Source organism: Balaenoptera musculus, chromosome 2 (assembly GCF_009873245.2).
Source record: "Balaenoptera musculus isolate JJ_BM4_2016_0621 chromosome 2, mBalMus1.pri.v3, whole genome shotgun sequence".
In the NCBI taxonomy this organism is placed as follows: Eukaryota; Metazoa; Chordata; class Mammalia; order Artiodactyla; family Balaenopteridae; genus Balaenoptera; species Balaenoptera musculus.
The window spans coordinates 13,091,383-13,379,740 of record NC_045786.1 but is presented as its reverse complement, the minus strand read 5'-3'; the positions used below and the strand labels follow the sequence as shown (position 1 = coordinate 13,379,740).

The 288,358-nt window shown below is 38.8% G+C and overlaps 3 protein-coding genes, 1 long non-coding RNA gene and 1 other non-coding gene across 10 annotated transcripts; 3 read left to right on the top strand and 2 right to left on the bottom strand.

The window, feature by feature from the left end:
* Positions 1-88,059: 88,059 nt before the first annotated feature.
* Positions 88,060-88,133, bottom strand: TRNAN-GUU. Its single transcript has one exon. It is a non-coding gene; the product is annotated as a tRNA-Asn (tRNA).
* Positions 88,134-104,278: 16,145 nt separating this feature from the next.
* Positions 104,279-106,000, bottom strand: LOC118890407. Its single transcript, XR_005018736.1, has 3 exons — positions 105,873-106,000; positions 105,264-105,341; positions 104,279-104,308 (listed from the first exon to the last, which is right to left on the bottom strand). It is a non-coding gene; the product is annotated as an uncharacterized LOC118890407 (long non-coding RNA).
* Positions 106,001-158,188: 52,188 nt separating this feature from the next.
* On the top strand, positions 158,189-162,195 carry COMMD3 (COMM domain containing 3). Its single transcript, XM_036843322.1, has 8 exons — positions 158,189-158,382; positions 159,718-159,829; positions 159,936-159,999; positions 160,093-160,127; positions 160,491-160,551; positions 160,647-160,703; positions 160,796-160,855; positions 161,826-162,195. The coding sequence occupies exons 1-8, from the start codon at positions 158,244-158,246 to the stop codon at positions 161,883-161,885; spliced, it is 588 nt and encodes a 195-aa protein (XP_036699217.1). The 5' UTR covers positions 158,189-158,243; the 3' UTR covers positions 161,886-162,195.
* Positions 162,196-163,172: 977 nt separating this feature from the next.
* BMI1 (BMI1 proto-oncogene, polycomb ring finger) lies at positions 163,173-173,615 on the top strand. Of its 5 annotated transcripts, none has more exons than XM_036843317.1 (10): positions 163,173-163,667; positions 168,504-168,634; positions 168,982-169,078; positions 169,696-169,751; positions 169,839-169,889; positions 170,049-170,157; positions 170,237-170,282; positions 170,715-170,813; positions 171,187-171,267; positions 171,359-173,615. In XM_036843317.1, exons 2-10 carry the CDS (start codon positions 168,523-168,525, stop codon positions 171,686-171,688), a joined length of 981 nt encoding a protein of 326 aa, XP_036699212.1. In that variant the 5' UTR covers positions 163,173-163,667; positions 168,504-168,522; the 3' UTR covers positions 171,689-173,615. The 5 variants fall into 5 exon arrangements, with proteins under 5 accessions (XP_036699212.1, XP_036699213.1, XP_036699214.1 ...); XM_036843318.1 differs by lacking the exon at positions 163,173-163,667 and adding an exon at positions 164,020-164,145 and having other exon boundaries at positions 171,359-171,688; XM_036843319.1 differs by lacking the exon at positions 163,173-163,667 and adding an exon at positions 167,652-167,747 and having other exon boundaries at positions 171,359-171,688.
* A 13,989-nt stretch (positions 173,616-187,604) lies between these two features.
* On the top strand, positions 187,605-263,142 carry SPAG6 (sperm associated antigen 6). Of its 2 annotated transcripts, XM_036843227.1 has the most exons (11): positions 187,605-187,752; positions 187,832-187,927; positions 205,683-205,849; positions 209,520-209,703; positions 223,667-223,872; positions 224,760-224,933; positions 226,318-226,470; positions 236,659-236,850; positions 244,287-244,403; positions 247,970-248,115; positions 261,377-261,700. In XM_036843227.1, exons 1-11 carry the CDS (start codon positions 187,728-187,730, stop codon positions 261,444-261,446), a joined length of 1,530 nt encoding a protein of 509 aa, XP_036699122.1. In that variant the 5' UTR covers positions 187,605-187,727; the 3' UTR covers positions 261,447-261,700. The 2 variants fall into 2 exon arrangements, with proteins under 2 accessions (XP_036699122.1, XP_036699123.1); XM_036843228.1 differs by lacking the exon at positions 247,970-248,115 and having other exon boundaries at positions 187,646-187,752; positions 261,377-263,142.
* The last annotated feature ends 25,216 nt before the right edge of the window (positions 263,143-288,358 follow it).

Genomic DNA, 288,358 nt, shown 5'->3' with positions numbered 1-288,358 from the left:
AAGAAATCACAAAAAATGAGTGTCAGCCACAATAAATGTTCGTAATATAACATCAACAGAAAACAAATTGTCTCTTGTGTATGACCTCGACTGTATAAGCCAATAGACACAAGATGAGAAAAAAAATCACTAAAATACTAAGAGTAATTGTCTGTGGTAGGATTATCAGTGATATTTATTTTCTTATATGTACTTTTCTACATTTTCTTTCTTTTATTAAAATAAATGTCTGCCAGTTTGTAATGAGGAAAATAATTCATATTTGTAAAATAAAATGTATTTTCTTTTTCTGTTTATCTTATTACTAGAGTTCTCCAATTAATCTGTTTATCTCATTGCTAGACTTCTCCAGTTAATGACATAGGATCATCCTGAACTTGATACAATAATATCATGAACCATTTTTTATGGACAATAATAGGCTGCGTTGAGTCCTTCTCATCTAGTTTCTTCAAAAAATATGGTCCCTGTCTCTAAGAGCTTAAATATGGTGTATTATAGATTACATAATATGACAATTAGAAAAATGGCAAGATGGCAGGGTTTGGTTTAGCTGAAAGAACAGGAGGCAGAGATAAAATTACATTGGTGTACCTCAGTATCTGTTATCTTGGGTAGGATAATTAACTTCTTTAAGACCCAATGGCCTCACCTACAAAATGAGGACTTGAACTATGTGATTCCTAAAAGTCCTTTCTGACCTCAGCACCATGCTTATTCTAGCCACATGTCAACTTTGGTTATTTATCCTCACATTAAAACTGTCCTCTCGTGAGTGATGCTACCCTGTCCTGTTTCTCCTTCTACTTTTTTGAATATTCATCTCTTCTTTAGTGATTTACTTGCCTCCTTCAGACTCGGAAGTGTGGACAATGCTCAAGAATCAGCCTTGTTCTCATCTAGCTCTTCTCTGTGGTCCCCTGAGCAGTTTCGTCGGCTTTGATGGCCTCTTTATGGACCAGTCCCAAATCTATGCCTCTGGCTCTGACATCGCCAAGCTTCAGATTCACACTTCCACTTGCCTGAGATCCCTAAGTCACCTGGATAAATGCTGTCACCTGAAATTCAACCTGTTTAAAACCAAACTCATCCCTTTTCTTAGGTCAACATCCTTTCCCATGCCTTGATTTTCTGTTATTTCTCTGATTGGCACCATTCTTTTCTTAGTTTCTTAGGCTTGAAACCTTAAAGGATGTCTTTGACTCCTTCCTCCAGCTAACCCCTCTTATAAAATCAAGAGGAAATCTTCTCGGTTCTGGTTCAAGATGGCAACAGAGGAAGATCCTGAACTCATGGACACACCAAATCTACAGCAACATATGGAACAATTTCCTCCAAAAAACCTAAAAACTAGTGGAGCAACTCCTACATGTCAGGCAAATGAAGAAAAAAAAAAAAACCTCACAACAAAGTGGGTAGGAGAGGTTGAGATACAACTTGCCATAAACCCTACCCTGGCATGGCTACCCACAACTGAGAGGGAACTCAAATCCCAGAGCTTCTCCCTGAGGAGCAAAGGGTTTGAACCCCACATCAGGCACTCCAACTTTTAAGACCTGCACCTGAGAGATGAGTCCCCAAATCATCTAGCTTGAAAATCAGCAGGGCTCACGTCCACAAGACTCACAAGCTATAGTGAAATGAGAAAGGCTCTTAAAGGGCTCTTGCACTCAGACTCACCTGCCCCAGGAACCAGTGTCTAGACTTTATGTGAAAGGGGCTTATTTGCTTGTCTTAAAGCATTGGCCTCAGTGCCAGGCATCTAACCTAACACACATCTAGGGAGGGACCTGCTGGAGAACTCTCTGGGGACAGAGGTTGGCAGTCACCATCTTTGCGCTCTCCCTCTGCCTCACTCCAGTTCACTGGTATCTCCTGGATAGGAGCTTGTACCCTCCTCTGGTGCCCTGATTTTTTGCAGCTGTTGTCAGGAAACATCTCTAATTTGCTTGGCTATCGTGGCCAGCAGGGCTTATGCTTGAAGTCTCACAGGACTGTATGTATATTTACATACTTCAAAAGCTGCTTTCTGAGGGTCTGACTTCCAATCAGCCTGAATCTAGGTGCTGACTGAGATCGTGCCCTTTGGGACACTGACAGGTCTTGGCACATCCTTCATTATTGGGAGCCACTAAGAATAAAATAGGCTGCTTGGACAATCACAAAGGAAACACAACCAACAGCTAGGAGAGTGTTGAATGATGAGGTTCACTTCCTGCATGAGGCCACTCCTTAAAGATGGGGAGAGGTGGCTCTTTTATCTAATGCATGGAAAGCCAATGCAGAGAGTCAAGGAAAATGAAGAGATAGAGGAATAAGTTCCAAATGAAAGAACAAGATAAAACTTCAGAAAAAGTCCTTAATGAAATGGAGATAAGTGATCTACCTGGTAAAGAGTTCAAAGTAATGGTTATAAAAATGCTCAGCAAACTCATGAGAAGAATGGATGACCACAGCAAGAACTTAAACAAAGAAATAGAAAAGTACAAGACAGCACCAAATAGAAATCACAGAACTGAAGAATGCAATAACTGCACTGAAAAATATACTAGACAGATTCAACAGCATATTAGATGAAGCAGAAGAAAGAAAGGGCAGTGGAACTCACCCAATTAGAGCAGCAAAAAGAAAAAAAATGAAAAAAAAGTGAAGATAGCTTAAGGGACTTATGGGACAACATCAAGACCAACATTTGTATTATAGGATTCCCAGAAGGAGAAGCGAGAAAGGAGCAGAAAACTTATTTGAAGAAATAATGGCTGAAAACTTCCCTAACCTGGGGAAGGAAATGCAGAGAGTTCCAAATAAGATGAACCCAAAGAGACCCACACCAAGGCACATAATTAAAATGTCAAAAGTTAAAGACAAGGAGAGAATCTTAAAAGCAGCACAAGAAAAACAACTTCTTATGTACAAAGGAAACCTCATAAGACTATCAGCAGATTTCTCAGCCGAAACTTTATAAGCCAGAAGGATGTGGCATGATATATTCAAAGTGCTAAAGAAAAAAAAAAAAAAACTTCCAACCATGAATATTCTACCCAGCAGCCATTCAGTATTGAAAAAGAGATTTCCAGGCAAGCAAAAGCTAATGGAGTTCTTCACCACCAGACCAGCCTTACAAGAAATGATAAAGGGACTTCTTTAAGCTGAAAAGAAAGGGTACTCATTAGTAATAGGAAAACATATGAAAAGTATAAACCTCATTGGAAAAGGTAAATATATAGTAAAATTTAGAAAAATCTAATGTTGTAAAGGTGGTAGATGAATCACTTATAAAGCTAGTATGAAGGTTAAAAGACAAAAGTAGTAAAATAATTATGACAAAAATAATTAGTTAAGGGATACATTAGATAAAAAGATGTAAAATGTGACATCAAAAACATAAAAATGGGGGTAGGGGAGTAAAAATATAGAGTTTTAGAATGCATTCAAACTTAAGTTGTTAATAATTTAAAATAGACTGTTACAAATATAAGTTGTTCTATGTAAGCCTCATGGTAACCACAAAGCAAAAACTTATAGTTGATATGCAAAAGAGAAAGAGAAAGGAATCTAAGCATACCACTAAAGAAAGTCATCAAACCACAAAGGAATAGCACAAGAGAAGAAGAAAGGAACAGACAGGAGCTACAAAACAACCAGAAAACAATGAACAAAATGGCAATAAGTATGTATCTATCAATAATTACTTTAAATGCAAGTGGACTAAATTCTCCAATCAGAAGATATATAGAGTGGCTGAATGGATTAAAAAAATAAGACCCATCTATATGCTGCCTACAGAGACTCACTTCAGATGTAAGAACACATACAGACTGAAAGTTAAGGGGTGGGAAAAAATATTCCATGCAAATGGAAACCAAAAGAAAGCTGGGATGGCTATGTTTAGACAAAATAGACATTAAAATAAAGATTAAAAAGAGACAAAGAAGGACATACGTAATCTTAAGGGGTCAATCCAACAAGAAGATATAACATGTGTAACTATTTATGCACCCAACATAGGATCACTTAGATATATAAAGCAAATATTAACAGATCTAAAAGGAGAAATACACAGCAATACAACAATAATAGGGGACTTTAATACTCCATTTTTATCAGTAGATAGATCATCCAGACATAAAATCAATAAGGAAATGTCAGCCTTAAACAACACATTAGATACAATGAACTTAACAGATAGATACAGAACTTTCCATCCAAAAGCAGCAGAATACATATTCTTCTCAAGGGCACATGTAACATTCTCCAGGACAGATCATATGTTAGGCCACAATACAAGTCTTAATAAATTTAAGAAGATTAAAATCATATCAAGCATCTTTTCTGACCACAGTGGTATGATACTAGAAATCAATTATAAGAATAAAACTGGAAAATTCACATATATGTGGAGCTTAAACAACATGCTACTATACAACCAACAGGTCAAGAAGAAATCAAAAGAGAAATTAAGCAATACCTTGAGACAAATGAAAATGGAAATATAACATACCAAAATTTGGGGAATGTAGCAAAAGCAGGTTTGAGAGGGAAGTTCATAATGATGAAGGCCTACATTAAGACACAAGAAAAATCTCAAATAAACAACCTAAATTTACATGTCAAGCAACTAAAAAAGGAAGAACAAACCAAGCCCAAAGTTAGTAGAAGGAAGGAAAGAACAAAGATCAAAGTGGAAATAAATGAAATAGAGACTGAAAAAACAACAGAAAAGATCAATGAAAGAAAGAGGTGGTTCTTTGAAAAGATAAATAAAATTGACAAACCTTTAAGTAGACTAACCAAAAAAAAAAAAAAAAAGAGAGAGAGAGGACTCAAACAAATAAAATAAAAAATGAAAGAGAAGACCTCACAACTGATACCACAGAAATACAAAAGATCATAAGAGACTACTATGAACAATTATATCCCAACAAATTAGACAACCTAGAAGAAATGAATAGATTCCTAGAAACATACAGCCTACCAAGACTAAATCATGAAGAAATAGAAAATATGGATAGATCAATTACTAGTAAGGAGATTGAATCAGTAATCAAAAGCCTCCCAACAAACAAAAGTCCAGAACCAGATGGCTTCACTGGTGAATTTTATCAAACATTCAAAGAAGAACTAATACCAATCCTTTCCGAACTCTTCCAAAAAAAAAACAGAAGAGGAGGGAACACTTCCGCATTCGTTTCACAAGGCCAACATCACTCAGATATCAAAAGCAGACAAAGATGTCACAGAAAAAAATTTTTTTTCAAGCCAATATCCACGGTGAACAGAGATGAAAAAATCCTCAGCAAAATATTAGCAAACAGAGGGCTTCCCTGGTGGCGCAGTGGTTGAGAATCTGCCTGCCAATGCAGGGGACACGGGTTCGAGCCCTGGTCTGGGAAGATCCCACATGCCGCGGAGCAGCTAGGCCCGTGAGCCACAATTACTGAGCCTGCGCGTCTGGAGCCTGTGCTCCGCAACAAGAGAGGCCACGACAGTGAGAGGTCCGCGCACCGCGATGAAGAGTGGCCCCCGCTCGCCGCAACTAGAGAAAGCCCTCGCACAGAAACGAAGACCCAACACAAGCCATAAATAAATAAACAAATAAATAAAAAAAATTTTTTTTTAAATATTAGCAAACAGAATTCAACAATACATTAAAAGGATCATACATTATGATCAAGTGGGATTTATTCCAGGGATGCAATGATGGTTCAACATTCAGATATCAATCAATGTGATATACCACATTAACAGAACAAATAATAAAACTCATATGATCATCTCAATAGATGTAGAAAAAGTACTTGACAAAATTCAGCATTCATTTATGAGAAAAAAAAAAAAAACTCTCAACAAAGTGAGTATAGAGGGAACATACCTCAACGTAACAAAGGTCATATATGACAAGCCCACAGTTAACATCATACTCAGTGGTGAAAACTAAAAGCATTTCCTCTAAGATCAGGAACACAACAAGGATGCCACTCTTGCGACTTTTATTCAACATAGTATTGGAAGTTCTAGCCAGAGCAGTCAGACAAGAAAAAGAAGTAAAAGGCATCCAAATTAAACAGGAAAAAGTAAAACTGAGGGCTTCCCTGGTGGCGCAGTGGTTGAGAGTCTGCCTGCTGATGCAGGGGACATGGGTTCGAGCCCTGGTCTGGGAAGATCCCACATGCCGCGGAGCAGCTGGGCCCGTGAGCCACAGCTGCTGAGCCTGAGCGTCTGGAGCCTGTGCTCCACAGCGGGAGAGGCCGCGATGGTGAGAGGCCCGCGCACCGCGATGAGGAGTGGCCCCCGCTTGCCGCAACTAGAGAAAGCCCTCGCACAGAAATGAAGACCCAACATAGCAATCAATCAAATCAATCAATCAATAAATCTTTAAAAAAAAAAAAAGTAAAACTGTCACTATTTCCAGATGACATGATACTGCATATAAAAAGCCCTGAAGACCCCACCAAAAAACTGTTGGAACCAATAAATTAATTCAGTAAATTTGCGGGCTATAAAATCAATATACAAAAATCTGTTGCATTTCTATATACTAATAATGAACTATCAGAGAGAGAAATTTAAAAAATAATCCCATTTACAATTACATAAAAAATACCTAGGAATAAATTTAACCAAGATAGTAAAAGACCTGTACACTGAAAACTCTAAGACATTAATGAAAGAAATTGAAGAAGACACAAATAAATCCCCATGCTCAGAGACTGAAAGAATTAATATTGTTAAAATGTCCATACTATCCAAAGCAATCTACAGATTCAGTGCCATCCTTATCAAAATTCCAATGGCTTTTTTCATAGAACTAGAAAAACAATCCTAAAATTTGCATGGAACCACAAAAGAACCTGAATAGCCAAAGCAAACTTGAGAAAAAACAAAGCTGGAGCCATCATGCGCCTAGATTTCAAACTATATTATAAAGCTATAGTAATCAAAACAGTGTGGTATTGGCATAAAAACAGACACATAGATCAATGGAACAGAATAGACAGCCCAGAAACAAACACACGCATATATGATCAATTAATTTACAACAAAGGAGCCAAGAATATACAATGGGGAAAGAACAGTCTCTTCAATAAATGGTGTTGGGAAAATTGGACAGCCACATGCAAAAGAATGAAACTGGACCACTATCTTACACCAGACACAAAAATCAACTTAAAATGGATTAAAGACTACAATGTAAGACCTGAAACCACAAAACTTCTAGAAGAAAACCTAGGTGGTAAGCTCCTTGACATTGGTCTTGGTGATGATTTTTTGGATCTAACACCAAAAGCAAAGGCAAAAAAGTAAAAATAAACCAGTGGAACCACATCAAACTAAAAAGCTTCGGCATAACAAAGGAAACCATCAATAAAACAAAAAGAAAATCTACCAGATGAGAGAATATATTTGCAAATCATGTGTCTGATAAGGAGTTAATATCCAAAATACATAAAGAATGCATACAACTCAATACCAAAAACCCCCAAACAATCCAATTAAAAAGGGACAAAGGATCTGAATACACATTTTTCCAAAGAAGCCATACAGATGGCCAACAGGTACATGAAAAGGGGCTCAACATCACTAATCATCAGGGAAATGCAAATCAAGACTGTAATGAGATATCACCTCACACCTGTCAGAATGGCTAAAAGGCAGAAATAACAAGTGCTGGTGAGGATGTGGAGAAAAGGGAATGCTGTGCACTGTTTGTGGGAATGTAAACTCGTGCAGCCACTATGGAAAACAGTATGGAGGTTCCTCAATAAATTAAAAATAAACTATCATATGATTCAGTAATTCCATTTCTGGATATTTATCCAAAGAAAACAAAATAACTAACTTGAAAAGATATATGCACCCCTATGTTCATTGCAGCATTATTTACAAAAGCCAGGATATGGAAGCAACCTAAATGTCCACCAATGGATAAATAGATATGGTATATATTATACAGTGGAATATTATTCAGCTATATAAAAGAATGAAATCTTGCCATTTGTGACATGGATGGACCTTGAGGGCACTATGGTAAGTGAAATAAGTCAGAGAAAGACAAATACCATATATCACTTAAAAACAACAACAAAAAACAAGCTCATATGTACAGAGAACAGACTGGTGTTTGCCAGGGGTGGGGGCTGGTGGGAGGGTGAAATGGGTGAAGGAGGCCAAAAGGTACAAACCCCCAGTTATAATATAAATAAATCGGGACTTCACTGGTGGCGCAGTGGTTAAGAATCCGCCTGCCAGTGCAGGGGACATGGGTTTGAGCCCTGCTCCAGGAAGGTCCCACATGCCGCAGAGCAACTAAGCCCATGCGCCACAACTACTGAGCCTGTGCTCTAGAGCCCGTGAGCCACAACTACTGAGCCCGCGTGCCACAACTACTGAAGCCCGCGCACCTAGAGCCTGTGCTCCACAACAAGAGAAGCCACCACAATGAGAAGCCCGCGCACCGCATCAAAGAGTAGCCCCCACTCACCGCAACTAGAGAAAGCCTGCGCACAGCAACGAAGACCCAACATGGCCAAAATATAAATAAAAATACATAAATAAATAATTTTTTTTAAAATAAATAAATAAAATAAAATAAAATAAATAAATTATGGGGATGTACAGCATGGTGAATATGGTTAATAATACTATATTGCATATTTGGAAGTTGCTGAGAGAGTAGGTCTTAAGGTTCTCATCACAAGAAAAAAAGTTTTGTGATTATGTAAGGTGACGAATGTTAACTAGACTTATTGTGATGGTGATTTTGCAATATGTACAAATATCAAATCATTATGCTGTACACCTGAAACTAATTTAATGTTATATGTCAATTATACCTCAAAAAATTGTATATAGTCAAATCTGTTAGCCTTTTATGATTTGAAACAGTATTTTTACAATACTCTAAGATTATAAAAATAGCCATCTTAGTTTTCTTTCAGCACTTTTTCATTTTACTTTTTAAGTTTACATTCTAGTTCCAATCTAACGTGGAATTCCTGACATAAACTCTAGGATAGCACATCTAATTGCCTGCCTAACACCTCCACTTTGGTTTCTGATAGCCATCCCACAGCTCCCATGGCCAAATCAGGACATGACTCTTTGTGTCCCCCTCTACAGATCTGCTCTTTCTCGAATCTTCCTGGCCTTAATAGATGGCGCTGCCACCTCCCCAGTTGTTCAAGCCAAAAAACCCTCCATCATTGCATAGTCCTCTCCCTCACCTCCGACTCATCAGCAAAGTCTGTCAACTCTACCTCCAAACCACATCCCAAATCCATCCATTGTCCCCACTATACTGATACTCCCTAAGCCTAAGCCAGAAGCATCTTTTTCCTGGACTGCTGTGACAGGCTGGTCACTGAGATCATTGCTTCCACTCCCTCTGCCCACACATACATAATTCATTCTCTACATAGCAGCCGAGGAGATATTTCAAAACTGTACACCAGATTATATAACCACCCCCCACTTCCCCCACCCCCATTCAAAACTCTACCATCATGATGATAGAAGATCTACATAGACTTCAAGGCTCCACCACTGCCTGACAGCCCCCAGTCCTTCTTCCTCGCCCCAGGCTCCAATGTTCTCCAGATAGCTGCTTTCGGGGTTTTTGCTATTCCCTCTGCCCGGACTTCTCTCAGATCTGCACAAGTCTGGTCACTTCTTTTCACTCGGATCTCTGTGAAAATGTCACCTTTCTTAGCGAGGCTCTTCCTGACCCTATATAGAGTAGCCCCAGTCATTTTCTCCCTCTATCGTGTTTTATTCCATCGTAGCACTTACCATTACCTGATGTTTTCTTTACTTGAATATTGTCAGAGTGCAAACCAAATGAAAAGACTCCACTAAGCAGTGGGTCCCAGTTGGAGAGCTTTAAATACAGGCTGCCATGATAGGATTGGCTCTTTGGAAGACTCACTCAGGCTGTCAAAGGGGAAGGTAGACCCAGGTGGGGTGAAAGCAAAGGCAAGGGGACCCAGTGGGAGGCGAGGAGGTTAGTGGCAAGCATGCAGCTCTCAAGGCCAAGCTCTACGCCTTAGAGCTAAGTCAGGTCAGGTACCATCCGTCCAGGTCTCATTTAACCTATTAGAAAAGTGCTCAGAAGGATCCAACCGCTTGGGCCCTTGGAACTGTGACAGATGGCAAAGGTAAGAGTGGAGCAAGCAAGACCCATCGGAGAGGAAGCCCTGCGTTTCCTCTGTGGTTTTTTTAAAGCCTCAAACTTAGAAGGAAAAATCTGATAAATATATTCTTGTCTGAATTTCCCGCCTGTCCTTTGCCAGCTCTCAGCAAGGGAAGCCAAGTTCTCCTAACCTCTGTGAGGAAGGCCAATGGGCTGACAGCTGGATATCAATATTTACATTCTATTATCATGTCTGTTGAGGAACCCCAGGCCTAAGTAGCTAAACTGAATTATTCTAGTTTTATCTCCCGACTGCTGGGTTCTGAAGAGCACACTTCCTCTTTTTTGAAAGCATGGGTTTTCTTAAGACCAATATATGTGTGTGTGTGTGTGTGTGTGTGTGTGTGTGTGTGTGTGTGTATTTACATATATATATACACATGTATATGTATTATTTTTTTCTTCTCTAAAATATCATAAAGACTTCTCACCCCAAGAGTTAACTCTTCTCTAGCTCAATTGGCACTCAGGATATCTGAAGTGCAAACAGATTGACATGACTTGTTATAAGCCAACATTAAAACAATCTGCCATCTGCAAGACACATCTCCAACGCTTTGGTAAATAACAAGGAAAACAGACTTTAAGTGACCACTGACGTGAGTCAGCTGTGAGCAGCCGCAAAGAGAAAACACATGAAAGGTCTGGGAGGCCTTACTGGGGCTTAGAGTTTGTTAAAAAGCAACTGTCAAGTGAAACTTTAGGAGAGTCGGCTGACCACCCATCGCAGAGACAGTGCTCTAGATGCATTCCACAAATCACGGGAAGGTTGCCAGATACGCACTTTCATTGAAAAAAAAAAAAATCTCTCTGACAGATACCCTTGGCAAGATATCACCCACGGTATCAAATGCCAGATAGCTTAAACAGTTTACCTTTCTCCCGAGTCATACAGTCATACTTTTTCTTTTCTTTATTTTCCCTTTCTTCTCCCATTTAAATCTTTATGAGATATGCACAGATGCAGTTTGGAACACTCCAGATTTATTTAGTGTGTCCTCATCTTCTGCATTGTACGTGGGTTGGTTTACATGGGGGCAATGCTTAGCTGGTCACTCTGCTGAAGGATTTCTTTCTCTTGCAAATCATGCAAACATCCACATACATGTCTGTTCTACAGAACGTGAAGATGGAAGGAAACATCTATGGTCTTTTAGTTTGGCTTTTTAATTAGCTTCTCCTTTGCAGTAAGAACCGAGCGGAACTAGCTCAGAGGCTGATTCGCAGGGTGTGTGGCGGAGGGGACGCCCTCCCTCGTGGCAACAGCCAGCGAGGGGGCACAGCTGTTCGTGGCCCTGGATCCAGAGAGTCACTCACAAAAGGAAGTGGCGAGAAAGAAAAAAAAGAAGCTCAAGTGTCACTTGTTGGCCTGAAGGCACACGGCTTCTTGAACACCAGTGCAGAATTAGGGAAAAGGCTCATCCTCTCTAACTGGAGACTGGGGTTTTCCTTCACTGGCAATCACAGAATTTGAACACAGTTTGATGGGAACTTCTGCCACATTTTGAGTTTGGCAGCAATTAACTGATCAACCACATTCTGCATCTTAAGCCTGGTGTCTCGTGACATTTTTGGGAGGTTGTTTTTGTGTTTTTTGTTTTCTATAGCCCAGCATCCGAATAACCTCTGGGCGAGGAATTCCCTACCTTGTGAGCATCGTGGGGAAAACATGGCTGAAAGGTCTGGATCCCCATGTTCTCAGTCTCCTTTGCAGTTGGACGCAGATCAATGGAGCTGCTCCAGACATGAATCAAGTGCAATGCAGCCTATTCAGCACCGGGGGACAGCAGCCTGGGCCTGGCAGTGCTGGCGGCCGGGCGCTGAGGGCACAGAGGGGCGCTGCAGGGACACCCACCGCCCCGAAGGCTGGTTCCCTGGTCGTATCCAGAGCGGTCCCTGCCTCTTCCCAGCATCATCCCTGGTTCCCACTAATTCCCCAAAGCTAGTTCCCCCCGGCATCCCCAGCAGTCATAAGGGTTTTGCAGTATCATTTCAACACTTTGAAGAAATCACCCAGGGTGTGTTTCTTTCGCGCGTCACAGGTCAGGGGAGAGAAGGAGCACGCTGCACCAGGCAGTGGTCCAAATCTGGCGTCTTCCTAGACAGCACGTCTTGGCGTAAACACTAGGTGGACTTCATGGTCCTGCCTCAGCCCAGGTCTCCTCTTTACCGCCAGCACTGCACTCCACTCAGAAGAAAGAACACAAAACGAAACACCAGTGTTCATAGTTCATTCTGATTTCCCCCACGAGGATGAGAGCAGATTTGCAGGTGGATTTAAGAGATGCAGTCTTAATGCTCAAACTGTATGAGTCCATCTCTCCTCACTCCCTCACCAATACAGCTTTTGCACTATCTTTTTTTTTTTTTTAAATAAATTTATTTATTTATTTTTTAATTTTTGGCTGTGTTGGGTCCTTGCCTCTGTGCGAGGGCTTTCTCCAGTTGCGGCAAGCGGGGGCCACTCTTCATCGCCGTGCACGCGCCTCTCACTATCGCGGCCCCTCCTGTTGCAGAGCACAGGCTCCAGATGCGCAGGCTCAGTAGTTGTGGCTCACGGGCCCAGTTGCTCCACAGCACGTGGGATCCTCCCAGACCAGGGCTCGAACCCGTGTCCCCTGCATTGGCAGGTGGATTCTCAACCACTGAACCACCAGGGAAGCCCTGCACTATCTTATAAATAACATGTGTGTGTGTGTGTGTTATATACATAGTCTTCACTGGGTTTTTTTTAGAGTGACTCTGCAAGCTGCTACCTCTTTTCTCAATAGCTAATTTAATTATAATACAGATTTTTGAAGCAGCGCTCTGAGCACTAAATATTTATTTTTAAATGTACTATTCACAATACAAAGCTGAGGACAAGGTTGCCGCAGTGCTCATACATCTAGTAAGTGGAGCTGCCGGCGGGGGGGGGGGTGGGGGGGGACCGAGGAGGATTTGATGACGGCTTTCTACCTGCCCGTGGACTCATGAATGGCTTCTGTACTGGGCGCGTCTCCTGGCTCCTTCTGAAGTGTGAAGAAGGCCTTTTGTAACCCGGCAGTCTCAGACGCTGTCGGTATGAAGTACGCCCTTGAGTCGTCTGTAGAGGTGAACAAGCCATCTACTTTGGGTGGTTTTCCGGCTCGAGCTTCCGTAAATATGACCTTTATTTTCAGGGCTGTTTTACTCTGCTTTGCAGAAGAATAACTGTTTGGGTGGGAAATGTATTAGGATAACAAGACAATACACCCTCTAGTAAATCTCCTGAGAAGATTTCTGGGAGCAACGAGGGGTGTTTCCCCAGAGCTTATAGCCTCGTCCGGGCAGCTATCTCGTGACTTCTGTCACTTCTCTCTGTACCCCCATCTCCCACTCCAGCCCGCGTCCACTGGGCGGCACCCGTCCAGTGTGCCCGTTCTGCCCCTAGTTGAGGTCCAGCAACACTGGCCTGCCTTTCTTCTCAGTTTTCTAGATTCTTCACATATAAACTATTCCACTGGGAATTTTTTTTATTGAAGCCTAGTTGACTTACAATCTTATATTAGTTTCAGGTGTACAGCATAGTGACTCACTGCTTTTACACATTACAAAATGATCACCCCTGCAGGTCTAGTTACTATGTGTCACCATATACAGCTCCTACAATATTATTGACTCTATCCCCTACGTTGTTCATTAGAGCCCCATGACCTGTTGATTTTATAACTGGAAGTTCCTATGTCTTAGTCTCCCTCACCTGTTTCACTCATCCCTCCCACCCCTCTGGCAACCACCAGTTCGAGTGGTTGAGTCTGCTTCTGTTTTATGTTTGTTCATTTGTTTTGTTTCGACACATAAATGAAATCATACAGTATCTGTCTTTCTCTGTCTGACTAATTTCACTCAGCCTAATAGTCTCTAGGTCCATCCATGTTGCGGAAAATGGCAAGATTTCATTCCTTTTTATGGCTGAGGAGTATTCCATTGCATATATTTTATATATACCACATCTTCTTTATCCATTCATCTGTTGATAGACACTTAGGTTGCTGCCATATCTTGGCTCTTGCATATAATGCTGCAATGAACCTAGACGTGCATACATCTTTTTGAATTCGTGTTTTTGTTTTCTTCAGAAAAATACCCAGAAGTGGAATCGCTGAATCACATGGTAGTTCTGTTTTTAATTTTTTGAGGAAACTCCACACTTTTTAATAGTGGCTGCACCAATTTACATTCTATTGGTAATATTTTTAAACGACAACAATAAAAACTAGATGAAAATTTCAATTTATATCATATAGATTACATTAAAACACACTATTTATGTTTTTTAACTCAAGTATTTTGAACTGTTCTGACTCTCAGAAACAGTGACCCTTTCTGGTCCAGTGAATGAATTCCATCCACTTTGAAAAAGTTTTTCTTTTCTCTCTGGATGTCACTAGATTTTTTATTTTATTTTATTTATTTTTTAATAAATTTATTTATTTATTTATTTTTGGCTGCGTTGGGTCTTGGTTCCTGCATGCAGGCTTTCTATAGTTGCGGCGAGCAGGGGCTACTCTTTGTTGCGGTGCGTGGGCTTCTCATTGCGGTGGCTTCTCTTGTTGCGGAGCGTGGGTTCTAGGTGCGGGGGCTTCAGTAGTTGTGGCACGTGGGCTTAGTAGTTGTGGTTCGCGGGCTCTAGAGCGCAGGCTCAGTAGTTGTGGTGCACGGGCTGAGGTGCTCCGCAGCATGTGGGATCTTCCCAGACCAGGGCTCGAACCCGTGTCCCCTGCACTGGCAGGCAGATTCTTAACCACTGTGCCACCAGAGAAGTCCCAAGATTTTTTTAAAGTCAGCATACTTGTCCAGAATCTGTTACGAAGTTTGTGAATAAATATCAATCAATCAGCTCACAAAGGCAAGCAGAGTGGACACTTTATGACAGACTTTATGTTTTCCTACCATGTAATAAGTTCCTTATGTATTGATATTAGGCTACTCATTCTTTGCCATATTATCATAAATTCTTTTTCCTAATATGTTTAATTTTTAGCATTTTAACATTTTTCTTTTTTAGCACTTATGCTAAGTTAATTATTTGTATGAATTATTGTTCAGTGTTTGTTTGATACAACATTTTACTATCTCCACGCCTACCTTCCAAACATAGCCACAGCCATCTCACCCCTGCGCTACATCGACAGGACCTCACGGGGCCCCCCGGCTTCCCCTCTTGGCCCTTACAGTCCACTCTCTTCACAGCAGACAGAAGGAGCCTGTTAGGACGAAAGTGTGGTCATGACACTCCCTTCCTCAAAAAACCTTATGTAAAGGCTTCCTTCCTATCATTTTCCTCTCACCAAGTGTACAAGGCCCTAAACAATCAATTGATTGGTCAGTGGAGTTCCTGGCTCCCTCCCTGACGTCAGTTGAGTTCCCTGACCTTTACCATTTCTGCACATAGTGCTGCAACTCTGCTATATTGAACTGACACCTTCTACCATGTTGTTTGCTTCACTTATCCTCTGAACCAAAGTTGAACATAAGAAATTAAAACTCAGACTTCCCTGGTGGCACAGTGGTTAAGAATCCGCCCACCAATGCAGGGGACACGGGTTCGAGCCCTGGTCTGGGAAGATCCCATGTGCCGCGGAGCAACTAAGCCTGTACACCACAACTACTGAGCCTGCGCTCTAGAGCTTGTGAGTCACTGAGCCCGCGCACCTAGAGCCCGTGCTCCGCAACAAGAGAAACTACCGCAATGAGAAGACCGCGCGCCACAACGAAGACCCAACACAGCCAAGAAATAAATAAATAAATAAAAGAAAATATTTTTTAAAAAATGAAAACTCATTCACTTTTACAAAAGTTATTCCACCCCATCTTACAGCACTTTATGCACAGAGAATGTATTCCTAAAACGCATATCCACAAAAGTGTAGGCTTGTTCCTAAAGAATATCAGCTCACAATGATGATAACAATGCTGGGAAAGGTGATGGCCATGTTTTTTTTTAATATTTGTTTATTTATTTATTTTCTTTATTTTTTTGGCTGCGTTGGGTCTTAGCTGAGGCACGCGGGGTCTTCGTTGAGGCATTCGGGAACTTTGGCTACAGCGCGGGCTCTTTGTTGTGGTGTGCAGGCTTCTCTCTAGTTGCGGTGTGCAGGTTTTCTCTCTCTAGTTGTGGTGCAGGGGCTCCAGAGTGCGTGGTCTCTGTAGTTTGCAGCACGTGGGCTCTCTCATTGAGGCGTGCGAGCTCAGTAGTTGTGGCGTGCAGGCTTTAGTTTACCCCGCGGCATGTGGGATCTTAGTTCCCCAACCAGGGATCGAACCCTTGTCCCCTGCATTGGAAGGTGGATTTTTTACCACTGGACCACCAGGGAAGTTCCAATGGCAATGTTTATTGAGCATTGCATTGCAAGTACAATCAAGTCCCTGCCTAACTCATACACATTTGAATCAGCAATTCCTCAAGCAAAAAGTCATTGTCCCTAACTGGAATGCTCCCAGTGAGGACATCCATCCCTTGCGTACATCAGCTCTTGTGTTGGCTCTTTAGGTCTTGATTGAGCCAACTGGGGGGCTCAAAGCCTAGAACTTCAGTCTGTCTATTAAGCTTGGTTGTACAATACACATGGCTGAAGGGACACACTTAAAAACAACAACAACAACAATAAGAATGAAAGACCATCAGAAAGAGATTTCAATGACAGTTGTGGAAAACTGAAGACACTTGGAATATAGAAAATAGAAGGGTTTTTTTTCAAAGCTACTAACAATGACATCTAAAATACTTTAAAAATTATTATATATCCTTACTAAAGAAAAGTTAAAATAAAATAAGGGAGGTTTGAAAGTGAGGCAGACTGCTGCTAAATATTCAACCAGCCTATAGAGGAATACCTCATTTTCTTTCCACATATTTTTTAAAGAGGGATACTCAGGGTCTGGGGTAAATTCAGCTCAAGGGTCTTGGGTATAAACACAAGCTACAAGCGTAGTGAGATCTCTCCAGCAGGCTAGTCTGCAATGGGCAGAGATTGTCTATAGAAAAGTAACCTAGGAATTGGATTGACCCCCAGTGGGCAGAGTCCAATGAGTGTAGTAACCCCAGGACTAACCTGTGGCTTGTGCTGGTGGCCAAACTCAGTAGACAGAGAATGGCAATGGTACCATGGTTACTAGTGGAATATCTAGTTAAGAACAAAGCCTCAGCCAGTTCCTGGGGGACATAATCTCTGAGAACAGTGATGGTAAAGGCTAGGCAGAGTACCAGAACCTTGGTCAACTGCTACGAGATTCAGGGAAGCCTCAGGTCCTTGTGCAAATAAGAAACACAAGAGGGGAGCAAGAACACAGCAAGAATAGGTTTGTGTGTGTCCAGAGTGCCCATATATAGGTTACCTTGTAGAAGATTAATTCTATATCTTAGCAGCAGATGGGTAAATCCATTAAATATGTCTGACTTACAGGGATTAACTAGAGAATTCAGTAAGAGCTTTCTTAGCCTCATTGCCTACAGTTGAGTGGGACCAAGTCATTCTGGCTATAATGAGGCTTTACCTTCTCAGGCCTGAAAAAGTGTTGGGACACGACAGGAATCCTACTATAATGAGTGCAGAACATGCAGATGAGGTACTACAGGTAATCCAAAGAAAAATATAGCTGCATTACTGCAGCCCATAGCATGGTGTATTCAGCACACTAGAACTGAATAGAGTACCACACTGTCTGTATCAGGACCATACTATTTCATATGATCATCAATGACTTAGTAAAGGACACTCTGGCATCCCTTCTAAGGGTCTGAGACCTGGGCCATTCGATTAACTTCTTGGAGTCACCTTCCCATAAAACAGGGATCTTATTTGCCTTCTGTTAACTACATCAATGTGTTATGAATATAAAGAAGATACTATTATAAAAATGTGCTGCACACAAATATTTATAAAAATAAAATAGACAGGTAATGGAAGAAAGTGAAAGATCTCTGAAGGTCTGTTCACTGGAATTTCACAACACAGCTAGAGATAATCTCTCTAGCCCTGTCCTGTTTCCTCAGCATACGAATCACATCCTCCCTCGGATAACTTTATGTATAGCCAAACAAAAACCCATGACATTTTCTCATAAACGCTCTGCTTTTTCCTATCTTACATCACCCCATCTTTCTCTTCACTCAGATTGACCGTTTTTCTCTCTGTTAACTTATGTTAATGACCACTGCATTAGAAAATTTCAATCAAAATTCAGTTTCTTCATGAAGCTAGTTGGTCCTACTTATGTTCTCCCATATACCATCACTCTTCAACATGTATTTTAGTCCACTTAAATAAATACAAACTAGAAATATGGGGAAGTGAGGGATGGCTTCTTAGAGAAGGTGGAATTTGAATTGACCTAGAATGAGCAAAATTTTTAATAAGTAGATGCTGGAGAAGGGCATTCCATTCACCATCATGACCATCATCATCATCATCGCCATTAGCATCAGAGCTAATACTTATGGCATGCTTGCTATGAGCCAAGCATTGTTTTAAGCAGTTTATATGCAATATTCCACTTCATTCTCATGGCAACACTAGGAGATAAATATTATTATTAGCTCCATTTTATTGATACATATACTGAGGCACCGATAGATTAAGAAATTTGTCCAAGACTGCTCAACTACTAAGCAGTAGAGCCAAGTCTGAAACACAGAGGCTGTGCTTGTAACCACTGTGCTACACAGCATAAAGGATTGATTAAGCAGACAATAGCAGACAAGGGGAAACATGCAGGGTCTGAAGAAAAGCCACAGATTAATACGACTAGACATAAGAGTGTTTAGTCTCTGGAGAGTTAGAATCAGGCCAAATTATGGAAGCAAATTTCACCAAATTTGCTTTTATAGGAGTTATTCTGTGGGTAGTGGAGAGCTATCAATGGTTTCTAAGTAGATGAATGGTCTGAAATCTGGTTTCGGATAACTGAAATTCAGCAGAGATCGCCAATTCTCTTCTTTCCTTTATAATGCATTTACCTAGTGAAGAACTTAGCATTCAGTCTAATTTAAATCAAATGCAGATTCTGAAACACTGTAACCCATGACACCTCCAACAAACATGAAGAAAAAGGAATTCAATTTGTCGTGGGCCAATAAGTATAGAATAATAGTGACTCTCACTAACTTTATGAAATTATTATTATCCAAATTTCCTTCTTCCAGGGCATACATACAGTTTCCCCTAATTACTGGATGTGTTTATCAGCTCCATCTTTATTAAACAAAGAAAAAATACTGAATATATTATTCTGCATAAGTCTTTCCCCTCCACTCCAAGCAAGCTGCAAATTAGCAGCCAAAGCAATGTTGAAAGGGGCTTAGAAAGAACAATCAAAGATGTGTGAATTACGTGTATAACTGAGTTTAATTAAATCCCTTTGCTGAGAGAAATGGAAGCGCTAACAGTTATGTACACTTTTCAGCTGCTCATATTAAGCTCCCAGTGGAACCCTTGAAAGGAAACTGCAAAAGGTGGAAATTCTGCTCCGGACAACCCAGTTGAACTCTGTAACAGCTCAGACCACTTACTGTGCACAGTTCCCAGTGCTGGTTTGTGGTATAGCTATGTCACTAAAACTTGACTGTTTGTGGTTAATTAGCCTAACCCATTAAATTACTGACTTGCTTAATAAGACACAGTTTGGTTAATATTTTGGCAGCAAATCAAAAAGGAGACCCTAGATATCTACTTTTCCCCCACATATCTATTATCTCGATTTCTCATCTTTCCCTTTAAAATAAAATGTATCTTACCACAAAACCTCCAACTATCCCAAAAATGAATTTTATTTCAGAACGCTAAACTCCCCATAAGAAGTCACTGTGTTTGTTACTTGGGGGTGGGGGGAGTACATTTTTCAGCTAATGTAGCCCAGTGTTCATACCAAGAGCTTATGCTGCTTAGACTCTGGCCTTTCCCTGGGTATGACTGACCTTTTGTTACAACTCTAAAAGCAGAGAATGCATTGTTTTCTAGGCCAAAATCGCTTCGTTCATGCACCATGGTGTACAAGTGGGGCATCCCAATCAAACACCTGCCAGCGCTTCTTGAAGAGGATTTTGGCCTTGCTCACAGGTTACCCCGTCCACCAGCTCAAGCCAAGGTGGGCATCCTCCGTCTGAGCGACCAGCTGCTTAAAACTCTCAACTTTCATAACAGAAATGCAGATGTGACATCCACAAGTGTTACTGATATTATGAATATGTCTTAAATCAGCAGCCACTGCTTTAAAGCTCTTGCCAGAGAGTAGAGCCTTGAATCACCTATCCAGATACACTTTTGTGAATGCTTCTTCCCTACTCCTCTTGCTTCCTTCCTAGGGGAAGAATCCAAGTAACAAAACGTCTTGGCTTTTCTCTGCCCTTGTGAGCTAATCTGACTGGGGAGTTTGGAAGTCAAAAGTGGGTATGTACTGGCTTAACTCCTCCACTTTCACTTGGGAAAAGAGCACATTTTTTTCTCTGCTCCTCCCAATCCCTTTGTGAGGGCCTTCCCTGGTCCAGCACTGCCCGACACCCTGTAGATTCATCAGTCTGTTTCTGGGGTTCAGTAGTGAGGAGTCTTCTTGCCTACACCTAGAAGCCACATTTTCCAAAATCAGCCTTACGAGTAATGAAGGTGATGTTTGTGACCTCCATCTGCTTACAGATATATTTTATTTTTCAGTTAGTTCAGAGTGTGGTTGTAAAAAGTGGTGTCTTTATTGGGCCCCAGCTAACACAAGTACTAAAGCCCCAGTGAGAAAAGTTATATTTAACAAAGACAGATTCCCACGCCACCCATTCTTTCCTTAAGGTTGTAAACGTTCCAGCCTAGAGTCACCTTATATCAATATTCATCAGGAACATATTAAAATAGACCCTCTCAGAACTGCCTTAATGGAGTCAAACATTAATGTTGGTCTTTAATGGAAGTCACTATGAAAAAGGGCAATATAAAATAACATATGTATCTGCCAACGATGGATGAAAACATTTTCTGTTTCTGTTATATTTCTATTGCTCAGTGTTCCACTTGTTTATTCCATGTGGTAGATTTACTTTAAATGTTGAAGCAGGAGAATACTGTCCTGACTCAAAAATTGGTATGCTCACTCGGCCGGGAAAGATAACTCTGTAACCCATAATATTTCTCTCTTTTGATTTCACTATCAGGAAATTCTTGGCTCAGTGTAACACTCAGGCACAATAACTATAACAACCAATATGAACAGCATTCTTGCTTCATTCTTTTCATAGCTTTAATATCTAATTTCCATTTAAATAACATGCACACAATCAGTTTTGTAGGCCATTCCCAAACTCTTTAAAATATGAATAAGGCACAGTGAAAAATCAAAAAACACAGAAAAAAGAATGCAAAGAACTTCCAGTTTCCAGTCCAGCGTGTAAGGAGCTTGAAAGTCATCACTCCTGTCTTCACAACAAGAGAAAAGCTGAACAAACAAAATCAACAACCCTTCTTAGATCCACCAGAGAAATGAGGTCACAGGGCAAACCACTGCTTCCCAAAATTGGAGAGACAGATGGGCAGATACGGAGAATACAACTTACAGAAGCAGAAGCCCAGGAGCAGAAGCTTCCACAAGAACTAGTACCAGGATAGGAAAACCTAATCAGTAACTGATGAAGTACTGGAGGCCCTGTGTGGACAAGTTCAAGAGTTAAAAATTCCAGGGGGATCCAGTATTAGGGGGGCCTCAACATTTTTGTGAGTTCTACCTCCAAAAGTCTTACCAGGCTCTTGGAAGCCTGGTAAGGGAAGTTGGAGAAAAATCTCCTCCTACTTCTGGCAAGTTGGAGAAAAATCTCCTCCTACTTCTGGCAAAAAGGAGCCATTTGAAAAAAGCCCAGAAAATTCTGTTCTTCTTCTAACAAGGCCTGCCCTCAAGAGAAACTATTTTACCAAAGCTTAACTAACTGGGGTTTTACCAGACTCTAACCAATGTGGGGAAAGGGAAATACCCAACTCCAGTCAACTGTAGCCTTCCTAACTCCACAAACCAAAGCAAAACAAAACAAAACTGAGAAGCACTTGTAAAGATCACAGCCCAGGGTCACAGGCTCACTAAAAGACTGAGACCTACAAAGCATATAATTTTAACATTCCCTTAAATATGTCTTAATATTGGAGAAAGAAAGGAACTCCTCACTCTTCTTTTTCAGGTTTTTTGGTAATTCTTTTTTGTAATTTTTTTCATGGTAATTTTCAGCCATTTTTTTCTTTCATACAAACTTGAAACTAAATTTACTAGTTACAAAAGCAAATCATATATCACTCGATGTATGACTGGAATTTTATTACATTCATAATTAATTTAGGAATAAGTGACATTTTTATGACTTTGAGTTTCCTCCAGAATATAACTGTCTTTACATTAACTCAGATCCTATTTTATTATGATATTTCATAGTTTCCTGTATTTCAATAAAAAAGTACAGTTTTCTTCACATAGGTCCTTTTATTTTCTGTTATATTTATTCCTAAGTATGTGTATTTTTCTAATTTTATTTTAATTAGATGTTCATTATTAAATATTTTATGAATTCCAATCATTTCATGTTGAATTTTTTATATTTAGGGGTTATAACATATAACATACAATTTTCAAAGATAATATTTCTTCTCAAAAAAATTTAAAAAATAAAAGACTGAGACTTAATCATAGGACTATAGAATGCTTCCCCTCCCCCAACACGTTACCACCTCATCAATAGGTCTCTTGTATAATAACGGGGGGATACAATGGAAAGAACTGTGTGACTCAGATCTTATTTAAGAAGAAGTCTCTAGGGAAACCCAAGGAATGCAGCAGAGATAAAAACAAGGACACCAGGGGCAATTTGTGCCTTTGACACCTACAACTACAGCAAGCGGTAAACACAGCCTAACCCCTAGCCTGATAAACATAAAACCTCACACTAAAGGCCTATTTACCTCAGTTCCTTTTATCCAGTACATCATGTCTGGCTTTAGAAAAAAAGAGAGACAGAGCATGTATCAGAACGAAACTTAGATATGGCAGAGATGTTGGAATGACAAGACTGTGAATTTAAAACAACTATTAATATGCTAAGGACTCTAATGAAAAAAAGTGGACATGATGCAGGAACAGATGGTTAATGTAAGCAGAGAGATGGAAACTCAAAGAATGAATCAAAAGGAAATGCTAGAAATCAAAAACACTATAACAGAAATGAAGAATGCTTTTGATGGACTCATCAATAGACTGGACATAGCTGAGGAAAGAACCAGTGAGCTTGAAGAAATATTAGTAGAAATTTCCAAGACTGAAATATAATATGAAAACCAATTTAAAAAAAAAAGAGCAGAATATCCAAGAACTGTGGGACAATTACAAAAGGTGTAATGTATGCATAATGGTAATAAGAAGGAGAAGAAAGAACAGAACAGAAATATTTGAAGCAAAAATGACTTGAGTGTCCAAAATTAATGATAGACAACAAACCACAGATCCAGGAAGCTCAGATAACACCAAGTAAGATAAATACCAAAAAATCTACACTTTGGCATATAGTCAAACTGCAGAAAATCAAAGGCAAAGACAAAATTTTGAAAGATGCCAAAGAGGAGAAAAAACGTACAATGAAAGACCAAAGATAAGAATTACATTCAACTTCTTTTCAGAAACCATGCATACAAGAAGTGTAGAGTAAAATACTTAAAGTATTTAAAGAAAAATATCACCAATCTAGAATTCTGTATCCAATGAAATTATGCTGGAAAATTTGACATATGATTCCAGTCTCATCAGGTTTTCCATGTCCTGGCAGCCCAGCAGCCTTTGTACACTTCAGGAATTCTGTCATAGAAAATGGCTGTACTTATGACTCCCTTCTCTGAGCCTTCCACCCAAGGAGCTTTCTTAGCTTTTAAAAATAACTTCTTTGCTGAACTGAGAGGAAGAGTTGTCTGTTTCTAGATGAAACTTTTCAGAGAATTCAGTATCAACCAAGCTTCAGTCCACTTTCACTTCTAACCAGGCTAACTAAATAAAAAAGAGAGAAGACACAAATTACTAATGTCAGAAATGAAAGAAAAGCCATCACTACTGATCCTATGGGCATAAAATGAATAATAAATGACTCTTAGGAAAAAATCTATGCCCACAAATTTGATAACATAGATTAAAGGGACCAAAATCTTGAATGATGCAATCCACCAAAACTCTTACAAGGAGAAATAGATAATCTGAATAGGCATATATCTATTACAGAAATTGAATCAATAACTAATAATCTGCCACCAAAACAGAAAGTATCAGGCTCAGATGAGTTCACTGGTGAATGCTACCAAACATTTAAGGAAGAAATTATACCAATTCTTTACAATCTCTTCCAGAAAATAGAAGCAGAGGGATATTCCCTAACTTATTTTATGAGTCCAGCATTACCCTAACACCAAAACCAGATAAAGATATTACAGAAAAGGAAGACCACAAACCAATATCTCTCATGAATATAGATACAAAAATCCTCAACAGATAAATTGATACCAACCATGTATAAAAGGAATTATGACCATGACCAAGTGAGATTCATGACATCTATGCAAAGCTGGTTCAACATTTGAAAATCAATGAATGTAAGCCATCACATCAACAGGCTAAAAGGAAAATTTATATGATCATATCAATAGATGCAGAAAAAGCATTTGACAAAATCCAACATCCATTCATAAACTAAGACTAGAGGGGAACTTCCTCAACTTGATAAAGAAGAGCCACAAAAAAACCCCACAAAAACCAAAAAAACTAACAACATTATACTTAATGGTGAGGAAGTAGAAAGTTTCCCACTAAGAACAAGAACAAGGCAAGAATATTTCCTCTCACCACTCCTTTTCAAAATTGTACTAGAAGTCCTACTAACACAATAAGGCAAGAAAAGGAAACAAAAGGTATTCAGATTGGGAAGAAGGCATAAAACTGTTTTTGTTTGCAGATGATATGTTTGCCTACGTAGAAAATCTGAAAGACTCAACCAAAAATCTCTTGGAACTAGTCAGCAATTATAGTAAGGTTGCAGGATACAAGGTTAATATACACATGTCAATTGCTTTCTATACACCAGCAATGAACAACTGGAACTTGACATTAAAAACATAATACCATTTACATTCACGACCAAAAGATAAAACGCTTAGGTATAAATCTAACAAAATATGCACAAGACCCATATGAGGAAAACTACAAAACTCTGATGAAAGAAATCAAAGAAGATCTAAATAAATGGAGATATATTCAATGTTCATGAATAGGAAAACTCAATATTGTCAAAATATCTGTTCTTCCCAACCTGATTTATAGATTCAATGCAATCCTAATAAAAATTCTAGCAAGTTATTTTGCAGATATCAACAAACTGGTTCTAAAGTTTATATAGAGAAACAACTATGTGGACAAAACTAAGTAAACATTGAATGTGCACAACCATAATATAGTGCTTACATTTTTGTGAGGAAAATATGCTAGAATTGAACTATAGGTCAACAATAGATTATGATATGAGAGCTAGAAATCACATTTAAAGCATCTTAAGGTCCTTATATTGTTTGGGAACAAGGTAAAGATGTTGATTAACTTCAGATTTTATTTAGTTAAATGCAGGTAAAAATACCTGAGGTAACCACTAAAAGAGTATACACAGAGCATATAATTTTCAAACAAGTAGAGGGAAAAACAGAATGAGACAGAAGGAACATAAGCAAAGTTAATCAATTCAAAAGAAGACAGGAAAGGAGGAAGAAAACAAAAAAAACCAATAACCCAGCAAAAAACAGAAATAGGACAAATCAATAGTATTACAAAAATGAGTCCTAATATGAACAACCACAGCAAACATAAAAAGTCTAAACTCTGTAATTGAAAGAGCAAGATTACAAGACTACATTTTTTTAAAACTTATGTATATGATGTTTACAAGATATATATCTAAACATAAGGCCACAGAAAGATCAAAAGTCAAAGACTGACAATGAGTGCCCAGATCAAGCTCTGTTCCTAGTACCATTCTCCAACTGAAGAACTAGAGATCCTTGGACCAATGGCTCATTCTAGGGCCGGGTAAGGGGACATACAAGATGAGCCTGGAGCATCTTGTAGTGCCAGAAAATAACAAAGTGCTACACACACACACACACACACACACACCAAACTACAGAAACCAAATTGATGGAGTATGTCAAAAAGACACAGGAGCCAACCGAAAGAGCTCCCAAGGGTCAAGGCTGGAATAATTTGAGCAATAAAATAAATAAATTAGTATTGGGTTATAACATGAAATATAAAATAAACACTCATCAGTCCCACTGATACAGATGATTGTATAAGTAAATAAATGGGGAGAAAAAGACAAATCTCCCATGCAGAGGAATTCCAAATAATTTATGTAGACACTCCTTTTTTCAAGAATGTGAGGCATAATACTGAAGTGCGGGCTGCACATAGTGATCAGTTATCAAAATGTAGTCTAAAGCGATTCTAATAAAAACAGTGTGATACTGGAAAAAATTTTAAATAGAAAAAAAGTGTTCAGGAACAGATGCACATATATAAGTGAATATTATAATATAAAGAAAGCATTTCAAATCAGTGAGAAAAAATGACCAATAAATGGGGTTGGAACAACTGGCTACTCACAGAAAAATGAAATTGCCTGAATTAAAGAGTTAAAAGCAAAAGAAAAATGAAATCACAAAAGAATTTGGAAAAGACTTGAATACTCGTTACATGATCTGGGAGGTAGCAGAAGGGAAAAGCTATTGCAAAATAAAAGCAAAGGAGGAAACCATGAATAAACAGACATAACTGACTACAAACAAATTCAATGTATGTAGACACATAGAAAACAGTTTTTTTTTCTCTCTCTGTATGTGATTAAGGTGACTTTCTTCTTCTTCATATTCTTTAACTTGTTCAGTTTTTTTAAAATAAAAAGTATTACTTGTACAGTCATAAAACTGCTATTAAATTTAAAAACTTATACAGAGTTTAACTAGGCAGCTTGCCTGAATGAAAGGTTACCCTGCCTCACCACCGAGTTGGCCAAGGGTCTACCTACAGCAGTCTCTCACAATGTCTTTTCACAATTATAATTTATTACTTGTGTACGTATTTATTTAATATTTATCTCCCCCTCTCCTACCCAAGTCCCTGTCCTTCTAAACCCGAGTTCAGAGGGAGAATTAGTTCCAAATACCCTAAGACCTCCATTGTAAGTAATGAAGTAACTTCTCTTGTAAGCATCTAGAATGGTACCAGTTAAATACCAGCCTTGGAAGAGTTGAGAATGTGCTATATAGTTCAGAGGAGAAATGGTGCTTGAAAAAGGCATAGAGAAGACCCTAAACTCCGCTTAAGCCTGAGGGCAGGAAATAGATCTGGTTTCTTCTGGGCTTGTGCTTTGTGCCTGGTATCATGTATAATATATAGGAGGTGCTGAGTCAATTGATAATCTGCTCAGGGCTCTATGGCAGGGGTACCTGGTAGGAACCGGGCGGCACAGCAGGAGGTGAGAGGCTGGCGAGCAGACCAGCAAGCAAAGCTTCATCTGCCGCTCCCCATCGCACCCCATCGCTCACATCACCACCTGAACCCCTCCACCCCCGCCGTGGAAAAATTGTCTGCCACGAAACCGGACCCTGGTGCCAAAAAGGTTGGGGACTGCTGCCCTATGGGATCTATCATCTGCTCAAAGAGAGTCTCTCTATTAGAAACAAACAGGAACTCACATCGGAACAAGGCAGAAGAACTCTTACTTTGTGCATTCTTTTATTTTGAGGTAAAAATATTCTGAAGAAGTTAGAAAAAACTGGGCATTTGGACCTCATAGGCAGTCAATTCAGCTAACTGGAATCCAAGGGGAAAATATGGATTTGTATCACTGAAAAAAGGAAACAATAATGTCTATCAGTGCTCAAGTTTTGAGAACACTGTATCAGCCAAATAGATACTAAAAATACCATGTGGTTGCTTCCTAGCCTAGGTATGGTGAACAACAACACAAGTAGAAAGGCTTCCTAGCCTAGGTATGGTGAACAACAACACAAGTAGAAAGGTTGCTTCCTAGCCTAGGTATGGTGAACAACAACACAAGTAGAAAGGTTGCTTCCTAGCCTAGGTATGGTGAACAACAACACAAGTAGAAAGGTATGAGCCATAATTTTGAGCAGTTTACCTTATTTTCTAAGTACTGGATGTAATTAAGTTAATTAGTGCAAACAAACAAAAAACTCCACCTAATTACAACTAGGAATTAGGTAAAACACCTCACATAAGTTGCTGACATGCTTTATTTTTGTAACATTATTTCTCATATGAAGCTGGAAATATAGTTCAATAAATTATTTATATAAATCTTATTTATTCCTCAGTGGTCACTGTGAAGAGTTAAGGACTTGATAACTGAATATCCTGGTCTTTGTGCTTCACACTCTTGGCATTAACAGAGACCTTTTCTTCCCTTTGTCATAATAACTTCCTCATTCATCACCACTTGATGCCCAGTTATTCACTCTTTCTTTCTGTTTAAGTCTGTTGTTAATAATCAGTCAATCGACAAGTTTCCAGTATCATGTTCTACATTCTTCTCCATTAAATCCAAAAAGGAAATAATTATCTGAAGACAAACCCCTGTGATGTCCAGCAGATGTACTTTCAGTTCTATTGATATTCTGGGTATCTGGGCACACGTCCTATGGGGTTTCTTAAAGCCATACTAATTAGTCTCTGTTTTTAACTATGCATTTCTATATAGTATAGAATTACAGGAGGAAAGTGTGTGTGTGTGTGTGTGTGTGTGCGTGTATTCTCATCTGTAGTGCAATATACTAGCAGAATGAAACAACCAAGTATAAATCTATACGTATTCCTCTAGAGAACATCAGACTGCATATCAGCCCCCATCAACTGAAGACCAAAAGAGGGTTCTTTTTACAGTATACAAATAAAGCCTTTATGCTGAAATTACCATTTTAAAAACTGCCATTTGCAACAAGGTGGTCATTTAGAAAAAAAAAATTCTCTTTCAAGCCTAAGTAATTTACATAGTGCTGCCCTTAATTATATCTCCTTTTGGTTCAGATCTTGAAACCTGAACCAACTGGAATATGCCCAGCCATGAGACAGCTGAGTGATGAACAAACCTACAGAGGGCTGGGTAAAGAAAACAAACAAGCAAACCAAAACAGAGCTCAAGGCTGGAGATGAACCAGCACACTCTTAGGTCATTATTGTCTCTTCACAGATTTAGGTCCCAGTATCTACTTTACTTCACTGAGCACCACTTCTCAGCCATCTTGCAGACAAACAATTGGGAGGCCACATGAGCAGTTTAGGATGAAATGTCAGAGTTAGACACACCTAGGTCTGGATCCCAGACAGTCCATTTACTAGCTGGGTGATCTAAAAATAACCTCTTAACCTCCAGCAGTCTCAGATTCGTCATCTGTAAAATGCTGGATAACAACAATATCTACTTTTCTATGACCTACAGTGGGAGGCGGCAGGGGAACAGGTTGATGAAGAGCAGACATTAGATGTAGGTTATGGTCCTAGATTTTGTTTCAGGTGGTGGGATCACAGGTGCTTATGACCTTATTAAAAATCAATAATTAGGGCTTCCCTGGTGGCACAGTGGTTAGGAATCCACCTGCCAATGCAGGGGACACGGGTTCGAGCCCTGGTCCGGGAAGAACCCACATGCCGTGGAGCAACTGGGTCCACGAGCCACAACTACTGAAGCCCGTGCACCTAGAGCCGGTGCTCTGCAACAAAGAGAAGCTACCTCAGTGAGAAGCCCGTACACAGCAATGAAGACCCAATGCAGCCCAAAATAAATAAATAAAATAAATAAATTTTTTAAAAAAATCAATAATTAAATAACTAAACAAACACAGGTCCTGAATGAGCCAAGGATTATTTTAATACAATTCTATGCACCGAGATCTTGATAATAATAATTATAATAGTAATAATAGTAATAACAATTGTAATATTTATTTTGCAGGACTGTTGTCAGCTTTAAATAACATGTGGAGTGTTTAGCATATTGGCACATTTTTAACTACTCTATAAAAATAGCTGCAATTAATTATGATGGAGGTGAGTGGCAGTGATGGGTGAGGAGAGGGAACAGAACTTAAAAAGTACGCTGAAGAAATGATGATGTCTCGTAAAGAATGGTCCTTTTCTATTTACTAACCTCAAATTCAGGACTTTGAAATTGTATCTAAATGACTAGACTCCCTCTCACAAACTAGATAATTAACATATTTATTTATTTTAAAGTCGAATTCTATGGGACATATAATTTAGAGTTACTGTACTATTTAAATAGCTGCTTGTTTGTTTTCTATTAAAGCATGGTCTTGCCTTCAAGAAGCCCTACATTATTCAGGGTAGAGGGGGAAACAGTACTACAACATGAAACATTTACAAAACTAGAATGTACCAGAATGTGATATGAATGACAATTCCTGAAAGGAGTCCAGACAAAAGAGAAGGCCTCCTAGAATAAGAAGCTAGCTTCAAGAAGAACAGGATTTGAAGACGCAGTGAAAATTGGGTGAAGCACAATTTCACTTCGAAGCAAGAGAGTTTTCTTTCTATTCTTTCCAGAACATGGGAGTCATGTCTGCCCCTTACAGCCACTACTTTTCCATTACCGACAAAAGCAATATGCCTAAGGAGAAAATAAGAACAAGGTAGTGGTTTGACCCCAGATTTGTATTAAACAATCTCACTTTCTTGCTTCTTAAATACTAATCTAATTTTAAAATAAATTCTAAAATATTGCTTACAGGTAAGGTTGTCAGGGACAGGTACAGAGACAGAAAAGAAGTGCCAGGTATTGGATCAAGTGCAATGCTTGGTTGTATCTGAGGCTCAAATCACATAAGAATATGAGCAATTCTGGGAGACTGAATAAAGAGAGACACTGATATAAGGAAGAAAAGGAACATTAAAGATAGTAAGAGACAAATTAAAAATAGCAAATAATTTTGTCTTTATAGGTTATTAAAATATGGCATAAAATACATAATTTTGATGAGAGAGTATTCATTTCAATTAGCCAAACTAAATAATTTTACTTACTTTAATGAATAATCACCCTAGGAAATACACATTACACTAAAACATAATTAGTGTACATATACAGAAAAGAATAGAAACTATTCTAACATCTGAAATACCAGTATAAGAAAAAAGTAAGGATTTGATTGAAACATATAAAATTGTAAAGGATATAGTGTAAACTGATCTAGATAACCAGCTTTCTAATCCCAACACAACCAAGGGCAAAAAAGTTTTGATGAAATTTAAAAGTAGTAACTTCAGCAGAGGAAAAAGTACAGAAAAAATACACAGGATATGAGAATTGCCTCTGAAATCTCCCAGCATGAAAAACCATATAAACAAATTTATTTAAGTAAAAATAGTGTGCTATTTTGAAGAGCAGGTGACATTTAACAAATGTTAACCAGTACATATTCATCAAATATTTATTAAGCTCTTGCGGTGAACAAAACTGTCTCTGCTTTTATTGAGCTTATATTCAACTGAGAGAGACAGAGAACAAACAAGTAAAGGATCAAAAAAAAAAATCATGTAATTTCAGATTGTGATAAGTGCTATGAAGAAAACAAACCAGGAAACAAGATAGAGAGTGACTGGGGATGTGGTGAGATGGGTGCAGTTCTCTGACACTGTGGTCAGAGAAAATTTCTCTGAGGTAATATCTGAGCGTAGATCTGAGTGATGAGTGATGAGGAGAAACCAGCCACGAAAACATCTAGGGGTGTAATTTTCCAGGCTACTTAACAGGTATAAATGTCCCATAGTAAGATAGATAGAAAGATGGGGGGTGGATGGGTAGATGGAGAGATTGGATGAATAGATAGGTAACTATCCAGAACACTCCACGTATATAAAACACAGAACGCTCTACCCAAAAGCAGCAGAATATGCATTTTTCTCAAGTGGACATGGAACACTCCAGGACAGACCATATGTTAGGCCATAACAAGTCTTAGTAAATTCAAAAAGATTGAAAGCATACAAAGTATCTTTTCTGATAATAATGAAATGAAACCAGAAATCAATAACAAAAGGAAAACTGGAACATTCACAAATACGTGGAAATTAAACAACACACTCTTGAGCAACCAATGGTTAAAGAAGAAATCACAAGGGAAATTAGAAAATTCTTTGAGCCAAATGAAAACAAAACTCCATATACCAAAACTTATGGGATGCAGTGAGAGCAGTGCTAAGAGAGAAATTTCTAGCTGTAAACGCATACATTAAAAAAGAAGAAAGATTTCAAATCAGTAATTTAACTTTATACCTTATGGAACTAGAAAAGGAAGGGCAAGCTAAACCCAAAACCAGCAGATAAAAAGAAACAATAAAGATTAGGGGAAGGATAAATAAAATACAGCATAGAAAAACAATAGCAAAAATCAATGAAAAGTTGATTCTTTGATTCTTTGAAAAGATCAATAAAGTTGACAAATCTTTAGCTAGACTAAGAAAAAAAGAGAGAAGACTCAAATTACTAAAAATATAGAAAGAATTATAAGAAAATAAAAAGAATTATAAGAAAATATTATGAACAATTATTTACTAACTCATCGGTTAACCGAGATGAAATGGAAAAATTCCTAGAGACACACAATCTACCAAAACTGAATCATAAATAAACAGAGAATCTGAATAGATCTATATCTAATAAAGAGATTGAATTGGTGATCAAAAACCACCCAACAAAAAAAGGCCCTGGACCAGGTGGTTTCACTGGTAAATTCTATCAAACATTTAAAGAAGAATTAATACCTATCCTTTTCAAACTCTTCCAGAAAACTGGAGAGAAGACTTTCTAACACACTCATTAGGACGGCATTACTCTGATACCAAAGCAAGACAAAGACACTACAAGGAAAACTGTGCACCAATATCCTGATGAGATATTGCAAAAATCCTCAACAAAATCTAGCAAATTGAATTCAGCTGCATTTTAAGAGGATTAAACACCATGAGCAGGTGGGATTTATTCCTGGAATGCAATGATGGTTGAACATATGAAAAATCAACCAATATAATTCATATGCCACATTAACAGAATGAAGGGGGGAAAACTCATATGAGCATCCCAGTTGAGGCAGAAAAAGCATTTGATAAAATTCATAACTCTTCAGGACAAAAACACCCAATAAACTAGCAATAGAAGGAAACTTCCTCAACATGATAAAGGGCATTTTTAATGCTTGCATTTACAGATATACATTTCTCTCTTAGCACTGCTCTCACTGCATCCCATAAGTTTTGGTATGCAGAGTTTTGTTTTCATTTGGCTCAAAGAATTTTCTAATTTCCCTTGTGATTTCTTCTTTGACCCATAGGTTGCTCAAGAGAGTCTTGTTTAATTTCCACATATTTGTGAATGTTCCAGTTTTCCTTTTGTTATTGATTTCTAGTTTCATTTCATTATTATCAGAAAAGATATTCTGTATGCTTTCAATCTTTTTAAATTTATGAAGACTTCTTTTATGGCCTAACATATGGGTTATCCTGGAGACTGTTCCACGTCCACTTGAGAAAAATGTGTATTCTGCTGTTGTCATCTATTCTTTTTTTTAATTTATTTTATTGAAGTTTTGTTGGTTTACAGCGTTGTGTTAGTTTCTGCTGTAAAGTAAGTGATTCAGTTATATATATATATATATATACATATATATATATTCTTTTTCATATTTTTTCCATTATGGTTTATCATAGGATATTGAATATAGTTCCCTGTGCTATACAGTAGGCCCTTGTTGTTTATCTATTCTATATATAATAGTTCACATCTGCTAATCCCAATCATCTATTCTTAATTTATTCTCTATTTTCATAATAGTGTTGGATGCTGAAGTATGTCAAATTTTTTTCCTGCATATATTAAAGTCACTATATACATTTTCCCCTTTGAGCTATTAGTAATATATAATATATTCATAGTTTTCCTAATATTGACCACCCTTGCAGTCCAGGGAGGAACTCATTTGGTAATGGCATATTTTCTTAAGTACTGCTGAACTACAATTGCCATTGTTTTATTAGCATTTTTACTTAAATATTGATAAGTGAGTTGGTCCTGTCTTGTCAGGTTTTGAAGACTTTCTTCGTAAGTATAATTTGAAGGATTTCCTTTTTTGACAACAGTAAATTCTATCCAACTTACCTGTTTCTTAAAAAAATTTGAAGAATTAACAGTGAAACCATGTTTTCATGGTTTCATGACCTGGAGATTTTAAAGAGGAAGTTCTTTTATAACTTTTTCAATTGTTTCCGTTGTTACTCGTCTGTTTAGATTTGTTTGTTCTGGCTGCTATTTAGTATTTTTCACTTACATTTTCAAATTTTTTTCAGGATTTTTAATTTCCTCTATAACAATAGTTACTTTCTCTTTTTCATTTCTAATTTTTTAGAAATGTACTTGTCCTTTTTTTCTTTTTCTTTTATTTTTACTACTACACTAGCCAGTGGTTCATCTGGTTTTGGTTTGTCTTTCTGTTATGCTTCCCTCAAAGAATCTCCCCTTTTTGCAATTGAACTGTATTTCATTCTTCTAAATGTACGGTTTGATTTTGTGAGTTTTTTCTTTTATCTATTCCATAACTTTGCCTAATGGGTGAACTTATTTTCATTTATATGTATTGGTATAAGAGATATATTTAGTATTTATTATTTCATTTTAAGTTTTCTGTTATGTACTACCAATTGCTAAATGTATTATCTATTCTGTATTCAGTTTTATAGATGTCTGTATGTTTCTTTCGATAATTTTGAAGGTTTATTATCTGCTTTGAGGGTTTTCTTATTGTTTTGCAATTATTATAACTTTATTTACTATTATTAACTCTCCATTTCTTGTTAGCAACTTCAGACTGCATCTGTTGAGTCCCAGTTATAGAGGACTATGAAAGAAATGATCACAAGTAAATCTCTTTCCACATCCCTCCCTTCCCCTCCATGCTTGATTTCTGTTGTTGTATTACCATTTCCTTTACCTTGTCAAGAGTTATAACATTTACATTTCTGTGACCACATTTTCCATAATGGCTTTCTTAATTCTATATTTAAATTAATTGGGTTTTATCACCAGTCTTTTTATTGTGGTTTCTCTCTTTACTTTTTGGTTATTTGGCTTTGATTTTTCTTGTCTTTTCAAAAAGGTCATGTGGGGTCCTGGCTTGTTTATGATTGAGATTGTCTACTTGCCTATTTCTTCCCTTTATCTTTGAATGTCAGCTTGACTGAGAAAAACATTCTTGGAGCTCACCTTCCTTTCCTTAGCACTTTTCAGACAATGGATAATTCTTAGAGAAGTCTGAAGCTATCCTGATTTTTTTTCCTGGTAAATAGTTAGTATTTGCCTGGATATGTAAAGAATTTTATCTTAATCAGTGAAATGCAAAAATCATTAGGATATATCTCAGTTTAGCTGCTCCTATAACAGGTTTTTTTTCTAGGAACAACATATTCTAGATTAATTCCTTCCTCTAATCAGGAAAATTCTCTTCTACTGGTTTTTAAGTACAATTTCTGATCTATTTATGTTAGTTTTTCCAATTCCAGGACCTCAATTACCTTTATTCTAATTAGCCTTTGTACTTCAAATATCTTACTTTCTCTTTAAATTGCTTTAAGTTGTCTTTTTAAAAAATTTGCAGACTCTGTGATTGTCAAGCCTTTCCCCCACATTAGTAATTGGTTTTATATTGTGTCTGTTCTGTCCTCTGCTGTTTCTAACTTTTTTAATGGCTTTGTAGTGGAGTTGTTTCGGCTTCCAGTGTGTTTCCTAAACTACATGTCATAGTTTGCATTCCCCCAGAAGCAGATCCAAGAATATGAGTGCAAATAATTTATTTGAGAGGTAATTCCAGGAAACACTAATAAAGGGGTGGAGAAGTAAGATATGAAAGGGAAAGAATCCAATAATATTAGCAAGCAAGTAACTGCTGTGGGCAGCTGGAGCTAAAACTTACTAGAGGAAACTCTTTGAGACACTGTAGAACACGTCTCAGAGTTATCCCAACTGGCAGGCAAAGAAGCTGGGGTATTTATCCAACAGCTTCTTGTCTGTCACTGGTTATAGGCTGTTCTTGGGAGCATTAAGGTTGGACACTTCTCACTTGCCCTGAATGTGGGCTGGGCATACTGCTTTGATCAGAAGAATGACCTGGGGCAGAGTATCGCAGGTAATCACAGGAATCACAGGTTTATAGAGAAGAGATACATTGAGGGCAAGACTGCAGGGATATGGGTAGGATACTAACAGTAAACTCTCTTTATCTTTGTGTTGGTGCATCACCTCATTTTTTATCTTTCCTATTTTTTTAAAAATTTCATAGTGTCATTAAGTACTTCTGCAGCCTCACTGTCCAACACGAGTGGCCACTGTTTACAAGTAAGTGACCAATGAAAAATTGAAACACGACTAATCTTTTTTTTTTTTAACAGCTTTATTGGAGTATAATTGCTTTACGATGGTGTGTTAGTTTCTGCTTTATAACAAAGTGAATCAGTTATACATATACATATATCTCCATATCTCTTCCCTCTTGCGTCTCCCTCCCACCCTCCCTATCCCACCCCTCTAGGTGGTCACAAAGCACTGAGCTGATCTCCCTGTGCTATGCGGCTGCTTCCCACTAGCTATCTATTTTACATTTGGTAGTGTATATATGTCCATGCCACTCTCTCACTTCGTCCCAGCTTACCCTTCCCCCTCCCCGTATCTTCAAGTCCATTGAAACACGACTAATCTTGAGATGTGCTCTAAGTGTAAAATGCATGCCAGATTCAAAGTCTTAGTAGATATAAATGTAAAATATCTCCTTAATAATTTTTATATTGATTATATGTTGAAATAATATTTTGGATATATTGGGTTAATTAAAAGATATTAAAGCTAATTTCATATGTTGTTAAAAAATATTTTAAATTTGGCTACTAATTTTTTTTTAATTACATATATTCTCCAAGAATAGATTTTTCATCTCTATCTTGCATGCTAAGTTTCTTGTTCTCTTTTTACTTGGGAGGGTGGGAGATTTAGTAGGTTTAGTCAAATACCATACTATCTTTTTGTTTTTTCACCTGACTTATATTTAAGTTGTGCATATCTATCCAGAAATTCTATTTCTGCTCTGTAATGTGGGTACATTCTTTTAACATTTCGGGGGGGTTGTTGATTACATGTTTATTTAATATTTTATTTATTTACACTTATGAAAAAGGAAATTTTTACTTCCAGCCAAGACGGATTCACAGGGACCAGATTTACCCTCCTCTGGAGGTTCTTTCTGATGCCAAGTGGGTCCTGCAATTCAATTCAATTCAGAGACTAACTACTTGGAGTCAGCAGCAGACTCCACATGTCTAAGGGCTTAGTCCTACAGGACTGCCCCCACTCCAGATGTCAATCACAAATACTTCTGACCAACAAGCTATAAACCAGGGGCTCCCATGATCCCCTCCTCAGGCTCCATAATTTGCTGGAATGGCTCACAAAACTCAGGAAAACACTTTTACTTACCTTTCCTGGTTTATTATAAAGGTTACAACTCAGTAAGAATACTAACACATTATTAATTTTATATTAAATATCACTCACCTTATGCCTATATAAGGATAAACTAGTATCTACATATATTTTATGCATTCATGACATACCTAACTTTTTCTTATTTATTTATTTATTTGATATTTCTAGGCTACAAGGTTCATCTGTGAGTTTTTTTCAAATTGTTGCAAGTGTCAAAAAGTTTTTCCAACATATTTATTGGAAAAAAATCTTCATATAAGTGGACCTGTGCAGCTCAAACTCATGTTGTTCAAAGATCAACTGTAATTATTTATGAATGGGGGGACGGGTGTTGTGAATAACAAAAGACACTCCTATACTCCTGTCTCTCAGGAAATGCCAAAGATGTTAGAAGCTCTGTGCCAAGAACCAGGGGAAAAGACAAAATATAGTTCTTATCATAGCACACCTTCTGAGTGAAAAAACTCCAAAGCCAGACAAAATATATGAAACAATAGTCTTCAAGACACTGGGTGTCGGGGGGGAAGAAAAGGATGGTGATTCCTGAGAGACAGGAAACACATGAAGTGAGTTACAATTATTCCATTACTGTCTGTGGAGAGTTTCCAGGCCCCAGTGCAGGGAAGCAGAACTCAGATGGAGCTCAATAATCCCCCTAAGTTGAGGAGACAAAGCTAGGAATGTGGGGAGTCCAAGGCAGCTAGATTCTCAGGGCAAACTAATAGAGAGGAGATAGCTTCAGAGAGAAGACCCTGGAGATCTACAGAGGGACCCCTTGAGTGTTCAGCTTGAGTACTGATCAGTGCAGGCATGGAGGAAATTACCAAAGGCCAGGAAAAGAACCAACCCAGAGCGTTAGAGGGGAAAACTCCCAGAACTCATGCAGGACCAGAAGTAGTTCCAGTTCCCACAATCCAGAGAGGGAATCCTCATAATTTGTGGGCCAAAATTAGCCCTAGACTAAACACTGCTCTGGTCCTGCCTAGCAAACCTTAAAAATACAGCCCAAAAGGATCAAACTGCTTCCAAGAAACTTAACCTTGTCCCAGAAAAAAGATCAAGAATATTTATAGAGATACAAAAATATCTAGCATACAACAAGATAAAATTCACAATGTTTGGCATCCAACAAAAAATTACTGGGAATGCAAAGAACCACATAAATATGACCCATAATGAAGAGAAAAATCAATCAATTAAAAAAGACCCATATATGACACAAAGGATAGAATTAGTCAGTAAGAAACTGTTATCGTAACTGTACTATATATGTTCAGAAGTTACAAGATGATTGAATATGTTAAGTGGAGACATGGAAGATATTTTAAAAGACCCAAATCACACTTCTGGAGATGAAAACTACAATGTCTGAGATGAAAAATTCACTGGATGGTATTAATGGCAAATTAGACATTGCAGAAGAAGATTACTGAACTTGAATTTTTAGCAATTGAAATTATCCAGAAAGAAACAGAGAGAAAGACAAAAAAAAAACTGAACTGAACATCAGTGAGATATGGTAAAATTTCAGGTGGCTTAATATATGTGTAATTGGAGTCTGCAAGAATGGGGGAAATAGTTAAGAAAAAAAATGGCTCCAAATTCCCCAAATCTGATCAAATAAACCACAGAGCAAAGAAACTCAATGAACTCCAAACACAAGAAAAACAAGGAGAATTATACCAAGGTTTATCATAATCAAATTTCCCAAGACTGTTTACAAAGAGCAATTACTAAAAGCATCCAGAGAAGAAGACATATTATGTAGAGAAGAACAAATAATAAGGATGACAACAAATTTCTCATAGGAAACAATACAAGTCAGAAGCAGCTGAGCAATATATTTAAAGACCACCCCTCCAAATTATCAAACTAGAATTTTGTAGACAATAAATACATCTTTCAAAATTGAAAGCAAAAGAAAGACTTTTTAAGAAAGAAAGAATTAATCACTAGCAGGCTTGTACTATAAGAAATACTAAAGGAAGTTTTTCAGGCAGAGGGAAAATGATATTAGATGGAAAACTACACTAAGGAAGAAACAGCACCAGAAAGGGTAACTATATGGGTAAATAAAAGACTCTTTTCCTTATAACGAATTGTCTAGAGCAAAAATAACAACAATGTATTGTGACACTGATGCAGCATGTGCAAAGTAAAATGTATAACAACAAAAGCACAAAGGTCTGAAGGGGTAAATGGAAACATAATGCTGTAAAGTTCTTTATACTAAACATGAAGTAGCATAATATCACTTAACAGTAGACTCGTAAGTTAAAAATGGATACTATGAACTGTAAAGCAGCACCTAAAATAATACAAGGGACTTCCCTGGTGGTCCAGTGGTTAAGACTCCACGCTCCCAGTGCAGCCTACCCAGGTTCGATCCCTGGTCAGGGAACTAGATCCCACATGCATGCCGCAACTAAGAGCCCCACATGCCGCAACTAAGGAGTCCACATGCCACAACTAAGAGCCCTCATGCCACAACTAAAAGAGCCCACATGCTGCAACTAAAAAAAAGTCCTTCATGCTGCAACTAAAGATCCCACATGCTGCAACGAAGACCCTGTGTGCTGCAACTAAGACCTGGCACAGCCAAATAAATAAATAAATAAATATTTTTTAAAAAAATAAAATAATATAATAATTTATAGCTAACAAGCCAAGAAAGGAGATAAAACAGAATTTTATCCAAACATTTAAGGAAACATAACACCAATTATATACAAATACCCAAATAATTTTAAATAAACCAGAATAAGAGAAAAAGTAGAGCAAAGAACAGATGGACAAAAAGAAAAAAATAGCAAGATGGACCAAATCATATAAATAAATGTAATGGTCTAACCACCTAGAGTAAAAGGCAAAGATTGTTAGGTGTGATTTAAAAAGCAAGACCTAACTATGTACTACCTGCAAGAAACCCACTTTAAACACGAAGACACAAGTAGGTTAAAAGTGAAGGGATGGAAGAAGACATAACATGCTAACGTTAATTAAAACTGGCTATATTAAGATCAGGCAGAGGAAATTTCAAAGCAAAGAATATTGCCAGGAATAAAGAAGGTTTTATCCTAATAATAAAGGGATCAATTCAATAAGAGGACAAAAAATCCTAAATGTTCATGCACCTAATAGAAAAATACAAAATACATGAAACAAACAAAAAAAAACCCAATAGAATTACAAGGAGAAATAAACAAACCCAAAATTAAAATTGGAGCTTTAAATACCCCTCTATCTATAACTGGTAGAACAAGCAAACAGAAAATCAGGAAAGATACAGAAGACTTGAACAATACAACCAACCAAACTGACTTAACTGACATTTATAAAACGCTCTATTTAAGCGGAAAAGAAAAGAAATTCTTATTGAGTATACATAGAACACTTACTAAGATAGTTCATATTCTGGGTCATAAAACAAGCCTTGATAAGTTTAAAAGCTTACAAGTCACGCAAAATATGACTTCTGGCCACAATCTAAGTAACTCAAAAACCAAAAACAGTATAATCATAAAATACAATAATATCTGTCAGTTTAAAAAATGAAATACTGATACATTCTACACCATGGATGAATTTCAAAAACATGATGCTATGTGAAAAAAGCCTGTCACAAAAGACCAGGTATTATATGATTCCATTTATATGAAATGCCCCAAATAAGCAAATCTATAGAGAAAGAAAGTAGATTAGTGGTCGTCTGAGGTTAGAGAGGCAGAAAGGGGGAGGAGAAGAAATGAAGTGACTGCTAATGGGTACAAGGTCTCTTTGGGGAGTGATGAAAATGTTCTAAAATTAGATTGTGTGGATGGTTACACAACTCTGTGAGTATATCAAGGACACTTAATTTTACATTTTAAATGGGTGAAATTTATGGTTTTTAAATTATATACCAACAAAGCTGATAAAAATAATAATATAGAACTACATCTGAGAAATGCACAAATATTTTTAAATTAAATAACACACTTATAAATAATCCATGGATCAAAAAGGGGAAAGTAGAAAGCACTTTGAATTGGATGAAAATGAAAACACAACATACAACTAGTGCAGTATGAAGAGGGAAATTTATTGCACTAAAACACCTATACTAGAAAAGTAGAAAAGTCCAAAATGACCTACCTTCCACGTTAAGAAACTAGAGGAAGAACAGTCAAGGAACCCTAAAACAAGCAGAAGAAAGGAAACAAAATTCAGAGAAGAAATCAACAAACCAGAAAACCGAAAAAAAAAAAAAAAAAAAAAAGAGAAAAATCCACAAAACCAAAGTTCGATCTTTTCTATAGATCTTTGAGAATATCTATAAAATTGATAAAATCCTAATCATACTGATTAGGGGAAAAACATAGAGAAAACACAAATTTCCAATCAAGAATGAGAGAGTGACATCATTATAGATTCTACAGATGTGAAAAGGATTATTAGGGAATATCATGAACAACTTCATGCCAGTAAGAATATAAATGAGATGGACACATTTCTTGGAAGACACAAATAACCAAAACTTGCTAAAGAAGAAGTAGCTAACATGAACAGCCTTATCTCTTTTAAACAGCCCTGTATCTATTTACACTAGCTAAAAACCCTTCTCAGAAAAAAATTACAAGCCCAGATGGCTTCATTGGTGAATTCTACCAAATATACAAGGACAAAAATACTATTCTAGGAAAGTTCTTCCAAAAAACTGAATAGAAGGGAACACTTCCCAACTCATTCTATGAAGTCAGAATTACTGTGTAGTCATAACCAAAGATATTACAAGAAAATAAAATTATAGACATATTTCCTCATAAACATAAATGCAAAATTCTCAAAAAAATTTTAATCAAATCTAGCAATATATAAAAAGGAAAACACATCATGACCAAGTGGGACTTACTGCAGGATGGTAAGATTGATTTAAAATTCAAAAATCAAACAATGTAATTCACCAAATTAATAGACTTAAAAAAAAAAAAACCCTATATGATCATCTCAAATGATACAGAAAAAGCATTTGATAAAATCCAGCATTGATACTTTGATAAAAATTCTCAGCAAACTAGGAATAAAAGGGAATTTCTTTAAACTGGTAAAAGGCATTTATGAAAAACTAGAGTTAACATCATAATTAATAGTAAAGGACTGAGTGTTTTCCTCTTAAGATCAGGAAGAAGACAATGATGCCCACTGACACCACTTCCATTCAACTTTGCCTGGACTTCTATGTTCTACCCACTGCCAAAAATATTAATCGTCCAGACTGAAAAATGATTGAAATTTTTAAAAGCAGAGTAGCATCAAAAATATGAAAGGTTTAGGGATAAATGTAACAAAAAGATGTGTAAGACCTGTTCATTGAAAACTACAAAACACTGCTGAGAGAAATTTTATAAAACCCAAGTAAGTGGGGAGGTGAAATTTTGTGGTCCAGAGAAGTCAATATGTTAAGCTGTCAATCATTCTCCAATTAATTCAGTCACACTCAAAATCCCAGAAGGCTTTTTTTTTTTTTCTTGTAAAAATTGACAAGCTGGTTCATGGAGATGCCAAGGATCTAGAATAGCCAAAATGCCATTGAAAAAGAATGACAAAGTTGGAGGATTTATACCACTTGACTTCAAAACTCATTATAAGGCTACAGTAATCGAGACACTGTGCTATTGGCATCAAGATAGGCAAGCAGATCAATAGAGCAGAAGAGAGTCACCAGAAATAAATCCATACACATTGACTTTTGACAAATATGCAAAGGCACTAGGCTGGAAAAAAATAAAAGGTAATCTTTTCAATAAATGATGCTGGAACATTTGGCTATTTTTGTCCAAAACAAAAACAAACAAAAAACTTTGATCTGTACCTTACACCTTTACAAAGATTAACTCAAAATGGATCATAGACCTAAATGTAAAACATAAAACTAAACAATTTCTAGAAGAAAATTTCTGTGACCTTAGGTTAGGCAGAGATTCTTAGATATAACACCAAAAACATAATTCATAAAAGAAAAAGTTAATAAATTGGGCATCATCAAAATTAAGAACTTTTGCTCTTCAAAAAATTCTGTTAAGACAACCCACAGAGTGGGAGAAAACGTCTGCAAATTACATGTCTGTTGAACAACTTGCATCCAGTATATATAAAGAATTTTCAAAATCAATAGTAATAAAACAGACACCCTAACTAAAAATGGAAACAATTTAAACAGACACCTCACCAAAGAAGATATGTGGATGACAAACAACTACATAATCAGGTATTCACCATTACTAGTCAATATGGGTATGCAAAATAAAATCCCCAGGAGGGAACACTATGCACCTCCAAACTGCTAAAATTAAAAAGACTAATCATATCAAGTGTTGGCAAGGATATGGAGGAAATGAAACTCACATACACTACTGGTGGGAAAGTGAACTGTTATAATCACTTTTGGAAACAGTTTGAAAGTCTCCCCAAAAGTTAAACATATGTCTACCATATGATTCCACAACACTTCTCCTAGGTATTTACCCAAGATCAATGGAAGAATATGGTCATACAAAGACTTGCACATGAATGTTGGGATGCCAACATTCATGTATGAATAAATGTATGAAATTTTATTTGTCATAATCTAAAATTGGGAACAATCCAAATGTCCGTCAACAGATAAGTAGATAAATAAACTATTAGTCTCTCCATACAATGGAGTACTACCTAGCATACAAAGAAATGAACTATTAATATAGCCAACAACATGGATGAATCTTGAAATAATTATACTGAGTGAAAGGAGCCAAAGAAAAGTACATGCTGTATGGTTCTATTTATATAAAATTCTAGAAAACGCAAAAGTAATCCATGACAAAAAGCAGATCAAATTTCCTACGAATGGAGGGAATGAAGGAGAGAATAAATCAGAAAGAGACATAACGAAACTTTTGGAGGTAATTATCTTGATTGTGGTGACAGTTTCCTACATATCAAACTGTACACTTTAAATATCTATAATTTATTATATGTCATTTATACCTCAATAAAGCTGTTAAAACGTATTAAAATGAACTGTAAATGATAAATGCCTTCATTACAAATAATGCACGGTTTAAGAAATAGAGGGTTGGACTTCCCTGGTGGCACAGTGGTTAAGAATCCACCTGCCAATGCAGGGGACATGGGTTCAACCCCTGGTCCAGGAAGATTCCACATGCTGCGGAGCAACTAAGCCCATGTGCCACAACTACTGAGCCCGTGTGCCACAACTACTGAAGCCTATGCACCTAGAGCCCGTGCTCCGCAACAAGAGAAGCCACCACAATAAGAAGCCCATGCACTGCAATAAAGAGGAGCCCCCGCTCACCGCAACTAGAGAAAGCCCACGTGCAGCAACGAAGACCCAGTGTAGCCAAAAATTAAATAAATAAATAAATTTATTAAAAAAAAAAAAAAAAGAAGAAATAGAGGGTTGAAGCAGTATGTAGTAAAAAGAAAAATATCATTTGGAATTTCAAAGGTTCTACTTAAGGCTTAACATAAACCTAGATCTTTTTTTTAAATTAATTTTTGGTTCAATGAAATGCTACCCCAAGATAAAGCCAAGATTCAGTAACCACAGATGGTCATTTTTCCCCCTCAGGAAAATACACTGCATCGGTGGATTTATAAGCATTTATAGCCATCATAGAGGACTTTAAAAATGTTATAAACTGTGACATGTGGAGAAACAAAGTATATCGCTAAGTCTGAAGATGAAGATACAACTTTAAAAGTGTGTTTAAAAAGAGCATTTAAGGGCGTCAGTAGAGGAAATTAAAAAGAAGAATTAGTATAGAGGCTATGAGATAAGGTGCTTGTTAAAGGCATTTAATACTTCCAGTTTGGCAGAAACATGAGAATCAGTTTGAGCCCAATTATTAGGATAATAATTATAAGATAATGGGGAGGAGATATATCCTCTTTGACTACAACCCCCCATAACAGAAATAAAGAATTCCAAAAAGGAAGTTTTCTCCAACTAAGAGTTGAGGATCTTCCTGATGACTGAATGGAGTTGTTTTTGTTTTGTTTTGTTTTTAATTGAAATATATTTGACACATAACATTGTGTAAATTTAAGGTGTACACCATGCTAATTTGATACATTGAGTACTGAATGTATAAATACATTTATATATTGAATGGAGTTTTAAAATAAAGAGAGCAAAGCTGAAGCACTCTGAATCAAATAGCCCATTTGGTGGTAACATGCAAATTGGGTTGGGTTATAGGCTTGAGATAATACAGCTTCTCTACCATGTTCATGATTAATTGGTTGATTTATTAATTATGTATTGAGCATCTACTGTGCACTGACACTTGGCCAAGTGCTCTCCGAACTTCTGATCTATAATTAGCAAACTCTTTTTTTATCACCTTCTCCTTTCGATTTCTTGCCATAACCAAAGTCATAGATGTCCCTTAGAGATACCAGTCCTCTCAAATGGAAGACCTACCTAAACATCCTCCCTCCTCCTTATTGCCACTCCCGGCATGTTATTTCCTCTTCCTTTTGCAAAATTCCTGCTCCTTGGAGAATCAACCATCTGCTTATACCTCCTTCTCCCCCTCCCCACAGCAACCATCTGCTGCCCCTCATTCAGGAAAGACTAAGTGCTTGACTTCAGGCTTCCTCCATCCCAATTCCTACCACCATCCTGAGTCATTTCAACATAAGCTTGAATGACCCATCAGCTAGTCATTCAATTCCTTGAATGCCTCCTCATCGGTGACTTACCCTCTTCCACCTCAATAACCCACTTCCAAGTCACGCCTAGATCAATCAGGAACTGCATCATATCATAACCTAATTCATTTATGCTCCCTTCCAAACACAATTCTCTATCCTTCTAGTTCAACCAGTTGGAACATACATTTTTGTCTTTGTCCCTTTCTTTCCTTTCTTCCTTTTTTCTGTCCTCTGCTTTTTTTCTCGTCCTCCCTTTTTTCTTTCTCTTTCTCTTTTTATCATTTTAACTGATACTACTCCACCTTCTAGCCATCCCCTCTCTTCTGTATTCACTTCCTCCTTTATTCACTTTAAAATTAAATATTGTATTTAGACATCTTACTAAACTCTCACATTATTTCTAATTTTTCTACAGGTTCTTTGGGGTCTCTATGTATGTCATCTGCAAATAATGTCAATTTTTTTCAGATTCCTTATTTTCTAATTCTTGTGGCCTTAATTTATTTTTCTTATCTTATTGTTTTGCCCAGGTGATACAGTAAAATAATGAACAGGTATGATGTACTAGTAGACTTTCTCTGAAAATCTAATCCAAATATTGCCCTTCTCTCAATCTGCAAGGCAAATTCCCCAGTCTAAACCAGCATTATCTTTCACTTGATTACTAATCTAGCCTCCAAAATGAACTTCCCAATTCTACTCTGTTCTTCTGCACTTAACACCCAGAGTAATCTTTTGAAAACACAACCTAGATTATGCCTTGCCTTGCCTTAAACCTTTCATTGGTTTATAATTGCACCTAGAATAAACTCCAAAATCTTTACTAGTCTACCTCTTCAAGCCCTTCTTTTCTCACTAGATTTTACTCACAGTACTTTCTTTTATTTCCTAAAGACGACAAAACTTTCTGCCTCAAGTCTTTCTCAGTGGCTGTTCCTTCTGCCTGGAACGATATTTGCCTCACACTTCGCCTAGAGAACTCCCATTCATCCTTCAGGTCTCAGAACACGCCCAGAGAAGCCCTCCCACAACTCCAGAAATTCAGTCAGCTCTCTCTTTTTTAATATTTCATTTAACTCTTCATTTTTTCCTTCAAAGCACTTACTACCTTTTGTAATTACATATATTTATTTGTATGGCTACTTAAAATATGTCTCTCCCATTATACTAAAAGCTCTGTGTGTTTACACCATCATCCCTAGCTTATGGCACTTTGCCCAGAAAATAGTGCGCTCTTAATAAATATTTATTGAATGAATAAACAGATGAATGAGTATATAAAGATGAATAAGACACAACTCTGGCTCAGAAAATGCACTCACAAATCTTTCCTTGAAGTCTCGATGATTTGTTTTCCTTACCAGGACTAAAAATTGCAATAAGGAGCAAGATGACATCCATAATCCTGACTTCATGTTCCTTAGTGGGAGGACATTATTAGCTCAGAAATTGACTAACAGAAGCAATTATAGCAGCCTGAATCTAGACCTGATAATGGCAGGAGAAGCAGGATAAATTGGGGGAAGAAACTAAATACAAGATGTATTCATTTCCCATCCAAATCTAGAAGCTAAGACAGCTAAAATACCCATGATTGGAATTTATTAGTTTGAATTTAGACCTAAAAAATTCAATACTTATCACATATCCCTTTTCACACATTTGTTGTTTTTCTCTTAATTTCTTAATACAAGTACATTTAAAATAATGTTAAATTTGAGTGACTATGGGAAAGATCCAGGCTTTTGCCCAAAAGGAAAACAAGTGGCAGCAACTTAGCTTCCAAAGTCAGAAGCAGTCAAGGTTATCTGAAGAGAAATGTGGAGTCCCACAAGTTTAAATGCAGATCGAATGACAAAAGTTGGTTCCTTCTTAGAGATTCCACCTTTCTCCCAGTCTTTGAGGATCAGACATCCCTTATCATATTCAAGAACCCCTACACCTGTGCCCTGAATCCCATCCTCTCCTTCTTCCCCTGAGACCTTCACCTTCTATCACCCTGTACCTTCAGCCTTGTTTTCTTTCTATTGGAAATATCCCTTTGAGCTACAAATATGCTTGTTTCTCCTTTCCCTGACTTCATATTATCCTCTGGCTACTATATAATTTATATCTTCCTTTTTCATTAACGCATCTCCATGTTCATACTTCCCACTCCTTAACCCATTGTAAACTGGCTTCCACGCCACCACTCAAAAGACTTCTCTCTGGAATTACTTCCTATCTGATAAATCCAAAGAGCATTTTCTAATCTTTATCCAGTGGTGTGCCAGTAAATGTTGAACAACTACCTTCTCAGAGCAGGAGTTGAAGAGCCTGAATTTGTAATGTATTCCACTTTCGGTGGTGCAAATACATTTGCCATGGCTGATTTTAGCTATCAATTTGGCATCAACCAGCTTGCAAACCTCCTGAAAATTTAAAATATCAGCTCTGTGAGCCATTACAAGCCTGCTGAACCCTCTGTTACAGGGGAATCTGTTGATCACTCCTTCTTACTTCAACTTCCCATTCTCTTGTATTCCACAGCACTGCTGCCTTTGAGACTCCTCCTACCTTTTTGACCATTTCTTGCTTGTTACATTCTTGGCTCCTCTTCCTACTCTTGCTTAAGAGTTAAGGTTCCCTAAGGTCTGTGCTCTGTCCAATGCTGTTTTCTCAACAAACTTTTCTGGTGAAATCAAAGTCTTACAGTTTCAAACATATATCTCTTACACAAAAGCTCTACCCTAACTTGCTGATGGATATCTCTACCTGAAGGTCAGACAGGATCCTCAAACCCAAAATGTCATAATCTTTCCCATAATCCGGCTTCACTATCTCTATGTAAAGCACTGCTTTATCTCTTAAAGAATTCTTAAATTCATCTTTGCCTCTTCATTCCCATCACTTCTGCTATTTCTGAAAGCTGGACTCAACTATAAAGCCATCTACAAGATTCAAAGTTTGTTCAGTGTCCTTCCCTAGTGTCAAATTGTACAGTGGGTCATCAATCACTGGTAGTATTTCTCAAGATGTGTATTGTGTTTTAAGGGGAATAAAAGGGGTTTTGTGGTCAAGTAAGTCTAAGAATCACTGAATTAAACAAAGCAAAGTGTTGTTTTTACTTTTCATAACCTTTAATATGCTAATGGGCATTATGGATTTCTAAGAGGAATGGAATTTGCAGGGATGTTCAAATATATTAGACCAGCCAAACATTTTTTAAGGTGGGAAGAAGGAGTGAGTTAAAACACTATTACCTGAAAAAAAAAAAAAAAAAGTCAAACTCACAGAAACAGAGAGTAAAGAAGTGGCTGCGAGGGGTTGATGGATGGAGGAAATAGGGAGAGGCTGGTAAAAGCGTACAAACATTCAGTTATGAGATGGGTAAGGCCTGAGGATCTAACGTATTACATGGTGACTACAGTTGATGACACTGTATTGCATGATTGAAATTTGCTAGGAGAGTAGAACTTAAATGTTCTCAACCACAACAAAAAAACAGTAAATATGTGAGGTGATGAATGTGTTAATTAACTTGATGGGGGGAATCCTTTCACAATGTATATGTATATCAAATCATATGCTGTATGCTTTAAATATCTTACAATTTTATTTGTCAATTATATCTCAATAAAGCTTTTAAAAAAAAACCCTGTTATCTGGGAGTCGAGTTCAATCTCTCTCCCCTATTGCAACAGTCTCGAATAAAGTCTTCCTTTAAAAAAACCCACTCTTACCACCTCGCAATACATCAGCATTTCTCAGAACACAGTTCAGTGTGACTCTGGTCTATAGAACAAGAGTCAAAAACCTCAAGAAATACAAAACCCTCTTTGACTTCATCTCTGCCTACCACTCCAACCTCAAATCCTTCTGCTCCCTGCCTCACATCTTAAACTTCAACACTGCATTTTTGTAGTTCGTCATATAAACCATGTTGTTTGCCTGCATTCTTTGTTCATGCTGTCCTCTAAGTCCTCTAAGCAGGAGTTTCTCTTCATCAGCTTTCTTTCTTTCTTTTTTTTTTAAAAATAAATTTATTTATTTATTTATTTTTGGCTGCGTTGGGTCTTCATTTCTGCACGTGGGCTTTCTCTAGTTGTGGCGAGTGGGGGCTACTCTTCGTTGCGGTGTGCGGGCTTCTCGTTGCAGTGGCTTCTCTTGTTGAGGAGCACGGGCTCTAGGAGCACAGGCTTCAGTAGTTGTGGCTCGTGGGCTCTAGAGCGCAGGCTCAGTAGTTGTGGCACATGGGCTTAGTTGCTCTGAGGCACGTGGGATCTTCCCGGACCAGGGCTTGAACCCGTGTCCCCTGCATTAGCAGGCGGATTCTTAACCACTGCGCCACCAGAGAAGCCCTTCATCAGCTCCCTTGTCCAGATAACGCATACTTCAATACTCAGTTCCAGTATCATTTCTTCCAGAAATTCCTTTTTGGTTTTTCCAGCACCTGCCATGTGAGCTAGATGCCTACCTTTGGTGTTGGTACACAATGTACCTCTCTATTATTGTACTCACTGCATTGCTCTATTGAAATATATCTGTTTCCTTCCAGACTGTGAATTCCTTGAAGGCAGGGACCCCATCTTACTCATTTTCACCATCTAACATACATTAAACATGTCTTTTTATTTTGATATTTTGATCTGGGGCCTCCCTGATCCTGAAAAGACTATCCCTCCCAAGGGCTAGTCAATTCCAAGAGATAATAAAGGACTCATCTGCAAGCATGCTTTTCATATGCAAACCAACCAATCCCAATCCCATACCCTTAAGCACATCCTTTATTGAGCTCCCAAAGAGTTCTTAGGCTCCAGGCAACTATTCCCTTGTCCTCATCACCCCCAGGCCAGGTAACAGACAACTAGAGATAGTCCCTCTACCCTAGAGCCTGCTAAAATTATTCAAACTAGCTAATCCTAAAGCCTGCTTACCCTACCTCCTCAGTTCCTTCCGCAGAAACTACAATCAAAGCTCTTGCCTGTGTTTTCTCTTCACTCCCTCTGCCTCTTGACCAACTCTGGTACTTCCCACGTGGCCCTGCCTGGCACATTGCACAGTGCCTCCTGATCCTAGGGATCTGTGAGTTTAAATTTCTTCCTTCATGACAATCTTGTCCATGTCTGTGTGTGTCTTACCATACCTGATTAAAACATATTCCGAGTATCTTTTAAGACTCTGTCACATGGTAGATATTCAACAGACGTTTATTCAATTAATTAATCAATTAATTAGTTCACTGTCGGCAAGAAGACAAAAACTGCCACCCTAAGTCAGCCTGCTAGTTCTTCCACCATTTTTAAATCTAACCCTTAAATTTAGGAATAGTGAGGACAGTCCATAAATTAAGGCAATGTTAACACTGAGATGGTCTAGTTAAAATTCTGTCTGGGGGATGGCAGGAGAATCCCCTTCCAGCCCTAAGAGCCCATCATTTCTGTATGAGAAGCATGAGTGCATAAAGATGTTGCTGAAGGTCGTCCTAAAACACTCTGGCTCCTTTAAGCAAATGTGGAAGGAGACCATGCCCTTCATTTCCAGTTAAGCCTGGACACTGAATCAGTTATGAGTCACTGTGTTGCAGGTACCAGAAAATTCCACCTCAAACTGACTTAAAGAGTAATAACTCACTGTCATACAATGGATAAGTCTGGAGGCAGATGGTTGCCCTTTCAAGGTTAAAAACAACTAAAACAAAAAATTCTTTCAAGAAAACATATAGATGCCATAAAACAATATTAAATGGGAGAAAAAAGAACACACTAACACAGGCTTCAGAACAAGGGTTACATGAGGTCAGGGAAGGTCAGGGGATGAGATGGGGAGGAGGTCATATGGTTAAGATTCAGATTATTTGCCAAGGTTGTAACATTTGTTTTGCATAGTGAGTTTGAGGGTGCTTGTTACATAATTGAAAACAGTAAATTACATAAACAAGCACACTTAGTTGGAAGCAGAGCTAGAACTAGAACAAAAATTTTTTATCCTACTCCAGAGTTCTAGGTCACTCCTGCAAAAAAACCAAAGCTGTTGTCACTGGGGTGCAGGCTCTGTAACAGCGAGAAGGTTCAGGGAGACATAACCTTCTGTGCTCAGGCAGGCACAAAGTCAGGGCCTCACCCTTTGCTAAGAAAGGATTCACACGGAAGAATTTGAGATAAAATAAATAAGCATATTTCTTTTTTAATAGAGAACAAATTTAAAGAGTAGCCATTCCTAAATACAAGAGATTGATGGGATAAAATCAATCAACCAAGAACAACTATCAATTAGTGAGATGCTCCTTTCATTGTTAACTGAGAATTTGCAAATGCTGAATAATTAACTTTGGCATCAATAGTTAACACAATTTAGTCATAGGAGAGCTATCAGATTAAGAAGCTAAATCTTAGGTCACATTTTGATGAGTCAGACCCATAACAGGTAAGCCCGTCTCTTCTTTTATTGAATTAATCTCAAATGAACAGGACCTTGAAATAATATATCATGTGATATGTGAGGTTTACAGGCACTAGAAGAAAACAAAAGCATTTCCATATTTTCACCCTAACTCTTCATTGATGCTGTTGGGGATGGGGTGGAAGTGAAGGTAAAAACTAAGTGTGAGCCTCATAGGAATTTTTTTTCTCCCTCAGACCATGTTTACAGTTTTCTCCTAATGGTTGGTCAAGTGTCTGACCAAAGCTGTGATTCCTCAGGCAAAGTAAAGTGAAGCTCAATTATTTTTTGTGAATTTGATCAACATCAAGAGACAAACTAAATCACACAAGGAAAAAGAACTCTCAGAAACAGCTGTTTTACACTCTCTGCCTTCTTCCCCCACCCTCCCCCTGCCTCATAGGCTTATTCTTCAGGAAAATTTGTCTCAAATTTCCATTTACTCTTTTTCTCTACATGTAAGGCTTAAAAATAAGTTTGCTGATAGTACGGTGAGTTGACACAGTGTGGAACTTAAATATTTACCAGTAAACGATATCATCAAACATTGCAAAAGTCAGAGCACGCTTGTTTCTTTTTTGATCATGGTCAGCTTAACCACAGAGAGACAAAAGCCAGTGTGATGGTTGTCTCTGGCCTGCCTCACCAAGTTGTCCTGAATGTTCTAGAAATTGCTGAACAATCACCCTGTAGTTGTTTCCTTCTAGTCCTGTACACTTGGCCATGTCTACTAATGTCATAGTAGTTCTCTCCTGGTCAAGGACCTTGAATTCCAGGCTGGAAGTTGGAACACAAATCAGTAGAGAAGAAAGTTTTTGAACAAAGGTAATGTGATTTGTGATTTGGAGGGCAGTTCATCTGACAGTAGAATGGGGAGACATAAGTTAGGCAGTTATTGTAACATTCTTTAGAGAGAGTAATGGTGTCCTGAGCTTGATAAGTCAAGATGAGTAGGTTAGAAGGTAGGGGACAGGGAATGATGAATTCAGTACTAAAGACGTTGAATTTAAGTTATTAAAAGGATATCAAATTTCAGCATATAATAGGAAATGCAGAAGTGATACTCCGGAAGCTAACATTAGGACTTAACCAAGGTGATAGTAGCCATCACTGAGGCTGTGAAAGACACCAGGTAGATCTGAAGGGTGAGTACCTGATCTCAGTGACTTAGGAAATTATAATAATTGCACAGATACTGGTAGAATCCCCTCCCTCACTATGCTTAGAGGCTTTATCATTCAGAGTCCTTCACAAACACACACACACACACACACACACACACACACTCCAGGGTTCTCAAGGCTTTAGGGGAAGAAGAAGATGTATCTTATATCAGGGAGCAAAGACTTTTCCCCTACACTCTTAGGTTCTGTGGCTGGGCCTGAGGATTAAACTGACAAAGATAGGTTAAGGGGAGAAAAGCATACACATTCTATTTGACGTTAATGTTTCTAGGTGTATACAGAGGTCTTCATATAAAAGAAATGAAGACCCAAAGAAGTGGATAATCCTGAGAGCTTACATACCATGTTAACAAAGAGTGAGAAAAACTGGAGATGTGATAAGACAAAGGAAAAGGGGGCTGGGACTAGGGGTGGTAAACTGTGGGAAAGTGACTAGGAAGTAAATGGGGGAAAGTAATGAAGAGTAAGGGTTATGTAGTAAGGTTTTTTAATAGATTCATCTCAACATCTATTTCCTGTCTTGGGTGATAAGAGTGTTCTCCTCTTTCTGCTACAGGGAGGGCATCTTTTTCACAGGAAATTTATGCCTTGCTTTTAGGGAGAAAGGAAGAGGGCAGAGAGCCTTTCCTGCATCTGCTATCTGCCTTCAGCTCAAAATAATCAATATGCCAAAGCAGCACATTGTGGGGCAGCATGTTCTGACCCTCTTTATTTGCCATTCTTGGCTTAGCAAATTTTGTAAAATACAACATAAACAAGATTTTAGCACACATGTATGAAGTATACCACAATATAAAACAGATACATACTGAAACTAAAATTATTTTGTTACTATGTTTAGAGCATTTATTTCAGCATTGCAGCATCCTACCAAACTCGAATTTACTAAGCACTTTGGGAGTTGAGAAAATGAAACAGAAACCCAACTCTCAGTGATCATTTTTCAAAGTAAGGGAAATTAGATATAGACATAAGTAATGAATATTAATAAGTATAAGACAGGGTAGAAAGTCATGTAATAAGACAGGGATACAAAATACTATTCCAGACTTGGGGGGTGGGACAGGTGACAAGGCTCAGGTGCTTAGGACAGCTCCATGAAGGACAAGACAACCAAACTGGTCCTTGAAGCATAGCAGGACTTTGGAATGTGGAGATAAAGGAGATGGCTGTCACCAATAAGAGGAGCAATGACACGGAGCTGGGAAAATGTAGCTTGTGTGTGGATAAAAGCAAGTGTTTGGTTTGAGCCAAGGGCAGGATTTATTGAAGGGAGTAGAGGACTTTAAAATTGGAAATGTTGGTTCAGGTCAGGTCGTGACAGCCTCAAAGGTCATGCACTAAGGACTTTGGACTTGATTCTGAAGCCAGGGGAGAGCTTCTGAAGGCTCGGGGGTGGGGAGGGTAGGGGGAGACATGGTGTGATCATGGTGACACTGGGTAAGATGGAAAGAGGAGGACAACCTGGAGGCGAGTAGAAATGAGGCTCCATCAAATTAAGATGCAGGAATTATATGTTATAATAGAGGGTCCGTGTCCACACTTCACAATGTCACGGTGCCCTATTTAAAATGGTTATGTTCTCAAACTAGGATAGAGAGGCAAGTTTCTCTGTCTTAATATGGATTTCAGCCTAAGGATATTTTGTAAAGGTCAAATTACTCACAGAAATAAAGCATCTTTTTGGAATAACTCTGCTAAAACACGGGACACCATGGAAGAATCACACAGGGCAGTGTCAGCTGCTTTCAGTGAGTACAGATAACAACTCTTGAACCTTCAGAGACTCCTTTGATCCACAAGTAAGGTGACATTCAGGTTTATTTTAAGTGTTACCACTCTGTTCATGAGAATGGTAGCTAAGAGAGAAAAACAATCGAAACTGATCTTTATTCAATACCACAATCAATGGTAAATGATGTTAATTGGATAGGTTTATGGTTCTACATAAGTATTTTTTGAGGCCAAAGACTGAGGTAATATCAGGCAACACAGCCTAAGGCTTTTAAGTGAATTCCAGTGTTGGCTGTTGAAACTTTCGAATTGATTAGACCTGATGCGTCCAACTAATCCTTGATATATTTATGGGTAATGGAGAGAAATGAGACTTTGTCCTTCACACTGGCAGTTTCTTCATTCATTAAATCATTCACCTTTGTTCTTTTGCCCTTCCTGGCACTTGTAATCATATAGAGAGAGAAATATTAACCACATAAAAACATACAAGAAGGGCTTCCGTGGTGGCGCAGTGGTTGGGAATCCGCCTGCCAATGCAGGGGACACGGGTTCGAGCCCTGGTCTGGGAAGACCCCACATGCCGCGGAGCAACTGGGCCCGTGAGCCACAACTACTGAGCCTGCGTGTCTGGAGCCTGTGCCCCGCAACAAGAGAGGCCGTGATAGTGAGAGGCCCGCGCACCGTGATGAAGAGTGGCCCCCGCTCGCCGCAACTAGAGAAAGCCCTCGCACAGAAACGAAGACCCAACACAGCCAAAAATAAATAAATAAATTTATAAAAACATACAAGTAAATATAGGTTTAGAAACAGCGGTAAGTATTCTGAAAGGGTAAGAACCAGGCACTGTGAGAATGAGGGGATGGATGGATGTAGGTGATCAGAGAAAGATTCTGGAAGGAAGAGGTATTTAAACTGAAGTAGACATTAGCCATGAAAAGAAGGGCAGCATTTCACAGGAAGACAGAATCTCAAGTCTAGTTAACTGTAATAATTTACAACAAAATTACATGACCCCAGTGTACATTCTATTGGACCTAGAGGTACAACATAAAAATACTATAGATCATCTAACAATATGTGAAAATGTCACTCATTAATTTTAAATAGCAATTTGCAATACTATGGCTATAAACTATTTGGCTTGGGGCAATATATTTCCATGTCTTATGAAATTATTAATTCTCATTAAATGCTAATGATCCTTACTGTGAAGATTAGAGCTAATTACGTACTCCTTTCACCAACAGTAATTTATTAGTTAGTCATGATGAATCCGGTAAATGTTTCTGTGTTAGTTGGCCAAAGTAAGTTTTATGGACCAGATACCAACACCACAAAGCACATACATAAACAAATACTTAGAAAAATAAATACTGCCATCGTCAGATAATAAAGTTGGAAAACAGATGGACAACAGGACTAAACGTTATGATATATGAAATAATTATCCAACTAACATTAGTCAGGTGACCATACATGCTGTTTCCATGGTTACAGGCACTGGTGTAACAGGACAGTGTGGTGAGCAGGTTTACCTCATCACCCTGTCAAAATCAAAACTGAAAACAACTGAAGTCTTTAGAGCTGGATTTCTTGACTGAAGTACTAACAATAGGTAAAACTGCTCTTACAGATTCATTTCTTTCAATTTGGAACAAATTGAAGCCATGTAAGAGCATAGTGCTAACTCAAGAGCTTGGCAATAAATTTAAATTGTTAAAGTTGAGCTTTGAATATTTCAAATATGTTGTAGATTTAAAATTCTGAGGATTACATGGGATTACACATATCATAAATGTTTTTTTAGTAGTATAAATTAAGTTTCATGGTAAATAAAAATATGACATTTATCCAAGAAATGTACTATATTTTCATTTGCAAACTTTTGTATATTTTATTATATCTTACATGGTATGTATTACAATTAATAGTTGCCACTTATTTAGGAGACCCTGTTATAGAACATACCTAATTTTTTTTTAAATGTAGAAAATTCATCACTCATTATAAAAAGATAGCCTTTGGCTTTAAAAAATGTATTTTCTCATATCATTTAAAAATAAATCTATTCAGGGGACTTCCCTGGTGGTCCAGTGGTAAAGAATCCACCTTACAATGCAGGGGACGTGGGTTCTATCCCTGGTCAGGGAACTAAGATCCCACATGCCACAGGGCAACTAAGCCCACGCACCACAACTATGAGGCTTCGCGCCTCAACTAAAGAGAAAACCCACGCGCCACAACTAGAGAGAAGCCCATGTGCCGTAAGGAAATATCCCACGTGCTGCAACTAAGAAAGACCCGACACAGCCAAAAATAAATAAAATAAATAATGAAAACAAACAAAAAACCTTAAAAAATAAATCTATTCATAAAAATTAAGTGTAATAGAATGGATAAACAACAATGTCCTATTGTACAGCACAGGGAACTATATTCAATATCCTATAATAAACCATAATGGAAAAGAAAAAGTAAATTAAAAGAAAGAAAAAAAATTAAGTGTATATATAATTCTTCTGATATATATGTATATATCAACTAACTCAATCATATTCAAATACACCAATTTTAAAGTTACAAGTATGCTATAAACATATACCATATGTCATTTCCTAACACGGGGCGGAAGCCCTTTGGGAACTCTCCCCAGCGTGTACTGAATGCCCTCCTCACTGAGCACAGTCTGATTTCCTGCAGGAAGATTTTTGCCTAATCTTTCTTCTGCTCCACACGGTGCATTTTTAGAGATCTCCAAATGCTGTGAACAGTCAATTAAATAAAACAAAATTTAATTAAACCTATGCGTGAAAAATTGAAAGGAGTGTCTTAGAGCAGACCTTGCTCTACTGTCAAAGGCAGTTCTATGGGGAAGCATATCAGGCACAGTGTTTTGAGCCACTGGAAATTAATATTACAATGAATCAACCATGTAACATAAAAAAGAATTCCCCATCACCCTCGGGGAGATGGGTCAAGGCAGACTGAAGGGGCAGCAAGATAGTCACATTAATTCTAGGAGAAGAGTTTGATGAATGAAATGCAGGAGTAAGTGAGTTAGTATTTCCTATTCTTTCTTTTTTTTTTTTTTTAATTAGAGTATAGTTGCTTTACAGTGTTGGGTAGTATTTCTTATTCTTTCGATTACGAAAGTCGCAAGGATTCCCCAGGAAGAACAAGGAGCTACAGTGTTATTAACACGCTTCACAAAACTATAATTGTGATTATAATTTCTTCCTGGTAAAGACCTGGAGATAGAGCTAGGGAAAAGTTCTCACTTGGTATACAGGCAATGACACTCTTTTTTCTATGTATACTACTACAACTAAATTAGGGAGTACATCTGCTTAAAGGGAAGGCAATTTAGAATTGAACTAAACTCAAACTGTATAATTTCTTCATTAGTAAACAGGGATACCACTATGTATCTCTCACAGTGTTGAGGAGATTCTATGATGCCACGTATATAAAGTCCTTAGCACAGTGCCTGGCATACAGTAGGAGCTCAGTAAGTGTGCATGTATACGTCATCATGATCAAGAGCATCATCAAATGAACCACATCATCTTTGCCATCACACTCTATATCCAGGATATTTTATTCACAAAATTGGACAATGTTAGTATTACAGAAATATTCCAGAATCCAAACCCAACATTCGTCCCCAAACTAAATTACATTTTAACCTCCCTCTACTATAGAAAGCATGAAGCTAAACCAGCTTTAACACAGTTCCACCTCTTCCATGGCAGAGTTTCAGAAATTTTTTCCAAATAAATATTAAAAATGTTTTAAATTCAGAAAAATCAGGTCCTGCCTTAGTTCCTAAATAACTGGGTTTTTCCTATTAATTACCAGATACTTTTAGAGCTGAAAGTGAAATGATCTAGACAAGACACTCATGGTAAAAAGCATAGAATGGTTGAGAGGCGTGCCTATGACTCTGAATTCAGCACAGGACGGGACTGGCAGAGGTCCCCTGACCAAATGCCAGCCTGTCTCCATCACCACAGATGCGTCCAGTACATATCCAGCTACACCGAAGAGCTTCCCACTTATCAATTAAATAGCATACTACCAAGGACCATCCAGGCTTTCCTTCTTAACAGATACTTTTACGCAAAACACTGAGTCCTCTGAGTTTCTAACAAACCAAGTAGAGACTAAAAACACTGACTTAGGTATCGTAGTTGAAATAATATTTCCTACCAAAGAGTTAAAAAGTGTTTTTATGTGTAAACACTACTAAGTCACTAAGTATATCTGAAGCATGTAAATTATACACACTGTGTGGGAATACTTACTTTAATATTCATTTGTTTTACTGAGAATTCTGAGTGCTAGGTCAACTTATTGACTCAGATTCCAAAAGGATACCTGTAGGACAAAACTGTCTTTTTCACCAATGACCTAGTTTATTCTTCAAAAGAATTTAAAATAAATATTGTGATGTTTATCCAAGACAATCATTCCCACACTCATCTTCCAGCATCTAAAACACCTGCCCTCCTTTTCCTAAAGTAAATTTACATTTAGAGAAAGAGTTTTGATAACAGATTTTTTTCTAGCCTGGAATTTGATAAGTTTATCGATGTAAGATAAAAATTCAAACTCCAATTTCACTATCTGGCTATAAAATTGAATGCCATTCTGGGACAATATAAGTGCCAATATTATTAACTTTATTTGTACCTTCTCCAGTTCTTTTTTCTTTATATGTAAATGAAAAGAATTCCTTTGATTTACAACGTCTGTCTCAGCAATCAGCTTCCCTCTGTAAAGGAGTCTATCACATATTGTCATGTTACTTCTTTGAGTAAACTCTGACTTCAAAATTTATCCCATCCGTAGCAGAAGCATCAGTGTAGGATCTTTCTTGTTCTCATTTGTTTCTTTGTGCTCTCTCTCTTTTAAACCTGTTTATCTTGCTTAAATGGAAAACATCAGTGAATCCATCTAAGCTCAAAGGAAAAGAATAGCAGTTATAAAACCTCTGCCATAACTATGATTATTCTACAGCCCTTCTTCAATTTCCAGGATCAAAAAATAACAATAAACTTCAGAGTTCTAAATTTCTTTCACATGTCATTTTTTTAAAACAAACACAAAACCGGGAAGGTTACTATTTTTGTTCTTATTATGAAGAAGAAAATAGAACTAAGCAGAGTAAAAAACAAACAAAGTCAAAGAAACCAATAAAAGCAAGAAAAGGATGAAGAAAACAATAAAGTCTAACATTTCCAAAGAAGATTCACCCTGAAATATTTTTCTTAGTTTCATCCTCAGTTATGTCAAGGTTTAGAACAATACAATTGTTTTTTGAAGCAACAATTTAATTTTTTGTTTTCATACTAAGATGTGTTTTATGGAAAAGCAGATAATAAAACAAAAAATAATTCTTAATTTTAAAAAATTGAAGTTATAGTTGAAACTTTACAAGGAGTAAAGTTGAAACTTCCCACTCTGGAATCTCACCCCATAGTGATACCACTCCCATCTTTCTGGCTTTCTTCTAGTTTATATTACTGTATCTCAAAATAACCCCTTTATTCTGCTATTTCTTGATTTTTGTTTGCTGTTCATACTGTCCTCTGATTTCTTCCTATGGAAAATGAATTTCACACCTACCCACCCCCACCAAACAAACAAACCATCTTCCCTCCTCCCAATGCAGTTATAGCACAATCAGTCAACCTTCTATGACTCATTTTCAGGACCATGCATCTACAAAGCGAAGCCACACAAGGTTCTAGCGTGTAACCTTTCCCCAGCTATTTCCTTTGCTTGGTTTTCTCTGTATCTGCCTCTGAATCATCCATACACTCTCCAGAACAAACTGTCAATCTTCTGAAGGGTTGGGGAGAGGTGGCTGACCTGCTCTGGGAGTCCAAGTAATGTCTCTCAAATAATTCTGCAAATGTCAGTGCCACTCTGGGCCCCTTCTCTCAGAGACTCCTGCTTCCTACAAATTCCTGTGGCTTTCTGGAGCTCTGCAGAGAGAAGCTGGCTTTCCACCAACAGTCTTGGGTTTCCACCTTATTCACACTGCTAAATCAGGTATCACTCCCCCGCTTATGCAATCTTTGTTGATATCTGTTGTCTGTTGTCATTTCCTCCCATTCTCTTTGTTCTTGCGGGTTTGTTCCTTTTTAATCCTTTAATATCCTTTGAGTGTGGTTTACAGAGGGAACACAAATAAATGCATCTGTCCAATGCACCATGATTAACCAGAAGGATTTGTTGTGATTATTTGTAAAGCATGATTTTCTATGGTTTTTTTTTTAACATAACCACACCCATTTCTCTTTTGTCCACTTCTAGTTATCTGCCAGTAAGTCTGATTAACTAATTGGGATGGATTTTTTTTTTATATAACATTTTTGCCATTCTTTTGCCATTTTCCCCACTTGATGGCACCCTTCTCCAAGATCCATTATCTTCATGTTTCTTTCCCTTTCTCTCTCTCTCTCTCTCTATCTCAACAAGAAATTTCACCTTAGGGGCAGGAGAGAAACACACAAACTTATTCATACTAGGGTGTAAATGATTGACATCATTAAAAAGTGCTTCCCAAGATTTTAATACAATGAAAAATTCTAAATTGAAGTTAAGGTACACTGGAATTTCCCAAGATGTATTTTGGAAACTCTCTCTGGGAACAGGAATATGTTGGGAGAAAAGTGGAGTTGAGTAAAAAATGAGAGAGAAGGGGAAGAGAAAATGAAGTAGGAGGGACTAACAGAGAAGATAAGATTGGTGATAATGTCCAATTTCAAGAAATAATTTAATAACTGTTTTCCTAGATATGCAGATTTGGAAGAAACCAGAATAAATATATTAAGAAAACAAAGACACTCTCGTGAGATAGATAACACTCAGGAAAGTTCTTTGGAAAATACAAAGCACTATAAAAATATTAAAAGGTATCAAATTCAATAAGTATTTACTATTGTGGAACTTCCAGAAACATGCCCTTATTTATGTACAGCATTCAAGTCAAATACCATAAATTACTACAAATTTCCATTCATTCATACACACCCACTAGCTTTTCTATTTTCTCCCAGTGGCCTTTATGCAAAAGTCTTTGCCTTCTAAAAATGACTCCATGAAGCAATTTCGTTATGATGGATAATTAAGGGCTCTGTTACCTTATGGAGGCCACTGAAATTTCTTCTTGAACTCTTCTATGGAATTAATTTTCCTATACTTGCTCAGTTTTGCAAGTTTCCTAAACTTGTTCAGTTTACAGGAAGAAGTCAAATCATTTCAAGGTCCATAAAACCAAACGAACAGCAGACAGTGGTTAATTAGTCTGAAGGAATCTTAGCAGCTACAAATCTATTAGTAGCTGGACACAGGGACTTCCACCAGTGGTTTTCCCAGTATTTCAAATATGAAAACTCTGTTTGAATGCCAAAATACCTCCACACCTGAAATACATATGACCAAAAAACCCCACAAATATTAGTAATGCTTTTGAGTGCATCTGTATTTTCCTAATCATAACAGCATCTGTATACGTTTGAGAATTAGCACACAGACAAGAGTTGGTGAGCCTAGAGGCCAAGGGGCCTCAGTAATTTTTGACCCACAAGTAGGCAACCATTGACCTACAACTTACCCTGCCCGTGTTTTTTGTCTTCCAGTAGAGAATAATTAATTTCTCACTTAAAACGAGAGGAAATGAGAGAAATTCAGACATAGCTGTGGCAAGTTTCTACCTTATTGGTTCTCTTGTTAAATCTGGGAATTGATTCTTCTTTTTTTTTAATAAGATTTTTTTTTTTTTAATGTGGACCATTTTTTAAGTCTTTATTGAATTTGTTACAATATTGTTTCTGTTTTATGTTTTGGGTTTTTTTGTTTGTTTTTGGCTGAGAGGCACGTGGGATCTTAGATCCCCGACCAGGGATCAAACCTGCACCCCCCTGCATTGGAAGGTGAAGTCTTAACCACTGGATAGCCAGGAAAGTCCCCACTGATTCGTTTTTAATCCAAATTATCTCCCGTTAGGAAATACAGCTTTGCAAGTTGTTGAATCTTTTAAAAGTCCTAAGTGTAAAGCATTTACTGTCTGTGACAGTGGTTCTCAACAGTATCAGATTTAACAACCCTTTTCTATAATGAATATCCTTAATGTCCCCCTTCATAGCCTACTTTATCTATGACTGAAATAAACTAGTCCAAACAGCAATTTATTACTTCTCATGATTCTGTGGGTTCACAGGGCAGTTCTTCTGCTTGGTGTGGTGTCATGTGGGGCTCAGGACAGCTCAGAGGTCAAAATGGTCTCCCTCACACAACTGGCAGTTGGTGCTGGCTACTGGCTGGAAGCTCAGCTGGGCAGATTGGCCAAGGCCACACCTCTCTTCCAGGTGGGCCCCTCCAAGTGAGGGCTGGGGCCTCTTCATAGCATGGCAGCTGGGTTCTAAAAACCTGGCTATTTCATTAGATCTTTTAGTGTAGTCATATCTGAGCATTTACATATTGAATACATACTTTGTGAATTACTTGCTTCTATTCCTCTGTTAAATTACAGTTGGGGTGCTATTTTCATTTTTTAAAACATTGTGCCTGTAGTTAGGTTCCATTATCTAAGAATTTCATTTGAGGGTACGTGATAGATGATGCTTCCAAAGATGGCCACAACAATCTCTCTCATCGCACGGGTTCTTTGACAATATAACCTCACCACTCCAACATCAAGAGATGGTTTCCCCTTTCCTTGAATTTGGGCAGACCCCATGACCTGGTTTGACCAACAGAATCCAGCAAAAAGATGCTGTGTAACTTTGGGGGGCTTGGCTTAAGAGGTTTGCAGTGTCTACCTTTGCTCCAGGAAACAAGTGATTTCCTTGATGTTGCAGTAACTACACGACTGACTATATTAATACCCTATTCAACTAACTGTGTACATCAGAGCTGGGACTAAGGCGAGGGGAGGGGGGTACTCATCTTGGGCACAAAATTTAAAGGGCTCCTTAAATGTAAACTCAGTAATCAAGATCAACAATATTTTGATGCAATCTTTTAAAACATAAAATTAATGGATACCAAGGGGAAGGGGGAGGGATGAACTGGGAGACTGGGATTGACATATATACACGATTGATACTATGTATAAAATAGATTACTAATGATAACCTACTGTATAGCACAGGGAACTCTACTCAATGCTCTGTGGTGACCTAAATGGGAAGGAAATCCAAAAAAGAGGAGATATATGTATATGTACAGCTGATTCACTTGGCTGTACAGCAGAAACTAACACAACATTGTACAGCAACTATACTCCAAAAAAAATTAATTAAAAAAATATCAAATTAATGCCAAAAAAATCTATGATGAACAAAGTAACAAAACTTTAAAGACAGGATATACAGAGTAAGTTTTCCAGTAATTCTGACACAGTATCTTTATATCATTTAAGCTTCCCTGTCCATAATGACTTTTCCTAAATTATGAGTCTTTTTTGTGTAGCTTCTGATAAAACTCTTCAGTATTACTTTATACTGAAGGGCTACTGATTTACACTTGTATTAAAGTACTACTGACATATTTGTAGTAGGATATAGCTCAGGGTGTCCTTTTTTTTTTTTTTCTCTATTGAGATAGAGTTGACATACAATACTATGTTAGTTTCAGGTGTACTACATACTGATTTGACATTTGCAATACATTATGAAATGATCATCAGGAGAAGTCCAGTAACCATCTATCCCCACACTAAGTTATTACAATATCATTGACCATATTCCTTAGTTCAGTGTATCCTTTTAAACTCTGGCAGGACTCAGGAATATTTTTCATTGTGCAGAACTGAATCGAGCTTTGAGGGACATCAAGCACACCCGGCCCCCTCCTCTAAGGGCCAGTGGTACCTCACATATCAAATCATTGTGTCAACCCAAACTGCCCCACGTTTCCAAACCCACTGACAGCGTAGGGGCTGCCCTGAGTGAGAACCTGGAGATGATCATCAGAGTATGAGTGAAACAAATAAACAGGCTGTATGTAAGCATCTTTTGAAAACTGTCTTGGTTACACAACTAAGGTTGATTTGAACTTTAATTAAGTCACACGTGAAGGTTCTCTAGGGTTTTTAAAAATTCAAGAGCCTTTAAGATATGATATTGCACGTCCTGCTTTAAAAACTAGATAATGATAAAAGCTTAAAGCTGAAGCAACCACACACTAATCATAATATTCCATTTAAAGCTCTCCACTGGAAGCCCTATAACAACTATACTGTTATTCATCTCTTTCGTCTAGCCACAAATAAGGTAATTAAGGGTTATTATGTTTTATTTAGTCATGTCTTTCACTATTTTGTTCCAAAATTCAGGCTTTTTGATTTTGGTAGTATGTCATGCAACTCAACAAATTATTTCCTTTGCATTAGTTCACAATATAGGCATACCTTGTTTTTACTGTGCTTTGCCTTACTGCGCTTCACAGATATACTGCATTTTTTTACAAAGTGAAGGTTTGTGGCAACCCTGCATCAAGCAAGTCTATCGGTGTCATTTTTCCAACAGCATTTGCTCACTTCGTGTCTCTGTGTCACATTTTGGTAACTCTCACAATATTTCAGATTTTTTCATTACTATTATATTTGCTATGGTGATCCGTGATCACTGATCTGTGATGTTACCACTATACTTGTTTTAGCATTTTTCAGCAGTAAAGTATTTTAAAATTAAGGTGGGTACATTGTTTTTTTAGACATAATGCTATTGCACGCTTAACAGACTACAGTATAGTGTAAACATACTTTTATATGCACTGGGAAACCAAAAACTTCATGTGACTCGCTTTACGGCAGTAGTCTAGAACCAAACCCACAACATCTCTGACATATGCCCATAGTCAACTTTTCATTCCCCAAGTCCCTTTGTAGGGGAAAAAGAATAAGATTTATGCGAAGAAATGTCCCAAACTCCCATACATTAAAAAAAGCTCCTAAAACTTACGGATTTTGCTGTGGTTATCAACTAGGAAAGCGCGTATAAATTCTAGGGTTTTTGTTTTGTTTTGTTTTGGCAATGGCAAAATCTAATAAGTATTAAGTCAGAGTAACTGAAAACAATTTCAGGTGCACCTCTAAGATTTTCCCTCCACCTTAATGGTGGGCTACTTAACTCCATTTAAAGGTACATGCTTTTGACCACATCACTTCTTAACCCCATGTCCCAAACATTTAATCATACATTTAATTTAACTAACAGTTATAATCACAACACTCTGAGCACTCTTAATTGTAACTAGATGTCTTAGATTATTAAAACGAAGAGTCTTTATTAAAAAACATCCCTGTATTCTTGGTTATTTGGAAAATTAAGAATAGGGCTGGTGTTCCCAGGGCCATCAACCATAATATGCTGCAGACTAGTAGATCACTCTGTAGGTTCCTTTGGGTTCTATAGGATTTTGTGAGTTTTCCAAAACTTGTTCCAGCCACAAAGAAGACAGTTAACTTAATTAACTAATAAATAACTTGAACTGTCCATTTTTTCCTGTTGTCCTACAAGATCTTACATTAGAATTCAAAGACATTAAAGAATAAGGCAGATATTACAAATCGCTTGCCTTCTGAAATTCCTAAAACATGAAGTTTTCAGATGGCCTATAAAAATCTGATCGCTTATCTTATAAAAATGCTGTAACAGTGGGAGAGATATACCAAATAAACTGTCCAATTCCCACCCCCGGTGTTTTTTTGTAAACAGAATAAGTCCCCAGTGAGACTTTTTAAACCTAATTATTGATTTATGATCTCAAAACTATTTCATTAGGAAGCTTTCCTTCCCATTTTGGCAATCTATTTTTGGTATAAGAATCTAGGCCAAATACAAAGTTTATTGAATAATTTCTGGAATGAAAACTGTTGAAAATTCCCTATAAATATACTCTGAGTTTAGAGCATTAAAATGGTATTAAAAACTCAGTCTACAATACAAAGTACGTTATTATACGCTCCAATAAAATATATGTCTTTAAGGCAAATTTACAGGACTGTAGCCTCCATCCTGCAGTAGAGTCAAAATTATGTTTCATCTAAAGCATGAAATTTGGTGAGTACCAAATTCATCTTGCTGTGTCCTCCGTGAATACACTCCTTTGTTTATCAGCCATCACTGACATTTATTAACTATCTTCAAAATACAGTCCTTTCCCTCAAGAAGTTTAAGATATGGGTAAAAGTATAGAAGATGATATAAAGCCATTGCTATACTGTGAACATTTGTATAGAAATTCCAAAATGGAAAACTAGAAAAGTATTTAAAATATTTTCTAAGTTCGGTAAATGGCTTCTTGCATTCCTTCAGGCATTACAGAACATACTAAAAATACAAAATAATGAGGCATCATCCACAGAGCAGCAAAGACACACCTGTGAGAAGAGGTCATCTGACTCGGAAACTAAGGCCACCTCAGAGCCCTTCACTTACATGGGCTCCTTCCAAGATACAGTAACCAATTTTATATTCGTAATTTTGTATTCTTCTCCTTTAGTGAACTTGAGGACACAGGGAGGGGGAAGGGTAAGCTGGGACGAAGTGAGAGAGTGTCATGGACATATATACACTACCAAATGTAAAATAGATAGCTAGTGGGAAGCAGCCACATAGCACAGGGAGATCAGCTCGGTGCTTTGTGACCACCTAGAGGGGTGGGATAGGGAGGGTGGGAGGGAGACACAAGAGGGAGGAGATATGCGGATATACGTATATGTACAGCTGATTCACTTTGTTATACAGCAGAAACTAACACAACATTGTAAAGCGATTATACTCCAATAAAGATGTTAAAAAAAAAAAAAAAAAGCCTCCGAAACCGCATGAACTGCAGACCCCACAAAATCTGGATCTGCCCCAGCGAGAGAATAAACAATATGTGATTTCCATGTGAGTAGGATACTTGGCTGAGATAATTTCAAAACACTGTAACCAGAGAGATAGAACAGGTTCCTGGATGATAGAACTCAATCCTATTAAAATGTCAAGTCTCTCAAAATCAAATTGAACATTTAATGCAAGTGCAATAAATATTCCAACAGCATTTAGAAAGCATAACAAGACTTTGGGAAAATCTGGGAAACATCTGGAAAAAAATAAGAATCACCAAGAAATTTTTGGAAAAGACAATTGAATGTGAGATGCAGAGTTGAGGGGAAAATGACTGCTTTTCCAGAAACAAAACATATTATAAACCCTCAACAATTTAAACCACGTGGTACTACTGTAAAAAATGTGCACACTGAACCTAACTGAACGTTAGGACGTCTAAAAAATTAATAAATGATAAAAGAGGTACACAAATTCAATAGGAGAGGGAAGAAGTGTTAGGAAAATGGTGATGGTACAATTGGTTAGATCTTTGGGAGTGAAAATCCATTTAGATCTTAATCTTATACCCTTCTCTCAGATAAACTAAACAGATGAAGTAGTGAAATATTTTTTAAAAGATCAAATTAGGGGGCTTCCCTGGTGGCGCAGTGGTTGAGAATCTGCCTGCCAATGCAGGGGACATGGGTTCGAGCCCTGGTCTGGGAAGATCCCACATGCCGCGGAGCAACTGAGCCCGTGAGCCACAACTACTGAGCCTGCGCATCTGGAGCCTGTGCTCCGCACGCAACAAGAGAGGCCGCGATAGTGAGAGGCCCGCGCACCGCGATGAAGAGTGGCCCCCACTTGCCACAACTAGAAAAAGCCCTCGCACGGAAACGAAGACCCAACACAGCCATAAATAAATAAATAAATAAACAAATACGTTAAAAAAAAAAAAATCTGCACACACACACAAAACATTACAAATGAAAGGCAAGTAAGCTATGGGGATGAAATAGTGTCAGCAAGTATGCAAGATTAATATCAACTGTATATAAAGAGCTCATACAAATCTATAAGAAAAGCACCAAGATCCCAAAAGATAAATATGCAAAAATCATGCACAAACAGTCTGGCAGTTCCTTAAAAGTTCAAACATGGAGTGACCATATGACCCGGCAATTGCATGCCTCGGTATATGCCCAAGAGGAGTGAGAATATATATCCACACAAAAACTTGTACATTAATGTTCAAAGAAGCATTAGTCATGACAATCAAAAAGTAGAAATAACCCAAATAACCATCAACTGATGAATGGAAATAAAATGTGTGAAATCCATACGATAGAATATTATTGGGCAATGAGAAAGAATGAAGTACCTGCTACAACATGGTTGAAGTTTGAAAACTTATGCTAAGAGAAAGAAGCCAGCCACAAAAGACCAATGTGTGATTATATGAAATACCGTATTCTATGAAATGTTCATATGATTCTATGAAATATCCAGAACAAGCAGACATAGGGAGATAGAAAGTAGAGATGAGTGGTTGCCCAGGCCTGGGGCAGGTTTCAGGGGAGGTGAGAAGTGACCGCTAATGGGTACCAGGTTCCTCGCTAGAGTCATGAAAATGCTCTAAAATTAGCTATGGTGATGATTGCACAGCTCTGTGAATATACTAAAAATCATTGAACTATACACTATAACTGGGTTAATTGTATGGCATGTGAATTATATCAATACACAGTATATTTATTCAATATGCAATATAGATAGTATATTCTATCACTATACTATATACTATAGCAATATACAATATTACAAATAGCTTTATTATAACAATCTGCTATTTTTTAAAAGCATGCACAGTCAAATCACAGAAGAGAGAGCAAGTTCACAAACATGAGGAAATTACCAACATCCCTAGTAATCAAAGAAATACAAATCAAAGCCATAAGGAGACACTATTCTTAGCAATAAAAATAATAGGGGAAAAAATAAATAAATAAATAATAGGGGGATAGTTTTTAAATGATAATTCTCACTGCTGCCAGAAGGATGGCAAAACAGATATTCTCATATATTGTTAGTGAGAGTGCAAAGTGGCACAGCCCTTTTTAAAAAATTTATTTATTTATTTATTTATTTATTTATTTTTGGCTGTGTTGGGTCTTCATTGCTGTGTGCGGGTTTGGGCTTTCTCTAGTTGCGGTGAGTGGGGGCTACTCTTCGTTGTGGTGCACGGGCTTCTCATTGCAGTGGCTTCTCTTGTTGCGGAGCACAGGCTCTAGGCACACGGGCTTCAGTAGTTGTGGCACATGGGCTTAGTTGCTCCGTGGCATGTGGGATCTTCCCAGACCAGGGATCGAACCCGTGTCCCCTGCACTGGCAGGTGGATTCTTAACCACTGCACCTCCAGGGAAGTCCAGCACAGCTCTTTTTAAAGGTAGTTTAGCAATATATATCAAGAACTCCAAATACAGTAATACTCTGCCTCAGCAGTGTTGATTATAAAAACACCTACAAAATTCATCTTCTATATGAGGGGGGAGATCATTATATACAAAGATTCACATTTCTGTATTATGTATGACAGTGAAGAAATGAAACATCTTAAATGTTCGGTAATAGTGAAATAGTTAAGTGTTTGTGGTATACACACTAAATGGAATATTATGCAGCCACTAAAAATATATCACATACTTGTCTGGGAAAATTATTATTACATGACATCAAGAGAAAAGTGACAGCACAAAAATGTATATACAATATGATTACAACTAAGCTAAACTTTTTCTCCTTTTTTTGTATTTTTAAATTATCTTTAATAAAGCATATTTATAAATTTTAACAAATATCAAAAAAAAAGATAAAACAGCAACAATAACTACAATGCAAGGGACTACATGATGCTTGGCTTATGGATGCTATAATGAGCACCAGAAATTCAGAGAAGAGTTTCAAACTCAACGTTTCAATGTTTCATCTGCAGGTGACTTGGAGTTTCAAGGCTTTTCTTCCTCCAACAAAATCATTCAATGAACTCATTTATAGACCCCTCGGCCCTGGCATGTACAAACAAAAACCAATAAATACGGGATAATGTACACCTCAATCCATTTTATGAGATATGATTATTTTCCCTTCAGTCCTAACTCTGCTCTACAACTATATTTACAATAAACATTCACTCAAACTACTTCCAATCTAGATTTGTTAAATATGTTTTTAAAGAAAAGATAGTATATAACCTGCTTTAAATTGCCACAAATAGAATCAAATATGGCAACATCTTTAAGGAAAACTACTCACAATCAAAATAGAATACATTTTATTCTTTAAAAGAATATCCAGGTGGCAACATTCTGTATACAGTAGGTAATTTCATGTTATTTAATTTCAGAAATTTGGAATATTTCTTTGAAACAGAAAATGAAGCATTCACATAATTTTCATCATTGGTAATTTGGCACACAAAACTCTTCCCCCAAAAGGTAGATTATGGATAATAAAGTAAAGGAGGAAGGAGGACAGGATTTTAATAAAAAGTTGCAATTTATAAATTGTAATAATATAATTAAACAGAGTACAAGCCTTCAGAAATTTTGAGTTTTGAAACACTGAACGTTTAATCAGGAATCAATACTATCTATGAAGTACCTCTTGCCCTCCATCCACTTTCCTCCATCCTCTCATCTCCTTCCTGACAAAAATCAATATCATCAAAATGCTGTACAACTTTCCTCAAGACTACTTATTTTATTGAAGTCAAAAACTAAGTGAATACACTTGAGCTTCAAATTTAAGAAAACAAAACTTGTGAGCTGCTTTATTCTACCTTGGCTCAGCCAATTAGAACCCAATGTTGCCTTGGAAACCCTCATGCTTATTAGCAAAATAACTCTGTTGCTCGATTCTTAAAGCATTAAATATCTACTTAGAAATCATTTAAAAATCTATTGATAAACAGTCAACATTTCAGAGAACAACAACAACAAGAACACAAAAATTTATTATCTGGGTTGCTTTCCCCTAATCATTATACGAGGACTCTACGAGATTAAGAGAACCATTTCACCCTGTTCTTATATCCATTTCTTGTTTGCCAAAAACTTTGAAAATATAAAGAGAGAAAATGCATATAGTCTGATTTTGTCTGTGTATACTGCATACCATATATTTCATTTCATCACGCACAAATGTGTTTGTTAGATTCAATTACATTTAGTTATTTTGTATCATCCTTGGTGTACGTGAGGAAAATTTTAGAAACAAAACCTCTAACTGGATAAGAAGAAAACTGCAATGAATTACAAAAGTAGACACTATATTGGCCATATTCTCTGACTACAGCACTAGAAACACAAATTAATAAAATTAATTTTGGAAAAAAAACACCTGAAAAAAATGTAACCTCTCCTATACAACTTTTAAGTCAAAAAGCAAACCATAATCACAGATTACCTATAAAATAATGAAAATAAGAACACTTCTCTGTTTGGTAAGCATGGCTCTAATTGATTTCATTATTTTTTAAAAAATAAAAATATACAAACCAGCCTGTAACTAAAAGAGGAGAAAAGAAAAAGAACAAAACCAGAAATGACTTAAGGAAGATAAGAAATAATAAATAATAAATATAAAAGGGAAAATTAGAAAAACACAACAAACAAGAAACCCTGGACTTACATACTGGCTGTTGTGCCCCCTCCTCCCAAGGCCCCCTTCAGATCCAAGGCTATTGCTGAGAATGTTGGCTGCTGCCGGCTCACAGCTGAATCCATCCTCTGGAATTACCCGCAGCCAAAGGAAGTTGCCTCGCATCAGTTATGTCCCTTCATCAAGGGAGGCCCACATACAATTACTGGTCAGCACAAGGATACAAATGCCTAGCCCTGTGCCTTGATCTGGCACATCCATGAAAGGCTATTGCAGCCTCAGTGCTCTGCGTGGAAGCAGCTGAGGCTGCCATTGCAACCACAATTCAACTTCTCCCTCTGCTTAAAGCTATTTCCCTTGCCTCACAAAGGAGTTGTTCCTGAGAGGAATCCTTAATAACTCCTACATGCAAATCTCACAGTCTCTGTTCCTAAGGTCATCCGATCAATCGGCAACAGCTGGTGCTGGAAGTGGTCCTGGGAAGGAGGCTTTAACATGAGATTCTGGAGCTGGATCACCCACTGGCCAGGTGGCATTGAAGACACATCACTGGTGGAGGATGGGGCACGGGTAGCCTCTGGCATAAGGTGGTGGTACAATTATTAAAATGTGCATGGCATGAAGGGGGGTTGCATACTGGTGAGAGGGAATGCACTGGTGAGTGCGGTATCTCAGGAGTTTGAGAGACGAGAGAGTAGTCATTAGAAGGCTGTTGCTGGGAATTCCCTGGTGGTTCAGTGGTTAGGACTCTGTGCTTCCACTGCAGGGGGCACGGGTTTGATCCCTGGTCAGGGAACTAAGATCCCTCCAGCGGTGTGGCCAAAAAAAAAAAGAAAAAAAAGGCCGTTGCTGAGGACAATGGATGCACCAGAGAAAGTCACTGAAAGACTGGAAGACTGAGGTTAATTAATCATCAATTAGAGGTGAGTGTGAAGTTAGACAGCCTCTTTGGCACCATTTAGAGACTTTCATCTCCTATGAGTGGAGACCAGAAAAGGCTGAGGCTCAAGTCCAGGACTCAATTATTATAGGAGTAGCCGAGCTTCAGAAGAGGCTGAATGCACAGGCTTGGCCCATCTGCTACTTAAGAACAGGGCCCATTAGGAAGGAGTTGACCCTAAGGCATGTGATGGGGACACCTTGACTCCCACATTCTCCCCAGCCCCTGGGCCTGCAGAAGTGGCCCACTTCACCCTGTGAAAGGTCAGCACTCCCTCCTTGCTTGAAGATGATGCAGAGTCCTTTGCCTTGCAAGAACAAAGGCATTTCCCTCAGACCCAACCCCACCTCCCTTCTGGTCCTCAGACAGATAAGTAGGGTTAAGTCTACTTAACCTACATAGTCCAGCCTGCTAAGGGAGAGAAGAGATTATGCCCCTCAAAGGAGCCTCAGGACCAAGCTAGCATGTACCATCAGAAGCCAAGAGAGTGTTTGGATCAAAGGGTGTTGGATCAAAGTGAGTGGAAGACAAAGGAAAAGAATAAAGGAAAGGTGATCAGTATGGACAACCCTATGACACAGGATTTAACCCTTACAAGCATCCTGGAAGATAACGTCAACCCATGCTGGGATGGCTCTGAGAAGCTTGTAGGAAACACGTCTGCATTCGGTGAAGAGGGAATGCCAGAACTGCCACAGCAGACAGGAAAATAAAGGTCCCAAAGGTTCAGAGGAACATTCTAGAGAATGTTCTAAGGAAGAATTCTAAGAATGCTATGTCAGGTCAGCAAACTCACCCAGGGGACACTCCTTAATAAACAGGGAAAGCACTGGGATGAGAGGCACCAATATCACAGTCAAGGTCAAGGTCAGTGTGGCTGTCTTCTGTGGGCTGGGCTGACATTGGGAATGCTCTTACAGAACTGGGCTCCGTGATAGCAGTCGGGATGGTAGAGTCTTGGAGTGATGGAGGGCAGGTTGTGGGCAATTACTGTAATCACTGGCAAGGTTAGATTGAAGGTGTGGGGGAGGGTGGGTGTCTGGCCCACTGAGATATGGAGATGCTTCACAGAACATAACATCCTTAGAGACAAGATGGGTAAACAGCCAATAGGCATAGCGCTCAAACTACACAATCAAAAGACATCAAGGATGAGATCCTCAGGGACTGAGAGCAGTCACCCCGATGAAGAATTACCACACTCTGCCTAGTTCCTGGATCTGAGCCATTCCTCAGGCTGGGAACCCACTGATGGAAGACTGGCTGGGTCCCAGGAGGAAGAATCCTGACACTCATGGTATTTATGATGAAGATTCTCCCAGTCCTTCCCTCAAAGGGACATATAATCATTTACTCCAGTACAGTGGGTGTGGAACCTGAAGAGTGCTAGCAGGCACTGGCTATTTTCTTAGTGATGGGAAGTGTGAGATGCAATATTTTGCCAATTACTTTTGGAAGGAATGCTCCCAACCACAGGATTCCTCACAACTTCACCAATATGGTGGGGCTGGGACCAGATGCCTGGCACTTCGGTGCTCCTCCACGTGGCCTCTTTCTCCAAATGATATCTCATCATTCAGGGCCTCTCCATGGGGCCTGTCTCTCAATCTGACTGTAACCACAGGAGACCCTGACATCAATCAAGGCATTGCTCAGCTGAGTCCATGGAGTCAAGAGAGACAATAAAAGGACTGTTTTAAGCCACTGAGTTTTAGAGTCGTTTATTACACAACAATAGAGAACTAAAACAAGAACTTAGTACCTGAAAATGGTGTCTGCCTTGACAAAACACTAAAACATGTGGCATTAGCTTTGGGACCAAGATGGAGCTCCTTGAAGAGATCAAAGTGAAGGCTTGAAAGACAGCGATGAAATTGCTATTGGAGACAGAAGGAAAGGGGAACCTGAGTATTATTACATCATAACAGCATGTTGTGCAAACACATGCATGACACACACCGTGGTGACACTGTCACCTGCAGTCAGGTGGGAAATAGAAAAGGTACCTAAGGAACTCATGAGTCTGGCTGAGGCTACTTACAGGCAGACTGTTGAAAGCACCAACTGTTTTTGTTTTGTTTTGTTTTTGTTTTTAGCTGCCTATGAAAAGTACATGGGAAGTAAGCTTTAAAAAAAAAAAAAAGGAAGTATATAGTTTTTGAGCAGATTTAGAGAAAATATAAAACAACCAGGATATACTGGGTTTTAAAGCAATGCTCAAGGTAAGAAATGGACTCAGAGGGGGGAAAAAATCAACTCTAGGACATGGAAAGTAAAATATGCCTCAGTGTCAAGTTCAGATTAAGGGTGGGACTGTGAGACACTTTGTGGAAACCTCAGGAAGATTTTAGGTGATGCGTCATAAAGCCTTTCAGCTGAACAAAGAGCCTTCTAAGAATCCTTTGGGCGTGCCTCATACGGCCTCTCACCCAGACAACAGGGCTTCTAAGAATGAATCCTAAGGAAGTTGTCCCAGAGGAACTTCACATGCCAGTTTCAGAAAGAAGTGTAGCTGTGGCTTGTACCCAATGGAGTTGATTGTGATTTGATACAAAAAAAAAAAGCACAATGTTTTAAATGAACTGAATCCATTTGGACTGAAAGGGATAGAGTCAGTTCATAATGAAAAGAGGTCTCGGGACCCTCAAACTTCTACAGGCAGTAAGCAGGCTAAGAAAGCTGCTTAGCTTCTAAGAGGGGCCATTTACTATGGAAAAGGAAGGATGACTCAGGGCAGAGCCAAGAGGCTTGGGAACTATTCCTACAGATCAGGACTGGTCTAAAATGAAGGACTGGGAACGTGTGCCCTGCTGGATTTCAGAAGCACTCTGAATCATGGCTGCAATGTGCCTACCATTTCCCCCTTGTGGCTATTCCAGTTTTCCTGTTCCTGCCTCATCATTGTTGGGTGAATGTTGAGCAAGTAACTTCTCTCTTTAATTTACAGTTCTTTAGAGCAAGAAGAACCTACTAAGGAGCTACATCCAAGGAAACACACTTGAGAAGATCCATCAATGCCTACACCTGATTTAGATGATGAGATCCTAGATTCAAGTTGATGCCATTATAGGATGAGACTTGTGGTCTTGGGAAAAGAGACGAGTTGCATTCTGTGTGAGGGAGGAATGTGAATTGTGGTCAGAGGGTGGACAGTGGCAGCTATTCTTCAAGGACAACCCTGAATAATTCTGCCCCTCCCTGCATGTGCCTACTGCTACTCCCATCTGAGACAAAGCTTATGTCCCATTGATCTGGGTTGGGGCCTGTGACCGCTCTGATTAACAGAATGCAAGGAGGTGATATTCTGGGACTTTGGAACCTAAGCATTAAGAAGGCCAAGCAGCTTCCAGTTCTTCCCTCTTTGACCCTTAAGACAACATGTAAGAAGTTCTGGCTATCTTGCTGGATGGAGTGGCCACATGGAGGAGCACTGAGGCATCTGGACACCCAGCCCAGCCCCATCTGACTGCAAAAGATTCCACACAGCACCAGTAGAGGAGACCCCCAGAGGAGCCCAGGCAAACCACAAAATATGAGCTATAATTAAATTATAATAACTAAGTTTGGGGGTAGTTTGTTATGCAGAGACAGATAACAAAACAGTCAGGGTAAGGAGGCCTGGGGAAGAGGGATGTGGATGAGCCAGTGGTAGTGGACATGAAATGTGAAGTTCTTTGTACTGTATGTTAGTTCCCACAAGAGAGCAACCACCAAGGAAGAGACACTCACAGAACACCTCAGCCAGTTCACCTCAGCCAGCAACTATCATCCACCGTCCCAGTGGTGATTCAGTGAGCTCTTTAACGGAACAGCTGTGGTGCTAGGGATGAGGCTACGGAAGGGCCCAACAGCGTGGGCCGCCATTCACCAAGGCTGAGGCAGTTGCTGCCGCTGCTGAATGTTCATTCTGCCAAAAAACAGAGACTAACACCAGGCAGCCCTCAATATGGCAACCGGTCAAGGACACCATCTGGTCACCTGATGGCAGGATGGACCCCTTGCACCCTGAATGGGGCAGTGACTCCTGACTCTGATATATGCTCCAGGTACAGGCTTCCCTTTGGCACCCATACAACCTAAACTACACCACCATCGAAGGACTGGTGCTTCATCAGCGACCTGGGGCCACACAGAACATTACATCAAGCCACCTTTCTTCAGAGAAGGTGCAGCAGTGGGTATATGACCACGGGGTCAACTTATCCTTTCACTCACTGCATCGCTCAGAAGCTGCTGGCCTGGCAGGGCAGTGCGATGGCCACGTAAAAACATAACTGAGCCGAAATCAAAGCCAGCTTGGAGGTGATACCCTGGATAGCTGCTCCTTGGGACACGGTATACACCCGAAATCAATGACCATTATATGGTACTGTGTCAACAGTACATAGCATACATGGGAACCAAGGTTTGGATGTAGGCATGGAACATGTTACCATCACTTCCAGTAACCTACTTAAGAAATTTGTATCCACAGTTCTAGGCAGAATGCTTCCACCAAGGGACACAGCAAGATTGTCCATAAACTTAAAGCACTGCTGCCTCCAAGTCACTTCCGGCTCCTTCTGCCAAGAGACCAGCAGGCAAGGAAAGTAATTATCAATCTGTAAAGAGTACTCATCAGGGGGTGAAAGGATAGAATACACTGACAGCCCGGTGACTCATTGTGGTGTTTCTTGGGACGCCTCTCTCCAATTTTGATGGTAAATAGAGAAGTGCAGAATTGACAGCCAATGAAGGGCATGATGAGCACGAGTTCAGACCCCTCAAGGGTGACAGTCAAGATCAATCCATCAGATAAGCTTCCAAGACCAGAAGAGATGCCAGCAGAGGGTAAAGACGCAGATGATGAGGGTCAATTACAGCCTCAAGACCAGCTGTAATGGCCAGAGCCATAATTCATCCCACTAACCTTCCTCTTGTGAATTTCCCAGAAAAAGAGACTATCCAGCATCGTGGAGAAGATGTTCCCAGATGGGATGAACTTACTATACGAAGCAAGTGAATCCAATCAGTAGAAGGGGTCAACTATACTGGACCCTCAGGACCAAGGACATATTTCTTCTGTTGCTGGTAGTGTTGGCTGTTGACAACTCACAGCTTCATCCCTCTTCAGGAATTGCCCGTGGCCAAAGAAAGATGCTTTGCCCAAGGCTCTGACCCCTCCCCATGGATTGTCCACATCCAGTGACTGCTTGATATGGAGACACAGAGGCCTTTGTATTGATTTGGGATATCTCTGAAAGGCCCTCTCAGCTCCAGAGTTCCCTATGGTATTGGTTAGGGTCTCTGCTGTAACTGAATCTCATTTTAACTCTTCCCTCAGCCCAGTCTCATTTTTCCTTAGAGCACTTCACCTCTTGTACCCAAATCTCAGCATCTCAGTATGTTTCTCTAGGAACCTGATTTGCTGCAACTTGCTAAATAAATCCAAGTTTGTATTAATGTAGATAGTCATCTCTACCAGATAATTCCACGTTTTTGTTTTCCACCAAAATCCAGCCAAGTTCAAGAGTACTCATTATTTTGGGTCCTCCCCAACTCTTGCAAGTGTTAGCCTAAAATTTTTGCCAATCTGGTGCCTGCGTAGTGGTAAGTCATTCCATATATAATTCACATTCTCCTGATTACTAATGAAATTTAGCATCTTTTCATTTGCTTAGAGGCCACTTGGATTTTCTGTTCACATCTACTGCCCATTTTTCTATTAGGTATTTTTGTCCTCCTCTTCTTCCTCCACTTCCTCCTTTTTAAAAATAATCCATATATGATCCAGTGTCAGTTTTATGAATTACAACTCTTGCCTTTCCACTTAATTTCTTTAAGAGTGTCTTTGGATGAATATAACCTCTTAATTTTGATGTAATCAAATTTATCAACCTTTACCTTTGTAATGAGTGGGACTTTTTTTCTTTTTTTTGTCTTGCTTAAGATAGTCCCTATCATGAGGTCATGAAGATATTTATCTGTATTATCTTCTAAAAGCATTATTGTTTCATTTTTCACACTTAAGTCTGTGATTCACTTGGAACTGACTTTTTTTTGTGTGGTGTGAGGTAAGGATCCAATGTTCATTCTTTCCATATAGATAACCAATTGTTCCCATACCATATATTGAAAATGCAGTCCTTTCCCCACTGTTCTGCAGGGATACCTTATTTTTTTAAATAGACTTTATTTTTTAAAACAGTTTTATATTTGTAAAAAAATTGAGAAGATAATGCGGAGTACTCACATACCCCACATTCAGTATGCCCTGTTATTAACACCTTACATTAATATAGTACATTTGTTACAATTCATAAACCAACATTGGCACATTATTGTTACTAAAGTCCACAGGTTATTCAGATTTCCTTAGTTTTTGCCTAATATCTTTATCCCATCCAGCATACCACATCACATTTACTTGTCTTGTCGCCTTAGACTCCTCTTGGCTGTGACGATTTCTCAAACATCCCTTGTTTTTGAGGATCTTGACAGTTTTAAGGAGTACTGGTCAAGTATTCTGTAGGATGACCTTCCATTGACATTGATCTGATGTTTTCATCACGAATAGACTGGGATTATGGGTTTGGAAGAGGAAGAGCACAGAGGTAAAGTGCCATTATATAAGGGTACCAACTATCAATGTGACTTGTCACTACTGAGGTCCTTGTTCCCCTGGCTGAGGCAGTGTTTGTTGGGTTTCTCCACTATAATGCTATTCTTTCCTCACCCCCACCCCCGCGGAACTTTCCATACTGTACTCTTCGGAAGGAAATCACTATGCACAGCACACACTTAAAGAGTGGGGAGTTATGCTCCCCCCGCCACCCCTCCCTGAGCGCCTACCTTCTTAAAAAATTAAATGTCCTTAAGTATGTTTCCTAAATAAGTAGGCCACTGGAAACAATTGCATCAATATCCTATTTTCTTATATGTTTTATAATTGGTCTTATATAACAAGGGGAAACAAATCCCCTAAATATAATTTCTAAGATTGTGGTAAAAATATATATTACATAAATTTTACCATCTTAATCCTTTTAAGTGTACAGTTCATAGTGTTAAGTACATTCAGATTGTTGTGCAACCAATCTCCAGAACTCTTTTCATCTTGCAAAACTGAAACTCTATACCCATTAAACAACAGTTCTACATTCCCCTGCTTCCCCCAGCCTCTGGCAGCCACCATCCATCCTACTTTCTGTTTCTGAATTTGACTACTCTAGGTACCCCATATGAGTGCCATCATACAGTATTCGTATTTTTGTGACAAGCTTATTTCACTTAACATAATGTCATCGAGGTTCATCCATGTTGTAGTGTATGTCAGAGTGGCCTTCTTTTTCAAGGCAAAATAATATTCCATTGTATGTATGTTCCACGTTTTGCTTATCCATTCATCCGTCAATGGACATTTGGGTTGCTTCCACATTTTAGCTACTGTGAATAATTCTACTATGAACATGGGTGTACAAATATCTCTTTGACACCCTGCTTTCAATCCTTTTGGGTATGTACCCAGAAGCAGAATTGTTGAATTTTATAGTAATTCTATTTTTAATTTTTTGAGGAACCACCATACTATTTTCCATAGTGGCTGTACCATCTTATGTTCCCACCAGCAATGCACAAAGCTTCCAATTTCTCCACATCTTCACCGACACTTGTTATTTTCTGCTTCTTGTTGTTGTTGTCTTTCAGGATAGCCATCCTCATGTATATGAGGTAATATCTATTGTGGTTTTGATTTGCATTTCCCAAATGGTTAGTGATGTTGAGCTTTTTCTCATGCACTTATTGGCTATTTGTATATCTTCTTTAGAGAAATTTCTACTCAAATCCTTTGTCCATTTTTAAATTGGGTTTTTTTTTGTAGTTGTTGAGGCATAGGAGTTCTGTATATATTTTATATATATATATATATCTCTGATATTAAATCTTTATCAGATATATTATTTGCAAATATTTTGTTCCACTCTGTGGGCTGCCTTTTCACTCTACTGACAGTGCCCTTTGTTTGCAAAGAAGGTTTTAATTCTGATGTAGTTCAATTTATCTATTTTCATTCTTGTTGTTTGTGCTTTTGGTGTCACATCCAAGAAATATAACCAAATCCAATGTCATGAAGCTTTCCCCCTATGTGTTCTTCTAAGAGTTGTATAATTTTAGATCTTACACTTAGGTATTTGATTTACTTTGAGTTGATTTTTATATGTGGTATAAAGTAAGGGCCCAACTTCATTCTTTTGCATGTGGGTATCCAGTTTTCCTCACACCATTTATTGAAAAGACTGTCTTTTCCACATTAAATGGTCTGGGCACTCGTTGAGAATCATTGACCATACCCACAAAGGCTTGTATCTGAGTTTCCTATTCTCCCTCAATGTTAATTTTAAAAGAGAAAAAATTTTCAAAATTTTATATACAGTATGAGTTCAGGTATTATTTTTATGTTACAAAAAATGTTATTTAACAAATAAAAATAATACCTGTTCATTGCAGATAATAAAGAACTTACTTATAGAAAGTAAAGTATAAAAAAGAAAAAAATCACTGATAATCTTATTTTGGTGTATTCTTATTTTGGTGTAATCTTATTTTGGTATAGATCTATAAATATCTCTTGATGGTATTCACCATCACGAAATATATGTAGATCATCTATGCAAGTAATTCAGTCTCATTACAAAATTGGGATCATGTTTTTTGATAGTTTTGAATCTAGCTTCTTATACCTAATACAGTATTTTAACATTGTCCAAAGGCTTTTTTTTCCTGAAACACATTTTGTAAATGGCTGTATAGTATTCCAATGTTCAAATAACATACCAAAATTTATTTCATCATTTCCACTAGTGTTGCATATTTTATCTTGTTTGTAATTTCTCACTATTATAAATAATGTTGCAGTAAACATCATTGTACTTAAATTTGTACAGATACTTATTATTATAACCTTAGGCATACACTACTTTAATAATAACAATGAAGAATTTTGCTAGAAGAAAGTAAAACTTTGCTCTAGATTCTTATATGCTGACTCTTTCTAGAATGGCTTTCCTCAGTGGTATTCAAAACTGACTTTCCACAACTTTAAACATAGCTTTTTATCACAGAGATTAGATTTTCCTTTATAGTTATACATACTTTCAAAATAACAGGACCAATATTTGTGTTCCTCCAATGGTGGACTCCAGATTAAAATTCTTAAGATTTTAGAATATATTATTTGGGAAACCAAGGAGTCATCATCTCTTACTGTACGTTTTGATCTCAAATCTCAACTTGGTTTTAAAGTTTAAAATGTATTTTCAGGGCTTCCCTGGTGGCGCAGTGGTTGAGAGTCTGCCTGCCAATGCAGGGCACACGGGTTCGAGCCCTGGTCTGGGAAGATCCCACATGCTGCGGAGCAACTGGGCCCGTGAGCCACAACTACTGAGCCTGCGCGTCTGGAGCCTGTGCTCCGCAACAAGAGAGGCCGCGATAGTGAGAGGCCCGCGCACCGCGATGAAGAGTGGCCCCCGCTTGCCACAACTAGAGAAAGCCCTCGCACAGAAACGAAGACCCAACACAGCCAATGAATAAATAAATAAATTTAAAATGTATTTTCAAAAATAAAAAATTAATTTTAATGCCAAAATTTCTAGAAGGTTGTTTTTGTTTAATGTTTTTTAATGGGTGGGGGTAGAAGCGCGTTTTATTTGCTTATAGACAAAATTAAACACTTCAAATAAATAGTAAATTTCTCATATTTTCTGGCTTAATAGCAGAAATTTATTCTTACCAAGTTTATAATAGATGATTAAGTCAAAAGTGAGTAGGCATGGAAAACTGATTTCTTTTTTTTTTATATATATATACATTTTTATTATTATTATTATTTTTATTTTTATTTATGGCTGTGTTGGGTCTTCGTTTCTGTGCAAGGGCTCTCTCTAGTTGTGGCAAGTGGGGGCCACTCTTCATCGCAGTGCACGGGCCTCTCACTATCGCGGCCTCTCTTGTTGCGGAGCACAGGCTCCAGACATGCATGCTCAGTAGTTGTGACTCACGGGCCCAGCTGCTCCGCGGCATGTGGGATCTTCCCAGACCAGGGCTCGAACCCGTGTCCCCTGCATTGGCAGGCAGATTCTCAACCACTGCGCCACCAGGGAAGCCCGGAAAGCTGATTTCTAATTTCCATTGTTTTCCCCAATCTTTATGTGTAAATACTTAGCTGATAGGGTTTGGTAGCAAACTTATTTTTGAGTCCTGATCTATGACAACTTAAAATTCACATTTCAACCTAATAATCCATATGTTTACAGTTTAAAAGTTACATTTTGGTGACTGGGATAAACACAAGAGGAGGCTTCTGGGATGCTAACATTGTTTTACATATTGACCAAGATATTGATTACAAAGGTGTATGTTTATTTTGTAAAAATTTCTTTGGTTGTACTCCTAATGATTTGTGCACATTTCAGTACATATTTAAGCTTAATAAAGAGTTTCTTTTAAAATTATATTTTAAGAGTTTTCTTAAGGATATGAGTCTCTACATTTTGCAGTTTAAATACTGAACAATGAAAATTCGAGTGGCTTCTCTTAAAAATTTAAGCTATGAAAACAATTTAAAACTGAGTTGTGTACTACGATTTTACAGATATAATTTATTCTCACATCATTCTTGTAAGTTCAACAATTATTTTCAAAAGAGTGGATATATGTATATGTATAACTGACGCACTTTGCTGTACAGCAGAAACACATTTTAAATCAACTATACTCCAATAAAAATTAATTTAAAAAACCACAAGTACATGTAAAATAACACACACACAGTTGTTTTCAATATGCAAAAATACAGACTGCATGGACACCACCAAAGGGGCTCAACATGAAGCACTTTAAATGAAGTGCTGCAGCTGATAAAATTAACATTCTTAATTATTTAAAAGGTTTCAACTTCTTAAACTATTTTCTAGTTAAATGCATTATGGCTTCTTCTACCACCAATTTATCCCTGCTCTGCTGGTTGTAGCAATAAGTTGAACATTTCAGGTGTCACATCCACCAAAATTCAGAGAAATAAAATTAAAATTCATGTTGGCATTACTCATTAGGATGTATTATGAATGCAGAAAAAAGGTAGTTGTGTTTCTCTGGCAGCTTAACGTCTTATTCCCCCTAAACCTTGTATCATATGACATCAGATACAGGTGTTAACAAATGAACACAGAAACTTATTAGCCATGTGGTCTCCTACCATCCTCTATTATCTAAAGAAATGCTACAATATAAAAAACTTTAAATTGTTAATTATTTTCAATCACATGACTATGACCTTCTCTAACAAGTTTGTATAAACCACAGCACTTGATTCACCTTTTACTGCATTACTTCAGTGAGTTTCCCTCTGATTTTATATATGAAGTTTAAGTATACAACTGTTTATCAGGAACATACTTATATGCTCAGATGCTCAGCAAAGCCTTTTAAATGCTCTTCAGCCTTTAACTAATGTCCTAAATGATCTCAACATATTCTGGGCTTGGTTGGTATTACAGACCCAAGAAACTAGGAACAAAATAACGCTCCCCAGAAATAGCACTTATTACAACATCTATACCCAATACACATTGTACAAAGCCAACACATCCATAAATAATTAAGCAATTAAAAAAAAATGTTTCCCACCTATCTTATCTGTATGCAACAGCCTAGCACAAAGAAATTCACTAAGTACCTGCCCACATAATAAAATCAACTACTTACATTAGAGGGCGGTTTTGCAGTCCTCATCCCACCTCCATTCTCATGTAATCCTCTCTATTTTCTGGCCTCTAAATCCCATTAATCTCCCAAATAGGGTGAAGTAGAACATACTTAGAAATTTAGGATCAAGTTTAAACCACCTAGGCATCTGTCAAGTGCAGATCCTGGTATTCTCTCACAAAGGTGTCCTAAAATAGAGGTCTGTCTGGGCTCCCCAACTGCCAAACACCAGCCTGGGGTGCAAGAATCCCTAGACACCAGATTAGCCCCCATTGCTTGGCTTGAACCTATTCTTCTTTCTCTTCCTCTTCCATATTTTCTCTGGGCTATTCCAACCTGCCTTTATTTCTAATCTTGTCTTCTCTACACAAATGCTATCAAATTGTTTTCCAAAGACGTGTTTCACACGAAGATTTCATGTTCCCACACAGTATTCATTTCAATAAAATGAAGCAGCACAATGAGCACATGACTTAATGCCCTTTAGTATTCCATGAATGTTCAGTGGGGTTTTTTCTTTCCTTCGTGAGATTTCGAACAAAATATTAATGAAACTTCAGAAAAACCAATTAAAGTATCACCTTTGGTTTTAAATTAACGAATCAATCAAGTAGCTCTATTTTAGAGGAGAGAACTTCTGGGTAGGTAGTACAGGAGTGAGAAGCATGGGCTCTGAAGCCTGACAACTCGAGTTTAAATCTGCACTGTGCTAGGCACTAACTGTGACTTCAGGCAAATCACTCAGTTGCACGGAGCCTCAGTTGGCTCACCTGTACAGTGGAAACAATAGGACCTACCTGGGAGAGTTGTTGCACGGATCTCACACTTTCATCCAGGAAAGCACGTAGAAGCGTGCCTGGCAAGTAGTAAGCACTCAAAAAATGTTAGCCTTTATTAATATGCTAACATGGGGGAAAACATAAAGCAGAGCATAACTACATACTTGCAGGAATAAGACATACCACTTTTCTCCAGAACCGACTTTCAAATTAATCTATGCCCAAGACAGTAATTATTATGGTGAAACTGATTACGTCACCAAGGCAGCATATATTTAGAGAACAAAGTACAAGGTAACGATTTTGGAGAGCTTTGCATTCTTTGTGAAATAAATGGTAATATGCTTATAGAATGTCGTTAATCTTTCTCATAATTTGGGTTTTTTAAAAGTGTAACAATGATACAGTTGTAAAAAAACGTTTTCTCCCTTTCTGAATATATGGGACATTTTGCAGGTTTACTCTATTCTCTATTAAATTCTAAAACTTTAGTAGAAAAAGTAAACTATAACATACAAATGCTCTTACAATAGTGTCCACACAAAGGCTTTATGACAAACATTTCTGAGTTTACCAATGCGAGGGTTAGTCAGTCTTAAGTTAAATTATGGGAATATTTGTTTACGCTGACGGGGAACAGACGAAATGCTGCACGATTCAACATTAGTTAAACAAACAACAAAAAACAAAACAAAACAAAAAAACCTGGAGCGTTTTAAGTCAATGTACAGCTTGAACTTGACACTAAATACATACATTCAGTCGACCTCTGACATCGCAGGGGTCCTGAAGCAGAACCAGGCCAGCTCGGGCCGCGCCTGGAGCCGGGGCGGCGGGTTCGAGGCCGGAACGCGGCGGCCGCCCGGCCTCTGCGCGCTCTGGGCGCCGCTGCCCGACCGGGGCCCGCGGGAGCCCGGCCAGGCGGGGCTGGGAGCTGTGAGGCGGGGGTTTCGGGGAAGAGCGAGGGGGAAGAGGGCCGGAGTTTAGGAACCCAGGGAGTGGAAATGAAAGGATGCGGGGGCCTTAAGGAGCTGGACCCACACGCCTGTTCGGGGCGGCAGGAAGCGCCCACCTGGCCGCCGGCGTTGGAGGAGGGGCCCCAGCGCGCCCGGAAGCTGGAGAGCCAACCCCTGCTGGACCGCGAAGTGAGATCCGCGGTTTCTCTTCTCCGGACCCTCGAAATCCACGCCTGCTTTGCCCGGATGCCTCAACTCCATGATTTGTGCAAAACTACCGGGAACCGACTGTAAAACGGTTAAGCGTCCCTGGGTGGGCTCGAACCACCAACCTTTCGGTTAACAGCCGAACGCGCTAACCGATTGCGCCACAGAGACGCTAATAGGGCGGCGCTTTCCAGCCATAACCTTTATGAAGAATAATAAAGGCAGCGCGTGAATGTTCGTTTCTTTTCTACTCCCTGATGCCTATCATTAAAATCAGATTTTTCCACTTAACATTTCTAACCCTTTAACTCTATTTTCCACCTTTAAAGCATATTGGAAAACTATAAAGTACAGCAAGACCAAACAGAATTTCAGATTGCAACGTGTATTAAAATACTGCTGTTCCCCCACCTCCCACCCCCTCCCGTTTGGAACGTTTTGTTTCTGGGAGATAACTATTTATTATATTTGTTTTATAGGGAAATAAAAATTTTAATCGTTAATCTTATGAGTTGAGAAACTTTCCTTTTATTTCAAACTCTTTGTCCAGTACTTTGCTCACTCATCTTCATAATTTACTTGTGTAGCATTCCCAAGGTCATCTGAATTGTGTTTGCCTTCTTTATTTTTATTTTCAGGTATTATTAAATATGTATATGCAATTCCTATTTGCTGTGTACTAACCTATACTACAATTACTTGTCACTAACATTTTGTTACTGGAAAAGGACACTGGGGGAAAAGCTACAGTAACATTCTTTCATCCCTGTACTCTGTAGTTCATTGCTAAATCCGCTCTTGATTTCTCCTTGGAATTAGCCTGTACACCCACATTTGAACCATGCCACTTAAAACGTACATTTCATGGGATATATATAACCCAGTTTGAGGAAAGAGAAGTTAGAGAAGAAAAAAAGTATGATTTATGACTAACACCTGAAAATCCCTAACACAGACACACCTCTGGCAGAAGTTACATCCCCGTAAATACCCTACATGAAAATCTTACCCTTTGTGTGACTATTTCCTGATGCCTTTTGAGGTACTCTTCAAAACTCCAGACACTTTTTCCCCCTATTCCCACCTCAGAGAACTGCTAGTTTCCACTTGACAACTCTGTACTTAAACTTTTAACAGTTACTAAATTGCTCTGTCCAGAATGCCTTGAGAAAGAATTCGTATCATGATTTATAGAAGTTGTATGCGACCTGCCTTAGTCCAGTCAACATTCTGAGTTCCTGTGGCTTGTTAAGACAACTTAAATTGGCTTTAGAACCAATTAGTGGAGTTCCTTGAAAGCTCTGAGATATCAAACAGCTGTGAATTCATACCAAGCTGTACCACTCTGGTCTCAAAAAACTTTTAGAAGTGCACTTGAAAATTTTAAATTTGAAAAAAAAAAAAATCCAGGAAGCACTTATAAAGAATATATAATGAGTCTGATTTCATTATATGATGCCACCTTCATACTTTATGTTTTATGTACCTGTTAATGTGAGCTAAAACTATTAGGCACTGGTTTTTCTTCTCTGAATACCAAAATGAGTATTCTCTCCTCTGCTACTGTGCTTGTGACTATTCAGTTAGAACAGACTGCAACTAGTACCTCACCACCCCTTCATTCAATATTTACTCTGCGGCTTAGAATATTAGGAACAGTTCTACTCATGTGACTATCTTAAGCTCCAATCTCTTTTCCTCACTTCAGTCATCATACTAACATTTTAACTTCTAAAAGAGAGATGTTGAGAAACAGTTGATGAGAAAAAAATAATTCAGAAAGAAATAATTAGCTCATTGTATGCTAAAATTTTTTTTCTATGTGAGGATCACTGTTTGTTTAAAATTCAGCTTAGTTCTGTAGTTGTTAATATTTTTAAGAAAATAAATTGCTGTGTCCACGGTTCATTAGCTTTGCCTTTTGGTCTCTCCATTTGTAAATACTTCAAAAGAACATATAAATATTAAACATACTGAATGGAATATCAACATTTCACTCCAATTATGTGTATCAAGTGCAGCTTTTATGCAAAATGCCCATTTACAAAAATAAAAGCATGTGTTGTCATCTAACTCTTTGTGATTGTCTCATTTTAGGCTTTAATATCTATGCCCAGTTTTTAAAGACAAATTAAGCCCACTGGATTAACTTTATTTATTACTTATTTATTTATTTTTGGCTGCATTGGGTCTTCGTCGTGGGCTTTCTCTAGTTGCAGCAAGCAGGGGCTCCTCTTCGTTGTGGTGCCCAGGCTTCTCACTATGGTGGCTTCTCTTTGTTGCGGAGCTCGGGCTCTAGGCACACGGGCTTCAGTAGTTGTGGCTCGCGGGCTCTAGAGCGCAGGCTCAGTAGTTGTGGTGCACAAGCTTAGTTGCCCCGCCGGCATGTAGGATCTTCCCGGAGCAGGGATAGAACCCGTGTCCCCTGCATTGGCAGGTGGATTCTTAACCACCGCGCCACCAGGGAAGTCCTGGATTAACTTTAGAAACATACGTCATTTTTCCTGAAATTTCAGAGTAACCCACAACAAATGATTCTTAAAGCTTCATTAATACTTAGGTCTTTATAATTACTAAAAGTGAAAAGGACTGGGTATCTTGCCCCTTTTTTGTATATCATACACAATGAACTCCAACTTTAACTTTTCCAAGAATGTGCCCTATCAAAGAAGCTGACCTCTGCAGATTAATGGGCCTGTATATTTTATTTCCTTCTTAGAGAGGAAAAAAAGAGAGAAGACCATCTTGCAAATGGGATACACCTGTGTTGACATCCAAGGCAAGATGGACTACACTGATTTATAGACCTTCCTGGAAGCATGAATCCAAGGCTCTCAGAAGATGTGCCTCCAGCTTCAAACCAACAGAAGAGGCAACTCACAGGATTTCCATTAACACAATTGTGCATGACCTTAATTCTTTTCAATTCCTGTATTTCAAAAGGACTGAGTTGTTAAAAATGAAAAATCCAGTTAGTTAGAATGTAAAAAGAAATCAGTGAGTTAGAGAAATCATCTCAATAAATGGGAGATTGTGGCACCAGGAAATCAGTTAAAAGAGAATGCTGGGGACTTCCCTGGTGGTCCAGTGGGTAAGATTCCGCACTCCCAATGCAGGGGACCCAGGCTCAATCCCTGGTCGGGGAACTAGGTCCTGTGTGCATGCCCCAATTAAGATCCCACATGCCGCAGCTAAGACCTGGCGCAGCCAATATTAATTAATTAATTAATTTAAAAAAGAGAGAGAATGCTGAACCCGGAGTCTCTAAGAGCAAGAGAAGAACTATGAGACCAATTTTTAAAACTAACTGAAGTCACATTTTAAAACTAATGTATAGTAAAGGGGAGTCAAATCCTTCCAACCAGGCTCAAGCTTAAATGATATTTCCTACTCGCTAAAAGTATCATTCTCATTCAAAATTGTTGACTAAGGGTCAGTTATCAATTTAGCAGGCCAGTAGCAGCATGACACAGAATAGTATTCATAGAGCGTACTTCTCCCATAGTTGACCATTAAATTGGGTCTACACATAAAATAAGAAAATTCAGAAAGGTGTATTAGAATATCATATCTTTTTTTCCATCATTTAAAAAATTGTGTCAGCTGGAAAATTTTGTGAAATTGTTCAGACAATAATCTCCATTTTATTTTTAATTAAACAGACATGGTATACGAGAAAAGGCAAAATGAGGCAGAAATAATATACTGATATTCTACTCTAATGGTTCAATCAAAATTATTTAAAAATGTAGTTTTTTCTTCATGAACCTCTGTTTTGGAGGTAGAAATCATTTTCGATGGTTTTACCAAATAATCCAGAATGAAAATATTAATCATTGCTTATCTCAGCAGTGAAAAAGTATGATTTGCTAACAGTATCGATGATTTCAACTGTGTCCAGACGAATAGAATCCTTGATCCAGCTAGAAATGGTGGGGAGAGGAGGGTCGGGGAGCAGCACAGGTTTCCACTCTCTTCAGTAGCATGGGAAAACCGCTCCAGGAGGACCCTATGGGTATCTCAGAAACTTTGACGGGTTCTACCTCTCAGTCCGCCTCTTGACCACACCACCATCCATGCGGTAGCCACAGCCTTTTATTTTCCATGATGTGTTCGTGTTCACAGGAGCAGTTGGAGGCAAGTTTTTTGCTACCCTGTCTATACAGTGAATGCACTGACAAATTCTCAGTCCTGCCTATCTTTCTGAACTCACCCATTAGAAATTAACATTAAAAAATTCAGAACAGATATCCTCTTTTCATTTACTTCGAAAGAATAAAGAGATGAGCAGACAGCAAAGAGAGATTCCATTCCTCGGCTGTGGATTGCCTGGGGTGGGAGGGAAGAGCCAGTCAGTGGAGGAACTCAGAGAGAGACCAGAAGAAAACCGGTGTGGAATGAGTCCGGCAAAGTCGGCAGATAGAGCGGGAAGGGCACTAAATATTACCAGGTGTGGAGGACGTGTTCCTCTGTTTCCTCCTCCATAGAATTAATGATATGTGCCCTGCCTTAGTCATAGACCCTATTGGAAAATAACACATTATATTTCTTTCGCTTCCAAATTGTCGTACAGATGCTATTTAAAATTTTTCAAAGATCAGTAGTTCTGTTTAAAAGAAATGAAAGAAAAAATAACATCTTAAATCAATCAGAGGGTATAATTTAGATGAAACCAGAGGATCCAAACCTCCGGTCATTAAGGCCAAGATGCTTTATTCAGGAGAAACACCGGTCACTGGCACAGCACTTCTTCCAGGGAGTCCCAATGAAGGCAGAGTGAAAAGTGAAACCACTGCTCCATTTCCACAGTTCCAATAAAATTTCAGGTATGGGGGGTGCGTACAGGCCAAAGCCCTGGGAATAGCCTCCTCCTTGCAGCTACTTCCTGGAAATGGATAGGAAACCTTGAATTAAAGTCAACCAAATCACTGAGAAGATGGTACCTGGTAAAGAGCTGGTAGTCAATGAACTGTTCACTCAATGAATAGTTAACCATAGCATCGTTAGAATTTTTGAAGGCATATAAACATTACCTTAGGTAATTTTTTAATAAAAAGAATTAAAGCAAGCTCAAATAAATCCATATTTGAAAGTTTTGGTAGTATTACAAAATGATTCATCCTAGAACATTGTAAATAACAAGTGCTCTTGTATAAAGTATGATACCACCAAAGGATGTTCTTCAAATATGAGAGATCACGAATAAAGCACTAGCCCAGTGCCCAGTGTTTATGATGTAGAGTAAAAGTTAGTTTCTTTTGCCTGTGGCCCTTTAAGGACACTATCACTCTTCTAGCAGCCCGAGCTGAAATCCTGACATCATCGCAAGTTCCTTACCTTTTCTTATATTGGGTCAGTCACAAAGTCATAGATTCTACCTTTGCAACATCTCTAAACTTTGACTTTGTCTCCTCCTTTCCACTGAACACTTTTTAAAATTTTTATTTATTTATTTTTATTTTTGGCTGCGGTGGGTCTTCGTTGCTGTGCAGGGGCTTTCTCTAGTTGCGGCAAGGGGAGGCTACTCTTCGTTGCGGTGCGCCGGCTTCTCGTTGCACAGCACGGACTCTAGGTGTGCAGGCTTCATTAGTTGTGGCATGCGGGCTCAGTATTTGTAGCTGGTGGGCTCTAGAGCTCAGGCTCAGTAGTTGTGGCGCACGGGCGTATTTGATCTGCAGTATGTTGGATCTTCCCGGACCAAGGCTCGAACCCATGTCCCCTGCATTGGCAGGCGGATTCTTAACCACTCCGCCACCAAGGAAGTCCCTTCACTACTTGATATTAATCCAATACATTCCATGTCCAATTTCCCTACATAAAACGTGAGCTTCAATAAATGTGTACCAAAAATAATAACATTTAATGAGCATTTACTGTCAGATACGTGCATTATATTTATCTTTCATCTATTCTGTAAGATGGATACTATTGTTATACCCATTTTATGGATAAAGAAACTAAGGCTTATAATGGTTTAAAATTTAAACCCCAAGCCTATTTAAACTTTAAATAACTTGCCCAAGGTACCAACTGCTGTTCCTTGTTGCTGTACCTTTTTTTTTTCCACTCATCCCTGTACTTAGAATATCCTTCCTTCGTCATCTTGCCTATTAAAGCCTTATTTCTCCTTCAAGCTCATATAGTGGCCTCATCCTATGAAACCTTTCTTGATCCCTCCAACTAGATAAAATCTTGCCCTCTTGTAAACCATCTAGCACTTTTTCCTTGGCCAAACCTCACATCATATTGTGGCCATGTTTGCACCTATTTAATCTCCGTTCTAACCTGTATACTCCTTGAGGTCAGAAATGTTATCCATCTTTATACCTCCCACAGCACTTGACTTATACTAAATAAATGTATTGAATAATTGAAATAATAATGAAAGTGAAAGAGCTATCTATAGTCAATATTTGTTCTAAAATATTAGTGGAGTTTACAGGTTCCTAATATGAAGCTGACTAAAAAATTAGTACTAGAGATTATCAAAGGAAGCAACAGGAATCCCAAGCTGATCAGAGAAGAGACTAATAAGAATCCAAATCAACTGTTTCTAGAAAGACTTTAACATTTTTTTAAAGTTTAAAATACTGCTATTTCTAAAGGTGATTTTGGTACCATTAAGGCTGAAGTGCTTTTCTAGATTTATTCATTTAACAAACACATATATAAGACTTTGTTTCAGGCACTGTTCCAAGGCCTTTGCAAATATTTACTCATTCAAATTTTATAACAACCTTGTGAAGTAGGTTCCATTATTATCATCCCTGTTTTACAGGTAGAGAAACTAAGAAGTTAAGTAACTTACCCAAAATCACACAGCTAGTAAGTGACAGGGAGAGTTCAAATCCAGGCATCCTTCTCCAGACAACTCACTTAACTGCTAGTCTATCCTGCCTCTTTTTTTTTTTTTAGTGCACAGTAATTCTCGAGTACTGTACATTAGACTTTTTAAAAAATAATTTGGAGACTTTAAAAATCTTCCACTAGTTTAAAGGTTTTTTAAACATGATTTCAGACTTAAAAGTTGCAAGAATAGTACAAAGAATTCAACCAAATTTCCCAAATGTTAGTATCTTACTACACTGACTTTATCCTTTTCTCTTTCTTTCTCTCAATATTTAATTTTTTCTGATCTGTTTAAGAGTAAATTGCAGATGTAATAGCCCCTAAATACTTCAGTGTGTTTCCTAAAGTTAAGGAATTCTATTACATAACCACAGAACAATGATCAAAACCAGGATGTTAACATTGACACGGCACTATTAGGATTAGGACTTAATCTGTAGATCTTATTCCAATTTCACCAGTTGTTCCAATAACGTCCTTTATTGCAAAAGAAAATTCAAGATCGTAATTTGCATGTCATTGTCCTGTCTTTCAGTTTTCTTTAATCTGTAACAGCTCCTGAGTCTGTGTCTCTTTCTGTCTCTTACATACCATAACTTGGACATTTCAGCAGAGTACAGGCCAGTTATGTTGTAAAATGTCCTTAAATGTCAGGTTGTCTGGTGTTTCCTCATAACTAGATTCAGGTTAGGTGCTTTTGCTCCCTCTAACACATTTAGTAAACTGGATACTGTAACATCAATCTGAAATAATGGTAAAATGAAAAGAAAAAAGAAATGAGGCTAGAACAAGCACAGAGAGATGAGTGATGTCGATCATGAGTTTGGCAGAAACAGAACTTCTCAGGATTCCTCAACATCATATGTAGAGTCTCAACTATTTAAACAGAAATATTCTTGAAATAATAATTTAAATTTTATTTAAAAATCCCCTAACTGTACCTCTTCTTTGTTTGTTTCAGTTATATGTTCACTGAATCACTCTGACCTGACACTTCATCTCCTGAGGAATAGCCACCAGAAAGGGGAACAACCGTTGCCTATGATTTTGGGGTGGGATGAAGCCCTCAGTGAATGGTCATTGAGTTTTGTGGTTCAAAAATAAAATCCTTTATCACTTGGTTATGAAGAATCAAGTCTTCCTCACCTGTTAACCTCTTGGTGAACAGATACATTTGAATTTCTGAAACTGAACTAAGACTCACATGGAGCTGCTGGGGTTTATCAGAGTTTGGACAATTGTGCCTCTTGTCCTGGATTGGCTGCCACAAAACAGTTTGTATTAGTGGGGCTCTTCAGAGAAACAGAACCAATAGGACATATATACATATACAGAAAGAGATTTATTCTGAAGTGTTGCCTCCTGAGGTTATGGAAACCAAGAAGAACCACAATCTGCCATCTAGAAGCTGGAGGCCCAGTCCACGCCCAAAGGGCTGAGAACCAGGGGAACCAATGATGTAAGTCCCAGTCCTGCCCAAGAAAAGGAGCACCAAAGTCTGAGGGCAGAAGAAGATGGATGTCCCAGTTCAAAGAGAAAGGTCCTTCCTCTGCCTTTCGTTTTCGTCAGGCCCCCAATGGATTGGATGATGCCCACCCACGCTGGTGAGGGGGATCTTCTTTACTCAGTCTACTGATTCAAATGCTAATCTCCTCTAGAAACACCCTCACAAACACATCCAGAAATAATGTTTTACCAGCATTTTGGGCATCCTTTAGACCAGTCAAGTTGACACATAAAATTAACCATCACACAGTTCTTAAGCATGACCAATAAAACATAGGGAACAGAGATTTTTCAAAGATTTAGCACTGTCTAAATAATCACAAAAATCCTTTCAGAGATAATAGGGGATCTATGAACAATTCAACAAGGGATCTCAACAGAAACATTGTGCCAAGGGTTCCCCTTTGTCAAGACCAGGAAAGAGTTTGTGATCTGTTTACTTAGAGAGAAAAAATCCAACTTTCTTTATGAGCTAAAGAACCAAATACAACTGTCTATGGCAGTTCAAGAGAATTCTTTCCCCATCATGTGAGCTTCAACTTACTACCATATTTTTTTACCTAGGGAATGTTTTTTAAACTTTTTTTTTTCCTATTAAGATTGCCAGTAACAGAAATACAAAGACTAAAATTGAATCAAGAGATTCTAGGGCTTCTCTGGTGGCACAGTGGTTAAGAATCCACCTGCCAATGCAGGGGACACAGGTTCGAGCCCTGGTCCAGGAAGATCCCACGTGCCGTGGAGCAACTGAGTCCGCGAGCCACAACTACTGAAGCCCGTGCACCTAGAGCCGGTGCTCTGCAACAAAGAGAAGCTACCTCAGTGAGAAGCCTGCACACAGCAACGAAGACGCAATGCAGCCCAAAATAAATAAATTAATTAAAAAAAAAAAAAAAAGAGATTCTATTGCCCGAGTGAAGAGATTTTTCATTTCTGAGAATTCTTACATTTAGAAGAGAGATATTTAAAATTGTTTGTCTAAGTTCACAAGGCATAACAAATACATATTTCTTTAAAATTAATAATTTGAAGGCTTTTGCTTGAAGTTGTACACTAGGTTCTAAATTAACATTAAGCATTCTAACAATAAGAAATTGAAGGTCTCAGTTCATAATTGACTTTTTAACTGCTTCATAGAATACACAGAGAAATTGCCAAAGGCCATATCATCAACGTAAAAGTAGAATTATATAAAAGGTTCATGCAGGTGAGCATTTAAATTTAGATTTATGCATATAATTTAGTTATTTTAGATGGGAGACTTTGATGCAAAGGCTTCTTTTTCAATAAGGTATGAAAGAAAATCCAAACTGACAAGTCTCTTGAATTATCAAGTAATTTGAGAATAAGAATGTCTTCAATGTAATTCACTTTACAGTTCTGGAATTGCAGTTGCGGTACTGGCATGAGGATAGACATAGAGATCATGGAATAGAATTGAAAGCCCAGATATCTGTAACCAACTGATTCTCAACAAGTGTGCCAAGACAATTCAATAGGGAAAGAACAGTCTTCAACAAATGGTTCTGGGAAAACAATGTATCCACATGCAAAAGAATGAAGTTGGATCCCTAACTCACGCCATATACAAAAATTAACTCAAAATGGATCAAAGACCTAGATGTAAGAACTAAAATCATAAAACTACTAGAAAAAACCGTAGGCCTTAATTTTCATGACCTTGGATTGGGCAACAATTTCTTTAAAAAAAAAAAATACAAGCACAAGTAAAAAAAGAAAAAAATAGATAAATTGGATGTCATCAAAATTGAAAAATTTTGTGCTTTAAAGTTCCCTGTCAAGAAAGTGAGGGGAAAAAAACCCCACAGAATGAGAGAAAATATTTGCAAATTATATATCAGATAAGAGTCTAACATCCAGAATATATCAATATAAAAACTCTTTTACAATATAAAAACTCATTATAAAATAATGAAAAGAAAATTAACCCAATTTAAAAATGGGCAAAGGATTTGTAGACATACCTTGGAAGAAGATATACAAATGGCCAACAGACACATGAAAAACTGCTCAATATCATTAGTCATTAGGGAAATGTAAATCAAACCACAATGTGATATCACTTCACATCTGCAAGGATGCAATAATAAAAAAAGATGCACAACAACAAGTGTCGACCAGGAGGTGCAGAAATTGGAACACTTCTACATTGCTGGCGAGAATGTAGAGTGATACTGCTACTTTGGAAAACAGTTTGATGGGTCCTCAAAATGTTAAACATAGTCACCATATGACCCAGCAATTTTACTCCTAAGCAGTTGAAAACACAGGACCACACAAAAACTCATACAATAATGCTCACGGCAGCATTACTCACAATAGCTCAAGATGGAAACAACCTAATCCATTAACTGATGATTTGACAAGCAAAATGTGCTATGTCCAATTAATGGAATATGATTTAACCATAAAAAGGAATAAAGTATTGACACATGCTATGAGATGAATGAACCTTGAAAACTTCATGCTGTGTTTTGTTTTTTTGTTTTGTTTTCATTTGTTTTTTCATGCAAAGGTAAAGAAGCCAGATTCAAAGACCACATAGTGTATGGTTCCATTTGTATGAAATGTCCAGAATAAGCAAATCTACAGAGAAAGCAGAAGCCAAGGACTGGAGAATGGGGCATTGGAGGATGACTGCTAATGGGCATGGGGTTTCTTTGGGGAATGATTAAAATATTCTGGGATTAGATAGTGATGATGGTTGCACACTCTGTAAATACTCTTAACTGTACACTTTAAAGGAGTGAATTTTATGGTATGCAAATTATATCTCAATTAAAATAAATAAAAACAGGAAACGTAACTTTGCCTTTGAATTGTTTACTAGTGTAGAAATGAAGGCACAGAGAATTAGCAAAATTGCCCAAAGTTAGCAGTGGAACCTGCATTCTGATTTGCAAATCTGTGTATTCTAATCTACTGTTCACTGTGACGAGCGGGATCTAACCCAACTCCCATGTTGAAACTGTCACCTGGTTTCCGGTTACTTACTGAAATTTGATGACAAATCTGGCAGGAAACATTTCCTTACCTACTCACTCTGTAAAATGCAGTGGCTTGATATCTAAATCTACCTCTGCATTATCAGCTTATTTAGGATCAAATTTTAAATCAGTACACATTGACTGAAAACCTTGCACATGCCCAGTCCCATGCACGTTTTTGGAAATGCAGAACTCAAGGTCAGAAAGTCAGGGAATTAGAGATATAGATTGAGAAATCAAGCATCTGGTGGTGTTGGTTAAAGTCCTAAGATGGGATGAAATTGCTGGGGAAGAGCAAGCAGAGAAGAGAGGAACTAGAACGGAACCCAGGGAACAGATGTTTCAGAGCCGTCAGAGATCAGCCTGCTAGTGACAGGCACTGATAAGAAGTGGTTAGTGAATGACAGAGGCAGGAGAAAGCTACCCTACCTGATAGGAAACCTTGTATCTTATCACATTACATTGTTATTATCTGTTTACATGACTGTCTCCCTTGCTGTTCCCTGAGCTCCTTGGGTTTCTGCCTCCCTCTACTGCAGAAAAGTATTTCGATAAGTCACCAAGACCCTCCAAATTGTCAGACTCCATGGACTTTCACCACTCTTTCTTACTTTATCACTGTATTGTATTTGATACTGTAAACAGACCATTACCTTATTTTTTCTTAAAATGTGGGCATAAAAATGGTGCTCCTCTCCTGGGGGTCCAGAATGGGCAGCTCCTTGGACATAAGTCTGAGTTGGTGCTGCAGAGAACCCTCCTTGGATGTGTGCCATTCACCTCTCCCGAGCCCCTCACCCTCCCAACTCCACCGTCTCCACTACAGCACAAAGATCAGTCAGAGTTCTTTGTGACGCTGCCCCTATGAAGCTCTACCCAGGGGATCCCACCACAGGAAACAGTTAGACCCAGATGTCCATAGAACAGAATGGTAAGAGTAGAGTCCTGGCTTCATCCAAACACACTGCCTTGTACAAGCTTCGTGACCCCTCTCCTGGTCCTATCCCCTTTGCAGGATCCTCTTCCTCCGTTGACTGTCTAAACACTGGCATGCTTCCTCCCTAGTCTCATGTTGCCAACCCCAATCTCTATATAAACAACTTATCAATTTACATTTCTCTTCCAGACCTGCTCCTGAGGTCCAACACCATATATCCATCTTGTCCTTAAGAAACCTCTCAAATTCAACATGCCAAGAAAAGGAACTCTTTCTCCCAAGACATATTTTTCCTACATTTCTATTATCATGTACCCTTTAACCCAACCTGCAATCTAGGAATCATCCTATCTCTTTCTCTCTCCCAAAACCAACTGATAAGGTAATCCTAACCATTCTACCTCCATAAGATATTTTAGATCCAATAGCATTCTCATTAGTATGCCACATGTTACATCCTAATCACTTCTTCCGTAAACTGCTGCCATTAACTCATGGTCTCCCTACCTCCCATCATGCCTTTACTCCATCCACGCCTCCAATTCACTGAAAGAGTGATCTTTCTAAAACACAAAACTGAATATTTAATTTACTAAATAAAAAAGTTTAACTAACCTATACCACGGTTCCCACACTATGCACAAGTCACCCTTGGGCACCACAGTGAACTCAGATTTGCTGTAGGCTATTTAATTTTTTTGAGGGAAACGCAGCAACATCTATCAGACACCACACAAACTACCGCTATTATGGCATTTGGAACTAACTACTTAATGAATGGAACTGTTATTTCTCTTGGCCTAGGGCATCATGAAAAAATTAGAGAGACACTAAGGGTGCAGTGAACTGAGAAAGTTTGGGAACCTATGACCTACCAAATGTCTTCAAACCCTCTAGCATGACATAAACTGGTACCCACCTCTCCAGCCCCATCTCTCTCCTCATCATGCCTTGTCTTTTTCCCTAGTCCTACTCCTCAATCCAGCAGACAAACTTGCATCTCCCCAGACATGTCCTTTCATGTCCTAACCTGAGTGGTTAGACTCTGGCTCTAAGAGAGTAGAGACATGGTCTACACCCAGGGTTTAGGGGTGAGACCGGATACCCTTAAGAGAACACAAAATGAAGTAAACAAACCAAGGAAGTCACTCCACAACCCCTACACTGGGTAGACTCTGTATGAGTTGGATAATCTGAAGTTAAAAAAAAAAAATTGGTTGACTATTCTTTGGAATTTCACATGTATTTGTCAGGCCAAGGAAAGGGGAGATACCAGCCCCCTGGTCCTCATCTTCTCCCCCTTTTCTATAGAGGTCTGTATTTTTCTAGGGCAAAAGACAAGGAGGCAACCAACAAAGCAACAGTAAGACTGTCTTTGTTAATGGCTGTACCACCCCTTCCTTCCCCGAAAAGGGGCCTAGCACCTGAGTTATATAAATGACTGCTCTTTTCTCTGTGCCCCACTTTATCTCATTTTATCACAGCACCTCTAATATTTTTGTACTTATCTGTTCACCTGTCTTCTCCACTTGACTATAAACTTGTGGAGGGCCAAGACTATGCCTGATTTGGTTCTGTATTCTCCTCACCTAGCAGAGTGCCTGATACATAGTAGGTGATGAGTGGATAGTTGATGAATGAATTTCAAGGAGGGTGTGGGTGAGCCCCACAAGAAGCTCAAGCAAGTTAGAAAATAAATAGTGTCCATTAGACTAGAAAGTCCAAAAGTCACTGATGATAGCAGTTAAAGATGTTTCAAGAGAGTTACAGGGACAAACTGGTTTGCACATGCAGAGGTGCAAACTAGGAGATGTGGCAGTGCTTACTAAGTAAAAACCACTCCCGCATTTCCTCCTTGCTATACAGAACTTCAGTTTTATTTAGGCGTTGAGAAGATTCCCTTTGATGTGGAAAAATGGGCCCAGTTCCTAAACTATATCAAAATTCTGACTGATGAGATGTAAGAGGAAATCCTTTGGTGGGGTGTTTTTGGAAAATATTTTACCTCCTTGACAAGGCTAAGGCTGATGAAGAATAAACTTTCTGCCTGTCTTCCCACCTTTGCACCCATGGTGAAGATGTGATACTTAAAGTGTAGCAGCCATTCTACAACCATGAGGTAAAGGTCAAGCGAATTTCAGAGCTGTGACATCACTGAACCCCTGAGAAAATATTAGCAACTCTTTACCTACGGACTTCTTGTCACGTTAAAAACAACAACAACAAAAACAACCTTCTGTTTTAGCTGGGTTTTCTATTACATTCTAATTTATACAGGAAGAAAGAAAAGAGAGACAAGTGAGTATAGACCCCTCTTTTTAATAAACATAGTACAAATAATACAGATTAGCAGCTAAAAGACAGTTTTTTTCAGTAGTCTTTGGAAATGAGGCTGGAAATGCAAATGTAATGAGGGTACAGGGGCCTCTAATGCCAGAGAAGAGATTTGGGCTGTAATTCTGTTGGCAATAGGGAGTCATAAAAGGTTTCTGAGTAAAGTTTTAGAACTTCCAGAAGGTTACTTTGGCATAATTAGCAGGATCCGTATGTGCCCAAAGAGTAATGCATCTCATGGCACTTTCATTTGACATGACTGTATTGGCGTCGCCCACCAATGCATATGGCAGGAGTTCATACAATGTGGGAACGCCCCGCACTCAGCTCACACATGAGTAAGCGAAACAATACTATGTTGCTTCCCCATGCTTGTTGGCCTAATACTAACATAAAGTCTCAAAGCAAATGAAATATTACATCATTTCAGTGCTGCCATGATATGAATAGTCCCTGGGAAAGTTACAAGCAAACAAAACTTCTGTTAATGAAAAGTAGCAATGGTAGAAATGTACATTGTATGAACTCCTGCCATGTAAAATGAGAACATGAGACCACATATATACTTCCAAAATACCAATTCCTGATACTCAATCTGCACCAAAAAAGTTAGACGTGCCAAAATAACATCTTGCATGCTAGGCCTGAGACTGATTTTTCAAAAGTGTTTCTATAATGGTGTGGAAGGTTTTTAATTTACTTCCTTTTAAAAGCATTTTTTAATGATTACATCATATAAGAATAAATGCTCTTATGCTTATTCATAGTTTCAAACATGTTTCTCTCTTCTCACTAAATGTACTCAGAAAACAAATAAGCCTACAACAGAGAAACACCAAACTAGGGAAATCTCTGTGATGTGAACATCATATAACAAACACGGTAGAGGAAAAATACTGAGGAATGGTGTTTACTTTGTCATCATATATGTGAACACCATCCTACAAAGATTATCACTAACTAAGAAAAAGAAAAGTGTCATTGTTTGGTTTTTGCACTAGGAATTGATGTTAGAGATTTTTTTAAAAATAATTCATTTATTTATTTTTGGCTGTGTTGGGTCTTTGTTGCTGCGCGCGGGCTTTCTCTAGTTGCGCAAGCGGGGGCTACTCCTCGTTGTGGTGCGCGGGCTTCTCATTGTGGTGGCTTCTCTTGTTGCGGAGCACAGGCTCTAGGTGCGCCGCACGGGCTTCAGTAGTTGTGGCACACGGGCTTAGTTGCTCTGCAGCATGTGGGACCTTCCCGGACCAGGGATCGAACCCGTGCCCCCTGCATTGGCAGGCGGATTCTTAACCACTGCGCCACCAGGGAAGTCCCAGAGATTTTTAAATAAATTATAACAATCTTTTTTTAAAAATACATTTATTTATTTACTTACTTATTATTGGCCGCGTTGGGTCTTTGTTGCTCCTCGCGGGCTTTCTTTTTTTTTTTTTGTTTTAGTTGCAGCGAGCAGGGGCTACTCTTCATTGCTGTGCGCAGGCCTCTCATTGCAGTGGCTTCTCTTGTTGCAGAGCACGGGCTCTAGGTGCACGGGCTTCAGTAGTTGTGACTCGCGGGTTCTAGAGCGCAGGCTCAGTAGTTGTGGCACACGGGCTTAGCTGCTCCGCGGCTCGTGGGATCTTCGCGGACCAGGGCTCGAACCCGTGTCCCCTGCGTTGGCCGGCAGATTCTTAACCACTGCGCCACCAGGGAAGTCCAATTATAATAATCTTATGATAAAGTACAAACAACAAAAATGTTAACATCTTGCCATAGGTGGCTCTGATCTTTTTATAAAGAATTGACAACCCCTTTGGATTCCTTCCTATTCCCCTCCTTCCTTTTCTCCAAAAGGAAATCACTTTTTTTGAAGTCGATATATATCCTTCCTGGTAATAGCACTATACTTTTACTTCACATGTGTATATCCTCACCCATATCCTTTACTTATGTAATTATTCATATGTAAATTATTAAATTCTTTATATGCTATTTACACATTCTGAATATTAATCCTTTGTCAAGTACATGTCTTAGAAATACTGTCTCCATTTGTCCTTTTATGATGTCTTTTGTCATATATATATGATTTATTTTAACATAATTCAATTTATCCTTTCCTCTATGGATTGTGCATTTTAATGTTTTAAGAAATCCTTCTCTACACCAAGGTCATAAAGATATTCTCCTGTATTTCCTTCTAATATTTTTAAAGTTTTGTTTTTCTTATTTAGGTTTGTAGTCTATCTGAAATTTAATTTGTGTGTAGAGTAAGGTAGGGATCTAATTTTATTTTTGTCCATATGAATGTTTTTAAATGAGAAAAAATAAAGGAATTAATCCCTCCTTATAGACTGTAAACTCTTCAACATCAGATACCATGTCTGATTTATACCCTCCTCCCCAATACACTGCCTCAATGGGCTTTGAACATTACTAGTACTATATATCTAGATATCTAAATATATGATACTTTTTTCTAGCCCCACTTGCTTATATACAAAGTTGTCCATCTAAAATAAACTGAGTTGTGCCTTAATTTATCTCCTTTGAGCAGGAAATAACAACAATAGGATTAACTTGGTATTAAGTACTGAATCATTCCAATTAAAATGAAGGGTAATAATAACTTTCTAACTTTGCCTATTTTTAGAAATCTTGTCTGGAAAAAAAAAATCTACCTACCCTTCCAGTGAGACTCATTTTATTTGTTCATCTACCAGGAGAAAAGCATAACAAAGAAGCAGGAGCCTGGATTAAAACCTATTTTTAAAAGACATAAAGTCAACTATTTGAGTCAGAGAAAAACACATGCAAAACTCAATTTGATAAACATATCATGAGGATAGCAATTCACAGATTTAGGCTCTTAATAAGGCCTAGCTCCATTGGTTTAGTTCTTGCCAAGACCTACTTCCTTTCTCCTTTCTTTCATAAAGAAATAGTTTGAAAGTAAGATATGAACATAGCCTAACTTTAACCAAAGCAATAAATGAAAACCAAGGAAGGTAATTTTTAAAAAGAACCATTCTAAGATTCTTTCAAAGAATACTACCCTGAGACATTTTTAAAAAGATTCTCCTTGTAAAATTTTGAAATCCTTTCAAATAATTCCAAGAGCATTAGAATCACATAAGGGAGGAGCACTTGTATTTTTTTCTGGAGGGTATGGTTCTGCCAGACCACCAGAGGTGAAACTGGCCAGAAGATTTGGGAATAAAGTGAAATGTAGTTGGTAATAAATATACTGGGAAGCAAAATCATTTTATTTTCAAATATTGTACGGAGACTAACCTTTCTTCCATGACTAGAAGACGCACTCAGGTCAGAAAATGATGTCACTGCTTTCAGATTTGTATTGACCGAAGCTCTTCACTTGAAATAGCTTCTATCAGTTGGTTCTTTAACAGAACCAAGGCAAATTCTGCCCAACCCCCCCCCCTTACCCCCCCCAAAAAAAGCAAAAACAAACCCGACACTCTCTACTACTAAGATTGAGCACAACCAGGAAATATCACCTTCTGCTTTACCTTTAACGTAGCAACATATTTCCCACTGTTTCACTGAAGAGCGCTTAGAGACCTTGAACCTCAAAATCATAATGCGTCTAGAGAAACTATCCGAGAACCACAATTGGGGAGTGTTATGTATTCAAAAGCATCGGTCTCTTTTGAAAGAGTTCACCCTCTTTTTTTAAAGGATCAAAGTCAACTATGAGTGTAAAAGAAAAAGTCATTTTCAAAAAAGTTTGGCCTTAAAAACATAAGTATCTTAGTGCTTGGGGTTCCCTCTGCTCAAAAGAAAGCAAGAAAAAATGATTAATATTGCTGTCTTCTCTGCACGCTTCTCTTAAAATGGTCTTTGGAAGTCCCTTGGGAAAATGAAATCCACCTATCCAAAGTATGCCATGCTCACGAACACTGCAAAAACGATAATCTAAGCTTAAAATATATAAAAAGGTATTCACTTCTGCGTAAGCCCTGAGCCTCCTCCTGGGCGGTGACGCCCGGCTGGTGGGACGGCGCCGCGCGAGTCCGGGCGCAGAGCCGCGGGGGACGAGGGCGCAGGGCGAGCGCACGACTAATTAAAGGAGCTGTTTGGGTTCTAAATAAAACCTGTCTCTACCGAACCCACTGGCTACCTAGCCTCACCGTCCCTACCACCCCCGCTCCCCGAAACGCAGAAAACACCCAAGTGAGACGGGCGGGGGAGCGCGAGCCCAGAAAGGGAACTGAGAAGAGAAGCGCCTGTGACACAAAATGGAGAAGGAGGAACCGAGAGGGGAAAGAAAAGAAGGAAAAGCGGGGGAAGGAGATTGTTAATCAGAAAAGCAAAAGGACGATGGGGTAGAGATTACGGGGAGGAGAGCCGAGGAGGGGGGCGTTGAAGGACTAGAAACACAAAGTAGACGAAGTAAGAGACAGAGGAGGAAAGAAAGACGTCCTAGAGGCCGAGGCTCCATTTTCAGCAGCGCCATTTCGCTTTTCCTTTCGCCGCGTTTTGTTTGGTTTTGTTTGCAGCCGGTGGACGGGCGCCAGCGCAATTCTGCAGCTTCAGCAGCTTTGGTCCGACAGATGGGGAGGGACGGAGGGCCCGGGCGCTGGCGCGGCCCCCTCCCCGTCCTGGACGTTCCGCGCATCTCCCGCCCGCGCTGCTCCCGGCGGCAAGGCGGCCTCCCCCTCGGTCCCCGGCCCGTAGGGGAGGCGGCCCCGGGGCACGCAGAGCCCTCCAGTTCGCCCGCGGGGTTGGTGGTGGGCGCGTGCCGCAAAGGGATGGAGGAACCGAGAAGCGTCGAGGAAAGAAACCGAAAAAGACAAACTGTACCGGAGGGGAGGAGGGGAGGGCGCACGCTGGGCGGGGGAGGGGGGCCCGAAAATAGACCTTTCCCGGGTAACTGGGGGCCCGGCCCGCCTTCGGCCCCGGGGTAAGCGGCCCACAGAGCACCTCCACCTGCGCCCGGCGGCGGGGGTGGCGCGGCCTCGTTCGCGCGCTCGCGCCCGGGCTGCGTCCCCGGCCAACCCGGAGCCCTGCTGCCCGAAGCGGCGCCGGGCCCAGGCCTCCAGGCCTCTCCCGGGCGCAGGCGGAAGAACAGGCAAGGTCGGGCTCGGCCAGGAACCTCAGGCGGGTCCGGAGGGAAAGACGGGCCAGCGCCAGCCTCGGGGCGCCCGTCTGGGAGGCGGCACGGGACGCCGGTCTGCGGGGTGCGAGTCCCAGGGATTTACGGTGCGGGCGGTGTCTCGAAGCTCCTTCGGGGTTAAATTCTGGAGCAATGGGAGGCGGTTCAGGAAACAGAAAATCAGATTTTCTCACCCCCGACCCTCAACTGATGGTTTCCGTCGACTGAGTGTCCATTGTAAGAGTGTCCAACGCGCCCTGGGTACATTTACTTCGTACTCCTCTCCTTTTTTTCTTCACTTGCACTTGACATTGTCTTTCGCTCAAAGTGACGTCCTCGCCGGCGCTAGAGGAGCCCCCGGCTCCCCGGCGCCCGCACCCCACCGCTAGGTCCGCGGCACTCGCCGCCCCCGAGCCTCTAGGGACGAGTCGGGGGGAGACGCCGGGCAGGGAGGCCGTGCGTCGGGGGCTGCGGCCGGTCTCGGCCCAGCTCCCCGCGCGGACCCGTGCAAGGGCGGCCGCGGCCAAGGAGGCACAGCGACCAGACCCGCCGTCGGGTTCCGCGCCGCGCTGCGCGGCGAGCCAGCACCGCCGCCTCCTGCTTCCCGGGCCCTCCTTCTTTCCCAGTGCAGGGATGTGGTGGCTTGAGGCTGGAAGCCAGGGCTTCTAAAGGCCGGTGCAGCGGAGCCCGTAAAGGTGTGGACTTGGGATCACCGCAGTGTCCCGGGGCGTTTCGGTCAGCGCTTCCTTGGATTTGCACCTAGAAAAGAAACGTCTTCACTCCTGTACGCCCCGGCTCACTGCGTCCTCCTTTCGTGGTCAACTCTAACAACACAGCACTGTGCGTGCCACTGGTCCCTGGAGTGCTCGGATAACTCAGACCCCGCAGTAAATCAGACGCGCCACCCAAACTTGGCGCCTTCGAAAATCTTCCCGTGCGGGCGGCGGGGTCCTGGAATCCACTCGCTCCGCCAACCACGCACGCGCAGGCCCACCTGCCGCTCTGCCTTGGACCTCGTAACTCGGCTCTTTTATCGCCACTACTACATTAATCGGCCTTTAAATTTTGAAGTAACATTTAGGTTATTTCCAACAGTTGATCCTTTATATAAATAGTTCTTCAGATTACAGATTTCCACAAGGAAAACATGTCTTTCCCAAACGGGGGAGGGGGGGAACCACCCAGTTTCTTGTATTCTTCAGTTAGAAAAGTTGCATTAAAATGCAGATTTCGAATTACTTCAGGGTTAAACTCTTTTCCCAAAGAGAAAGCTCGATGGCTAACCTCAAACTTTAATCTTGACATCTTTAGTTATGGTGATCTTCTCCTTGTTTTCTGTGATTTTGAAACACAAGGAGATCGATGCTAAAGTCAAAAATTCAAATTCAGAGGGCTATCTATGATGGTTTTAGAATATTCCACAAAATTAAGAAGTAAAGAATATTAACAAGCTGTAAGGCCTAGTTCACAAATAACACTGCAGCTTCGGTTCTGAAACAGATAAAAAGGACCGCAGGAGATTTTAAAAATTAAAGTATTCACAGTCTGGTATAGACATTTGCCATTTGACAATATATGAAATTTAAATTGAGCATTGTCCATAAGTCTCATGCTTATATTATATTTCTTGGATTTACTCAAGTCTTTTGTGCCTCCCTCTTTTGTGGGAAAGCTTACATATAATGCACCATGTTTCTTTTAATTTAATCATAATTTTTCTCTTTTTAAGTGCAAACTCAAAAGCCATTTAGAAAAGGATATTTTGTGACAGACAAATACAAGGGCAAATAAAACTTAAAATAAGTAACTTTCTCATCTCTCAAGGATCACTTTCTTCAGAAATAAAAGTTGGAAGTTGTTGTTTGGTAGGTACTCTATCGACTCTTAAATCTAGCCACTGAATGCAACTGATTAGGTATTAAGGCCTACTTTTTTTTTTTTTTTTTTAACATTGCACAGCATTTATTAAACTCTTAAGAGAAGCTTGGGCTTCTTTTCCTAAGTCCATGAACTGATTAATTTTCAGTGTAGAATAAAGATCACTGTGTTAAGGTACCCTACTTCCAGCATTTCATGTGTTAAATAGTGCAAAGCAGTATGCAATTCAAAAAGAAAAGCATCTGTTTGATAGATTTACCCTGTAAAAGAAGGCATACAATCACTGTCTTAGAATTAAAAGAAGAGGCAAATTTTAAGTAGAACTCTTATGTTTGATTCAAAATCCATTTAGAAAGATAGTTAATTACCTTCAGAGCAAATTTTTGGCAAGATAGTTCTTAGGAATGCAAAAAACTAAATCAGAAATGTCCAATATATGGTAGTCAACTTATACAATTTTTACAAAACTACATTATTATTTTTAACATTACCTATTGATCTCTTTGTCTTTTAAAATCTTAATATTGGTAATTTATTGAAGACTTTTAAGGCACTTCTCTATGCTTAGAATTGCCTGCTGTGTTACATCATAAGTGCTTCAACCCACTGAAATAAGTGTATTTTAAATGTTCCTTATTTGTTTTATGAATACCTCAAGTTTCAAATATCTGCAATTTTTACATTTTGAGGTACATTTTTTAGTGCTAGAATTGTTATATGTTAGCACATGGAATACTTTCAAGTATTTCATTCTAATAGGTTGAAAATGTAAATGCCTAAAATAAGGTATGTACAATCACAGGAAGCAGCAAAGCAAATAACCTCATTTTACTATAATTCTACTGTCATTTTAAGAACATTCAATTAAAAACATAAAGTAAGTTATTTGCTAAGACCTTATTTTTGTAGTAGAATATTAAAAAGTTTGCTAAGACCTTATTTTTGTACTAAAATATTAAAAAGTAATACAGTTTATATTCTCTAGCAATCCCTTCCCAGTCCATTGCTTTATTAACTACTCTTCTGATTATGTCTACTGGATACCAAGCATGATCAAACACTTAGATAATGAAATGAAATTTTAAAATTTCCCTTTTAAAAGTCTGATATTGTTTCTTAATTGTTTTATGAGAAATAGATAGTTAAAAGATTTTAACAATTTTAAACCTAAAATTAAGATAAACACTTGCACTCATTTATCAAATATACAGAATTTATTGAAGCCCAAGGTCATCTGAGCAATGAATGTGTTGAAAATAAATATTGAAATACAGGAAGTTCAAAAGTTATAATTCTTTACATTAACTGGAAATTTAGGAATAGTGTTCTTTTTATTTAATATGTCTTGCTTTAGGAGGGCTGTATATGATACAGAATATCCTAAGAAAAGTGTGTGTAGTGCTGGTGGTGGTTGGAGGGCTGGTGGTGGGAGTTATTGAGGTAATCTTACTGCTTTTTTAAAATCTACATTTGTTTGAAAACATTTTTGTTTTCAGCTAAATATTTGGCAATGGGTTCAATGCCTCAGAAAATTTCTCAAATAATTATAAAGACCTAAAAATAACAGAGTAAAAGAATGTTGATCAGCTAAAATCCTATAGTTTTCATGTCACAAATAAAAATTGCATGTTAGCCATTGATCTTAAGTGGTATTAATAAAAATTCTACAAATAATACAGAAAAGTTGTGAGTTGTGTTACTGAATTAAAAATTATTACTACAATAAATGGAATATTTTATAAAAGTCAGTGATCTTTTCAGTGGTTTTAACACATTTTAATATATTGTTTTAAAGTTTTCACTTTATTTTAGTACAAGTCTTCTGAATAGAATTGTTTTTAAACATATAGAATACCCAGCTGATTTCATACATTGGGAATAATAAGAAACTACTAGAATTCTTGGTTACTAACAATGATAAATGCAATGATAACAGAATTTCATAAATCAATTATATGCTCCATTTGAAGATTACAAAACATAATTAACTTACTTGACACTAACACAAACAATGTTTTGTTTCTTCACAGAACAGGCTATGAGCTGTTTTCAATTATTCCAATGAAATGCTGTCCTCTAAAATTAACAAATGAATGAACATTTGCATACTGTACATTGTACTGTAGACAATTTAGAGTGGGGCTACCCAATTGTTTTTCTAATGATATTTTGCCTCTTACATAATTTATTTTCCACTGAGGAACTAGTGATTACCTAATTATTTTTTTAACTAACTAACTTGGTGAAAAAAACCTCCTAAAGTAAGGTATTATTCTTATGAACGCCGTGAAATAAAATTAATCATTTGAAATGGCATCTAGAGATTGTGATTTTGCATAAAAGAGTTATGTGTACCTTGTGCCATGCTCTCCCTTACAAGAACGAAGGAAAAATAGAAACAAATATATAAATGATTAAAATAAACAGTTTCTGGTTATGTAAAACAAAGGAGAGTTTTATGCGAAGAAGGGGCTTGTGCAGAATTCCTGCCTGCCTTAGTCACAGGTGGAGTAGGCAACTTGCTACTTGGTACAATTTCAAGGGCAATTGCAAGGAGTGTATCCTCCCTAAATACTTCCGTTACCCTTTATTGATGCCTTCAAATTTTTAGCTTAAATGTTAGAACGTAGGTAAAATTCAAGTACTACTGAGAAAACTCACATTCTCAGCTGTTATCAGTAATTTATGACAATAAATACCTTTGAATAGGTGTCAGAGCTAATGTTGGTGGAAGGAAGAGAAAGTTTCATGACATTGAGTAATTAATATGAATGCAGAGAACTTGAGGAGGTGGAAGGGGCAGAGAGAGGGCTAAGGATGGGAAATTGTTGAGGAACAGAGACAAACTTTTTTGTGCACAATTTTGCCTGGTCAAAACTAACTGACGTGATAAAGACCCATTTAAAATGAGCAATTAACGATCTAGAATCCATTTTATACCATTCCTTATATCTCAGCAATTAAGTTATCAGTGTAAGGTATAATGGGGAAAAAAATGAATTAATTAGAGACTTCAGGTGCAAACGACTTGAATGTAAAATGCTCAGATCATTAAAGTCACGTGTATAAAATAGAAAGTGAAATATTGGTTGGGTTATGTATTTGACAACCAGATAATTTATCTGTCCACATACATTAACTAGACGATTGCTAAATTTCAGCTTTACTGTGAGCTGTATTCATATATATCATGACAAAATACAGTCTCAAATCATTTTTGTAAGTTTTAGATTTTTTCTTTGTATTGGTTATATTAATGACGATTTCCATAGTGTGTAGAAATTAGAACATATGACAATTCAAAAGCAATTGTTAAGAAAGCCAAACAATCATGTAATGGTTTGGTTATTTCATACATAAACCAGACTCAGCTTTTTTTTTTTTTCTAACAAACTGGTTCCAATCATTCCAGATTCTATCCTAAAAGCAATATTTTGCAGTTTTCAGACAATTTCCAAACAAATGAAGATTAACGAATCATCAGTAATTAAGTTTCGCTTCCTAATTTAAAATAAAACATGAATTGTTGGTCAAAATGCTAATGACATAAAAGTGAAATTCATGTATATCCCTTGTTCTTAAATATTGAACAAATGTCAACTAATCACTGAATTAGCCAACACCAAAAACTATTGAAATTCAATAACTTATCTGTGATCCTAAAGATGTGTTTCAACAAACTAACTCTTCTTTAAGTTTAAACAACTGGAAACCATTTCTCAATGGTGCAGCCTTTCTTAATATTAATTCAAGAGACTTGGAGACATGTTGCTGGTATTGGAAGCTGATATGTGCTGATTCGTGAGGGAATTGTTTAGCTTGTACCCTGGTGATGAAGGGAGACACACTTTCAGACACATGCAGGCATTGCAGACCCCAGACTTTTTTCCTAGCTGGTTATCTGCTTCCTGAGACCAATTTGAATAGCCGGTGAGTGTCTCCTCCCCAACCTGACTTGATTTTGGTTTCCTATTTTGTGATTGCAAGCTGAATATTTTTCACTCCCATATTCCTAACTTGGACTTGACAAGTAAACTGTGTTTTGAGCCTACTTTCTTAGTGTTTGTTTTTGAAAAGATCTTGATCTGTTTCTCCGATCCCAGCCTACCCATCCCAGCGAATGGGTAACACGAACACAGTGGCTGCGCAAGCAGTCAGTGCTCTTTGTCCTGGTAACCTGACCACCCCACCACCTGCCCTTCACGAAGAAGAGGGACCTGTCATCTGTGGACTGGGCTTCCCTCTCAGCTATGCCTGATGTCCAATGGTCCAGGAATGAGTAACTGTGTGCTCCCAGAGTTGTTCTAGGGTTTCTTTCCATTTCTTCTATCACCTAGATCAGTGAGTAGTATTTTTTGTTTGTTGGTTGCCAAAGATGACCTTCCACCAGGTTTATCTGAAAACCTGGCCAATTAGCCCATCTTCAGTTAAAAGGAATAAAGGAACTATCCCCAGTACCCACATTGGCTCAGTGCTGGGGCCAGCCCCAGCAGTGACTGGATACTTGTCTTCTTAGAACTAGACCACCAGGTATGGAAGATGGAGAATATGAAGGCCTTGAGCAAGGCCTTGTGTTCCTGGCCTCATCTTGGCCTTCATGCTGAAAGCCTGTGGACAACACCATGGCTCTGTCTGTCCTGGTATTGGATCCCCTCATCCTGGGCCATTGGCTTTGTTCTGCCCTGTGACAATTTTAGCCAAATCCCAGCACATCTGTGAAGCATCTACACCAGCAACATAACCATAGGGAGCCAAAGCCAGATAGTGTTCTTGTAGAATATGAAATAAATGTTGGTGCTTTAATTTATCACGTTTTCTGCAACACAGCTCTTTCCGTTTTTACTGACACCCAATTACCACTCTCTAGGATTCTGATGTAAACAAATGGATGGTAGGGTCTAACCCTACTACTGAGTCTTTTACATCCTTGAAGAGTTGCTTTGGTCATCTTATTCCCAGATGTACTTAGTTATAATTAACTCAAGTATAGGGATTGCGAACCTACCTGTAGTTTTGTTTTTTTAAAATCTACTTTTCTAACATGTTATTTCATTATTCCTCATAGTAAGTTTATGATGACAGTATTATTAAACTTATTTTACAGAATGCAAGCATATTTTCTTAGCTCATATAACAACTCACATTTAACCAAACCTTATATAAGTGTATGAAGTGCTTTACACATAAAGGCTCTGAGAAGTGGGTACAATTATTATGACATTTTACTGAGGAAAGAAGCCTTAGAATACTTAGTAAAGTGATGGAGATTCTTACCACTGTTACCAACAGCCTTCCATGCTGTCAAATGCAGTGGATCCTTTTTTTGTCATCTTTTTCAACCACATAACACCAGTCAACCCTCTTAGATAGACATGATGATTGCTGGCTCTTTTCCCCACCTTACTGGTCTCCTTGGCTGGCTCTTCCTTCTTTACCTTAACTCTCAGTGATGACTCTCCTTTACTGTCTCTGCTCTCTTTCCCTAAATGATCCCAAACATTCTTATAACTCTATCGTAATCTGTACAATTACAGCATTTATACCTCTATCAGAGACCTCTTCTCTGAACACTAATTTATCTACCTAACAACCTACCTGATATCACCATTTGGATGCTCCATGGGTATCTAAAATCACATAATATATCTAAAGCTAAAACCTTGACCTTTTGCCTACAAATCTGCTCCTCCCCATTCTCAGTGAATGGCATCACCTTTTACCTAACTGCTCAAGTCAGAGACCTGGAAGTCATTCTTTTCTTAAAATTCCTATATCCACTTCATCATCAAGTTCTATCAATTTCACTCCAAAATGTGTCCTGTCTTTCTCTTCTTCTCTATCCTGAAGGCCACCATATCAGCTCAAGCCACCATACACTCTGTGTTACTGTAATAACTTCCTATGGGGTCTCCCCTCTGCATTGTCCCTGAAATATGTTCTCCATCCAGACATTGTAATCCTTTATATATACTTTTTTTAGTAAAATTTTGACAGAAAAATGCACAAATCATAAGTGTTCAACTCCAATTTTCACAGCCTGAACAGACCTGGATAACCAACACCTGAGTCAAGAAATAGAATGTTATCAGTATCCCCAAAACTCCCCTCATAATTCTTCCCAGTCATTACCTCTCAAAGGTAACCACTATCCTGACTTCTATTGCCATAAATTAGTTTTGCTCATTTCTGAACATTATATAACCGGTATCAACATGTTTGAAACATAAAACATATTATGACACTACAGCCTAAACTCCTCAAAGGCTTCCTTTATACTTGGACTAAAATACAAACCTGTTACTGTGGCCTGCAAGTCCCAACACAATCTGTCCTCTACGTATTTCCCCAAGATCAAGTCCTGCCATTTCCGATTTGCTCAATATGCTACAGCTCATTTGGTCTTGTATTAATTCCTTAAATATGTCAAGCTCTTGCCTTGACTCAGGGCCTTTGCATATGCTGCTTCTCCTGCTAGTTTGCTGGTTCCAGCAGGGTTGGTTTCTTCTCACCCCTAAGTTCTCACTTAAGCATCACTTCGCGAGAGAAACTTCCCATGGCCACTGTAGGACGAGGTTCCTGAAGGCTGGCATGTGTCAGGAATGATTCAGAGTCTCTTGCTTGGCAGACAAAAGAGGCATAAGAAAATTTTATCTTTGTTTGCTTTACTGGCTGTGCACACGTACAATATATGGGGGTATTTGAATTGGTTAAATTTGGTTTAAAAGGAAGCTGGAGGAATCAGAAAAAGAGTGTCAAACAGAGATGGCAGAATCTGAAGGATCTGCATTGCTGTCTTCCAAGAAGCTAAATAAAGCAGCTCCCTTATCACCTGTTTTAGATTAATTGTTGGGGAGAGGAAGGACTACAGCCTTTTCCTTTAAAATGCAAATAAGGAGTCAATCAGTCTGTGACTAACTGGGTACCTGGCAGGCAGAGAAGGGTGCGGGGAGAGAAGCAAGGATTCCTGCGTATTGGGCCATTTCCCCCAGGACCCAGGTGGCAGATACCTGGTGGAAACAGTGTCCTGTATAAGTGGAAATACTCATCAATCTGTATTAAGTATGTACATCTCAATCTGGATTTCTTGCCATTCCACCTTATTCTCTCGAATACCTTATTCTCTCGAGCTTCCTCCTGTGGTCAGCAAATACTTTCACACTATAAAAGGCTGCCTTTGGGCTGATGAAACCAACATTTGGGGGGAAGGGAAGAGGAGAGAAGAAGGCAGATGGGGAGTGGGCCCGAGGACACGGTCCAGTGAAAAACAACACTTATCCTTGGGGAAACTGATACAAAGTGGTCCTCCACGGGGGCCACAATCCCACGCTGTCCTGAGGGCTGTGAGGCAGGTCCCCGTCTGCTCCCTCCCACCATACACAACCCCTGGCCCAGGCCTGTGGAGTAAGCCTGCACAGATATATTCCCTGGACATCACTCCTCTGTTTCACAGAAATGTTCCAGTTTGAATGAAATGCCTCCTGTAGGGTTTGGGTTCACCTTGGCTAAAATATTGTCCAGGGTCATTCGTATAAAAGCATTCTATGCTCCCAAATGCTTGCTGTCTGGGATCATGGGGCTGGAGAGAACACAAAGGTGTAATTATTTGTTTACAACAATAATTCTATCATTATAATTAATTTTTGTTAATAATTATTAAGTACACTATAAGAGATATTAGACGTTTGTTACTGTTTCGGGTTTAGTTGGGCTATTTCAAAAGACAGAGCCTGACTCAAGCTACCTCAGCTCACTGAGGTATGGGGCCTGTGGGTGGAGGGTATGCAGCAAGCAGCCCTGCTCTGGGGTCACCTGGAGGGCTTTGCTCACTTCCTGGGTGTCTCTGGTGTCAGTACTGAGCATTGTCTTGCCAGGGCTGCAGCCAGCTTTCCTCCTGCTGCTTCCAAAGGGTGGGCAGGGGAAGGAGGAGGGCTGGAGGAATGTTCCACCTCCAGGGACCGAGGCCTGGCTTTTTTGTCTCAAACCGGCAACGTGGGTCTTAATTTCCCTCTCAGGCCCTCCGGTCAGCTCTCAGGGCATCGCTCTACCTCATAACTTTTAAGTTTCACCTTCCCAGGCAGATTGCTTTATTCACTTAAAGTTTTTCATTTCAAATTCCTGACGGGAGAGAATCTAAATGGTCCGTTCACCCTTTCAAGCCTAGTCGTGCCGTGTCACGCCTATGAATTTACTGTCCTTTCAGCTGGGGCTGAAACGGGAGTTGAAGGGGTCATGCGATCCGTGTACCTCAAATCTGCCCTCTTAGGAGGAGTGGGGGGTGATCCATCTTCCTTAGAAGCAACTGGTTGCAGCAGGCGATGTGTTTGGCATTCCTAGGATACTCTCATCAGCAAAAGAAAAGCCTTCGTGATGCAAGTAACTGGCAGAAAACATACAAAGTCATCTTTCTTTTTTTCACCTGATGTTGAAATATATGTATATAATGATGTAGATGTTTTTAAAGAATGCATTCTTTTAAAAAAGCTCTGGTTTGGAATGTTTATTTGACCCAGCTGTGGAACATTATCCTACTGATTCAAAAAATTAATATATTCTTTAGAAGTATTGGTATTGATATTATGCTAGTCTATTCCTGCAAGCAATAAAAACCAGAACATAATGGTTGATGTCAGGGTTTAGTTTTGTGTACCTGGACCTCAATGGAAAAGAAAGCTTTGATGATGAGAAGGCTTTGGAGAAAATGTGTATGTTCCAGCTACAGTATTCATAATAGATGTTAGGAATTTCCAACCCTTTTCAGCATTATTTAACATGAGTTTAACCCAATTTTCCCTTAGGCTCAATGGAATACAGGTGTCAAGTGAGCAACATAAAGATGTTTTTATCTTCCTTAGCTATTTCTGTAGTGGTGGGAGAATTTTCCCATGTCCTGAATGAAAACAAGATTTTACATTTCCATCCGTCATATCTAGACAAAAATCTAGAAATCATCCTTGATTTCTTCCATCCCTTACCCCCTGTTTCCAGCCAACCCATCATCAAGTCCTGGTGGTTCTACTTCCAAAATATATCCTGAGTCTGACTGCTTCTCTCCACTTTCACACCTACCACTCTTGTCTCTGCCTGAAATACTGTAATAAGTTCTGTATTAGGAATGCATTCAGCAGTAAACAACAGAAAACTCAACTATGGTAACTTTGACAAAGAGAGCTTTCCTTGTCTCTCGTAAACGTAGTCCAAGGGTAGGCAATCCAGGTCTGGTGCAACAGCTCAACAATGCCATTGAGGACCCAGCTCTACCTTTCTTTTCTATCATCCTTAGTGTATTGGCTTTCATTCTCATGCTTGTTACCTCATGTTCTCCATATAGCTGCTACATTGCCAGCCATTGCATCTGTGTTCCAGACAGGAAGAAGGGTAAGGGTGGAGAATGATTTCCTTCAGAAGTTTTGTCATTTTATTCAGAAAGGGAAGCCCCTTGGAGCTAGACATTGTCATACTAAGCGAAGTAAGTCAGACAGAGAAAGACAAATATCATATAATATCACTCATATGTGGAATCTAATTTTAAAAAGTGATACAAATGAACTTGTTTACAAAACAGAAACAGACTTACAGGTATCAAAAACAAACTTATGGTTACCAAAGCAGAAACGCAGAGGGGAGGGATAAATCAGGAGCTGGGATTAACATACACACACTACTATATATAAGAGAGATAATCAACAAGGACCTACTGTATAGCACAGGGAACGTTACTCAATATTCTGTGATAACCTATATGAGAAAAGAATCTGAAAAAGAATGAATACATGTATATGTATAACTGAATCACTTTGCTGTATACCTGAAACTAACACAACATTGTAAATCAACTGTAATCCAATAAAATTTTAAAAAGAAAAAGAAAAAAAAGAAAGGGAAGCCGTTGCACCGTTCATCAGCCAGAAGAGGATCCCATACCTATTCTCAGACTAATCCGTATCCAAAGAATTAAAATTGCTGAGGTAGATATTGTGGACTTATTTACACAGTATCTCTTTTAACCTCCTTCTACTGTGTCTTCCTGTACAGCTGAGACTGGAAAGCTAAAAACTACATTTCCCAGATTCCGTTGCAGCTAGGGAAACGGAGTGAAGTGAAGAGAGGCAGATACAAGCTGGCCATTTCGCTGGTGTCCATTAGCAGAGGTAGCTTGGACCTGGAGTGATTAAATAGGAACTTCCTTGATTGCCCCTTCTTTATAAAATGATTTAAATCATTATTAACTCCACTTGGGTTTGTCCCTTTTTGGTTTTTGTCTCCAGCTGTTTCAATACAAAATATTACCAATTTAGGTAACCCACAATAAAGCACTTTATAGCCTGTTTGGTTTCCTCACAGTTGAAGAGCTGTACTTAGAGTATAATAAATTTCTTTGGTCTCACAACCACAAATTGCTAGGCTTCTCCAAAGGCACTGGCTGCTGGTGGTGGTGGTGATTTTGATGGTGATGTGATTTTTCTAAATCATCTGGATCCTGGGAATTGTGACCAGTGGTGTTGACTTTTCCCTCTTGACTATTAAAAAGCTTTAAGGCAAATGGGTGTCCTTCTCCCTGAAAGTACTGTCTTCACTGTATATATTTTGTGTGCTAAATATATACACTCCTGATCCTATCTTTTCTACTCTTTTTTCTTGATTCCCTTACTTATTTTTGTTATTTCATTCTGTTGCATCTTTTTTCCTCATGGCAGAATCTTCTTGAAAATTGGGTTATAAGAGTATGTCTGCTAAAGAAGAAAAACTATGAAGATATTTGATCTCCCAAATTAGAAACACTATCTACAAGGACTTCCCTGGTGGTCCAGTGGTTAGGACTCAGTGCTTTCACTGCCGTGGCCCCGGGTTCAATCCCTGGTTGGGGAACTAAGATCCCACAAACTACGTGATGCAGCAAAAAAACAAAAACAAAAAGCTATCAACATACTAGATATCAAAAGTAAACATTGGGGTTAAGCATTTCATAGCTATAAGGTGACTTTAGTGGAATATTTCAAATTGGTCCCAAATGTGAGTCTCTGCTTTGTTCCTTGGAAAAAATACTCTATATGCTGTCCTTAGAAAAAATGCTGACTTTCCTCTATATGCCATAAGCTTGTGAATAGGATGAATGTGAAAGATGCTCAGTATCGGCCTTAAACATCTTACTACAGTGATACGGACTGCACACATCATAGAACTGAGCTGGAAGTGTTTGTCCCCAACACTTTAGAGAAGCTAAATGTGTATAAAAATGTTTTAAACACTGATAGACAGTATAGCAAGGTGAGAAACCCATACACAAATGCCAGTGGTGTTGTCTGAGATTATTTAAAATAGGACCACAGCACAGATGGTGGCAAAGTATGATGGTGAGGAGAGTTTGCCCTGAAGCCCTGCTCTGACTGCAGATCCCTGACCCAGACCGGAAGCTTCACAGGGTGCCATTTCCAAAGCTGGGAGATAACATTCCTTCAAAGCATCTGGGTGATTTTGTTGCTGCCAAGTCAGTTAAAAACATGAGTGGCCATCCAATAAATACATTCTAAAGTGTACAAATGTGTTTTTCATGAAATGCAATCAGAAGCAAAGATTCAGCCTCATGGCTTTATAATCAGAGCAAAATTTTGACCCCCCCCCCCAATAATATTAACCTGCTTCGTCATCAACTTTGTTGACGGAGCACAATTCCTCTCACTGGTTTCTTTCCCATCCCGCACCCCACATCCTGCCCCCAAATCCAATTCACCCTCAAAAGCATTCTCAGCATTGAGCATATTCAAAAGAATGAGCTGAAAGCAATTTAAAAGGAGCTCTATAAAGTTTTGAGCAAAGGAGCATTATCGAATAAGTGTGTAACCCGTGGGAACACTTCCTTCTTAACATCATTCCTTGGCTCACCAAGGCATTCCCAGTAAAGTCCAAAATCCTTGTAATGGCATCCAAGATTCTTCATGATGGGAACACTGCTTTCCTCCCCAGCGTCACCTCTGTCACTCCCCTCCTTGTGGCCTGACAAGATCCAGCCATACTGAATACCTATTGCCTCCTAAATATGCCACATGCTCTCCTACCTCCAGGCTCCTGCCCAGCCTGGAGCATTAACCCACCCTCCTTGTCCGTTTTCCCTGCCTAATGACTCTGGCTAACCTTTCAGGACCTGTCTCAATATTCACCTCAACCACTGGAGCCTTCTCCCACACCCATTTTTTATGGCAAGTGCCTACCTCATTGTACTCCTTAAACTGACACAAAGTTGCTTGGAACTCTTTTGTCTCCAACTGCAAATTCCTTGAAGGCACAGACTGTGCTTTATCATTGCACCCCTAGCACCTGGAATAGTGCCTGAGACATAGGAGGTGCTAACACATGTTTGCGGAATGAATGAAAGTTATTATTCTGAAGGAAACAATTCATCTGAGTGGATAGTTTCACCTGTTTGAAAAAAAAAATCACTCATCTTACGGACATAATTCGTGTTGTAGCGACATTGATGTTTCCTAATAAGTACTCAAAAAAAGTGTTGTCATCAATCTGATAATTCTGTTACTTGCATTTTTTATCCCATGTTAAACTTATGAAAACTTCATCACAGCATAAACAAGGCATTTATAAATCAAAATATTTTAAGGATTAAAAAAGATATTTTAATCAAGGTCATACTAAGGATGGAAATACTCTCTAAATAGAGCTGGCAGTTTGAAACAGATATTAGCAATAGTCCTCTGAAGAAGAGGAAACTAGTCATGCTCTTATTTTATAAAGAGTAAGTGGCTGTTTTTCAAGCTGTGAAGAAAAAGTATTCGGAATAAAAGCTACTACTGTCTTTTCTCTGACCTGATGATGATGATGATAATCATAGTAATTTACCATGTTAAATGTGTACTGGGTGCCAGGTCCTTTAAATGAATTCCTTCATTCAGTTCTCACAACAGTACTATCATTACCTCCATTTTAAAATGGTGAAGTGAGTTTTAGGTATGTTGAATGGCTGGTCCAGATTTACACACCTAATAACCAGTAGAGTCGAGACTGAAGCCCAGGCAGTCTGACACCGGCGCTGAGGCTCTTTCCTGACTTTGGAAAATGAAATCTCACCTACGGAATAGAAGATGCTATCTCTGAGTCTGGCTGGACTCCTACTCCATATATTATATAATGTTACTAGTAATGGAGTAGAATGTGGCTTAAAACTGGTTCTTCTGGGCTCTGGCCAATGGAAGTGTCAGAAGTTACATTCTGTGCTACCTTTCTATTGCTTCATAACAAATTACCCCAACCGGGGCAGGTTCAAACATCAAACATTTATTCTCTCATAGTTTCTGAGAGTCAGGAGTTCTGGTTCTGGCTCAGGGTCTTTCATGAGGCTGCAGCCATTTCAAGGTTCGACTGGGGCTGAAGGACCCAAGATGTTGGGCTGAGGGTCCCAGTTCCTCCCTGGCTGTTGACTAAAGGCCTCCCACAGTTCCTCACCACACAGACCTGGCGACAGGGCAGCTCACAGCACAGAAGCTGGCTTTCCTCATAGCAAAGAGTCTAAGAGAGAGTCAGAAACAGGTGAGCCAAGAGGAAAGCAGCAGTCTCTCATAACCTAACCTGGGAAGAGGCACACCATCACTTCTGTTGGATTCTCTGCATTAGAAATGAGTCCCAGAGTTCTGCCAAACTCAGGGGGTTACACGAGGACATGACAACCACAGATGGGGGTCACTGGGAGCCATCCCGAGGCTGTTTTCCATACCTGCTTTAATATGCAACAAAGGTACGGGCATCTTGATTTCATGCCTAAGTGCCAGGTTTCCAGGTGCGAGTGTGGGCTTTTTCTTTTTATTCAATTGAAAAGAAATTAGATCATTAGACTCAAATGACAAATCTCAGCTTACCAAAAAACACTTTCACTAGAAGACAAGGTTGGAAAGACAAAGTAAAATTCTAAATGTCTTTAATTCAAAATTACATCCAATTGCTAATAAATTTCTTTGCATATATCACATTCTTTCCTAACCTAGTTCAAACGTAGGTCCAAGCTATATGGGTCCCGAATAAAAGACCACGTAAATAAGCAAAGAGCATTTAAAAATACTGTAGAGTATTGATTCCTGAAAACAATTGTATGTCTCCATTACCTCCCCTTTATGGCTGACTAATTTCTGAAATTGCTGTGACAGGTATCATACCGGAGACTCCTTGGGGAAAGCTGAGGAACACATGTTTAAGATCAATTTGAGAAAAGGTATGTTACTGCTTTATACAGTGCAATTAATTATTTTTAGAATCTTTTAAATCAGTTGTTTTAAAAGATAAGAGAAATATACACTTTAGATCTAATGGTTAAAATGAAATAGTGATATTTCCAAATTTTAAATCCATTTGGAATGTTACATATTTTCATGCTTGGAAACTTAACCTTTACATTGTTTTAAATTAACACCTTACAGTGTCATTATCAGAGTAAGTAATCATTTGTTCTGTAATATTGTTAATGACTATGACCAAAAACCTTAAATTCTGATCTGAAATGGCATGAATCTTAATCATAAATGGTGTTGTATAGTCATATGAAGGACTATGAGATATTTGCCCTTGACTTATTATAAGATGAAAATTATACATGCTTCTGAATTTTTCCCAGTTAATCAAACATGTAAGTTTGACCCATGAATGCAAAAATCAAAGAATAATTCTTTTCTTCTTCTTCGGGTTGCTGAAAATTTGTGTCATATGTTAGTATAATTTTTTTCCCAACAGTGAAATTCTTAACTGCACTGTACATGTTATATACACTTTGCAACTCCAGGGCAGCAACTAGAATGCAGTAGCTGTGCGGATTGCCTTTTAGACTTGATCTGTGACCTGCAGAGGTCAACCCTGAACTAAGATTTTTCCAGGCTGATAGTACAAATTTGCCATTTTTATAATAATGTTCTTTCATAATGATAATATGAATTTTTAAAAATAAATTTTAGTTATTTATTTTTATTTTTGTCTGTGTTGGGTCTTCATTGCTACACGCAGGCTTTCTCTAGTTGCGGCGAGCGGGGGCTACTCTTCGTTGCGGTGTGTGGGCTTCTCATTGCGGTGTCTTCTCTTGTTGTGGAGCACAGGCTCTAGGTGCGCGGGCTTCAGTAGTTGTGGCACGTGGGCTCAATAGTTTTGGCTTGCAGGCTCAGTAGTTGTGGCACGTGGGCTCAGTAGTTGTGGCTCGTGGGCTCAGTAGTTGTGGCTTGCAGGCTCTAGAGCGCAGGCTCAGTAGCTCCACGGCATGTGGATCTTCCTGGACCAGGGCTCAAACCCGTGTTCCCTGCACTGCACTGGCAGGCGGCTTCTTAACCACTGAGCCACCAGGGAAGTCCCTTGACTGTTTTTAATAGCCAGTAGAGTGAAGCCTAATTAATGTATATCGTGTGAATTCTGAGTTTGTTGTTACTCTTATTTGATTATCAACATATTTCTACCTTCGTATGCTTTATTAAAAGGGTTTATAACTGTCTCTGAAGTGTAAATTAGATCTCACAAGAGAGTGTTTTCATACTTAAGATAATAAACTTTGTAGGACCTTAGAAGTATTTTATTCAGGAGTACTTAATAATCAGTATTATTGCATCATTATAGCAGTCTCTAAAGGATTGCTATCGTCAATAGTTATTAGCATAGCGCTAAAAGAAACTTATCTTAGTGAAGATGCTTTTTTTTTACATTTGAATTTTGTCTCCCCACTAATTCAGTCTTTCTCACGATGAATTCCACTTATTTGGTTTTATTTTTTGAAAATTTGAGGGTACTTTATTATTCAATGTAATATACCAACAATAGAATCTGGAATTTGAAAAAGTCTCCATGTCAGACAAAAGTGGATTGCTAGGCTTTTCTAAATAGCATAAAATTAAAAGTTTCTCAAATTGTAAAAGTTTCTTTAATTCCAAATAATTTTGTATATTAACTGAATTTTCAAGAGAATTATCAATATATGCTTTTATTTTCATTGCAGAGAGAGCATTCTCCAGAAATCACTTTAAAATGGAGTGATAAAAGTAGATATACATTCTGTTCATTTCAAAGTGATACAAAAATAAAATTAGATGTATAGCTGGACATATGTAAATAAATTTTTTTAAAATAAGAAAGAATTAGTTTCTATTCAATTCAAAGTTATAGAATATAATTCTATATTCAATCAATTCATCAAGCAATAAGTACTTATTGAATATATACTATGTACCCTGCCCTGGGCTAGTTGCTATTTGGTGATTATATAACTATAACCAACCATAATTAAATATATGTATTCCTGCATTCAAAGAGCTTATAATTCAGTTGAGGATATAAGATCTAAACAGCAGACAAAATTTTAAATGAAATTAAAAGAAAAACTGTACATTATAAATGCAACGGAGGTTGAGAAAAGAAAGCAGTTAATTGGTGCTGGTGTATTCAAGTAAAATTAAAAGGAGAGGGCAAACTTTAAGCAGCCAGTTAGGAGATGAACAGGATTTCAGCAAGAGACTTAAGAGTAGCAGGTGGTCTCAGCTGGAGGAAGAGAATAAACAAAATAACAGAAGTGGAAGTTCACAGGGTTTGTTTCACCGGCATTAAAGAGTTTAACCTGGGAGGAGTGAAGGCTCATTTTGGGAGCGGTGAAAATTACATTTCGTTAAACTATTGATACATTGGTTATCCAAATGAAGGAATCTACTGAAAAACAAGTCAGGAATTCAGATTTGACACGCAAAAAGTAGGAGCCCACTACCGGTTCCTGAACAAAAGACTAGGGATAAGAGTATATTTTTAGGAAGCTTTTCATCAATGACTTAAATCAAAATATAATTAATTAAATCAGTATGAGCCTCTTCCTTTGCAAAGATGATGTTAAAAGATGACAGAAAGGAAGCAAGAACCTCTTAAATTCCATTTGCTGAGGTTCAGTTACACTGTCTTTACTCCGCCAGAAAGAATAGAAATTAGAAAGAAAACATTAGGAGAGTGAGTCCAAAACAGGTGGGAAGAGAGTAGGAAGCAGCTACTTTCACAATTTAATACAAAAAAGATACAGTAATTGAGTGCCTCCTACTTTCAAAATACTTGATATGAAGCAGCCAAACGTCAGTAAGATCCAATTCATGTGACCAAAAAGTTTACAAGATAGTAAAGTGTTAAGGAATGTACATAGACAGTTTAATAAATGTCATAACAGTCAGAGGTGCAGATAAATCCCGTGAACGTTCACAGAAGGGTGAATTCACCTGTCAGGTACATGAGTCAGAGTGGCTTTCATGAAAAGAGGCCACATGTGTTGTAAATCTCAAAATGAGTATGTTGTCAGAAGGAATGGCAAGAGAGGCTCAGAAAGACAATGTTTTTCCTGGGTGGTCTTGTGTCTGCTAAAAATCAGGAGTTACTGTAGAAAAGCAGGGAGAATGGATTTTGGAGCCAATACATGGTTTGTATAGAGACTGTAGCAGGAAGATGACATCTGGCTAATACCCAGAATATATGTGTGTCCTGCTGCCCAAACTGGTTTGGAGTACGTGATTCCTTAGCAGGAGTGTTCTGGCTAACGTATTAAAGAAGTTGCTCAAGTGGGACCGTATGATGGATGGGTTATGAGGTTACCAAGATGGGGAGAGACGAGAAGAACAATTTATCTTCTGAAGAAGAGCAGAACATATTGTGTGAGCACACCCCAACATTTTCCATTCTTGGCTTTGCCCTTTTGGGTACCCATCCTCTTTTCATATTCAGACCTGAATGCTATAATCCTCATCTCCTCATTCCCTTTGCTATTTTTATATCTTCTTTCCTAGAAATTAAAACTCAAACTTCAGGCTTGGCCATACTTTTGCTCCAAACCTTCTATTATCCAGCTGCAGTGTTGACATACTTAATCTCCTTTATGTGACAAGTAACAAACTCAACTAGCTGGAAAACTTCAACGCAAAGAGGACAACCCTTAAACGATACAAACCACAGACATTTCCCTTGATTCACATTATTCCTTCAGTAAAGACCTTCCCTGTCCCCAAATATCAGTTGGTTTCTCACTAAAACCGACCACAGAGCAATCTCACTTTATGTATATTTACTTAACAAAACATTAACATCTAATTCATTGGGCTGAGAGTTTAATTTGCATACTCTCAAGCAACAATTTATTATTATTAAAAAACACTCGACCTTCTAGAGTGGGCTACAAAGACTTCCCTAAAAGTCATTTCGTTTTGCAACTGATTTTCTAAATATTTAATAGCACTCAAACAGGGTACTAAGTGGGCTATTTGTTTGTAAAAAGAAACAATGCCACTTTATACACTGCTGTCAAAGTTTTGATAAACAAGTATAATATGGTCTTGAGAAACACATGAATCTCATTTATAGCAAAATAAGATTTTCTTGTGCCTCTTCCAAACAATGGCAGTGATTTTCCACTGAATTTCCTCCTGATGCTTTTCTCAGTCGTCTCCATCGCTTCCTCCTTATCTCCTTGAGCTCTAAATGTTGATGTACCCCACGCCTAGTATCTAGTAAGTGTTCAACAGATAAACGTTGAATGAATAAATAAGTAAACACTGAGCATTTATGGCTAACTAGGGCAAAAGCATAATTAACAAGGATGCTTTCACCAAGGATAGACTCAAGAGAAGCCACCATGCCTTTCCCCTCTTTGTGGTCCCAGCATCTTTACAGAGTGTCTGTTATATTAAAGGTATTCCATAAATACTACCTGAATATTTATTAGAGAGCACAGCCTGAAGCTGGATTGCCTGTGTTCAAATCCCAGCTCTTCAACTTACCAGCTCTGTAACCAAGGGAAAAGCATTTAACTTCTCTGTGCTTAGTATCTTCATAAAATAAGAATAATAAGTATAATAGTACAGGCATATCTCAGAGATATTGCAAGTTTAGTCCCAGACCATTGCAATAAAGCAAATATAAAGTGAGTCACATGAGGGACTTCCCTGGTGGCACAGCAGTTAAGAATCCACCTGCCAATGCAGGGGACATCGGTTCAATCCCTGGTCCGGGAAGATCTCACATGCCCCAGAGCAACTAAGCCCATGCACCACAACTACTGAGCCGGCGCTCTAGAGCCCATGAGCCACAACTACTGAACCCGTGTGCCACAAGTACTGAAACCCATGCACCTAGAGCCCATGCTCTGCAACAAGAGAAGCCACCGCAGTGAGAAGCCCGTGCACCTCAACGAAGAGTAGCCCCCCCTCACCGCAGCTAGAGAAAGACTGCGTGCAGCAATGAAGACCCAATGCAGCCAAAAATAAATTAATTAATTAAAAAAAAAGAAAACCACAACCTTTCTTAAAAAAAAAAATAAAGTGAGTCACATGAATTTTTTGGTTTCCCAGTGCCTATAAAAGTTATGTTTACACTATACTGTAGTCTATTGTGTGCAATAGCATTATGTCTAAAAAAATGTACATGCCTTAATTTAAAACTATAAGCCTTAATTTAAGGCTAAAAAAGGCTAACCATCATCTGAGCCTTAAGCAAGTCATAGCAGTAACATCAAAGATCACTGATGACAGATCACCATAACAAATGTAATAATAATGAAAAAGTTTGAAATATTGTGAGAATTACCAAAATGTGACACAGAGACATGAAGTGAGCAAATGTTGGAAAAATGGTGCCAATAGACTTTCTTGAGGCGGGGTTGTCACAAATCTTCACTTTGTGAAAAACACAATATTCACTAAGTGCAATAAAGTGAAGCACAGTAAAGTGAGATATGCCTGTAATTATATATGGGATTAAATGAGTAAATATTTTTAAAGCATAGTAACCATTAGATGAAGATGGTGATGGTGGTCCTATGAAACTCACAATGAAATAAGAATATTCCGAATAAGCTAAAACCACCTAAGCTTTTTAAATGTAAAAAAGTTACATGAATTTGATCAAATAAGCAAATTATAGCATGTCACTCCCCAACTGAAAAATCCATAAATAACTACTACAACCTCCATGATAAAATCCAAACTTCCAGCATTCAAGGCTTACAATTTGTATCCAAGATTTAACTTGAAAGTCAAAAAGATTTTTTTTCAAAGAACAAGGTAAGGAATTTTTCAGAAATGTATGATGATAAATAATGCCTCCTATTTTTATAGCACTATATGATTTTCAAAGAGCTTTTACATAGCTGACTTGTTTATAACCACGGCCACATTAAAAAAGAAACCGAGACAGGCATTATTATCTTCATTTTGGAGATAAGGAAAGTAAGATTTAAAGAGAAAAAGTGATTTGTTTGAGGTTTCATAGCTGGCAATTGGTGTAACCAGGACTAGCAAACTGAATCCCCTGATACTGAATTCAGGATTGCTTTCACCACAACCTTCTATTGATAAACACTGAATTTAATGAGTGAGTTTTGTATCCTTTCTAGTGTTTAGCACATGCTAGGTATATGATAGGTGTTTAATCCATATTTACTAATTGCTTAAGGTAAAAAATATATATATTTATTCTTTTGCTCCAACTTACCAGAACTGTCATAGAAAAAAGATAATTCATACCATTTAGCAGAAAGTAAACAAACCCCCAAATCTTGCTAACTTTTATAAAAGTTGTTTTAGCACTTTTCTAAGGTACAAAAGCTATTGTAATGGGCCCATGATTTCTAACAATATTCATATTTACTATTTGTCTTTCTAACAGGAAGACACCTGATCAATCTCCCAGGAGTTCTGCAAGATTATTGCTTGGATTTTATGACTTGAGTCATTTTCTTTTGAACCAAAGAATAAATCATCGGATCTTATAAAATCTGTGTTTCCTTCTGTATATACTATTCCAGCCCCTCTTCCGTATTTGAAGGGTCAGAGAGATTTGACTTTAAACTGGCTTACAAAGGAGTATAAAATCTTATGCTTTAACATTCCATTGCTACTCCTAACATTTTCTAGGTAGCATATAGAAACTACAAACTATAAAAATATAGGAAAGAGTATGATATTTATATTCAAGACCTTATGTTTGAAAATAATCACGTTTCTAACTGAGCTATGAACAACAGCCTTCGAAGAATTTGGCACATACTGTAGATTTTTATCTTTTCTATTTCAGCCACACCAAGAAGTAGTTTCTCTAAAGCTTAGAAACACCCAGAGAATCTCTTGCTTTTCTAAGCCTGATATGAAGAGGCATCACAAACAAAAACTTTTGGGGGAAAAAAGTAAACAAAAGAAATTTAGCCTTTTGGCCCTTTGGATAATTTAAAGGAGCAAGTACAATCTTTTGTGAGTCACTTGTCTGCTGTGGTTGATCTCGCCAAAGGGGGGGAGATATTTCCTCTGGTTGTGCTACAGCCTTGCTGACACTCCTATGATGATCATGCCTCGTAGAGGGAGCTGCCCCAGTGAAATTAACCAGCAGGTTTTCAAACATTAAAAACCAGGAAGGCCACTTTCCTCAGCCTCTTCTCCCTTGACCTCCATCAAGAACATAGGATGAAAAAAAAAAATAAATAAAAATAAAAAAAAAAAAAAAAATAAAAAAAAAAAAAAAAAAAAAAGAACATAGGATGAAAAACGTGATCCAATAAAGGGGGGGGGCACACCCAGTGTCCACGTTTAGTGGACACCATGTCTAAACATTGGGCAGAGAGTACATTTACATCGTGGTACAGGCTGCTCGTGTAAACTGTTATTCTCTGGCACCTACACACTAGGGCGGGAGTCCAAACTTGTGAATGGGCAGAGAGCCATGCCAACAGATGGGCCCAGGGATGACAGCCAAGGGACTATGTATGTGCATCAAGTATAGGTGTTGAGAACAGGAATTCCAACTGAGAAGATCAAAATGACTCCCTGCCCCAAGCTTATGGTTAAGAGCTTGTCAATTCATGCCTTGTTTAATATAAATGGACTGGAATTCCAGAGAATTGACAGATTTTGAGGAAAGCTTCCATTTATTTTTATTTTTTTGTAAAAATATAAATATAAAAATCACTTGGATATTTGCAGGAAATGGTTTGGTGGCATTTTGTGAGCAGAAAACGTTTCAACTTCTCCAGAAGTTTTCATGATTTTTAAAGTTTCTCTTAAAGAAATATAGAATTGGACCCTTTTATAGAAGAAGCTCATTAGTTTCTCATATACTATTAAACTCTTTAAGTGCATTCAGCTCTGTAACTTCAATGTCACGTATAATCCTTTAGGAAATTTATCCTAACAGATCAATGAAATTGAATTTCCTAATTTAATCATCTGTTAAACCTCAAAAATGCCTGAGATCTACTCTACTTTGTTTTTGACATAGGAAAGATCATTCAGAGGGGGTACTTTCTTGATGTTTTAAGTTTTTCTTTCTAAAACTAATTTCAAAATCTTAAATCCTAAAGTTATATGATTCGAATCATAAATGGGAGGAGAGGAGATTCAGAATCCCTTAGATGGCTCACATGAGCAGAGAAGGGAACATGTGGCCTGTATTACTTCTCTATGCTTTTTCCTAAGTAATAAAATTAGGGAATCAGACTAGACCATCTCTCAGGTCCTCTCCAGCTACAAAATTCTCTATTTCTAATAGGAACAAATGAAATGGTGCTGTCCTTTCAAAACAGGAATCAAAATTTTGAGTAGAAGTTTCTCCTCGTGGCTGTTACGACCCCAAAAAGAGGGCACGATGATTTCCCTACACAACACAAGTTGCCCTGGATTCCTAAGCATTTTAGAGGCAAGGAAGTCTAGATTCATCCTCACTCTTTCAAAGACCCTCAGAAACAGGTTTCCCTGATCATCCAAAACTTCTCCATAAAAATAAATGTTGTTGGGCTTCCTGGTGGCGCAGTGGTTGGGAGTCTGCCTGCCAATGCAGGTGACGCGGGTTCGAGCCCTGGTCTGGGAAGATCCCACATGCCGCGGAGCAACTAGGCCCGTGAGCCACAGCTGCTGAACCTGCGCGTCTGGAGCCTGTGCTCCGCAACAAGAGAGGCCGCGACAGTGAGAGGCCCGCGCACCGCGATGAAGAGTGGCCCCTGCTCGCCGCAACTAGAGAGAGCCCTTGCACAGAAATGAAGACCCAACACAGCCAAATATAAATAAATTTTTTTAAAAAGTCTTTAAAAAAATAAATATAAATAAATAAATAAATAAATAAATGTTGATGTTTGAGACAGCATACTTATATGGTTTTAGAATCTCTGAAAACACCTCTGATTCAGTGAGGCACAGTTTGAAAGCAGAGTGTTAAATAATACCAGCTGTAGGTTACAAAGCACTTCTTATCGAATCAACTGGTCATCAATTAGTAAGAACTCAACAAAACATAACCTTGTAAACTATTTTTTTCTTTATGCATTCCATTAAAATTATTTTAGGGACTTCCCTGGTGGCACAGTGGTTAAGAATCCACCTGCCATTGCAGGGAACACGGGTTCAATCCATGGTCTGGGAAGATCCCACATGCCGTGGAGCAACTAAGCCCATGCACCACAAGCACTCAGCCAAAAATTAAAAAAAAAAAAAAATTTTAAAAAAATTTTAAAACAATTCTTAAGAAATTAAGTTTGAATGATTGGCATGCACTGGACATTTCTTAATAAATTACACTCCTATATCTGTAAAAAATATTTTAAAATTTTGTATTGAGGAATAATGTAACAGAAAAGGCCATGTATCATAAAAGTATGGTTCATGAACTTTCGTCATGAACTGAATACACCAGTGAAAACAGCCACAGATCAAGAAACAGAACATCATCACAGCCCATGAGGCACCACTCTCTTCCAGTCACTACCTCCTCATCCCCAACCACTGTGAGGAATTCCACTGTGAGGAAGTCAACATAGGTTAGCTTTGACTGTCTTTTGAACTTTATTTAAATGGAATCATACAGCACTCTTTTTGTGTCTGGCTTATTTCACTCAATATTATGTCCATGAGATCCATCCATATTATTGAAGGTAGTTTTACTTATGTAAATTTATTTTTTATTAATTTATTTTTGGCTGCGTTGGGTCTTCGTTGCTGCACGTGGGCTTTCTCTAGTTGCGGCAAGCAGGGGCTACTCTTCGTTGCGGTGCGCAGGCTTCTCATTGCAGTGGCTTCTCTTGTTGTGGAGCACGGGCCCTAGGTGCGTGGGCTTCAGTAATTGTGGCGCGCAGGCTCAGTAGTTGTGGCTTGCAGGCTCTAGAGTGCAGGCTCAGTAGTTGTGGTGCACGGGCTTAGTTGCTCTGTGGCATGTGGGATCTTTCCCGACCAGGGCTCGAACCCGTGTCCCCTGCGATGGCAGGCGGATTCTTAACCACTGTGCCACCAGGGAAGTCCCTGCATGTAGTTTTAGAATGTGCATTCTCACTGCTGTAGAGTAATCCATTTATCTATATGACTGTTGATAGGCATTTGGCTAGTTTCCAGATTTGGGCTATTACAAATAGTATTCCTATGGATATTTGAATGCGTGTCTTTTAATGAACATGTGTATGCATTTCTTTGAGGTATATACTGAAAGGAAGATTTGCTGGGTCATAGGGTGTGCAGAGGGTTCAGCTCTAGCAGGTATCACCAATTTTCTCAAATAATTGCAACCAGTGTATATATCCACCATTCTATGAGAGTTCCTGTTGCTCCACATCCCTGACAGGACTTAGCACTTATGTCTTTTTCAGTTTTGCTCTTCTGGTGGTTATACTAATGTGTGTGTGTTTAACATTTTTTTAAATTGAGGTGAACTTCACATAACATAAAATTAACCTTTTAAAAGTGAACAATTAATTAGCATTTAGTACATTCACAATGTTCTGCAATCACCATTTCTATCTAGCTCTAAAACATTTCATTACCCCAAAAGAAAATTCTGTACCCATTAAATATTCACTCCTTATTCCCTGATTCCTCCCCACCTGTCCATGACAGCCACCAATCTGCATCCTGTCTCTACGGATTTACATATCCTGAATACTTCATATAAATTGAGTCATACCGTATGTGACCTTTTTCTTCTGGCTTCTTTCACTTAGCATAATGTTTTCAAGGTTCGTTCACATTGTATGAGTACTTCATTCTTTCTATAGTGCAATAACATTCCATTGTATATATATATACCACAATTTATCCATGCATCCATTGATGGACATTTGGGTTTTTTCCCAAATTGTGAATAGTGCTGCTATGAATATGTATGTACATATATTTGGTTGAATACCACTTTTCAGTTATTTTGGATAGGTATATATAATACCTAGGAGTGGAATTTCTGTGTCACATGGTAATTCTGTTTAGCTTATTAGGGGACTGCCAAACTTTCCATTTTAGATTCCTACCAGCAATGTACCAGGGCTCCAATTTTTCCACATCCTCAGCAGAAAAATAACACTTCTTATTTTCTGGATTTTTAAAATAATTATTATTATAGCCATAGCCATCCTAGTGGGTATAAAGTGGTACCTCATTGTGGTTTTGATTTACATTTCCCTAATGATTAATGATGTTGAGCATCTTTTCATGTGCTCCATTGCCATTTACACATCTTCTTTGGAGAAGTGTCTATTCAAGCCCTTTGCCCAGATTTTAATTGGATTTTTTTGTCTTATTGTTGTTGAGTTGTAAGAGTTCTTTATATATTCTGGATATTAGGCCCTTATCAGATATATGAGTTGTGAAATTTTCTCCAATTCTATAGGTTATCTTTTCACTTTCTTGATAGTGTCCTTGGACATTAGCACAAAAGCTTTTAATTTTGATGAAGTCCAATTTATTTTTTTTCTTTTGTTGCTTGTACTTTTCATGTCATGTCTAAGAATCTATTGCAAATCTAAAGCCATAGAGATTTACCATTATGTTTTATTCTAAGAGTTTTATGATCTTAGCTCTATATTTATATTATTGATCTATTTTGAATTAATTTTTATATATGGTGTGAAGTAGGGATCCAGCTTTATTTCTTTGCATGTGGACCAGTTATGCCAGAAGAATATGCCATTTGTTGAAGTTATGCCATTTGTTGAAGAAAGTGTCCTTTCCCCATTGAATGGTCTTAGCACCCTTGTTAAAAGTCAATTGACCATAGATGTATGGGTTTATTTCTCAGTTTTATTACATTGGTCTATATGTCTATCCTTATGTCAGTACCACATTGTTTTGGTTACTGTAGCTTTGTAGCAAGTTTTGAAATTGGGATGTGTGAGTCCTTCAACTCTGTTCTTTTAAAATATTTGTATATATCTATATATTTTTTGTGTTTTAACAGCCCCTTGCAATTCCATATGAGTTTGAGAACCAACTTTCCCATTTCTGCAAAAATTATCATTGGAATGTTGATAGAGATTGCATTGAATCTGTAGATCACTTTGGGCAGTGTTGCCATCTTAACAATATTAAGTCTTCCGTTCAATGAACATAGGTTGTCTTTCCATTTATTTACAACTTCTTTAACTTCTTTAAGCAATGTTCTGTAGTTTTCAGTGTACAATTCTTTCACCTCCTTGGTTAAGTTTATTCTAAATACTTTATCCTTTTGGATGCTCTTGAGAATGGAACTGTTTTCTTAATTTCCTTGTCCAGTTGTTCATTGCTGACGTATAGAAACACAACTGTTCATATGTGTGTGTGTGCACGTGTGTGTGTGTTGATCTCACACTTTTACAACTTTTCTGAAATTTGTCTATTGGCTCTAGTTTCTTTTTTTTTTTTTCTTTTTGGTACAGTCTTTGAGATTTTTTATATATAGGATCATGTCATTGTAAATAGAGGTAGTTTTACTTCTTCCTTTCCAACTTGGATGCCTTTTTTTTCTTTTTCTTGCCTAATTGCTCTGGCTAGAACTTCCAGCACATTGTTGAATAGTAGTGGTTAAAACAGTCATCCTCAATTAAATAAATAAATAAAAATTTTTTTTTTAAATTTTTATTTATTTATTTATTTTTGGTTGTGTTGGGTCTTCATTTCTGTGCGAGGGCTTTCTCTAGTTGCGGCAAGCGGGGGCCACTCTTCATCGCGGTGCGCGGGCCTCTCACTATCGCGGCCTCTCTTGTTGCGGAGCACAGGCTCCAGACGCGCAGGCTCAGTAATTGTGGCGCACGGGCCTAGCTACTCCGCGGCATGTGGGATCTTCCCAGACCAGGGCTCGAACCCGTATCCCCTGCATTGGCAGGCAGATTCTCAACCACTGCGCCACCAGGGAAGCCCATAAATTTATTTTTTAAAAAACCCCGGTCATCCTCGTTTTGTTACTGATCTTCTGGGGAAAGTTTTCAGTCTTTCACCATTGAATACGATGCTAGCAATGGGTTCTTCACAAATGCCCTTTATCATGTTGAGGAAGTTCCCCTCTGTTCCTAGTTTTTTGAGTATTTTTATCATGAAAGGGTTTTAGATTTCGCCAAATGCCTTCTCTGTATCAATTGAGATGATCATGTAGAGTTTCACCTTCATCCTATTAATGTGGTATGTTTTGTTGATTCATTTTCTTATGTTGAACCACCCTTGCATTATTGGGATATTTCCCACATTGTCATAGTGTATAATCCTTTTAATAAGCTGTTGGATTTGGTTTGCTAGTATTTTGTTGAGGATTTTTGAATCTATATTTATAAGGAATATTGGTCTGTAGTTTTCTTCGTGGTATCTTTGTCCGGCTTTAGTATCAGAGTAATACTTGCTTATTGTATGAGTTAGTAAATGTTCCCTCTTCTATTTTTCAGAAGAGTTTGAAAACAATTGGTATTATTTCTTCTTTAAATGTGTGGTAGAACCAATGTGGTTTTAATTGTATTTCCCTATTGCTTAAAGATGTTGAACATCTTTTCATAGGTTTATTGGCCATTTTTACATCATCTTTTGTGAAAGTCTGTTCAAGGTTTTTGTCCATTTTCCTGTTGGTATTCTGTCCTTTTCTTTTATTAATTAATTAATTAATTAATTTTTGGCTGCATTGGGTCTTCGTTGCTGCACGTGGGCTTTCTCTAGTTGAGGCGAGTGGGGGGTTACTCTTCGTTGTGGTGCGCGGGCTTCTCATTGCGGAGCATGGGCTCTAGGCACGTGGGCTTCAGTAGCTGTGGCATGCAGGCTTCAGTAGTTGTGGCTCATAGGCTCCAGAGTGCAGGCTCAGTAGTTGTGGTGCACAGGCTTAGTTGCTCCGCGGCATGTGGGAATCTTCCTGGACTAGGGATCGAACCCGTGTCCCCTGTATTGGCAGGCGGATTCTTAACCACTGTGCCACCAGGGAAGTCCCTGTCCTTTTCTTGATTTGTAGAAGTTTTTATATGTTCTGGATGAGTCCTTTGTCAATATGTGTATTGTTATATCTTCTCCCATTCTATAGTTTGTCTTCTCATTCTCTTAAGGGTATCTTTTGGTGAACAAAATTCTTAATTTTAATATAGTCTTATTCATCATTTTTTTTCTTTTGTGGTTAGCCCTATTTGTGTTGTGGTTAAGCCATCTTTGCCTACTCCAATGTCATGAATATTTCTCCTGTGCTTTCTTCTGAAAGCTCTGTAATTTTACCTTTAACATGCAATCTACCTGTACCTTATTTTTGTGTAAGGTTTGAGACAAGGGTTAAGATTTTTTTTTTTCCATTTAGATCTCCAATTGACCCAGCACCAATTCTTTTCCTACTGGCCTGCAGTGTCCACCTTGGTCAAAAATTAGGTAATCGTACATGTATGGGTCTTTTTCTGGATTCTTCATTCTGTTCTATGTGGTGGTTTGTCTATCTATGCAGGAATACCACATTGTCTTCATTACTATAGCTTTGTAATATAAATCCTAGTATTTGAAAGTGAAACCTTGTTCCTCCTCCAACCTTGTTCTTTAAGATTGCCTTGGGTATTGCTCACTCTTTGCATTTCCATATTAATTTTAGAATCAGCTTCTCAATTTCTACAAAGCAAAAAGTCAAAGCTAACTGGAATTTTGATTGGGAGTGTGCTGTTCATAGGGCTTTGGAAGCTGAAGAAAAAGAAAGGACACATCTAGAATTTAGGAAGAAGATCAGAAGAAACATTGTGTATTCAGTTAATATTTGTTCAGTGCCTGATTTTGGCCATGCCCTCTGTGAGGTGTGGTAGTGTGTGGAGAGACACTGATAAACAAGACACTACCTACACTTAAGGGGCATTCTAGTGGATCTCTGAATTCCGCACTGAGACTCTCCATAGAATTGATGCAGTCTGTGTGTTGCTTTTTAATCATGACAGTTTTATAATGGGTGAGATCAGACACCTGTTGAGGCATTTTATGATCATTTGTAAATGTCTTCCTGATGAAACTGGGTGCTTTCCAAGTCCTCATGAGGTTCACTTAGGAAATAGAAGCTCAGAGTTTACTGAATTCTTAATATGTGCCACTGAGTATCTTACAGATTTTATTTAATTCTCATGACAACATCACCCAACAATGAGGTAAATATTATTATCCCCACTTTTACAGATGAAGAAATTGAGTCTTAAAGAGGTTGAGTACTTTGCACAAGATCATACAACAAGTATATTACAGATCTAGGGGTGAAACCCAGATCTTCCTGATTCCAAAGCCAGTGCTCTTAACCACTATAAATCAAAAACAGAAATGATATAAAATGACTTATCCCTATGATTTAATTCCTTGCAGCAGATCTGCACGGGCAATGTTATAACAGAAGAGCCATGATATGAACAGAGTCTTCAACAAAGATAGACATATATGAATTTGTTGGTGTTTCTACAGTGCTTTGGAGGGTTGGGGGGGGGTAGGGGGAGACAAACTATCCAGAGTGATAGGGAAACTAGGATCAGTTATCTGGCCAGGTTGGGGCTGAATGGAGTAAAAATCCAAGCAGTTTTGAAGGATGGGACACTGGTATTACATGGTGCAGGTGACTATGGTCACCTGGCATAAAGTGCTGTCTCATACAAGGCACTGAGAAACCCAAGGCCTATTCGCAATAAACAGCATAAAAGATGTGAAGAATTCAAAGACTGCAGGGCAGAATAGGTGCTTCTAATGGTATTGGAGAGCTTAAAGAAAGAAAATGGATTTTTATCAAGGACTCCAACTAGGGACTTTCTATGATTTTTCTTAAAGAATCTCTTATCTATTGTGCAGCAGGGCTGATAGACCTCAAAACAAATGCTGAGACTACTGAAAATCGAACATCCACTTAGATCTTGTGAGTTGTCTAATTTCAGTACCAGGTGAAGTACCAGCCTCACCAGATCCCTCATGTTCAAGTTAAGGTGCTGAGTAAGAAAGTGTAGGACTTGAGAACTGAAGTATGAATACATGGGAGGATTAGAAAAACTCAGAATAAACTGAAACTCCAACCCCACGGAGCTTCCCTTGCCGACCGAAGCGGTTGACTCTTCTTGCCTTGCTTGAAGACTCTGAAAAGACCTGACTTGAGAAATATTTTCCTCATACCTTACCTCCTTCACCCATCATTGTGTCTGTCTCTATGTCTATCTAGCTATATGGTTACATATATATGTACGTGTGCTTATGAGTGTGTATATATAACTATATATAGTTACACATACATATATAACTACACACATATATACATATGTAACTATATGTAGTTATGTAAACATATATAATTATATACACAGATATACATAAGTAACTATATATGTCATATATGAAATACATATATTAGTATATAGAATATATATAGTATGTAATAACATGTATTATATACATCCTATCATGCCTTGGAGGAGATAGGCTATAATAACAAAATCCAATAAAAGAAATACCAACTGTACATCAAAAGAATTGTAGGATTATGCTAATTTATATTGGTAAACTTTGGAAATGGATTCTGAGGGTGTTAGGCTAAGACTAAGGGACAGAATTTTAGGTCAGACTGAATTTATTGGGTGTATTGACACCAGCAGCTGGGAATGGGTCTAATGGTTTGCCCAGTTGGTTGACTGAAACCTGGCTAAGTAAAGTTGAGATACCAGAAATTCCTTGATATAATGTCAAGGAAAAATATGAACAGCAAAAAAAAAAAAAAAATGAATAGCAGAGAGATAAAAATGTTGGAGTGGATTAATCATGCAGAGGCTGCTCTCCTAACACCTAACTGTGTCCCCTTAGAGGGTCCAGAGATACACTTTGGTGAGGGGGGTACCAACGTCGAAGAACAAGTGAATGAACATTGTACTGGCTGTCGGATGTAGCCTGGGCACGTGTTGGTTGAAATGGGCTCCTGATTCCATTCCCCGATGAACTCACAATGAGAGTCCCAAGGTCCCAGGGTAGTATCACCAGGGCAAGGCGTGTGTGGCAGCAGAATGGGAGTGGTAAATAGAATGAACCCTACAAGGATTTTTGTTAGTGGCTATTTCAGTATCTAGTCCCTAGAACCAAAATAGGTAGTCAGCCCATGAAGGGCCTATTTGATCTAAGTAACAAACATCTTCCAAGTCTGGTGTAAGAGACATACTCTGAGCCTTGGCGGTGGGGTTTCAGAGCCACTCACCTGATTCCTGAACCTGAGTTGGTTCAGTGACCCAGAGTGTCTGCACTGAAAGGGAAGTGAGGACCCATGGAGGAAAAACGTGCCACAACGACACACGTAAGTACTGTGAATCTTCCTCCTGGACTTTCCCAAAAGCACCTGCGGGTCATTGATCAGGGGAAGAGTACACTGTAAAGGCAAATACCTAGATGTTTGGGGGATTATTGGAAACTGGCTCAGAACTAACTCTAATTCCTGAATGAAACTGTGGTTTACAGGATAGAAAGAGATTGTTCCCTTACTTCCTTTAACCTTAGCTGGAATACAGCCTTCCCTGACCACCCTACTTAAGAGTGCAAACACCTCCCCATCTAGAACTCCCTATCCCCCTTCCTTGACTTATATTTTGCTCCATAGAATTTGTTGCCTTCTAAGGTACTATATTATTTAGTTAGTTTATTGTCTGTTACTTCCTTTTAGAACATAAGCTCCATGAAGGCAAGGATTTTTGTCTGTTTTGTTCCTTACTGTGTCCCATGCAGCTAGAACAATGCCTTGCATAGAATCGACACCTACAATGCAGTTATTGAATAAATTAAAATGAAAAATAAAGTTTTGATCTGTGTTTGTCTCACATAAGCCCAGTAGGACCCTGATTTCATTCATCTGTTGCTAAGTGCATAAAGGAATAGATGAACTGAAAGACTGAAAGAGTGACTCCTTTTCATAGCAAGCAGGAAGGGCCACATTCAGATCCCTTGGAGCATTCCCTGTTTGTCCCTCTACACCAACAAGTCACCAAAGAGCAATTCCCCATACCTGAGGGGTCATGGTGATAAAGGTCGTCATAACAAACCTAACAGATGCAGGGATATGATTCTTTTCACATCAGCATTTAAGTCACCTGTACAGTCAGTGAAGCTGAGAGATGTTTGAAAAACACAGCATATTATCCAAAATTTAATTCAATCAAAAATTTGGAGAAGTAGACAGTGAACTGATATCCATGGGATTCACTTATGCATCACTCAGAAGTAGCTGGCCTTATGGAATGGCGGAATAATGATATGTGTTCCTGATAGATTGGTGTGCTCTCTTATGGGATGCAGCAAATGTTCTTAACCAGCAACCAATTCTCCCACAACCAAAGGGGTGAAATACACAACTGGGCAGATGCTTGTTACTCCTTTTTGCTACTCAATATCTGAACTCTGTATTTGTAGAACCTTTCACTTTATGACCACCTTTTAAGCTGAAAATGTGAAACACTTCTTTTTTTCAGATTCTGTGCACCTAAGTGAGAGCTATCAGTCAGATGCATCTACCAGTTCAAAGTCTTGGGAAACAGCAACACAAAAGACACAAGGGTCGTGGTGCTCTGGTGACAGATGCCAACTGTGGCTGTTTCCTGAACCAACAAAGGGCACTAGTTCCAGCAGGACCCTCCTGTGCCCAGTCAGTGACAGGATCTGCACCCAGCTATCCTGTGTGCCATCAGCTATCCTGTGTGCCATCAGCTATTCTGTGTGCCATCAGCTATCCTGTGTGCCATCAGCTATTCTGTGTGCAGTGCTATCTTCCATGGAGCAGTGCTGTGGGTGATTTGGGGTGCTGTTTCCTGGCTGGGTGGCCACCAAGCAGGGGTGTGCTGGAGCCAGCTTTTCCCACTTGTAAAAGGTGATTGCTAAATTTTCAGGAATTTTGTGAGCCAGTCATTAAATGTAATATTAAATATTAAATTATATAAACTTACAAGTAAATAAATTATATATAAAAAAGATAATAAACTCAAAACTCATCCTTTTCTAATTATTTTACTATATTTTACTGTTATCTATGGACTTTAAGCTTACTTACATCTATTGCATCTGTATCATACATTTCTTCCCGATTCCATGTTCACTGACATCACACTGGGAGCTTGGACATCAGCCATCCTGGGAGTATTTACACTATGGAAACTGGCAAACACCAGAAATCAAGGCCTGATTTGTTATTTTGTTGTCTAGAACTTAAGTGATGGAAAAATGTTAATACAAATCAAAAGTGTGTCATGTTTATAACCATTACTTGTAAATAACAGAGAAATTAAGAAAACATGTTTTTTCCCAGAGAGCTGGTTTCACTCCCCAAAAGCCTCATTCTCTGATCTTCCCAGAGATTCTGAGAGCAATCTACTATCCTTTAAAAAAAATCTTTTTCTGAAGAAATCAGAGTATGTTTCTAGAGACTAAGAAAACTGATGAATACACTATCTGTAACAGGATAGTATCTTTTCAGTAGCATGTAACAAAAATCTCTACCATGAGCCTACAGTGTTCAAGGGAAGGCAGGACTCTGCCTCTCATTCTGAAGCTAAGCCTTAGCTTGTAACAAGAACATTCCAATCCTTTGAACAGTAGTTCAATTCCTATTTAAAACTGTTCATCTCTCTATACATCCCAATTTAGTGGCAACATCTCTTCCACATCTTATAACATACACCTAGTGTCCCCAAACGCAAGTTTATATTTTGATGTAGGACTATTTCACATATTTTTGAGGAATTTAGCTACTCTATTAAAAGTCACAAACATTTATTGAGTACCTACTACTTACAAAATACTGTAGCAGCAGCTGTTGAAGAATAAAGAGAAGTTTCGTGTGGTCCTTGAAGAACTTTATCATTCAGTACTAGAGATGACACATACACAACGGCTGTAATTCAAAATGAAATGTTAGGAAACATAAAAGGGGTTCAAATTTCTGTGAAACCTAATTTCAGCAAGGTAACAACTAAGCAGTCGTACCATCTATAACAATAAGCCAAGCTTGATAATGTGTCATCCAAATAAAAGTCTTAATTGTTTTTTTCAACGCGAGAGGAAAGAGCCGGACAGACCTGGGCTTGAGAAGCTCCTCGGCAATTTGCTTGCTCTATGTACCAGTTAATAGTTCAATCAGGGAAGCAGAACCACTAGGAGTGATATGGACTAAGGGGTTCGTTACAGGGATTAGACGTTATACAACTGTGGGAGAAGGTGTGATAGCAGAGGTCTGTGAAGGACAGGGTAGGCGGAGGATAGATAAAGTCACTAACCTGTGAACATGAACGGGGGCCTATCAAGGGCTCTCCGGAAGGCTAACTCCTCTGCTGCTGGCCCCGAAGTCACCTGCCTGCAGAGTGGCAAGGCAGGCTGCGGGGAAGGAAAGCTGGATGCAAAGCGGTGGGAGACAAGCACACCTGCTTGTAGTAACACAGCGTGTTGGCTTTATACGCGTCTCTCGCTGCCTCTAATCTGGCCCAAGATCGAGAGCACCTGAAGGAGGAGATGGGCCAGTGCTGAGGGAGCTGCTGCCTCAAGCCAACAAGGTGAGCCAACAAGGACATCAGCAACAGCCTGCTTTGAGGGTAATGCTGCCGCTTCATCCTACATTTCAAATGTTGCACAGATTTCTCCTGGGGCCAACTTTAGACAGGAACCATACAAGTCAAGGAATTTGGAGAAACCTAATTCCAGTTTAGCTAAACTGACACAGTATCAAGCCACCATTTTATGTTACCTCAAGTAAAACCACCTTAGCCTCGGTTTCCTCATTTGGGAAAAGGAAATAATTCGGGATAGTGTAACAACTTACCTGGGAGAGTTGTTGTGAGGCTGCCTATCTCAAGGCATAGTTCATAGTATCTAGTATGTAGTCGATGATTTATATATGAAACAGATTATTTTAAGGCCCTTAATGCCAGTTTTATAGTATTTCCCTCTATATTTCAAATTACCCTCTTTTGATGAAATTACCACGATGATTTGTTATTTTTAAAAGAAATTACATTTAATTTTCTTGAAATATATTTCAATATTGTATGTCATTTTCCTTTGGATAGAAATGATTTTTAATTTTATTGAGAGTAAAACTCATATGAAGTTAACATTTATATGTATGGCCCCAAACTTGAAAATAAGTATACGATTTAGCCACCAACAGCCTGGTCTTCCACCTATACTGATAAGAATTTTTAGATCCCTCCAAAATAATTGTGATCCTCTCTGATCTATAAATTCCAATTAGTATAGGTTGAAGACCAGGCTGTTGGGACAAACTTATACCAAAAACAACAACAACAACAAAAAAAACCATTCCTTATTCATCAGAAATTCTCATTTAACTGAGCATTCTATACTTTATATGGCAACCCTCTCTGATTCTCCATTCTTCTAAGGAACCCTGATCTCACTAATCCAAAAATCTCTTCTACTGTCCTACCTTCTCATACTATTTTTGCTGTCAATTCCCATAGCAACTCACTTCACACTCAATATATCCCAAGATGAAGCAAGACCTTAACCTCTAAAAGGGCTGCCTTTTCCATCATATCACGTCTGTCTGCACTCTTGACATTCTTCTCATCTCCAGATAGAATCTTGGGTTCATTTTCGAGTGCCCCTCTCCATCTTTACCTACTTCCAGACACGACTAAGTTCTGTCAATTCCTTCTTTAAAGTGACTTCCAAGTGCTCCTTTCCTCCTCCTTTTTACTGCCACCACCCCTCCCCTGACTGTCATCTGCTAGATAGTCACCTTAAGCCCAGTCTCCTTCTTTGATCCTGTCTGAATCCTACTCATCTTCCTAAAACACTGCTGTCTCACTCTTCTCTGCTGCTCAAGAACTACAGCTGCTTGCTCTTGTCTATGGTATTAAGTACTGTAACTAATGTAAAATCTTTTGCTCTTTGAAGAACAATGTTAAGAAAATACAAAGACAAGTGGCAATTCTCTCAAGAAAAAAATAGGTAAACTAAATAGTATTACATCACCTTAAAAAATAAATGTATAGCTAAAGACCTTAAAACAAAGAAAACTGCAGGCCCAGATGGCTTCCCTGGTGAATTCTACTACATATTTATGGAAAAAATAATACTAATTCTACACAAACTTTTCCAGGAAATAAAAGAGGATGGAAGTCAGTATTACCCTGATACCAAAAGGAGACTAAGATATTAGAAAAAAAGAAAACTAAAGACCAATAGGTCTCATGAACATACACACAAAATCCTCAACAAAATATTAGCAAATCATACCCAGCAATATATAAAAGGGATAATACAAAAAGACCAAGTAGGCTTTACCCCACAAATGAAAGTTAGTTTCAAATCTTAAAAATCAATCAATGTAATTTACCATATTAAGACTAGAGAAGAAAGACTGTATGGTTATCTCAACAGATATAGAAAAAGGCTTTGAAAAAATTCAGCATCTATTCATGATTTAAAAAAAAAACTCTCAGCAAACTTGGTTTATAAGGGATTTTCTTATGTCCCTCAACCTAAGAAAATATATCTATAAAAAACTTACAACTAACATCATAGTTAATGATGAAAGACCAAAGGCTTTCCCTAAAGATGAAGAGCAAGGGAAGGATGTCCACTTTCACCACTCCTATTCAACATCATACTGGAGGTCCTAGTCAGTGCATAAGGCATGAAAATAAATTAAAGACATACAGATTGGGAAGGAAGAAATAAAATTATCTCTATTAACAGAAGACAGTTTTGTCCACACAGAAAAAAATCCCAAATGGAATCTATAAAAAGCTACTAGTACTAATAAGTGAGTTTACCAAGGTCATAGGCTATAAGGTCAATATACAAAACCAATTGTATTTTTATATACTTGCAATGGATACTTAGAAAATGAAATTTTAAAAGGTATCATTTAAAATAGCACCAAAAGCATAAAATATTTAGGTGTTAATCTAACAAAATATGTACAAAATCTGCATGCTCAACTATGAAGCACTGATGAGAGAAATCAAAGAAGACATATATATATATAAAAGTAGAGACATACCGTTACCATGGTTTGGAAAACTCAATATTATCATTTCTTCTCTAAATTGATCTACACGTTTGATGTGATCCCAACCAAAATCCCAGCAGTCCTTTTTGTAGAAGTAAACAAGCAGATTCTAAAATTTATGTGGAGAAAGCAAACAAAATAGAACTGCCAAAACAATTTTGAAAAAAAAAAAAGAAGTTGGAAGGCTCACACTACCTGATTTTAAGACTTACATGAAGCTACAGTAATTAAGACTGTGTCAGTACTGGCAAAAGGATAGACATACAGATCAATGTGTCAGAAAATACAGAAATAGACCCACATATATATAGTCAACTGAATTCTGACAAGAGTGGAAAGGCAATTCAATGAAGACCAGATAATTTTTCAACAAATAGGACAAAATAATTGAATATCCACATGCAAGAAAACCCCAACTTAATTCATATATCACACAATATATAAAAATTGACTCAAAATGGATCACAAACTCCTAAATGTGACATCTAAAACTGTAAAACTCCTAGAAGAAAATCTAGGTGAAAAATCTTTGTGACCTTGGTTAAGGAAAGGTTTCTTAGCCACAACACCAAAAGTACAATCCATAAAAGAAAAAAATGGGACTTAATCAAAAATTAAATCTTCTGCTCTTTGAAAGACACTGCTAAGAAAATGAGGGACTTCCCTGGTGGTGCAGTGGTTGAGAATCTGCCTGCCAACGCGGGGGACACGGGTTCGAGCCCTGGCCCGGGAAGATCCCACATGCTGCGGAGCAGCTAAGCCCCTGCGCCACAGCTGCTGAGCAACCCCCGCTCGCCACAACTGGAGAAAGCCCGCACACAGCAACAAAGACCCAATGCAGCCAAAAATAAATAAATAAAAATAAATTAAAAAAAAAAGAAAATGAAAAGACAATACATAAAATATACACAGAAATATTTGCAAAAACATATCTGATCAAGGACATATATACAGAATATATAAAGAACTCTCAAAACTCAGTGAGAAAATAACCCTATAAAAAATGGGCAAAAGATTTGAATTCACACTTCACTAATAAAGATATACAGATGGCAGATAGCACATGATAAGATGCTTAATATCATTAGACATTAGGGAAATGCAAATTAAAACCACAGTGATATACTACTACACACCTGTTAAAATGTCTTTATTCATAATCTCCAAAAACTAGAAACAATCTAAATGTCCACCAACTGGTGAATGAATAAACAAACTCTGGTATATCCGTACAGTGGAATACTATTCGACAATAAGAAGGAATGATCTACTGATACATGCATCAACATAGGTGAATCCAAAAATATTATACTTGGTAAGAGAAGACAGATGCAAAAACTGCAAACTGAATGATTCTATTTGTGAGACATTCCAGAAAAGACAAAACTATAGCGAGACAAAGTAAATCAATGGTTGCCTGGGATCAGGGGTGGGGCAAGTATAATGACTGCAAAGGGGAAGACAGAAAACTTGGGATCAAGGCAATGCTCTGCTTCTTCAGTGTGGTGTGGTTACATGACTGCATACATTTGCCAAAACCCATTGAATTGTTCAACACTTCGGAACTGTAGAGTTTAAACCTCCATATTCTAAACCGTGTGTCCTCCACTCCATGGTAGGTAAGGGTTCTTTTTTTCCTTTTTTAATATATTTATTTATTTATTTATGGCTGCATTGGGTCTTCGTTGCTGCTCATGGGCTTTCTCTAGTTGTGGCGAGAGGGGGCTACTCTTCGTTGCGGTGTGCGGGCTTCTCATTGCGGTGTTTTCTCTTGTTGCAGAGCACGGGCTCTAGGTATGCGGGCTTCAATAGTTGTGACTCACGGGCTCTAGAGCACAGGCTCAGTCGTTGTGGCTCACGAGCTTAGTTGCTCCGCGGCATGTGGGATCTTCCCGGACCAGGGATAGAACCGGTGTCCCCTGCATTGGCAGGCGGATTCTTAACCACTGTGCCACCAGGAAGTCCTTCCTTATTGTTTTAAATTTACTTTATCTTCTCAATGCCTTATGAAGCACGTGGCATTGCAAAGATGTTCCAAGCAGAGCCAAAAGGACCACAAGTTATGCATTACTCTAACTAGAGGATGAGACAGCAACTCACTGACAGTTGCTATAACAACCAGAAAGGTTTAGATCCCATGAGCTTTGATATACTTTATGAAGGCATTGTAACTTATATAACTTTATAATGATCCTTACAGTTAAGATAAAAATAAATAAGAGATGTTCCAGAGAAAAACGTGAAGATGTCTTGATTTTGCTCCTGGATACTTTCTAATGAGTTGCTAACCAAAGGAAATGGTTCAAGAAAAACTAGGGTAAGAACCAGTGGGAAGAGAAGGAATGGCCCACTAGGCCTTCGTAAGAGGGAGGTGTTTACAGGATGGCTGACCATAACAGACACTGGCCTGGATTCTGAGATTCCTGGGGGACCGAGAGATGAAGGGTAAGATAATTATTGTCATCAAGGTCTGTGAGGGTATCTTATGACTGTTGCTATTAAAAGAGAGCTCTGTCAGACTCACTGTGAAGAAGTGCTAGGCAGCCCAGAAGGTTTTTATTTAATTTTCTAAGTAGGGGCTTATGTGCTTGGGGTCCTCAGATGGTTGTATCATGTGCACCACAGCTGTAAATCTGAATGGAAAAAATCGATGCCAGTGAAAACAAAATTCAAAATTACATAATCACATTATTTGGTTATAACTGCATGCATGGAGCACATGCTAAGGCTGGGCTCTGAATGCTTTGCACATACTTAGGCTGTGAACGCTTTTCAAGAGCCATATGAAAGAGATGCCATTATTACTTCCATCATATAGTTGAGAAAAATGAGCAGAGAAAATAAGGTTAAGAACTAGAAGCAGGTAGGAAAGGGATTTGAACCCGATTTTCTCTGACTCCATGTTCTGTACTGCCTTCATTCATTCAATAAATATTCTTGACTGTTATATACCCGGTACTCGTCTAATAAAAGGACTCTTTTTAAGGACAGCAAAGTAAAAAAGTAAAGAAGTAACACCATAAAGGTTTAAATTCCATGAGCTTCAGTATACTTTAAGAAGGCATTGTAACTTATTTATATAATTTTATAGTGATCTTTACAATTAAGATAAAAATAAACTTTTAAAGCAGAGTTATGAAAATCTCCCTATTTATCCAGAATATATCTCTGGATAAGTATTCCGCAAAAGATTTTTTCCAATAAATCTTGTTATCCTAATCAAGTATATTATTTGAAAAATTGACATTCCACTTGAAACTGGAGATAAATTTTAATCCTAAATTTGCCATTTAAACTCTTACAGTTCCAAAATATTATTCATATAATTATTCAGATATCCTAAAGGAAAAAAAAGAGTAACAACTATTTTCATTCAAAGAATGGCACAATATTATTCTGATACACAAAGTAGCATTATCTACTCTTCAATTATTGTATTTAGCTGGAATGATCACATGATTATTTAAACTTTTTGCATAATGTAAAACTGTGTCTGAGATTCTGATAACATCTCAGTGAAAGGTTTTTTTTTTTTCCTTTATCATCTTAGGAATTATGTCAAGTGTGTTCAAATCTAACCAAGTCTTTCTCGTTACACTGTTTTCTAAAACTTTAATAAAATAAAGGGCAGCTAAGAGAAAAAGCTTAAGACAAACACAGTTAGATTGTCTTTATGCCATTTATGTCAATGGACAGATACTTAAGGCATAGCTAAAGGTTTAAGTCTGTTGCTTTATGACATATGCTCCCTGCTACCCTGGCCATTACTTGACAGGATGTTTGCTTGCAAAATGACTATTTTCCTATAGTCACTCTTGATTTTAATATAACAGATTATCATTATGACTCAACTTGAAGATTAGTCATCATGGAATGTCATAGTCTCTACAAACAGACAAATATTGATCATAGCAACTTTTAGAAACAGAATAAAAGCAAAATGAAATTTAAATGAATTAAAAAGTATTAGTTTGAAAATGCTTTTAGGTTTCTAAAAACACATTAATCATTGGTTAAAATATCTCACAAGCCTCTGTACTTTAGATTTTTATTAATGTCCACCTTGTTACAAAATTAATTTAAGGCAACCTTCAAAACCATAACATACATAGTAGAATATTATTTTCCTTCTATTATAATTGGCAAAGGTAAAATCAATATTTCCATTTTACACTGTTGAAAGAAAGAGTCCTTTGTAGAGTGAATATTCTCTATAGAAATTTATAAAACAAAATATGTATCTCTTTATTGATACCACTGGTCTTATAAAACAATTCTTCCTTTCAATTCACAAATATTTTAATTCAATTACTATTTTTAACCAAAACAAGTTTTCTTAACTCTCTGTCTACTACTCACCTATATATTGTAGTTGGGCCTCATTAAAAATCTTCTGTCACCTTCAGATTTTAAGAAAAGCATATGAAAATTCAGAGTTTCCTTAGGCCTCATTTGCCCATATATTACCATCTACATTATTATTCTTTACCAAATTTCTCCTCATTTCTCGGTCTATAATTTATAGAGCACTGCAAGTCAAATAAAAGTTGCCAATTATCTGATTAATTTTGATTTAGAATACTGTTGCTCCAAATGATCCAGGACTATTTACTTTAGCACAAAATAAAAAGTTTGGTAATTACCCAGACACTAGTAACTCAAGTCCAAGTTTCTAATAACATGGACTAAATTGTCCATATTAATACAACTCTCCCTTTCACCCTGTTGCCAGTCATTATTTTCTTGGTATTTTATGACATTAAAATGATTTTATAAATCTTGCTCCCCATTCCTTTCCATAATATACAGATTAGAATGCTTATAAAAAGGAATGTAATTTTGAAAATTACACTTGAAAGAGTTAGAACAACTGTGGTTATTTATGTTTTAACCTTAATGAAAATAATCAAACACTTAGGGAGAAAAAAATTGAAATTTTCATCTATTTCATAGGCACTTGTTTTCACAACAGTCTATAAAATTACTTTCTGAGCATTTACCATGGTGTAAAACTCAGTTATGTATAAACCATTTATTTTCTTACCAGAGGCGAGGGGGTTGTAGGGGGATGAATGAAATAGGTGAGGGAGATTAAGAGATACAAACTGCCAGTTATAAAATAAACGAATCACCAGGATATAAGGTATAGCATAGGAAAAATAGTCAATAATATTGTAATAACTTTGTATGCGGACAGATGGTAACAAGAGTTATCATGGTGATCATTTTATAATGTATAAAAATATCGAATCACTATGCTGTACACCTGAAACTAATATAATATTGTAAGTCAATTATACTTTAATTAAAAATAAATTAATAAAGTATTTTCTGAATAGTTCTATATATGCAAAAAATATGTGAGAGAATTGAACACAATTATTCTAAGGATTTTTTAAAAGTATTGTTGGACTGAACTTTGCATAAAATTGTTTCAAGTCTATGTTTTATTTTGACAAGGGACATAAAAATATGTATTCTCTTGAAAATACCACTCAAAACAACCATAATTAAAATGTTAAATTCTTAACCAGTATTATTTAAAATATCATGTTTCAAAATATTAAAACTTTCACCCAAGCCTTTCCTTACAAAGTAATCTCTCTTAATATATTAATTTTGGTTTAAATGTTTACTTTAAATGAGTTAAAAGCACATTTTGTATAGTTTCTTTAGTGTTTGCAATGTATTTAATTCAGATCACGCATTCTTATATATATAACTTCTCTTCTGAAATAATTCATTTGATAAATGACGGTCAAATCTTTCATTTTATAAGCAAGTATAGATTATTGTTACCTGAGTTTAGTCTATAAAATACTCCTTTTATTTACTTTGTTTCCTCTTTTTTTAAAATTATACTCCTTTAAACAAAATAAATATGAATACTTATACATTACTTAAATTTCAAATTTTAATATATAAAAAGCATGCTCTCAAAATACAAACTTTTAAAAAATGTTGGCTTTAGACAATAATATTCCATTGACTAGGCCCATTTGTTCCTTTTTGTTGTTGTTGGAATTCATGGATCTGGTCAAAACTTCAGTTTCTAAGGTATGAGAAAATGCAGTGTTAGAGTTTCCAAAGCCAGGACCAAAAAGGAAGGGAATCTCTTAGATATTTTCTGTTGTTATAGTCTAAATGTAAGCCATCTTAAAACTGGTTAGGTTCTGGACATGACAGATGATCTCCTAGTCCATTTTGAGCATGACTGAAGGCTTAGTTAAATTCAGTGGCGCTAAGAGAATCTTGGTATAATGGACTGTGTCAGAGAAAATAAACAGTAAATAAGTTTTCTGTAACATTTCTTCTCTGGAAGGGAAAAATTTTCCTCCCTCCCTCCCTCCTTTCCTTCCTTCCTTCAAAAAATATTCAGTCTCTCTCTCTTCCTCTCTCTCTAAAGATGTAAAATAACAATTTAAAGGACAGTCTGCATGCATATGGAAGAATTAGTCAGATATATTCATCAGAGTAAACTTGTTTCAACATGTCCATGCTTCACTTTCATTCTCTTCTAGCTAACCCATGGGTCATTCTGGCTGATCCCAGATCAGTGAAGTAGGAAATCGAAGCGGTGATCTTTATAAGTGAAGTAGAGAATAAAACCAACCTGTTGTTGAGGGGGAAACTGTGTTTATTATCTAAATTATCTATTTGACAGACTTTATTGGGTGGTTGGCCAGCTCCTAATTTTCATATCACTTCACTGGTGACTTGAGTAAACTTACTTTTTATAATCCATACAAAAGATAAGTACGTTGTAAGAATTTAAAAGTAAATAAATAGTTTTTATTTGTCTATGTAGAGAAATTCTAAGACACACAATTCAACCTGTTCTTTTCTCATTAAATATACTGTGGAGTATGATTGCCTTCCTTGTTTCTAATTTCTTTACCTTTAAATTAAAATTTGCCTTCATCTCTTCCCAAACTGCAGTTTAAAAATTTCATTTCCTTTTAAGAAACCAATTCCTCATTTCTTCCTAGCTGAAGACTTCACAATTTTAGTCTGTACTACTCAGATATTCCCATGTGACATTAGTTGCTTGGCTTCAAAATAAGGAATCAATCTTCCTAAAGACAGCCCTGAAGAGCAGACATGACTTTTCCAATATGCAGAAAATCCTTTCAAACCCATAGACTGGTTAGATACAAAGATTTAATATTAAAAATTATCATTTGATACTTATGTACATTCTTTTAATATTACAGAATTATTTCATTCTGACTCAAGTAGTTAACAAAATCAAGGCAGGACACTCTTGATGATAGCTCCCAAATCTCACTTTAGAAATTCAAGGGTATTCTCCTTTTTAAACATCTTGACTATAGAACTTCCTATTTGCAAAGTTTGACAAAATTATAGTTTCTTAATTTCAAAGGAAATGCTTTGATATTTATCTTTTTAAGAAACTCAGTTTCTTAGTAGTGTGATAATTTAACCTGTTACAACTTAGACTTGAAATATTTACCATTATACCACATTTTGAAGTTTTATATTTGATATTTTCCTGATGCAACTATCTGAAAAATGAAATTTAAAAAATAGTACTAAATGATGAAACTATTACTTAAATAGAAGTTGTGCTAATTAGTCTAAATGTTTTGAATAAAAGTTTTGGGGGAAAAATTCAAAACGCTTGTGCAAAACCGTAAGCATGAATTTTGTAGTATTTTAGAGAACATTGTACCACTGATTTTCATTCCTATGGTTCCAATCTCTTTAATGTGACTAGCATTTCACTTTCTCTCCCATATTAAGGCACTAGCTCCATTGAAATAAATTTGAGTTTTATCTAAAAATCCTCATATACAAGATAGGCTATATGAATAAGGGAGGGAAAAGGTTGTATTTGCCTATATTAATTACTATAGCAATGACCATTTATAAATTATTAGAGATTGGACTAAATGCTTAATTTGAAAATTAAACCTTTGTTGTTCCCTCTGAATGCTTGATGTGGTCTTTCGAAAACATGTGACACAAGACTCAATTTGAAACCACTGAACTCTGTAGTCATAAATGTGCAAAAACTTGACCATTCAAATTCCAAGACCCAATCTATGCCTTGCCAAGTTAAGATATTTAATAAAAGAATGTGTATAGATTTTATAAACTTCACTGAAATAGTTTTGACCTGTACTTTCAAATACCATATGTAACTCATTTAAGCATTCCCCCCAACTGTCCATTTGTGGTTAAAGTAGCTTTAAAATAATAAATTCTATTTTTATTAATATTTATCTCGAGGGCACTCAGTGGACATGTGTGGATTAATGAAAAAAAAAATGAAAAAAAAAATTTATCTCAAGGCTTTAAGATCACTAACCACCAAAGAATCCATACGAGGGGGCAGAGAGAAGATGTTTCTTGTGTTTAGGTAATATTTAAGCATTTTAAACTTTCTTCTTTATGGAAAATGAGAGGGTATTCCATGTGCAGGGGTAGAATAGAACCCCGCTAGAACATAATATGTATGCCAGTAAAAACTTTTGGATGCATGGGCATTTAAGCATATTGGCTTTTTTTTCCCCTCCCCATGGATATTCAAGGAACTCTTCAATCTAAAGGAATACTTTCCCTCAGCTTCCTCGGCACAAAAGCAAAAGTACTTATACAGTCTAAAAAATAAATACTAGAAATTGTTTTTTGCAACCAACAAATGTACCAATGAGGCCTTTGGGAAAAGCTGACCACATAGATCCTGTAAATGCCCCAGCACATTTAAATTGTACTCATGGTGCAGAGGCCAATATGAAATTGGTTTCTAAAAAAAAAAAATTAACTAACCAGCTCAAAGGATACAATGTATTTTAAAACATTGTAAAAACATTTAAAAATACTTTCTCATTCTTTGAATAATTTGTACATTCTCAAAAAGAAAAACAAATTTAGCAGCATTATCTTAAATTTTCAGTTTAAAAGGAAAAATACATTATTAACACGAAGACCTTTGAACATCTATTTTGCTGTTTTCAGCTGCACATAATTGTTATTTTAAAAGGCTCTTTCAGGGCAAATTTAGTCGATTGGCTTTAAGGCTGCAGAATTGTTTTAAATCTAGTGAAAGTTCCAATGCTGTTTTCAGTGATCAAAGCAAAAATTTTAAATAGTTTTTCCCCCATAGTTTCAGAATGTTTTCATACATAGTTTTTCTAATAATATAGAATATATTGATTTTATTGCTGCAACAAAGAGTCTACATCTGTGTAATGATGCCTTTTAATAATTATACTTCAATGTATTTCAATGGCTTACTTGTCAAAGATACCCATGTATTATCTACATCTGAACAAATACTTAATCCTGTGCCTCCTTCAAAGGGAGTTGAAATAAATGTAGCTACAGGAGAAAAATTCAGTTTTTCTAGTATCAGAAAACATTCTGGTGAAAATTTTTGTGTGAGCTGGAAATATACCCATCACTTGGGCCTAACACATAAACACATTTAGGTAGAAGACGGCAAATGCCTTGTAAGAGAAAGGACTTACATACGTACAGGAGAGTAACATGACAGCTATTACAGAAACAATTCTTGTGAATTTCCTAACTTTTATGCCCATGAACTCACATTTAATTGTATTTACTTTCCTCTTTTAAAACAGCATTTAAAAATCTATGCTCAAGCATTATTGCTTTCTTTTTTGACACTAAATTGAGTATGATTACAGTTATCAACTCAAATTCTATTAGAGTATTAACAATCAATGTTATGCAAGGTCATAAAATATGTAACAAATGTAATGAGCTTGGGTGTTGTTAATATTGTTTAACTTTTACACAACTCTGCCCTGTAAAATATCCCTTATGCAAATCAGATATCTGGACATTTTTCAACTGACATTTTACTACTGAGGAGAAACAAGGAGTTTAGAAAGAAAATGAGAGATGGGAAGAAAAGATGAACATGATTAATAGGTGTTTGTTTCATAAAGACTCTAGGGAGACTTTTAAATCCTTCACTGCTCCTATATGCTCACCGAAGTGGAGAGCTAGTTCACATGCCTTTCAAAGCCTTCAAAGGAAAACTGAGTAGTTACTCAATCTTTACTGATGCTAAATTATTCCATTTGCGTCCTGTTGTTGTGAAATCAGGTGCTCTTTATGCATTGGTGTAAGGTTAAATGTTGACTGTATTCATTAGAAACTTTTTTTTCAAATAAACACCTAAATTATGCCTCAAAAAGTGTTTCATGGTGAGTCTGTTTCAAATAATGCCTCCTAAGAGGCATTATGTGAAAGACTAAAACATCTTTCTCGTTCTTTATTCCTCCCCTCCACCCGGAAAGAACTTGCACTTTGACTTTCCTTTTTAAATTCTTTTGATCAAAAAATGCATAATCTACTTTGATGCAGTTTTTGTTTTGTTGTTTTAAGAATCACTCTTGTTCTCCAAATTCGTGTTAACTATGAAGGGGAAGTTAAACTTTATACAATATTTGAACCTTTAAAATTATGGGTATTCACTTCTGATAAAGATTTTGCCATTCTTAACTATATTTTACTAAGATAACTATTTGATAAAAATATGAGGATAGCTTGACTAATTAAAACAGGACCCATAGATGCTGTAAGCACAGTAGCACAAAATTTGTATCAGTTTGCTTTTGAAAGGTGTTTATTTGCAGCTGCATCTAAAATTTTTAATAATTCTGTCCAATATGTTCATGAATAAGATATTAATCCCTCAATTGTCGAAGTACAGCACCTACACGCGCGCACTATGTGTATACACACACACACACACCCCCCACGCAGGAAGGAATCAACTGCCGTATTCCAGAAATGACAATGAAAGAGGAAAAATAAGCAAGAATTATAATTAGACGTCTACAGCCTCATTCACAGAAGGGCAGTGCTTGGGGGTTAAGCTGTTGAATTAAGAAAAAGCCCCCAACCAAAAACCAACCAGTTGCCTCCGATTGGAGCTTCCCGCAGGCTTTCGCGCTGAGCGAGGAGCGGGGAAGGCGTAGTTCTCGGGGCTGGTGGGGGCCGGGATCCCGTCACCGTCACCACCTCCCGAGGGGTCTTTCGGGAGCGCTCCCGCGGGCCCCGCAGGAGCCGGTGACAGTCCTAGGTGAGCGCCGAGAGCAGAGAAAGCGCCGAGCGCGTCCACAAAGCGCCCGGGCCGCCCCTCGCGCTAAGGCACGGCGGCCCTAGCGGCGGGCGCAGAAGGAAGGACTGGACGGAAGCGGCGGCGGCGGCGGCGGCTGGCGGGTGGCCGGGGTCGCGGGCTGGGGCGCGGCCCGGGAGGCCGGCGGGGAGCCCACGGGTTGGGAGGCCCGCAGCCCGCGCCGCGCCACCGCCGCCGCCGCCGCCGCCGCCGCCGCCGCCGCCGCCGCCGCCGCCGCCGCCCCCGCCCCAGCCGCGTGCGCGCGCGGCCGCATCAGCTGAGCGCGCGGCGCGTGTCACGTGGTGCGCGTGTCGAAGGTCACGGCGCGCTCACAATGGAGCTCTCGGAGTATGTGCAGAAAGGCTTCCAGATGCTGGCCGATCCCGGCTCCTTCGACTCCAACGCCTTCACGCTTCTCCTCCGGGCGGCTTTCCAGAGCCTGCTGGACGCCCAGGCGGACGAGGCCGTGTTAGGTAAGCCGCTCGGCTCTGAGCTGGATCGGCCTGGGTGGAGGGGCGCTCGGAGAAGAGGAGCGAGATGGAGCGAGAAGGGGAAAGCCCCGGGAAGAGGAAGTCTCCGGGGTTTGCCCTTCGCTCCGGACGGAGTGTGGGGATGTGGCTCTGCCAGAACCCACATCGGACCCCGAGCATTGTTCTCTCCCCAGTTGGCACCTGCACACAGCCAGTTACACGTTCCTGGCCTGATTTCCCCTCCCAGGCTCTTTGTTCCTTTGTAAAGCCGGTGTTCAAGTCTTGTTTGTGGCCTAAACATCTAAGGTTTTCAGCCTGGTCTGGGGCAAAGGCTGTTTGACACTTGGACTTCATCAGGGCAGCTCCCTGCAATTCAAGCTTTCAGTGCTAGGTTGGCGAAGGTTTTAAAGGGTCTGCTTCCATAGTAATTACTGCGTCAAATAGTGTTGACATTTTTCAGCTTAGAGAATACCTCAAGTTCCCCTGATCATTCCAACACTCTAGTTCAATATGTTTTGCACAGGTTCCACGCCTAGACCCTTAAAATATGGTGCATAATGTTTTGTTCTGCACTAGTTTATCAGGAGGCGAGTCTCTTATAAGTGGTCGGGTCAGTGATTGCGGAGTGCGGTGTCAGTATGGATGGAGGCATATTTTAAGACAGATCGCTATTACATGATTTTCTTAAATATAAATATCTCAACAATTCAAATTTTTGTGTTTTTTTTCTGTAGTTTCACGAGCTAAACACGTGTACAAAAAGTATGAAAGTGGAAGTTCTTTAAACGAAAATAGTAACCACCACCTGGTTAATCTCAAAAAAAAAAAAAAAGGATGGCTGTCGAAACCTGAAAATATTTTGAAAATTGTATTTTATATTCTGAACTCGTTCCCTCTCCCCCACCTCCGTGTGTTAATGTCCACGGAGCCAGTTAGCATAAAATTAATCTTTAGAAGGAAAGTTTATTCATTCTTAAATTTACACCGTATAAAATATTTATCTTCTTATTTTCCTCGGAATTTACTCCATCCATCTTTAGAGTGACCACTGTATATTTTACTCTAGGACTATGTTTTTTAAAAAATAAATAAGAGTATTAAGGTAAAGTAAAAGAAGGTAATTTGACCAGGTAATTGCATAATTATTGATGTGTGATCTTTATTGTTTTGCCATTGACCATGTTGCACATCTCATTTACTTATAATTTCCAGTCCTTATAGTTGAATTCTTCTTGTTATTTTGTTAAAGAGGGTTCTTTACCCAAATTAAAATTCCTTTTTAGAAACAGGACTATAAAGAATTTATCACAGGCATCACTGGCAATTAATTTATTTTAGATCACCCAGACTTGAAACATATCGATCCAGTGGTTTTAAAACATTGTCATGCAGCAGCTGCAACTTACATACTGGAGGCTGGAAAGCAAAGAGCTGACAAATCAACTCTAAGGTACAGGATTTATTTAAATATCCATTTGTTTTCAAATAGTACCTTTATGATTCCAATTTCAGTTTTTAAAATGGAGACTAAACTTAGGCTTTTTTTTTTTCTTTAGCACTTATCTAGAAGACTGTAAATTTGATAGCGAGAGAATAGAATTGTTTTGCACGGAATATCAGGTTACTTACTTAAATTTTTAAAAATTAACAATTACTATTTTTCTTCTACTCTGTTTGCAAAGACGTATTTTCTTTCTTTTTTTTCCCTCCCAGAATAATAAGAATTCCCTAGAAATCCTACTGGGAAGGTAGGTCCTGTATAAGGTGTCAAGCTGAGCCACTTTTTACTTGCAGGTATGAATGGAGAGTGTTGGTGTGAAACAAAACAGGACAGAAAAACGGGATCTAGACCAAAAGAAAAGGGGCTAAAGGGCAAGTGAAACAATTGCAGTTAAGCTAATGTTTTTAAAGATAAAGTTTATGGAGATAATTTTTAAAATGCTCTTTTACTCTTCAGAACTTGAAAATAAAGTTTAACAATGTTTTAAATTCAGAATGGATTAAAATTGTGTGTGTGTGGTGGGGAGGTGGTAGACAACATTGTTGGTGAAGATAAATACTGAAAGTTTTCCTGTAGCTATTATGTACAAAATTATCATTGTATCTTTCAGTATAGGCAGATCTTTCCCTCATATAACTGATGTTTCTTGGCATTTGGAATATCAGATAAAGGTAAAGTTTAACAAACTGTTCTCTAGGGGAACTTAGGGAACTTTTAAAAAAAAATAATAGTTAAAGACTGAAATCAATGTGTTGTGTTGTTTTAGACCAATCAACTTGATAAGATGTACAGACCTGCATATTTGGTGACCTTAAATGTAGAGGTATTTATACATAAGCCCTGTCTAAAAATTAAATGTGTAATGAAATTTAAAATTTCTTTGATTTAAATAAACAGCATTTTTTTCTTCCCTAGAACACTGATTCCCGATCCCACCCAGAGATTAGTTTTAGTTGCAACATGGAACAATTACAGGTACAGTATTAGGATCTGTGAATATGCCTATCTTTTTACAGATTTTTAATTGAGAATTATGCCTATGGAAAGTTCAAAAGAAAATTAAGCATCTGTCAGTAGATAATGAAGGTTGGTTAAGGATTTAATGGTGAGGGGGCTTCAAAAGCAATATTTTAATGTAGGCTTCGCCTTTGAAATTACAGTGTTACTAATAGAGAATTGGTCTGCATTTGCTGTTCCCTCCAATTAAAATAAACTTGTGTAGTGTTGAGTGTAAATTCCTTCTATTTGTGATAAGTGTGAGCCAATAGGACAAAGCAAAAAGAAGAGCTTGGCTTTGAAAATGTCTTCTTTGCTTTCAGAAATTGAATTAAACTCTCAAAACATGATTTTTAAACAGTAGTTGTAAATGACTTTTTATAAAGGAGCAAGTATACAAAAATTCTAAAACTGTTTATATTGCCAGTGTAAGACTGGGGAAATTCAAAATTACATTGATTAATGGACATGACAACGAATTTATTTCTTACCACTTAAAAAAATGAAGGTCATTGCTTGAAATTTTGATGAGATTGAATTTTTCAAAAGGGATCTCCTGCAGAGTCGTTTTAATGTAACCATTAATCAAACTTTAAACTTTCAGAAGATGTGAATACAGCATAATCTTTGTTAGATAACTTGAGAAATTTAATTTTGATATACTTTGCCTGTTCAGAGGATTCAGTTAGAAACTATATCTCACATCTGAGGGCAGGCAGCCCATTTGAAGATGAGATATTTTATAGGAAAACCTTCTATTGACCTTCTTTTAATTTTTTATATCTTAGAGGAAAACCTTCTTTTGATAGTAGTTTGTCAAAGGTTTAAAATCTTTGTGAATTTTAAACTTGTTTAGAAAGTGTCCCGACTCTTTTCTTGCATCTTTCTCAAAGTTGGATACTTCTTTCTTGTTTTATCCTAAAAACGATCCATCATATACATCTTTCAGGACTTAGTAGGGAAACTTAAAGATGCTTCGAAAAGCCTGGAAAGAGCAACTCAGTTGTAACTTGGGGAAGTTAACGATCTGCCCCGGTCTAGAGGAAGACCAGGAACGCCTTGCCGTCCGCCAAACCATCGTTTCTGCGAGCTGGATGTCTTCCTTTTCAGGAGAACAAATTTTTTCTTTTGGATTTCTGTCACTCATCAATTTTGACACTTTATTTTTTTACACTTGTGAAAGGGTTAAGAGGGAAAGTCTGCCTAAGTATGTGAATCATCTTTAGTATTATCCGTACACTGATATTTGATCTTTTCCAAGTCTTCCAAAAGGAAGCAGACAGTATTATATTCTGAATAAATAAGTTGTTCCCACTAAAGAGTGCTGAGAGTTTGTTTGGATTTGAGTTTGTTAATTATTACTTTGAAAACACAGGCACGATTGGCGTTAACTTTTAACGATCGCCTCTTCTCAGGATTAAAAAGCGTAGTGGGAAAGGATGCGATCTTCGGGGTTGCCTTAAGACCCCAGCTTCGGGACGTGGGGAAAGGGCGCGGTCGCCCCGCGCCGGGAGCCGGCCCGTCCCGTTACCTGTGCCTGAGGGCTCGCCCGCAGCCCGACCCTCGCCCGCTGGGCTCCGGAGGCCCGGCCCGGCCGGCCCCGCGCGGAGCCCCTGCCCGGAGCGAGCGGCTGCCCGCGCGCGCCCCGCCTCGGCCACTGGCGGGCGGGGAAGGGGGCCGGCGCGGCCGCGGGAAGACTGGGGCGGGCGCTGTTGTTTCCGCGAGCCCAACTCGGTCGCAGGTTCCGCGCCGCGGCGCCGGAGTCTGGGCCGCAGCCCGTGGGGCCGAGCGGGGGGCAGCGGCCGGGCGTTCTCCTCGGCGGGAGCCCGCGGACGTGTGCACCACGGGCGGAGGCGGGCGGCGGAAAGAAAGAAATAACGGGGGGTGGGGTGGGCTGAACTGCTTGCGGGGCCGGAGCGATGCCCGCGCCGAGAGCAGGGTGGCGCGTGTGGCGCTGTGGAGAAATGTCTCCGCAGCCGCGCCAGCGCCGCCGCCGCGCCGAGCGAGGGGGAGGGGGCCGGGTCGCGCTGCTCCGAGGGGAGGGGGCGGCCGCGGGCCCGACTACACCGACACTAATTCCCAGGCCGCCCTTAAGGAATGAGGGGAGCACGTGACCCGGTGGGGGGGCGGCGGGGGGAGGGGGCGGGCGGACTCTGAGCCATTTTGGAGCCGGTGTCAGTTTCCACTCTGCCTTCAGCGGTGCTTTTTTTTTTTTCCACCCTCCCCTCCCCCCTCCTCAGCCTTCCTCCCCTCCCCCCGCCTCTCCGCACGCACACACACGGCGCCCCCCACCCCCCTCCTCCCCCCACGGCAACTATGAAATAATAATCGTAGTATTAAAGGCAGAGATCGGGGCGAGACAATGGGGATGTTGGCGAGGGAGCCCCGATCCGGATTAGAAACACCTCCCAGCCCCGCAGAATAATACTGATCGCGCCCCCTCCGCGCGCTCCCTCCCCCGAGTGCGGAGCGGGAGGAGGCGGCGGCGGCCGAGGAGGAGGAGGAGGAAGCCCAGGAGGAGGAGGCGTTGGAGGCCGAGGAGGAGGAGGAGGAGGCCGCAGAGGAGGAGGCCGAGGCGGAGGAGGAGGAGGAGGCCGGGCTCGGGAGGCAGCATGAGCCGAGCGCGGCGGCCGCGGCTCCTCTCGGCTGCGCTCGTTGCCCATTGACAGCAGCGTCTGCAGCTCGCTTCAAGATGGCCGCTTGGCTCACATTCATTTTCTGCTGAACGACTTTTAACTTTCATTGTCTTTTCCGCCCGCTGCGATCGCTTCTCGCCGGCTGCTTTTTCCGGGTACGTAGGAGGCGAGGCGCCTCCGGGACGGGGCCTGGGGGCGGCGGGGGTCGCGCCGGGCTCGGGCCGGCCGCCGGTGGACTGGGAGCGGCCCCCCCCGCGCCTCGCCCGCGCCGGCCGGGAGGGCGCTGACAGCGTGGGCGCCGAGCCCCGCGCCGCCGCCGCCCGCCGCCCGCCGGCCCCGCGCGCCGCCCGGCCCCGCGCGCCGCCCGCGCCCGCGAGCGCGCGCCCGCCGCCGCCCGCCGACTCCCGCGGCGCCGGGACCGACCCGCAGCCCGCGCCGCCGCCGCCAGCCGGCCTCGGCGCCGCTCCAGCCGCCGCCCGCTCCAGCCCGGACGCGCCGCGCGCGGCCCCACGTTTTAGTTCCTTTCTCCCCCGAGCGCCCCTCTACACCCTCGCGACGCACATGGCCCCCGAGAAGAACACTTCTATTTGCAGCTTCTGCGGCTCTCCCGGCCACGGCGCCTTTTGTTGAGAGGTAGATTTTGATGAAACGGGGACGGGTGCCTGAAATCGGGAGCTGCTTGGGTCAAGTGGCTTCCCTCCTCTCCCGAAGAAAGGGCTTTGGAGGGGTTTAAACAGCCAGAGAACGCCCCCATTTTATAGGGACGGGTTGCGTGGGGGGCAGCGATCCCGCCAAGGTGGATGTTAGGCTGGTGAGAGCCCGAACAAAAATGTTATTAACTTAAGTTGGAGGGACACTTGTGAGAAATTGGATGGCTTGTAAGATGGCGGTTCCCAGTTGTTTCCAAGGTCTCCTGCGTTTGTGTTTAAAATGGTAAAGTTTTCAAGGTGTTATTTGTTGAGAGTCTTGGATAAGTTCTTCAAACATTACTTGGGACGTGCTCACTGGGAAGTGGGCATTTCAAATTTGGAGCTTTTTTTGGAGTGATGATGGTGAGTGGACGTTAGTCCTGCAAGAGGTTTCCTCTCTTTCTTTCTTTTTTCCTTTTTGTTTTTTTCTCTCTCAGAGACTACAGTTTTTCTCTCAGCCTCTAGTATGGGATGCACTTAGAACCATGACTTAAGTCCACAACGTTTTACAGGTTTTGCTAAATGTCAGCTTAGGTCATGTGGTGAGGAGATGCTTTGGAAAACGAGCACTAAAAAGTTGATGGCATATGTTTACGCAGTCTTTTGGGTTTGACAGCCATATAGCATGATCTTTTCCCCAGAGATTTACAGTTAATAATTGGAAGTAAACAAGTATAGAGACTTTGATCATTCCCAATTGCAATAAAAGGATTTAGTGGGCTTAGTGGTCACGGTTCAGTATTTGAAATACAAGCATGTATTAACCCCTTCCCTTAAAGTAGGCAAAATTCTGGGCATATTTATTCAAATCCAAGTGTAGGTTGGTGATGCCTAGAATGTTATGAGTAGTTCAACCTATATTTTATAGGAAGCTTAACCCCAAAGTTCTGGAAACATATTATATGCCACGCTAAAGTCTTGAAACTTAAGGATGCCAATTGTTAACAGCATATGCTAACTTATGAGACTATATTAACATTTGAGTTTTATTTTAAGTAGAATCCCTTAGAGGTTGATTTTGTGGGCAAACATTTTTTTTTAATATTTGAGTTCATTCCCATACATCTGCCCCAAAGTGCAAAGGTGTTTGAAATAACCTACTTGTGTACATTTACACCTAGTATCTTTAAAGCCATATAAGTCACTGTGTATGCATGTGTGTATGTATACACACACATATACACACGCTTCTGTAAGAAAAGTGAGCATTTAGTTATACTTGAAAAATCCATTAATGTTCTACCATCAAGTTCTTGGATGTACATTAAGTTCCCCAAAATGTAAAATTCTCCCTAGAAGTCAAGTTATCCCCAACTTTACCCATACTTGTATTGGGCTGGGAGCCCCAACTGGGGTTATGGAGTTCATTTGCATTTGTTAGATTGCAATAGTCAAGCTGATTGTTAACATAAGAACTTGCTTCTGTTTTCCTTCATTTTGACATTACTGGTGTTAGGCCTCCAACAAAAGTGACAGCCCCAACTGAGTATGTTATAATGGCAAGTTTAAACTATTGAGTATCTTTTCCATTGTATGTTTGATGCATTTTTGCTTGCTTAACTGGCAGTTTCTGTGGTGGAACCTAGAAGGTTTTCCTTTCTAAGGTGCAAGAGATTGTTTCTGAAGCCTTATCAAGCATGTCAGATGTTTTGGAAGTCTTCATTAGGTTCCCAGTACTTTCAAGTGGTATAAAAAGATAAAGAACTGATTCTTATACAAGTAACAAAGTGGTATTTACTAGCATTATAAATGGTTATAGGGTTGTGGTCAAATTCTTGTGAATTGAAGTAGAGGAGTTGTGTGAATTAACACTTAAGATGAATTTGAAAGGGTTTTGGTCAAGTACATGAGACTTAAACGTTCAAAGCCAACAAGTAGATAACCTTTCACTGAGGTCTGATTGTTCTGTGTGTTAATATTTGTGTTTGTCTGGTGTTGATTTTATGTAAAGTAGAGGAGAAATAAAGGCAGCTGTTTTTATTGATGCCCCTTCCTGAACTTCATGATCGGTGGCATTAGTGTGATGTGCTTTTGCAAGGGGACAGAAGTATCACCTTGCTAACTATCTTTCTAGTAAAGGTCCTGCAGTTTCATAAGGAGAGTTTTCTTTGAGAACCAAGAAGGCTTGTCTTTAATCACCAAGTACAATAGAATTAAATATTGCTACTCTTTAGGGACACTGCTCCATCCACAACTCCTCTGTAATCCCACTTAGATTTATATTAACAATATGTTGACAATATTCCTCTAAACAAGTCATCCAAAGATAACTGAGGAGTCACACATGACGTTTTCTGGTTGAAGTCACTGGTTGCCACTGTGGTCACTTTTCATAAAAGAGGCTTTGTTTTGTTTTTACCGTTTTTTTTTGTTGTGTGTGTGTGTGTGTGTTTTTAGTACTCTAAAACTTTTAGTTTCAGCCATTGAGCTGTGTTGATTAGTATTTCCCTCTTCTGCATTAAAATTCCCTGAGAATTAAAACCTCAGATGCATCTTCAAGTTTCACAAGTTCCTAGATTTCTATTCAAGGCAGCTTTGAGAATGTGCTTCAGATAAGTCTGGAAGCTTAGTCTTATTTCAGATTCTGAAATGAATGAAGTGGGAGTAAGAAATGCATTTTTCAAGCATACTGCACGAAGTAATTGACTTCCCTGACTGTCCGCTGTTGTATTGTTGCTGCCAGTTCCCCACCGTGACTCTTCTGTAACATATGATATCTATTGGGAATAGCATTTCATTGTGTGGGGTTTGCATGGAGGTGAGGCTGAGAAAATGACATTTGTTTTTCTCTGCTATCGGTGCTCTGGGTTGACAAGGTGTTGATTTAGCGTTGGGAATGGGCTGGTCACATGGTCCTTTACTTATTGTCACTGTCGTCGATTCAGGTAGTTTTTCTTGCCTCTATCCAGCATAGTTCAGGTAAAACACAAGGCTTTGCCCACTCCTCGTCTGCTGTGAAACAGATTTCAGTTTTCAGCCTTTCCAAAACTTTGTATCGCTCATCCTAATCTACAGGAGAACTTCCCATTAGAGAAGAAAGCTTTAAAGAGTTTCAGTTCAATAAACATCTCTGCAATTTGAGCCCTGACGGTTTCGGGCTAAGTGCACAGTTGGCAATTCTCAAAAGATCCCTTCATGAAATTTTTGACCTAGTGATTGCTAACAGGAGAGACCGAAAGAGTAAAGATCTGAAAGAAGCTCTTCGCGCCGAGTCGACGTGGAAAGAGGCCCCCGAGAGTGTCCGAAATGGCCGGAGTGCGGTTTGCATTTTCCTTTACCACTGCACGCTCCGGGGTCCCCCAGGCTGTCTGCCGGGTCGCCTCGGGCCAGGATCCTGCTCCCCTGCGCCTCGGGCCTCGTGGGGCCGCCCCACCCCCGCGCTGCGCGCCCGCACCCCACCCCGCCCCCGCGCGGCCCCGCCCCCGCGCCGTGCCGGCCCCTCCCCCGCGCCCGCCGCTGCCGCCGCCCGGCAGCCCCGCACGCCTGCCGAAGCTACGGGCTCGGCCCGGCTCCGCGCGGAGTTGCAGCGGTGGCCGGATGCCAAGTGTAAGTGTAAGTTGCTATGGAAACCCCGACAGAGGCGAGTTCCGAATCCGGAGCGAGACGGAGCCCCGGGCGCCGCCGGACCCGCCCCTCCGCATCCCGGCCCCCCGGCCCCCGGGCGTCCGCGCGCTCAGGCCCCAGCCCGAGGCCGACTCGAGGTGCTTCTCCTGCGGCCCCAGCACCCAGCTCCGGAAATGCCAGGGATGCAGATAGAGCAGAATTTGCTTTCCCTTTGTATCGCGTCAAAACGTGCCAGGTTCTGGTTGCCGGAACTGCTTAAAACAACCAGAACCCCTGGGAAGCCAGGGCGTGCTCCTGGATTTTCGATCGAAGATCCATAAGGAAGTTTTACCCTAAATTTGGAGTCCTGGAACAAGCCCTAGCGGTTGGTAAATATCTGCGGGGAGCGTGTAGCGTCTGCAGCAGCCGTGGGGCTGCTGGGCTGGAGGACAAATGGAAGAAAGAGACCCGAATGCTCTCAGCTCCCAGCCCCCACCCCAGACCTTTTCTTCTCCCTCCTGGAATGACCTGAGGGACCAGAGATTACTTTTCTTGGATCCTTTTTCACCTTTTCAGTAGAATTGATTGAGGTCTGATCAGTGAATTCCTTCTGTAGAAGACGTTGGGACAGTCCAGCTGCACAGTGTTAAACGAGTTTTATGAACTCCTTCAGCATTTCAGAGCATATAGTTACTGGGAGTTGGAGATAATCTCGATTCTCCTTCTGTGAATTATGGCCAGTATTTCTTTGTCTTGCAGGATTTTTTATCAAGCAGAAATGCATCGAACAACCAGAATCAAGATCACTGAGCTAAATCCCCACCTAATGTGTGTGCTTTGTGGAGGGTACTTCATTGATGCCACAACCATAATAGAATGTCTACATTCCTGTAAGTACACAGTTTTAGACCTTTTCTTGTGTCGTGTATATTTAACATCTTGTCCTGAAATTTGAAAACTAACAATTCCCACTGTCCTTGAGAATGTTGGTACAAAATGAAGAAGTCGTTTTCTGCTCTTGCATTTAGTGACTTTTTGTTAATGCATATTTAATAAAATATTGTATAAATATAAATTGTATAAGTGTTCTCAGGATGTTAACTGCGTTTGTTTATTTAATTAGAAATATCTTTTGGTATTTACTATTTTGTTACTACTAGTTCTCTATTTATGACACTAATTTTATTGCTTAGCATCTACCTCCTGAACTTTAAAAAAATTGTGTTTTTATTTCTAGTCTGTAAAACGTGTATTGTGCGTTACCTGGAGACCAGCAAGTATTGTCCTATCTGTGATGTCCAAGTTCACAAGACCAGACCACTACTGAATATAAGGTAGGAAAATGTTTAAAAATATTGTTTGTAATTGTTATTGGAATTGCATAATTACTGAATTTAGTGTTTATTTCTTCACACAAAATTTACCCTTCAGTCCCCGTCTACTGCGTGTACGTTGTGGAGGAGGATAGCCCTTAATTTCTTGGCCATTTTAATGATGACTAACTTTAAACAGAGTTCAATATTATTCAAGGGATTTTAAGATTTTTTAAAATCATTTTTAAAAATGGAATTAGTTCTCCATTTTTGCATTGCTTTATTGACCTTGTGACAGGCAAGAGTGCATGTGTTTAAACTGCTTCCATTCTCTCCTCTTTGTTCTCTTTCATATTAGCTAATTCAGTAATTTGGAAGGCACACTTTTCTTGACTTAGTAAAATGTGAAGAATTTATTAGTGAATATAAAATAGAGTATTCTTCTACTAATTTAAAAACAGTGCTACTACATAAAGAAATTTTATCCTCATAATTATCATGTTGATGTAGTTATAGACAGTGTTACAATCAAGTAAAATACTATAACAGAGAAAACAAAGAATGTTTAAAAACTTATGAACATTTTTAGTGTTTGCCATATTAGTTGATAGTTTATTTTCTAATTTATTCTTTTTCAGGTCAGATAAAACTCTTCAAGATATTGTATACAAATTAGTTCCAGGGCTTTTCAAAAGTGAGTAACTTGCTTAAAAATGGATTTCTAAAAAGTATTTATCAGTTTTACCTGCTATGTTTAAGTCTTTTTTTTCCTCCTCTTTAGATGAAATGAAGAGAAGAAGGGACTTTTATGCAGCTCATCCTTCAGCTGATGGTAAACTCTTTAGAGGGGGAAAGACATTTTATTTGGAGGGAGAACTTATCCAGTAATTTATTAAAATTAAGCTTAAAGTACCAATTCCATTCTTCTGTATGTATAATATTTAATTAAATATTTAATTCTTAAAAATTGAATTTAAAAATGTTTTTATAGCTGCCAATGGCTCTAATGAAGATAGAGGAGAAGTTGCAGATGAAGATAAGAGAATTATAACTGATGATGAAATAATAAGTTTATCCATTGAATTCTTTGACCAGAACAGGTAATTCTTAAGGAAATGTGTTTTATGCTGATATATTTATTAGATACATTGTTTGCCTAATAAATTATCTGTTTCTTAGATTGGATCGGAAAGTAAATAAAGACAAGGAGAAATCTAAGGAGGAGGTATGTTCCATGATACAAAAACACATAGAAGATGCATTGTTTGGATTCTAGATTTTATGAGGGTGTATGTTGCCCTTTAGAATATCCTAGAGTCAGATGTTGCTATCAAATAGAAGAAAATCATCATGTTTGATGTTTAAGAGTGATCTATATTCGATAGTTACTAGATAGAATTTATCTTATATATGATTACTATTCTTACAAAATATTTTCAGTAATTAATGTTTAATGCTTTGATGTACTGAAGGAATCTGTTCATTTAGTATTTATAATAATAGCAAACTCAAAGTATAGCTGAGAACTTAGTCAAATCTCAGCTTTGGTATTCGTACCTTTTATCATACTCAGACATCTATCTATTTTTTTTGACTTTTAAAAAAAATCTTAAAGTTAGGAATTTTAAAAAATTATTTTTCTTGAATATGCCCTTAGGTGAATGATAAAAGATATTTGCGATGCCCAGCAGCAATGACTGTGATGCACCTGAGAAAGTTTCTCAGAAGTAAAATGGACATACCTAACACTTTCCAGGTATCTACTTTACAGTCTTCATGCATTTTATGTAAACCTTTTTAAAAAAAATTTCAATGACATTTTTCTTCTTGGATTCTAAACCCAAAAAAGCAACGGAATTTTTTTTTTTTTTAATTTAGTACTTTATTTGGAAATAGCTCGTAAAATATTTGGTATGGATTCTGTTTTACACTATGAAAACAAATCCCTTAATAATTTCAAGAAATGTTTTCCCTCATTTGAAGTTTCCAGAGGGATTCTTTCTTTGTCCAAATGTTTGGAGAAAATGTTTTTTAAAAGCATTTTTGGATTCTATTTAGACGGCAAAAAAAATCTAGATTTACCATCATTCTTTGTGATGCTTAATAATTGAAGTGTTGTTTTTCAACAGATTGATGTCATGTATGAAGAGGAACCTTTAAAGGATTACTATACACTAATGGATATTGCCTACATTTACACCTGGAGAAGGGTAAGTAGCCTACCTGATGCTCGCAGGTTACTCTGATAGACTGTACTTAAAGATCTAAGACTGATTTTTTTTTTCCCTCTTAACTTTATAGAATGGTCCGCTTCCTTTGAAATACAGAGTTCGACCTACTTGTAAAAGAATGAAGATCAGTCATCAGAGAGATGGACTGACAAACGCTGGAGAACTGGAAAGTGACTCTGGGAGTGACAAGGCCAACAGCCCAGCAGGAGGTATTCCCTCCACCTCTTCTTGTTTGCCCAGCCCCGGCACTCCAGTCCAGTCTCCTCATCCTCAGTTTCCTCACATTTCCAGCACTATGAATGGAACCAGCAGCAGCCCCAGCGGTAACCACCAATCTTCCTTTGCCAATAGACCTCGAAAATCGTCAGTAAATGGGTCGTCAGCAACTTCATCTGGTTGATACCTGAGACTGTTGAGGAAAAAAATTTTAAACCCCTGATTTATATAGATATCTTCATGCCATTACAGCTTTATAGATGCTAATACATGTGACTGTCGTCCAATTTGCTTTCTTTTGTAGTGACGTTAAATTTGGCTATAAAAGATGGACTAGATGTGATATTCATATGGACGTTAATTGAAAAGAAAGATTATTTCTCGAAAGAATTGGTTTCTGAGAAAGCAGGCAAGATGTTTTTCTGTGTGTTAGGACAGACGTGAAATGGTTTCTGTAACCATTGTTTGGATTTGAAAATCTTCTGCGGTGGATATAAACGTTGGGCCATAGTTTGTTAATCTCAACTAACGCCTACATTACATCCTCCCTGATTGTTCTTGTTATTATGCTGTTTTGTGAACCTGTAGAAAACAAGTGCTTTTTATCTTGAAATTCAACAAATGGAAAGAATATGCATAGAATAATGCATTCTGTGTAGCCATGTCACTGTGAATAACAATTTCTTGCATATTTAGCCATTTTGATTCCTGTTTGATTTTTACTTCTCTGTTGCTGCGCGAAACCGATCAAAGGAAAGTAAACTTCAGTTTTACAATCTGTAAGCCTAAAAGCGGGTACTACCGTTTATTTTACTGACTTGTTTAAATGATTCGCTTTTGTATGAATCAGATGGCATTATGCTTATTGTACAATGCCATATTGGTATACGACATAACAGGAAACAGTATTGTATGATATATTTATAAATACTATAAAGAAAATATTGTGTTTCATGCATTCAGAGATGGTTGTTAAAATTCTCCCAACTGGTTCGACCTTTGCAGATACCTATGTTTGAGCCTTATCACCACAGAATATTTTTAATGTGGATATCTAATTCTAAATTTTGTTCCATTGGAAGCGATTGGCGTATCGTAATACTGACTTTTCTCTAGTAATACCTGTTTACTTTTAAAATTAATAGTTGCATTAAAGAAAAACTTTTCACTAAGGAAATTGGAAATGCTTTCTTCATTTCCCATTGCTTATGATGGAATTAATATGTTTTTAAAATGCATATTGATCGCTGTAATTCTAAAAAGTATTTTAAATAAACCAGCAAATTGCTGGAAGAAGGCATTTTATCTAAAATTATTTTAATATGTGGCATAGTGGAAATTTCAAATTTAAGAATTGCTTTTACAGTTATAAACAGTGGAATATGCCCTCTCTGTAACGTCTGGAAATAGAAGCAATTTATTGTGAGCTTCTACAGGTATTAGTTTTTAAATAGAGTGAGCATGTTGAATTTAAAGTATGAATATCCCCAACAATTTTCACTTTGTGTTTTGCTTTGGTCGAACTTGTTCATCACCCATCAGTTATTTGTGAGGGTGTTTATTCTCTATGAATATTGTTTTATGTTTGTATGGGGAAATTGTAGTTAAACATTTCATTGTCCCCCGTCTGCAAAAGAAGCACAATTCTATTGCTCTGTCTTGCTTATAGTCATTAAATCATTACTTTTACATATATTGCTGTTACTTCTGCTTTCTTTAAAGATACAGTAAATGAAGTTTTATGAAACCACAAAATACATATATTTTTATTTTGACCTAAATTTGTACAGTCCCATTGTAAGTGTTGTTTCTAATGATAGATGTAAAATTAAATTTCATTTGTAATTGGAAAAAATCCAATAAAAAGGATATTCATTTAGAAAATAGCTAAGACTTTAATAAAAATTTGATATGAAAAGCACAATGTGCAGAAGTTTTGGAAACCCTATGGTGGATTACAACAGGTAAAAGCTGAAGAACATCCATCGCTGTCTTGGTGATGTTGCTGAGAGTACGTGCTTTGTTGTATAATTGCTTGAAAGCCCAATTGAAAGATGTATCTGTTTATTTACTCTACAATCTTTGAAGTAAAAGTTACCCATGTTTGCCAATTTTGGTGAATTTAACTCATTTTTCTAGGCTTTTCTTCTTAAGTTGTTCATGATGTTATCCAAGACAAAAAAAAAAAGTTAATGGAAGTTTCAAGTGATGTTTTTACTTTGGATATGACTGTGTATATAAAAAATGCAAAAATAGTTTTCAAAGGCTAAAAACTTAAAGTGCTAGTGGATTGTCATTTGACTTACACAAAACCAAGTCATAGGATCAACACGGAACTCAAAGATTTTACATCTCAACCTTTTTATGGACTTATTTTTGAAATTACTTAGTAAAATATCAGATATTGCATTTATGGCTTACCTAACACTATTTCACCATACTTGAAAACATGTCCATTTATTTTGTTTGAAAGAGGAATTTCCCCCCTACTCAATTTGAAAATTGCTTAAGCTTTAAAGGCTATTTCAGCTAAAATTTGTCTTTTAATAAAACAGAAGAGAGTATAATGTTTTGTATTCTATAAGCAGCCGTCACGGGTTTGACAATTAGGCTTTAAAACTTTTGCTAAACTACCACTTAAAATTTCAGTGTTACAAAAACCCATATCAAAGCTGCTAACTTTTTAACTCTTAGCAATCAAGGCAGAGCGCGTGAAAAGTCGGCTTTAAGTTTGGCTTTTGCTTCTGAACAGTATTCTGGGATTCTGTACCACAAAGTTAGAGCTAAAAATATTCCACAGAAAATGCCTAAATTGATTTCACAGATTTTAGCTTAAATGCAAAAAAAGAATGAGGCTGGTTCCTGTTGTATAAATAGTGATCTATCTTGCTTTACACATGCATACCACTTTACAAGTACCTTTTTGCTTTTAAAATTGCCGGCCGTTAATTGCTCTGAGTTGAAAAAAAAAGTTGCCCTTCAGTTGACTTAACCTACCAACCATATTGCTTTGTTTCCTTATCCATATGTGCAAATGTTAGGACCTTTGGAGGTACAATGCAACAGGCAGAGTAAGCTGATAGGGGCTTTCCTTCATCCTTTCCTCTTATTCTTTTCCCAATATTGGAGTTGCAGTTCATTTGTGAAGTCTTTCGGTACACTCGTTGTATAGGCCTATCAAAAAGTTTTGCTATGAAACCTTAATAGCAATGTAAAAGGAATCCATGTGAAATCCTACTTGAACTGGCCAAGAAGAAATGAAAATGTTTGGTTTTTGAAAAATAGCTTATGGTAGTCTTTGGAGAAGATGGGATTTTAATTTTAGAAACAATTTGCACATGGAACCTAGTCTCCTTTAGAATCCTGAGGTGAAGGAAGTGTTATTTTTGTTCATTTCTCTTTATATTTTAAAGGTTTTAAAAATATATCTTTCCCTTCTGACATTACCCTGGAATGACAGTTGGAAATTCTGATTCAGTTTGGTGCTCCATGAAATGGAGGCTCCATGTTATTTTGAAATACAATGATTGTTTCTTCCATACAGTTTTACTCGCCTTTTATCCAAAACAAAAGGTCTTGATGAAATTACATTTTAAAGGACCCTTAAAATATATATATATATACCTTTAAGACATCTAAGTTTCAAAGAGCACAGAACGCAGCTCCAACATAAGGCTCTTGGGTTAGATAAGGTCACTTCGCTTGAGGATGTTTCTTCAAGTATAAAATGAAGAGTACAACAGGTGATTATTTCTAAGGTCGCTTAAAAAAAATCCGGATTCCTCCAAAATAAAACCTTGAATTAAACTGGGTCCACAGAATTCAGATAGATGGGTTCTTTACAAGGAAGAGAAAGTATCACATATTAGAGCTTCCCAGTAGATCAGACTTGGGAAATACCACCGCGAAGCCTGTCCATCTCCTTACAAATCTCAAGATCGCCCAGTTTTGATTATGAAAGTCTCCGAAAATGTTTACACAGTCGAGTGTTTCCTGTTTCCGCACTTAATTTTTTTTAACGTTTTTTCTTCTTTTGGTTCTTGAAACGGATTTCCTTTATTTGCACCAGTTTCTTTTTCTGAATGTGCAATTTCTAGAGGTCTCACATGAAGACTTCACCATCAACTTTTTGTCTTCATCAAGTCGACGACATCAACAGTCATTTATCACTGGAAAGGCTACTCCAGGATCCTTATGAGTTTTCTGAAGAAGTTCAAGTGCCTGTGGAAAACTCACCCGAAGTCTCATTTAACCCCCTAAATGAATAGTAAGCACTCAATAAAACTTCCAATGGATGAGTTAAATTATCCCCATTCTTCTGACTGTTTTCTTAAAATATCCCTTCCAGAGGCTATTAGAAGGGAATTTCCCAGAATAGCAAGTGATGTTCCCTCAGAGTCACCTACATTTCAGTTAAAAAAAAAAAGTTACTTCTTGCTCTGATTGTTGGGTGGTCATCAACTCCAAGCTTCAAAGTGAACGTGATTTCAAGTTCGGTGCGGATTCGGCGCTCTTCAACTCTGTCCTTCTAAGTTAGCTAGAACCCAACAGACCCTCGGAAGGCTGCGGGCTAGGGTACTCGGGAAACGCGTCGAAAATTGGGATGGAAGGAATGAGAACGTTACAGAGATGGATAAAGAAGTTACTGGAGACAGCGAAGCCTGTCCAGGAGCTCCAGTCTTAAGTCTAAGTGCCCCCACGAGTGGAAATATTCAAAGAAAGCCGAAGACAGGAGCGCAGTGCGCTGCTTGCAAAATAAAGCGGGGGCGAGGGTAATTAGGGTGGAAAGAGCAACGGCTTAAAAAAAAAAAGAGAAAGAAAGGCTTCCTATGTTCAGGTGCCCGGTGGAAAGGGCACAGGACGCCCGGCTGGAGAAAATGACCTTCGTTTCCCGGCAGCGCTGCCTTCCCGATTAGGGAGCCTTTACCAAAAGGACCGGTTACAGAGAAAACGGCCCTTCTCCGTGTTTTATTTTTTAACTAGCAGCTCTCCGAGGACCGCAAAGAGCGACAGCCCAGACCTCCGCCCCCGATTGCGCCGCGGGGTTCGACCCGGCCCAACGCTCGAGCCCAGGCCGCGGGGCACCGGGAGGCCATTTTGCGCGTGCGCCGCGCGCCACCCTCGGCTCGGCGGACTCGGATCCCGCCAATTTTGAAAGCGAGATTCCCAGGCCCTGGCAGGCTGGGGAGGCGGGAAAACGAAGTCGTGTCTCCACGGCCGGACCCGGTGGCGAGCGGCGGCGACAGCCGGGTGCGCGTGATCTCACAAGGCGGCCCCCGTCCTGCCGAAGGCCTCTCCACCGGGCGGGACACCGAGGCGCGGCAACTGGCCCCTGGGCCGCGAGCTCAGCGCGGGCAGGAAAGTGTCCCACGTCCTAGGAGGCGGCGGCGTCACCTGCAAAGCCCTCAGAAGCGATTCCTTGCGGGGCCATTCCAGATTATCGCCTCGCTTTGCCCTCCTCCTTCCGGCTGCTTCAAACCCTATGCCCTTTCTCCTTCAATAACAAGGTGTCCTTGGAGTTTAGCGTTTTGTTGGAAAGACTGTAAGCCAAATTATTAACAAAACATAAAACCGCCATTTGAGGGTTCCCGAAGGCTGAGCTTCAGCCTTCCCGAAGGGTCCTCCAGTTGAACTTGTTTAATGGGTAGAACGGGCTCTAATCCCCTGGGAAGAAAACCTGACCAGGTTACAGTGTCGAGGAAGGGGTGTCTGCGCGATAGGAATCTTAAGATCTGGGCGAAGAACCACACTTTGGGACCCAAATGCGAAGCCTGGGTCTCCGGGCAGGGCGAACCTGGAAGGTCCGGTGCTCTCGCACTCCGGCGCCATTGAGACCCCGGCGGGGCAGAGGATCGGGCGGTCGGAGGTTGGGATATCGCCTCTGAAAGCCGCCGGGACGCAGCGGTTTCCAGCAGAGTCCGCGCCTGCCTGATCCCCGGGGCAGAAACGCTTCTCTGACCCAGGAGTCCCACGTGCGCCCAAAAACGGGGAGAGGAAGGGACGGCTTGGGGAGGGGGACCGGGGTAACAGCAGAGAAATGAAAGCGGCCTAAAATGGGCGACGCCCGGCGAGTCCTCTTTATCGGCGCGGCAGACTGCAGGAGCCGCCATTTGGTGGCGGATTTCGGTATTTCAGTAGCACGTTGTGCTGAACGTCACAACTGGCTTGTCTACGTGGCAAGGTCTTTTCGGAACCGCCGTTTTTAAAAATGCAAATTTCCCCCTGGCCTCCCCCCTTCCCCGGAGCACCGACCCCTCCCCCACTCGCGGTGGAGGGCGCCGCGGCTCGGCTCCCCCTCAACCCGGGGCTGGGACCTCGGGGCTGCACCGGGCTCCACCCGCGCCCAAGGGCTAGTGTGATGCGGAGTGGAGCCCAGCGCAGGACTAACGGGTGTTTTTCTCCCCCTTTTTCCCAGATTGCGAGCCCGCAGCTTTCCTCTCCCCTGCGGAGAATCTCATTTCCTTGGGGCGGTGACGGGCATTGTCTTTTTGCGGGGGTCGCGTGCCAGCCCTGGCCTCCCGCCTCACACCTCTCGGAAGTAAGGAAGAGAAAGGCGGGCCAGGCCTGGCAGAAAGGGACCCACCCGACGAGACGCGGCTCCTCGGGTAGTGTCGAGTTAGCATCCCGGACTCGCGCTTTCAGCTCGCTCCGGAGCCCTCGGGAGACCCGGGGAGCTACACACCTCTGGGGAGTGCCAGGACGTCGGCGTCCCACCCGGGGTCACCCTGTCTTCCACGGTCTCCATTAAAAGCCCCCGAAGAGCGAGGTGCCTGCCTATCGAGTGGAGAACAAAGGGCCGAGGGGCGAGCGCACGGCGAGTCGGCGCGCGCGGCTGCCCTTGGCTGGGCCCGGCTCGGAGGCGGGGGCGCCAGGAGGGCCGACTCGCGGCTGGGAAGGGAGGCGGCGGGCGCGCAGCGGAGTCCGCATCCCCCGCCTCCCCGGCGGACTGAAAAAGCCCAGTCTTTGAGCCAGAGCTGCCATGTTGCATTCGCGGAGGACGCCAGTAATTTGACGCTCCCGAGGCAGCGACACCCCCAACCCGAGAGCCTTTCGGGGCCCTACGTGCCGCACAGCAGTGGTCACAGCCCGAAGGGACTGCGGGGCGCGGGCGGGAGCGCGAGCCCTGCGGGCGGCCGAGCCAGGGCGGCCGCGGCGCCGCCGCTTCCCCTCGCCACCTTCCTTCCAGGGGCTGCGGGGCTGCGCGCTCGGCAAAGGCTCGGTTGCCAGTAGCAACCACACGACGGCGATTTGCAGCCAGGGCTGCAGCCGCGGGTACCGCCGCCGCCTCGTACATCTCGGTGTCTAGCATTTAGAACTCTAGAGGTTGCCCTCGTTGACATCTCTCGCCCCCACCCCTCCGGGTCCGCATCCTCCAAGACCCTCAGCTCCACTCAAAAGCTAGTTCGCTCGGCTCGGCCCTGCCCCCATGGCAGACAATAGATAAATAGGCTCCAAGCGCACGCTGCCGCGCAGGCACCTGAGCCCCCGAGATCCCGGCGCTCGGCTTCGTCCCAGCCCCAGGTGCCCTTGTCTCCAACTTGAGCCGAAATTCTTTGTCAATGGCCAGTCCATTAAAAAGCTTTTCTAGATATCAGCAATAAGGATGGTGGTAAAGAAAGAAGTCAAGATGCCCACTCCCTCTCTAGTAACATCGACACAAAGAGCTTAGGGTTGTGTCTGCCCTTGGTAAAGGTGGCTTTCCTCTGGGTTATAACCAGAGGCAAACGCTACAGTCTTCCCTCTTCTTTGTCTGCCACGAATATTTTGCATGAAATTCATAATATAACTGCTTGTGTAGCTCAAACATTACCTCCAGATACTTGTTCTTATACATAAGTGGATAGAGCACTTTTTTCTCCCTCATCTCATGTGATGAACCACACCAGACCTCAGCAGTGGGGATGCATAAAGAAAATGATTGACATTAACCTTTAGGAATCTTTCTGCCTTTTCTAATGTCTGTGGCTCTAGGACGTAGATTTAATGTTTGACAGAACTCTTGTTAATGTTTTAAACAAGTTTTTATTGAAGAAAAATCTTCAAAGTATCCAGCAAAATATTTTGATTAGCTAGTAGGATAACCCCGGGAAATACATGCATTGCCAAATTTCATCGCTCTTAACAACTGACCCGGTTTTAAACAGCTATTAAGTTAGCGGAGTGTTCTTTCTAGATTGACATTTAATGTAAATCACAGATGTGCTGAAACTTTTAAGTTTAAAGCTCCTTGAGGACAAGCACCTGTCTTATTTATCTTTGTATGCTCCGGAGTCCCTTTAACATAACTCAACAAATATTTGTTGAATTTCCAGAGGATTCCAGAAGTTCAACAACCCTTATGAGAAATAAAACTTAATAACTACTATAAAGCTTGGATATCTTTAATGAACTCTGAAAAGGTAAAGATTTTCCAAGCCAGTGGCACTAATCAGATATCCTCATTTGTGCATATTTTTACCTAATTATATTTCGAATGTGGTGACTGTAGTAAAAAATATCTGACAGATGTTTCCAGAATTCTAAGAATAAGAACTTGTAACTTTGTTGTTTTCCCACCAAAGGTGTCTGGAAATTGGTTAAATAGGCATAAGATGATATTTTAAAGTGACTTTCATACAGCACAGGCAGGGTGTTAACTGTCTTCACAGTTCAACAGGAATTCTTAAGGAGCTACTACTGGATACTGCAAATCTAAGACAATGCAGCTTGAAATATCCTATTTAATTTAATCTTTAAAACATACTGAAAACAGTTAATAGTCTTAGTCATATCTGATGGTAAACTCAAATCAACATGCCTCCTAGAATGCTTCTTAGGTATGATGTTATGAAAGGGGTTCACCTTTAAGCTTCACAAAACGTCAAGTTCATTAAATAAGACAGTTTACCTCAAAGAAGAAAGTTAGCACTACTTGGTTCCTGGGGGCAACATAATGACCTGTAGCTTGCCCAACACTCCCCACCTCCACCTGAAAAACACGAAAGCAAGGCTTTAGTGAAAAGTTCCTTTCTATGGTCTTTCAGGAAAGAAAAGCTCCAACAACTTGCTTTGGACCAAGTTAAAGAGATTATCTCTCTTTTTCATTACGACTGTGTCTTTCAATGAATTGAAGGATAAGATCAAAGTGCATTCATATTCATGTGAATTATTGCTATTGACTTGAATAATGATGGATTTCATTGTTTTATTTAAACTGAAACCAGAAATGCTGCTGCTTTTGAGTCTACACCCCTAAGGCTGTAGAATTTCTTCTGAGGACTCAAAAGCCAAGCAATTAGGTCTGACAACCACGTCATTTCCATAATGTACTTCCATACAGAGGACTTTTTATTGGAATTGGTTACATTTCTATAGAATCTTACCATGCAATTTTTGACTCCTTTCCAACCTTCTGAACAAAACTCCTAAATTCAATAAACACTCATCCAAAATACTTAAGTATAAATGATACTGGGAAAATGGAGTGCTGTTTAGAAAGCATCTAGCTGTTCATGAATCAGAAAATTAATGTTACCAGTAATTAACTCAGAAGAGTGTTTTTCCTTTGAACATGATATATTACAGTTTGTTTTCTAGTGTAACTGAAGAAGTCAGTCAGGGTAAGCTTGGGAAAATGTGTTTACCAGCTGTTTCTTTCTAAATATGCCTCATGACAATTATCTTAAAATATATTCATTTGGGTTCTCTTCAAACTATGCCATCATTTTCTAATGAGAAAGAGGTTACGAGATCTGAAGGACTCCACTCACTTTTACTAAATAATCATTCTGCTCAAATTATTCACCAATTAAAATTATCACTTTGGAGACCACTTCTAAGGAAATTCATTAGAATAAAGTAAGTTTACAACAGAATGATATAAGCAACCTTTAAAATAGGCTTAAGGAAATCCTTTTTCATGAACTTAATATACACAATTCGTATAGGCTCTCTAAACTTAAAGACAGACCTTAGTGCAGCCAACTCTATTATATTATCATGGTCTGCAATGGGTTCTGAGAATACACTTTCCAAGAAAGATAACTGATATCTTAATTGGTATCAGTCTTAGATGTTTGCCATACGTTTAAAGCATTATGCATAAGCATCATATTAAAAAAAAATCAAGGTTTTTCTATCCAGTTGTGCTACCAGAAGTCTCTATCTTAATTGTCCCCATTTGGTGTCCTTAGTATTGCAAGGCAATCTTTAAGCCAAAAGTTTGTTAGTAAGTTTGGTTCTCTGGGATTTGACTATAAATATACTGACTTTACTTGTATACATCTAATTTTATCTGTAAACTTCCAAGACCTTTACCCTTGACTTATAATCAAAATGATAAGCAATTACGTATTATTTCACCGGGGGGGAAAAAAAAGCACTCCTAGAATAAAAAGCATTTCTTTACTATTCATTTCCTGTCTTATTAATGGGAAAGGCATTAGTATTTTCTTCATATTGGTAGTCATTAATCTTTTCTTATGTTGTCCATATGAAAGCCTTTATTCTTCGCTTTAAAAAATAAATATGAGGTAACACTGGAGTAGGACGTAAAGTAGTTCAGCTTTAGCAATATTCACGTTTCCTTAGAAATACCAAAAGAAAAAAAAAAAGGCAGGAGTTGTGTTGTATAGCTTACTTGCACTAAGGAGGATGCAAATCATAGCGCAAGTTATCTCCACTTAAAAAATGGGAAGCTGTGCCACTGAGTCTTCCAAGTCTAGCCTACGTTTTAGCGGAGCTCTCTCGGCTCTGATAGTCTGTGGGGGGAACCGACGTGCAGGGTGGATAGACAGCCTGTGCTATTTTTGTGAAAGCAGAAACCTTGAACACCGTCTCTCTGTACTTTTGCAGTATTTCCTAGGAGTCAGAGCATACAGTCAATTATTTTTCAGAGTAATCAATGAGCAAGAAGTTTTGGCTTGAGATTTGATGTAGCGAAATGACGTCAAAAATTAAAAAAAAAAACAAACCAAAAACACGAGGCTCGCACATGCGCAGTGACATGCAGCTTTTTTTTTTCCTTTCCTTTTTTTAAAGTAAGCTTTGGGCTCCTCACTCAGCCTTTGGGATCCGGCCTGCGCCGCCGGGGTCTAGGGAGCTGGCTGATGTAAGGTGGTGTAGGATTCCCCCACCCCACTCCGACCAAGAGTCTGATCCCACTCCCCCGCCAACGGGGCTCTCTTTTTTTAAGTCCCGGGAGAAGCAAGTCAGGGGAAGCAGGGCCGAACGGAGCGGCCGCCGCGAGCTTTTCTGGCTGCGCAACGCTGCGGGGCCTTTGCTCCCGGGGTTCCAGCTTCCGCCCGCTCCGGGCTCGCCCCTGCGAGTTGGCCACACCATTCCCGGGCCCACGGGTCAGCCGCGCCGCGGGGAGGCTCGGGGCGGGACCCGTCCGCTAGAGCCCGCGCGGCGGTGCGGTGCTTGCTGGAGGCCTGGCCGGGGGAAGCAAAGCGAAAGGACAGAGGCCTTCTTCATCTTGCAACCCGCCCCCAGCAGACGCCGGCTTGCGGCATCTGCGGCCCCTTCCCTCCTGATCCCCAGGCCGGCGGCCCGCAGGGCTACGAGCAAGCCGAAGCTGGGACCTCCCCCCTCGCTCACACCCGCAGGCCCGCGGCCGCCCCCGGAGGCCCCGCTAGAGGGGGGCCGCCCGCGCGTAGCCTGCGCCACGCTTCCGCACTCTACCCCTCGGGCCGCGCACCCCCGCCTCTTCCTCCCGCCGGCTCTGCCGCCCCCGCGCCTCCTTTTCGGCCCAGCCCAGCGACCCACGGCGGGGGCCTCGCGGGTTTCTGATTCGAACGACGGCCTGACCCCCAACCCCAACAGATTCCCGCGCCCCCTCCCCGGTGAGAACTACGCGGAGTCTGCGGAGGTGCCCGCCGGAGTTTGAGAAACTCTGGCTTGAAGGAAAAGCCGAGGACATCGGAGGAGCATCGCGTTCTTCCCTTTTCCTGGGGCCCCGACACCCCGTCCACATTGAACGCAGTTGCCTGCCCGAGGCCAGCGCCGTCGAGGCGGGGACCCCGTGCCCATTGCGCGCGCGGAGACCCGCCTACGTCTAGCTTCGCGGCGTCGGCCCAGAACCTTCCGCTTGCGGCGGGCGGAGTCGCAGCGCAGCCCTGGCGGGACCCGCACATGGAGGATGCGTGAGCCGCGTCCTCCTGGGTCTTGGCCTAGATGCGCGCTTGGTGGGCTCCGGGTTTTTTTTCGTATGTGGCACCCTCCATCTTTTGTGTCTTGCATCCTGTAGTAATAAAAACGTGGGAAAGGAATAGCACCGACCTTGTCTCAGAGAAGTCCAACAAGGCCAAGATTTTAAAGGGGTGGGGGCCCTGGGGAGCGCTGAGAAGGAGTGGCTGACAGACTTCTATGGCAGGGTGCCTAGAGGGTATCTGGTGGTGCGGGGTTTGGGTACAGTCTTAAAGGAAAACACGTAAGTCTTTAAAAAGAAGATACTCACATAACACACACGCACACCAAGCAGCAATAAATTGGTCTTTATGCATGTCCCATTGCCTTCGAAAATGTTATGCTGTATTTCAGACATTAGAATCATCAACTTTTAGTATCAGTCTTTGGAAGTGGAAAGGATGAGTTCAATCTGTGCATCCACTGAATTACTGGAAAAGGAAGCCATGTACAGGTGTATCTTTAGAACTTTGGGGCCAGCAAAATCACTGTCATTTAAACATTTTATTGGCCTTAACACAAAGAAACGTAAAAACTTTAAAGTCTAAAATATAAGTTGACTTTAAAAGGCTTGAAAAGCAAAGAATAGGAAACAAGACACAAACACAACATCAGCATAGAAATGTTAATCTTCTCTTTCTGGATGGAAGTGTCCGAGTCTTTTCTGCTCTGCTGACAAACTTGATGGCACAACCGGTTGGTCTGCTAAAACCCAAATGTAAACTCCTGAGGCTTTTACTCATAAGAGGAGCAGAGCAACATTTAAGATGTCATGTTTGCTTTCATCATTATAGGTAATATTTTGAGTCCACTAACTTGGTTATGGGGTATGTAATACCTTTATTTTTCATTCAACTATGTAAATATTATTAATTTTAGATTTGATGTTGGCAAAATGATTATTGTATTCTTATGACTTGCATAATTACATGCAGTTGCCAAATGAATGCATATTTAAATACTACCATTATGTTTTAATTCTTTGGGGGAGGAGGGAAGGAGATTTCATATCTAGGTAAAAGTCAGCTAATTTTTCTTAAAAACAAGACACCTTTTATTAGTTAAGTGATGTTTTAGATATTCTCACCTCTTCCCCTAGGTTATCCTAAGTCCCTCTTCTTTGTTCCCAAGGCACTTAAAGTGCTGAGTGCAATAATAGCCCTTAAAACAGGGCAGGCTGCAGTATATGCTTATTTAATGAATTAAACTTTCTTTAGATGTCGATCTTCCACTAGGTTTCATGTCCTAGAAGACAAGCACATTCTGTTAGTAGTAGTGTCTGGCACACACTGATATTTAATGTTTTTGGCTGGGGAGAGGAATATATATACACTTGATTCATTCAACAGCAGTTTTAAAATGTGGATATTAATATCTACTTAAAACATATAAAGCTTTAACTTTTAAAATTCTTCTAGAAGCTGAAGGAAAAGAAAACATGTCTGTTAAAATTAGTAAAATTTCTTTTAGGCATGTGCAGAATATATTCCCATGATAATGGGTTTTTCTGAATTCCCAGAGCAGATTTTTAAAGAGAAACAGAACAGGATTTTTAAACTGGCTTTATAATGTTGTCTTTTTTGAGTCTCATTTTCATAAAAAGATAAATGCAAAAATGATTTTGAAATTACATGTGATTAGCTTTATACAAAAGGGGGCAAAGGCTTCCACACAAATCTTTCTTGGAAACATTTTTGCAAGTTATTCAGATAATAAGTTTCATTCTCAATCAAATGTATAGTTTAATGTGTCAAGAACACTGTATATCTGTATTAAAGTCAGCTGGTACTTTAAGAAGAGTAATCTTAAATAGCACCTTTTCTTCCTTTTTTTTTTTTTTAATTGACATATCCCTTTGAATAGTTTTCTTTCTCACTGCTTAACTGTTAGAGGTGTGTACGTCATCTTGGGGTATTCAACTAGCTTTGTAAAACAGAATGGTATTTTATTTTATAGTTAGTAAGTTGAAAAGTGAGTCAGAAAATATAGATTGGCTTTGTCAGTAAACGTAATCTTTCAGTTTTGCCATATCTTATATTTGAATTACTAACAATTCATTTATGTTTTACAATTAATCTGTTACAGTTCTCCATTTAATTTTAAGGATTTTAAAAAAGAAAGCTAGAATAAAGAGCAAAGATCTAGCTTCTTTAGTATGTCCAGTTTCAGATATAAAGTAGGAATTCTATATTGTGTTTCATCAGGAACAATACAGTTTAACCCACAGACACTGTTAATGACAAATACTCAGAATCTATAGTTAAAAATAATTTATATACCACTTGAACTTAAGTTTTCAAACTTTGCAAGGTTCCGTAAGTAGACTGTTATGTTTATAGGTTTAGCCTTTTTTTCACTATTGAGCTCTTATCTCAACACGTTTCAAGTAGAAAATACATAGTAAAAAGAATTACTAAAAATGGCAGCTGTAGTCACTTCGGAGTTTGAATTGTTAAAGGACTGAAACCAAATATGGAACCTTTTAGTTTTAAGGGGATTTCTTTTTTCACAATGCAACAAGGAACTGAAAATAAAATTACAGTGAAGGTGTATTTGCCATTTTAATTATTCAACTTCTCCCTCCCCCCCAACCTCTAAATTAGTACACACAAAAACTTTAATTCTAAAGGACCTGTTTCCTTAGGGAAATGTGGAGATCACTGTTAAACTTTATGCCTCAGAGTTAAGTAAAGGGACTGTGGGTATCATTGGCTTCTGAACTCCGGAGCAAAAGACATACACCTGTTCTGGGGGTGGTAGGGACCCGGCTGTAAGTATTTAACATACTTACTCCTCTCTCTGATTGCTAGTCCATTCCACAACTATTTGGGGCTTCACAAAATACCAGGACTTTATCAGAGAGCTCAAGTCAGAGTGAGATTTGAAAGATTATTATATAGGACTCACCCCAGCTAAGTTTGCATGCTCCCTTGTATTAAAGAAGAGATATCAAGAGGTTTCCTGTCTTGGCACTACTCAGCAGCAGCTGTGACTATCTGCTCACTTGACATCTGGCGAAATTGTAGTTTCTGATGGAGGAACATTTAAAGTTGACACCTGTCACTGAAACATTTGGTATACAGTTTTCGGACAAACTAGAAACCAGTAATAGACTACCTAACTTTTGTCAAAAGAAACCGGGTAAAGAATTAAAGTTATGTCAGCAAGGGAAGTCTGGTTAAGATAATTTCAATCAAGACTTTCCAGGTAAAGATTCTCTCAGTTTCTTTTGGAAATGTCCTTCAGCAACAGAATGAAGCCTAAATTTAAAAGACAAAGACAACATGTTTAAAAATCACATGAAAGTTAGGAAACAGCAAAGCTGGTAGTAATTTGGAGAAAGTCAAGGAAGACAGGACGTTTATCATATTGTCTCCTCGTCTGCTTTTCTCACTGAATCTCTAGGAGTGCTTATTAAATGTTTTCAATACAGTATAATTAAGTGTATGAACATAGTTGTCTTGACTCTCCAGGAATCCTGAAACCTGAAATGCCGGGTATATAAAAGCTGGACTAAAGGGGAAAACATTTGACTTTAAGGTTGTACTGACAGTAATGTATTTATCAGATTACACAGTGTCCTATGTGAGATTTTTCTCGACCGTCGAAGCCCAGGCGACTCCATCGCAGCACTTTGCTTGTCTCGCCGCACTTGGACCGGGTTCCTGGGCGCATGGGGCTCCCTCCGGGTTCGGTCTGTGAAACTCCCTGACCTCCTGGCGGACGCCTGTGCCCACAGGGTGTGACCCTCGACGGCGCACGGCTCCCCCGGCCGCCGGGCGAGCTCCGCACGTCGGAGGAGTCGCGCAGGCTGAGCTCCCTGGTGGACGCCGACCGCGCACGGGGCGCCCGAGCACCGCGCCCTGACGTCACGCCCGGGACCGCCGTTGCCGCGAGAGGGCCGCGTTCCGGTTCCGGTCGGTTGCCCGGGAGACGCGGGTACACAGAGAGACCTGGCTCCCGTCGGAGTCCGAGCGGTCGCCACGGTCGACCCCTCCGCGGACTCGCAGGCCGGGCGCGGACGAGCCGGGCGCCGCCGAGCTGGTGGCGAGGGCGCCATGAGTCAGAGGCAGGTGCTGCAAGGTAGGTCCGGGCGCCCCGACGGGGGGCGGCGGGGCCCGGGGGCCGCGGGCAGCGCGCTCCAGCGTGTCTCTCCCCGCAGTGTTCGAGCAGTACCAGAAAGCCCGGACCCAATTCGTGCAGATGGTGGCGGAGCTGGCGACCAGACCGCAGAACATCGAGACGCTGCAAAACGCGGGTGAGCCCTCACCTCGCACTCGCGTCGCCCCGCGCCCCGACCCCGCGTCCCTTGCTGCCCCGGCTTCGCCCCGCATCTCCATTCCTAGTCTCCTTGGGTCCTTGGCCCTGCCTCGCCCCTCACCCCGTATCCCCGGCCCCTCGTCGCCCAGTGTCCCCTGGCATTGCCTCGCCCCGGGTCCCCGTCGCCTCGCTCCCCAGCCGGCTGAGCTGTTGGGGAGCGGCAGGATGGGGACGGGAGGACAGCGTCCCTAAATTCCTCCAACCCACCGCGGAGGCTGTAGAAGCGTTCGGTCTCTTCAGCGGGTCACGTTTCCAGATTGGTGTGAGAGGGACCCGACGTCCCTATTTCCATCTTTATCGCAACCAAGCACATGTCAGGTTGTCTGAGTCTACCCTAATCAGACCCATTTTATCCGGATGCCCTGCCTTTGATCACCTTCGACTTGACTTTCTCACACCAAAGGAATTCCAGAGCAGTTGACCCGTTATTTCTTGTCTTGCATTAGCGAAAGAGCAAAGATATGCTTGAATATTTTCCGAGAGGTTCCAAGTAGGCAGAGACCTAGCTTTGAGAAATCCTTATGGTGCTCTTATTACACGTCTCGATCCGAACTCATGTAGACTCTACAGGGAGAGGAAGAGTGTGTGCCTGTGTGTGTGATTTGCTTCTTATCTTTTAACATAAACAGAGAAGAAAATGGTGGTACACCCCCCCCCACTCTGTCTCTGTCTCTGATTAAGGATGATTCCACCACCATCTGAAGGTAGAATTTTATTGCTGCTATGTCATGAGAAATCTTCAATTTATGGGATATGATCTTTAAAACTCATTAAATTAACACGGATTTGAAGAAAATTCAGAACATATTTTCAGGGCAAGAATGTTTAGACATAATGTTTACTCTGGGTTTCTTTGAGGGGAATTACTACTGCACCTAGCTGGCAATTTCTTTTGTCACTGGGAGGGATTCTGGTGTTTATTATTGCGTGTTTTTATTTTGGGAGGCGGATGTATTTAGAATAGAGAAAGTGTATTTTGTAATCATTTTTAAAAACTTAATTTTGAGATAATTGTAGATTTACATGCTGTGGTAAGAAATAATATAGAGAGCTAATGTACCTCAAAACTGTAGTATATCACAACCAGAATACTGACATTGATAAAAATCCATCAGTTTTTTTTTCAGTTTTCCTTGTACTTTAAGTGTATGTGTGTGTTTAGTTCTATACAATTTTATACCGTGTGTGTCCATCACCACTGTTGTCAAGATACTACTTTCATCACCACAAGGATCCCTTGTGATGCCTTTTTATAGCCACACCTACCTCCCTCTTGTTCCTAACCCTGGGCAACCACTAATCTGTTCTCCATTTTGAAAATTTCAGAGTTGATAGTCTTTTCCTCTACAGTTGTTTCATGTGAATTCGTCTTCTTTCTTCTGCACGTGTGTGTGTGCTTGTGTGCATGCACGTATACTCCTCAAAGTGCCCAGAACAGTGCTGGACACACAGTGTTTCATATGTACTGACCATGTTAACTTCATTAGAGCATATTACATTTTTTGAATGGGCTTATTTTTGGATTTTTTTTCCCTTTCAGTCCTACTCAGTGGCCTTCGTGAATGGACACTTGCTATTTACAAATATTTAATTTTCTGGACAGTATGTATACAGCTAAACTAAAACATGATTTCTTAAAAAGGGAAAATGATTGACATTCTTTTATAAATTTGATACTGAAATATGGATGTACAGATAACTCTTAAGATACAGAATATCATGTTTTAGCGTAATAGTGACAGATTATCTCTTCCCATAAGTATACAGTGTAGAATATATTGTGGAATTTAATCAATCCAAACAGGCTAAGTCATCACCAAAGTATAAGTGACTTAGATATGGCATTCTTAAATAGCCACCTATTTCCACTTATGGTCTGGCTTATGAAGGAATGGAATACAAAAGGAATATAACTTAATGTTTTGAAGTTATCTGCACTTGACTAATATCTTGATGGAATGGTAAGATTTTTCTTTCCCCTGAGGAACTTATTTTAGTGTATTTCACGTTATCTAAATTCAACTTAAGCACCCCTTTAATAACTTTAAATAGGGACAGATGAGTATTCTAATATATTTATTCTTTTAATTTTAAAAAACCCTGTAAGCTTTGTTATGAAGACTTCTCTTAATAGTCAACTTAACCATTTAAATGATTTATTTTTAAAACATCACCATGGATTTAAAAATGCTTTTGAATGAGCCACAATATTTGTACATAAAGTATATATTTTGATCAAGCTTTTTTTTTTTTTTTTCAGTCAAGTGACTTCATTTTGGTAGCATAAGATACCAGTGCATTTTATTCCTGACTTTGACATACTGTCTGCATACCTGGGAGGGTTTTGTTTTATTTTCCCACTTGTCTCCCCTAATAAACTGTTTAAATAAATATGTATCATGGATCCAAAATAATGTGAAAAAAAGTTTCCATATAGGTATCATGATAAATCAGTAGTTCACTGGTTTAGAATTTTTAAATTCATTCAGTGTGAAAGGAATCTTAAAGGTAAAAGTTATCAATGAAGTTTTATTTCATTTAAAATCTCTGATCTTTCTCATTGTGTTTTTGATGTGCTAATGAGAGAATCTGCTCTATTAAATATGTCCAAAGTAATTATAAAACAGTGTTGCAAGATATCTTCTTCAGAGTATTTGTACAAAAATAAGTTTGAGTTCCAATCAAAATTGTTACTAGAAAGAACTGTGTACAATGTGTCTATAACCTAGAGTTTTTTTTTTCTCATTGAGATTTTGTTCCTTCTAAATCAAAAGGACATACATGAAAAGATTAAAAAGTTTAATGTCTGTTATAAAATCTCTTTATGCTCCCTCAAACCCTGTATGTTTGGGCCATTACATCTTGCAGCTATTTAACAATGAATTTGGATACTTCCCCTCTTTGAATAATAACACATGACTTCAATGGTAGTGATAATACATCGTTGTACCAATTGTGGAATTTCAGCAATTGGTGGTGGTTGTTTAATTATAAAATATAAGAAAGGTGTTTTGTGGTATATTGGAGTACCAGGGCACTCTTTGGTTGTTTAGAAGGTCTTTTAAAATAAGCCAGTAAAAGCCCGAAGAACATGATTTTTAAACTGCTTAGCTGCACGAAATAAACTTCTTCTGAAGCAGCTATTTATATAAGAAAAGTGGGGGTAAAGTTTAAAATAATACTTTGTAATATTTTGCTTGTAACCTATATATAGCCAAACAGTAAACATGGCAAATCATAGTTATGCACATTTTCAGAAGAGTAGGAATAGAAAAGTTTGCCTATCTCTTTAAATATGCACCTGTATGAAGCTAATTTGCAAATTGAGGCAATTTATTTGGTTCATAATTCAAGAAAATAAGTAATATATGTTGACATAAAATGATTTTAAATTGCATGTGTCTTGGGCAGGGGGAAAATCTTCATATTAATGATCTAGAACTTCAATTTGCTATGAGAAGGAAAAGCCTGTTGTAAACATTTATAATGTATTTAAAACACATCCTGGGAGGTACATGTACAATACCATGATTCTCCTACAAAAACTGTTGTTCCAAAGGATATTAGAACTGAAAAGATAATTAATAAAGCAACTTCAGAAAACTTAACGAATTATGCCCTTTAAATTTGATGTATTTGCCAATATAAAAGGAGTCTTATAGTTCTGAATGTACGATAATTAACTCAAAGCACTGACTTTTTTTTTTTAAGGATAGGGTAGGGATAGAGGGCTTTTTTTTTTTCTTTCTTTTTTTTTTTCATATACTTAAGTGGAAAATGTTCCAGGGAACTATAAAAATTCTGAATTTTTATGCACCTACCAATATATCCTAAAAACATGATTTTTCAGAATTTTATTCTGTGTCCCAAATCGTTGTTTCTACATGGACATTTATCTGTTTTGTTATCTAAGCATTGGTACATAAGTAGAAAATAACGCAACCAGGGCTGGGATCTCACTGTTTTCTTAGGAAAAGTTTGATGACTAAAAAGAAAAATCCAAGCTGTAGATAAACCTGTAAGAGTGGGTTTTTGAAATGGCAGATTGTGGGGTTACATTTTAATGTCACAGATTAAATGTTTTTGAAAAGTTATTTAAGTGTTTCCTAAAAGGACTTTACATTTGTTGAATGTTTTTTCAAGACCTTTGCTCCTCTGACTACTAGAACCTTTTCCTACACTTCTTTGCCTGATTAATTCCTACTCATTCTTTATGGCTCTGCTTAGATGTTGATTCCTCAGGGAAACCTTCCTTGAGCCCTCCCAGCGGGTTGAGTTTATTGATTTATCTTTCCCTGCTTCTAATATTTCTCTTTCATAGTCCTTATCACAACTGTAATGGTTTAGTTTCTGCTTTCTCTACCAGATGTAAATTTCATGCCTAGCATAATGCTTAGCATAGAGCAGATGTTCAACATGTTTAAATAGAATGAAGGAAGGAGTAATTATTTTTCTAAGTGTTTTCACATCTCTTAGAAGATTAGATTCTTATAACAGCTCAGGTAAGTAGAGTAGGTATCTTCTTCACTGTGGTTAAAGCCCAAAGAAGATTGGATAATTGCCCTCATCACAAAGTGAGTTAGTGGCCAAACTGGGACTAGGACCTTTTTCTTAATTGCTGTCTGACCTTGTGCTCTTTCTGTGTTACCTCAGAGGTATCAGGAAACTATTCCTAGATGTTCTAGGAGTTCCAGATAAGCCTCAGTGTTAACTGTTAAAACAAGTCATCTATTTAGGCCTTTGGGTACCAATGACTGTCCAGTAATTGTGCATAACTGCTTTTGAGGTCTCGTTGAGGACCATTATGGGATCTTGAGTGGAGGCCCAGATGCAGAGAACTAACTTTAATTGGTAAATACCTGGAGGTTTGAGGGAGTGGAAGTTGTATTTAGGGCTTAAACTGGCCTCAGAGCTCTAGAAGACTTTTTGGTTTCCTCTGGCTTCTAAGGAAAGTCTTATCAAACCAGAAGCTCTTTAAAATCACCTGGGGAAAGTGTGTAATCCACTGGAAGTTGAGAACCAATAGAGTACTTGAGAGAGTTGTTGGACTGAGACCTCCTGTTATCAGGAAGAGTGCCCAGGAGACTTCGTCAGGGCCCAGGGAGGCCAGCTGCCCTGTGATTGCCTGCCTGCTCTCCTGGGTCTTTTGAGAACATTTGAGGTAGAGTACAGTGAAGAGGGAGGCCCTTGATATTTGTTGGTTGGTTGATGTGAATGCATACACAACACTTCCCTTTGTTCTTTATTTAATCACACTTGGTGTGAAGGGCTTTTCTTCCATGTTCACTGGGGGCAGAACTTTGGGATTTCTACTGAGTAGATTTACTGGCCCTAGGAGAAATCCAGGGCCATACCTTGAGAAAACAAATTGGCCTTGTCTTGTAGTGGGTGGAATGGCCCATTTGAACACAAGTCAGACTTCCCTAATTTTCAAAGTGAAGTATTGGTTTTGCCATACACCCCAGTTTTCTATTATAAGGGTGGCTCAATTTTAAATTTATTGTTTATTCAAGTTCTGTTAAAAAATCTAGGTGAAAACAAATGATATTTGTGCTTGTGTATGTGTGCATGTGTCTCCAAAGGAAATGATCTCTCTCCACTTTTCCATATATTCTAAGTTGTATCTCTGTGTCAAGTTAGAATCACTATTATATTATGTAAGTAAACTAGATTACATTAGTTTTGTATAAAAATGTCTTCGTAGAATTAGTCTAATAATTCTAAAAGTCCCTCTTTTTTTTTTTTTTTTTTGAGGGCTTATTTAAAAATAGATACTTAGACTTTCCCATAACTTTAAAAACCTATCATTGAAGATGTCCATTTTGCTGTTAAATTTTTTAATACAAAGATATACTCTTTTATTCAACCAATCTTTTATTAACTATTATGTTTCAAGCCAGGCCTAGGTATGATTTCAGGAAAAAAAAATTTGTTCCTGCTTCCTTTTATTTCACAAAGTGGTTCTCGTTCTACTTTTGCTGCCACAAAACTCAGTGCTATGTTCAGAGTTCAGCTGTAGCAACTATCACTATATTTCTGATTTAAAAAATAACCAGCCCCCGTCTCCACTCCATGGCTCTTAATTATTATCTTTGTATCCATATCTTTTAGAGTAAACTATCTCAAAAATAAACTAGGTAGAGTATGATTAAAGCAAAGAATTTCATCTGAAGATAGATTTTTGAACTGATTGCCTTTCAAAAGTTTCTTCTTCAAATATTACCCATGAAACCTCTTGGAGCAGACAGTCCTTTTAGAACTGTCCTCTTTATTCTCTATACTGACCCCATTCCTAAACATTCCAATCTTCTCCAGGAAGATGGGTGTAATAGGTATATATTGTAAAAGAGAAAACACATTGACAGAAGAAGACAGAACTAATTTAAAATTTGCAGCTCTCTAGAAGACTTTAAATTAAAATAGAATTATATGTATGTGGGGTGGTTTTAGGTGAGGGGATAGTTTAAATGACCCATTTGAGTTCCTTAAAGCTTTATGAATTTATGATGATGACACTTATGTACCTGACCTCGTGTACCTAAAAAAAGAACTATGAACACATGTTATCCATTTTGTTATTTTAACTAAAATTTACCTAAAAAGAGAAAATTGCACATTAATTTTCAGAGTTTGTTCGTTCATCATTCAACAAACGTTTACTGAGTGTCCAAGTGCCAGATGCATGCTTAGATGCTGATCATGCAAAAATAGCAGGCATAGACTCTGCCCTTAAGGAGCTTATTTGCTAATGGAGAGATATATAAATACATACTTTTTGATAAGTGTCTGATATATAGACATATGGAACACATATGAAGGGTAACCTAACCAAGTTTTAGGAATGAGGGGTGCTGGTCATGGGAGGCTTTTAGGAGGAGGTGTTATCTGTGCTGAATTTCTTAGGAGTTAGCTAGACGAAGAAATGGGAGAGGAGAACTGCATTTGGGTAGAGGGAACATTATGTGTAAAGGCAAATAGGCAAGAGAAAAGATGGTACTTGATAGAAAAGGCAGATGTTTAGGTATGGCTGGAACTTCTTGGGTTAATAGGACAAGAGAGAGGCAAGTCAGTGGCTGGAGAGGAAAACAGCCCTAATTATGAAGGACCTCATCTGAAGTTTGGATTTATCCTAAAATTGATAGAAAGCCATTGAAAAGTTTTAACTAGAGGGATGGAGGGATTCATTTGTGTTTTAGGGAGATGATTTTCACAGTAGTGTGGAGAATAGATTGGAGGGGATTGAAACAGGATCGGGAAGACCAGGTATCCAGTTTTGCTATAGCAGTCATGCTGGATAAGAGATGTGCCAGACTTGTGACTTAGTAGAAGGGGGCTGGCAGGGGCAGGTGAGGGGAGAGAGGAGTTCAAAATGACTCCAAGGAAAACTCTAATTCGAAAAGATACATGTACCCTAGTGTTCATAGCAGCATTATTCACAATAGCCAACACATAGAAGCAACCTAAATGTCCATAGACAGATGAATGGATAAAGAAGATGTGGTATATATATACAATGGAATATTACTCAGGCATAAAAAAAGAATGAAATAATGCCATTTGCAGCAACATGGATGGACCTGGAGGTTATCATACTAAGTGAAGTAAGCCAGACAGAAAGACAAATACCATATGATACCACTTATATGTGGAATCTAAAATATGATACAAATGAACTCATTTACCAAACTACAAAACAGAAACAGACTCACAGACATAGAAAACAAATTTATGGTTACCAAAGAGGAAAGAGGGTGGAGGAGGGATAAATTAGGAGTTTGGGATTAACAGATACAAACTACTATATATAAAATAGATAAACAACAAGGTCCTACTGTATAGCACAGGGATACACACACACACACACACACACACACACACACACATACACATATCTGAATCACTTTGCTGTATACTAGAAACTAACACGACATTATAAATTAAGTATAGTTCAATAAAATTGTTTTTAAAAATTGTTACAGCCCTCCAACTGGCAGAGGGTCCAGTACAACATAGGCACTCAATAAATGTTGAAACAGCTTTGGAATGGCAAACTTGTTGCCTGATGAAAGGCAGTCCTTCATGCTTTCACAATAAAATGACTTTTAGAAAGAAACAAAGAAACAAACAAAATGACGCCAAGGCTTCTGGTTACTTAGGCAAATTAGCACTCTTCATTAATGGAGAAGGGATACAAACAGCACAGGGAAATGGAGATTTCACTCTGTAACAGTGCTGAGGTTGAAGTGTGTCTGGGAGATCTATGTGCCAGTGACTCTGGTAAGCAGTTTGGATAGATAGGGCTCTGGGGCTCAGGAGAGAGATCTGAAATGAAAATAAAGGCTTGGATATGTGGAACTTACATGTTCATTTGAAAACTATGTTAAAAGCCCATTTTATATTTCTTCACGTAACTATAAACACGTAAGTTCTAATCATTTTTATCTGAAGTGTCATGTAAATTGAACTTGCCATAACTTTTATGCTCTACATACTCACTCAGTATAAATCTCACATATAGACGGTGGTGGCAGTGACCTAGTCAAGAGTCACAGTTGCACTGGACAAATCAATGGAATTTAGGTTTAATACAGTAATCATGGAAGAGACACAGTAACGTTAATGGCAGAATCATGTGAATTCAACAGATGGTATGCGTTCTAAACCTAGCACAGAGGCCAGTTTTCATTGGTAAATGGGCTGACTGACATTGGAGAAATAGGAGGGCATAGACTCCCAAGCTATAAATAGCATCTACCTAGTAGGATTGTAATGAGGATTAATGGGTTAATATTTGTAGATTTTTTTAGAGGAGTGCCTGGTGATGCTCTAGAAGTATATGTTAAATAAGTGAATACATACTGTGCTTCCTTGCCCTCTTAGAAGAGTTGCTGGCTGCCAGTGAGAGGGTCAGTGATCTCTGTCTCATCTTCCTCTCACCCCTCCCCACTCAACAGTGACATGTCAGGTGTGGTAGTCCTTCACTCACAAATGACTGAATTGACAGTGAATCACCAAACAAAATTCAGAGGATACTACAGTTAATGAGAATAAATTTAAAAGGAGAAAATATATTACTCTTGATCATAAGAGTTTCTTGAATCATTTATGATTACAATTGAATTTTATGTAAAAAAGACTATACATACATTTTGTGATTCATTCTGACCATTTAAATAAATTATAAGGCTCTTTGTGTGTTGTAAGGGATATAACACCTAAAATCATAATTGACTTTATAGTTATGGCAGTGAAAAAGTGTTTCACAGAAAGCAAGACAAATAGATATGTGATACCAAAATTTACTAATTCTTAATCAAATGAAGGAATAGTGGCCAGAGGTATATAATCATAGAGGATGAAAGAAATCAAATCAAGGCCTGAAAATTCTTCTCTAAAGAAAAGCAAGGGAGGAACACAAATATTTTCAAGTGAAAAATGACCAGTGAAGGAAAACGAGAACATGCTTTAAAACTCATCAGTGTCATAAAACTTGCTTCAGTAAACATATAGACATGTAAATGTAATAACTTGTTATAGAAATAAAAAAACTAAAATCAGAGTAAAGCTGATGAGTGTAATTGGAATTACTCTGTGATAGGAGAGTAGGTAGTGCTTGTAATAGTAAAAATCCAAGTGGATAGTGGTCTCTAGAGTCAAGACCACAAAGTGTTTCAATAAGAGTTAGATGTGCGTTCAGAACTGTGCTAGGTAATTTGAGAAACAGAAGAAAAGTGTAAAACATAAGCACTGCTCTAGAGATGTTCATTATTATACTGAGGAGGTAAGATAAATATTCACATAAAATAGAGAACCCCGTAAATATCAAGGATGGCTACTGTGCTTTGCACAACTTCGGGAGTGCCATTTATATCATGATCTATGTGAATGGCATCCCCTGGATTTGTGCAGTATGCAGCCTGCCCAGCCATACATGGTGGGCCCGGGAATTATTCAGAGTCTTCATTTTCGTTTATTTACTCCCCTGAGAATGAGTAGTGCAAACAGTAAAGCTCCCCATAGCTTCCCATTTCTCTTAGAACAACATCACAGAAATCTTCATTTAACCTATAGCTAAATTTATCTGGCCCCAACCAACCTCTCCAGCTTTACCCCTTGCCGCGTCACCCCTCCCACTTTACGTTTCAGACCAGTATAGATTTATCATGGCTTCTTCAACAGTCTGCAACAATCATGCATCCCTTGTCCAAGCCAGAAACTGGGAAGTATCGGTGATTCCTCCGTCTTCTTCACAATAATCAGTTTGTCTTTTAAATATCTCCTTAGACCTTTCACTTTTCTCTTTCCCTTTTGCCATTACTATACTCCAGGCTATCTTCACATCTGGCCTAGGTTCCTATAATAGCTTCCTAAGTGGTCTTCTCTCTTTTCATCCTTTCTCCCCAGTGTAATCAGAGTGGTCCTTCTTTACAGAGTGCAAATCTGATCTGTCACTGCACTGACATTAATGCTCAGATTAAATTTAGAATACTTAAAACAGTTCATTGGACCCTTCAGGAATTTTGTCTCTGTTAATCTCAGCCTTCTTTCTCCAACTCCTCTCTCCTCTCTTCTCTCTTGTACTAGAGTCAAACTGTATTCTCAGTTTTGTCATCAAATCAAACTCTTTTTGGTTCTGGGCTTCATTTATACAGTTTCTTCCGGTTGGAGTTCTCTCCAATCCCTACGCCTTCAATTTTTTCAGCAGACAATCTGCCTGAGAGCCTTCAGATCTCAATTTAGATGTCAGTTAGCCTTTGCACCTTCCCTCTGTCCCTCAAAGCCTGGGTTAGATGCTCTGCTGTGTTTTTGAAAAGCATCCTCTACTCCTGTAGTTGCACACATCATAAAGTGTTGTTTATCTCTCATGACCCCTTTATGAGTTCCTTGAGGTCAGGGACAATTGTGTTTTAACACCTTGTAGATTCTTAATATTTCTTAAATGAATGGTGAATGAGCTATTCATTCCATAGTAATTCTAAAATACATCGTAGAAAAGGCTCAATTTGTGGGGCCGTGCGACCTTAAATATTTCTCCATTACAGTGTAAGGTACTGATTGATTAATGAGTCATCTATGTTAATAATAATAAAATGTTGATGAAAAATATGGTCAACATAGGGAATTGATTCCTTTAGAGCACTTTTATTTATCAAGCATCCAACTGGTGTTTATTTTGTCCTAGCTAATCTTCCTAGCACTTTAGAAATTTTAGCTCATTTTAATTCTCACAACAGCTTTATAAGGTGGTCCTAGAATTTGTCACCATTTTACAAATGAGGAAACTGAGACACAGAGTGGTTAAGTAAGCTCGCTGAGGCCCCACAGCCCGGAAGTGGCAGAGCCCAGATTTGAACCCAAACAATCTCCCTCCAGATACATGCTATTAACCGCCTCAGTCTGTTGTCTCTCAGCATAGGCAGTCATGTACCAAGTAGGGCAAGATTCCTTCTATTTCTAAAGCACGAAGTTTCTTTCATATTTTAATTGGGCCCCAACAGAATGCCTGAGTAATGTTGATAGTTAAGGGTGAATCCTTTGCTGAGTATTGGTTAACTGTATGCAGAAATCACTTCTTCCAAAACTTGAATGAACTGTAGTAGCAGTTTCATAGTAAATGGATACATGGAAAGTAGTTTTAGATTAAAATAAAACATATTGTTTGAGTTTAAAATTTTAAAGCTTTGTAAAATTTATAACAAGTCTTTAACATATTTTATGTTTGTGATAATTTTGAATAAAATTAGAAAGTAAAAAATATTCATTTTAAGTCTAAAAAAACAAGGAGGGGCCTCAAAGTACACTATCAAGAGAGTGAAAAGACAGCTCACAGAATGGGAGAAAATGTTTGCAAAGCATATATTTGATAAGAGCTTAATATTTAGAATATATAAAGAACTATAACCACCACCAACAAAATATCCACTTCAAAGATGTGCAGAAGATTTAAATCAATTATATTTCTTCAAAGAAGATAAACAAATAGACAATAAACACATGAAAAGTAGCTCAATATCACTAGTCATTGGAAAATGCAAATCGAACCATAGTGAGATACCCCTTCACACCCATCAGGATGGCTGTTATAAACAACAACAAAATATTGGTGAGGATGTGGGGAAATTGGAACTCTTGTAATTTGCTGGTGGGAATGTAAAAGGGTGCCATCACTGTGGAAACAGTTTGGTGGTTCCTCAAAAAGTTAAGCATAGAATTATCATTTAGTCCAGCAATTCCACTCCCAGGTATATACTCAAAAGAATTGAAAGCAGGGACTCAAATGGGTATGTGTACACCACTGTTCACAGCAGCATTATTCACAATAACCTAAAGGTGGAAACAACCCAAATGTCCATCAACACATGAATAGACAAACAAAATGTATATATATACAATGGAATATTATTCAGTCTCAAAAAGGAATGAAATTTTGATACATGCTGCAATACAGATGACCCTTAAAAACATTATGCTAAGTGAAAGAAGCCAGATGAAAAAGAATAAATGTTGTATGATTCCACTTATATGAAGTATCTAAAATAGGCAAAATAATAGAGATAGAAAACGGAATAGAAACTATCACAGGCTGGGGGTAGGGGGAAATGGGGAGTTATTGTTTAATTGGTATAGAGTGTCTGTTAGGAATGATGAATAAGTTCTGGAAATGACAGTAGTGATGGTTGCACAACATTATGACTGTACTTAATGCCACTGAATTGTACACTTTAAATGGTTAAAGTGATCAATTTAATGCTATGTATATTTTACCACAATTAAAACAAAACAAAACAAAACAACAAAGTAACCAGGGCAACCAGAAATCTTTACTATGACTTAAATGAACCGAAAGAATTGGTTTTTTTTTGTTTTTTTAAACACTATTTTATTTATTTATGGCTGTGTTGGGTCTTCGTTTCTGCACGAGGGCCCTCTCCAGCCGCGGCAAGCGGGGGCCACTCTTCATCGCGGTGCGCGGGGCCCCTCATCATCGTGGCCTCTCCAGACGCGCAGGCTCAGCAATTGCGGCTGCACGGGCCCAGTCGCTCCGCGGCATGTGGGATCCTCCCAGACCAGGGCTCGAACCCGTGTCCCCCGCATTGGCAGGCAGACTCTCAACCACTGCGCCACCAGGGAAGCCCCTAAAGAATTGTTTTTAATGGAACAAAGTTGAGATGTTAAATATCTTTATAAAACACCTCAGATTGAAGTAATATCTATATAAATTATACACATGTAATATGAGAATGAGGTTTTTTTTTTGTCTTTAGAAATGTTTGACCTTTTTTTCCTGACTTACATATGCAATTGGCATGCAAAATTAAAGTGATTAGGCCTATGTTGTATTAAAAGGAATTAAGGGAAAGAGTTGTGATTATTTTGAGGCTATTCTATAATCTCTTCCACTAGATTATTAGTTTTTTGAGAGCATGAACTGCCTTTACTCATGTATGAGGTCCTATTTCTTGCCATTCGGTAAACCTTGATCTATTTTTTGAATGAATGATGGTGGGTAGGATTAGCGAGGTTGTTTTTATTTTTGTTTTTTGCAAAACTGGATTACAATGTAAGTATTAGAAGCAGTGTCTCCAGTATGGCACTGGAACAAGAAATACAGAAAAGAAACTCAAAGCTATAAAGTTGGGGGTGGGGAAGATTGTAAAGATTTAGCCTGTAGGTTAAATTTCAGAAACATTTTCACACCATTTAATCAATTTGTATAGAGAAAACAGAATTGTTTTATAGATATTAGAGTATAATACAGGAATAATTTTTACTATTAGATATAATATTGGGTTGGCCAAAAAGTTTGTTTGGGTTTTTCTGTAAGATGTTATGGAAAAACCCAAACGAACTTTTTGGCCCACCCAATATTAGCTAGTACGTGTTGGCTCCTTCAGTGGAGACCCTAATGAGTCATTAGCTGCTCACTAGAGACCTTGTCTATCAGATATTGTAGCGGTAATTCAGACTGTTGTAACTTATGGACTCTACATTTTCATGCATTCACTCACCAAGGATCAATCACCATGAATTCCTAATGGCAGACAAGTAAGGAAAATTTTCTTTTTATGTTATATATGCTTCTCGTTCCCTCCTTCCCTCCCTCCCTCCTTTCCTTCCTTCCTTCCTTCCTCAGTTCCTTTTGCATCATTATCTGTATATCTAGGACAAACCTGCAATTAGAATAACAAAGTATGCTTAGCCTATGTAAGAGATAAAAACATGTCCCTGGGGATTGAGGACTATGAAGCACTAAGAGGCAATTCAAGGACTAGAAATTTGGGGCAATATTTTCTCTAGTGAGAATGACCTTATTTTTTTTTTTTTAAAGATTTTTTTTGATGTGAACCATTTTTATTTTGTTTATTTATTTTTTTAAATAAATGTATGTATTTATTTATTTATTTTTGGCTGCATTGGGTCTTCGTTGCTGGGTGTGGGCTTTCTCTAGTTGCAGTGAGCAGGGGCTCCTCTTCGTTGTGGTGTGCGGGCTTCTCATTGCGGTGGCTTCTCTTGTTGCAGAGCACGGGCTCTAGGCGCACGGGCTTCAGTAGTTGTGGCACGAGGGCTAGTAGTTGTGGCGCACAGGCTTAGTTGCTGATGTGGACCATTTTTAAAGTCTTTATTGAATTTGTTACAATATTGCTTATGTTTTGTTTTGGTTTTTTGGCTGCGAGGCACGTGGCATCTTAGCTCCCCGACCAGAGATCAAACCCGCACCCCCTGCATTGGAAGGCAAAGTCTTAACCACTGGACCGCCAGGGAAGCCCCAGAATGACCTTATTTAAACAGATATTTTAAACGGAAACTTTAGCTTTTACTTTTATAGATTCAGAGATTTAAAATTTTTCAAAATTCTTACTCTCTGAACAAAGGAATATGATAGAGCAGAAGCATCTGCATAGAAGTCTAACTTTGATTTTGAATACTGGAGTAGAAGGAAAGGAATTGTGTGTCATTTTATTGACCTTATTTTTCCTGGGCCAGATGCAGTAGAAAAAGGGAGGAGAAAATATACAAAGCAGAAAATTCCTTTGAGTATATGGACAAGTGAAATACATCTTTGGGGGTAAAATATCTTATTGCTAAAACAGCAAACTGAAAATATCCAACATTGGGAGACTTGTGGTGTGTTAGCTAAATATAGTAACTAATAATAAATAATAATATAATAAGAAATATTATAAACTCAGACAGATAAATTAATTCTTCAAATTCATAACATAAAAGTTCAGAGTTCTTGCAGTCTAATTCAAAATTCTAGGTTGAATAACCCAGTATGGATTGATTTTCCATTTATATTTCAAAAGACAATAAGCCACTGCCTTCACATAATTATATCAAGTGAGGAGAAAAGGAAATACCCGAATCATCAGGGAAAAATAACATGAAACATATTTGTGATTCTCTTAAAACCATTCTGAGCATCCTCATTAATGTATTTATTATGAAACTTTAAATATATGTTAACAAATTTAGCTTTCCTTTTTTAGAGTATTGACTTGTTTTATTTAAAATGGTGCATATTCATTATAAAAAATATCAAGTTATACTCAAGAACAAAAACAAAAAAACCAACCCAAATAAAAAATGGGCAAAGGACTTAAATGGACAGTTCAACAAAGAAGATGTACAAAATGACCAATAAGCACATTCGCCATCACTAGTGATAGGGAAATAAAAATCAAACCACAAGGACATACCACTTCAAATCTATTAGGATGGTTATTCTAAAAAAAAATAACAAGCGTTGGTGAGGATGGGGAGAAATTTAAACACTTGTACTTTGACGGTGGGAGTGTAAAATGAGGTAGCCTCTGTGGAAAGCAGTCTAATGGTTCATAGCTAGTGGTGATGATTGCACACCATTGTAAATGTATTTAATGCCTCTGAATTGTACACCCCAAAATGGTAATTTTTATGTTATGTATATTTTACCACTGTTAAAAAACTTAAATTGAGTAATAAAGCAACTACAAAGAAGAGATCAACAAATTGTTTTAGATTCAACTTTCTAGAAGGAACCCATGTTAATGTTTGGTAGTCATTCTAATACCTTATTCTGTGCATTAAACTTTTTGTTGTGATATATTACAGAAATCATCTCTATAAAAAAGTATAGAGAATAATATAAACAACACTTATGCACATGGACATGCTGATTTGTTTAACATGAGCTGTGGCCTAGGCCTGAGGAGGGGCCTAGGCACACTGTGTGTGCCTGCAAAGTTAACCAGCCTGAGTGGGATGCAGACTTGCAACAGTGGCCTTCTGTAAAATGATCTAACCAAACCAACTTAGACGTAAAAATGATCACTAAAGGAAATTGGGAACTGCGAAAAGCCACAGGTCTCATCATTAAATGTTTCTGTGATAAGCATCATTATTCTCTGCTTATGTTATTTGGTAGTACTATTTATCTTATTTTGGTCTAATCCTAAATGTTATTGTAAATGTTTTCCTTTTATTTCTATTTCACATGTTCCTGGATATAACATTATAAAAGAATATTGGTAATATGTATTTGCTTTTATAGGTCACTGGGGTATGTTTTTAAAGAAAAGATGTAATAACATCAAGTTGAATAGCCTGCTGTAAATTAAGTTTAGAAAGTCAAGTTTCTAAACTTGTTCTAGTTTGAACTCTCTGTCATTACCTTTTTTGTAATCTTAGACTAAAACACCATCATTAAAGCACAAATAGCAGTTGACTATTTTGCATATTTTATAGTAAGGCAAAGTTAATACAGAGTTGGAAGTATCCAGTAAAATGGCCCAAATGCAATCATTTTTCCCCATCTCCTCAATTTTCCATACATATTACTTATTTAGTAAGTATCGATAAAGAATGTCTGAATTTCTAACCTTGCTCCACCCTTGTGTGAGGATTTCCCTAACCTTTCTCAGCCTCCATTTCCACATCTGTAAAATAGACATGATAATAGGGCTTACTTCCTAGGTTTGTTATGAGAGTTCAGTGAATTAATATGGAAAATAAGTTCTTAAAACAATGCATGCACAAAATAATATATAATATAAGCTACTTTTATTATTGTTGTTGTTATGATGGTATTCCTACTATGTATTCAAGCCTAGAATGAATATTATGAGAGCTAGTATTGTGATTTATTTATTTGGAGGTAATGTCAGAAATCTGAATTTGCAGCCCTTTATGAATGGGAGGCCCTAGCCAAATGGCCCTCCTAGCTCACCTAGCCCTGAAGTAAAGTTCAGCTGGAATCAGAGAAAAAACCATCGGAAGACTTGATTGAGAGGAAAGGACTGAACTGAGCCCTGAAAGATAGGATGTGCAAAGGCTGTGTGGGAGGGACCCAGCTCCCCAACACCTGCCTCCTTGCCACGTGCTAGGTAGGCATTCTACTCTGTGCTTTACAACCTCTCTCTGCGTTCATGACGTCACGCAGCTAGTGTTTGCCAAATCAGGGATTTAAACTCTGGTTCTCCAAAGCCTTTCTTATTTCCATGCTAAGCTGCTACTTTGATAATTACAGGTTGTATTATTCTGTGCCTTAGCCAGTTAGATGCTGCTTAATATCCCATTAGTTTTTAGTGGATGATTTTGTTGTTGTTGTTTTACTGATATATTCCCCTGAATTTTCCTATCTGCGTATATGCTAAATGGTATGCTTGCCTTGTAATTTAAAATTTGCTGATTTCTGTTTTCTCATAACTTAGGTGTAATGTCTTTGCTGAGGCCTCTTCTTCTGGATGTGGTCCCAACAATTCAACAGACTGCTGCTTTGGCTCTGGGGAGACTGGCTAATTATAATGATGACCTAGCAGAAGCAGTCGTGAAGGGCAACATTCTTCCACAGCTTGTTTATTCACTGGCAGAACAGAATGTAAGAATTTTTAAAAACTAAGTTATATGTTTGTTTGTTTGTTTGTTTTGGATTTTTTAAAAAATTGATAGTTTGGGTACAGTTGCAAGTTTGTAGGCATAGTATTATTAGGATGTTAATACAACCTTCAATTCTTTGAACTGCATGTAATAATACTTTTAGGGTGTTTTACTTTGGGGCTGATAGGCAGCTTTTCTCCATTACTGTTAATATAAGGAGAAAACATATTACAATTTTTAATGGAATTATACATAAAGCAGTATTTCTCAACATGGGTTTATTCAAGTTATAGGATCAGTCTTAGAAAGGTGTATGGAGCCCTGGGCAAATAAGTTATATACAATGGTGAAATCTGGTTAATGGACAATGTAAGAGACAGCTCTGAAGCAAGGGGGAGAGAAGCATCCAAAAGGAAGGAGAATGCATTTAATGGAAGGTTTGACAAAGCATTTTTTTCCAAGTATGCAAGCATGTCAGCCCTTTTAAGGGCCATATAAGAGTGCTGCCATTGTTTCTTTCATCCTGTCTGGTTCCCTCTATGTTTCTAACAATAGTTAAGGATCTTCCTGTACATAGGGTCTTGGACTGTTCATTCCATCCTGCTAGTTTATCATAACCTAGGGATGTATCTTTCTTGACGTGTCTTTAAGATTAAATTCCTATTTGTTGTAACCAAAGGACAAAAAATACAATTTAAAAAATGGGGGGACTTCCCTGGTGGTGCAGTGGTTAAGAATCCACCTGCCAATGCAGGGGACACGGGTTTGAGCCCTGGTCCGGGAAGATCCCACATGCCACGGAGCAACTAAGCCCGTGCGCCACAACTACTGAGCCTGCGCTCTAGAGCCCGCGAGCCACAACTACTGAGCCTGTGCGCCTAGAGCCCGTGCTCTGCAACAAGAGAAGCCATTGCAATGAGAAGCCCGTGCACCACAACGAAGAGTAGCCCCTGCTCACCACAACTAGAGGAAGCCCGCGTGCAGCGATGAAGACCCAATGCAGCCAAAAATAAATAAAATCAAATCTTAAAAAAAAAAAACCAAACATAATGAGATAGCACTCTACCTACTAGGATGGCCATAAAAAATAAGAGAAAGAAAAAAAGGAAAATAATAATAAAAGTGTTAGTGAAGATGTGGAGAAGTTATGTAAAATCGTGCAGCTGCTATGGAAAACAGTTTGGCACTTCCTCAGCAAGTTAAACACAATTACCATATGACCCAGCAGTTCTACTCCTAGTTATGTTTCTGAAGGAATTGAAAACAGGTGTTCAAACAAAACTTGTGCACAAATGTTCATAGCAGCATTATCCACAATAGCCAAAAGAATGACTAGATAAACAAAATGTTATGTATCCATACAATGGAATATTATCAGTCATAACAAGGGATGAAATCATGATACATTCTACAACATGAGTGAACCTTGAAAACTTTATGCTAACAGAAAGAAGCCAGACAAAGCTACATATTGTATGATTCCATTTATATGAAATATCCAGAATATGCAGATTCATAGAGATGGAAGCAGATGAATGGTTACCAGAGGCTGGGGGGAGGAGGGAGTGAGAAGTGGCTGCTTAGCATGTAGGAGGTTTCTTGTTGGAGTGATGAAAATATTCTAGGACTAGATAGGCATGGTTGCACAACATTGTGAATGCACTAAATGCCACTGAATTGTACACTTTAACATGATTAAAATAATAAATTTTATGTTATGTGTATTTACCAGAAAAAAATCCTGATTGTTTAAAAATGTGCCTTATTTTTTTAGATTGGAGAGTAATTTGCTAATAACTGTCTTATCCCTAGGAAGAGTTACAGAAATTTTATTTTTCTTGTAGGCATTCCTTCTATCATCAAATGCTTGGACTCTTAGCTCCTTCTCTGAGGGCAGGGTCTGTGTTTGGTGTCTCACATAGAAGGTTCTCAACAGAAGTTTTCTAAGTGTGAATGAGTACCCATTAGCTGTAAAGAGACAAAAAGTACTAGGGCAGAAGTGAGGAGAAAGTGAGAATGTGAAGCATCATTCACAGGCTTCTGTCTCCTTCCCCTACCAGGCCTTTAGCCCATTTCTCACAGGAGATTTAATCTCTTCTTTATGAGGTACAAAGTCCTCTGGTTTTGCTTTTCCTTCCTTTTTTTTTTTTAAAGGGTAATTCTTTTGGTGAGGAATTCTGGGAGAGAAGAGAGTTAGGAATTTGGAATGAGATCAGAGAGTGATATTCTAGGCACTGTAGTTAGTACTGACTATTGATGCCCAGTAAAGTGTGAATTTGAAAATTCTGCAATATAAAAAGTCAAATTAGCTTAAGGTAATGACAAGAAATGTGTCACTGTTATTTTTCCACAATTATGAGAAAATAATCTATGGGAAGCTACTCTAAAACTATTCTAATTTTTATAATAAAGCAGGAGATTTTTGGTTACTGACATGTAAAATTAGACTTTATAACAAACATCTTAATGCCTCTATATGTTGACATTTAAGAAACTAAAGAAATATAGCAAATCAAAACATCATTACTAACATAGCATATTTCTTATCTTGTCAATATATACTGATTTTGGAGATATAATATGTTAAATTATACTTGATGTATTTTCTCTCACATAATTTTTTATTGAATCTTAATATTTCAGCCTGCATAAATAGAATGCTTTCAAAACAGATGCTATAGTCACCTAGTCGCTTTTTTTTTGTAGTCACTGTAAAGAAATAGAAACTTAGACTCTAAAATAGGCATTAATTGGGCTCTATTAATGAAAGATAGAGTTAGGAGACTATTACTGTGTCATTATGCTAACCATAAAACAGTGAGTGTTATAGCCGAATACTTCCTCTACATCTTTTTTTTTTTTTTAGCAATATGAAGAAAAACAGGTTAGTCTTGTGTTTCAGTTTTATTTCTTAATCTGATAAAATTTACATATAGAACATATTATAAATATGAAGCATTACTTGAAATTCACATAATGGTAAGTCATTTATATCTTTGTAAAAAAGCATTTCTAAGAAGGGATAAATAACATAACCCACTGTTGGGCTGGTTTATTTGCCAGGAGGAGTTTTAAAATGTATCATGAATATTTTGCCTTTATGTTTATCTGATGATTGCTAAGTGAGCCTCAGAACATAGTTGTTATTTCAGGATAACGTGGGACACCAGAAAGGTTAGTTGAGGTCATGCTTAGAGACTGAGGGCAAGTAAAGGAAACGAATTTGTTAGGTGACAGTTTAGTTGCATGCGCTAACGATCTAAGAGTTCCCATAGGGCAAACAAATACCTTTCACTGTAATGCACAAACATGAAATCTCATTATTTTATGAATTTGTAGGAAATATAATGTTTATATTTCATTTTATACAATTTCCAAATGCATGTTTCAGAGTAAAACATTTGAAATGTATTTTAAGACTTAAATCCTTTCAGTTCAGTTACTGAACAAAAGCAACGGGGGAAACAACAAAAAATCAAAATGATATTGCAGGATGTTTTTCATCTCTTATATTTCATAGCTGTTGAGCTTTCTTTCTTAGTTTTATTTTTTATTTTATTACTTTTTGAGCTTTTTTTTTTTTAATATATCAATGTCATTTTAATGTTGGTTTTGGTCTATTTTAACTTTTAGCTCAATTCACTTTGAGTTTTGTCTATTTATCCTTGTAGCGTTTTTACAAGAAAGCCGCTGCCTTTGTGTTACGAGCAGTTGGTAAACATTCTCCCCAGCTAGCTCAGGCGATAGTGGATTGTGGAGCACTGGATACGCTGGTGATATGCTTGGAAGATTTTGACCCTGGAGTCAAAGAGGCTGCAGCCTGGGCACTTGGCTATATTGCAAGACATAATGCAGGTAATGGGCCTTACTATAAAATAGGATTGTTAAAGTTTAGATTAATTAGGTAAATCTGGCTTTGCTTAGTAAACCATAGATATGAGAGGTCTTTTTTTTTTAATTTTTAATTTTTGGCTGCATTGGGTCTTTGTTGTGGTGTGCGGGCTTTCTGTAGTTGTGGCGAGCGGGAGCTACTCTTCATTGTGGTGCACGGGCTTCTCATTGCGGTGGCTTCTCTTGTTGCGGAGCACGGGCTCTAGGCGCGCGGGCATCAGTAGTTGTGGTTCGCGGACTCTAGAGCGCAGGCTCAGTAGTTGTGGCTCGCGGGCTCTAGAGCACGGGCTCAGTAGTTGTGGCGCACGGGCTTAGTTGCTCCGCGGCATGTGGGATCTTCCCGGACCAGGGCTCGAACCCGTGTCCCCTGCATTGGCAGGCAGATTCCCAACCACTGTGCCACCAGGGAAGTCCCAGATATGATGTCTTAATGATGTTTCTATACATTATGGGAGATAAGTTTTGAATGATGGCCAAGTTGTTTGGATCACAAATTCACCAAAAAACCTATCCATTTCAGTCTTTATGTTAGTTAGCAAAAGAAAAATTTGAAGTCAGAAGGGGAATCAGGGGGATGTGGGGAGAATGAGATATTGATTAGCTTCAAGGACCTTGGTAAATTGGTTCCGTTACAAAATTGTTTGAGTTTGTCACCCCTCAGGGGACATTGGGTCTTCACTCTCACTTATGGTAGGGTGTTCCAAGCCAGCCAGGAGCCATGTTGTATGAGTGAATAATGTTGAAAAGATATGGACGTGGTAACTTGCTAGAACATATTTGTATTCAGCCCATAATCGTCAGGAAGGAGGAGAAAGAGGAGGAGCACCTTTTCTCATAAACTGAGCTCAATGAAGCCATCAAGAAGGGGCCTGGGCCTCTTGTGTGAAGGCTGTGCTGACACACCTGATCGGTAAAAAATACATAGGGAACAAAATTGCCCCCACCACTTTACAGAAGTTGCTAAACAGTATGAACAAATAGCACAACAAGAAAATAACAGTTTTAAAACAAACATATGTAAAAGTGTAAGCTTTGCTGATAATCAAAGAACTGCATATTAAAACATCAGTGAAAGTATCTTTTCCTACCTATTATTATTTGGGGGAAAAAAAGAGTAAAGCAGAAATAAAACCAAGTGGTTAACAGCATTGTGGCCTTAGGACAGGATCTGAGTTTGAGTCCAAGTTCTACTACTTAGTTGCTGTGTAACCTTCGACATGGCTTTTAAACTTTCTGAAACTTAACTTCCTCATCTGCAAGAGAGGAAGTACTGCTTCAGAGATTTGTTGTGAGGATGATGAGATAGACCAATGCTTGGTACATGGTAAAGAATCAATAAATGTAAGGTATGAATACTGTATTAATACTGAAGGTTTGAGAGGGCATGAAGATGTATCTGTCCACTGATGGAGGCACTACAAATTGTATAAACTTGTGCAAAGGCATTTGGCAAAACTAATCTAAGCCATGAAAGAGTTCATGGTTACTCTAGAAAGCCTGATTTGGGAATTCATCCTTAGGAAAGAATCCCACAGAATGAATAAGCTGCATTCATGCAAATGTTATTGTAGTATTATTTCTAATACCAAAACCCCTCAAATATTTGGCAGGAATTTAGTGGTTAAATTATAGTAGTTTACTTAATGGAATCTCACTCAACAAATAAAAGGTAATTATGAATCCTACATGACAACATGGAAAAGTGATTATAATGTGAAAAAAAGACAAAATTGCGTGTTACAATTATAATAATATAAAAATAAATTTTTATGTGGACGTAAATTACAAGGACGTACATGTTTGTGTTACTAGGGTGATAGAATTAAGGATGTTTTTAATTTGTTTTCCAGATTTTTCAGTGTGTGTGCATGTATAAAATAATAGCTACTGTTTATCAAGTAATTACCATGTGCCTGGCTCTGTGCAGTATGCTTTAGGATATTATCTCATTTTGGCTACAGATACACTTAGGGCAGGTATTACTCTCCCTGTTAAAAAGAGGAAGAAAGTGGAACTTAGGATACCTGAAGTCATGTTAATTGTGGAACCAAAATTTGAATCTAAATCTGTCTTGACTCCAAAGCCGTATGTCAACCCCTGTACCATACAGTTTCATTAAGTACTCCTTGAAAGAGTTTTGAAGAAGAAACTCAAAAACAGAAACAGGAAGTGGCTGTCCCATGGTTATGTTTAATTTGGTTTTTAAATGGTGACACTATTGGAAACAAAATAATAAGATGATATAAAAGTAAATTGAGAAAGAAAACTATTGTTATGCTTAGAATGATTCAGAATTGGTATATGAAAATTATTTCTTTAATATCTGGATTTTGGTTTTCCAAGTAGCTTCACCCTAGGACTGTTGTTTAACACATGTTGATTGAGAAAACTAAAGCAATGTTTTAAATTAGAAGCTGGTTATCATGGGGAAACTACCTGAGTATATTTAGTAATTTTTTTTTTTTTTAATGTCAGAGGACTTTACGGCAAACAGATTGTAACATGAGTATTTTAAAGAGTGGTGCGAGAGAGCTTTGAGGACAACCATACAGATACGCTGAGGCAGGTGCCCATAGGTAACCTTTCCATACCTCCCTTTTGTTGAATCTGAGGCTAAATGATTATAGTTCATAAATAGGCTCTGTCTTCGGGATTCTATTCCAATTTTTTGCTATAATCTGGCTCCCACATGGAATTCCCAGTGTAATTTCAATATTTCACAGTAGTTAGGGGCTTGGGACCCAGAAGCTCCCAGAAGAGATTACTGCATAGATTTCTCAGAAGGAAAGGGAATTGTTATCTAGTAAGCAGTTAAGTCATCATTCACATCCTGAATATCAGTGAAAATAGAAGATTTACCTCCAAATAACCTGATTTCTTTCTTGATGATCTCTTAAAAATGGAATATATTGAGATTAAAGGGATTCATTCAGTGTTTTCTTCTGGGTATTTGTGGTAAGTTGTTTGATTAGATAGTTTAATAAATATAAACCTTAAAGGAGGTGCAAAAGAAATGTACCTTTAAGGGCAATAAGAAAGGAACCTTTAAAGAAAAACGTTTTGTGCATAGGAAACAAAAATAAAGTAAGCATACAATTAGTAGAAGAGGGAAATCTATGGGCATCATCTGACTTTTCCTTATTTGAAAAATGCAATTTCTAAAAGTTACTTCTATGTATAGATTTTAAAGCATTTTACAGATAACCAAGGGAAACTGGGGGCTATCTACCAGAAATGGTGGTGGTGGTGGTTTTAACTCTGGGCAAATGGTCTCATTAAATTTCCACGATTGACTCACCAGGTACGGAATACAACTGATAATATGTACCTCTTACTCGGAAGATAAATAAGCTACTTCTTTCTACTCTGGGCTCCTTAATAAAGGTTGAGGTAGAATTCTTCTCAGACTGGTTGTCCCTCTTCCTCCGTCTTGCTACATTCTCCCACTCAGCAGAATTACTCTGGTTACATATTTACCTAATCGGTGTCAAATCTCTCACTATTTCCAAGGACTAGTCTTGCTTTTGGAGCTACAGGGGGCGAGGCAGGAGGGGCGGTGGGCTCTGCGGCCTCGGTGCTCCCACCGGTAGGGCCCAGGCAGGGGCTTCCTCGCGCTCAGGGCCCTCCTTCCTCGCTGCGCCTGGCCTCCTGGCTCTGGCCTCGCACCCGTCAGTGGCACAGCAGCTTCGTGGAGGAGCGCCGCCGGTGAACTTGTGTGCACCACGTGGCAGTCATCAGAGTACTTGGGACAGAGGTGAGAGCAGTGGCCTGGCTGCAGCCTGAGGAAGGAGGAGCCATGTACGTGTTTTGTAGGAATGATCTTCCACATTTGGGCTGAAAACTTAAGTTTTCAGTGTTTGTTTAGGAGCGTTAGCTAAAAATTCTGTCTCTTGTAAACTTGGTCTCTTGTAAACCTTTGCTGTCTCAGAATAAACTTTGGCTGTTCTCAGTCCTGGCAAAGAGGAATACGTTTGATTAGGTGTTCTAAAACATTTTAATTATTAACACATTATATTATATATATATATATAACATTAACACATTATAGGTGAGGAAACTGAAATAGGTTAAACGATTTATTCGGGTCAGACAGCAATTTATGGCAGAACTGCTTGGCAATTACTCAAAACCCTTCAAAGAGTCTTCCTTTTTATAATGTGAGAAAGGCAAGTGTATGAAAGCTCATCATTCTTCATTTTAAGCTCCTTGTAGTATCTGATAGTCTTGCCAGATACCTCTGTTTTTAATCCCTGATGACTGGTTTCCACATGTGTGACTATTCTTTCTCCCAGGGATATCATTTATATCCTAAATCAAATGAGAAATTTCCCTTCCAGCTCAATAGCAGTCAGGAGAGGAGATTGCTGCAGCCACAGATGAGCGGTGCTTGCAGGAATTGGCTCATTCTGATACTACAGAAACATCGAGTAGATTACATGCTGTTTACCAAATAGATAATGTAAGGAAGGAATCCAGACAGAGCTGGCTGGCCTGATTCTTTTCTGTGTCATATGTCAGTAGTTGCAGTATGCAGGCTCAGCAGTTGTGGCACGTAGGCTCTAGGGCATGCGGGCTTCAGTAGTTACGGCTTGTGGGCTAGAGCGCAGGCTCAGTAGTTGTGGCGCACGGGCTTAGCTGCTCCGCGGCGTGTGGGATCTTCCCGGACCAGGGCTCGAACCCGTGTCCACTGCATTGGCAGGTGGATTCTTAACCACTGCGCCACCAGGGAAGTCCCTAGAAAATTTTAAATTTTATACGTGGCTCACATTCCCATCTCACAGCACTGACTTAGAGTTCCTGTGCCTGCACTCTTGTGTTTTGTGTGTGTGTGTGTGGGGGGGGGTTTGTTGTTGTTAAAAGGCAACGTAGTGGTGATGCTGTGGTCTCAAAAAGTCACGCTTAATATTCATGCTTATTAATCAGTATAACTGAACAGTAATATGTGTAGTAAGTTAAGGAATGTGGAACTAAACTTACCATTTGAGGAGAAGTAAATGACGAGTCAACTTCGAGCAATCACCTACTGATGTAAGGGCTGAAATGTACTTCATAAGAGGCCAAACTACCAGACTCGCACATTGTTGATGGGGCCACATACTGATAATCCCCTCTGGAAAACAATATTGCAGTCATATTAGGTTGACCTTATGAAATTACCTATATTTGATTGGTTTTGACTTAACAAAAACAGCAGTTTCATGTGGTTTAATCTAAAAATATCAAGAACCTCAAAAAATGTCAACATTCTTCCCCTCAGGACCTTCACCTCTGAGCCTCTATCTTAAGTGGATCTATTAATTGTTATTAATTGTTAACATTGTTATTAAATGTTAAGTTATCTATTTGTGTGGATGTGTGTGTTTGTCTAACCTGTAGAGTATATATGTATCAATGTAGGACCCGTGGTAGCCAGCCTCCCAAATGCCCCTCAGAGATCCCATGTCCTGGCATTCTCACCCTTGTATAGTCCCCTCCCACATCATACCAGGATTGGTCTGTGTCACCACCAGAATGCTGCAGAAGTGATGGTCTGTCACTTCTGAGAGTAGGTGGCCAGCTCTGCAGGATCGAGGCTTCTGTGGTGGGGTTCTCTCATCACTCGCTCTGAGGGAAGCCAGGTGCTGTGACCTGAGGACACTCAGGCAGCCTGTGGAAAGGCCCATGTCATGAGGAGCTAAGGTCTTCGACAACCAGCAAGAAACCGGAGCTTCCTAGAACTACATGAGTGAGCTTGGAAGCAGATCCTACCCCAGTTGTGCCTTCAGACGACTGCAGCCCCCGCAGACAGTGTGACAGCAACTTCATGAGAAACTCCAAGCCTGAACCCCCCCAGCTAGGCTGCTCGTGGATTCCTGACCCACAGAAAATATGAGATAAGGAATGATGCTTTAAGCTGCTGAGTTTGGGTCATTTTGTATGTAGCAATGGATAACTAATAAATAAATGTAATCTTAATGCACAGAGAAGTTCACTGTACTGAACTTAAGAATGGCAAAGCCCCAAAGCAAAAAAAACAATTAAGTGTCCTGAGTAGCTGGGGTGGGGTGGGGCAGGTTAAGTAAATTATGGAATATTTACTCAGTGGGATATCATGCAGTTATTAACAATGTTGGGCTGGCTCATCCTCAGGAATAAAAGTGGACAGTGGAGGCCCACAGGTCGCTCCATTAACCACCCAGAGGCAGTCACCCCAAGAACTGCTGACCGGGGACCACTTGTATAAAAACACCCTGTAAACTTTCTAGCCACCCAGTGTTTCGTTTCTGTTTCCTCTGTCCTTTGTGTGTTCTTGTAGAGAATTCCACTGGGGCACTGCTAACCCCTTACTGTTTAGCCTCCTCTGTCAGCCTGAGCTCCTCGAAAGCAGGGACTTGCCTAAAACTGGGCTGGAAGAAAGAACAGATGCCAGTGAAGTTCGAAAGGTTGAATAATAAAATCTGCATTTTCCATCTAAGGATTTTTTTTTTCCCCCCAGCAGAGTGCGGATTGTAGGTGGAACGAAACTACAGCGATTGTTGCAATATTATATAAAGCAAGTAGAAATGAATGGAAACATGTCTAGATACAAAAAGCGTATTTTGTAAAAAGCTAATTCCAAGTAATTTATTGTTTTCTTCATTACAAGAGCACTCCAGACCCTCTCTGTAACTTTGCCTTTTCCAATTCAGCTTAGTCTCAGCTGTTGAGTAAAGTATAAAACTAAAAGTTGCTAAAATCGGGGTTTTAAAAATGGCTTTGTATCTTATGCTACCTATGATCTTCCAAGGCCGTACCCAACTCTACCTTTTCCCACCTTCTCTTTCTCTTGTCTCCACTTCTTGACTTTTCCTTTCCGTATTTTGAAGCTGTTTTTTATACTTGAGCCTTGTATAAGTGCGCCATCCATCCAGCTGATTGTAATTTCTTACTAAGGCCCCGTTAACTCCAGATCAACGGCTTATTTGACTCACTTGACTTTTTAAAGAAGCTAGAATTATTTAACCTTCAAAGCATATGTATGTATGTGTGTTAACCCTTAATCTCTCAGACACTCAATCCATATGTAAGGGTTAGACCGATGGCTCTGGAGATGGGGTGGAAAGAAGTGGCATGGAGATAATGGGTAGGAAAAATGACATTTGTGGGAGCGAGGGATAAATAAAAATCATACATTAGATTTTTTCATAATAATATGCAAATTCCCTCCACCTTTTCTCACTCCGACATGCGATTGGAAATATCAGTTTCTCAGCTCAGAATTATAGCTCTGGTGAGCCGTCACTACCTACAGAAGGATATTGCCTCTCTCAGATGCGTTGGTGTAGAATAAACGTTTTTTGGTAGCTGGCTTCCATGCCTGCCTCTTCTTAGTCACATCCCTGTGTAGTCTCCGCCCACGTTGCACCAATGAAATAGAGCAGAAGTGATGGCATGTCACTTCTGAGGTTAGATTATAAAAGACTATGGCTTTTGTCTTGGGTTCTCTCCTCTGGATCACTCACTCTGGGGGAAGTCTCATCATGAGCAGCCTATGAAAGAGCCCAGAAATGGGGAGGAACTGATGCCTTCTTCCAACTCCCGTGGGTATGCTGGGAAGAAGATCCTGTAGACCCAGTGTATCCCAGTCAAGCCTCAGATAACTGCAGCCCTGGCTGATGGCTTGATTGCTGCCTAGTGAGACGTCACAGCCTGAACCATCCAGCTGAGCCTCTCCCAGATTCCTGACCTACAGAAACTGTAAGATTATAAACGTTTCCTGTTTCAGGCAGCTAAGTTTGGTGTAGCAGTAGGTAACTAAACCAGTTGTAAACAGCTGAGTTAGACAAATTTCTAGACAAATTTCTTCCACTTTAAAAGTGACATTCCTAAAATCATACTGGCGTATGGTCAGTATATAACCAGTTTTGGCAATTACACCTCCATATTTGTTTTTACTGTAATTTCACCAAATCATGAAAAATTTGGTTGAATGGGATGATTAGATAACATAAGATTGACATCATAAGTGATAGCCAAATCTTAAATGTATTTTTTAACCCGCTTTATTTCACAAAGGTTTTGAAGTGATATAGTTATGTTTTACAGCCAGATGCAAAACCAGCCTATCTTTTTTTTTTTTTTCAGCCTATCTTTAAACTAATAAATAGGGCCACCTAAATGCAAAGAAATGAAGATTCATAACTTTATTTTATTTTTAATGAGAAAATAGAATATAAATTTTTGTAGGGCTTAAAACCAGTGAGTTAAAAGCAGTGTTTGGAAAATGAAATTAAAAAGCAATAAAGTTAAAAGGAATTAGAGTTTTTGAGGTGTTTGATTTGCCTAATTATTTTTGAATTAGTATGGTAAATATATATATATATTTTTTTTTTCCTTCCTTTTTTTCCTTTCAGAGAACCTCTTCATTTTGAGTCCTTTTTATGAGTTCTCATGACGGATCACTTAATTTTGCTCACATTCTTCCCTCTTACATCTCCATTATGAGCAGAAAAATTAGTGGAGTATCATAATATATGTTTAGATTAATCCTTTTTTTGCAGGCCGATTTTTAGGTTTTCATCAATTTCTTGGAATTCACCTCTGAATTTTCTTATGTAACCACTTTAGTGGTTCTTCATTTATGACTCTAGAATGTGTCTTCAAGAATCAAATGTAGAAAGAATGTCACCTTTCTACATCCAGAAAATCCCCACAGCTCGTTTTAGAAGGTGTAAGGTTTAAGCCTAGGGTTGTAAAATGATGGACGTGTTTTATTTAGACTGCACTATGTTGTCTTACACAGTGTGTTTTTAAGCTCCCAACACTTAAAAACCAGGCAATTTCACATTAAAAATCAGATGTCTGGCTTCTCTTGAAAAATCCAAGGACCTGACAACGGTTGGCCTATGTTCCTATGTGGCAGCGTTGGGCTGAAGCTGGGTAGTTGCTGCTCCTTGTAGCTGGTGCATGTACTTTTCCAGTTTACTGTGCTTCCCACTCAGTTATTTTTCTTACGCCTTCTGGCTTCACTTATTTTAATTACTTGCCTGGGCCCTGTGTTTACCACTCCTGATCTAAACAAACCACTAGCCATAACAATTAAGAGGAGGGGGTTAAGGCCATTGTGAGCACTGTTAAAGCAAAATCACTTTTGCCTGACGCACCTAGTTTTACGTGTTACAGCCGTGCCTATTATGTGCTGACGGACTTTCCTTTCTGTGCTCTTCCCTTCTGGTCAACATAAAGTCATCCCTAAATATTCCATTCCTCCAGCTTTAGATACTAGTAATTTTATGAATGTTGTTGATCTTAAATGTCCTCCCTTTTATCTGTGTCTCCTTTTGTTTTAAAAATTAAACCTAAAGTTGTACTGAGCTTGTCATGGTCCAGTGGAGGTGGCTGCCCCAGTTCCTTCACTCAGCAGCGAGGTATTCAGGAGGCCAAAGAGAACTAGTTATTCCTTTACTGAAAACAGCTGACCATCGGATTCGAGGACTGTATACCAGTTGTCTACATGCATGCCATCAATGGCTTTAATTATTATTTATGAATCAGGAAGGTGCTATTGGATAGTTATATTTCTACTGACAATTTGAAGTCTAAAAAATTGTTAAAGATGAATAAGCCTTAACATTTAAAAAATGTAATATTTTAACTGTGATAAAGGCATGAATTAAGATGAGGGAAAGTGTGAAAAAGTAAATGGATAATATTTCTAGTATATATTAGCAATTCTTCAAAGAATAATTATGCATTCTTTCCTAATATTTTGTTTTAAGGAGACATATATTCCCACCATTTTTAAAAATAAGAAACTTTCTTCCATATTGAGAAATAAGCTAAAGTGTTTAATTTTCTTTAGAATAGTAATGTTAGTATAGTTAGCCCCAGCAATAGCTATATGTATGGTCAAAGGACATGTTCATATTTCTTTTATTTTTTAAAAACAATCACATTGAAGAAAATTTGTCAAATAGAGAAGAAAATATATCACCAATAGTACCATGAACCCCATCTAAATCTTGTTAGTATGTTAGTATAACATAAAGCCTTCTTTCTCTGAATTTTTTTTTTTTTTTTTTGCATAACTACTTCTAATTTTGCTGGTTACCTAACAGTATATAATTATGTCACATGTTCTTGCATAAAAGAAGGTGTAGTCTTAAAAAATTTGTTTTTTGAAGATTCATTTAAAATTTAAAATGAGGTTAAGGAAAAAAAAATGAGGTTAAGATATTTTCAGGCACTGAATATAAATTAATTGGCTCTTTTTTTTTTCTTGATCAAACCTTTTATGAGCATCTGTACATATCAATCTTTGATTTCCTAAGTTTAATAATTAAACAACCCAGACTCATTTCCAAATTAGAGTTAAAAATGAATTCTTTGAGATTTCTCCTATAGGGAGTAACTTTTTTTTATATGAACTTTTTAAAAAAATTTATTTATTTATTTATTTATTTACTTATTTTTGGCTGTGTTGGGTCTTCGTTTCTGTGCGAGGGCTTTCTCTACTTGCGGCGAGCGGAGGCCACTCTTCATCGCGGTGCGCGGGCCTCTCACTGTCGCGGCCTCTCTTGTTGCGGAGCACAGGCTCCAGACGCGCAGGCTCAGTAGTTGTGGCTTACGGGCCTAGTTGCTCCGCGGCATGTGGGATCCTCCCAGACCAGGGCTCGAACCCGTGTCCCCTGCATTGGCAGGCAGACTCCCAACCACTGCGCCTCCAGGGAAGCCCGGGAGTAACTTTTAAGTGTACCAGATTTTTGTATGTGTTTTGGTTACTGCCGCTGTTTTTTAGAGTAGAAAAGTAGAGAGAAGAAGAAAAGGGGAGCAGGAAGGAGGATGGGAAGCACTGCCTGAAACGGCACCCCATGTGTGTTTCCCCAAACTCTCCACGCACCCGACTCCCAGCTCCACTCTGTGCTGTGGTCTGTTCACATATTCACCCTGAGCAGAGTCTGCTAGAACAGAACAATGTTTTTACTCTATTCTGCTTCCCCAAGATCTAGCAAGTTTCTAGCACATGGTAAGCACGTAATGAACACTCAATGACCAGAAAAGAGAGGAAAATAAGTACGTACACCAAGCCTGAGAGAGGACAGAATTGTATCAATATGTTTGGGGCTGTAAATTAAGAATATCAACTACAGGTGGCTTAAGCAGTGAGGACATTTTTTTATTCCACATGACACAAAGTGCAGAGTCAGGGCAGTTCCAAGGTTGGTTATGCAGCTGAACGGTGTCTCGGAGGACCCAGCTGTTTTTCATTTTTGTACTAGGCCATCCTCAGCATATTGGCAATTTCTTCTGTTATAGTTGCAAGATGGCTGTAGGAGTTCCAGATGTCATTTGCAGGCAGATGTGCCCATGTCCAGCAAAGAAGAGGTGGTGTTTCCTCCTGTGTATTTCTGTTTATTAAAGAGGAAAACCGCTCAGAGATGCTTCTAGCTGACTTCTACTCAGGTCCCATTCACCAGGATTGATTCACAAGCCCACGCCCTGACCGACAAAGGCTATGGGGTAGATGTCAACAGCGACTGGCACAGAAGTACCAGAGGAAGCAACGGTAGGGAAGAGGAGAAGGATATACCACAGGAAAAAGAGTAGTGACAGAGGCAGGATGAAATAGCCTGTGGAATGTGTAATATAGTATGGTGTGCATTATTTAGGCCTATTATATTCTTACCTTTATATACACTGTCTTATACCCAATATATGCATGAAAGTGGTAGAACAGTATCATTTATGAATTACAATGTGTGCCACCCAAGAACAGAGCTGGGTTTTGTAGGACCATATAAATTGGAGATGTAAGGTATATGAAACTGCAGGTACAAAATTGCTAGGCCCCATCCAGGTCCCTGGAAGCTTCATTACCTTCAGGCAAACCTTTCTTTGGTACCCTCCCCCGCCTTCCCCTCATTTAGCATCACTGATCCAGACAGAGTGGAAAACAGCTTTGGAGGGAATGGGTAACAAGTCAGAAGAACTGAGTTTGCTTTATTATTAGCATTATAGAGTTCAGGAAAAGGAGGATACGGTACTCAGTTACTCAAGGAAAGAATAAAATGTATGGGAATTACAAAGATGATAAATTTTGTTTAAAAGAACTTTGTTTTTATTAACACTTTGTTTTTATTAATAGTTTTATTAACTGTTTATTAATAGTTTATTAACTTTTTAAAAAATTTATTTATTTTATTTAATTTTGGCTGCATTGGGTCTTCGTTGTTGTGCGCAGGCTTTCTCTAGTTGTGGAGAGCGGGGGCTACTCTTTGTTGCGGTGCGCGGGCTTCTCATTCTGGTGGCTTCTCTTGTTGCGGAGCACAGGCTCTAGAGCGCAGGCTCAGTAGTTGTGGCTCACAGGCTCTAGAGCACAGGCTCAGTAGTTGTGGCGCATGGGCTTAGTTGGTCCGCGGCATGTGGGATCTTCCCGGACCAGGGCTTGAACCCGTGTCCCCTGCATTGGCAGGCGGATTCTTAACCACTGTGCCACCAGGGAAGCCCATATTAACTGTTTTTTAAACAGTTGTTTACTGCAGATTCTTTACTCTTAGAAACTGTATAAAAGTGAAAATACATAAATAGATGAACTTCCCGTTGTTTACTGCAGATTCTTTACTCTTAGAAACTGTATAAAAGTGAAAATACATAAATAGATGAACTTCCCGTTGTATTTCATATTTCACACTTGGGTTTTTTAATTGAAACATATTTGCTAATCAGTGCAGTGTTAATTTGTAGAAGTGTGTCATCTGCACCCGTGTTGAATGAGTCTGACACATAATAACCTTCCATTAATACTTGTTTAATGAAAGAATGAATGAATCGTTTATGCAATATCGGGACTTCTAAGATAATTATAATAATTGAAGGAAAACAAGTGTTGGACACTAACCTGTATTTTCTAACATTATTTCCTTTTAGAAAATGTGATATTACCAATCTTTTGAAAAATTAAAGACTGTATTTTCTTTAAAGACTAAGAGATATGCTGAATTGATAGCTTGGCTATTAAGACAGAAATTGCCAAGGCACTATAAATCTGAGAAAATGAGAGCATAATTTGAAAGGAAGAGATTATAGAAATGGGTATATGTGATTCGGCAAGAAAGGCCATGAGTACAGTGAGAGTAGAGTCTGTAACTGTGCACTGTTTTATGCTTTTCAACAGTTTTTACACGTATATTATATGGGTCTGCCTGCTTGTCTCCTGTTCTCTATAATTTTAAAATGTGTTATTTTTTATAGCTGTTATTTTTGGGCACACAAGTGAATCAACATGTATATACAAAAGATACTATTTTTGACGTGTAAAATGCTTAAGATAAATTTATTTCTTTATCTTACATTAACATTTATGCATATTAAAGCCTGTTCAGTTGCAGTTCTCATTTTTGAAAGTGTTTTTATATGTACAATGAAAATACACCTTTTAATATTGTACAAAGTTTTTTAAAAAATCTTTTAAAAGTACAATAAGATGAAAGGAATTTAAAAATCGACATTATTGGCACAAGATTCATGTTAATGTTTACTCATGTAAATAGCACAAAATACTGCCTAATTAGTGTGGTTGGTAAATTTTTGGTACTTTAATTTTCTCTGTTATTGTAAACCATGCATAAAATGCTTGCCTATTGAGAAGTGCAGAATTGTCAGAGCTTAAACAGCTGACATCTGCTTACTCTCTTAAAAAAAAAAAAAAAAAAGAATAGGAAGCCATTTCAGCTTAATCTACCTCAAATGTGTTCATGTAAATGGAGGTCCATCTATTGACCTGTATTCTTTTCAGCTCAGTATTGGTCCACATGGTTCATGAAACCAGGAAGCCTGATTTGAAATGCAGATGTCGAGACAGTGAAGTACACCCTCCCCTTTTCCCTTTGCTGTATCTGTCAGGGTGAAAAGTGGCTTGTACAAGGGTCAGTCACCCATACTCACTTAATTACTTTTCTTGGACCCACAGAGCTGTCACAAGCTGTGGTGGACGCGGGAGCCATTCCTCTTTTAGTGCTCTGTATCCAAGAGCCAGAAATTGCTTTGAAAAGGATTGCTGCTTCGGCCCTCAGTGATATTGCAAAGCATTCTCCAGAGTTAGCACAGACAGTGGTGGACGCAGGAGCAATTGCTCACTTAGCCCAGATGATCCTGAATCCTGATGCTAAGTTGAAGGTATTTAAAAATAAAGAAACAAACAAACCAGGATTCCGATAATCTAAGAAGATGGAAATGTGTGCATTAATATTATACATTTTTAAATAATTAGTAAATTATCATGGAAAACAGATATGAATATATTATGTATTTGGTCCTTTAATATGTGAAAACTGTGCTGTAAGGATTAGACAGTAAAGATGTGACTGGGAAAAAGTATGTGCAACGCTGAAAACTAGAAATAGCATCAGAATTAGTACTAATAATTAAAATAAGGAATCACGTAATGATTAAATCTCAGGGTTAGAAGGGACCTAAAGGTTTTCTAGCCCACTGTTATATTTAAGTTTCCTGTAAAATTTGCCATATTTATATTAGTCTTTTTTATAGCTTTCTAAAATTTAATTTTCAGTTAATAGTCACCAATTATACTTTTATATTCTAATAGTTATATTCTATAAGATTTAAAAATTGTTAATGTTAATTAAGCAATGCAAAGTTTCTAAAAATGATATTGGCAATATCCCAAAATGTTAGTTCTGCTTGATTGTTACTGTATTACATTACTGTGTTTATCATAAATTAACAATTTAAGTATTGCATAATTAAGAAATAGTATTCATCCCAGGGTCATATTCTTTGACCAGCCTCAATTGATAAGAGATTTAAATAGTCAATAGTGTGAACTAAGATGTTTAACTTGGAAATTAGGGAATTTAAGAAATTGAGTATTTAGGTATAAGAAGACTAGGATGTGAATGCCTCGAGACTCCTAGATTATGTTGGATGTGTGATTGTTTTTTCCTCTTTATAAAGGAATTTGAATGTGTACGAAGCTGTTTAAATTATGTCTGAACTCCACAGTGGACTCTGTGTAACATTTGGGTTTGGTTTTTGCTCAACAGCGTCAGGTCCTTTCAGCTCTCAGTCAGATTGCGAAACATTCTGTGGATCTAGCAGAAATGGTGGTTGAAGCAGAGATTTTTCCAGCTGTACTTACCTGTCTGAAGGACAAAGATGAATACGTGAAGAAAAATGCTTCCACTTTAATTAGAGAGATTGCAAAACATACACCTGAGGTAAAAAAAAAAAAAAAAAAAACAGCTTCAAAATACAACAGTATGCAGTTAGTTTTAGTTTTTAAGTAAAACATCAATTTGTTCACAGGGCTCAGGGGCGGTGCCACATGTTCTGAGGGTTTCTCATCCTCGGCACTGTTGACACTTTGGACCAGATCGCTCTCTGTTGTGAGGGGCTGTCCTGTACACTGCAGGATGGACCTTTAGCAGCATCCCTGGCCTCTGCCCACCAGATGCCAGTAGCACCCCTCCCCCAAGTTGTGACGATCAAAAATGTCCCCACATATTACTAAATGTTTCCTAGGGGGACAAGAGTGCCCCCAGTTGAGAACCACCGGGTTACATCAATGGAGTTTGAGTCTGAAATCTCAGTTTTTAATCATTTTCTGCTTTCCATTTCTAGACTGTAGGGACCGTGGACCTTTGTCGTCCTGTCACTCTAGGTCAGCTGGGCGTAGTGAGAGATGGTGCCCCTCCAGGTTGGGAGAGACCATCAGGCCCCCTGACCTGGCGTAACCGCTCTAACAGCTGCTCTTGCACAGTGGTTCCTGCTCTGAGGTGTGAGGTGGGAAAGGAATAGAGGCGAAGCGAACCTGGGTAGATTCTGAAGTTGTCTTTTTCTGTGTATATTTTCACTAATCAGTTTCATTTCACTAAACTTTTAAGTCCTTATTCTTTTTTTTTTTCTTAATATTTATTTATTTATTTGGATGCGCCGGGTCTTAGTTGCAGCACACAGGATCTTCGTTGTGGCGTGGGGGATCTTTAGTTGCGGCACGTGGGATCTAGTTCCCTGACCAGGGATCGAACCCGGGCCCCCTGCATTGGGAGCTCGGAGTCTTAGCCACTGGACCACCAGGGAAGTCCCAAGTCCTCATTCTTTATTTCACCCAACATCCTTATCTGGTTGAGATTTTTCAAGACTGGAGTGCAGTCAGCTAGAGATCATTGCTAGCAAAGGAGGGATAATGAGGCTAGACTATTTCAAGTCTGATCTCACCTTTCAGCATTCAGTGATTAATCCAATTCATACTCACGCATTGTGATGGGGGGTTTCAGCAGTTAGCTAGTTATGAACTAGCCCTAGGCTTAGTGTTTAGGTGAGGAATTTTGACATCCATTGTGATAAGGATAGAGTCGTGCAAGAAAAATTGAACCACAGAGAGGCTCCTCACGTGAGCATATTCTGTACGTTAGAAATAGCAGGATTGTTACCCTTGTACATTTCTTTGATAAATATAATAATTTCACTAAATGATGTTTCAGATTTTACCAGATGTTTTTTAGGTCCTAAATTTTAAAATTTGGCAATGCTGAAGTAATATTTAAAGATCATCTTACACTTTAGGGCCATGGTTATCTAGCTCTCCTTCTTTTCTCTTAGCTTTCTCAGCTGATAGTGAACACGGGGGGAGTTGCTGCCATGATCGATTGCATTGGGTCCTGCAAAGGAAACATAAGGCTGCCGGGCATCATGATGCTTGGCTACGTGGCAGCTCATTCTGAGAACCTGGCAATGGCGGTCATCATTTCCAAGGTTTGTTCTTGCTTCCTTTTCCTCTAGTTATTGCAGTGAGATACTCTAAGACAGAACCGCAGATTAATACTATCCCACAGAGTGTAAAATATAGCTGACCAGAGTCAAAGAATTACCAGCTTTCTTCAAGGCTTATTAGTAAGTTTCCCAAAGCAGTGCTTGAAGTAAAGTTTACTTGGCAGGAAGTTTAAAGTTTTACTCAGTGTTTAATATCAATAAAATGTCAACACCTCTGAGTGTTAGTATCACCTATATCTAAATACCATGTATTTGTATCTTGAAGGATTGGCTTTACAAATATGTAAAGCATACTTTGATTAAAGACAGCTATCATAAATGACATGCCCAGTGGTCATTTTTATTATTCCGTACATTCTCCCCCTTCCTGCCATTTGGGCAGGAGATGACAATGGATGGCTCTCTCTCCCTCAGCTTCCATGAGCTAATTTCTCTTCTTAGACATGGGCAATTCAGAGCACATGTTGGATCGCATGTTTCTGACATGCTGTTTCCTTGCTCTAGGGATTTGGCCTTATCTCAATTTACAACTTGGAATTAACCCACCAGATCACGTAGCCCTGGCTCATAGTAGGTGCTCAAAAAATATTTGTTGAATGAATAAATATTGATCTCCTGAAGCATGCTTCAAAGGCTGTGTGCTCCCAGTGTCTCTGGCAACCCTCTAGGATGTGGGTTTCTTATCAGTATGGAAAACCTGCTGCTGTGTGTTAAACAGAAGTGTGGATTTTTTTTTTTTTTATCCTTTGCTAATCCTCAGAATAAAAATGAGCCTCAGATCTTTATTTTCTGCCTATTCCTTGATAATTCTTTACTTCACTCCCTTTTTATGTCTAACTTTTCCTTTTGTTCTTCTATTACCAAAGACTCTGACAGTGACTAGAGCAGTAGTGCTGCTTCCTGAAGGGTCACCACGGGGAAGTGATCAGGATTCTTGATTCTCGGTGCTTCTGTGGATAGTCAGAAAGCCTGCTGTAGGAAGGATGAGGAAGGAAGCAGCAATTGCTTTTGCTTCCTGTGTTTCTTCCCCAGACTAGCCAGGAGGTGCTCCCTGCCTTTGGTCTGGGGCTGCTTCTGGCCTCTCCCATCTGGTCTGTCTTCCATTTAATTGAAGATCAAGGTGGGAGCAGCAGCAGTTTGAGGCAGACCACGCCACACTGCCTCATCCTTTCCCGTTCCATGTGGTACTGTCAGGACTGACAACACCTCCAATCTAAATAGTACTTTCTAATGTTCAAAGCACACTCAACGCTCCTTGTCTCATCTGCTGTTCAAAACAACCGAGGCCAGTAAGTCAGAGTGTTGGGCATGGGGTAAAGGGGGCTGTCTTCTCTTCCTCCTGCTTCTTCAGTCTTGGTACGTCTCAGAAGTGTGGACTTTCTGGAGAGTTGCCTCATTCTGAAGATAGAAAGATTCTGACCTTTTTTTTTTTTTTTTGTATGGGCAGACACATTTTTAGTCGTAAGAAAGAAGTCAAAGAAATATGGTGGATCTCTTCTTTAAGAAATTGGTCTTAAAAACCTAATTTAAAAAAAAAAAAAACAAAAAAAACCTAATTTAAAGGTGGAGGGAAAAAAAGTATATATGATCATTTGGCCTTTGCTGTGGTAGCATGACCCATGTGATAGTGGCTTTTGTGGTACTAAATTTAAGGTGATAATTCTTCTAGTCTCAAGTTAGTTAGAAAATTATGCCTATACAGAATGAATTATAATTTGATTTGGTTATTTGACTCTTCCTTGGGTATATAAACTGTGATGCATTTGAGGCCCTTTAGTTAATTCTGTTTTGATTATTTAGATAAAACTGAAGTTTGAAGTGCAAGATATAAGCATATGCCATCTGTGTAACAAAAGTACTCATCCCTACTTTGACATTCAATCATGTTAAAATGGGCAAAACTATCATTTAAATGTTGACCAAAATTAATGGAAATTTACTATTTCAGAAAAGGTTTTAGTGAATATATTTCACCTAAAATTTACTTAAATAGGATTCTTGCTCATATTATTCATTTGATTTTGGATCTATAGTAGGTATTTTGTTCTCAGATCTGTTATACTTGGTGAAAAGTCAATTTTTAAAAGGATTCTAAATTAACTTTTTTAACAATGGAAAGCAAAAGGTTTTATTTTTATTTTTTTAACATCTTCATTGGAGTATAATTGCTTTACAATGGTATGTTTCTGCTTTATAACAAAGTGAATCAGCTATACATATACATGTATCCCCATATCTCCTCCCTCTTGCGTCTCCCTCCCACCCCTCCAGGTGGTCACAAAGCACCGAGCTGATCTCCCTGTGCTATGCGGCTGCTTCCCACTAGCTATCTGTTTTACATTTGGTAGTATATATAAGTCCATGCCAATCTCTCACTTCGTCCCAGCTTACCCTTCCCCCTCCCCGTGTCCTCAAGTCCATTCTCTATGTCTGCGTCTTTATTCCTGTCCTGCCCACATACGGTATTTGTTTTTCTCTTTCTGACTTACTTCACTCTGTATGACAAACTCTCGGTCCATCCACCTAACTACAAATAACTCAATTTTGTTTCTTTTTATGGCTGAGTAATATTCCATTGTATATATGTGCCACATCTTCTTTATCCATTCATCTGTCGATGGACACTTAGGTTGCTTCCATGTCCTGGCTATTGTAAATAGAGCTGCAATGAACATTGTGGTACATGACTCTTTTTGAATTATGGTTTTCTCAGGGTATATGCCCAGTAGTGGGATTGCTGGGTCATATGGTAATTCTATTTTTAGTTTTTTTTTTTTTTTTTTTTAAAGATTTTTAATTTTTATTTATTTATTTATGGCTGTGTTGGGTCTTCGTTTCTGTGCGAGGGCTTTCTCTAGTTGTGGCACGCGGGGGCCACTCCTCATCGCGGTGCGCGGGCCTCTCACTATCGCGGCCTCTCTTGCTGCGGAGCACAGGCTCCAGATGCGCAGGCTCAGTAATTGTGGCTCACAGGCCCAGTTGCTCCGCGGCATGTGGGATCCTCCCAGACCAGGGCTCGAACCCGTGTCGCCTGCATTGGCAGGCAGATTCTCAACCACTGCGCCACCAGGGAAGCCCCTATTTTTAGTTTTTTAAGAAACCTCCATACTGTTCTCCACAGTGGCTGTATCAATTTACATTCCCACCAACAGTGCAAGAGGGTACCCTTTTCTCCACACCCTCTCCAGCATTTATTGTTTGTACATTTTTTGATGATGGCCATTCTGACTGGTGTGAGGTGATACCTCATTGTAGTTTTGATTTGTGTTTCTCTAATGATTAGTGATGTTGAGCATTCTTTCATGTGTTTGTTGGCAATCTGTATATCTTCTTTGGAGAAATGTCTGTTTAGGTCTTCTGCCCATTTTTGGATTGGATTGTTTGTTTTTTTGATATTGAGCTGCATGAGCTGCTTGTAAATTTTGGAGATTAATCCTTTGTCAGTTGCTTCATTTGCAAATATTTTCTCCCATTCTGAGGGCTGTCTTTTCATCTTGTTTATGGTTTCCTTTGCTGTGCAAAAGCTTTTAAGTTTCATTAGGTCCCATTTGTTTGTTTTTATTTCCACTTCTCTAGGAGCTGGGTCAAAAAGGATCTTGCTGTGATTTATGTCACAGAATGTTCTGCCTATGTTTTCCTCTAAGAGTTTTATAGTGTCTGGCCTTACATTTAGGTCTTTAATCCATTTTGAGTTTATTTTTGTGTATGGTGTTAGGGAGTGCTCTAATTTCATTCTTTTACATGTAGCTGGCCAGTTTTCCCAGCACCAGTTATTGAAGAGGCTGTCTTTTCTCCACTGTATATTCTTGCCTCCTTTATCAAAGATAAGGTGACCATATGTGCATGGGTTTATCTCTTGGCTTTCTATCCTGTTCCATTGATCTGTATTTCTGTTTTTGTGCCAGTACCATACTGTCTTGATTACTGTAGCTTTGTAGTTTAGTCTGAAGTTCAGGAGCCTGATTCCTCCCGCTCCATTTTTCTTTCTCAAGATTGCTTTGGCTGTTCAGGGTCTTTTGTGTTTCCATACAAATAGTGAAATTTTTTGTTCTAGTTCTGTGAAAAATGCCATTGATACTTTGATAGAGATTGCATTGCATCTGTAGATTGCTTTGGGTAGTATAGTCATTTTCACGATGTTGATTCCTCCAATCCAGGAACATGGTTTATCTCTCCATCTCTTTGTATCATCTTTAATTTCTTTCATCAGTGTCTTATAGTTTTCTGCATACAGGTCTTTTGTCTTCTTAGGTAGGTTTATCCCTAGGTATTTTATTCTTTTTGTTGCGATGGTAAATGGGAGTGTTTCCTTAATTTCTTTCAGATTTTTCATCATTAGTGTATAGGAATGCAAGAGATTTCTGTTCATTAATATTGTATGCTGCTACTTTGCCAAATTCATTGATTAGCTCTAGCAGTTTTCTGGTAGAGTCTTTAGGATTCTCTATGTATAGTATCATGTCATCTGCAAACAGTGACAGTTTTACTTCTTCTTTTCCTATTTGGATTCCTTTTATTTCTTTTTCTTCTCTGAGTGCTGTGGCTAAAACTTCCAGAACTGTGTTGAATAATAGCAGTGAGAGTGGGCAACCTTGTCTTGTTCCTGATCTTACTGGAAATGGTTTCAGTTTTTCACCATTGAGAATGATGTTGGCTGTGGGTTTGTCATATATGGCCTTTATTATGTTGAGGTAAGTTCCCTCTATGCCTACTTTCTGGAGGGTTTTTATTATAAATTGGTGTTGAATTTTGTCGTAAGCTTTTTCTGCATCTGTTGAGATGATCATATGGTTTTTATCCTTCAATTTGTTAATATGGCATTATCACATTGTTTGATTTGCATATATTGAAGAATCCTTGTATTCCTGGGATAAACCCCACTTGATCATGGTGTATGAACCTTTTAATGTGCTGTTGGATTCTGTTTGCTAGTATTTTGTTGGATTTTTGCATCTATGTTCATCAGTGATGTTGGCCTGTAGTTTTCTTTCTTTGTGACATCTTTGTCTGGTTTTGGTATCAGGGTGATGGTGGCCTCGTAGAATGAGTTTGGGAGTGTTCCTCCCTCTGCTATATTTTGGAAGAGTTTGAGAAGGATAGGTGTTAGCTCTTCTCTAAATGTTTGATGGAATTCTCTTGTGAAGCCATCTGGTCCTGGGCTTTCGTTTGTTGGAAGATTTTTAATCACAGTCTCACTTTCAGTGCTTGTGATTGGTCTGTTTATATTTTCTATTTCTTCCTGGTTCAATCTCGGGAGGTTGTGCTTTTCTGAGAATTTGTCCATTTCTTCCAGGTTGTCCATTTTATTGGCATAGAGTTGCTTGTAGTAATCTCTCATGATCCTTTGTCTTTCTGCAGTGTCAGTTGTTACTTCTCCTTTTTCATTTCTAATTCTATTGATTTGAGTCTTCTTCCTTTTTTTCTTGATGAGTCTGGCTAATGGTTTATCAATTTTGTTTATCTCCTCAAAGAACCAGCTTTTAGTTTTATTGATCTTTGCTATCGTTTCCTTCATTTCTTTTTCATTTATTTCTGATCTGATCTTTATGATTCCTTTCCTTCTGCTAGCTTTGGGGTTTTTTTTTGTTCTTCTTTCTCTAATTGCTTTAGGGTAAGGTTAGGTTGTTTATTTGAGATGCTTCTTGTTTCTTGAGGTAGGATTGTATTGCTATAAACTTCCCTCTTAGAACTGCTTTTGCTGCATCCCATAGGTTTTAGGTCATTGTGTTTTCATTGTCATGTGTTTCTAGGTATTTTTTCCTCTTTGATTTCTTCAGTGATCTCTTGGTTATTTAGTAGTGTATTGTTTAGCCTCCATGTGTTTGTCTTTTTTACAGACTTTTTCCTGTAATTGATATCTAGTCTCATAGCATTGTGGTCAGAAAAGATACTTGATACGATTTAAATTTTCTTAAATTTACCAAGGCTTGATTGTGACCCAAGGTATGATCTATCCTGGAGAACGTTCCATGAGCACTTGAGAAGAAAGTGTATTCTCTTGTTTTTGGATGGAATGTCCTATAAATATTAAGTCTATCTTGTTTAATGTATCATTTAAAGCTTGTGTTTCCTTATTTATTTTCATTTTGGATGATATGTCCTTTGGTGAAAGTGGGGTCTTAAAGTCCCCTACTATGATTGTGTTACTGTCGATTTCCCCATTTATGACTGTTAGCATTTGCCGTATGTATTAGGTGCTCATATGTTGGGTGCATAAATATTTACAATTGTTATATCTTCTTCTTGGATTGGTCCTTTGATCATTATGTAGTGTCCTTCTTTGTCTGTTGCAATAGTCTTTATTTTAAAGTCTATTTTGTCTGATATGAGAATTGCTACTTCAGCTATCTTTTGATTTCCATTTGCATGGAATACCTTTTTCCATCCCCTCACTTTCAGTCTGTATGTGTCACTAGGTCTGAAGTGGTTCTCATGTAGACAGCATATATACGGGTCTTGTTTTTGTATCCATTCAGCCAGTCTATGTCTTGGTGGGAGCATTTAATCCATTTACATTTAAGGTAATTATCGATATGTATGTTCCTATTACCATTTTCTTAATTGTTTTGGGTTTGTTATTGTAGGTCTTTTCCTTCTCTTGTGTTTCCTGCCTAGAGAAGTTCCTTTAGCATTTGTTGTAAAGCTGCTTTAGTGGTGCTGAATTCTCTTAGCTTTTGCTTGTCTGTAAAGCTTTTAATTTTCCACCGAATCTGAATGAGATTCTTGCTGGGTAGAGGAATCTTGGTTGTAGGTTTTTCCCTTTCATCACTTTAAATATGTCCTGCCACTCCCTTCTGTCTTGCAGAGTTTCTGCTGAAAGATCAGCTGTTAACCTTATGGGGATTCCTTTGTATGTTATTTGTTGTTTTTCCCTTGCTGCTTTTAATATTTTTTCTTTGTATTTAATCTTTGATAGTTTGATTAGTATGTGTCTTGGCGTGTTTCTCCTTGGATTTATCCTGTATGGGACTCTCTGCGCTGCCTGGACTTGATTGACTATTTCCTTTCCCATATTAGGGAAGTTTTCGACTCTAACCTCTTCAATTATTTTCTCAGTCCCTTTCTTTTTCTCCCCTTCTTCTGGGACCCCTATAATTCATGTGTTGGTGCATTTAATATTGTCCCAGAGGTCTCTGAAACTCTCCTCAATTCTTTTCATTCTTTTTTCTTTATTCTGCTCTGCGGTAATTATTTCCAGTATTTTATCTTCCAGGTCACTTATCTGTTCTTCTGCCTCAGTTATTCTGCTATTGATTCCTTCTAGAGAATTTTTAATTTCATTTATTGTGTTGTTCATCATTGTTTGTTTGCTCTTTAGTTCTTCTAGGTCCTTGTTAAACGTTTCTTGTATTTTCTCCATTCTATTTCAAGATTTTGGATCATCTTTACTATCAGTACTCTGAAGCCTTTTTCAGGTAGACTGCCTATTTCCTCTTCATTTGTTTGGTCTGGTGGGTTTTTACCTTGCTCCTTCATCTGCTGTGTGTTTCTCTGTCTTCTCATTTTGCTTAACTTACTGTGTTTGAGGTCTCCTTTTTGCAGCCTGCAGGTTCGTAGTTCCCATTGTTTTTGGCGTCTGCCCCCAGTGGCTAAGGTTGGTTCAGTGGGCTGTGCAGGCTTCCTGGTGGAGGGGACTAGTGCCTGTGTTCTGGTGGATGAGGCTGGATCTTGTCTTTCTGGTGGGCAGGACCGTGTCTGGTGGTGTGTTTTGGGGTGTCTGTGACCTTATTATGATTTTAGGCAGGCTCTCTGCTAATGGGTGGGGTTGTGTTCCTGTCTTGCTAGTTGTTTGGCATAGGGTGTCTAGCACTGTAGCTTGCTGGTCATTGAGTGGGACTGGGTCTTAGCGTTGAGATGAAGATCTCTGGGAGAGCTTTCGCCGTTTGATATTATGTGGAGCCGGGAGGTCTCTGGTGGACCAGTGTCCTGAACTCGGCTTTCCCACCTCAGAGGCACAGGCCTGACACCCGGTCAGAGGACCAAGACCCTGTCAGCCACACGGCTCAGAAGAAAAGGGAGAAAGAAAGAAAGAAAAAGAGAGAGAGAGAGAGGGAGGGAGGGAATAAAATAAAGTTATTAAAATAAAAAATAATTATTAAAAAAATTAAAAAGTAATAAAAAAAAAGAAAGAAGAGAGCAACTGAAACAAAAAACAAATCCACCAATGATAAGAAGCGCTAAAAACTATACTTAAAAACAAAGAAACAAAAACAGACAGAACCCTAGGACAAATAGTAAAAACAAAGCTATACAGACAAAATCACACAAAGAAGCATACACATACACACTCACAAAAAGAGGAGAAGGAGAAAAATATATATATCATTGCTCCCAAAGTCCACTGCCTCAATTTGGGATGATTCGTTGTCTATTCAGGTATTCCACAGATGCAGGCACATCGAGTTGATTGTGGAGATTTAATCCACTGCTCCTGAGGCTGCTGGGAGAAATTTCCCTTTCTCTTCTTTGTTCGCACAGCTCCCGGGGTTCAGCTTTGCATTTGGACCCCCCTCTGCGTGTAGGTGGCCTGAGGGCATCTATTCCCCATCCAGACAGGACGGGATTAAAGGAGCGGCTGATTCGGGGGCTCTGGCTCACTCAGGCCGGGGGGAGGGAGGGGTACGGAATGCGGGGCGAGCCTGCGGCGGCAGAGGCCGGCGTGACATTGCACCAGCCTGAGGCGCGCAGTGCGTTCTCCCGGGGAAGTTGTTCCTGGATCACGGGAGCCTGGCAGTGGCGGGCTGCACAGGCTCCCAGGAGGGGCGGTGTGGAGAGTGACCTGTGCTCGCACACAGGCTTGTTGGTGGCGGCAGCAGCAGCGTTAGCGATTCACGCCCGTCTCTGGGGTCCGTGCTGACAGCCGCGGCTCGCGCCCGTCTCTGGAGCTCCTTTAAGCGGCGCTCTGAATCCCCTCTCCTCACGCACCCAAAACAATGGTCTCTTGCCTCTTTGGCAGCTCCAGACCTTTTCCCGGACTCCCTCCTGGCTAGCTGTGGCGCACTAGCCCCTTCAGGCTGTGTTCACGCAGCCAACCCCAGTCCTTTCCCTGGGATCTGACCTCCGAAGCCTGAGCCTCAGCTCCCAGCGCCTGACCTGCCCCGGCGGGTGAGCAGACAAGCCTCTCGGGCTGGTGAGTCCTGGTCTGCACCGATCCTCTGTGCGGGAATCTCTCCACTTTGCCCTGTGCACCCCTGTGGCTGCGCTCTCCTCCGTGGCTCCGAAGCTTCCCCCCCCCTCACCCCGTCTCCACCAGTGAAGGGGCTTCCTAGTGTGTGGAAACTTTTCCTCCTTCCCAGCTCCCTCCCCGAGGTGCAGGTCCTGTCCCTATTCTTTTGTGTCTGTTTTTTTCTTTTTTCTTTTGCCCTACCCAGGTATGTGGGGAGTTTCTTGCCTTTTGGGAGGTCTGAGGTCTTCTGCCAGCGTTCAGTAGGTGTTCTGTAGGAGTTGTTCCACATGTAGATGTATTTCTGATGTATTTGTGGGGAGGAAGGTGATCTCCACGTCTTACTCTTCTGCCATCTTGAAGGTCTCATCCTTCAACCAAAATGCTGCTGCATTGGCTTTTTAAAGTCACACATGCAGATGTCTGGGGTGGTTGATGATCAATGATATTGATAACAAAGAAAGGATGTGTGTTCTAAGTGGTGACACAGAGAAGTCCAGCTCCCTGATCAGATCTGGAAATCCTTTGCCCCGGGGGCAACCTCGGATTGCGTCCTGCGCCCCCCGCTGCTTCCCTGGACTCTGGGGCGCCACCTGCAGCCGAGTCACCGGCCCGGCTGCGTCTGGGATGTGTGCGCCGGCCCCAGCCGGCCTCCCCTCAAGCAAAAGGTTTTAAAATCCTACGCATTTTTAATTTGTCACAGTGGAATCTGGTTTTGCCTAAATACTAGTCTGTGGCATCTGTTTTTTGGTTAAACGCCTCTGTTTGGGGAGTAAACGCTAGCAGAGATATTTAGTTTAGTTGGATTGTTACAGATAATTAAGGTAAATTAGTCCTAGTCATTTTATTGACTTGAAAAATGACAGCCCCTGTGAAGTGCTCATTTATTGAACCGTTTAAGAAAAGGATCAAGACCAAAATGATTCCTTCTAATGTTTGAGAGACAGGGAAGACGCTTTAATCCTGCTCTGGATTCATAACTCTTGCTCTTCTGATCAACGCTGCAGGGTGTGCCCCAGCTGTCAGTCTGCTTGTCAGAAGAGCCAGAAGATCATATTAAGGCTGCTGCTGCCTGGGCCTTGGGACAGATTGGGAGGCACACTCCAGAGCACGCACGGGCTGTCGCGGTCACAAACACTTTGCCTGTCCTGCTTTCTTTGTACATGTCGACCGAAAGTTCTGAGGATCTTCAAGTGAAAGTAAGTGCTTAATCCTTGACTGTTTTAATGAAGGTTTGTTAGATTTTGACTCATTCTTTAAAATGTGTAATTTAAAATGTTTTAATTTTCATCATGGACAATATCACTTTTCTGAGTCAAGAGATAAATTTATCAGAAGAAGTGAGGTGACTCTTTGAAAATGAGTTACGATTGTCTCTAAAAATCAGTGATATATTTTAAAGAAAGTTCTCTATAGGTACAAAGTTGTTTGTAAAATGAATGTCTGGTTGTTGCCTTCTACATTTCTATTGACTTTTCTTATGAAATAGGTTATTGAATAATAGGATTTTGGAGGTGGAATTGGCCAGAGAGTACTTTAGTCCATTTTACGTTAAAAAATTGAGTCTAAAGAAATTTAAGCTGCTTTCCCAAGGTATTCCTGAAACATGAGCTACCTCTCCTAACTCCAAGTCTGCCTGATCTTTTAATTATGTCTTATATTTGTTCCTTAAAGGAAAAATGACTGTAAGATTCACTAAACATTTTTAAATCATGCATTTAAAAAAAAAATCAAGATTTCTAAAAAAAAAAATGTTACTAGCTACTGAAATGATTCATAAAACATGAATATAAAGTAGGATGGGTTTGTAAAATAATTTTAGAATTTCAAAGAAAGAAAAATGTTTCCCAGCATACTCCCTATTAGGAAAACATGTAACTTTTTGAAAGCAGCTTTCAGAATTGACTTGGGTTGAAGGAAGTACACAGAAAAGACAATAATTCAAAATAACAGTAAATTAAATTACTTTTAAATTTTAATTAAAACGCTAAAGTAACAAATAGGAAAACACATTTGCTGGAACAACTTTAGATGGTATAACGAGGCAGGAAGTCTGCTTGAACTTACAGTTGAGAGACTCTGAAAGCGATGTAGCGAGTCATTTATTTGGTTTATAAATTTTATAGAAGTGAGTTTATATTGATTTGGTTATATTTACATGTTTTTTTCTCTACAGATTCATTGGGAGAAGTTGATTTCTAAGATTAACAATTTTTTCATTTTTATAAGACTTTCTAGATCAAAGCAATGATTTAATAGATTTAGGGCTTTTCCCTTACTTGTCTCCAATGTTGACTCCATTCCTTGGCAATGCTTGGTAGAGAGTAAGATTGACAATGTGCTAAGAAGGTCTTTTCCTGTTTAACAATTGTGTGATTCTTTGACTTTCTGGTGAGAAACCACAACTCCATTTCCAGTTTTGAATTGTCCAACTACATCTGATTTACATACATATAATTTTATTTTATTTTTTAAAAATGTATTTATTTTATTTTTGGCTGCGTTGGGTCTTCGTTGCTGTGCGCAGGCTTTCTCTAGTTGCGGTGAGTGGGGGCTACTCTTCATTGTGGTGGGTGGGCTTCTCACTATGGTGGCTTCTCTTTGTTGTGGAGCATGGGCTCTAGGCGCATGGGCTTCAGTAGTTGTGGTGTGAGGGCTCAATAGTTGTGGCTCATGGGCTCTAGAGCACAGGCTCAGTACTTGTGGCCCACGGGCTTAGTTGCTCCACGGCATATGGGATCTTCCTGGATCAGGGCTTGAACCCGTGTCCCCTGCATTAGCAGGTGGATTCTTAACCACTGCGCCACCACAGAAGCCCTACATATAATTTTAACCTATGTATGTAGTTCTCTTTTTGTGGCATATTTCTTTAACCCTTTATCATAATTGTCTTTCTTCCTCCCTCTTCCCTCTCCCCTTCCCCACTTCCTCCTCTTCCCTCCTCCCTCCTCCTCACTTCTTTTTTTTTTTTTTAATTTTTAAATTTTTTTTTTAATGACTTTATTTATTTATTTATTTATTTATTTATTTATTTATTTATGGCTGTGTTGGGTCTTCGTTTCTGTGCGAGGGCTTTCTCTAGTTGCGGCAAGCGGGGGCCACTCTTCATCGCGGTGCGTGGGCCTCTCACTATCGCGGCCTCTCTTGTTGCAGAGCACAGGCTCCAGACACGTAGGCTCAGTAATTGTGGCTCACGGGCCCAGCCGCTCCGCGGCATGTGGGATCTTCCCAGACCAGGGCTCGAACCCGTGTGCCCTGCATTGGCAGGCAGATTCTCAACCACTGCGCCACCAGGGAAGCCCCCCTCCTCCTCACTTCTCATCCTTCCCACCCTTACCTCTAGTAATCCAGGGAAATAAAAGAATACATCAGCTAGAACATGAATAATTAATAGTGGAGTCAATAGTAGTTATAGTTTGAGAAACCCTTGTAAATAGTCTCTGAGGGAGCACTATATACTATTTACATGCTACCAAGTTTATATAACTTGTTTTTTAATGAGTTATTATGATATTATATTGTATAAATATCACCAGAGTAAAATAAGTTTGGTAACTTTACTTTTTGAAGTCAGATAATTTTTATCTTGTATTAGTTTAATAACGGTGGTTTTATTAAAACATTTAGGTTTACTAATAGAAGGTTCCTTCTGCCTTTATTTAATATAATATTTACTTTGAGGAAATACAGTGGGTATTAAATTAAAAGTGATTTATCAATCATTATCCTGTCAACAATCTTTCCAAGGCTTTAAATCCATCCAGATATTTTCTTATTGTAGGGACTTAATCATTCCTTTTTTTTTCTTCCCCAAGGTCTCTTGGATTCTATCAGTTGTTGTTTTAAAGGCTTTAGAGTGAAAGTCCAAATCTGCTTGATGTGACACTATCTCAGTAGGGAAAATGTATCCAAGAGCTTTAGGAACTGTATAATGGTGTTTCTCATTTGTTACTCTGTAGCAGCTTTCAAATTATAAGGCCATGTTGAAGTTCATTTTGTTTCCAAGGCATGTCAGCTTCTGTAAGCATTCTCTAATTGGTTCTGATCCATGAGAGAGAGCCAAGGAGCAGCCCCTTGGAATTTCTTGCACATTTTCACATAGCCTTACTGTCTATACACCTATGTAATTTCAAATACCTTATAAAAACTGAAAAAAAAAATCTTTTATATAATCAGCTTACCTACATATATTTTGATAATATTCAGGCAACTACATTTTCATTTGTTTTGATTCAGAGGTATCATATCGCAATGTATCATCTTAGTTTGGCATTTGAATGGTTATAAAACTATTCAAATAGTTATAAAACTATTTCTAAGATAATTATTTGATTTAATTATTGTATTCTTATTGTCTTGGTTGTTCCCCTTTATTTTTAGCAGCTTTATTGAAATATAACTCATATACCATATAATTTACCCATTTAAACTATACAATTCAATGGTTTTAGTATCTTCACAGTTGCAAACATCACCACAGTCTAATTTTACAACATTTTCATTCTCCCATTAGCAGTCACTCCGTATCCTTCCTGTTTAGCCCCAGGCAACCATTAATTTACTATCTGTCTTTGGGGATTTGCTCTTCTGGACATTTCATTTAAATGGAACCATACAATATATGTGGCCTTTTGTGCCTGGCTTCTCTCACTTAAAGTTTCAAGGTTCATCCATGTCCTAGCATATATCAATGTTTTGTTCCTTTTAATTGCCAAATAATATTCCATTGTATTGATATACCACATTTTATTTTTCTGCTCACTGCTTAGACATTGGGTTATTTCTACTCTTTGTTATAAATAATGCCTTTGTGAACATTATTGTGCAAGTTTTGTGTGGACGTACGTTTTCATTTCTCTTGGGTATGTACCTAGGAATGGAATTTGCTAGGTCATATGATAACTCTTTTTGACATTTTGAGGAACTGCCGAACTGTTTTCCAATGTGACTGTACCATTTTACATTCCCACCAGCAATGTATGAGGGTTCTAATTTTTCCACATCTTTGCCATCACTTGTTATTGTCTTTGTTTTTTATCATAGCCATCCTAGTGGGTGTGAATTGGTATCACATTCTTGTTTAGATTTGCATTTCCTTGATGGCTAATGATGCTGAAAATCTTTTCATGTGCTTATTGGCCATTTGTATATCGTCTTTGGAGAAATGTCTAATCAGAGCCTTTGCCCATTTTTAAATTGGGCTATTTATCTTTTTATTATTGAGTTGTAAGGGTTCTTTATATATTTCTGGATACAAATCCTTATCAGATGTATGATTTACAAATATTTTCTCCCATTCTGTGGATTGTCTTATCACTTTATTGATGGTATTGTTTAGAGCACATTTAAAAAAAAGTTTTAATGAAGTTCAGTCTATTTTTCTTCTTTTGCTGCTTGTGCTTTTGGAGCTATATCTGAGAAGACTTTGCCTAACACAAGGTCATGAAGATTTATTCCTATGTGCCCCCCTCATTTAAATAACTATAGCTCTTTGGGTCAGAATGCTTTCAGAATAAAATTAACTTTTGAATAAGAAACATTTTTCATTTTAAGCAGTTTTCATTAGAGATCATTCATTAAGGAAAGCAACAGTGAATAATTTTTTGTTACTCCCTTCATTTTCTGTGAAAAACAAGTGAAGTGGCACCAAGTGTTTGCCTAGAATTGACAATTTTATTTTGTTAATTACTACGCTTATGTGTGTTGTTGAGGTAAAAAAAAAAAAATAGTATGCTAGTCACTTACTGTGGTTTTTACAATAGCTTTGATCAGTGTGGCTAAAGTCAGTTCTTAGAAATATCAGAAAAATTAGTGAATGTAGAACTGTAGATGCTATGCTAGTTCATAGGAAAACCAGGCTCAAATTCAAGTTGCCCTAAACAGATAGCCCATGACTCCTTCCCTCACATCATCATGTATTATATATGTCTAAGGATAAGCACTAGCTACTAAATGCTGTGACATTTAGCAAAATTCATAATCTCTTATTCGTTATTTCAAAGTAACACATTACTTGATTTCCTGAATTAGGTAAATAAAAGGGTTTGTTGACCCCATGTAATTTCTGTACAATTCACAGAATGAAGTTGTAAGAACAATTTTATTTCACTCACAGCCATAAATAACCAAATATAAGGCACATTTTCTAAAGGCTTATACATTTTAAATCCAAAATATGACGTGATCTTATATGTAGAAAATCCTAAGGAATACACACAGACACACACATACACAAATACTAGAACTAATAAGAGTTCAACAAAACCACTAGGTATAAGATCAATATAAAAATCAATTGTATTTCCATATCTTAGTAATGAGTAATTCAAATATGAAGTTAAGAAAATAATTTCATTCACAATAGCATCAAAAAGAATAAAATATTTAGGAATAAATTTAACAAAAGAAGTATAAGACTTGTACACTGAAAACTATAAAACATTGCTGAAAAAAATTAAAGAAGATCTGAATAAATGAAGAGACATTCCATGTTCACAGATTGTAAGATTCAGTATTGTTAAAATGGCAATTCAGGGCTTCCCTGGTGGCGCAGTGGTTGAGAGTCTGCCTGCCAATGCAGGGGACACGGGTTCGAGCCCTGGTCTGGGAAGATCCCACATGTCGCGGAGCAACTAGGCCCGTGAGCCACAACTACTGAGCCTGCGCGTCTGGAGCTTGTGCTCCGCAACAAGAGAGGCCGCGACAGTGAGAGGCCCGCGCACCGCGATGAAGAGTGGCCCCCGCTCGCCGCAACTGGAGAAAGCCCTCGCACAGAAACGAAGACCCAACACAGCCATAAATAAATAAATAAATAAATTTAAAAAAAAAAAATGGCAATTCAATATTGTGAAAACCATCTACATATTGAATACAATTCCTGTCAAAATCCCAGCTGGCTTTTTTCCCCCCAGAACTTGAGAAGCTGATCCTAAAATTCATATGGAAATGCAAAGGACTCAGACTAGCCAAAACAATCTTGAAAAAGAAAGCCTTATACTGCCCAACTTCAAAATTTATTATAAAGCTACAGGAATCAAGATAGTGTGGTACTTGCTTACAGAAAGACATATATGTCAATGTAGTAATTGAATTGAAAATCTGAAATAGACCCTTTTATGGTCAATTGATTTTTCACAAGGGTGCCAAGGCAATTTAATGTTAAAAGGATAGTCTTTTCAGCAAACAGTACTAGGATAATTATTATATCCTCAGACAAAAATATTAATTTGGACCCTTGTCTCATACCATATACCAGAATTAACTAAAAGTGGATAATAGGTCTAAATATAAGAATTAAGACTATAAAACTCTTAGAAGAAAACATAGAAGTAAATCTTTTTAACCTTGGATTAGGCATTGATTTCTTAGAAATGACGCTTAAAGCACAAGTAATAAAAGAAAACATTGGTAAATTAGGTTTCTTCAAAATGAAAAACTTGTATGCTTCAGAAAACATCACTGAGAAAATGAAATGACAAACCACAGACTTGGAAAAATTACTTGCAAATCATATATTCAAGCAAGGACTTGTATTCAAAATATATAAAGAGCTCTTACAACTCAATAATAAGAGGACAACCCAACTAAAAAATGGGCAAAAGATTTGAATAGACATTTCACCAACAAATGATCAATCAGCACATGAAAAGATGTTCAACATCATTAGTGACTATAGAAATGCAAATCAAAACCATAATGAGATATTACTTTACACCCACAAGAATGTAACTATAAACGGGCACGAGGTTTCTTTGGGGAGGATGAAAATATTCTAAAATTAGATTGTGGTGATGGTTGCACAGCTCTGTAAATTTACTAAAAATCCATGGATTTTAAAATGAGTGAATTTATGGTATGTAAATATATCTCAATAATGTTGTTTAAAAAGTCTTAAACCCAGAAATTGACAAGTAAACAGAATCTTAATTAACTAATATACTAATATTTCTTTCATGCTGGATAGTACAACTGATTTTTTTAAAATTTATTTATTATTTATTTATTATTTATTTTTGGCTGTGTTGGGTCTTCATTTCTGTGCGAGGGCTTTCTCTAGTTGCGGCAAGTGAGGGCCACTCTTCATCGCGATGCGCGGGTCTCTCACTATCGCGGCCTCTCTTGTTGTGGAGCACAGGCTCCAGACGCGCAGGCTCAGTAGTTGTGGCTCACGGGCCTAGTTGCTCCGCGGCATGTGGGATCTTTCCAGACCAGGGCTCGAACCCGTGTCCCCTGCATTAGCAGGCAGATTCTCAACCACTGCGCCACCAGGGAAGCCCACAACTGATTATTAATCATGATATACATCCTGATCTAGAAGTTTATAGTCAAAAATCAAGTATATTTCTTGATGAAGGATAGTGAAGCTCAGTGGATTTCTAGTGTCATTAGAGTTCTTGATTAATAAGTTGGCAGTCTATCACCAACTTGGAACTGTTAGAATTGGAGTAAGGCTGTCTGCATGGTACAGTGGATGTGATAGCTGCTGTCCCGCTGGTAGACCTTGTCACCAACAGCAGTTAAGTTCATCACAAGCTCTTCACTTCATTTTCAAATTCCAGGAACACAAGACATGAATTCTTGTCAAGCTTTCATCGATTACTTACTTTGGTATGTATTTTGCTTTGTATTTCAATAGAGTAAAAAAGCCATAAAGAATATCCTACAAAAATGCACCCATTTACCAGCTCTCGAGCCACTTCTTCATGATGCTCCTCCCAATATTCTGAAGTATGTGGTTGGACAGTTCAGTAAGGTAAGACATGCTCTCTTAGCCTAGACGTGGGGGAAGAAAATTGAAATGGGGTATTAACTTGTTTCTTCTGCTGGGTCAATGTTTTCTTCTGTAAGATGGGGGCAGGGTTTTGCTACTTAACTTTCACCTATCATATTGACACGGAAGGTAATACAGGTTAATAAAATTAACATAAGCTAATAAAATTCACACATAAATAATTCACACTTTCTTCTTCCTCATATTTTCCTCACAGCCTCTGTACTGTCTTTTTTACGTTCTTGGAGAGTAAAGAGTCAACATATAAAAATCTCATAGCGCAGATAATTTATACTGAGAAGTAACTTTTGGTAATTTTCCCAGTGTCTGTTAGTTTCACTCATCTGGGAACACTGCGAAGATCTTATAAAGGAAAGGAAAAAGGTCTCTGAGTCACTGAAATATTTTTTGCAACGTGCATGCACTTTACCGGAGATGCTTTGAGACAGTCACTTGGAGTGTATTGACTTATTCTGTGAACAGTTTTAACAAACGTGGCTGTCATATTTCTTAGACCACTGCAGATTCAAGGTAGTACGGTAGAAAGGTCAAGCTGCTGGAAGGGGCTCAGCCAGTGGGACTGACTGCTGAAAGCATAGGCTGAGAGAGAGTGAGTGCGTTCTCACAGCTGTGGATGGCCAGGAGGGGGACCCTAAGCTATCAACAACTGTGTTCAGGAGGTTGGGTTTAAGAAAGCAGGGTCTTTGGAATTAGTATCCCACTGTGGCCGTGAGCCCAGGCTCTGGAGCTGGGGTGCCTGGATTCCCCATTTACCAGCAACAATGCCTTTAGCAAGTCTTGACCTCTCTAAACCTTAGTGTGATTACCCATAAATGGGCTTAATAAAAGAACCTATTTTTATAGGGTCATTGTAAAGGTTAATGAGATGTTATATATAAAGAGTTTAGCTTAATCCCAGGCATATACTAAGCACTCAAAAAAAAGAAAAAAACCCACAAAGTCTCAAAAAGTTGTTTTTAAGAAATAAAACATGGACGTGGTTAAGGCTGATTTTTAAAAAATAATAAAAATGAGTGGCGGGCCAAATTCATTTGAATAGTCACTTATAACGCTATATAAAGGAGGTACTACTGTTTGTATATTGCATTTCTACAAATGATGAACAAAAACTATATATTGCTGTAATGTTTAGGTTAGGCCCTACAGCTAAATAGGTCTAGTTTTAGGTACTCATCTGAAAGATCATACTGTCTGCTAACAGCCCTCAGTTCTCTGAATCCTTTCCACGATCTCCAACAGCTTGGTTGCCCCTCAAGCACCATAGTCACTGGATGGTAGAAGGTTGTAAGTTGCTGAAGGCCCCTCAGGATACAATTCTGTGTGTCAAACACCTATGCTCTGTCTTCCTCCTTCTAAGTAAATAATCGAACTTTGTTTTCTTGGTGCTAAGTAAGAAAGTGACCAGCTAATTCGATCAGCTAAGGGGGAGGGCGGTGTAAGGAGATGAGTGGATCATTCACAGTCATCAGCTCTTGAAAGTGAGTAGTTGACCTGATTTCTGAAAGCTTCATTTTATCGTCTAATCTTTTCGGCTACAGGAAGTGAGATATTCTGGTTTTATTGAACTTGAACTTTACTGAACTTTATGAAAATGAACACTAGCTTGAACTGAGTTCAAAATAAGTCACCTTGTAAAGTAAATCAGTGGGATTTGTGGAAGTTAGACAGCCAAGATAAAATAAAGACAGTACTGCATATCACATGCTCTTATAAATGTGCCTTTGGGAACATTTCTTCAGGCAGAATTTTGCATTTTCTTAATCTAAGGATCCAGAGCACTAGAAAAGAGATGGGAAAGCAAGGCAGAAGGTAAAAAGGTATGAATTTAACATGGCTGCAGACAGATAGGAGGTAATAAAAACCCTCCAGGCCAAACAAAATATTTAAAACCGACACATCTATAGGCTGTTCCATTTTTAGATATACACACTAGTGCCATCTTTTACTGTCCAGTTGATACGTATTATCATTATATTAGCAAGATCCTTTTGTAGTTTTAAGTATTAAAGTTCCTACATGTACCCAGCAGTCTGTTAAGCATTAAGGGATAGGCAAAAAATGAATAAGACCAAGTTCTTTTTCAAGGAATTTTATAATCGAGCTGGGGGACCAGATGGAACAATCAGAAAACACTTCAATGTGCTAGACTTCATGATAAACTTTAAAAAAAAAAAATTGAGAAGGAATGAGTGAATGCAGCCTGAGATATTCGGGGAGGACTTCAGCGGAAGAAGTACAAGTGAAAAAAAAGCTGGTCTTTAAAGAAAGAGGAAGAATGGAGGAAGAAAGAAAGGGTGTTTCTGTCAGAGGGAATGGTAGCAATGGCCATGGAAGGAACAAAGCAGGAACCGCATCCCCAGCCCCCAGGACCTTCCTTATCTGTTCCTCGTCTGGTGGTCATGTTGTCTTGCATGATTAACCTCTTCATCTCCACTGGCTCTTTCCTTTCAACACACTAACATCCATTGTCAAACCCAGTGACTTTATTTAGTTCTCATTAGTCGCTTCTTAAAGTCTTCTCTCACATTTGTTGATTCTTTACTTCCCTGGTTTTTCTTCTGTCTCTAACACCTCCTCAATTTCATTTCTCTGCCTACTCCTTAGTATGTTCTTTCATTTCCTAAACATTTATTGAGCATCTATTAGGCACCAGGCACTAGAGAAATGAATGAATGAATGAATGGTTTCTACCTTCAATGCCATTTATGTGTGACAGACATATAAACTAATAATTTAAATATTATGTGGCAAGTGCACTGATAGGGGTTTAACAGAACTCCATGAGAGAAGAAAAGTACCCAACTCATCCTGGGAAAAGAGAATAGGGGTATCCCAGAGAAAGTTTCTTAAAGGAGGTGACATCTGAGCTGAGTCTTAAAACATAAGCAAGAGTGGGAATTTCCTGATGGTCCAGTTTCCACTGCAGGGGGGCACTGCCTCGACCCCTGGTTGGGGAACTAAGATCCTGCATGCCACATGGCGTGGCCAAAAAATAAAAAATAAAAAAGATAAGAGTGAGCCAAGTAATGGGGGAGGTGTGTGGAGGGTGGAAGGGTATTCTAGGAAGAGGAAACAGCACAGGCAAAGGCAAGAAATGGTTTGGACACATCCTTTGAGATTACTGAAATAAAATTTAGCATAGAGGTTGGTAGGGAAGGACACTGGAGAGGTATTTAGGACCTGAGTCACAGAAGGCCCTCTGTGCCTTGTTAAGGAGCTTGGAGAGACCTCCAGTTTGTATAAGACAAGAACAGATACTGCTTTACCTTGTATGTATATGAGTGGCTCTCCATTATCTTTGCTCCTGTTCATTGCCTTTATTCCATCTCCGCAACATAAAAAGTTAACACATTTCTAAAAAGGCTGCATTTTACTTCCAATGGTCAGCAAATTTAGGCTCATTACTTTACAGGTATATTGGACATAAATTCTCTTATACATTTCCTCAGATATATTACTGCTTTTCAGTAGTAAAAACCCAACTTGGAAAAGAAAAGCTGACATTTTTATGTGCTTCACTTTTCAAGGTGCTGCCACATGATAGCAAAGCTCGACGACTTTTTGTAACAAGTGGTGGACTTAAAAAGATTCAAGAAGTAAAAGCAGAACCTGGATCTCTCCTTCAAGAATACATCAACAGTATTAACAACTGTTACCCAGAAGAAATAGTAAGGTGGGAAAAATGGACTTTGAGAAAGTCAAAGTTATAATGTAGTTTTTCTGTTCTCAAACCTAGATTTTATATCTACTGTGTCAAAATGTGGACTTTGAAATAGCACATAAGACCAGTGTATACTTCTGCTTCTCTCTTGATCTCTTTTATTCCTCAAATTAAATGATGTTCTGATTGACACATACATTTCCACATCAAACTGGAATGCCATTTGAGATATTTCTGTACTAATTTAATACATGCTTTACTAAAGAGTACTCAAATACAGAGTTCAAAGTAAATTAACAATCTTTAATATGAACCTGATTTAGAAAGAGTCTGATTTTCATAGTTCCCTGCATATTATTTCTCTGCCTTAAGCTCCATTCATATCAGTGAGAGTATTACAAATAAAAAAGAGATGTTGAATGGCAAAGAGAAAGTTACTATCTATATTTGAAAAAAATTAAATAAATAATGTTTTTTATGAAATGCAGATGCTTCATAGTAATGTAGCAGGAAGCTTTTTTCAAGATTAATTTTTTTAATGAGGTTGGTTTGCAGAGCATTAAACCTAAGCCTCAGTCCCTGTAAGCCTAAAAGAGAACTACACCACTAAACCCCAAATAAATAAAAGCAAAGTTACCAAGTACAGATAGAATTATTAAGCAACTGAATCTTGAAAAGTGTCCACAAAACATGCAGAATTAAAGGCTATATTTATCTATATTTTTCTAATACTACATTCATTTCTTATTTTCTCTTAATATTAGAGATTACAAATTCCAATTTTTAAAATTTGTTATAATTTATATGTTATATAAACTATTCTTCCTATTTATTTATTTTTCTTCAATTTATTTATTTATTTTTAAAACTTTTTATTTTTTATTGGCATATAGTCGATTAACAGTGTTGTGATAGTTTCAGGTGTACAGCAAAGTGATTCAGTTATACATATACATGTATCTATTCTTCAAATTCTTTTCCCATTTAGGTTGTTACATCATACTAAGCAGAGTTCCATGTGCTATACAGTAGGTCCTTGTTGGTTATCCATTTTAAATACAGCAGTGTTTACATGTCAGTCACAAACTCCCTAACTATCCCTTCCACTCACCCTTCCCCCCTGGTAACCATAAGTTCATTCTCTAAGTCTGTGAGTCTGTTTCTGTTTTGTAAATAAGTTCATTTGTATCATTTCTTTTTAGATTCCGCATATAAGTGATATCATACGATATTTCTCTTTCTCTGTCTGACTTAACTTCACTCAGTATGACAATCTTTAGGTCGGTCCATGTTGCTGCAAATGGCATTATTTCATTCTTTTTAATGGCTGAGTAATATTCTACTGTATACATGTACCACATCTTCTTTATCCATTCCTCTGTTGATGGACATTTAGATTGCTTCCATGTCTTGGCTATTGTAAACAGTGCTGCAGTGAACACTGGGGTGCATATATCCTTTTGGACCACATTTTTCTCTGGAATATGGTCAGGAGTGAGATTGCAGGATCATATGGTAGCTCTATTTTTAGTTTTTTAAGGAACTTCCAGACTGTTCTCCATAGTGGCTGTACCAATTTACATTCCCACCAACAGTGTAGGAGGGTTCCCTTTTCTCCACACCCTCTACAGCATTTATTGTTTGTGGATTTTTTGATGATAGCCACTTTGACTGGTGTGAGGTGATATCTCATTGTAGTTTTGATTTGCATTTCTCTAATAATTAGTGATGTTGAACATCTTTTCATGTGCTTCTTGGCCATCTGTATGTCATCTCTGGAGAAATGTCTATTTAGGTCTTCCACCCATTTTTTGACTGGGGTTGTTTGTTTTGATGATATTAAGCCGCATGAGCTGTTTATAAGTTTTGGAGACTAATCCTTTGTCAGTCACATCATTTGCAAATATTTTCTCCCAATCTGTGGGTTGTCTTTTCATTTTGTTTATGGTTTCCTTTGATGTGCAAAAGCTTTTGAGTTTCATTAGGTCCCATTTGTTTATTTTTGTTTTTATTTCCATTACTCTGGGAGTATTCTTCCTATTTAATATCAGTGGTTTTTAATACATATGGTAACATTGATTTTAAAAGCACAAAAATAATTTTAAGATTGAAATTTGTTTTATATTCACATATACTCTGCCAGTAAATTCTTTCCAGAGGTGTACAAGTTCATTCACTTTGGGGAGGTTTATGAGAACTTCTTGACCAAAAGAGTTCCAATAAATTACCTTTGAAAATATTAATATATATAAAATACATCAAAGGAGTAATATATCATAACATGTATGTATACTATGTATAATATATAAATAAAATAACATACCAAAAAGGTTGTATAACATATAAATATGTGTGAACCCACTAAATGAAGGAAATATGAAAATCTTTTATGAAGAAAATTAAGTTAATTTTTGTGCATGGAATGTATGTCCCTTCAGGAAGAATGCTATTTTATATAAGTTTAAAATAACTTTCTATGCAATTTTCTAACATAAACAGAATTATAGAAAAATGGAAAAAGCAAACTAACTGGTCCCCCAAATGGATTGACCCATTAGAATTAACCAATGGTAAGGTGCTTTCTTGAATAGAAGTTTTCTTTCCACTAATTTCTAGGATTGTTTTACAGGACACCAGGGGAAATAAAAAACTCTGTCATGTTAGAATTTGACCTGGTTCTTTGTCAAAATACCATTGTAAAATTTCCACTTCTCATATTCTGGGATCTGGGATTTCATTTTAAAAACTGGCTAATTATCATGAAGAATTTTGGTTAGCTGGCTAACTTTTTCAAGTTTCTGACATATATTTTTTAAAGCGTTGGGCTCTATAGAACTTAGAGGAGTTTTATAGAAATCTCTGAAAATTTGCCTTTCTATGAAAGCAGACAAATATAATCTCAAAATTGTTTAATTTTTGCTATCATAATTCTCAAAAATGAGTTGGTGACTATTTTAGAATTATTCTTTATAAGACAGATTATCAGTGGATACATTCTCTCAGCTGTTTTTAGCCTAAACATTTACTTCACATTGCCTTCTAATTTTAGTAATCTTTAAAAATGTTTAATAAAGGTGGTTGGTATGATGAGAGGGAAGGCGCCCAGGACGAGATGTTAGAAGACCTAAGTTCTAATCCTGGGCCACTCCACAGCTGTTGTCTTCTGGATCTCTGCCTAAACTGGGGTGCGAGGCATGCATATAGTCTTCCATTCAGCACATTTCTGGTGTGATAACAGCTATTACAGTAACCCAAATTCTACATGGGTCTAGGATGAGTTAACTCCCCTATATTCTTAAAGGCCAGGAAGAAGTAGGGTGATAGCCAGAGAAAAGGCATTTCCAGTTCTTTTTTGGAGGTTCATTTTGGTTCTTTCATGAGGAGTATGGCTAAAAGCTCGGACTTAGGTATCAAACAGATCTAAGTTCCTATCTCAGTCCAAACGACTTGCTAACTGTGACTTTGAAGATATTACTTAACCCTCTTAGCCAGTTTCCTCATCTCTAAAATGTGAATAATTACCTACTTCACAGAGTTGCTATTAGGATTAAGTGAGAGGCTATTAGGATTAGCCACAGGGTTTACAGATAGGAAGAATTCAATTCAGTAAATATCTGTGTTATGGTCCTCTGTGGGCACCCCTCTTCTTGTTCTTTTTTTCTTTTTCTTTTTTTTTAAGTTGAAATACAGTTGATTTACAATGTTGTGTTAGTTTCTGGTGTACAGCAAAGTGATTCATATATATATATTCAGATATATTCATATATTCTTTTTCATATTCTTTTCCATTATGGTTTATTACAGGATATTGAATATAGTTCCCTGTGCTATACAGTAGGACCTTGTTGTTTATCTATTTGATATATAGTAGTTTGTATCTGCTAATCTCGAACTCTGAATTTATCCCTTCCCCATCCCCTGCCCTCTCTGGTAACCATAAGTTTGTTTTCTATGTCTGTGAGTCTGTTTCTGTTTTGTAAATAAGTTCATTTGTGTTACATTTTAGATTCCACATGTAAGTGATATCATATGGTATTTGTCTTTCTCTTTCTGGCTTACTTCACTTACTATGATAATCTCTAGGTCCATCCATGTTGCTGCAAATGCCATCATTTCATTCTTTTATATGGTTGAGTAGTATTCCATTGTGTGTGTGTGTGTGTGTGTGTGTGTGTTTATGTGTATGTATGTATACTAAATCTTTATCTTTATGTCATCTGTCGATGGACATTTAGGTTGCTTCCATGTCTTGGCTACTGTAAATAGTGCTTCTGTGAATATTGGGGTGTATGTATCTTTTCAAATTATAGTTTTGTCTGGATATATGCCCAGGAGTGTTATTGCTGGATCGTATAGCAACTCTATTTTTAGTTTTTAAGGAACCTCCATGGTGTTTTCCACAGAGGCTGCACCAACTTACATTCCCATCAACAGTGTAGGAGGATTATTTCTCCACACTCTCTCCAGCATTTGTTATTTGTAGACTTTTTAGTGATGGCCATTCTGACCAGTGTGAGGTGATATCTCATTGTAGTTTTTATTTCCACTTCTCTAATAATTAGCAATGTTGAACATCTTTTCATGTGCCTGTTGGACATCTGTGTGTCATCGTTGGAGAAATGTCTATTGAGGTGTTCTACCCATTTTTTGATTGGGTTTTTTGTTTTTCTGTTATTGAGTTATATGAGCTGTTTGTATATTTTGGAAATTAAGCCCTTGTTGGTCGCATCATTTTCAAATATTTTCTCCCAGTCCATAGACTTTTCATTTTGTTTACGGTTTCCTTTGCTTACAGAACCTTATAAGTTTGATTAGGTCCCATTTGTTTATTGTTGCTTTTATTTCTATTGCCTTGGGAGACTGACCTTAGAAAACATTGCTACAATTTATGTCAGAAAATGTTTTGTCTGTGTTCTCTTCTAGGAGTTTTATGGTGCCATGTCTTATATTTAAGTCTTTGAGCCATTTCCAGTTTATTTTTATGTATGGTGTGAGGGAGTGTTCTAACTTCATTGATTTACATGTGGCTGTCCAGCTTTCCCAACACCAAAGAAACAGATATTCAGGTACAGGAGGGTCCCAAACAGACCTACACCAAGGCATATTATTCTTGTTCTTTTTTCTATCCATGTTAAGTCACATTATTAGCTAGATCAAATTTAACATTATAATAATACTGGAGAAACTTATGTAGCAGCACTTGGCCACTTATCATTTTTTCGCTATTTGTTTTGATGATAAATGCATAGCAAGCAAATATTTGTTTCATTTTTGCAAGTATAAAAGACATAAATAAAGATTGTTCTGATTAGATTTAAATTGCTTTTAATTGCTAAGGTAGGGATTCCAAACTTTTTCCTGATGAGAAGCTACTTTTGAATTCCTTAGCGACCAGAGGGCAGATAGCAGAAGCAAGAAGAACTACAATCCTGCAGCCTGTGGAACAAAAACCACATTCACAGAAAGATAGACAAGATGAAAAGGCAGAGGGCTATGTACCAGAAGAAGGAACAAGATAAAACCCCAGAAAAACAACTAAATGAAGTGGAGATAGTCAACCTTCCAGAAAAAGAATTCAGAATAATGATAGTGAAGATGATCCAGGACCTCAGAAAAAGAATGGAGGCAAAGATTGAGAAGATGCAAGAAATGTTTAACAAGGACCTAGAAGAATTAAAGAACAAACAAACAGAGATGAACAATACAATAACTGAAATGAAAACTACACTAGAAGGAATCAATAGCAGAATAACTGAGGCAGAAGAACGGATAAGTGACCTGGAAGACAGAATGGTGGAATTCACTGCTGCGGAACAGAATAAAGAAAAAAGAATGAAAAGAAATGAAGACAGCCTAAGAGACCTCTGGGACAACATTAAACGCAACAACATTCGCATTATAGGGGTCGCAGAAGGAGAAGAGAGAGAGAAAGGACCCAAGAAAATATTTGAAGAGACTATAGTCGAAAACTTCCCTAACATGGGAAAGAAAATAGCCACCCAAGTCCAGGAAGCGCAGAGAGTCCCATACAGGATAAACCCAAGGAGAAACACGCCGAGACACATAGTAATCAAAGTGGCAAAAATTAAAGACAAAGAAAAATTATTGAAAGCAGCAAGGGAAAAACGACCAATAACATACAAGGGAACTCCCATAAGGTTAACACCTGATTTCTAGCAGAAACTCTACAAGCCAGAAGGGAGTGGCATGATATACTTAAAGTGATGAAAGGGAAGAACCTACAACCAAGATTACTCTACCCGGCAAGGACCTCATTCAGATTCGATGGAGAAATCAAAAGCTTTACAGACAAGCAAAAGCTAAGAGAATTCAGCACCACCAAACCAGCTCTACAACAAATGCTAAAGGAACTTCTCTAAGTGGGAAACACAAGGGAAGAAAAGGACCTACAAAAACAAACCCAAAACAATTAAGAAAATGGTCATAGGAACGTGTACATATCGATAATTACCTTAAACATGAATGGATTAAATGCTCCAGCCAAAAGACACAGGCTCGCTGAATGGATACAAAAACAAGACCCATATATATGCTGCCTACAAGAGACCCACTTCAGACCTAGGGACACATTCAGACTGAAAGTGAGGGGATGGAAAAAGATATTCCATGCAAACGGAAATCAAAAGAAAGCTGGAGTAGCAATACTCATATCAGATAAAATATACTTTAAAATAAAGAATGTTACAAGAGACAAGGAAGGACACTACATAGTGATCAAGGGATCAATCCAAGAAGAAGATATAACAATTATAAATATATATGCACCCAACATAGGAGCACCTCAATACATAAGGCAACTGCTAACAGCTCTAAAAGAAGAAGTCGACAGTAACACAATAATAGTGGGGGACTTTAACACCTCACTTACACCAATGGACAGATCATCCAAAATGAAAATAAATAAGGAAATAGAAGCTTTAAATGACACAATAGACCAGATAGATTTAATTGATATTTATAGGACATTCCATCCAAAAACAGCAGATTACACTTTCTTCTCAAGTGCGCACAGAACATTCTCCACAATAGATCACATCTTGGGTCACAAATCAAGCCTCAGTAAATTTAAGAAAATTGAAATCATATCAGCATCTTTTCTGACCATGATACTATGAGATTAGAAATGAATTACAGGGAAAAAAACGTAAAAAACAAACACATGGAAGCTAAACAATACATTACTAAATAACCAAGAGATCGCTGAAGAAATCAAAGAGGAAATCAAAAAATACCTAGAGACAAATGACAATGAAAACACGATGATCCAAAACCCATGGGCTGCAGCAAAAGCTGTTCGAAGAGGGAAGTTTATAGCTATACAAGCCTACCTCAAGAAACAAGAAAAATCTCAAGTAAACAATCTCGCCTTACACCTAAAGGAACTAGAGAAAGAAGAACAAACAAAACCCAAAGTTAGCAGAAGGAAAGAAATCATAAAGATCAGAGCAGAAATAAATGAAATAGAAACAAAACAATAGCAAAGATCAATAAAACTAAAAGCTGGTTCTTTGAGAAGATAAACAAAATTGATAAGCCATTAGCCAGACTCATCAAGAAAAAGAGGGAGAGGACTCAAATCAATAAAATTGGAAGTGAAAAAGGAGAAGTTACAACAGACACCGCGGAAATACAAAGCATCCTAAGAGGCTACTACAAGCAACTCTATGCCAATAAAATGGACAACCTGGAAGATGTGGACAAATTCTTAGAAAGGTATAGCCTTCGAAGACTGAACCAGGAGGAAATAGAAAATATGCACAGACCAATCACAAGTAATGGAGTTGAAACTGTGATTAAAAATCTTCCAACAAACAAAAGTCCAGGACCAGATGGCTTCACAGGTGAATTCTATCAAACATTCAGAGAAGAGCTAACACCCATCCTTCTCAAACTCTTCCAAAAAATTGCAGAGAAAGGAACACTCCCAAACTCATTCTATGAGACCACCATCACCCTGATACCAAAACCAGACAAAGATACTACAAAAAAAGAAAATTACAGACCAATATCACTGATGAATATAGATGCAAAAGTCCTCAACAAAATACTAGCAAACAGAATCCAACAGCACATTAAAAGGATCATACACCATGATCAAGTGGGATTTATCCCAGGGATGCAAGCATTCTTCAATGTATGCAAATCAATCAATGTGATACACCATATTGACAAATTGAAGAATAAAAACCATATGATCATCTCAATAGATGCAGAAGAAGCTTTTGACAAAATTTGACACCCATTTATGATAAAAAACTCTCCAGAAACTGGGCATAGAGGGAAACTACCTCAACATAATAAAGGCCATATATGACAAACCCACAGCAAACATCATTCTCAATGGTGAAAAACTGAAAGCATTTCCTCTAAGATCAGGAACAAGACAAGGATGTCCACTCTCACCACTGTTATTCAACATAGTTTTGGAAGTCCTAGCCACGGCAATCAGAAGAAAAAGAAATAAAAGGAATACAAATTGGAAAAGAAGAAGTAAAACTGTCATTGTTTGCAGATGACATGATACTATACATAGAGAATCCTAAAGATGCCACCAGAAAACTACTAGAGCTAATCAATGAATTTGGTGAAGTTGCAGGATACAAAATTAATGCACAGAAATCTCTTGCATTCCTATACACTAATGATGAAAAATCTGAAAGAGAAATTAAGGAAACACTCCCATTTACCATTGCAACAAAAAGAATAAAATACCTAGGAATAAACCTACCTAGGGAGACAAAAGACCTGTATGCAGAAAACTATAAGACACTGATGAAAGAAATTAAAGATGAGACCAACAGATGGAGAGATATACCATGTTCTTGGATTGGAAGAATCAACATTGTGAAAATGACTATACTACCCAAAGCAATCTACAGATTCAATGCAATCCCTATCAAATTACCAATGGCATTTTTTACAGAACTAGAACAAAAAAATCTTAAAATTTGTATGGAGACAGAAAAGACCCCAAATAGCCAAAGCAATCTTGAGGGAAAAAAACGGAGCTGGAGGAATCAGACTCCCTGACTTCAGACTATACTATAAAGCTACAGTAATGAAGACAGTATGGTACTGGCACAAAAACAGAAACATAGATCAATGGAACAAGGTAGAAAGCCCAGAGATAAACCCACGCACCTATGGTCAACTAATCTATGACAAAGGAGACAAGGATATACAATGGAGAAAAGACAGTCTCTTCAATAAGTGGTGCTGGGAAAACTGGGCAGATACATGTAGAAGAGTGAAATTAGAACACTCCCTAACACCATACACAAAAATAAAGTCAAAATGGATTAGAGACCTAAATGTAAGACCAGACAATATAAAACTCTTAGAGGAAAACATAGGAAGAACACTCTTTGACATAAATCACAGCAAGATCTTTTTTGATCCAGCTCCTAGAGTAAGTAATGGAAATAAAAACAAAAATAAACAAATGGGACCTAATGAAACTTCAAAGCTTTTGCACAGCAAAGGAAACCATAAACAAGACCAAAAGACAACCCTCAGAATGGGAGAAAATATTTGCAAACGAATCAGTGGACAAAGGAATAATCCCCAAAATATATAAACAGCTCATGCAGCTCAATATTAAAGAAACAAACAACCCAATCCAAAAATGGGCAGAAGACCTAAATAGACATTTCTCCAAAGAAGACATACACATGGCCAAGAAGCACATGAAAAGATGCTCAACGTCACTAATTATTAGAGAAATGCAAATCAAAACTACAACGAGGTATCACCTCACACCAGTTAGAATGCGCATCATCAGAAACTACCAACAGCAAATGCTGGATAGGGTGTGGAGAAAAGGGAACCCTCTTGCACTGTTGGTGGGAATGTAAATTGATACAGCCACTATGGAGAACAGTATGGAGGTTCCTTTAAAAACTGAAAATATAATTACGATATGATCCTGCAATCCCACTACTGGGCATATACCCAGAGAAAACCATAATTCAAAAAGACACATGCACCCCAATGTTCATTGCAGCACTATTTACAATAGGCAGGTCATGGAAGCAACCTAAATGCCCATCGACAGATGAATTGATAAAGAAGATATGGTACATATATACAATGGAATATTACTTAGCCATAAAAAGGAACGAAATTGTGTCATTTGTTGAGATGTGGATGGATCTAGAGACTGTCATACAGAGTGAAGTTAAGTCAGAAAGAGAAAAACAGCTATCATATATTAATGCATATATGTGGAACCTAGAATAATGGTACAGGTGAACCAGTTTGCAGGGCAGAAATTGAGACACAGATGTAGAGAACAAATGTATGGACACCAAGCGGGGAAAGCAACGGGGTGGGGTGGGGTGGTGGTGGTGGTGGTGGTGGTGCGATGAACTGGGTGATTGGGATTGACATGTATACACTGATGTGTATTAAATTGATGACTAATAAGAACCTGCTGTATAAAAAAATAAAATTTAAAAATTAAAAATAAAATTAAATCAAATGGAAAAAAAATCCCAGCAATTCCTAAGAATTTAGAAACAGAAGCCAATTTTACTAATTTCGTATTGTTTGTAAAAGTAATTATCTTAAGTGACTTAAGAACACAATATTTTAAATATAAATCCATTTTTGGAGTACATTCTGAAGACAAATAAATGTACAAAGAATCAAAAAAAAAAAGTCTACAGATAATAAATGCTAGAGAGGGTGTAGAGAAAAGGGAACCCTCGTGTATTGTTGGTGGGGATGTAAATTGGTAGAGCCACTATGGAAAACAGTATGAAGTTTCCTTAAATAAAAATAGGCCAAAAAGAAAAAAAAAGAATTCCTTAGCATCAGACAGGTTCTAGCTGGAATGGGATTTCTGACAGTTAATGGGTAACTTGATGTACTTATTTATGGTTCCATACACTGAGATACATACGTGATCTGTATGCATTTATGAGAAGTTAGGTAGTGATAAATGTACACCCTGCTGAGGGGGTGAGAAGTGTAAGTCCTGAGCACATTTCCTTCCCTGTGGGGAATCCTGGAGATTGTGGCATCGCTGAGGTCCCTGGGGAGACAGGTATACAGTGGCAATTAGCTTGGCAATTAGCCAGGTAAAACCTCAAGAATTATAGGTAAGTCCTAATTTATTTATTGGGGACATTTATTTTAAAGCAATACTGTCCAACAGAAATACAATATGAGCCACATATGTCATTTAAAATATTCTAGTAGCCACATTTTAAAAAGTAAAATGAAACAGGGTAAATAAATATTAATGATATATTTTTGTTAGCCCAATATATCTAAGCTTTATAATTTCAATTTGTAATCAGTATAAAAGTTATCAATCAGCTATTTTACATTTTTTATACTAAGTTTTTGAAATCTGGTGGGTATTTTATCACTTCTAGTGCATCTCAATTCAGATATTAAATTTCATTGGAAATACATGATCTGTATTTAGATTATATAAGTTTACAGTTAAAAAAGTAGATTCACAAGTTGTTCCAAGCACACCTAAAATTTTTCTAATAACTAATTGAATATCAGTTATTAATATTTTTAATCAAAATTAAATATAAAAATTCAGTTCCTCAGTCATATGTCTAGGGCTCGAGAACCACATGTAGCTAGTGGCTACCATATGAAACAGCACAATTTTTAAAGTTTTGGTTTTTCTAAATTCACTTTCTACCATTTCTATAAAAGTACCTATCTCGTGTCTAACACATTTATAAGACCCAGGAAGGTGAGGCCTGCTTAAAATTTGTGACTAACTCAGAGAGAAACAGTTGTAACTTCTTTGGTTTAGGAATACTTTGAAGAGACTCACTGCTGAGGGACAATTTTTTTCAAGGATAGGAGGCCTTTGGTGGAGATACATTCTTTAAGGTAGCTCTTTATGTATGCATGTATGTATCTGTTTATCTATGACTGCCTATAAGCACACTGTTGAGAAAACACAGTTTTATCCACGTTAACTTGACAAATTGTGGAAGAAATTAATGTAATATAAATTATGAGTTTTTAAGTCAAGCATCTGAGGATAGATAAAGATTATTAACAAAGGATAAAGCAAGTCTTGAATATTAGGTTTTATTTGGAGAAAACACCTTAGGAGGTTTAATTATTTTGAATGTTTTAGAAAATTTTAAATGACACTTAATAGATTTTTTTATCCATTTAGTGTATTCTAGAATGCCAAATTTTATTTGACATACTTTTATATGCATATAAATTCTTTTCATGGTATATGAAGCATCTCACAATGCATTAATCAATATATATAATACTTTTATACTATATATTTTATAAAATGATAAATTTATAAATGTAAATTTATAGTACTATAGATGCCCAAAACCAACAAAAAGGATTTATTTCCTAGGTTAGTATGATGAAGTATTTGTAAACTATTTATTGAATAGCTGTTTAATGTGAATTATACTCCCAGAAATTTTTGTTTTTATGGGTAGCCAGATCTGATTAAAACATACATTGAGGGCTTCCCTGATGGCACAGTGGTTGAGAATACGTCTGCCAATGCAGGGGACTTGGGTTTGAGCTCTGGTCCAGGAAGATCCCACATGCCGCAGAGCAACTAAGCCCATGCGCCACAACTACTGAGCCCACGAGCCACAACTACTGAGCCCTTGTGCCACAACTACTGAAGCCCATGCACCTAGAGCCCATGCTCCGCAACAAGAGAAGCCTCCGCAATGAGAAGCCCGTGCACCAAAACGAAGAGTAGCCTCCACTCACTGCAACTAGAGAAAGTCCATGTGCAGCAATGAAGACCCAACGCAGCCAAAAATTAATTAATTAATTAATTAATTTTAAAAAAAACCATATGTTGAGAATAATCTGTAGGGTAGTCAGAATGTGGAAGTTGATTAGTAATGATAGACTGTGTTGTCTAACTTACAAAAAAACCCATTGCTGTGATCATGAAAGCATCATCAGTCACTTGACATAATGAAAACAAAGTCTCTGTAATAAAATACTGTTACTGGATCCAAGTTCCTGGCTTTGAAAATACCCCTTCTTTGCCATTGCATTGATATCCCTTAAACGTTTGCTGTTTCTCTGGCACAGTCTGGTGAGCTGTTCTCTTCCTTGATCATCTCTACCCTCGTGCACAAAGCATTCCTGGAGCATAACTGGTCAGTGTATTAGAGGTTTCACTCAGAGAATTATTTCAGATAAATATCTTATATTAAATCTTTTTGCCTACTGTGCCGAATCTTTTCACAAAGATCTAATAGAAAATTTTCTTTTTCAGATATTATTCCCCTGGATATTCAGATATACTTCTGCAGAGAGTGGACAGCTATCAACCACTTACTAACTGAGCAAAGTTACATTTTTATACTCGAATTCACAGCAGAGTATTTATGAATGACAGTTGTTAAAGCTCTTTCTAAATATTTGAACTAAATACATTCTAGCTTTATTCACTGTGAAAAACCTTTGGATATTTTCTAAATTTATGGAATACTTTAAAAATTAGTGGCTTGAATGTATGAGGAACTATTCATGTTCATTTGCATAGGATATGCTCTAAAGGTAAATTTTTAAAAGACATTAAAGGATCTAAGGCATTAGTTATTGTTCCATTAAAGACCACACGCACACACACACACACCCTTCCAACTAGATACAGATGAAAGATGGTGTTCAAAAACTCTTAATTATTTTGCCAATTCCTCACAGGCACAGGCAAGGAAGGCTGGCCTTGCAAATTCCACAGTAGGATATCCAAGGGAAGTACTAGCTGAAAGAGGACACTGATGACAAAGTACAGGGCATTTGAAAGACATACTGATGCTGGTTACACAAATGTGTTAGCCAAACACATGGAATCTATCGATAACCTGGCAGGTTTTCCTAAAATTTAGGAAGTCTCCTCTTCATCCTAAGCTTCCTAAGCCTTTTCTTACCCTACCTAAACTGTTCCTTACCTTTCCTGGGGCTGGACAGGGTAGAAGTCAATATTAAGCACTATGCTATTGCAGGCATGCTTTCCATTTTCATTGAAAGGTTTCTTCTTAGTCTAGCCCTGCTCATGAATAAACAAGGAAGCAAGCAAATAAAATGGGTCCTCAGTGATCCCTTGTCCTAGCTTCACATTCCCAGGTTTCAAAAGTCAGATTTTCAGGGATTTAAGGAAAAATTTGAAAAGAATGCTGTCCGACTCAGACTTTACATTTTCACAAACAGAGCTGAGAGGAGGGTAAGAGGGAGTTGTGATAAAATTTTAAATAAAAACAGCATTAGAACTGTCCTTTTCATTTTTCCGTTGTAGTGTTTCTGACCTTGGGGAATATGTGATTAGACTCAGGAGTCTTGGTTAGTTGGCAGCTGTGTCTTTTTTTTAATCTAAAGGACATTCCTTACAATGATCTCCCCTGGAGGCCTGGAGAGGAAATAAATGGTAACCAGAGAGCCCCTTGGACACAGTGTTTCCAGTCTGGTTGGCCTTCAGGTTTCCTTCTCAGACTCTTTTTTTTTCCCCTCTCAAAAGAAACCTACCCATTTATTTTTGGTATTTTCTGGATTCATCTCTGTCATCATTTCCTAACAGTACATAGCTTTGTTGTATATTTTTAAATTTCATCATACCCAAGATTACCCCATTTCTTTTTGCCTTGTATCAGTCTAGAATTGCCTGCAGTTTGACTTTTTAATACTTTTTGAAAAGGGCCTATTTTGTTTCCTTGCAGTAATCTCTTAGATCCATTGCATAAGAAAATGTAATCTTTATCCTCAGTTTTGTAGCTTCCCTTTCTCTCCTTCCTGCCTGCCCAGCTTCTCTTATGAACCTTTTAACAAACTGAGAAAATAAAGGTGGTTTCCATCTTTCTTCATTAATAATGACAGAAATTAGTCCATCTACTATAAGACCTCCTCAAATGTTATGGGAATGGTGAATTTCCTATTATGTATTTCTTGCTATTGTATGTTGTATTTGAAATTTTTCACTTCTTAAATCATTTCATACTTATCAAATAGTTTTAAGCTAAGAAAAATAAAAATGTTTAGTGGAATTTGAATGGGTGCTTTAAGTTGTTCATATGCAATTTGGAAAATATATGCTATGAAATGTTTCTTGACATAAAACACTTAAAGCAAAATGAAGCTTTCTTTATTCTTTGCAAAGTCTATTATGAGACTTTAAAAAAAATATTTTCTATTTGTGCTAGAGGAAAAATAGTGTCTCTCACTGATGGTATTTGTTATTTTCACTCCTGGTTTGAATTTTGTCAATTCCAATCCTCTGTTTCCCCTCCCCACCCCCTGCAGTTTATTTAAAATTCAACTATCATTAGGATATCTCATTTAGCTTACATGAACAACAGTTTATTTTTATCATTTCAGGAATAGAATGGTTGAATCTTATTATTGGTTGAACCTTATTATTATTCATTCAGTTCACCTGTTGTGGAAATAGGTGTGTATCAGTGGTACCTGAAAGGAGATGGTGAAAGTTTGGGTTCTGATCACGTCTGTTAAATAGAAAAGGTGATAATACTTGCTCAGCAAACTCATAAGATGCTTATGAAGATAACTTGCAATGATGCATGTAACAATTTTGTAAACTCTTCTATTCTGTGCAAACCAATATGTGATTTATGGGCAATCTGACAGTCAGTGACAGATTACACATTTTGGCCAGCAGTTGGGCACACCAGGCCCCATAATCTTAGATCAGTGGAGTTTATTCCAGATGATTTATTATAAAGAAAAGCTAAATTTCCTGCCCTCATGGAGTTTTCTAATATAAACACATTTGCCCAGACACAGGGAATAAAATAGGCACAAGACACTGAACACCAAACAGGCATATTTCATTCAGTATGTAAAAACAAATGACAACCTCATAGTTACAGGAGGTTGACCTGTTTTTCTAACCTTTTCTCTCAAACTATCCCCTTAAAGACAGGATTAAAGATTTGCTTGTTTCTAAACTTGATTTGAGGTCCTGCTTAACATAAACCCTGACCTTAAATTCCTGGGTGAGGCCATCTCCAATCCAAGATGTCAAGTTTAGAAACTAACCTTGAAAGAATGAAGGATTTGTCTGTTGTGTTTTTAGATCTCCAACCCTTTCCTTAAATTCATAAACCTTGACCTTAAATTCCTGGGTAATGCCATCTCCAATCTAAGATGTCAAATTTAGAAACTGACCTTGAAAGCATGAAGGATTTGTCTGTTGTGTTTTCAAATCATCTAACTTTAAGTTAGGTGCTAGCAAATGTTGAGGCTTGTGTATACTGTGGCTTATTTTGCCACAAAATTCACTGTATAGAAAATACCGGTTTGTAGCTCTTCTGTTTCAGAGATTAAAAGGATCAAATGACAGTCTTAATTGTAACTATTGCATTTACCCATTGGTTAAAGCACTTTGGACTTTTTTTAGGTTTAAACTGGCTTTTATTTTAATTATTTTTTTACTTGTATAGTTGATTTACAGTGTTACATTAGTTTCAGGTATACAACATAGAGATTCAATAATTTTATAGATTATACTCCATTTAAAGTTATTATAAAATATTGGCTATATTCCCTGACTGTACAATATATCCTTGTAGCTTATTTGTTTTATACATGGTAATTTGTGCTTCTTAATTCCCTACCCCTAACTTGCCCCTCCTCCCTCCCCTCTATAACCACTATATATGTGAGTCTGTTTCTGTTTTGTTGTATTTATTTCTTTATTTTTTTAAATATTCCACAGATAAGTGATATCATACAGTATTTGTCTTTCTCTGTCTGACTTATTTCACATAGCATAATGCCCTCCAAGTCCATCCATGTTGTTACATCAACTATTAGCTTCTTTTACCTTGTTTGTCACTGACAGCTGTAAGGAGGGAAGGAGAAGAGGAGGAATTTGGACCATTGATTTGCAGCATGTCTTACTGACAGTTAAATACAGTGGTTTGTTCTGTTTTCTGCCACTCGAGGGTTATTTAATTAAATTCATGACCTAGGATGCAAACCAGCCCCACATCTAAAATAATTGCTTCTCTGTTGGTGAGATGTAAAGCCGGGATTGATTTTCCCCTGGCTGATAGCTCTCCTTTCTGAGTCATGAATGTCATCTCCACTCTCTTCCCCACATAATTTGATCTCTGTATTTGATCCCTATTTACTATACACTTCGCTAAACAGATGTCTGAGTAATTAAAATCCCACATGGGCACACTCATCAGTGAGTTACATCTATTTAACAGTCAGCTTAGAAACTTCTCACCCTTGGCCCTTCTCCCATCCTGGTGTCATCTGTCACTGGCCTTTAGCAGGCTTTAATAACTATTAGAGTTCAAACCTGCTATGTTTGTTTGCCTGCGTTCATAGAACCTCTCTTTTCGTTTTCTGATTGCATTTTCCTCACAAGTCCCTGATCTCTTTCTCCTTCAACTCACCTGGATTTTCTGTACAGTTTTCTACCAGCATTCAAATTCTCATTGGATGAATCATTCTATATTTCATTCATGCCAGCACCGGCAATTTAAAAAAAAAAATCAGAACAGTGCTGTCAGAACCATGGATTAAGAGTGCCTTTTATTTTTTTCCCCTGAGGCATAGCCAAATATTTCAGTCTGAACAATCCCCCCATTTTTAAAAACTATTTGAGGTCAAATCCTGGAAACCTGTTTGGTGGCTACAGCTCACCGAAGGATTTTGATGGCCAAGAGTTATAGAAGGAAAGAATGTGGGTTTGGAGCAGGAAAAGGAAGTTAGGAAGGACTTATTACATGAAATTTACTCACTTTTGAGAGAGGATTTAGATAGAAATTTATTTATGAAAACGTTTATACTTAGACATTGTTCTTACGATAAATCTTATACTGATATAACATTACATGCAACTTGAGGTTAATGCTGTAATTTACAATAGGTTAAAGAATTCCCTTTGCAGTTGATGACACGTATCAATTTTAGGAACATTTTGAAATGAGTATAGAGTATATATTTTCTGATACCTATCATTTGAGGTGAACAAAACCAGATAAATGAGTGGGCAACAGTCTTAGAGTAAAAGGATTCTTTATTTTCCTACTTTTAAATAGAGTTAGTTCCAGTGCATTTAATTAACGTGGATCATTTTATAGATGTAAGTTTATCAGAACATGAGAGTTTCTTGCGAAGTTCCTTTGTATTCACAACACTGGGAAATAAGGTGATCAAAAAACAAGCAACAAGTTCAGAGGTTAACTAATACTGTTTTAGTTCTATGAGAGCAAATTCTAAAAGTATTTGCATAAACTTTATTACCATGATTGTATTTTAAAACTACATGAAAATCCTATTGTGCAATGGACCTTCATTTTGGCTGTTTAGACATAACTTCTAGTCTTGTTATCTAAACTAACAAAGCCCAGGTAAGTAAACAGAGACATGAATTAACAGTATTCTTAGACAAATAGTGACATAGAGTAGAGCTAGTATTTCAGGAAGGTAAACGAGTTCAACATGATGAGAATGCTGTGGGTGTGATTTCTTTCACTGTTTATCATCCAGCATCATGACAGACCTGATGGCTGGTGAGCTAGAATGATTTTCATTCTCCCCATGCTAGGATAACCTCCCCTTGCCTGTTCCCCAGCTCCCTTCCCCTCCGTGCAGCTTGTGTTTAATCTACTTAAAGTTTAGGGCACTTCTTTCTCTGATCCAAGCCTTGTTAAGTCTTGTTTTCCCTCCAGTCATTCCTTATCACATGTCCATCCATGCTCTTTCTTCGGAGTATATATATAAAAAAAAAAGATGACTAATTCCAGTAACCCATTTCTGGCTTCCCACTGCCTTAGTGTAAATCAGGGAGAATATTTCCTGACCTCCTTACAAAGTTGTGAGGGACAAATGTGCTCCTGTGGATGAAAGGGCTTTATACATGGTTACTTGTGGCCAAGGGGTTTGGGCTCCAGCCCCAGCTGCCTGGCTCAAATACAGTTTCGACCACTCCCTTGCGGTGTGAGCTTCAGCAAGCTGCTTAACGTTTTCCGTGCCTCAGTTTCCTAATGTGGAAAATGGAGATTGTAAAAGTACCTAAGTCCTGAGGTTGTTTGGTGATGGTTACATGAGACAATTCATGCATATTGTGAAGTCGGTACATGCTCAAAACAGTCTCTGTTTTGAGCCCCCAGAAGGTGTTAGCACAAGTGAAGGCATCTGTGAACTTCCTCACAGCCTCCTCTCTCCAGCGGGGCCTCTGCGACCTGTCCTCATCCAGGCACTGCAGATAGCTAGGCTGTATCCCTTGGGCGTGGTCTGTGACAGCCAAAGATGGGGCAGGATGTAAGAATCCTTCCTGGCTGAGCACACGCATTTGAGGATCAGCAGGTACTTTTAAAAACTGCCTCTCTTTCTCTAAATCGTGTTCACTCGGCGTCGCTTCTCCTCTAATGACTTATGTCGATATTTCAGTTTGCTGCCTATTTGCACTTAAAGCCACAAAGATACATCTTTCCTAATCTGGAAAATGGGGATAGTAAGATTATCTACCCCTGCGTTTGCAATGAGATAAATCGAGTGAACCCCTTCAGAGGAGAGAGGGAAGCACAGTATTCTAGGGGTGATTTTGAAAAAGAAAATGGAAAAAAAAGCATTTGTAATCCACATATCATCACTTTGTACACATGAAATGAGGTGGAAACAAACAAAACAAAACGTACCAAAAGCAAAAACCTCGCATTCTAAAACTCGGACAAATGATTCTTCCGAATGAACTCTCTTCTTCAAAGTGGTTCCCTCTGAACTCATAAGACATAACCCATAATACAGTGATGCTGTCTTTGCCCAAAAGGTGTTGGGATTTCTTCTTTGAAAAGGCTTTTAAGGACCTTGTTGCAAATACTAACTCTTATGGCAAATATCTTTCGACTTCTTGACTTTTTAATATTGTTTGTAATTTTTGACATACAGATGGTCTAAATGCTTACGCAGATACATCTATATATCTTCTATTTCGTAGTTTTCTTCCCACTTAAAATCCCTTATTTAAGGGACTCATATTTTCTTTTAGTTCTTTCACAGTTTCGTTTTTACATTTGTGCCTTTGATCCATCTGGGATGTATTTCAGTAAATTGTATGAAGTGAGCATCTAATCGACTAAATTACTGGCCAGTTTTGAATAATCTATGTCCTCCTCGTTGGTGATGCTTCATTTATTGGCATATTAAATTTTCTTTCAGGGCTTTTTCTGAACTATTAATCTATTTGTCAAGCTTTTCTCAGTAGTTCAAAATCATTGTAATTATTGTGGCTTTATAACATGTATTAACATCTGGTACAGTGAATCTCCTATTATTATTCTTCCTTTTCAAAAGTATTCTGGCTACTCTCCTGCTTTTTCTTCCAAACGGAAATTAATTTTTTTCAACTTAAAAAAAAATCTTATTAGAATTTGGGTTAAAATCACAAATAGGGCTTCCCTGGTGGCGCAGTGGTTGGGAGTCTGCCTGCCAATGCAGGGGACACGGGTTCGAGCCCTGGTCTGGGAGGATCCCACATGCCGCGGAGCGACTGGGCCCGTGAGCCACAGCTACTGAGCCTGCGCGTCTGGAGCCTGTGCTCCGCAACAAGAGAGGCCGTGGCAACAAGAGAGGCCGCGATAGTGAGAGGCCCGCGCACCGCGATGAAGAGTGGCCCCCACTTGCCACAACTGGAGAGAGCCCTCGCGCAGAAACGAAGACCCAACACAAAAATAAATAAATAAATAATAAAAATAAAGGAATTCCTTTAAAAAAAAAAAAATCTAAAAAAAAAAAAAATCACAAATAAAGGAATAGATACATTTATCTAGAAGCATAACAGATTTCTCAATCTATTTAAATCTTTTTGCTTTCATGCTTTTTCTCTTCTCTCTTTTTTTGTATCAATCCCTTCCAGGTGTTGCCAATATTATTTATATTTTAATAGAATCTTTTAAAAATACATATTTCCCTACAGGTTATTACTGGATCTGGAAAAGTTACTGGTTTTAATAGTTATTTTATAATAGCTTTTTAATCATGTCTTGAGTTTTCTAGGCAAAAGTATTATCTGCAAATAAAGGTAACTTTTCTTCTGCCTTCAATATTTTACCTATTTCTGTTTCTTGTCAGAATTATTTCAGCATAATTTTAAAGGATAGTGCTGATAGAGGGCATCTTTATACCTGATTTTAATGAGAATGCCTCTCCTGTCATATCATTGAGTTTGGAAATTTAAAAATACACACGAAAGTAGACTGAATAGTAAAATGAACTCTCACGTGCTCACCACCTACCCTCAACAATTATCAATATTTTTGCAAACATTTTTAGAGGGATTATAAATTAATCCAGACTAATTTTTAGATGCTGATTTGGAAATATCTATTCAGAAATGGATCCAGCAATTCCATTGCTAGGCATTAATCCTATACTCAAGGATGCTCAGTGTAACTGTATAGAATTGCAGAAAACTAGAAAATGTTCCCCAATAGGGGAGTGAAAAATTATGGCGCATTCATATATGTGAACTGTTACATAATTCACATATATATTCATATAATAAGTTATGAAAATTTTGGGTAGATCTATGTGCTGATATGGGAAGATGTCCAAGTTAATGTATACAATGAAAAAAATCAAGTGCAGAACAATACGTATAGTAAGATTCTATTTGTTTTTTTCAAAGGGATGGTCATATGCTTTTATGTTCATGGAAGATTTCTGGAAGGACATGTAAGAAACTGTTAATGAAGGTTATGTCTGGGAAGGAGAATAAGGAGTGATGATGGGAGGGTGAGGAATTACTATACACTTTCTATTCTTCCTTACAGTTTGGCTGTCTTACCATTAGCGTTATTATTTTTATAGAACCTTATTAAAATATATGATGCTGGCTTAATATTTACTAAGAGGTCTTTTAAAAAATTTAGTTGTTTTAATCAGGAGTAGGTGTTAGATTTTTATCATCTATTGAGACAACAAAGTTTTTTCTTATATGGCCTAAATGTATGATTTGTTATTTCAATTATTTTCCCATTATTAAAATATCTTGGCATTTCTAGGATAAAAGCTACTTGATCATGTTAAAAATTACTTATTTCATTGAATGTAATCTGCTGATAGTTCTGGGGGGAATTCTGGCATTTGATTTCTTATGTGACTTTATATTTTTTGGCTATTCTTTTTGTACCACAGTTGATAGGTTTTATAATAATTATATTTGCTTCATAAAATGGATTAAATTTTAATATATTTATGCATGCAGAAAGGGAATTACATGTCCTTCAAAATTTCCAAGAATTTGCCTATAAAATCTCTAGGGTGAGCCTTTTTTGACTTCTTCCCTAGTTTTGATCTACTTAGTTTTTCTAACTTCTTCTTGATTAAATTTGGGTGATTTATGTTTTTCCTGGAAAAAAACATATATTGGCATATAGCTAACTATACATAGTATTCTCATATAATCCCCTCAGACTTCTCCATATCTGTTGTCTCCTTTCTCCTTTATAATTTTATTTATATTTTCTTTTTTTAATTAAATAGATTTGCCAGATATTTCTCTACTTTATTTTTTTCCAAAGAATTACTTTTGGAATTGATCAATAATTGTTTTTTGTTTTCTCATTCATTAATTTCTGCTTCAATCTTTTCCTTAATTCTCCTTTTCTAAGGGTTTAATTTTTAAAAAAGTATCACTCCGTTCACTTATTATTTTTTCATGTTCGGTTTTCTCCTGCTAAACAATGTCCCTCAGCTTGGTCTGGTTTCAAATGACTGTGGGGTATTTCTAAAAATTAAATCCACTCTCAAGAGAGAAAGATTTGCTATCACTGATGATGTTATTTAAAAGAATGTGACTCAGTCTCTTTCAGAACTCTAAAGAATTCTAAAAATGTTTGAGTAATGACAACTGCAGCAAAGCTTATGACCTATTCTGAAAAGGCCAAGACCTATTTGTATATATAAAACCTAGAACATTATCTGCCCTCATATATTTGGAAAGAATCAAGTGCTAGAATTTAAAGAGAAGCTCTCACATTTGCTTAATGGGATGTCCTCTGATACCGCATGTCTATAACCTAAGATATTTTTAAATGTTTTTTTCTTTCTGTGAAAATTTATTTAAATACATTATGTGTACAGCTTGGCTTCGTGTTTGTTTGTGATTGAAATTAACCCCAGATAAAAACATTTTTCAAATGTAAAGATTAAAAATTGTTCACATGATAGGATGACAAAGTTTTCTCTGCAAAAATCAATTCATTATGATGATGTAGAAAAGGCGGAACATGTTTTTAAAAATAACTTTTAAATGCTCTGGTACACCATATTATAAGCAATAAAAATGTCTCTAATAAAAAAAAATATTGTGCCAATAGAAAGGTAGATTTGCAGGTGTGACCTCTGCCAGCATATGTAGCAGATCATCATCAGAGCCACATGTTTGTAGATTATGTAACAGTGTTTAAGTGGCCAGGAAAGGGAGGATTTTGTGGTCAAGAAAGTGGAAATGTCCTGTTTAACATATGACCCTGGCCAGTCTCATCTCAAATTACTGTTGATCAAGTTACAGATGGTTGGCAAGCCAAGTAGGAGGGAAGAACAAGGTCTGACAACCCTGCAATAAACAGGAGGCCACAAAGCCAGTGGCTGTTATCATTAAAAATACAAACTTACTGTCTTCAATATTTAAAGTAATGCAAAGAAAAATTGTTTTGCAAAGCATTCAGGAACAGAAGATGTTCCTGTAAGTGGTTTTAACATATCCTTCCCTAATAATAAGATTTTAGCAAAGATAGAACATGGCTTTATGAATGAACCAAAAAACATAACCAGACCTCCCCCCGACAAAATGACAGCTTTATGATCATGATTGAAAAGCATTTTCTTGGCTTTGCACTCACATGCATCTCAAGTTTTTTAAGCTTCCAAATGTTCAAAACATACAAGTGCCTGTGCTCTAGGAACTTACTCTTGAGAGGAAACACCACTAGGAACCTATAAATGGAAAAACAAATTTTTAATCTCTACTAACTCACACAGAAGTATGTGTATATAAATGTATGTACTTAGTATTGGTTTCAGCTGGTTGCTTTTTCAAGTAGCAGTTCAGGGCTAATAGGACAGTACGCCAGAGCCAAAAAGAATCTTAATTTTGTTTGCTATTGTGGCTGTGAAATTTTCAGTAAAGCACAGAGTGAAAGACCAAAGGCTGCTAAAGGATTACCTAGAAAGCAGAGCCTGAGGCCAAGTTTAAGCGCTAAGATTTTATTAGGAGGTGCAATCCCAGGGCAAGCAAGAGTGAGGGGAAAGGCAAAGGAAAGCAAATGGAAAGCGGTGCTTCACGAGAGAAGTACAGCTGATTGCTCAGTCCCCAGGGACACCTTCCCGACAAGCCATGCAGAACCATTATGCCTTGGGACCAGCTGCCTATGGAGAAAAGGGGAGAGGAGTTTATATGTTTGCTACTTCTTGCTCTCCGCCCTCTTAGGTTGCCCTCTGTGGTGGTGTAAGTTTGCCTCGTGGGGCTCCAATGCCCCACTCTTCTGGGTGTGTCTTCTGACCCTCCCAGCAATTGCCAAGGAGACAAGAACAAGCTGAACCTCAGGGTTTTTCACCTGAGCCTGGGACTGGTGGGAGGAGCCAGTGCCTCCGACTGATCATCAGAATCGGGCTGCGGGGGAGACGGTGCTGAAGCCTGACCCTCACCCACGGGGAGGCTGTTCTGAGAGGAAACTACAGCAGTGGAGGCCAGGCCTCCGCACTGAGCTAGAGGTTAAGATGAGGGTGGACGTGGGACTGAGCAAAGCGGCGAGGCGCACAAGCTGGGTCTGGTACCGTGCCTCCCTCGAGGGCCGGAGCTGGTCTTAGTGCTGATGTTCACTCACTCCTAGGGGAGGAGGAGCCACTCAGTTCAGAGATAGCACGCGTTCAGCTTTCAGATGTTGTAAATGTAATTATTTTCCACCAAACGGTCCCATGTTCCTCGACTACCCTTACCCACTACTTTAACTCTACCCCCGCCCCCGCCCAAGATCGTTTGAGGTGTAATTGGAGTGTAATAAAATCACCCATTTGAAGGCTGCAGAGCGTTGGATTTTGCAACTGCACACGTCCTCAAAATCCACTCCCATCAAGGCGCGGAACTGCGCCATCACGCCCACAGTTCCCTCCTGCTCCTCTGCCTCCCATCCTCTCGCCTCTTTCATCCCTCCCCAGGAAACTGCTTTCATCACCACAGTTTTGCTGCTTCTAGAATTTCAGATAAACGCAATCGGGCACACTAAGGTCTTCCGCGTTTACCTCTCCTACGGCCCCCAGCATAATGTTTTTTTAGATCCATCCGCGTTGCTGCACGTATTAATACTGGGTCCCTTTCCACTGCTCGCTCTATTGGAGAACTTTACTCTGTGTGCTGAACGCCAGTCGTTTTACCTGCGTTCGCTCACTTGGAGCACTCACAACCACCCTGCTTCCCAGCACAGGGACACGAGGCTGGCGGCGCCCGGCGGGGGAGCTTGGGAGGGGGCTCCGGGCCGACCCCGGCCAGTCAGGCCGCCACGCTCGCCGCGGTTCGGGGCCCGACTCGCGGCACCTGCTGTCCGGCTGGGGAGGGGGACAGCGGGCCTGGCCGTGTACAGCCGCGGGCCAGACAAACCCCCACCCCCGGGACGGAGGCCCTACCATGGCGCCCGTGAGGCCGGAGAGGCCGGACCCCTCCAGCCGCCAGCCTCCAGGGCCGCCTGCTCCCGAGGGACGGCCCGGGGGCTCCGGCCACCAGCACAGGCTGGGCCGCGGGCGGTCGACGCGCACGAGCGCGAGAAACCCGCGTTTCCGCGGACGCGTCACGGCGGCCGGGCGTTTCACCGCGCGCCGTTTCCCTCCGCGCGGACGGCGCTACTTCCCGCGGGGTTGACGGAGCAGCGTCGTGGGCGAGGGGAGCGCGGGCTCGGCCGGTGCCTCCGCCACGGCCCGAGGAGGCGGCCCAGTCCCTGCCGCTGCAAAGGAACGAGCGGGAGGAGTGGTCCCGAGTCGCTTTCTCCTCCTCCGCGCCCGCCGCGCTACGACAGCCCGCGGAGACCGGGTCTGAAGGACAGGGTGGAAACAAAGATGCCGGTCCTCTGCCTTTCGGCGAGGCGCGGCCTGGCCGCCGTTATTGTCTGGTTGCCTGATGGAGAGCAGCGGCTCTCTTTTTCTTCTGCCGAACGTGGTGCTTCGGCGGCAGCGGAGGGACTGACGAGGAGGCTTTGTCTGCGGGAAAAGAGCTGTGGCGAAGCGGCGCCTCCTGAATGGCCGCCGGGCCGCCCTCCGCGGGCTCCGCTGGCGATGTTTTCCGTGTCAGTTAAACCCGGGAAAGTCTGCTTTTTCCTTCCCGACATTTTCATTCTGATTGGAGTCTTGGAGTTTGAGGACTGCCCTCCGCCTAAACTGACTCTGTCTCCTTTAGCGATTCTGAAACCTGATGAGACCGAGTTCTCTGTGGACTCTTAGCGCACATCTTTTCTTTTCCTCCCTCAGAAAGAATTGAATTGGGCAACCGTGGAGGTGGGCGAGGGTCACCCGGGCTTACAGTGTCCTGAGATGTGTTTTGCTGAGTCCACCCTGGTGCCTCAGACGCAGGCCTAAGGAGAGGGCTGTGCGGGTTAAAGTTATTTGGGGATCCCGTTAGTCTGTGGTTTTGTATGAATATCCAGGGAAACTGCCTGATCAGAGAAGGCGGAGGCAGCCGAGCCTCAGAAAGGGGCTTCCAGCCCGCTGCGAAGGCGTCTATTGTTTGGTTACGCGACAGCCCTCAGTGACGGAAGAGAGGGCAGGAGGGTGTTTTTTGAGAGCACCGAAGTCCAGCTTGGGCTCGCAGCTTGTGACTGCTGATCTCCCCTTTTGTTTCCCTTCGTAGCCTTTCTTGCCACCTGCTAGATGTTGCATATTTTACATACTTATTGTTTGGCTTCTCTCCCCCACTTGACCTAAACCTGGGAGAGCCGGGAGGTGTTTTGTTCACTGGGGTCCCCTGGAGCCTAGCACAGTGCCTGGCAAAGTACTGGGGTGGGGGGGACTTCGTAAATAGTGACTCAGTGAATGAAAAACACACATGACATTATTTAAAGGCATCGTGAGAGAAGCACGAAACCGAAAGCCGCGTGACACAAGAAAAATTGATCTCTTCAGACCTGCTCTTTTCGTTTCGGAGCAATCATTGGTGAGGAATAGCCAAGAGATAGTGATACCCCACTCTTAGACGTTTTCCAAAGGAGAATAATGAAAGAAGTGAGCGTTTATGTCTAGGGTGCTTTCCACTTCATTCTAGAGATTAATCCTCTGAGGTGAGCCCAACAAAAATCTGTGAGGAAAATGGAAGTCCTTTTTTTCTTTTTTGCTAGTCCTAGGTGACCCTCGGACACATGCTCAACCCCATCTGGGAGTTTCGGTGGCCTGTCTGATGAGCAAGACATGGGGCTTTGGGACATTCAGAACACTTACAAGACGGACATCAGTGAGCCCCACGTCACTATTTTTCTGTGCTGGACCCTCTATGTCATGTCTAGTACATGAAGACACACCTGGGGAGTGTGTTTCACATGAAAATTAGCTGGCTAAATCCTTCCGCTCTCTGAACGCCCTTTCATCCCCACAGGATGCTGACGCATAAATGATGGATTAGTTCTGAAGGAAGTGAAAATGGGGTGTTTTGAGAGTGAAGAGGATCAGAACAGCCAGCTGCTCTAAGGAGTTACCCGTGTCTCAACCTCCATTTCTCTGGAACTTTTGGTTGGGAAAGAGCCACACCTTGGCCAGGAAAGTTTATATGCCAAAGTATACCTGACAGATTGGAAAGTCCTTCACACAAAAAAATAAGTTTAAAATCTCATATATTAATGCCTCAACCAACCAGTAATCATATCATCCTGGTATGCAAAACTGGAGGTATCCTGTAAGATCATTCATTAACTCAACAAGTATACTATATTTATTATTATGTGTCATGCCTTGTTCTAGATGCTGCAGATATAGCAGTGGAAAAAAAAAAACAGACAAAAATCCCTTTCCTGTTTTATATTGTTCTACTCCCAGACCCCTTCCGTCTTTTCACTACATCTTTTTTCTTTACTTGTTTTCACCTTTCATTTGCCATCTACTTTACCACTTTTTTCAAAACATTTCTATTTTCTGCCCTTCGCTTCATCCAAAATATGAACATATCAAATAAAAATACATGATGAAGTACATTTTAAAAATCAAGTCCTTTTAAAAACCTAACTTTTTACCAAAAAGAATTCATTTCTAAAATTTTCCTTTTATGGCTATAATTTTTAAAAGCTTAAAAATGATTTTCCTGGTTTCCTTCAGTTGGCTATTGTATAAGTGAAGATAATTATTATTCAGTCAGCTTTCACCCTTCCATGAGAATGTTTCCTTCACCCAGACTTTGCCTGACCATACTAATCTTACAATAAAGCATACAGTAAAACATTATGTGGAGAATAGCAATGTTAAATTTTTAAAAATAGAGGTGTTCCTTTTCCAGATTTTTTTAAAAGGAGTAAACTGAATGTTGGCTTAGAGATTCGGAATATAAACGTGCAACAAGTTTCTAGTGCACAACACGGTACCAGAAGGAATTTTCTTAGTTGTACTAACTCTACTCTTTTTCAGCAGTTTTCTCTAAATTTTCTCCCTTTCATTCAATCCAAAATGCTCACTGACCCAAACGTTTCCTGAAGACTGTGGCTTAACTACAATACTTCCCTTTCCCCATTTCACATTTAAATCTGTTATGTTTCAAACTTGCTTGAACATTCTTTGGAACAATCCCTATATTCCTGCTCATTCCCTTCAGCCTGAACTGAGGAAGCAGACCTCTCTGTCCTCCCTCACCTCCCCCCCTCCCCGCTGCCAACCCCCAACTGCTCAAGCCTGGGGGTGAGAGCTGGATTACCCAACACGCCAGTGATTCTCAATCCTGGTTGGCATATTAGAATCAGACTTTAAAAAAATACTGCCTTCTTGGGCCTTCCCCTGACCAATGAGATGAGAAGCTGTGGAGTTAGAGTCTCAGCATGGGTATTTTTATAAAGCTCTCAAGGAGATTCTAATGAAAGCTAGTTTGAGAAACAGTGCAGTGGGCAGCTCAAGCATCTGTCTAAGGCAGCTATTCTCAAACGTCAGTGCTTCAGAATCACCTGAAAGGGCTTGTTAAAATGCAGATTGCGAGGTCCTACAGCCTGAGCTTCTGATTCAGTAAATTAGGGGTTGGGGCAGAGAATTAGCATTTCTAACAAGTTCCCCGGTGCTGCTGCTGCTACTGCTGGTTCAGAAGAACCACTGTCCTAGGACACTGAGGAAAACAGGGGCACCAAGAAAAAATGAGGGGAAACAAATCAGATGGATTGTATCTGATACTTCAAACGAAGCTTCTAAGTAACTATCATGGTGCAAATCAGAAACTTTGAGTTTCTTTACCTTTATTTTATGGCTAGTATGATTTTTGATTTAGAGTTGTACTTGGGGAGACAGGACTCCCATAATTCTTTCTTTGCGGGAAGTGACTTCTAAAAGTCTTAAGCCCTCCAGTTAAGTACCCCACAAGCCAATGCATCTCTTCATGTAAACCGCAGCTTTCACCCTTCCATGAGAATGTTTCCTTCACCAGATTTTCCCTGACTGTAATGAGCCATAGCTCACCATAAAGCATTTACGGAGAGTAGCAAAGTAAAACGTCCGCACACACACACACACCCCCCTCACTTTTCCCAACAAAAAGCTGTAAGGCTGAAATAGTGTTTATCTTGCCTTCCAGGTGATAGGTGAATGTATCTTGTATGTTCAACCCTGTGACAGAGAACTTGACCCATGGAGGGCATGCAAATATTGCAAGAGGACCTGTCAGAGTTATGGAAATGAAAGGTACTTTTGCTTTTGAATAACTCTTCCATCTGCTTTTGCACTTTATCTTCCGTCTACCAGCACATGAGATATTTCTACTTTATATGGAGAAGATCAGGTGCAGGAAGCTTTTAAACTTGCCCAGAACCATACAGCTCATTTGGTCTGAAGTGAGAGCTCTTTGCTCCCAAACTCTGCATTCTTTTCTCTAGAATATGATGTAATTCAAATGCCAGAACACTGGATCTGAAGGAAAGAGGGAAAGAATCTGAGATTTTTTTTATCACGTAGAAGTGAAATCTAAGAAAAACACCCTACATTTTTCAAGTCCACGTAAGTAACAGGGTTAATGTGTAGTTAGAATTTAGATGCAATGTATGATACCTTAGGGAAGAACAATCTGAAATGGGAGTAAGATGACAACGTGGATGGACCTTGAGGGCAATATGTTAAGTGAAATAAGTTAGAAAGAGACAAATACTATATGATTTCACTTATATATGGAATCTTTAAAAAACAAAGAAACAAACAAAAACCAACCTCATGGAGACAGAGAACAAATTGGTTGCCATTGGTGGAGGATAGGGGAGTGTGAGAAATGGATTAAGGAGATCAAAAGGTATAAACTTCCAGTTATAAAGTAATTGTCAGGGGATGTAATGTACAGCATGGTGACCATAGTTAATTGTACTGTATTACATATTTAACAGTTGCTAAATAGTAAATCTTTAAAGTTTTCATCAAAAGAAAATTCTATACTGTGTGGTAATGGATGTTAACTAGACTTATTGTGGTGATCATTTCACAATATATACAAATATGGAATTATTATATTGTACATCTGAAACTAATATAATGTTGTTTGCCAAATATACCTCAATTAGAAAGAGAGAAGGAAAGAAAGAAAGAAAGGGGAGAGGGATGGAGGAAGGAAGGAAGAAAGGGGAGTAAGAGAAGTAGAAAAGATTTAAGGTAAAACACTTGTATAGTTAGCTAATAGTCCTAGAGCCTGAAAGAAATTCTGATGGACCTTAAAAGAAAACAGGGCAGAAGACTCATTTTTTCAGTTAACTACTGTTGTGTTACAAGCCACCTCCAAATTTAGTGACTTAAACAAAGACCGTTTTACTTGCTCATGATTCTTTGTGTTAGGAATTCAGGCAGGGCTCAGTGAGGATGGCTCTTCTCTGCTCCATTTCCTCTTGACTGGGGTGCCTCAGCTGGAGGATCCAAGGTGACCTCATCTACTTGTCTGGGCCTTGGCGCTGATACCTGGGTGGGGCACCCTTCCACACCCAGTGGGGTTCTCTTCCACATGCTTCCTCTCTCTCTCTCTCTCTCTCCCTGCCATGTAGTCACACATCATTCAGAAGTCTAACCCAAGCATTTTTACGTGGTGGATGTCTTCCAAGGAGTGAAAGGGATTACACAGCATCAATTTCACTGTGTTCTGTTGGTCAAAGCAAGTCCAAGGGCCAGCATAGAGTCAAAAGATTGGGATTCCACTCTTGATGGGAGAATGATACAGGCACATTGCAAAGGGGATGTGGTTCTGCTGATTGAAAGAAGCCAGACACAAAAGAGTGCATTATGTATGATTCTATTTATGTGAATTTCTGGGAAAGATAAACTGATCTAGAGGAAAAGAAAGCAAATCACTGGTTGCCTGTGGCTGAAGGGTGGTGACAGCAAAAAAGCATGAGGGAACTTTTGGGGATGATAGAAATGTTCTGTACCTTGACTGTGGTGGTGTATACACAGGGAACATTTGTCAAAATGTGTGCATTTTATTACAACTATTTGGTAAAGTGTACCAAAAAAGTAGGAGGTAGGAGGGACTGTGGGACCATCTTCAGAAATAATCTGCTGCATATAAAAGCTGAGATCTGAAGGAACCTTTGAATGAAGGAACCTCAGATGATCCAGTGTCTTCACTTTACAGATAAGGAAAATGAGGCCCAGAAAGAGGAACTTACCAAAGGATACTCTGTTAGTGACAACATCAGGATTGCAACCCAGTCTTCTGACCACAGGCTTCCTCTAATCAAATTGGGGAAAAGGATTCCCTAGGCCTGTGTCCCACTGAGGCTCACTTAGACGTAAGCATGTCTGAAAGTGAAGGCTGGACCATGAGAGCTGTCAGTATCCCTTTGTACTCCAGAAGTTTCCAGGAGTCTCCAGTGCTCAGATTTCTGCTCTCTGTTCCTAGTTCTGAGAGACTATGGACAAGTTCCTGTAAGTCCTCTGTAAGTCAGCACCTGTAATAAAGGTGAATGGAGCAATATTTGTACATAGTGCGAACACTGTGTGGAAGAAATAAGAGCAGCTTTGCCACAGCTAGCTTTGTCTACTGCGCTGCCTCTGGGTTTCCTGCCAGGGTGCTGCCTGGGAAAGGGCAAGGAGGTCTGTGGAGCTAGAGAAACGTTATTATTCACTTAGGTCTTACTAAAGTAATAAACGCACCTTTTAGGCTCGTAAGGTAAGAATTATTGCTAGCTTTCATAAAGTGCTCCATAGAGTAAGATAAGGTTGAAATAATAAAAAATAGTACTGCCACTCATAGTAATATGCAAACATTAGAACATATTTAGGGAATGTGAAAAAATGAATACAGTTCATGCTCTACCTTTACTATACTGTCTTTACTCGGAAAAAATTATTTTGAACCTTGTCCAAAGTGTCTCAGACATTTATCAGATGTATCCAACTCCTTTGGATGCCAAAGAACCTTTTAAAAATTATCTGTGAGAGACGGCAGAATGCTGTGGCCTGAAATGATTTGTGGCTGGTACATAAGAGAGTAATACCCGGCTGATCTTGAGCAATTACCCAGAGAACTACGGACTTGAACTGTGAAGGGACTCTGAACTTTTTGCTAACACTAAGTCACTTTTGGAATTAGTTACCATAACACTAAAAATGAGTGATTCAGCAAGGGAAGTTTTTTCAAGAGAACATCACTCTGATAGATTTCTGAAGCTTGGAGTTTTCTTCATTTTAGTTTTAGGTTGTTGTCATTTCCCCATTTTTCTGTTACCTGTATCTTAAAAATTATTATATAGTAAGCATCTTATCAAGTGAAGGGACACTGATTTGCATCTTGAACTTGTGGTTTCTGTCTCAAAGCTGCTGTTTGAGGGGAGCCTGTTCTTTCACAAACTTGAAGGGCAGTTGCAGAATAACTCCACTGGCCTCGCACTGATGCCAGGTGGAAAGTGAGGCATTTATGGAAATAATTCAAGCCAAAGAAATCTACTCTTGTTTGGATTACCCCAGCTGGGCAGTACTTTGCTCCTGAATGGATTCCCCCTGGGTTAAGTTGGGTTAAAGAGGGCAAAACAATATGGGATATAAGGGAATCAGCCCAGGGCTCTCTTAGACTTTAACCTCAGCAATCCTATAAAGCTTAGCTTGGTCTAGGCCAGGCATTCTCAACTAAAGACCTTTTTAAAAGTTACACTTTCACTCCATGGTTGCCATGTTTTGAAATATCTGGATTACCCAAAATGTAGTAACCCTTGTAGCTTTTTACCGAGGTCCAGGCACATTTTGGTAAGGTTTTTTTGATAGCACTGGGAACCATGGACAGATCACCAGTACTACCATAAGAGCTCAGGAACCCAGCATGATAGGAAACTCACGAGGGAGATCAACCAAGACTGCTAGGTCTTCTACATCCCTGCCAACCTGGCTCCCACTTCCCACCATCACCACTGTTCCTCTGGAACCCATGGTGGTTTTAATCACCTCCTATTCACGCCATTGGTGAGGGAGGTGTTCGCACCCTAGAGTTATGGGGACGGCCAGACACACAACCCCTGACACTGGACAGAAGAGATTGACAGCAGTTTATTGGTCACCGACACTCACAGCTGGGAGGAGGAGGACACTGCCCACAGGGCCACGTGCAGGTTGCACTCGAGGATGGAATAACAACCAGGACTTGTGTGTGTAGGGCAGACTTCTTGTGTAGCGTCAAGAGGGTGAAGTGCCCCCTGATTCCCATGGGAGGATGTGACTGGCTTATTTGAATTCTGAGGGCTGGCAGGGAACTGAAACCCACCACTCAGGGATTAGCACCTGGTCCATTTAATAAGGAGGGTTGTTTGGCTGGGGGACCTTATCCTCTGGAGCAGAGTGGGGAGGGGAACTTGTGGTTAGGCCATTTGAGGTCTCCCATTTTTCCCCAGATGTCAAGGCATGCATAATATTGGGCCTTAATTTTAGGCCTTATGCCACAATAGCCAAGTCAGGACATTATATCTAGACCACCATCTACAATGTCCTCTTATAACTGGGAGGGGAAAAAAAGGTGAAGTGAGGCAAAGGGTGCAAGCCAAATCTTTCTAGTTAATACTTCCAGTTAGTCACATAGCAAATGCTCACTGAATATCTTCACGTGCCAGCACTAGACTAGGCCCTGAGACTTACAGGTGAATGGAACTCAGTCCTATTTTGAAAAAGTCAAATGGAGGAGAAACGGAGGACATGAGCAGATGGTCATACCGAGCGACAGACGCAGGAGCCAAGATTTGTGCCTGTGCTGTGAGAGCACAGTGATGGGGGCAGGTCATCCAGGGACGAGGGCCCGTGGCCCCTGAGCTGGCCTTGAAGGATGAGTAGGGGTTTGCCAGTTAGAGAAGGGAGAGATGGGGGCATCATATCAGAGGGACCAGCATGACCAAAGGTGGAAATGATCGCAACATGGTAGAAATAAGTGACAGATAGTCCCGCAAGCAGGGAGCGGGGTGGGTGTTGTTAGCCTAGTGATTGGGGCAGGATTGACACAGCCTCAGAGAGGCAGCCTGGGATAGGCAGGAACACTGTACTGCGAGGGCCGCCCTGGAAGCTTCTGCTCCTGTCACCCTCCTTCCCCACATTTCCCTCCAGTCCCCTGTCTCCTGCAGGCATCTTGTCATGTGGCAGAATCAGATTCTGCCCTTATCTTACTGGGAGCGGGGGTGATGGGAGCAAGAGGAGAGGCGCTGAGAGGAGTGTGCTTAAGGGACCAGGATAAACTTCACTCTCCTGACCATCTCACCAAAGGCGGCCTCTGAATACATGTGTGACGTACTGTGCCAAAGGCCCCAGGCACAGGCCAGGCTAGCTGGGCACTGCCCAAGCTGTGTCACGAGCGCCCAGATCGCCCGACCTCTCTCTCCTTCTGCTGCTCTTGGCATCTTCTCCACGTTCTGCTCCCCTTGGCCGTGACGGTCAACTCTGTAAAAGCCACAGACTCCTCTAGAGACTGAGGAGGCGGGAACCAAGCAGCTAATTTTCCCAGAGCAGAAATAAGGTAGAGGGAATTAAAGGTATTTTTATCCAGTTCAGGAACTCTGCCATCAGCGGTCCTACTTTAGACGGATAGATCTTCAAGCTGTATTTATCTTCTTATACAATGTTCTGCTTTCACAAATGCTGATATCTTGGATTGGAAATTGCCTTCCCTTCATCTCTCCCCAGGTTCTCATCTGGAAAACTCCCACTCTTCTTTCAAAACCTAGTTCAAAAGTCACCTCCTTAAGAAGCCTCCCTCTGGCAAGCTAGTTTCTTCCTTCTGGCACTCCCTTAGCAGCTATTTTACACTTTTTTAAAAACACTGAACACATTGATTATAATTCTGTTTGCATGCATTTTCTTCACTCTTATCTAAATTCTTGAGGCATCTTTGTTTCCATAACAACCAGCCATAACAAACATGTACATAGTAGGTATTCAGTAAAACTTAAATGAATAAAAAGCCAAAGAAAACATTAAAATAAAAATCATACATATGGATCAAGCTTCCAACTACCAATTTATAGAAAATAGAGTACAGAAAAAGATGTTTTTCTTTTCAGGCCACCCCAGGATATAATCAGCAAAATCCTGAGAGAAGAAACCCTTTAGGACAAATACCCCAGTTTCCTGGAAAATAAATTACAAGGGGGGAAAGAGAGTTGGAGGAGGACCAATAATTTAAAAGAGACTTAGGAGACCCATCAAACAACTGCAAAGCATGGACTTTACTCAGATCTTGATTTTTAAAAAATATTAGATTATGACACGTATGGGACCTTGGAAATTTGAATGTGGGACATTTGATGACTTTAAGGACTGACTGTTAATTGTTTCAGATGTGATAATGGTGATATGTTGATATGTTTACTTTGAAAAGAAAGTAGTCATTATATTTTAGAGATAAGTTCTGAAATGTTTATGAGTGAAATTATATGTCTGGAATTTGCTTCAAAATAATATGGGAGGGAAGAAGTGGATGAGAGTGTGAATGGGGCAGGTTTGGCCATGGGGTTGATGGTTGTTGAGGCTGAGTGATGGGTGGACACAGAAAGAATCACCCTATACATACTTTTATGTATGCCTGAAATTGTTATTGCATTATTTAAAAACAATAAAATGTCTTTAAAATTCTTGAATGTTTTGCATTTACACTTTGCTGTACAGTAACTATTTGCTGTACACTTTGCTGTACAGTAACTATTTTAAATAACAGAATTGAAATGATTACTCCTCACCTCAGTGTGAAAAAAAATTTGTTTAATATATGTGTATCTGTGGTTTTATTGTGTATTTGTGCTAGAATATTTTCCAAAAGAACATCTTTATTTAAAAAAAATAAGTAAAGCCAGTTAGAAAGTAGAGGGCTTATATTGAGAACTTCACTTTCTTTTTTCTTTTTTTACAAATTTATTTTATTTGAGTATAGTTGATTTAAAATGTTGTGTTAATTTCTGCTGTATAGCAAAGTGATTCAGTTACACATATATATTCATTCTTTTTCATATTCTTTTTCATTATGGTTTATCACAGGATATTGAATATAGTTCCCTGTGTTATACAGTAAGACCTTGTTGTTTATCCATTCTATATATGATAGTTTTCATATGCTAATCCCAAACTCCCAATCCATCCCTCCCCTACGCCCCCTCCTGCTTGGCAACCAAGTCTGTTCTCTATGTCTGTGAGTCTGTTTCTGTTTTGTAGATAAGTTCATTTGTGTCATATTTTAGATTCCACATATAAGTGATATTGTATAGTATTTGTATTTCTCTTTCTGACTTACTTCACTTAGATAATCTCTAGGTCCATCCATGTTGCTGCAAATGGCATTATTTCCTTCTTTTTTATGGCTGAGTAGTATTCCATTGTATATATGTACCACATCTTCTTTATCTATTCATCTGTCGATGGACATTTAGTTGGTTCCTCATCTTGGCTATTGTGAATAGTGCTGCTCTGGACGTAGGGGTGCATGTATCTTTTTGAATTATAGTTTTGTCTGGATATATGCCCAGGAGTGGGATTGCTGGATCATATGGCAACTCTATTTTTAGTTTTTTGAGGAACATCCTTACTGTTTTCCATAGTGGCTGTACCAATTTACGTTCCCAACAGTGTAGGAGGGTTCCCTTTAGAAATTCACTTTCTTAGCCAATTTTTGGGAACACATCTGTTTTTCAACATATATAGTTGAATATATCAACTACTAAACTATATTATTTTAATATTTATTGCCAGTTGCAGACAGTCCTCAGGTGCAAAGCAAATTTGGAAAAATAGTTTCTAAGCACAATCTCCAACAACTTTAGCAATAAGTAGATTTTAAAGTTTGTTCACTTCCATAAAGTCCAAAGTTCTATAAGTTAAACAGTGAGTTTCCAAGGGTGCTTATCGGTGTGAATAAACAAGGTGTGGTGATACTCAGACGGGCAGTTTTTAAAAAAAAAAAAAAAAAACAAAGAAAAAAACCTTCATTGAGTCAGTTTGCACAATATTGGTTACTTAGAGAGAACATTTTATTATCTGTATCTTCAACATAATATTGCCTTCAATTTTTTTTATGATAAATATCTTCTGAAACAAATATTATAAATAAAAATTTGGATTTTTTTGGGTCAGATTTGCCTAATGTAATCTGGGGATGAGGGGTCATTTTCCTGCTCCTTCTGCAACTCTCACCCTGTGAATTACGGACACTCAGTCAGTTGGTCCTTGGAACCAATGGTCTAAGTGTGTGTTTAGTTAACATAGCACTGTTATATGTAAAAGTTTAGTTTTTAAGTTAATTAAAAACATTCCTCAGTTTTTAATGTATCTTGAGATTTTTTAAGATGTGTGTGAGTATTGCTGTATGACCAAGAAGTTTATTGAACGTCTGCTGTGCCCCCTAACATGCTCAGTTGCTTTGAAAAGTCACAACTCATTCATTTAATCCTCCCAATATGCCTCAGGAAGAGTTTTATTATTTCCACTTTGCAAATGGGAAAAGTAAGACTCAGAGAGGCTAAGAGACTTGTCTAAGGTCACAGCTTGTAAGCAGTGCAGGGAGTCGAGTGTTGGCTACCCTGGTTTATACTCTTCTGCCCTGCACCCTGTTTAATTGTTTTCTCCTCAAGGTTGTGAGCCCCTCGAGAGCAGTCTTTCATTAGTCTAAACATGGAAGTGGATGGTTAGTAAATATTTGTTAGATGATCTCAGCAAGTCATCCAAGTGTCAACACCATACAGCTGTAACCTCCCTAGGCCAGGAGCTGAGGTTCTTGGCCCATATTTTCCAAGCTGGCCTTTGGGACTGTGTGTGATTATACAATAACCACCGTTTGAGAATATACCTGGAAGCTTAAACCTATATAAAGAAAAAGTGGGAAAAAGAATGATTCCAAAGAATAGGGTCCAGGTTGAAAAACATTGAGGTTTAAATTTGGAAAATGACAAATCGACCAGAAAGGTTGATACAGTTTGGTCTTCACTCTATAGTTTTACTTCAGAACAAGTAGAGAAATTAACAACCTACAGAAGAAAATTCCTAGAACACTGGGATCAAGTCAACACACCTGATGGTTCTGGAAGACAGGATTTTCAGAGGTAAAAATACAATAGATCACTCCCTGAACTCCCTTCCTCAGCCTGTGGGTGTCTTCCTGACTTCCCTTGGCCAAGAAGGAATATTTCCCTAATGTGGCCTTATCTACGGTATCCTACGGTATCAGTGCAGCCTCATCAGAGATGAGGCACTTAACTCAAACTGCCGTATGCTTTGACAAATGTGATGGTTAATTTTGTGTGTCAACTTCAATGGCCCTGGGTTGCCCAGATACTTGGTTAAACATTATTCTGGGTGTGTCTGTGAGGGTGTGTCTAGATGGGATTCGCATTTGAATTGGTACACCGAGTAAAGCAGATGGCCCTTCCAGTATGAGCGAGCCTCATCCTCCATTGAAGGCCTGAACAGAACACAGAGGTAGAGGGTGTAGAGAGAACTTTCTCTCTTTCTGTCTGTCTTTGAGTTGGGAAATTGGTCTTCTGTCTTTGGACTTGGACTCAGAGTGGAATTACACCATGGGCTCTCCTGAGTGTCCAGCTTGCAGACTGCATACCTTGGGACTTTTTAGCCTCCATAATTGCGTGAGCCAGTTAGTTATAATAAATCTCTGTCTCTGTCTCTTTTTCTCTCTCTGTCTCACTCTGTATATATCACATTGGTTCTGTTTATCCTGGAAAACCCAGGACCAATACAACAGGTGAGATGTTAAATAATAGCTAATAATACTACGTACCATTTATTGCATGCCAGTATCTGCCAGGGGCAGTACTAAACATTTTACACAAGTTATCTCATGTAATCTTTAAAGAACCAAATGAAGAAACTAAGGTTCAGGGAGTTGTGACTTTTCAGCTAGAAGTTTCAAAACTGGGTCTGTCGAACGCTAGAGCCCAGGCCTTTTCTTGCAGTTGTGATGCTGGGTGAGGATGGCCAGCAGAGCCATGAAAGTGGATTTGTGTTTAATGAGCTCTTGTGGCAAAAGTGTGTAAGCATTCAAAGTTACTGAGGAGCTGTGCCCTAGAAAGATGTAGAGAAAACCGTGAAGGTGGCAGGCCTAGGAACGGAGGCCTGGCCCAAGGCCCCCAAGGAGCTCTTGAGCAGCAACTCAGTATTTAACATTCAGAATACAAAGCCAAAAAGTAAACTCACTTTAAGGTGGAGTCTGCATTTTCAAAGAAAGGGGACTCACTTTCAAGAAAGGGGCAAACTGAGTAGATGAAGCTCTTGGAAAATTTGCCCTGCCGTTTCTAGCACCTGCTCTTCTATGTCTAGACTTCCTGCCTCAGTTCCTCCCTGTGCTGTGATAGCTCAGCACAGCTAGCAGAGTCGCTCTTCCAAAGAATCGAGGTGATTGTAGGCTCTCTGAGGGCAGGTCCTGGGGTCTTGATGAGACTCCGATCTGGGAGATCCTAAGCCAATGTTTGCCGACTGTTCCAGGGATCAGAGCATGCTGAGTGAGAACTAGGGCCACCTTCATTATCCTCTTTTTCCCATTGTCATGAATGTGTGGGACAAGGGCTGCCATCTTGCTGTGCCAGTTCCTTTCTCGCTCCTACTGCAGATGGACTGGCTTGGC

Excerpts from the sequence above, each read along its gene's own strand:
- SPAG6 (XM_036843227.1), top strand. The coding sequence starts at position 187,728 with ATGAGTCAGAGGCAGGTGCTGCAAG. Across the intron at positions 187,753-187,831 it reads TCAGAGGCAGGTGCTGCAAG|TGTTCGAGCAGTACCAGAAA; the intron begins GTAGGTCCGGGC and ends CTCTCCCCGCAG. Across the intron at positions 205,850-209,519 it reads ATTCACTGGCAGAACAGAAT|CGTTTTTACAAGAAAGCCGC; the intron begins GTAAGAATTTTT and ends TTATCCTTGTAG.
- COMMD3 (XM_036843322.1), top strand. The coding sequence starts at position 158,244 with ATGGAGCTCTCGGAGTATGTGCAGAAAGGCTTCCAGATGCTGGCCGAT. Across the intron at positions 160,000-160,092 it reads TGTTTTGCACGGAATATCAG|AATAATAAGAATTCCCTAGA; the intron begins GTTACTTACTTA and ends TTTCCCTCCCAG. Across the intron at positions 160,552-160,646 it reads ATTTGGAATATCAGATAAAG|ACCAATCAACTTGATAAGAT; the intron begins GTAAAGTTTAAC and ends GTGTTGTTTTAG.
- BMI1 (XM_036843317.1), top strand. The coding sequence starts at position 168,523 with ATGCATCGAACAACCAGAATCAAGATCACTGAGCTAAATCCCCACCTA. Across the intron at positions 170,814-171,186 it reads ACATACCTAACACTTTCCAG|ATTGATGTCATGTATGAAGA; the intron begins GTATCTACTTTA and ends GTTTTTCAACAG. Across the intron at positions 171,268-171,358 it reads ACATTTACACCTGGAGAAGG|AATGGTCCGCTTCCTTTGAA; the intron begins GTAAGTAGCCTA and ends TTAACTTTATAG.